This window comes from Scardinius erythrophthalmus, assembly GCF_964197995.2.
Source record: "Scardinius erythrophthalmus genome assembly, chromosome: 4".
NCBI lineage: Eukaryota > Metazoa > Chordata > Actinopteri > Cypriniformes > Leuciscidae > Scardinius > Scardinius erythrophthalmus.
The window spans coordinates 21035585-21323942 of record NC_138224.1 but is presented as its reverse complement, the minus strand read 5'-3'; the positions used below and the strand labels follow the sequence as shown (position 1 = coordinate 21323942).

The 288358-nt window shown below is 37.0% G+C and overlaps 3 protein-coding genes across 5 annotated transcripts; 1 reads left to right on the top strand and 2 right to left on the bottom strand.

Moving 5' to 3' along the window:
* Positions 1-73910: 73910 nt before the first annotated feature.
* Positions 73911-244582, bottom strand: tbc1d22a (TBC1 domain family, member 22a). 3 transcript variants are annotated; one of them, XM_081363944.1, is made up of 14 exons: positions 244363-244582; positions 243341-243397; positions 238413-238843; positions 233196-233375; positions 205799-205869; positions 198562-198690; positions 193781-193843; positions 193427-193492; positions 186535-186649; positions 166907-167013; positions 145952-146027; positions 123505-123632; positions 95386-95481; positions 73912-75447 (listed from the first exon to the last, which is right to left on the bottom strand). In XM_081363944.1, exons 1-14 carry the CDS (start codon positions 244422-244424, stop codon positions 75319-75321), a joined length of 1710 nt encoding a protein of 569 aa, XP_081220070.1. In that variant the 5' UTR covers positions 244425-244582; the 3' UTR covers positions 73912-75318. The 3 variants fall into 3 exon arrangements, with proteins under 3 accessions (XP_081220071.1, XP_081220070.1, XP_081220072.1); XM_081363945.1 differs by lacking the exon at positions 193781-193843 and having other exon boundaries at positions 73911-75447; XM_081363946.1 differs by lacking the exon at positions 193427-193492.
* LOC308689871 (uncharacterized protein) lies at positions 113722-116285 on the bottom strand. The gene is made up of 7 exons (XM_081363949.1): positions 116165-116285; positions 115977-116018; positions 115399-115512; positions 115148-115300; positions 114948-115050; positions 114037-114539; positions 113722-113887 (listed from the first exon to the last, which is right to left on the bottom strand). The coding sequence occupies exons 1-6, from the start codon at positions 116186-116188 to the stop codon at positions 114532-114534; spliced, it is 444 nt and encodes a 147-aa protein (XP_081220075.1). The 5' UTR covers positions 116189-116285; the 3' UTR covers positions 113722-113887; positions 114037-114531.
* A 535-nt stretch (positions 244583-245117) lies between the features above and the next one.
* Positions 245118-282474, top strand: cerk (ceramide kinase). The gene is made up of 13 exons (XM_081364159.1): positions 245118-245483; positions 257819-257947; positions 258090-258212; positions 259530-259655; positions 260393-260459; positions 262906-263051; positions 266230-266304; positions 268089-268241; positions 268330-268435; positions 269208-269278; positions 270904-271109; positions 272151-272377; positions 280450-282474. The coding sequence occupies exons 1-13, from the start codon at positions 245333-245335 to the stop codon at positions 280535-280537; spliced, it is 1668 nt and encodes a 555-aa protein (XP_081220285.1). The 5' UTR covers positions 245118-245332; the 3' UTR covers positions 280538-282474.
* The last annotated feature ends 5884 nt before the right edge of the window (positions 282475-288358 follow it).

Sequence of the window (288358 nt, the reverse complement as noted above, 5' to 3'; positions counted from 1 at the left end):
CCTGCAAAATGGACTACTACATATTTGTCAAAGCTGAGTTGTGACCAAAATCACTGGCCGGTTGCCCAACTGCTTAGACAGCTTAGACTAGTCTTAAAAAATTAGTCATCTTCAGTTACATAAAAAGTTAGACTGATCTAATTTAAATCTGAAAAATGTGACTGGTTACCTCTTGTCTAACTGCTTGCTGGTCAAACGAGTTCTTAAGACATTGAGGTTAAGTTTATGAAACCGGCTATCTCTCAGATTCAGAGAAAATAGTATGAAAACTGATATCCCATAATTCAAAATTAAAAATAAATAAATAAATAAAGTAATTCTTCAACCAGATGGAACTGGATAATATTCTGTTTGTTCCAAACCAATCTGACTTCTGAACTATAATGCTGCCTGAATCATAATCATACACTGTTCGTTCATTGGCCAGAGGTGAACTGGTCCCGACTGAGCCTGGGTCCTACCAAGTTTTTTTTTTTTTTTTTTTTTTTTTATATACATACTGTATATATTAACTATTAGGCACGTTGATTTTCTGACCATATTTTTTTTCCAGGCACATTTTGCCAATTCCAAACCATATTAATCTTAATAACTACTATTAATTTTGTATTTAATCATTTATAACTGATATATAATTGTTCATGAAGGCTGGAAATGAAAAAAAGCCTTATATTCAGGTGTGCAGAATTATTAGGCATGTTTTCTTTTACAGATAAAATAAGCCAAAAAGAGATTTAACTAAGACTAAAAAGTAAAAAAAAAAAAAAAAAATGAAATACCCATGAGAAGAATGCAATGCTAATGCAATATTAGAGATTGCAGTTAAGGCATGACCATTGGAAAGTGAAATGCTCATTGGGTCAGCAGGGTCAGACAAAAACAGGTGAAGAAGAAAAGACACACGTTAACTGCAAAAAAATGAAGAATTAAGGTGAAGAATTAAGTGTGAAACCATCAGGAACCCTTAAGTCTCCAGCGCCACCATTTTCCAGAACTCCAACCTACCTGGAGTCTCCAGAACAGCAAGATATCAGGATCTCAGAGACTTGGGTTAGGCAAAGAATCCTAAAAAAATACTCCCACTTAATAAGAATTACAAGCTGAAGTGTTGTGAAATACATGAAGATTGTTTTTTTTATAGGCTTTATAGACAGACAGATTGAGAGTGACTCTTGAAGGACCAGCAACACATCCTCTTCTACCACTGTTTGAAGAATTCATCTTCCAGAGTACATTTTAATAAGTTTTGGGAGTTTATTTTTAGTCCATCTCCTACCCTGAAGTCCGTTTTGCAGAGATGGACTAAAAATTAACTCACAAAACTTACTGTCAGATTCTGGAAGATGAATTCTTCAAACAGTGGTAGAAGAGGATGTGGTGCTGGTCCTTCAAGAGTAGTTCTGGAAAATGGTGGCGCTGGAGACTAAAGGGTTCCTGATGGTTTCACACTTAATTCTTCACCTTAATTCTTCATTCTTTTGCAGTTAACATGTGTCTTTTCTTCTCCACCTGTTTTTGTCTGACCCTGCTGACCCAATGAGCATTTCACTGTCCAATGGTCATGCCTTAACTGCAATTTCTAGTATTGCATTAGTACTGCATTCTTCTCATGGGGATTTCATAATTGTTTTACTTTTAAGTCTTAGTTAAATCTCTTTTTGGCTTATTTTATCTGTAAAAGAAAACATGCCTAATAATTCTGCACACCTGAATATAAGGCTTTTTTCATTTCCAGCCTTCATGAACAATTATATATCACTTATAAATGATTAAATACAAAAATAGTAGTTAATGGTAGTTATTAAGATTAATATGGTTCGGAATTGGCAAAATGTTCTGTACATTTTGCCAATTGTACAAAATTGGCACTATATATATATATATATATATATATATATATATATATATATATATATATATATATATATATATATACAGTGCATGCAGAATTATTAGGCACGTTGATTTTCTGATCATATTTTATTCCCAGGAACATTTTGCCAATTCCAAACCATATTAATCTTAATAACTACTATTATGGACTAGTTTAATCACTTAACTAACTTAATAACTTTTTTTTAAACAAAAATGAAACATCACTGAACTTACTTAACCTGACTTGACTTGACTAATTATTCTCAGTTTGTTGGTGTAGTCCACAGAAACTTACTTTAAGGACATTTCCTTCAAACCTAAAACACAACACAATGAAACACAAACAGTAATGTTAAAATACCTGTGAAAAATCAATAAAGAAAGTTTATTCATGTTAGCACAGTATATTGCGCCTTATTTTATTCATAAAATGCAGGGTACTATTGTTAATCTATAGGCTGATCAGTGATCTGGGGGTTTGATCTCTGTATATTTTTAGTATCTCTCTTCTTTTGAGAGACAGTACAGTTACCTGCTCTTTTCATCATGTTTTGTATCTCTGTACCTCCCTTTCTTTCTCTCCTGTGGTGCTGCTCTCCCAAAGTCATCCTAATTAGTGTTTAATGCAGGACTCCCGTCGGCAAGGTCACCAGTGCCTCTGTGGCGCACTGTTGTCAGGACGGTGCTAGAAATAATGAAAGGGCCTATCTGCTCCCATCAGCAGAGAGAGAATCACACCATAGAGCCGCCACACCAACACCCTCAACCATTATTAGTCATCTGCATTCAATTACATTTACTGACAATTCAGTCATAATAGAACTTTTCAAGGATTGTTTTTATATTCTTTTTTCTTTTGGATGCTGAAATACTAAATACTACCCCCAGGGAACCAAATATACTGTAAGTAGTGTGCCATTTCTTGTATGCAAACACTAAATCTATCTATCTATCTATCTATCTATCTATCTATCTATCTATCTATCTATCTATCTATCTATCTATCTATCTATCTATCTATCTATCTATCTATCTATCTATCTATCTATCTATCTAACATTTTATTTGAACAATGACACACTTTTCTTAATACGTTGGTAGTTTTTCAGTTTTATTTAAGTCAAGATGAGTTTGCAACTCATTTTACTTTCATAATGTCTTTCTGAACGATACAGGGGAAAAAGATAGCCTTGATTTTATTGATCGGGAATCGATTGGAAAACAGAGTGTTCTGTACCAGAATGGAGCCGGACCAGAATGTGAGTTTGCAGTGGATTGAAGATTATACTTCTCTTCTAGACTATTTAATCAAAACCCTATAACACATTTTATTTATTTTGTATTATTTTTTAATTCTTTCATATTATGTTGTTACTGCCGTGACTTTTATTATCAGTAATCAGTATTAAATTACTGCGTTAAATATTGTGAAGGATTTAGAAACGCTTACAAAAGTAGCCTATAACAATAATTAAATAGCTTTATAAGGTCCACTTTTACACTGTTAACTGAATTATTGTGAAGGATATAGAAAAGCATAAATTAGCCTATAAAAAGAATTAAATATCTTTATAAGTTCCAATTTGACACCGTTAACTTTAAATATGAAATATGTGATGAAAAGTAGTCCATTTAACATATTCTTCAAACCATCTCAGTAATCATTACTCTTCCGTCTTCACTTCATTTCTGTCTTCACTTAATCACCCAGAAGGCTTTTGTTTATCGACACTTGCCATATGGGAGGCTGTCAAAGGAAAAGACAAAAAAGGCAAACCACGAGGGACGAAAAAAATGAATCAATATTTTGTGACCGGGGGAATCTGAATGCCAGCCCTGAGCAAACGTCCTGTGTTCACTGTGTCTTATTCGGAGGACTGGATGCGCTGGTCTGTAGATCTGTAGATCAATAGTTAACTATGGCATGCACATGGTGGACTTGCTTTATACAAACCCTCTTCACAGTGACCACCTCAGGCTCCCCTGAGAGGAGGGAACAACAGCAGAAATAAGTGGGTGGATGTGGGGTTGAGGATGAGAATGAATAGGTGGAGGTCTTGACAATGCTATAAAAGAGATAAATAGGAAAAGAGACCCCAGACATTTGATATCTAATGCTCAAATTTGCTGTAAACTCAGTGCTGACCTGCAAAAAGTCACCAAATGATTGTTCCCACAGGAAAATGTTGTTGCTTATTCACAACTCAGGAGTTCCCATTTGTTTTAAATAGATATCTGCGTTGTCTCTGCAAAATAATTTAATAATAAATGCTATTTATTTGAATCTCTGTGACCATTCAGAGGATACAAGACACCATATACTGTAGATGGAACTTTTTTCCCCCAAATGTACTACATTTCCATAGCAAATTATATTATCAACTAAGCAAATTAAGGGGAGCAATTTAAATACAGCTGCTGGGACTGTCAGGAAATATATATATATAATATTAGTTATATCGGACCATATAAACCTTTTTTTATCATATATATATATATATATATATATATATATATGATAAAAAAAGGTTTATATGGTCCGTTCTCTGAGGAACTTCTTGTTGAAGTGTAGATTTATTTTGCTACTTAACATACTATTGCTTGAGGAAAGATAATATTTCCAATAACTCATTTTTATTATTAACATTCCCATAAGGCTTGAAATAGATTTGCCCTTCACCTCATTACATTACAGTTTGATAATATTCATGCTGCTTCTTTAATTGCCAGTTTATTAAATAGTTCCAATTGTATGGTTAGATTACATTTTCAAAGAGATTTTATGACGAGAGATACACACTGTTTTACAATTTGTACAGATTTATTGTTTAATTTAGCAACATTCAGATTTTTTAATCACATTTGGTAAGACTTAATCTTACAATAAAATATAAAAGATACACCTATACATATACAAAATGTGTACAAAATGACATAGATAAAATGCAGTTTTATATTACAATGATCTAAGTCAAACTAAGAGCTGTATTCGCCCAACAACAGACTTTCTCCTTGCAATAAACTTGCATTTTTCATTTCACATTATATATTAATGTATAATGCATAATGATGAATGATAAATGTTTACGACTGAGATGATTAATTATAAATCATCAGGTTTTGCTTGATTATTCATATTCATTTTTAATCAAAACAATGGTACAAAAAATGTCACATGCTGAGTCCAATTTCATAGTATGCACATACTGTGATATAATCCTTGTTTTGGCAAGAGGTGCTCCTTTGGTCTTTGTGAGATTGTTTCTTCTTTTTTTTTATGTTTGGTTGCCATTTATCCTCAGTTGCAAGATTTACATTTTGGTTAGAGGCATAGAATCATTAACGCTCTTTTCCATGAGCTATATTTTTTCATTAGGATTCTGTTTTTGTATTCATACTTCTGTATGTTTTAAAGGGGAGTTTTCTATTCTTCTCTTTGCACTACTAATGTCCTAAGATGCTATAAGACCACCACTTTGCCTGCTCCATTACAAATACAATGCACAAACCTGGCGCAACTGGTGATTAAATTTGCCCCAGACTTCTACCTTTCTACTCATTTTACACTAGTCAAGTCAAGTCACCTTCATTTATGCTGCATCTCATCAATGCTGCAGCTCGTCTTGTCTTCAACGGGCCAAAAATGGCCCACGTCACTCCTCTGTTCATCTCTCTGCATTGGCTACCACTCGCTGCTCGCATCAAGTTCAAGGCATTGACGCTTGCTTACAGATCTATCACAGGGTCAGCTCCCTCCTACTTTCACTCACTCCTACGAGTCTACATCCCTATCAGAAGCCTACGATCAGTCAACGAGCGACGGCTCGTGGTTCCATCACAGAGAGCCACAAAATTTCCAGAACATTCTCATTCACGGTTCCATGCTGGTGGAATGCTCTCCCCACTCTCATCCAGAATGCAGAATCCCTGACAACATTCAAAAGACAGCTGAAAACCCATCTCTTCCGTGAGCACTTAACCTCATAAAAAATATATATATATTTTTTTCCCTTTTTCTTTAAAGGACAAGTTCGGTATTTTACACTTAAAGTCGTGTTTTTTTCAGATCGTTTCTGATGAAATAGAATGGTAAAGATTAAAATGTGGACACATGCTGCTGTCCCGAGAATTTTAGGTTTCTTACGCTTTCCCCCCACCTCCAGAGTGGCTGCATATGTGCACTTGAACAATCCTTCCTAAAACGCATTTTAGGAAGCGAAAGCGAAAGAAACCTAAAATTCTCGGGACAGCAGCATGTGTCCAAATTTTAATCTTAACCGTTCTATTTAATCAAAAACGATCTGTAAACAGGGCTTTAACTGTAAAATACCGAACTTGTCCTTTAATCCTCCCTTATCGGGCTTATGCTACTCTGACCAATGCCTGAACTTCGTATTTTGAGCACTTCTTGCATTGTTTTTGCCACTTCATGATGACTCGCTTAATTTTAATCCTAAATTGTAAGTTGCTTTGGACAAAAGCGTCTGCTAACTGACTAAATGTAAATGTAAATGTAAAAATGTATATAGCGCTTTTAACAATATGAATTGTTTCAAAGCAGCTTTACAGTGATAATAGGAAATTACTGTAACAGATTGTGTAGGCTTTACAACAGCTCTAGGATGAAGTTATTGTCCATCTAAAGTTAGTTTTGATTGATTGATTCTTTGCGAAGATCATGGAGAGATCTTTGCGAAGATCATGGATCTTGCATGATCATGGATCATGCAAGATCAGGCCGCTAACACAACACCGTTCTAACAGGAAAACCCTTAACGTGCTCCAGCCTCCCATCCGCACAAAACAGGGCCTGGTGTCTCGAGAACGCACTCCCTGAAATAGGTTCAAAGGTGCAAACGATTATCAGTTATCTCTTTGCAAACCTCAAAAACGCAAACCCGCGAAATGCAGACGTTGCACACATGCGCATTACATGGTCAGTTCAAAGGTATGCGTGTTTGAATATATATGTGCACAAGTGTGTGTCCTTCTTTACAAATCAACCCTCAATAAACTACTTGTCTGGCCTTAAACATTTTATAATACAGAAATAATTAATTATAATAATACGGTGTTTATGTAATAAACACTACATTGTTGTGTTTATTACATAATAATTACATTGTAAATTTTTGCACACTGTTAAAAATGTTCGTAATTTTAACAGTAAAAAACTGTAAAAAAGCAACGGAAAAAAAATGTTAATTCCTTAACGGCATGTACCCTTACTATATACAGTGAAAAACTGTAATAGCTCTCACAGGACATTTCATGTAATTTTACATTAATATACTGTTAAATGTACGGATTTTGGAAGTACACTGTAAAAAAAAAACTTACCGTTGCATTTACCGTACCTTACCGTAAAAAATACGGTAGCAAATGTTTACTAATTTTACAAAGTTTTACATCATCGAACTAAAAATTACGGTGAAAAACTGCCAGCTGGTTGCCAGTACTTTACCGTAAAAAATACGGTATAAATATTTATGTTTTACGGCATTGAACTAAAGTTTACGGTAAAAAACTGGCAGCTGGTTGAAAGCGATTTACCGTAAAAAATACGGTAGTAATATTTTAGGTTTTACGGCAGTGATCTAAATATTACGGAAAAAAACTGGCAGCTGTGGTTGCCAGTACTTTACCGTAAAAAATACGGTAGAATTGTTTTTGCTTTTACGGCACTGAACTAAAGTTTATACGGTAAAATACGGTAGTAATATTTTAGGTTTTATGGCATTGAACATTGAACTGAACTTTTATATAAAAAATTAAAAATAAAAACCTGCCAGCTGTGGTTTCCTGTAATCTAATTATTTAGAATTACCAGAGGTTTAGACGTTGATGTTTTATTGAAAATGATAAAGTTTGAAGTTACCATTATGGAGTTGAGTGTTTGCTTTAGTTGGGCTCTCTGACTTTTTAACTTTAGATTTACTCTGACTGCCTTTAACTGTGTGGTTATATAACACAAATGTTATGGCATGAAAATCAGAGAAAAAATGTGACCAGGTGATGATGGCAGGTTAATGATGAGAAAATCGTCATATTGTGGCCTGATTAACTGACCTCATAAAGAGTCTTATCTCTCTCTTTGGACGAAGTGATAATATTGATTATAATATTACAAATAAATATTTCATATTATTGAGTATAATATTTCTGTAAATAAGCCACAGATAATCTGAAGACCTTTAAAAATACATGGTGTAGAAAAAAGGATTTAAACTACTGCTTGATTTAAACCAACACAGACATCAAGATTCAGCGTATGAATCTCAACAACGGTGACAATCAACACAATAATCAGATAAAACTCTCAACATTACAAAACAAGCTACTAAAAAGCTGCAACAAAAACAACATCAAAAATAAAAGCAGATATAATAATAAAAGAAAATACTAAGGCAATTCAGCATAATGTATTCCTGCTGCAATGCATGCTGGGAGATACTGATGAGTTTTGATTGGAGGCTCAATTAGGGCTGGGCGATTTGAATCGCGATATGGTTATACGCATCTCGTCAGTAAAGCCGGTTCCTTGATTAGTAGTAAATCGCCATCACCTGCTTTCAGATGAAGCAGCATTTAGGGCTGAGGAGATAATTAAGTGATTAATTTAGTGATGATTGAGCATTATTGAAGACACCTGATGTTAACAAGCAGAATCACTGAAGAAGAAAATCACAAATTGTAAGTTACCATTAAGGTGATGGGTGTTTGCTTTAGTTGGGCTCTAGACCATTATATGTTTACTTTAATATTTACTGTTGTTTGTTTGCTGTTATTAATTTATAACAGTTAAATGAACAAAGTAAAATATTATCTTATAGTGGTGGTTATGTTTTGACATAATCATGCTGTGATCTGAAAAAGGAAACTTTCTGAGATAGTTTGGTTTAACTTGTTAGCAGCAGTTTACTGATTCTTCAGTCTATGATTATCAGTACCTTACTTATAATTCAAAATATTTAATTAACATTGTTTTGATCAAAAGACTTTCAGATAAATTCATTTAAAACACAGACATCAATAATCAGCCTGTGAATCTCAACAATGGTGACAATAATAAAGCATGTTGCAGTGGCTGCCACCAATCACAACTCATTAATGGCTCCCATCATGCATTGCGGTATGAATAAATTATGATCTGAATTGTCTATGTAATTTACTTTTCCTAATTGAATATTCTGCTCCTCACCATTGTTGAGATGCATAGACTGAATCTTGACATCTGTGTGTGCCTAAAAGAATGTTTTTTTTTTTTTTTTTTTAAAACAACTTTTAAGAAATCCTTTATATTATATCAAAACGTCTGGGCATTTATGCAGATTCACTAACCAACAACATAAACCGAAGTTAGAAAGAAGGATTTTAATGAGTTCAGTGACATCTGTGTGTGCCATCATTGATTCACAACTGCCATCACACAATTCACTTTCTCTCTGATTTCTTAGCCATAATCAACATGTCTTATAAACACAGCGTTACAGCAGGCAGAGAAAAACTAAAGTTAGAAAGTCAAGGGTCAAAACCCCAACTAAAGCAGTCACTGATCTCCATCATGGTGACTTCAAATGAAACAATAAATCATCAACATCTAAACCTCTGTTAATTCTCAAACAGAACTGTAGACGTCTGTCAGAAATAAAGTCAGTCTGGTTAGTAATAAGTGAAGCTGGTAATGCTGTTTGTGGAGTTTAATCCTCCTCTGTTGAGATCTTCACAGATTTAATGTTTTTTATCTTCAGTTGATTTCATCTAAGGCCGTGGCTGAAGTCAGTTGTAGTTCTTGTGTTTCTGCTCGTCTCTTTTTTCTGTTCCTGTTGTTTCTCTAAATGGACATTCCCAGAATTCCCTGTGTGACACTTCACATTTGATGCTATTTCATTTAAATAATTATGTTTCTTCTTGGTTTTTGTTATCAGTTTATAATATATTTTTTTGGTTTATATTACATCATATATTGTTTAATGAATGTTTATGGCATTATTTGGAGTCACGTGTGTATGTCACCATGATGGTGTTTTGTGTTTGTGTGTATGAGACTGTGCACCTTCTCAATATTACCATGTAACTCAGTTTGTGAAAAACTAATGGTATACTTAAATCATCGTGGGTTTTTTTTTTCTTTTTTGCCATTCGTGTTATTATGATGGTTTTCAGTATATTGCAAAGATATAAAGTAGCCTTTAATACTTCAGTGAAATTTAATGATAACATTTATCGGTTTATGCAATATAACGGTTGTCCCGTGAAAACGAAAAGGTTCCTACTGTATTTTTTATGGTAAAGTACTGGGAACCACAGCTGATGTTTTTTTACCACACATTTAAATCCTGCTGAAGGTTTTTTTTTTTTTTTTTTTCAAAGTAAGGTTGCTACCATATTTTTTACGGTAAAATACTGGCAACCAAGCTAACGTTTTTTACCGTAAATTTCACAGGGTTTTTTTTACATTGTGTTTTTTTGCCCGTAAATTTAAATCCCGTAAAACATAAAAGGTTGCTACCTTATTTTTTACGGTAAAATACTGGCAACCACAGCTGCCGTTTTTTTACCGTAAATTTCACGGGTTTTTTTTAACAGTGCATATTGCATAATTGCATATTACCTTGTAGTGTTTATTAGTACACTGTAGTACATTTTGCATACGGTGTATAGGGAAGGGTGCACATTGTGACAACTCTGGAATAAAAGCAGCAGAACACATCTAATGTAGTATGAAAATGAAGATAAAACCCTAAGGTGGGTTTTGAGAGAACTAGACCTCCCACAACATCACTTTCTCTACCCATTACTGGCATTTGCTTAAGGTTCATTCCTATTCAAGTAGTAATTGCACTGTGTCACTTTACAGGGCAACTGCAGGTGCAAGGGCTTGATAATGAAGCACTCTGCAGTGTGGGTGGCAGCTGTGCTTGACTCCAGAGATGAGAGAGCCATATCCCCTAAACACACATACTTCCAATTGACTCAGCACTTTGAGAGACCTGTGTGTTGAGACTTTAGTGACTTCCCCAGCTGGCTACTTGCTTTTCTCCCCAGCTCTCCTTACACACATATATTACAGGTGCACTCTCCTTTCAATTAGACTCTCTCCCCTCATTAATAAGAGTGAATGACCTGCACTCCCTCTGGTTCTGTGTGGACCCGGCTGCAAGGGCCAGGTGCTCATCCAACCGTACAGAGAAAACAGGTTACTGCCTCCCAGTGGCCTCTGTAAACGGACGAAAGACGACGTGAGACGGTCTAAATATAACCAAAATCCTTTCTGAATTACAAAAACTTTAATATATGCATGTATTTTGATATTTGATTAAAACAACAAAACAACTGTGAACATGCTGATATCAGGAGCAACTAGGGCTGCATGATTTGGTGAGGGTGGGCCTAATCTTTTTCTGGTTAAAATTGTGACTTCAAATAAGGGGTTAGGATTAGTAAAATATGTTGACATACTTGCAAAGTTACTTATAGCAAAGTCCCTTTAAGACGAGTTATTTCACTTGGCGGCCATCTTTGAAAGGCCTCTCGGGCAAGCAAGTGCAGCTCCTATCTCTTTGAATGGGGAAACATCAAATTCTCCAAAACTGTTTGCCAAGCTTAGCATTAAATTTCATATTTGAAATCACAACTGTCTCATAAATGTTGTTACTAAACGCTCGAATCATGACAGAAAACGACATTTTTCAGCTGGATCAAGCTAATGCCAAACCAATCTCATGGCAATTCGTACGTATTTCACGAGGTGGCTAATTCGTACGAATTCATACGACCTCACTCGTACGAATTTGAAAGATTTTTGCTAAATTGTACATATTTTACGAGTTGCCCAATTCGTATGAATTCGTATGAATGACCTACCCCTGACCCCGCCGCTAAACCTACCCATCACTGGCGTTTAGACAAATTGTACAAATTCGTAAGAATTAGCCACATCGTACTCACTGACTGTTTCTATAGGAGCTTCTAACTGCAGTTGCAGCTGCAGTGACGTGATGACTTTACTAATCAGTGATTGGCTCTTATTTAAAAGGTGGGACTTTTTCTGCCATATTGAGCGTTGCACTTTATTTCCCCATTCAAAACAATACGAGTGACGCGTCTTGTGTTATTCTATAGTCTTTGCTTATAGTCAGTAGAATGTCTGTTGGGGGACCATCATTTGTCAGGTGGCATCTGTTACTAGTTTCCCCTATGTTAGTTCCTGTGTGAGTTTGGTTGCCTTGTGTGTGCTCATTAGTTTTCATAACAATCCATTGTGTTCACCTGTGTAGCGGTATCACTTTCAAAAACTTCAACTATGAATCCCCTTTTCAAACCAAAGTTTGCGTTTTCAGGCCCCCAAAATGCTGTTGTCGTGTAAATGAACGGCTAAAACACATGAAAAGTTTTCCATTTTTAGTTGAAAACTTGTGTAAACAGCCTACGAGAGTCAGTGTGAAAAGGTCTTCGAAGAGCGAATTTTCTATAATTTTCAAAACATATTTATTTATGGAACTTTTCGGTTTAAGAGTCTTGCAGCCACAACAGTCAATTTAGAAACCATCCGAATCTTCTTCTGACCAAACCCGATAGCTGAGGCCTGTTATCTCTGGACAAATCTGAGCACATGTGCATTGTGGAATTGGCAGCTTGTACTCTGTAATTGTCCATGATGGCTGCTGCTCTAGCTCAAGGCTTGCTGGGGGCCTGGAACAAAGGCAGCTTACATGCATTAAGCTTCCGTATTATATGCCAAGTTGATCTTCTCAGGCCACGTCAGAGAACATGTGCGCTCTAATTAGACCTCTCATCAGCACCTTCATTGTGTCCTATAACCACTTTTCTCTGTTCTATCACCTCCCGAAGGGTGTGCTGCAGTAATTGCCTTTTAGGGGTTAGAAATACGCCGTATCTGCCTTGACAATCACTGTACCATAGAGTCCCTGTGACAGGATGGGTTGCTGCAAATTACATGCTGCTATTGCTGTTACCTGGGACACATCTACTCCCCCAAAAGCCTGGATAGATCAGCAGACGAATCTATGTGCTAAATTAACAATGTGCTCCATTAAGAGCAGAGGTAATTAAAATGAAAATAAAGCAAGTGTTCCCTGCAAAATTAATCCAAAGAGCTTAAAGGAATAGCACGCCAAAAAGTATTTACTCATCTTTGTATTCCAAAAACCGTATGAAGTTATTTTTTTATGTGCATCACAAAAGGGGGATTTGGATGCCACGCATAAATTATATTTCAGAAGATAGTTGATACTTGTATTGGAGCCTATGTGGTGTTTTTGTCCTTTTTGGAGCTTGATTGATGTTGTCCACATGATCTGTTGTAGTATGGAAAAGAGCTGTGTAAATAATTTTTAGAAATGTGTGCATCTACCTACAATTTTGGTAAACGTGCCTCTTCCTGCAATTTCTGAAATGGCCAACAATTTTTGGTAACACTTTATTTTACAATGTCCTTGTTACATATGTTACATGTACTATAGTAACAACAGTAAATTATGCATAATTACATGCAATTAACCCTCAACCAAATCCTAATCCTAACCTAACCCTACATGTAAGCAAGTACATGTAGTTAATTATTATTACTCTGTACTTAAATATATAATTACACAGTAACAATGACACCTTAAAATAAAATGTAACCCAATTTTTATTCCTTTCCACAAAAATTATGATTACAGGGGCAGATTATCGATTAATAAAGACTTATTTTCACATGATTCCTTGCATAATACTATGTGATGGAAATCAGAATATTTTGACCAAAGTGCCCCAGACAGCAACATAGTGTCCACGTGTACCAGATGTGGGTCGGATCTGGGCCGACACTATGTTGCTGTCTGAGGCATGATTTGTTAACTTGTACGTTTTCACATTTGCATCAAAGAACCATATGCTTTTTCTAAGTAAGCTAAAATGGCATGGATGCTTCAGCAAATACATTTCCAATAATAAAAAAAAGTTATATGTGAATGGTCAAGTCAAGTCACCTTTATTTATAAAGCGCTTTTTACAATAAGCATTATATTTCAAAGCAGCTTTACAGAGATAACAGGAAAATAATACAACAAAGATTGTTTCTAGAAGAAAATAGCATCATAGTCCAGCTTAAGTAAGTTCAGTGATGGTTCATTTCTGTTGTAAAAAAGTTATTAATTTAGTTAATTTATATATACAGCCGCTCTGGAGAAAACCGTGATGTCAGCATCTAGCTCAGTTCAGTTCTCATATAATGGTGTCAATGCAGACAGATCAATAATATTGTTGAATATTAAATGGCCCCCAATAAAAAATTTTTAGCAGATTTCTTTCACATCAAACTACAATAAAAATTCACTTCAGCAGACTTGGGATGCATTATAGAGTTATTAAATTATTAAATGGTTATTTTATAGTAGGTTTCCCCCATTTTGAGCTTGACAGTAAGAATCACCATCCAATATGCATCTAGTGACTTTAACCATGTTCTTTTGTATTCCACAGAAGACAGTCAGGTTAAGGACGTCACAAGGATAAGTAAATAATGAAAAAAGTTGTGAACACATTTGTATTTCTAACATTACAGTGTAAGCTCACTTTCTCTGTTACATTGTTTGTCCACCATTCCTTTCCTGGATGCACCTCCTCCTAATTCTCTATGGATCCATTACATTACCCCTGTTCCTGTCACTGCACCAGCTCCTTAAACACTGTCCAACAATAAATAAACAGGATGGCTAAGAGCGTTTCTGTCATATTCCCAGTGCTTAGATAAGTCACTATGAACAACATGTGTGGGGGGTGAGCTGTTGCCAGATCCTCTCTACAGGCATGTGACCCCCCAATCAGCTGGCCAGATGCGGAGGGAGGGTTTTGGAAGCAGTGCTGCTGTCAATCACAAGGCTCTTCTGGGATTGAACCTGTCAGCAGCCTCTACCCTTCCTCCTGCTATCTCTCAGATGACTGGCTAACTGCTTTGACCCATATCTGTCTCGCCTGGACATGGCCCAACATTGTTCCAATCGCTCTAATTATGCCCATGAATTACAGTTGTCTGTTGCAAAGGGGTCGTTCTGCGTCTCTGGGCAAAGAGTGTGTTGGCAGTGCATCACTGATGAAAAGAGTGTCTGAATTTGCACACTGTAGAAATACAGAGATCAACAACAGCTGGTTTTCTTAAAATACTTTCCTACTGTTCTGAAAATTTCAACAATATGTATGCTGAACATAGTGTTTCCCACAATAGTCTACTTCACAAAGCAAAGCACTCAACTTTATCTTTCCATCATCCAATTCTTTAAACATTTCCATCTGATGAATAATCCGTAATTATGCTGTGAAATCTACCTAGAGTCAAGACATTTTGGTTTAAAAAATACTGAATAACTTATTTCTTACATAATAACTGGATCCCATTAAATGTCTAGGCAATGCGGACCTGACATAATAAGGTTTTAGACTTAGACATAAATTAATATTTAATGTTGCATGTTGCAATGCATGTTGTTTACAATTAAATGAAAATGCATTATAGTTTATATTTTAAATGTAATATAATAACACTTATCCAAATTTTACATGTGCTTTTATATGTTGGTCAACACATCAAAATAAGTGTATTCTAGCATGACAAAAGATTATTAAAACATAATGATTTATAGGTAAAAACTTTCCCAAAAATTATTACAAAGTGCACTTTTTAAAAGTGCATTTACATGTTTAGAAACATGAAATTGCACTCTCCTTAAGTACACTTAAGTTGCCTTTTATTTTGCAAATATTATATTATCAGTATGATATTATACAGTTTTTATATATATAAAAAATACTTTTAGGGCCCTATCTTGCACCCAGCGCAATTGACTTTGTACACCGACGCATGTATCATTCCTACATTGCACCCACGCACAGCGGACTTTTCCCTCCACAGACACACGTCGGTAAATTAGGAAATTAACTTGCGCTCCCGGAGGAGGTTCAGCACAAAGAGGAGGCGTGTTCCGGCGCAAACGTTCCCTGGTGCTATTTTGCAGGTTTAGAAAACAATTCCGCCACTGACCAGGAAAAACCTAGTCAGTGGCACGTTGCGCATGTTATTCATATGCTATTTTAAGGGCGCATGCTTGGCCATAATCAATGTAGCGTGTGCACAACGCGCATACACTTTACTTATCTCATCTACACAGACGCAGCCGTTCTCATTTTTAGAAAACCATACATTAAAAATATTAACACACGTGGGAAATCATTGTTGTGTCCATGAAGATGTAAAAAAATAGGCATAAATCTAGCTTACACATTTACCTAAATTATTATACGCCTGTTTAACCGAAGCTAATTTGGGTGGGTTTCTCCCATCCCCAATGTAACTTCTCTGTCTTTTACCGCCCTGACGAGAACGTCGGTCTCATCGCTGTGATAGCAATCCGCCATGGAACAAGCGCGCCTGCTCTTAAAGGGAATGTGAGATGTCGCTCTGATTGGTTTATTTCACGTTACGCCCAAACCACACCTATGAGTAATGAAGCTACTTCAGACCAACCCATTTTAGATTTGCATCGGGCGAAAGAGGCATTTATCCCGCCGGTATAATAGCAACAGTGCCCCAGACCCGCCTACAAAGTTACTTGCGTTTGGTGCTTGATACTTGCGTTTCAGATCGTTAAAATAGGGCCCTTAAGATCTAAAGTACACTGCAAGTTCACATTCAATAAGATACTATTGCATTCCAAGCACAGTATTGGCTTTTCTGCAACCCCTCGTTTAATCAAGAATAGCTGAACCTTGCATAAATCATTTGAACCCCATGTCGCCCCCCGTACATTAATGAGATAATAATCTTTTAAACAATTAACTACCTCTGTGGGCGGACACCATGATTCCATCTCCTCCTGCCAGCACTCCTTGTTATTTTAAGGTTTGAATGGGGAATGATTGAGGGGTCAATCAGTAGATGGGATTTATGATGTGGGAGGTAGGAGGGTGGAGCTGTTGGCAGGAGAAGGAGTGAAGGGAGAAACCGGAGATTGGGTCACATGGCACCATTCATGCATGGGCCTCCCTGGAGCGCAATCAATCCCTTTTTATATTCTCTGGATTTGTTATCTCACCATTTTTGCTTTAGTAATAACCTTATGTCACCTCCAATGTAATGATGAATAGAGGAAAAATGGGGGAACACACTTTTTCATGGCAACCTTTATATAATATCTTTAAAAAATACCAATTTTTTTCTCCAAGTTTTCACCTGTGTAAAGAGTAGTAGATGGGAAAAGATGCTTTGTGCTAATAAAAGTGGACCAAAGCAATATCTGTGTAAAGGGTTTTGACTAGTTATGAGGAAATGCCTTTCTCAACAATGTAAAGCTGCTTGCTTTTAAACAATCTAGATATAAATAAATGTGATGACGTTCTGGAGTGCCGAATTGCAGAGCTTGTGCAAAAATCCACATTGCTATGATCAGATCCCAAACAGCAATATAGTGTCGGCCCAGATCCAGGCCACACCTGGTACATGTGGATTCAGCGCGTACCAGATGTGGGCCGGATCTGGGCTGATGCTATGTTGCTCTTTCTTAACTACTGTTTTCTCACCGCTGTAATATTTTGTGTGTATATTTTGTTATTGAGATGAAGCACCCAGCACCCCCCCTTGAGCATTGATCTGGTTTCACACATTCTATTGAAACCCTGTGCATTTGCATTCATCATTACAAACATGCATGATAGAAAACAGAACTCAGGTCAATATATTGTGTGTACTCATTTGGTGCTTTATACGCAGCAGAATGAACGACGCTTGCATCTACTGTATGTGCGTCGCATGAAGGCCTTCTGCTCCTTACAAATGGACTCTTTGAAAAAAAAAAAAGCTGATTGTGAGCCATTCATTTTCTGCTCTCTGCAAGCTTAAGTTGTGTTTAAGGTCATTTTTTTATGCCCTTCCCTCACTAACTTCCCTCAGTCTCATTCACTCAGATGTACGTAATTGCTTACGTTGCCCATTACTGGCGGAACCCTTGCAATGTGTTTAAAAGGAACACCCTAAGCCCTTGATCACTATGGCTGCAATGGAGCTGATTTATTATTTAATTTTTTTTTCCCTTTAGGCCTATGTATTCTTGGGCTGTTTGAGAAAATATAAAAAATATAAAATAACCACACAATAAACTATAACAGTGTAAAAAATACAGTCAACTTAAGGTATCTACAAGTATAAATGTCAAAATAACTCCCATATCATACGCTAGAGTTGTGTGGGGCGGGGGTAAATTAAGCGTGATCTGCTGAGACGTCACAATGCAACACGCATTGTGGTCTATGAATCTGCCTGAAGTGTACATACTGAGTAGACTCGCTCCCTCGGTCAAAATCGAGGGGTTGAGGGTCTGTCCAAATAAACGTCACTTGTCCACTTGACGAAGTTGTATGCTCTTCAAAATGGCGGCGAGGATTCCCCCGAGGGTAAGTGCTTAGGGAAGTTCACGAGTGTATGTCTAAAAGTGGAGTTTAACAATTGTGATGTCACAGCATGCCGTGCTAAATTTACCCCTTCCCCACACAACTTTAGTGTATGATGTTGGAGTCATTTTGACATTTAACCGCATAATACTTGTAGCTACCTTAAGTCACACCTCTTTTTATCCTCCCGGATCTCCTTCCGTCAAGTCAAGTCAAGTCATCTTCATTTATATAGCGCTTTTAACAATGTAGATTGTTTCAAAGCAGCTTTACAGAGATAAACGTATAATTTAAGGTAACAGAGATTGTTTTGGCTTTATAGCGGTTCTTTAATAAAGTTATATTCCAGCTAAACTTAGTTTTGATTGATTCGCTTCCGTCGCAACGATCATTTGTTATTAAATTAAGGGCCGCTAAGACGACACCATTCTCTCTACACAGACTTTAAACGCGAACCTGTGAGAAATGCTGATGGCGTTCACATGCGCATTAAGAATTGGTTCTATAGTTAAGTGCATTTGAATATATGTGCGCAGGTTTGGAATTCCCTACCAACCAAGCCTAAACAAAGTACTGGTGTTTCCTTATAATTTTTGATACAGAATTTTATTTTATCAATTCGGGGTAAGTACGGGAATTGAGTTTCCCGACAACGCTTTATCTGTAGAGTGGTAAAGATTTCCATGAGACTTGAGACTCATTAGCAATCGTGACTCCAGCCTCGCTCTGTTCCCAAGGCTCTCAGCCCTGCCCTGCATGCCACAACATGAATATATTAATATTTAATATTTGTTTATATTACATTTTTCATCAGCCCAATCATACATACAGGCCTATAGAATGGTGCGTAAACAAATTTATAAGGAAAAAAAAACCCTACATAACAAATCAGCTCCATATCACATTGCAAGGGTTCCGCCAGTAGTGGCCACTAGTGCAACGTAAGCAATGACGTACATCTGAGTGAATAAAGTTAGCGAAGGAAGGGCAAAAAAAAAATTGACTTAAACACAGCTCGAGTAGCTTTCACATTCACGAGAATTGCGGCACAAGTAGTCTTGAGTTTAATGCTCTCGGTTCCGCATGACAGCTTTCACATTACCTGAAAGCTGATTAACTTTTCATGAAAACCGTACTCTATTTCTAACTAAACTGCAGTGTGAAAGCCACTTTAATATAAAGTGGGACCATCACCCCTAGTGCTGCTGTGCACACAGGTGAATAAGCAGCAGAAACACTTTGGGGCTTGGGTTCCATTACATATTTGGATGTAAATCTAATTCTTCATGTGTATTACATTTCATGAAGTTCAAGTCTGTACTAGTCCTCCAACCAGTGATCAGCTTATGATAACCATTTTAAAATGTATAGCCATTTAATAATAAAAAAAAAATAACTTAATAAAACTCTATAACATAGCAGTGCAACCAGCTGGTGCGTACAATTTTGCTTTGCATACATTGTAAACTCTGATGAGTGAAGCATGCATAGTTGCACCCCATAAATATTAAGGCTTAACATAATACCATTTCACTTATTACAAGTATGCTTGAGAATGAAAATATCAAATCATTTTCTTCCTTAGGGATCACATCAAAGTGAATTAAATTACAAACTTTGCAAACTCGGTCAGCACATTACATTATTCTGTGTGCATGATTGAATTAAAGCTCTGAATGTGCTAGGAGTTCCGCCTTCAAGCAGCGCTTCACGGATGACGGTCCTCAACAATAGTGTGCGATGTCAGCTCTCTGTCGCCTGTCATATTTGTCAAAGAGGATTCTTTCTGTGGCCCAACACTGCTGTCTCTGTGATCCCTGTGACTTTGTGCTTTAGGGACTCTTGGAGAAATATCTTACATCAAATAAACAGCAGAGCAACAGGTCACCAGTTTCAAACTCTGTTTTTTAATTACAAATGATGTTCTGTCATGGGAAATCTTTTCTACATACAGTCTGCAGGCCAGTGTTTTAACATTCTACTGTAAATGATTATGGGTCAGTGGACGAAATAAATTTTTTGTTTGGTATATGTGACTTATATTACCCTTAAAGGAATAAAATTAAAAAGTTCTGTCATTATTAATTGACCCTGATGGCATAAACCCACTAAACTTAGTAAAATTTTACTTTTGTTGTTGTTGCTCTATTCTCTGCACTTTGACTGTCATTTTGACTGTCAGGTAGAAGTCTGCTGATTACCTTGCTTCAGTGTTGGCTTGGTAAATCGTGGGAGCATCGAGGGTGCATATCGGCCACAAAAGGGGGCACCTGCAAGCCCCCTTTCTGAAACCTCAAACGACAAATGGGACACCCTACGCTCTTGTCGACTTAACGGATGTGCACGCGGTGGCCACACAGACTGCAACATAGTGTGCCAGAGATCCCAGATCCCAGACATGGATTCCACACGGCCCAGATGTGGGCCGGATATGGGCAGACACTATATTTCTGTCTGTGCATTGGTCCACAAGGCCGGAATTGCACATGGAGCGTGCCATTTGGAACAGGGCCAAAGCCCTGTTACTTTGCAAAAGTGCAAACTCGTAGGAAGCCCAAGAGTGTTTAGGGTGCCTTTGACTATATTCACTATATTCACTATATTTCACTATATTTGGGCCATTGTTTCTCACATAAAGCCACCGCATGACTTGAAAAATAGTGGAAAAAGTTTAGTAATTTTGGTTTCACTATATTTTGACGGTTCCTTTAACACATTCTGTTGACTATAAGTAGTGTTGCATCTACATGCCTACTAACTCTCATTAGAGTGTTAGTAGAGCATTAGTAGACCGGTATGCATTTGGGTTAGAATAAGTTGACATGTAGTTGCAAAGTTACTAATAGTCAGTAGATTTGTCTGTTAGAGGACCATCACAGATATTTAGCAGATATTAAGAAGACGGTCTACTAATATTCTAATGAGAGTTAGTTGACATGTAGTTGCAAAGTTACTTACAGTCAACAGAATGTTTAAAAGGGACCATCAAAATAAAGTGTTACCGTATTTTTTTTCAGCTGGCCAGACATGTTTTTTATGAACTGTTCTTGAATGTTAAAGAAGTGTGTGAAGATTTATATGCACATAATGACAGAATTTTCATTTCTGAGTGAACTATTGATTTAATACGCCCTTCTAGGTGATGCTATTCCTCATTTCCAGCAGTGCTCTTTTTCTCTGCACTTTCTTGCACCGAGAGTTTGAAATTCTGTTGAGGAAATCAATTTGTGTAATGCTCAAAGTGAGGATTTCGTTGTGTTGTCACTCCAGCCTTTGTGTTTGGTTTCCGCAGATGTGTTCCAGAGCTCTCCGGGCATCAATAGACACAAACAGATTATATACAGTAAATGTCTCTCTCTGGGTTATAAGTGTCTCTCTTCATTGGCCTCAATGTATTGTGGAACAGCTGCTCTCCATACAGAGACACATTGACTCATCTGTTTTCCCTTTTGCTGTCAGGAAGTGACACAGCAAATGCTGGTCATGCATGGTTTGAAGTATGATTATAATATTATCATGGTTACCAAGAATAGTTACTAAAAAAAAATGCCTGCAGTTTTTATTGAATGTCAGATGTTTTGACCTACATAAGTTATTAAACTATGCAACTTTAGCAGAAAGATGGGCATTTCTGATCTTAGTGGAAGGTACTTGAAGTCGGGCTATTTAGAAATGTTCAAAATGTTGACCAACAATAGATGTCGTGGTAATAGAGCTATATGACACAGTACCTTTAATAAAGTTTTGTTCTATTGTATTTCTCATGAACACTGACATCATAACTGTGGTAGAACAATAGAGCAGAGATATAAATAAAGTAATAAAGATGTGGTACTGTAATTGTAATAGACCTGGGACAATAGTTATAGTGGTATAGTTAATAGCTTTAAAGGAGCTATGACTACAATGGTCTATTTCAATGGTTTTATTGTCAGTGGTAATTTATTCATAGGCTTTTAAGCTTTTAAAGAGAGTAAAATAATGGCAGAGACAGCAGGGAATAGCATATCCGCTACCTCTGCACCATTTTTTATTTTTTTTCACTGACATTCCTAACCTTTTTTTTATATATATATATAAAACAAGCATAGCGTCAGTTCTGGCAGGTCACGTTAGTCATGCTCGCATCAGCTGATTTTCAGCTAAACCACATCTGCCTACAGGAATACAACGCCTATCACTGTATACATAATATATAAGCTCCTTCAGTATTATCAGCAGCTATTGCATTTCTCAGGAGCTAATTACCCTCCTCCATCCCCAGCTCCTCCTCTCGTCAATCAGGATTTGGCATTCTGATTCCCCTTGAATCAGAATAATTCTCAAATTATGTTGTACTTTAAAATCTTGAATTAATGATATCTGCAATACATTCATGTTGGTTCTATTCCGTTTACCCTAAGGGGGGTTATTGCTGCTCTCCCCCATGCTAGGCTGCATGGATGCGCTGGGAGTTCTTGCCCAGAACAGAACCATACCAAAGAGTATAGAAGTAACAAGAGGCGAAACTCCGTTGCAGTTTTGACAACAGCCACTAGGTGGCGATTCGGTAGCGCGGCCGCCATTTTGGACTGAACCAACGGCTTTACTGGTAGCACAAGTTTTAACATTATGTCTGGAAATAATTGGAAACAAAGAAAACAGTGTTCTGCCATCAACTGCAACAACTACCAGTGTACAACCAATCAACTAGCATTTCATAGATTCCCCAAAGATCCAGAGAGGTAAAGTAGAAAAGGTTTTATTAACTTTAAAGTGAGCTAACTTCAACGATAACAGGTGCTGTAACGTTAATGTAAGCTATCCCATAACCGCAGTAACAGTTTGCTATATTGGTCGAAATTGTCAAGACTCGAAATGGGCTTTTTAAATCGCATACTCTCAGAGATATATGAACACCTAACCTGGCAAATGACCGCTTTATTAGCCTAATTCATTGTTATCACTAAATTAACCCTTTAACTGTCACCTTTTTTTCGCATAAACACGAAAATCACTATCCAAACTTGGTTGTAACGTTAAGGTTGTAACGTTAATACTATGGTTGGTCTTGTTTTAATTTGTCAGATTATTGTTGAAGTGAAATAAATTATGAAAGTGAAACAGAAAAAAGTTATATAAGTTTGAGTTTATTAAAATGTACAAATTTTAAAATATAATTATTTATATTTTATATAAAATATATATATTAAAAAATATAGCCTATTTTACTCTAGAACTGCAAGAAAATGAAAGCAAAAAATCTGAACAAGTTGTGTTCCATATTTTAGGTTGATATGTTGTTATCTCGCTCCCTCACCCTTTCTGCCGTGTGCTCTAACGTTACACGGTTTGGAGCTGCGCGCTCTTGCTTGTTTGCTCGCTCTAGATTCCGGGTGATTTTAGCTAATTTGCGGGCATCAGGGAGCCGCTATCAATATGCGGGAGACTCCCTGATCTTCCGGGAGACATGGGATGTCTGCTCTAGAGATATTAAAAACTAGAAACTACTTTTTAGTTAATTTAACCGCTTTTGAATTTGAACCGGTGTCGTTCAATCCTATGACAGCTGTGTTGCGTTCAGTCCAAGATGGCGGAGCTGCAGCTCTGCGCATGGGTGAGTTTGTTGCAATGGAACGTTCTATTGAGTTTCGCCTCTTGTTACTTCTATACTCTTTGACCATACCGCCAATCCAAACTGTATGCTAACTGTCAATCGTATTTGACGATAGTGGTCCTGACAGAACTGATATTTAGTCGTAAATAAACATACCTTATTCGGTTTTTATGTAATGAAAACAAAACTAAAGTAAATCATTGTTAACTAAAACAAACCATTTTGTTCATTTAAAAAAAAAAAAAAAAAAAAAATGATTTCTAATATCTGTAAGGGATTTCTGAGTTTGTGTTTGCTTTTATCATGTGTATCTTGCCTGTTTTCGTTTTGTATTGGTTTTGCATGTGTTCTAATTCTGTTTCCATTTGTTAAATGGATCTAGCAGCAGTTTGAATCATCTTCCTCTCCCAGAGGGAAAGCTCCCTTGAGAGACACACGCAGGATTTCCTGGACTTATACCATCTGGTCCACTATGTCGACGAAAGCCTGTGTGTGTTTTACAGTCCTCTAGGACTTCCACTTCCAGGAGTAAGTGGAATGGGTCTTATATCACTGCAGATCCCCCTTTACCATCGACGAGATGGAAGAGGATCAACATGCCACAGTCCACGCCGTACACTTTGTGACACCCGCCATCCCTCCGGATTTGCCTTGGTCAGTCTGACCACTCTGACCACAATTATATATATATACTAGAAAGTCCTGCAGGGAAGATGAACACAGGGGTGTTCACCAGAACATCCAAACGTGTAAAACACAAAGAGAAGGGAATAAATACAAGGTAATAATAAGTTAAATAAGACACAGGTAATGAATTAATGAGTAACTATGGAGACAAATATAAACATGGGAAACATTCCCAGGTAGGAAGGCATCAATGCACTTCCGAATCCAATGTCTCCCAGATACCTTCAGCTAATCGATTTTTAAAGTCTGCATAAATGTATCCTTATTCCTATGATATCCCACAATCCTATAAATAAAAATGGCATCTGAAAGTTGCAGTTGGTGGTCAGTTTGTGTGTAAATGTCCATTTTTGACCAACTTTTTCCACTTTTTATATTATTTCTAGCTAGAAATTACTATCATAGTAATTAAATAAAAAATCTGCAGTCGCGAGTCTTTCATGCAGAGAACTCTCCTTATTTTAATGCATAATGATGCATTTAAAAGTTAATGGCCAAATGGAACTTTATAAAAGTCCACATTGTTATTGCAGATAAAACATAACACAGATAACGTTAAATAAATATTTTTGCATCAGGTTAAACTTTGATTAGTCACTCAAACCTTTATCTAAACCTCTTACCGTCGGTTGCGCATATCCGCCATGTTTTGTAGTTTTTTAACACTTTTTACTCGTGTTTGTAGTTCCTCCTCCAAAGCGCAATGGGTTGTGGGCAATATTAGCCTTTATAGTGTGCACGGATCCACATTTTAAAAATCAACCGGAAATAGTAGACCATCCGGGGACTTCTGGCATATTCTTTTCAACATACTATGCTTTGGGACACACTTATTTTAATCCCACATCCTGTTTAGGATGGATAGTATGGACATAGGGAGCCTAAGTCCCTCCCCTTCCGGTCGACCACCATGGGACCTTATTTCGGAAAAATATTGTATGGTAGTCAATGGCGAGAGACAACAAATATTTTGATCTCGTTTGAATTGTGCCCTGATTTACACATATGATGTTTGTCAATTTAAAAGATACATTTTAAAGTCAAGAAAGTCGCAGCTTGATGTAAAACTGCTGAGGTATAAGACTGTGAAAATACGTAATTACAAAGACTACAAACCCAGAAGGCGCACATGCGACGTCATACCTTTTCTCTCAATGAATGAAGCTAACTTTACTGAAGCTAACGTCTGTCATTTTATTCTATAGTTTTACATTATAATCGTAACGTTACGCCGTCATGCCTGAGTGTTTTGAGCCAGAATACACACATACGAGCAACGGATCTTGTGACGTACATAGTGCGAGACGAGAGATGTAGTTCATTGAGCGATTTTCACATAAAACTAAACGTTACTCTTCTGTTTTATGACAAACTGCGACTTTCTTGACTTTCATAATTACCTTTTAAATTGACAAACATCATATGTGTAGTTCAGGGCACAGTTCAGACGGAATAAAAAGATAAGTTATCTCTCGCCATTGACTTCCATACACAAGGCCGGACTTACCATTGGGCTTGACTGGGCTCAAGCCCATGGGCCCCGCCCAATAGGGGGCCCCGCCCGTTTACGTTTGATTTTTTCAATAATATGTCAGTTATTTAATTTTTCATTTAAAGTTTGTTGATTGGTCTAGCATTGTTACCTGGCCCTGCCCTGCAATGAAAAATATAATTTAGGTTTGCTGATTGCGATGGTTATTGGCAGTTACGTAGGCTAGTGCCTCGTTTACTGCCGAACCGTTGAAAAAAACCTGTCTGCATTAGACAGTAGCCGCGTTTCCATTACCCTTCAAATTGCGCAAATTGAAATTGAAATTGAAAATAAACACAATGGAAACAAGTCAATTTCGCAAAAACTCCCGTTTATCTAAAAAAAAAATGTTTACGCTCGCATGAGGTGGTTTTTCAGGCAATTCGATAAAGGAATATTTCGCAAAACTGCAATGGAAACAGTTTTTGCGCATTTACAGTCACCTGACTTAGAAGACGCAGTGTGTTCGAGGTCCATGTATAGCTACGCAAATAATAATAATTTTATATTATTTAATTATAACATTTAATAGGCTATATTTAGAAGACGCTTTTATGCAAAAAAGGAACAAAGCTGAGTGTGGAGCGCGCACTGCATGGCACTGCATGGGCGCGAACACTTGCATTTTCCTATCAACAGTGGAAACAACTTAAAATACTCTATCATTTCTGGTCATACAGAAAATAATAATACATTATTCCCAACTACTTTTATTTGTGTAAACTCACAATAACAAGAAACGTTGTGCTTTTGTAAAATAAAAGAAAACAATCAGACGCACTTTCATGATCTCCGTAAACTGGAGCTCGAGAACTGAAACAAAATATAGCCTGTGTAGGCTAAAGCTTGAAATGTCCACTTTAAAATGAACAAATTCGAATCGAAAGCTAATACCTTCTGATTAATCTGTATGAAATGTGCATTTCTCTCTAAAAGCGCATCTGCTTAACAGCGAAGATGGAGATGTGATTTTAGCCAAAGCAATAGTTTATTAATAATATTAATGGCTCTTCTCATTCAGCACTGCGGGAAAAACATCAATTTCAGGTTCTAATTTGGCCTTTGAAACCAGTAAAATCGACATGTTTTCCATATTAATTTGTGAATATTTTAAATGTTTAATAAAGGGGCAAAAAGTCATAAACAAAAATCTGAAAATTCGTCGATATTTACTTTTTTTGCGCAGCAGCTGGTGTAGCCAGTTCAAATTAAAATGTTGGTGTTCAACTTTGCGCTTTAAAAAGACAACAACCGTTCATTTTTCGTTTTTCAAATACGGGTTAAAAAAGGAAAAACGAATGGACACAAAATAGCCTACATGGATCGTTTGGACAGAATACGAGACAGAGTTCTTCATTAAATTCATAAAAGAAACAATAATTAGCCTATAGGAATACTGGATTCTAAATCTCAAAGAAATGCCACAATCAAAACACATGTTTTCCAGGTAAATAAGTGTTTTATCCTCATTCTGACCAAGACATTTGTGCATTGCAATAAACTTATGATTACTTTGAACTTTTTTAATCATTATTTATTTATTGGAAAAAACTTTTTCAAGCTTCAATCAGTGGTCATATAAATAAATTATTACGTTTTTTAACATGTAACACTGTCTATCTATGGTACCAGTCACCTTTTGAAAGTAGCTTAGCACTTCAAATAACGATTGGATCGATTATATTGTTACGCCACCAGATGGCGACAAATGAGTTTTAAAAAACATTTGTCATTGAATCGTTCATTCAGGAGATTCGTTCAAAAATGCTGATTCATCTATGAAACAAGTGCATTTGATTGAGGAATTGAATCATTCATTCAAACCCAAGTTTTTTTTTATTTTTATTTTTTTTATAATTCAGATTAATTAAACATTTTTAACAGACTTCAGCAATTAACATAAATTGTGTTATTTTGTTTAGTTGTTTGTTCAGAATCGTGATCTGTATTTTTATACTCAGTTTATCCAGAATTGTGTAGCTCTAATACATAGCTTGTGTATGTATCATTTTGTTCTATTTAAAGTAATGTACAGTATAGAAGGTAGGACCCGAAAGTGACTCAAGCCCAGGGGCCCCCACCACCCTAAGTCCTGCCCTGTCCATACATATTTTTTCCGAAGTAAGGTCCCATGAGCCGGAAGCGGAGGGGCGGGACTTAGGCTCTCTATTGAGGCGCAGGGTAAGCTTTCGGGTGAGGCCCAGGGATGAAGAAGCAAACAAAGAGTAGAGCAAAACCATGTCAAAATAAGAGTCTTTGGCTGGATACTAGGGTGACCACCCGTCCCGCGTAGCGCGTGCGCGCACAGCGTTTGAAGCCCAATTCACGCGTCACGCAAATTGAGACCGTGTCACGCATAATCTATGCTTGCTCAAAAAAAAGTTGGTCGCTCTATATACTCGAGCCCCAAGCAGACAAACGAACATTACTTGACATTTCAGCACGCTATTGTTGTCACACAAACCCCTCAGTTGAACTGCTGACTAGGTTGTTGTCAACTTTTTCGTTGTTGTCATGACAGCGCACGCACGCGCATACCAGACACACTTGGAAGGAAGGAACTTTTAGATGCACGCTTTCCAATTCGAAAAATTCGAGAAAGAGACTGTCTGAGAGGCAACGGCATCATCAATTAAAAAGAGAAGGTGTGAGTACAAGAAACAAGAATGGGGAAATGAATATTTGTGGCTGAAAGGTGTTGAGGGGGATACCGAGAGGGCTTTTTGTGACCTTTGCAAAACGTCCTTCTCAATCGGACATGGAGGGAGGGGAATACGAGGTGAATCGTTCAATTTTTTTTAAATACTTTTTTTTTTAACTGTTCCTGTGGTGTTGAGCAACTACAATTCCTGTTAATCCTATAAATTTATATTATAATTTATTAATTTATTTAAAGTAAATAAATGGTAATGAAAAATAAATCAAATTAAATAGTAAATCTTAAGTGGAAGTACATCTGTCAATTCATTGATATTATGAGTCTTTATTTAGAAAAAAATACACATTGGTTGGCTTATTCATGAGCATACATCAAAAATTACACGTTTAGGAGAATAGGGCATTATTAATACTATGCAAGGTGGTATGTGCTTGAAATTTGTTAACCACTATCAGTGAGTCTGCCAGTGGGGCACTGCCGCGCCAGCAGTGTCCCACATTGTCCCTCAGAAACATACCCCTTGTCCCCCCTTGGGCTTATTAGCAGGTGGTCACCCTACTGGATACATTAACACAAACTGTGACAACTATCTACAAAACTCTTTTTTTGTTGCTTTTTAGATTTTATTATGGTGTAAATTAAAAATAATAATACTTTACAGTGTTACTGTGCTTGCAAGACTGCTGAGAACATCCCACAGTAAAGTAAACTCAAGTAAAACAACCATCTGGCTTTATACTTCATGTATCAAAATATTAGCAATCCTCTTGGACATTTGTTATACTAGATGTTCCAACACACTCTCTGTTGCACAGTAACCCCCTCCTCCAGGGCCGAGCATCTGTGCCCTTTCCTCTACAGTACGTCCGCCTCCGCATGAATAATGAACGAGATCACCAATTAAACATTGAAATGAAATCAGAGGAATGAGATGAATTTAAAAAGAGTAGGGGCATGTCAAACAACTGCTCCGTATTTGCCTTTTCAGGATGAAAACCTCTCTCTACATTTGATATTTTGCTTCCAAATAGTTGCGTGGGAATGGAAGAAGTTTTGTCTCATCAGAGTATAAGCAAGTGTTAGCTAGTATCCATCCTAGGGTGCCTACACACTAGAGTTTATCTGTAAATCCATTTATTTTTAAAGGGGTGGTGAATGGCATATTAGTTCCACATAAACATTAACAAAAAAAAAATATATATAAATTTTTCTGAGGTTGTCATATTATGAGAATTAGCTATTGTGAATAATCTTGTAATATGAATTTTATGAGTTTCAGATAGAAAATTCAGTCAAAATTAAGAGATTATAGAAGTAAGAGATTAAATTGCATTATAAGACAAAAGTTGTAATATGAAAGTTGCATCCAAGTGAAGTGGAATCAAACCCTTGCCATTTGCACAGATTGCACAAAGGTGGCAATTTCGTGATTGTCTGCCATGGTTATTTATCTTTAATAAATTTCCTAATTTCCTATAACTTCAGTTATGTGGAAAAAGACCAAGGGTTTCTTTTTTTACCCTATGGTGAATACTAGTGTATGAGTATTTCATACAAATTAAACATATTATTAAAAACTATACTGAAATTCTTTCTATTTTAAATCTTTAAGTCTGCATTCTGTTTGTCAAATACAGTAAGTGAACAGGATATTAAGAGTCATTCTTAGTTAAATTCTGAATGAACTGAAAAACCTTGCTTACCACACCAGATCTTACGCATTTCTATCCATCAGTTGCTCCAACACTGCACACACCTTTCAACTGAGACATGTGGTGGAATGCTAATATAAAGAAAAGTGTTATTGCTAATGCTAATAGAACACAAAGTGGTTTTGATATCTTCAGCTCATAGAAAGCAATAATTTGCCACAAATATCCTCTTTACTGTGATCTTCTTAGTGGTGATTGTCACTGTGAGCTCTGGTTTCACCGGCATTCTCGATCCTCTTCATATCCCATGGGAAATATGCACAGGTCAGTTCCGCAAGAAAGGGTTTAGCCTACACACACAAGATTTTCTCATATTGGTAAGCGTCGCACACAGGATACATTCAGATGTCTGCAACAAATAACTAGTATGCTGTTTCCACACAGTGGTCATGCATTTTTTTTTAATTTTGAATGACTTTCCCAACTCCAGTGAAACACCTTAAGATACAGTATATTGTGTTGGCAAAATTCGAAAGTAGCATCATTTATATATTGTTCTTGTCTTTCGCAATGAGTTCATTGCAAAAGATGGTTGTAAATATAATTACAAATGTAATACACATAAACTAATGTAATAAACTAACTTAAATCTAATTTTAGAAAAATGTGGGTGCATTCTTTGTGATTTTCTGTATTGCATTTCAAGTAGCTTAGCAACATACAAACATCAGCCTCAGCCTCATCAGTTGCGAGTAGGGTCTCTATAGAGCATTTCGTTTGACTGTCTATAGGGTGTTCTAAAATGGTCACTTATGATGTTCCGTGATGGTTTGAATGCTGCCTTAACAAGGCTAGCAGCTCTCTAAGTTTTTGAACAGAGGATTTGTTTGAAACTGGCCACAAGAATGTAAAGAAAAAAAATGGAAGAACTATGAATGTACAATTTATGTAAAAAGTGCTTTTCGATCTCCAGGGTAAAAAGAAGCTCAAGCCACGGTGAACATAAAAGCAGGCTTTGTTCTTAAAATCATGCCTCATTTTAATGTTTCAAAAGAAGACATGCAAATACACAGCTTCAACATGCCATGTACTAATAGTAAATTTCCATTTTTAGTTCAAATACAGGTACAGCCTATATGCTATATATTGCATGGTAGTGCATGTTTCATTTTAATAATTCATATAGTACAGAATAACCCAATAACTGAAATTAATGCTAATACAGTTATTATTAATACATGAAACATATAAATAAATTATACCATTTGTCATGGCATTTACTGTAAAGTGGCCCCAAAGTATTTGGACACACTTAAAATGGTATGAATGTCACTGTAACAAAATATCAAACCTAGTGATGTTTGAAACAAAAACGAAACAATAAACAATCAGATTGTCCAATATTACTTGGAAATGTTTCCTTGTTAATGTGGAGTGCACTTGAGCTCTGCTAGGACACATGTAAACTTGGGGGAAACAGACTTCACCTTGACACAAGTTTGTTCAGAGAAAAGCTCTAGCATCATTTGTTCACAGATGGCACTATGGTATTTTATCTAATGCAATAACATTCAGACATTTTTAAACATAGCTTAGAACCTTAAAGGACATGGTGATGGGGGGGGGGGTATGGAATGAGAGGAAAAGCCATATTTTATAGCTTTTACGTTCTCTCGCAGTTGTTTCGTGTTCTTTGATATACTTCCTGTTAATACAACAATGAGCAAATCATTTGTTACAGTATTTATTCATCTTCGTTAATGATAGTTAATAAAAATTTATTAATTCATGTTTGTGCATGATTATTCACAGTGCATGAACTAATGTTAACAAATACAACTTGATTTTAATAATGTATGTTGAAATTAACTTTAACTAAGATAAATAAATATTGTAGAAGTATTGCTCATTCTGGATTCATATTAACTAGAGTAGGTAACTAATGTTAATTAATGAAATCTTACTGTAAAGTGTTACCTCATATTTTTTTCCATCACCATCTCCTTTTAGGGGCTCCATAGTTTCAATATCCTGGTGAGTGGTGGGAATTTCTGAGAAAAATATTGAAAAGAGATTTCCTAGAAATAGTTAAATCAAGTGATTTTGGTTTAAAAACTCTGGCTTCACATGACTAGCTTTATCTAAAATCAACATGTAACCTTTCACTTTCAACAGTGGACGAGATATTCTTCAAAAAATAACCTTTTGTGTTCCAAAGAAAAAAATATGAATGGATTTTAGAACAATATGAGGATTAATACATAATGACGGAATTGTAATGTGATTTTTTTTAACTTATTGTCTTTTTTTATTTTCATACAGAGCTTGTAAGTCAGTCACTCCTTCACATTCACAAATCATCTTCATAAGGCTTGTTATTATTCAAGGTTGTGTATGAAGTGCATCAGCGAAGTGAAGAGGTTTTCAGCATAGTGTGTGACATTGCTGGACCCTCAATCTATGACAGACTGACAAAGCCCAATATCTAAAAATGAAAGCTGAGCTGTTTGTGACAACTCACCGAATGAGCATGGGCAAACTTATCAATTTTATGACAGCTCTAAATCAGGTTGTTACAGAGAAATTTATCGTCCCATTCTTGCGCTGCTCAAAAGCGTTACAGGGGTTAGACAAAAGCGTGGCGAAATAATCATCTCAATAAGCCATGGAACATGACCTGTAAAATGATTAGGAAGGGAATGACAGAAATATTCCAAGAGCCGCCGGAGCGTCGTGAATTTACAGCTTTATTAGATTGTCTGTCTGGCCATCTCTACAGGCGCTTACTGATGATTTGAGGTGAACGGAGGGTAATGGGAAAACTTCAAATCTATTGGTCATATTTACTAAGGCTTCCAAAAGAGCAGAAAATAGTACAAGTGGTGTGTGTCCTTTAAATGAGTTTGGATTAATTCAACCATCTTGACATGATCACAGAAAAGAACAATTTCAGAAGAGGCGAGAGGGAGTATAAAGGCAATGATTGAAATGTACGAAGAAATTTGTGGGATCTTTTCTGGAGAAGAAATGCTGTCTCTATAGACAAGCGAGGTTTAGCTTCCAACTACGGATGATTTCATCCGCGTTTATGACCAAATAGGTCATCAAACAGAGGCTTTTTGCTTTTATTTTTTATAAAACAGAACATTTACATGAAAGACTGTGCTTGGTCGAGACAGACAGCGTTGACGGGACAGATAGTTATTTTGGTAACACAAGGGTCCTGCCTGAGGAGAAATGATTCACATGGTGATTCAAGAGTCTGATCAGGGACATGCATGCAACTTTAACCTTTTTCCTTCTCTACCGCAGATAACCCACAAAGGCTGAACATTTGCACGACAGAACAATCACGCAACAACTAAACAAGATAAGCAAAATAAATTATTAATAAGCAGCAATCAAGCATTTTAGGATAACTTGAGATACTTATGACCATGGCTAATGAACTCAAACCAGCTCTACAAAGGACGATGACAAACCGGCGAAAGCCAACTGATTACAGACGACGTCTCGCTGCTGCTATTTGGTACACTTGGAATCCACACGTACCAGACGTGGGCCGAATCTGGGCCGGCACTATGTTGCTGTCATGGTACTTAAGAGAAATTGCATAAACATTAACACTGTGTCAGATGTAGTGCTTGCATGCCACCGTGAGCAATACCTGGACAACTGGGACTGTCCCCAAGACTGTTAAAGGCCTGTATATATATATATAAAACATTACAGACAACTACAATATAACATAAGTCTAAACAATTGAACAAATAAGGTCTTAGTCACAGAACAATATAATGTATAAATACACTACAAATAAATAAATAATTAAAATTTTCTTCCAAATATTAATTTGTTGATGAACAGTACTATTCTTTTTTTCATGTTTTAACACTTCAGGCTTCAGAAATAAAAGTTATACTGGATTAAAAGATTGAAATGCCAATGTGCTTAAATCAAGTCAAATGCATTACAATCATCTGACATGATTTACTCATCCTCATTTTGTTTCAAACTCTGTATCCAAAGTCATGCAGCTTTTGTACTACATTCATGAGGGTGAGTAAATGATGACAGAATTTTCAGTTTTGGGTGACTTATCCAATAAAACCATCAAGGTTTTGTAAGTAGGTCATCACCCTTTCATAAAGATTCTCATCACTATAACTGCTCATCCTGTTGCATTGCCCACATCTCCCTGGTAATTTCCAATACTGTTTCTCTTTTGCTGAAGTTCTGCCTCCTTCTCCCACTCCCTGCATTTGCAGCATTTGCTCCTCTCTGGCGAATAACTTTTCCTCTGACTCATTGAGGTGATTTAGAAATGCAGCACTCATTGCCTGAACATGGTCTGCCTTCAACATTTTTCTTTTTTTTTTTCGCAGGGGGATCCCAGGCAGCAACCTGGTGTTGGCCCAGATCCGGCCCACATCTGGTACGTGTGGATTCCAAACCACACCAATTGGAGCCGAATGGTGGAGGGCCCGACAGCAGCGGACGCCCCGTAAGTGCATGGCGATGTCAGTCTGGCGGAGCTGAAAGCCAGATGAAAGGAGCGAAGGCAGAGCCAAGGGATCCCCATGCCCAGGAGAAGCTGGTTCACAGCGGGCCCAAGGTGTAGCCGTGCCACTAAGAGGAGGCTGAGGGGGAAGCGAGGGGCTGATGGGAAACAGCAAAGACTGGGTAGCAGGCATGGCTGAGGGCTGGAGAAGAGACTGGGGAAAAACAAAGGGACTGGCAAAAAACAACAAATCCTGGGCAGATGTATGGAGAGGAGATGGGAGAGGGAGGCTGGTCCTGTCTGCTCAAAATAGAGCAGACAGGATCGGGTGGGATTAAAGGGGGTAGGGAATCTTCCTCTCCAAAATCAAAATAATAGTTCATTGTATTTTCCAGAAACTCACTCTCAGTGGCAGGATTGTAGTTTGGGGCTCCATTCTGCAACTCTTTTTGGACTCCCACGGCGACGAATGTTGCAGCCAGCTCACACACCAGCTCGACACGTGAGGCCCGGGCTCCGGGGCGATGTCTTGGTCAGTTTTTCTTATAGTCGCTGCATCCTACATTGCAGTAGAGGCGGGCTCTCTGTCTGTGGAGGGATCATGCTGTCGCATGATCCTCGCCGTCTGATGATTTCTGGCTGGGCGCTGGATTGGGAGCGGGGTTGGGGGTCGTCCTCGTCAAGTTTGATACCAATTGATACCACTCCACAAATGTGACGAAGCTCCCTCCCTGGACATCTGAGCCTTTTTCTTGGTATTGAGTCCCACCAAGAAGAACAAACAAAGGCAGTTGTCCGGGAAGTTTGAAAAATGGGCAAGATTGAGGAATTCTTCCACATTGGCTTCAAGGGAGCGATTTCCTTGCTCAAAGCACAATAAATAAAATGAGGGAGAGCCCATTGTGATGGGGAAAAAAACATTCACAAAAAGAAGCAAAAGCACTTTTGGGGATCGGACTTCTGTCACAGTCGGTTGCATACAAACGCACAAAGATGAAGACGAAGGGTTTACACAGTCTTTAATTATATCCACAGAGTAATTCCAAATGAAGACAGGCAGGCAAACACACCCACACATAGTATAGACTGGACAATTGACCCTTCGCAGGGAGTTTGATTGACAGGCGATCTGACCAATCATAATCTGCCATCCGCCGAATCAGCCATTTTGTCCTACAAAGCAGTCAAGAGAGTTAGTAGACTAACGTTGGAGGATTTGAACTTGAAAAACGGTGTGTACTGACGTCTTTCCGTGGTTAAAACAACATTCCTTCTTATGTTCAGTTATGTTTATTTGATGCTAGAAATTAACTAGAAGGAAGAGATGATCGGTTCATGAGCAGCTTTAACTGAGGCTCTACAGCGATCTGTCAAACACATTAAAGAGCCACAAAACGGTATTTATTGTTTAAATTTCATTAAAAAATGAAAAAAATTGAAAGTTGAGACTTTGTTTCATTTCAAAAGTAACCTGGTCTGACCTGTCTGTCAGCGCGTTGTCAGTGTCCTCTCTGCTCCACGATGTACTGTATGTTTCACTGCGTGAGAACATGGTGGGGCGTGAGAGCGGCGTGGCTTCTCGGACATAGCAACAGTAACTAAAGGGGGCGGGTCTTTGCGAATGGTCAATTGTGAACTGAAATCACAGGAACTTAAATGCACTGACAAACGAGGTGATTAATGATTACACGTGATGACAATTCAAATCAGTAACCATGACAACAAACTCAACTAAGGGAAATGGTGCAAACAGAAAACATAGTCCAAACAAGGTGAGACTGTGACATTAATGAGCTGATAAAATATTTCAACTCAAATCAATACTTTGTGGCTAATTATTTACTTATGTGGCAAGTAGCCAAGTAATAAGCAGGATAATGTACATCCTGCAGGTTTTTATATCACAAAATCGAGATACCTGGATGAGCGGTTATTTTACAGCATTGCTATTGACAATGATTGTGACTTACCAATCAGAATCAAGCATTTTAGAGATCCATGTAATAAGGGCACTGAGCTCTGGCGTTTATAATCTTGCACCCTTACTTTCTGTTGCGTGTTTGTGCTCCCAAGTGGCCATGAATTGAGACAGCCCCCAAACCTGCTGTGACACACCTAAAGCAGCGTTTTTGTAATACACACAAGTGCAAAAAGGATTTGAGTTTAGGCAGAGGGGACTTCTCCAGCGATTAACAAAAATAACCATAGTATGGCTTCAGAACACTTATTTAGTATATAGAGCCCAGTGGCGATTTCTTTAAGACTGCAAGGGAAGCTCGGCTTCCCCTATGTCAAAAAATGAATGGTCAAATATGTACTATTGTATTAACATTTTATTGACTAAAATGCGTTAGAAAACGTTCATCTCAAAGACGAGTTCGTTCAGAATCAGTTACAGGTCGGCTGACTCGATTTCCTTCTCATACATTCCCGTAGCGTCACAGTGCATTTCCCTGTTGAAGCCCAGCGTCCGTTGACTTCTATGGGGCTGCTTCGAACAGTTTTTTTCAGCGCTTCGAAACTAGACGTTCATTGGATAAATGCTGCGATTATGTCCCGCCCACGGACGCTCAGCGTCTCTGGGAGTGAATGGGGAGTGGGCTGGCCCGGACTCCGGGCTTCCGCGTGATGATTGGAGGGTCTGTCGAAAGGTTGCGTATCCTTTTGATTGACAGCGATTTCATACAATAAAAAGTCGCTGATATTGAAGCTGTTCGAGCTCAGTCCCATCGCGTATTTTTAAAAAGACAAACTGCTGCAACCTATTTCTTGGTATTTGCTTGTCGAAATTGCTAGCCAATTTTTATAATGCATTTCACACAATTATACATTTATACCTTTATTATATTATTACTTATTATATTTTTTATATTATTATTATTAGTAATAATTCAAAAATAATTATTAAAATAATTAAAAATATACATTATTAGTAGCATTATTATTATACTTTATTATATTATTATTTATACCTTTATTATATTATTACATACATTTTTCACAGAGCATTTTCTTGAAAAGGAATGTAGAATTTACGTATAAATAAATGAATTATTTTTATGATGTAGGCCAAAAATGAGCTTCCCCTCTTTGAAAGACCAGCAGCCGCCACTGATAGAGCCATATTATCATATGGACATCATACTTTTATGAGGCTTTTTAAATGTTTTTGAACTTGGCATTATAAATTACCATCTGACGCTTGGAATATTCTGGGTGGGTAATCATGATGGAATTGTAATTTTGGCGAATAAAGGGTAGTGCACTCTAACAGCAATTTGCACAATTAAAGCGCCATTCAATGAGAGTTGACCATTTTAGTGACGAGTGACTGTTGGCAATTCAAAAGAGGTGAGCAGACAAAGTTCAACAGCGAGTACAGAGCTCATATAATCTGCCACTATACAAAACACAATGGACAAGTAGCAACCAACAGCAAATACTGTAGATGTCAATGAGAAAGAGAGGTAAGCTAAATGTTTTTTTGTTTTTTTTTTTAAATTGAGTCAAGTTTTTTTACACAAGACTACAAAGAAGAAAAAGTGATTTTCTTAGTCGTGAGAAAATTAACAGGGATATAATTTCTTCATGCGACGGGTTCAAATCATGTGTTTTGTGTGGCTGTAATTGTCTCGTTCTGACTACAGTAACAACCATATTAAAGGATGTCATGGGCTCAGGGGTGTAAATTTGGCACAAATGCTTTACAGCCCACAAATGAATAATTAAGAAGCAATAAATCAAGACTGGATTGGCATAATGAGCACACAGCTTTGAAAAGGCATGTCATCTGAGTCTCAAACGAAAGAATTCTTACACAGCGGGTTTCAAAAGTGCATTTTAGGATTCAAATATTGTCAGAACAAGTAATTAAAGTTTTTCCAAGTTATGTTTAACCGCAAAAGTTTGAAAATATAGCCCTCTTAGTTATCAAACACCTGCCCAAGAGAGAACAATTTTAAAAGCACATTTCTACTTTATTTTCTCTTTTTTTTTTCATTGAACAACCTGGTGCAATGAAGACTGGAGTAATGGCTTAAAAAAAAAAAAAAAAAAAAAAAATATATATATATATATATATATATATATATATATATATATATATATATATATATATATATATATATATATACTGTATATATATATATATATATATACTGTGTATATATATATATATATATATATATATATATATATATATATATATATATATTCAATTGTAGAAACATTTGACAATATTACTGTTTCTACTGTATTTTTTGATAAAAATCTTGGTTGATTCATTTCATTCAGTCATTTAACTTAAAAAACTGACTCCAAAGGTTATTCAACCCAAATGAATTAAACAAATGCATTCATGAGAGGGTCTAAAGGTGAACCCAATGTAGACTGCAAACCCAAATCTTAATTTTAAAAGATGTATATAAACATATTTCATTTATAAAATGAACTAACTTCAGAACCCGATTTTACGATAATGGCTAACTGTTTCCCCAGATACTTAACAAATGGCATTCTACAGATACAATTACATTTCTCTTATGAGAAAAAAAAAAAACCTGAATGTTGTTAAAAAACAGCCTCAGATGTGTTAGCAAGAACAAGCTCCAAATCTGAGCATGGATGTCCTCCACTCATAGACTTTATTAACCTTTCCATGCGTGTCAGAGTAATATGTGCGGCACGGACGACACGTTGGCATTTGTATTGGCCGTATAGCGATGCCTCCTCTAAATGCCACAGCTAATGAAGCCTCCAACTGATGGCAGTGAGGTTCACAGATAATAACCCACAAGCCCACTGAGGGTAAAAACCTGTGTGTGTGCATTTATATGTGTGTGCGTGCTTGTTCTTGTAGAGGTTACTAGGTTGCACTTCTGTTACAAGATGAATGCTAAGGAGGTAGCCTATTTTTTGCACTTCTTCCTCATACATTTCCTGACCTAATGACAGAGGTCTCACTGAGGGCTTTCCAGGTTCATCTCACAATTTCTGAAGCCTTATATGACCCTGTAAGTCATTACCTACATCTTATCAAAGCAAACACAGGGGAAACTATTTCTTCAGGACGCAGATGTGAGATGATACAACAAAGTAGAGAATATTCAACTACAAAAATGTCCTAAAAATCAAATATTGAAATAGTATGTAGGCTACCGGCTGCAACCCTATCAGAATAAACAGCCCACATTTTAAGAGCCACTATTTCAGAGATCATTTCAATATCAGAGCGTTACTATTTGAAATGCTCAGCATGCACTAGCTTTAGCATGAGAATATTATGGATACAGGCTCTCTTTTGGAAAGGATCGATCAAATTCACACCCCCTACAGTCGTTCAGAGTACCTATCAGACTGTCATTTCATATCTCTATGACATATTGATTGTAGCCAGAAGGAGTGGAGATGTATTTGAAGATGCGATTTAGAATTAAGTGTTAGTTCTTTTGAACTTTTAAGCCCCATGCAAATAAGTGATGAAACATCTGGTTATCTTGACTCACCCTTATATTGTTGTAAACCTTTCATTGATGGAACACAAAAGGAGATGTTTAGCAGAATGTCTAAGCTGCTCTTCTACATTCACAAAGTAATGTGAATGGGGTTGTTGTAGACCAAAAAAAAAAAAGGCATAAAAAGTGGTCCCTTGCTAAAATCTTTTTTTTTTTTTTTTTTTTTTTACAAGGCACAACATTTACATTTAGCATTATTAATCAGCATGTTAGGAGCAAACAATTTTATTATTGTATAATAATCATAATAATATAATACATTATTTGTAGATAGCAAGTAAAGACAACTAAAACTTTGAAATGACTAGTTAACTTTGTTTTCTGCTCATGACGAGGGCTTTTTAGAGACCGGACCTCTTGTAACTTTAATTGAACACCCCTGTTCTAACGACTTATTCAAGATCCACATATTCTTATAACCCAAAACCTAACACCTAACAGCCTACTAATACTCCAATGAGAGTTGTTTGCCATGCACTGTAGTTGCAAAGTTACTTGTAGTTAGCAGAATGAAGTGGACCATCAAAATAAAGTGTATCCAAATCTTCTCTTACATGTCTTAAATCTCACTTGACACAAGTCACACTTAAATTATGATGATGATGTGGACGTTTAAATTCTGTGGAAACAAATTTAATTTAAGAGCTGCAGCATGGAGGGGAAGAATTTCAGTGAATTTATGGTCTGTTTGAGCTATTATTACTATGGTATTTACTGTATATGTGTGACAACATCTCTACGAAAAATTCCTATATCTTCTCTGGCGTTCCACTCCAAAGTCGTTCTCTTTCGTCTCCTTGCTTTTCCCTGTCACTGTGGTTTCCTTCTGGTCATCGACAACTGAGCTGACATCTCATCATCCCTCATCACGCTGTTTCCTCCTGCTATCTACGTATGGTCATTCTCTTACAATTTTAATAAACTGATGTTTACTGTTCTCCCGGTGTGCTCTGAGTCTATATCATTACAATATGGTGTTTTTTTATTTTTTATTTTTTTATAGTTTTTAGAGCTTGACAGCTACTAAGCATGATCTACTTTCTTTGATAAAGAGAAGTTTGAACATTCTACTAAACTTCTGTTTCGCGATCGCAGAAAATTATCAATATCGATTCAGCTGCACGGACACTGTCAGATGAGAACACAAATTGAGCTGAATTGTCCTGGATAAGGACATTAACTTTGTAACATCGACACTTTTATTGAATTGAATTGATTCAACATTGAACTGAATTGAGCTGAATTATTGCCTTCTGTATAAATACTTACAGCTAAATTGAAATAATTTCATAATTGATGAACTTTGCAACACTGACACTGTTATTGAACTGAAGTGAATCAACACTGAACTGACTTGAGGTGAATGATGGCACTATTGTCTTCTGTAGAGCTGCTTTACAGCTGACATTTAATGTTTCACAAGTGATTCATTTAGCAACATTAACACTGTTATTTTCCTGTTTATTACTATGAAGCTGCTTTGATGCAAAAAAAGTGCTATATAAATAAATGCCAGTTTGGAGACTTTTTAATGTTAGTTCAATGCCATTCTCTTCATATTCTCGTAATTAACTAGAACTAAAATTATGCTTTGTGTTTGAAAACTGAAAAAGTAACTGCTAGACTGGTGGATAAAGTTTTGGGTCAGTATTTCAGTGGATCAAACTCTGAGAATGAGCTCAGTTACTGAGTTACGCTAAAAATGTTATGCCCTAGAGCATAGCTGGAGAAACCTTCTAATAGGGCTTTGCCCCTGCAGTAGTAACTTAAAAAAAGTGCCTTGCTAAAAAATAAATAACCAGGGAAAAAAATGCCCTGAATCAACACAGTGTAAGTGCAGCTGAAGTTTGGGCCTATTTTTATAGTCTGTTGTAGATGCTAGGAATTGTTTTTTTAAAAGCATGTTAGCCTCATTCCCTAAAGAAGAAGAATCCGACTTTTTCAACTGCATTTAAAATCTCATATCTTTATAGTCCTACCAGTTTTGTCTCCTCAAATAAGGGCTATATGCGAAGGAGGCCCTGGAACACCCTTTGAATTAATGTTCAGTGAAGGGGAATCATCATTTCATTGTATGGAAAACCGGGAGCAGAAATCAGGCTTTACGGCCCGTTCACACCAAGAACGTCTGCTGTTTTAAATGCTATCCTCAGAACATACAGTAGCACGATTATTAAAATTTTATAGTTATTGTTACAGTTATCGTCCTTGTTGTGAACGGACATTTTAGTGGCTTCCTTTCCAGCAAAGAGCTGTCTGAATGCTGTATCAAAATGGAGCACATGGCCATGTTTTTATTGATTCCACAGGGAAATGACTGTCTCAAATATTTTAATTTATCCTCATCTGTTGTCCCCAATACTTCTAGCGTAGCCAGCCTGTTCACATTCATATCAATGAAATTGCAGGCACTGCAATGTAATGCAGCTTCACAAAGAGACTGTTAAGGATGGAGAAGCATCAGACCAGACATCAAACGTGCAATCTATAATTAAGAAGAAGCATTAGGCTAGATTTACTAACAGCTTGCGCCAGCGCAAACCCTCTTTTGGCGTTAAAAAATTACTTTCAGGACTATTAGCACTGAAAAAGCGTGGACGGTTATTTTTGTGGCTGGCCATGTTGCATATGCATTTGTAGGAGTTTCTCTTTCAGGCGCAAAATTTATGGGAGAAGAGTAATGAAATGAATCACGCAAGGTGATTTACTAAGGTTTGCGCTTGTCAATTTACTGGTGTTTGCGCCATTATTTATTGCTGCAATAAAAATGCAAGTTAAACCAGACGCTAATTCACGCCGCTCTTAGTAGATTTCATTGGTCATTATGGAAATGATCAAGCGGTGTCTGTGTTCTTTAATTTGCGTGTCATCAGTAGATCAAGCAGGGGCGTAGTTTGTGGGGGGGTTGGGGGGGGAGATAACCCCCTCAATATTTAAATCTATGCATTACAACCCCCCCAATATTTATAACACGATCACATGAAAAATATGCAGACCCAAACTTCAACCCCCCCAATGTTCAAACCAAATCTACGCCCTTGAGATCAAGTGCAGAACTTTCCACTCTCATCTTTTTTTGGGAATTGTGCTCTCATGCTAAATTTGCCCTGTCTTGTAAATCTGTCCCATATTGTTTAATCATTAGGGTCAGAAAGAACTTTGACTATTTAACGGCGCAAAACATTTCTTGATTCTTAAAAGTTTAGGTCAGTGAGTTTTTTTATGTTTTTGAAAGAAGTCTTTTATAAAAAAAATAAAAAATACAGTAAAAAACAGTAATATGTCGAAATATTACAGTAATATTCTGATATATTACTACAAAATTTAGTAAATTCTTACTACAAAAACTAAATAAAACATTATTTCCTTTAAAAAAATCTTACTGACCCCAAACTGTTGACAGGTAGTGTACAGTATGTGGCTCAGTGGCGTATTAACAGGATATGTGGAGTGCATCATAACACTATATAAAATGAATTTGGCCATAGAATTTATATAATATCTTGGACCACACATAGAAAAATTAATGTCCTAACTTTCAGTTTAAAGACCCAAACAATTCATCTTTTCTCATTGAAGTAGATAAAAGTTGTATGCTTGAGTTTAGACAATGGCTATGCGCAGCTGGAAGACACACATGCATATACAACATGATTAAATATGTATGCACACATGTAGAAACGTGTGTATATGCACAAAGAGTGCGAAGAAAGCCTAACACACACAGTGTGATGTTACACATCACATACACTCAAACATGATGCAAAGAGAAGGAAACAGCATTCTGCAATTAGACGTGTTCTCACAGTAGAGGGAGAGAGACTGAAAGAGACTGACAGTACGGTGAACGTAGTGCGCTTGACATTTGATTGTGTTTGTGTGTGAAAGAGCTGCAGTCAGAACACGGCGGCAACTCAGAGCAACTGGAGTGTATCGGAGCTCCCACCGGATCCACTGACCAACATGAATGCGCGTGTCTCTGTGTCCTACAAGAAAAACTTTGTGATTCTTACTCTTGTTGAAAGAAGAAAACTTTGTCATTGTGATGTTTCAGCATGAAAAACTTCCACTACCTCTATAGACCTCTATATTTCCACAAATCAGTAAGGAAAATAAGTGCTGACTCTTAGATCGCATGCTATTTGTATGTACTACAAAAAGTATGATCAGTGCATCCTAACTCATACTACAGTAAAGGAGCACTAATGGTTTACTACTTCAGGATCTTCAAAGTATATTCCATGCCAGCTTTTTCTGCTAATTTTAACACAACACCCCTTGCACTGCACAAGAAGATTTGTTTGAGATTAATTTGAAGTTTTAATTTTATGAGACTGTAGTAGGTTAAGCACCGCTGTAGATTCGTTTACTAGTTTACCAGTGCTAATACAAAGCAGGGCTGCACTCTGCTGATTCAATGGCAATATATATGTGCAAACCTAGATTAAAGTACCCCATTATGGTATTAATCATTCCTAATTTTGGTTGGAGGCCCTACAATAGGTTTACATGCATCAAAGGTAAAAAAATAAAAAAAATCTTCTCACAGCATCTGAAATGCTCAATAAAGAATTCAGTCTCTCTAAACCCCTCCTTTCCTCTTCTCTGATTGGTCAGACAACCCAGTCTGTTCCCAGACAGCAAAATGGTGTCTGCCCAGATCCGACCCACATCTGGTAAGTGTGGAATCCATGTGTTACAGATGTGGGCTGGATCTGGGCCGACACTCTGTTGCTGTCTGGGTTGTGATTGGTCTACCGCTTACAGCGTGGGTTGAAAACTAAATGTCCATTTCCATATCTAAATTTCAGCTCTGAAGTCTTCCTTAGCACTGTATAAGACTGTGTATAACAGTCACTGCGGCCGAAATCTAATACTTGCCTACTTACAAGTAAATATAAGTAAGTAAGTAAGTAAGTAAGCTTACTTACTGTGCACAGAATGTGAAAAACTGCCAACAGAGTAGTCAACGCTATCTTACGACCAATTCGTACAAATTCGTATGAGTGAGTAAAAGGTGGCTAATTTGTACGAATCCGTCCGACCTCACTCATATGAATTCGTACGGTTTGTCTAAACCTCAGTGACTGGTAGGTTTAGGGGCGGGGTCAGGGGTAGGTCATTCGAACAAATTGATACGAATTGGGCAACTCGTAAAATATGTACGATTTTGCAAAAATCGTGTGAATTCGTACGAGTGAGGTCGCATGAATTCTTATGAATTAGCCACCTCGTAAAATTCGCACGATTTGGCGTGAGATCGGTTTGGAATAGTATGTCCGAATACATAGGGTGCGTCTCAATCACCTCATGGCAACATGGCAGATGTAGTATGTCTGAATTTTATCCATACTTCCCATTTTCATACTATATAGTTTTTGAATGGTCGTGAAGTAAGTTCAAATTGAAATGTAGTACCTACTCAGACATTATGTGATTTCGGATGCACCAAGTGATACAAACAGTAACAATGGCATCAGTTTTACTAATTCCAGTGTGATTCCTCATCCTTTGGAAGTGCATGCAGAGTGGATTCTCAACGCTGAAAACAGCGCCTGCTTCTCAGCTACAACTACTGTGTTTGAGGGCGGGTCAAAGTTATAAGTAGACATGCAAAGAAGACCATACGATGGAATTATGCAAATGTGTTACATACCTACATAAAAATGTTACACATTAGGAAGTGAGACTGTAAATACTTGTTTCAGCAGTTCAGAATCAATTCTTTTAGGATACAATAACTTAATTTATCATGCATGCACTTTGATTTTTAAAACTTTGTAGACCTTTTTGTCACAAGATGACTTTAATAATATAACAAACACAGGAACAGACTGAAGGTTTAACAGTGCGTGTGTGAAACATGGGGTAAACACACACAACACGCAAGCATCGACCGACAGAAAGAGTGAACAGAGAGGAACTAAATACTGTACATGGTGGCGGCGAACTAAATGATGACCGTGGCGGGAAAATCAAACAAATGAACACATGTGGCAAATTAAAACAAACTGAAAATCAATGAAAATGAAACTAAAGGTGAATGAATCCAGATGACTGTGATACTTTTACAGCTATTTTACACTGCATCAGAGGTAATATTCGAAAAAGCACTTTCAATTCCTGCACCACTTTTCAGCTCTATTCTATTAATATATTCTGCCACAGCATTTTACAAAAATAAATATATAAATTAATTTATTGTTAATATAATTAATATAATATAATTAGTTGTAAAGATATATTAAATATAATACAATTATTTTTTAATTCTGAAAAAAACATTATTTATAACACAATTGGATTCATATTTAAAGGTTTTATAATAGGAAACAGCAAAAAAAATCTAAGTACATAACAGATCTTGAATCATAATTTTGCTCCAAATATCGCACATATGGGTATGAGCAAATCAAAAAAATTCTAAAAGGCATGCACAAACCAAAAAATAAAAATAAACAAACAGATGCACACATATCAAAAGTCAAAAGCATGTCATTGCCACTTACATTGCTACAGTATTTTTGCATATTACATTTAAAATCGAATTTAGCCAGCTTTATGCTTATAAGTACAGTATGTAAAGTCAAGTCAAGTCGTCTATAGTGCCTTAGTGCTTTATTCAATACAGGTTGTTTCAAAGCAGCTTTACAGTGATAAGTATTTTGCAAGTATTAACAAATATTTTAAATTGTAATAATATTCCGCGATATTGACTGTTTTTGCTCTTTTACTTCTTGATCAAATAATATGTAATATTACTGTAATAAGAAAGTGAACCAATATACACGATTTTGACTAACTCAGACTAATTACTTCAGTAATAAATAATTCACTGGTGAGATGTTGAGGTGCTTACCTGCATGGTGCCAATTAGAGGCAACGTTCCTGGTTCACGCTCACCTGTCTTCATTATAGTGTTAGACTATATCGAGATGCCACAGATGTCTCAACAAGGTGTCTCAAAGGTCAACGCTCCATGATCTGCAAGAAACAAACTTTATGTTGCCGTGGCGATGAGAGGTGAGGTGTGTGTGTGTGAGAACAGTAAGTGCTCAGGGAAACCTGGTGGAGTGGCCTGATGCTAGGACCCCATCACCACCTACAACTTTTTAAATCAGCTCTTCTATATTTCACAGCTTCATGCAAGACTGCGTTTAGACAGGATGCTGCTGTCGGCTTTCATGCGTCTTTGTGCACAGTCACTGGAGCTTTTCATGGACGCCTATTCCAGCAGTGAGAGACACCCTATAAAGTGTCATCTGTGGATCTGACAGCTGAACCTGCCATCGTACCCAACCGAATGTCAGCGCAGCACCAAACATCAGTTCAATACAGTATATGCTTCTGTGTTTTGGTGTAGGATCCATATGGCCTCAAACAGATGTTTTCCCTCTGGATACAAAATGTCTATAATGTGTTGAAAAGTTCTTGCGCCGTCAGTTTTAGTTTTTCAAGGACTGTTTCTCAAGGAATACGGGCAAAAATGTGTGCGATCTTCAACTCTTATAAGCAACACATCTGTCGCATCAATTAAAAGACTTCACTTTATATTTATATAAAGAAGAAATTGGAATGTTTAAGGCTCTGGTGGGAATAGAAAGTCTGCCACCTTTTGGTGCATCAGAAAACCCCAGAATCCTTTTATTTAAACATTCAATCTCTATGCAATAAGCATCTTGCTACATAAATAACTTGCCTTATCTTACCATTTCACTCTTTCTACTTCAAAATGTCATGTTTAATTCAATGCTGCATGATGTTTCTTTATAATTATTTGTGAAATTTACTAGCAATTTCAGTGTATAATCAGGGATCCAACAACAATTAAAACAATTAAAATGTAATAAAGTTTAAAGCATTCAAATGGTTCTTTTTTCTAATATATCCATGGCAACTAGGCAGAGTCATCTTCCAACAGCCTGCAGAAATTTCACAAGGAAGCATAAATAAGTTTTCTTAGAATGATACATTACTGTACCATACTGACAAATGATAAAATGATCATGCTAATGCTATAAATGAGTACGCAAGTATGAGTGTTTGGCAAAGCAAAAGTAGGTTATACATCACTGTATTCTAAACTGCTAAGCTGTCTAACCAACCCGATCTCACGGCAATTCGTATGTATTTTACGAGGTGGCTAATTCGTACAAATTCATACAACCTCACTTGTACGATTTTTGCCAAATCGAAAATATTTTACAAGTTGTCCAATTCGTATGAATTCGTACAAGTGACCTACGGCTGACCCCGCCCCTAAACTTACCCATCACTGGGGTAAAGACAAATCGTACGAATTCGTACGAGTTATCCAGCTCGTACTCACTCGTGCAGATTTGTACGAATTGGTCGTGAGATAGCATTGGTCTAACCTGTTTTGCAATAGTGAAAGCTAACTTTTAAGGCAGTACTTTGACCAGCATAGGCTTATTGGAAAAGCATTATTTTACCTTCATTTTCGCAAAGTTCCAAAAACATATGCATACAATCCACAGCAAGTTCCAAGCTGAAATAAACACTAGATGTAGCTAGCAACTTTTATTCCTTTTTTTTTTTTTGCAAGGCCAGATCATCAATTAATAAAGACTTTTTTTTAGCACAGCTACTTATTATGTTTACTATGTTATCACCTGAAAAAATGTTTTACCATAGTGCATCATTTGTAAACTAATGCATTTTCACATTTGCATCACATAAGCAGCTCCATATGAAGCTAAAAGGGCATGATTGTTTCAACCAATGTATTTTTATCTCAAGTTTACTTTTGTCAATGCAATAGAGTAGATTTAGGGTAGGGTTTAGGGTACGTGTACATAACAACGTTATTATTTTTCTGCGTACAGACGACACCATTGTCAAACGATCCCCCCATTCACATGGATTCGTGATTGTGACTAAAACGCAGCATTCTGCTGCTCTTCAGGAGATTAGAGTGCGATGAAACACTATAGACTTAACATGTAATACGATTGTGCATGACGTCATCGTCTCCTCGCATTTTTGTTGTTTACACAGAGACCGTTTTCAAAAACTTGCACTTTGAAACCCGTTTGCATTTTCAGGCACCCAAAAACGCAGTTGTCATGTAAACGAACGGCCAAAGCGCATAAAAAGTTGATAAAAGTGTTGTGTAAACGGTCCCCTAAGACATGAACAGAACAGAAAAAGAGATCAAAACAAACTTAAAACGTGACACTGTAAGGCTTTTAAACTTGTAAAATGTCAGAATATTGTGTTTGTTGTTTGTGTTTTGTATGATATGGTTACAAATTTTATGATGCACCAACTTTGAACTTGAACATGAATTGATTGGCAAAATGAGACGTCTTTAAAGACAGCCTCCCATTTGGAACAGCGTTCACAGCAGGACCACCTGCAATGCTTTAAGATTAAATGTAGACAGCTCACTGAGTTTTATAACCTAACATCTTCTATACATATAGCTATATTTTAAAATTAAGGCCTAATCATCTGTTAAACTCACAAATACAGGTCTCAACCTTTGATGCACCAAGCATGGAGCACATTTTTCACTGAAGACGCACACACAAGTGCAGTCTCTAACACACCTGTGATGCAAGCTCCATTAGTTCCGTTGGTAATGAGCTGGATCAGCGTCCCAGCCCGTCAGGGTTGGTTTGTGATCACAGCCGCTGCAAGCTCTGGCAAAAAACAGTGCTGGAAGTGAGACAGAGAGACCTGTGCTGCTATACTGCTTCAAAGCCCAGGCCTAGAGTCGAGTGAAGTCCCCCGCTGTGCCCGCGCACCAGGGCCACTATTAGCTTTTCAACTCACTGATCCCCCCTCAGCAGCAGGTATTACAGAGCAAATATCATCAGTCCTTCCTCTCAGCAGTGTCTTTCTGTCTATCTCTCATGTTATTTCAGCCGCCGTCTGTTGTTTGGGTTTTGTAGAGAGAAGCATTGTATAATTCCCAACACAGGCTCATTGGAAAAACGTACCTGTGGCAATATTTTTGCAAAACGCTAAATACGTACCAATACGTACATACAGTATCACTGCAGTTTCCAACAGAAATGAACACTAGAGGCAGTAAAACAGCAAGCACTTTTAATCATTTTCACACAAAATTATGATTACCCAGACAGCAACATTGTGTCGGCCCAGATTCGGGCAACATCTGGTACATACCAGATGTGGGCCGGATCTGGGCCGACACTATGTTGCTGTCTGGGTACAGGGGCAGATTATAGGTTAATAAAGACTTGTTTTCACCATTGTGCATGATTTGTAAACGAACATATATTGGAGATCACTCAACCAGCTCTATATGTTCGGTTTTAATGATGTACTGTACTAAGCTGGTTCGGTAGCTCAGCTGGTACAGAAACAACCTGATCTCACGGGAAAACATACAAATTCTACGAGGTGGCTAATTCGTACGAATTCATACGACCTCACTCGTACGAATTAGTAAGATTTTTGCAAAATCGTACATATTTTACGAATTGCCCAATTCGTATGAATTCATACGAATGACCTACTCCTGACCCCGCCCCTAAACCTACCAATCACGTGGGTTTAGACAAATCGTACAAATACGTACAAGTGAGGTCGTACGAATTCGTACGAATTAGCCAACTTTTTATCATTCGTACGAATTCGTACGAATTGGTCGTGAGATAGTGTTGTACAGAATTATACTTGTGATGTGGAGAGCTCGAATACGAATCCTATTAAAGACGAGTCACGATACGAGAGCTCAAAAACAAGAGTTCAAAAATAAGCTAAAATGCCATGGTTACGATTCCTTTTTTATGTCACTTTTGCTCTTGTTAACACTATTGAGTAGGTTTAGGGATCAGTGTAGGTGTACGTCATTTTAAATGGAGCATTAAGCTTTTAGCTCATTGGACATTTCAATTCAGAACTGCGGTGATACGTACAAACACCAATGTAATAAAACATTGCCATATTCACGTTCATCTATTCCGGAAAAAACTAAACACGCTATTAGCGCCACTCACTGGACATTTAACCTTGAAACTGTAACAAAACGTGCATGACGCAACGCATATAGGGGAGAGCGGGGGACACAACCTAACGCGGGGCTAGTTGTAACACCCTTGTTTTACAGTTTTTCGCAGTTGTTTACACACAAATACTGGTACTTGAGACACAATGACCACAACATGCAACTCATTCACCAACCCCCTGAGCCAATTCTGCTAAACTACAAGCACAATTCCTGCTTTAGACTCAAATTGCAGTTCTAAAACACACTTTTTTCAAAACACTACACACAATTCTCTGCTTTTGGCACAATTTTCATGCAGAAAATCTCTTGTTTTCACAAGGAACACACTGCCATTCAAATATGCACACTGACTCATCACATGGGCAAACACCCGTCACACAGTTTTACAGTTAGCAATCAGAGCTTTAGCATAAAAGGGCAACAGGGCAGCTCTTCAATGGAGCAATGGATGCCAACATTGGATTTTTTTTTTTTTTTTTTTACTGTAACTGTATACAGTAAATTCTTCTGTTGTTTTGTATGTAGACCACTGTATGTACAACTTTGTGTTGGTTGGGGTGTACACTGTGTACAATGTTTTTGTGGGAAAAATTAAATATATTTGTTACCGTGTATTTGTGTATTCTGAGTATAAAAACAATATTCTCAAATATTTTACAACACACTCATGTATGTACTGTCTGTAGTAAGTGTAACACTGAACAAAAAAAAGGCCTAAGTCATTATGATGAATGGAGAAGAAGTGTTTTCCACTCATCATAGTGTTTTACATTGAGCACATCAGTGTTCAACTGGTTCTTATAAATGTCTATTCATGTGATGGTTTGTGTGTGTCATTTGAAAACAAAATACCATTTTGAGAAGAAATAACATTGTTTTGAATGTAAAGTTTCATTTTGCAGGAGAATTGAGGGGTTTTGCCCATTGTGTGTGTGTTTTTTGATTTGTGTGTAGAGTTCTGAGAATATGAGGCATGCTTTCAGAAAATGTGTGTAAACAATCGGGAAAAACTGTAAACACTTCCACACATGCTAGCATGACGAAACTTAGTGTATCTACTAGTTACCATATCAACACTATATATAGAAAAAAATGCACCAAAATTCAGAAATATTTGGTAGATATCACAGAAAATGTATTTAACCATAGCAAAAGTAAATTTCTTCCTTATGTTAATTTTTCATCTCTATTTTTGGTGTTTATTTTAAATGAGACAAATCTGATATTATGTTAATCTCCAGTATGTTATTTAACAGTTGATATGGTTCTTTAATGCTTCGCTAACTAGCAGAAGACACAGGTAGGGCTTGTTGTAACACTGCGTTACAATGTGCCCCTATTAGAACTATGCTATTCTCTTCTATACTTACTATATATATGAATGGTGTATTGAAAGTATTTGTAATGGTGTAATGAAAGTATTTCTATAAAGGGGTATACCAGACTTTCAGAAATATGCTCTGGATAGACATGTATGGTAGAAGAAATGAAGAAATACATAAATAACAAGGAAAAATAATCTTATTGAATACAGAGGTGGTTGAAAGTGAAAATAGCCATACATATAATATTGTGAACATTTAAGACAGCAAATGTAAATTCAAATATGCGGCAAAGCTCAATGTTTGATATATCAATGATTTCAAGTGCTCTTTAATTAAATTCATCCTTGTTTCAAGTATAGATGGATGGACGGATGAGTTTTGTTTGGTTATATGGATGGATGGATGGATGGATGGATGGATGGATGGATTTTGTTTGGTTATAAGAATGGATGGATGGATGGATGGATGGATGGATGGATAGATGGATGGATGGATGGATGGATGGATGGATGGATGATGGGTGGGTGGATGGATAGATGGATGGTTTTGTTTGGTTATATGGATGGATGGACGGACGGACGGACGGATGGATGGATGGATGGATTTTGTTTGGTTATAAGAATGGATGGGTGGATGGATGGATGACTGACTGCCTGGGGTAGCGGTTTGTGGGTGGACAGATAAATGAAATCTGTCTGGATCAAAGCTGTCTACATAGATGTGCACAGTTCTGGTAGAATCTTATGGGATTGAAGTGTCCTCATCTATATCAAACCCTCACCCATCCAGCTGAATTCTGCACTAGTCCGTCCAGCTCTCAGCTGTTTCCTTGGTGAGAGACTTTGAAGTTACGAGGCACTAATTTGTTTTGCCCTGAGATCAGCCAGACTGAGCTTTCTTTAGGTGCCTGCTAGAGCTTTCAGAGGGAGAAGTCAATTCACCAAAGATGTGTTTTACCAAGACAAGGACACGCACAAAGTCGTGCTTTTGTCTCTGCGAGAAGCACATCCAGACGTGTGCACTGTCATACAATCACATGTGAAGCCATTTACTCAAGGTGGGCATGTCTGAAACAAGGAGAGAGGCATTACGAGGTTGTTTTGAACAGACTGTGATCATGGCAGGATAAATGAATGATGTTCAATGTCATTGGTTCTTGATTGGCTACATGCATTGAGGCTGCACATCTGTATGTGTTCACATGTAGGAGAAGATAAAAAAAAAAAAACCTCTTCAGAAACTTGAAATATAATGCACATATCGCATGGCAGGGGTGTCCAGTCCTGTTCCTGGAGGGTAACTAGGCCTGTCCCAATACCCCGACAACAAAAAAAGTAAATACGCAAGACTTCATGTTCAGCAACTCGTGTTTCCCAAAATTGCAAGATTTCGAGGAAAACGCTTAAGTGCAACTTAAATTAATTAGATATTACATATAATTTGGTAGGAAAACGTAAAGTGTTGCACTTATCTTCATATTTTGACCATTTAATTTAGCTCTTAGGGTCATTAAAAAACAAATATCCCCTCTGGTCGTCACTTTTGGTCACTATAGTTGCAAAGTTACTTAGTTACTAGAGCGTCTAAAGTGGATTATCGAAATATAATGTCCAATTAAAAAATTGTGTTACCTGTTACAAAGGAATTATTTGGATGAAGATGGACATAAAAGTCATGTCCAAACCAAAATAAAATTGCATTTCTTCTGTCTTTTAAGGTCTATTTTGTCAGTAAATTGTGAACAACACATATGCAGGCTAGTAGATTTTAGTAAACAAAAACAAAAAAAATAAATAAAGAAGAAGAGATTAGATGTTCCCTGAGAAACTTTGCGTTCACTCCCAAAACATCTTTGATGGAAATAACAACTATTTTTCCTCCCATCTCATATTTTTTCAATCACTAGGGGCTCCATAAAAAAGCAACCAAAAAGTGTCAATAAAGTTGTGTTAAAACTTATCCTCCAGTTCTAATTAAACACACCTAAACCATGTAATCAAAGTCTTCAGAAGTTTATTATAAAAGGTTTGTATAAAAGGCTGGATACATTCTCCGGCCATAACATGACTCCTTGCCACATAACTTAATAATAATAAGACACAAAATATTGAGTTGAGTTGAAATATTTTAGCTCATTAAACCCAAAGCTTCCGTGAAGAAAAACATTTCTTAGCAAGCAGTTTGAGCCTAGACTAACAAACAAGTTTAAACAAGATGGACATTTAAAGGATAATATACAGTTATATCACTTATTACACAGCTTTTTACCACACAAATAATGGCGGGGGCATGAAATATTGATTTGAGAATATTGATATTGTTTAAATACCTCCTCATTATATTATAATCCATTACAGTGTACTTAACCAATCGTCCTAGCAACAAGATGAACACTTCAGCAATATTACTGTATAAAAGCCTACCATTGATACTGATGTTTCTTTTTATAGTAAATACAACTGAGGCGCAAGATGGCATCAGGTATGTTTAAAGGAAACGAGAGAAATCAAATGTCTCTCGTATCCCACCGTCCGCGATTCAACACCAGTACGCACTGTAAAAAATCAAATGATCAACAAGTTATGACAACATATATTTGTACATTGCTTTTAACTCATCAAAATAAGTTAATTTTCAACTTTTTTTTTAAGTCAGTTTAATGTATTTTAATTTGAGGTGACTTAAACATCTAAGTTGGTTGTACTTAAAAATTTAAGGCAGCAACTTTTTTTTTTTACAGTGCATTCTGACATTTAAAGGGATAGTTCACCCAAAAATGAAAATTCTGTCATCATATACTCACCCTCAAGTTGTTTCAAACCTGTATGAATTTCTTTTTTCTGCTGAACACAAAAGAAGATATTTTGAAAAATGTCTGTAACCAAACAGTTGATGTGTCCATTTACTTCCATAGTAGGAAAAAAAAATACTATGGAAGTAAATGGACACATCAACTGTTTGGTTACAGACATTTTTCAAAATATCTTCTTTTGTGTTCAGCAGAAAAAAGAAATTCATACAGGTTTGAAACAACTTGAGGGTGAGTATATGATGACAGAATTTTCATTTTTGGGTGAACTATCCCTTTAATGTCACAAGAACTTTGTACTTAACAAAGTTGTTTCCACATTGTCAAAGGCACACGTACAGTGTATAGACGTGTTATCAGCTTGGATTAGTGGGAGGAAAGCTGATATGCTCATGTGGTTTCACATCCGCAATGCAGCCGAGGTGACAATTGTATGCAGTGCCTAGGTGTGTAAAGACATGCACACTTTCACAGTTGCGAACGTTGCGTTTCTTCTGCAATGTATGAATCCATATGGGATTTGAATGACTAGCTAATGCCAACTCCTAATATGTTGGAATTAATATGGAATTGTAACAATTTACCAATAAATAAATAAATAAATTATATATATATATATATATATATATATATATATATATAGCCACGTTTCATTTATTTAACAAGCAAACATGTCCAATAATGTGACTAGTATATGTGTTGTCATGTGATCTCATGCAAAAACGTTTTTTAGGCTACCTATATGAAAGGAGTGTACATCATTTTAAATATTTTACACAAGTACATTCACAATTTTTAATAAGGGAAAAACTACCTTTAAAAATCACCTTTTCATAATGTAAAAGGCATCTTTTTCATTGAATGACCCATCTGCGCTGACAGCACTGTTAGCAAATTCATGTTGGAAAAAAAAACTTTTCTACAGAAATGAACTTTCATGAAAGACATTGCTGTTCTTTTGTAACTAATAACTGTTTTAATCCACTTCTAAAAGTGGGTGAGTTGGTGTCGAGCAGTATTTTGTTGTGTCTGACACTGCTCTCTGGGAACAATTAGTTGGTTTCTGAAAGCCCAGTTAATTAAGTCTGTTAGTGGGCAGAATGTTGTAGAACTGTGAGAGATTTCAGGTTCAATGAGGACTCACAGCTTCATCAGGCACACCACCTTTGACCTCCTGCAGTCAAGTGCACTTGTTTGTTCCAGAGTTTTGACTCCAACTGTAGTTTGGCTTGCATCAGAAATTAAAATGAGGCTTTAAACCATATCCAGACAGACCCTGTTCCTAAAATAGCTCCCATCTCTCTCTCAATAAACAACACCTCCCTCCCCTAAATCTCACTGGTTATTAATGTGTTTCAGGGACATGTCTGAACCAAAATAAAATTGCATCTCTTCAGTCTTGTACGGTCTATTTTGTCAGTAAATTGTGAACAACACATATGCAGGCTAGTAGACTTCACATTAGAGTCAGCATCTGTTGCCATGGCGATTACATTGCATAGCTGTAATGCCCTGCATGAGTTATACAGCAAATACATAGGCACCCCAAGAGCATTTCTATGTAATATATGATGTTATGAACATCATGTGCTCCATTGTACCTTCGAGGGAGAATCTCATGAAACCTGTCAAGAAATATTATATTTCACCTCAATATCAGAGAAATGAGAAACTATATTGTAATTGCTTAAAGAAAATAAAGTTTATTTTTAGAACTGTAGGATTTCCATTACTATGACTTGAAAAAATAAATAAATAGAGCAGCAGCTACAACAATAATAGTAGCTATAAGAAAATGAAATCTTGTACACCTTATCATAAAACTCAACCTATAATTATTTATATACTCTTAATACATTGTATAAATGCACCTAATATGAAGATGATCTGATTCTCATTACTATATTCTAGTAATGTAATGTAACATATAGTATATACAGTACAGTGGTGTTCTGAAATGAGGAGGCAAAGTCCTCGCAGTTTTTTATGCTGGTTTTATTAACAAATCAAATGTAAATTAATGTTCCAGTTACACTTAATGTTGTCAAATTCCCATGGTTAAATAAACAGTTCTTTATTATTTCATTACATTACATAAAAAACAAAGAAAAACAAAAAACAAATACCAACTATAAATCTCATCAAGAAATTGTTTTAAGTATTTCACATTTATTCCAAAATAATAACTACAGGCAGTATCAATTTAAGCTGATTGCTTATTAAACCCCCTCACATCCCCACAGTCATCATGTTTTCAGGCCATTTCAAGTTAGATTTTGATGTGAAATAAAGCGGTGATATCTAAGTGACTGAGCTGTTTACTTACTTTTTAATTAGTCTTCCCATTAACGTCATCATTGTCTTCATTCAGACTGATGCACAAAAAAAGAGGCGGGATTTATCATGTGAACCAATCATCACATAGCCAATCACAACCAATCATATCCAATCATAGCACGATGAAGGCATTGTGACTTTCTCACATGACTTTCACCCATTCATTCTCAATTAATGTTTGTTCGTGTTAGTTCACAGTGCTTATTTGAACTATTTATTAAAAAATACCATTTTTGATTTTAATGTATTAGTTAATGCTGAAATTAACATTAACAAAGATTAATGCATGCTGTAGAGGTGCAGTTCATTATTAGTTCATGTTAACTTATGTAGTTAACTAATGTTGACTATGGAAGCTTGTTTCTAACAAAGAATTAAACATTTTAAAAGATAATTGCAAATTTTTATCTCAGAATTTCGAGATATTTAGTCACAATTGCATGATATAAAGTCGCAATTGCTTGTTATAAAGTCAGAATTGCGAGATAAAAAAAAACGCACAATTGCGAGATATAAACGCACAATTGCAAGAAATAAACTCGCAATTCAGACTTTTTTTCTCGTAATTGAGACTTTTTTTCTCTCAATCGCGAGTATATATCTCGCAATTCTGACTTTTTAACACGCAATTGTAAGTTTATATCTTGCAATTCTGACATCTTTTCTTACAATTGTGAGATATAAACTCGCATTTGTGTGAAAAAAGTTCCGAATTGTGAGATAAAAAGTCGCAATTACCTTTTTTACTTTTTATTCTGTGGCGGAAACAAGCTTTCAAAGTTAACTAATGAAACCTTATTGTAATGTGTTACTCAATACATGGTATATAGGACACAAATATATGTGAGAACAATGACTGATAATTTGATGGGAAAATGTACTTTGTGTGTTATAATGCAACAATATTAATACCAGCCATGTTTATGTGAAATTCACCCCTCAGAAAAGCAGAAATGAACAATCCGGTTCTTTCAGAACTGCTTAGTTATGTATCTGGAGCAGAGACTGTTTGCTATGGGGGCTTGTAATCGGGTAAGCACAAGAAAGCAAACAATTCATCTCTCATCTCTAATGACAGAGCTCTCTCAGAAACCATCAGCCGTGTCTGGGAAGTCTCTGGATAGCAATGCATCCTCTTGGATTAGAACGCTGACTGATTTAGCCCTGAGCGTCAAACAGGCAGAAGGACAAGATCGTGTCGTAGTGCATGTCACCCAGAGGTGTTTGGAGCGCCTGATATGTCTCTAATGATGCTGTCAGACATAGCATGGGCTGCACTTGTTATGTCATATATTAAACCCTAGCGTGAGACCTTCAACTGTTCCATTTTGTGACTCAAAAGCAATATTGACTCATTTCAATGATTTTGGAGGTCACTTATAGGGTCGATGTTTGCTGACTTCTTGTAACATATCAAGATTTCCATATACTGCCGCCCACTTTGACGTTCGGGGAGATGGTTTCTAAATAGCACACGGGGAATGAAGCACAGTAGCGGTTGGAGTGGCTACTGTCTCTCCACATTCAGCAGATGGTTAGATCCACTTCTGTCAGATTTGGATGAGGGACCGCAGGACTGGTACTGCCCTGGGACTGATCCATAAATACGAGCGTTTGGCTCTGTTGGCTGGGACATCTATAGCTGTCGTCACGCACAGACACACACGGTCGACACATATTGCCAGCCGTCTGCTTACAGTAGCAATGAGCGTGTGCCACCTACAGAAACGCTCATCAAGCCCGTTTATTTTTCCTTTGTAAATATATTTTCATGATAATTAAGCAAATTTACCTGTCAAATTATCTTTTAAGAACTACATTTGGCAAGATGTTTTTATTAGTTCATTTATTTGGTTAGTTAGTTATTTTCCATAAAATGGATAGTTCCTGTCCTGTCATCTGATTGATCAATCCAATGTTTCAACCATGTTAAAATTCATGAATGGTAGATTGACATTTTTTGTTTCATATCAATATTCTGCTACATCATTGATTAAGTCAAGTCAAGTCAAGTCAAGTCAAGTCATCTTCATTTATATAGTGCTTTTAACAATGTAGATTGTTTCAAAGCAGCTTTACAGAGATAAACGTATAATTTAAGGTAACAGAGATTGTTTTGGCTTTATAGCGGTTCTTTAATAAAGTTATTTTCCAGCTAAAGTTAGTTTTGATTGATTCGCTTCCGTCGCAACGATCATTTGTTATTAAATATGGGGCCGCTAAGACGACACCATTCTCTCTACACAGACTTTAAACGCGAACCTGTGAGAAACGCTGATGGCGTTAACATGCACATTAAGAATTGGTTCTATAGTTATGTGCGTTTGAATATATGTACGCAGGTTTGGAATTCCCTACAAACCAAGCCTAAACAAAGTACTGGTGTTTCCTTATAATTTTTGATACAGAATTTTCATTTATTTTATCAATTCGGGGCAGGTACGCGAATTGAGTTTCCCGACAACGCTTTATCTGTAGAGTGGTAAAGGGATCCTCCATAGGGAGAGACTAGTTGGCACTTCAGCACTGCGTTGGATCGGGTTCAGGCGAAGGTCCTTCATCAGATCTGGATCCGGCAGGCTGCGGGAAAACCTCGGGATAAACAAAGACACTAAAATTAGCGTAGATGCCATTCTTCTTATGATGTAACGAGTACATCAGGATTTATGGGAAGTGTTCCCGGTTCCATCTGACCTAATCTATGCAGCCTAACATTGAATTATAGAAGTCTATAATGTATTATGTGAACGCTAGGTCAAAGAGATGTGTCTTTAATCTAGCTTTGAACTGACAGAGTGTGTCTGCTTCCCGGACAATGGTAGGAAGACTGTTCCAAAGTTTTGGTGCTAAATAGGAGAAGGATCTACCGCCAGCAGTCGACTTTGATAACTTAACTTCTAATAGATGTTCTTTTGTGAAATATGACCTGTTTTTGTGAGATTCACTCATTTCAATTTGAATATATTAAAGCTAAAAAACATCCTGCTATGCTACACCAGTTAAAGTCAAGTCAATTCACTTTCATTTATATAGCGCTTTTAACAATATAGATTGTTTCAAAGCAGCTTTACAGTGATAATAGGAAATTAAAGTAACAGAGATTGTTTAGGCTTTGTAACAGCACTAGAAAGTTATTGTCCAGCTAAAGTTAGTTTTTGATTGATTCATTTCCGTTGCAAAGATCATTAGTAATTAACTTAGGGGTCGCTAACACGACACCGTTTTAACTGGTAACAGAAAACTTTCAATGTGTTCTGGCTGTTAATTTGTACGACAACAGTGTTTGGTTAAACAGAAAGAGCATACCATTAGTTATGAAATAGCTAGGAGGTTGAAGGTTGACCCCAAAAATTAAGATTATGTCATCATTTATTATTACTAAAGTAACTATGTTACATACCGGACAAGCCCCCAATCTCATGTTACGCCCCATCTAGGGGAAAGGGTGCTACATGAAAGATTCAGAAAAATGCAGTAAATTTGAACAATGATACATTTATTGACTTAATTTGGGACTTTTGACTCAGAAGCTGACTGGGCTAAAATAACAAACAAACCTTATTTTTAAACCTCTTTTTCTAAACCCTAACTCAAAAAGAAAAGGAAAGGAAAGGAAAGGAAAGGAAAGGAAAGGAAAGGAAAGGAAAGGAAAGGAAAGGAAAGGAAAGGAAAGGAAAGGAAAGGAAAGGAAAGGAAAGGAAAGGAAAGGAAAGGAAAGGAAAGGAAAGGAAAGGAAAGGAAAGGAAAGGAAAGGAAAGGAAAGGAAAATATACAAACCTAACTCTCTATCCAAAAAAAGACAGATAAAAACAGTTTACAATAAACAGAAATGGAGTCAGACTCCCTACTTTCCCAAATACTTAGTATTTTTCAATATACAGTAGCCAACATTTGAAGTGGATCAAAACCTTTCATCAAAGTTGAATTTTGAACAATATGTATGTACAACCAAGCAAACAAACGGAAAAGGGCAGTCCAAATCAAATATACCAATAAAGTTCTTCAGGTACAAACAATGTTTAATTTCAAACAAACAAGCAATACTCACAATATCCGATATTCTTAACACAGTCAAACTCTCCAAACACATACACACTGCACTATACAATCACAAACTCTCTCTGCTCAAAACACAAGATCTCTCTCTCTTTAGAGGAAGTGATGACGTGCCTTTTAAAGTATTTTGCACCAATCAGGACATAGCATCAATCAGCCTGCTGGAACCAATCAGATGACGTTCCTAGACGGACACACACAGACACTCACAAAACAACAGAGATATAACAAAACACAAACCATACTCTTTCAATTTTGAAAGAGTTTGAATATAAGGAAGCATTCATAATGATTTTGTTAATCATTGTACAGCTTCAAAGAAGGTGGAAATATAGCAAATGAGTCATGCTTTAATGTTCTTTTTGCTTTATAGCCTCCTTAACCATTCAATGTTATTGTATGGAAAAGAATATTGAGAAGAAAGCGAATCTTTAGACATGTCTGTTCTGACTGACAATCAGTATACCATTCTTTATTGCTAAAGTGATGGGTGTATAGAAGGCACGAATCGTTCTAAAAAAGTAGCACTTTAGAGAATTCTGCCAAATTAGCATGAAAAGTGCAGCACAACACAATTCAAAGAAATGACTCAGCAAGGTCGAGTTAGAGCGGTGTTTCCACAAAGATCACAGCTGAATCTGTGGGGTATAACAAGGCCCCATTGGTTTAGTATGTCTTTTTCAGGCAGGTGGGGAGGGTTAAAGAGTTCAAACATATTTTAGCAAAATCAATCAAGTTAGTTGGAGTTGGAGACCCATACTTTACTTAACATGCATAGAATGAATAACCGTCTTACATAAATCTCACTAAAAGGGTCTTACATTATCTATAAGTACATTAACTCTGGTTCCATCCATTGTCCATTAGTGCTGCTGGGTCACGCATCGTCATATCATGAAGACGGCATTTCACGCAGACCGCCGAGAAATGCAAATCTGCTATCTAACAAGCTCTATTAATATTCGTGGCCTGTAGAGGCGACTCAATCTAAAGCTCAAACATAAGGGATCATATTAAACAGATGAGATTTTTGAAATGAAACCATGTGAGATGATATTCACTTTCCCTTCATAATTGGCATTATTGAATCATAATGAACATCTTGTCGCATTGAAAGGCAAATGCATAACAAGATTTAGACCGAAGCGAAGAAAAACGTTGCATTTATTCAGACCTTCGCAACAACACATGAACATGTCCGTTCGGCACAGGACAAAGTAAGGGCAAATGTAATTCTATAGCCTTGACACACGTCCCGTTTTAAGTGGCGTCTCGGAGGGGCATTCATTACCCAGAAAATCTGTCCCAGCTGCTTAACTGGCTATTTGCGCTACAACAATTTTCTGCCGTTTCCTGTAAAGGTCACAAACAACATCTGCCACAGAAAACAATGTCCGTCTAGACTGAAATGCCACCGGAAACTTAGAAAAGAATTAAATCGCTGTGATTAACTCTGGGTGAGTTTTAGTGCTTAGTGAATAAAGTCAACATAAACTTCAGCTTTGAAGTAAATAATATGTAACAGTATGGGAGAGCACAGTAAGTGTCAATGGGTAAGCTGTGTCACCTCACACACCCTGATTTTGCAGAGTTAGACTTATTCCTGTGCAAACATATTTTGTTGATCCTGTAACAACATTACTGTCCGAAAAAGATAATAATCTTAACCATATCCGTACCCCTACCATCAACACCTAATCCATAAGTTATCCCTAAAAATGATAGGTGAATAACACTGATGTACTGTAGAAGAACTTGGTTGTAAGCCTAAACTTGCCATAAACTGTAAACTTGTCCCTCAAATCTGATTGGTTGATTGGAATGTTGTTCCAGGATTCCAGGTTCACCTCAATGGCTGAACTTACCCCACTTTCCCCCAACATATAATCCGCCACCAGCCGCATAATTGCACTATTGTTTGACATATTTATTGGTAAATATCTTCTTTTTTGTCTTTATGTTCTTTTCTGGTTCTTTTGTGGTGGCATAACAAAAGACTTGACCAAAAAATGACGCACCTCTTGATGGAAATAAGTGTTTATTATAAGAGGTGCATCAATTTTTGGTCAAGATCTTGTATTGATAATGCAAGACTCCAGCACTCTGTAAAGTCTCCTCCAGCACATCCCAAAGACTTTCAATAAATTTAAGGTCTGGACTCAGAGGAGCCGATTCATGTGTGAAAATGATTCTTCATGCAATTCTCCCAACCATTATTTCACAATTTGAGCCTGATGAATCTTGACATTGTCATCCTGGAATATGGCATGAGTGTCTTCCTATATGGTTGTTTAAGAAATGAAAAGCTACACACTCCATTATTTAGGTTAGATACCTGTTTTCAAACATATAACATGCTAGAAACATAATAAATACTGCAATAGTGACCAAATCATAGACTCTTCTACAGCTTTTATGGTTATACTTTAGTTTTAGGTGTTGTTACAAAGTAATTACACAAATAAGCACTGAGTAATATTAATAACCAACATGTACTTACTATAGGCTTAAGGTTAGGGGGTTACACTTTATTTTAAGGGGTGTCATTGTTACAGTGTAATTATAAGTACTGAGTAATATTAAGTAACTACATATACAGTACTCACTATAGGATTATGATTAGGGGTTGGTTTGGTTTAGGGTTAGTTGCATGCAATTATGCATAATTTATAGTTATATGTAACAATGACACTAAAATAAAGTGTTACCACAGTTAGTTACTTGTAAGCACAAGTAACGTGTAACTACGTCACCAAGAATGATAAAAGTGTTACCACATTTATTAATTTAGCTAATGTTAATCTCAATTTTATACATGCATATTTTTAATTAACACTAACAAAGGTTATTAAATGTTGTAAAACTGTACTGGTCATTGTTAGTTAATGTTAGGTAATCCATTAAAAGTTAACACCTTTTCATGTTTAAAGTTAGGTTTAAGTTCTTTTGCGTGAGAGCAGAAGAAGGTCCTGGAAGATTCTGTTTCATTTCTGCTCAGGATGTCTGGGTCACACATCATCAACGTCAGCGTCTGCTCTGTGTCCATTAATCACTGCAGTCTGACTTGTGTGAGTGCTGTTAGCTTAGCCAAATTAAACACAGAGATTAAAAAAAAATGTCCCTTGGGACGACTTAAACGAAAACCTGCTGACAAAAGGACATTTTTACAAGGTAACTAAATGATTCTAAAAATCCATACTTCGTGACCCCTGATCTTATCAATACATTCTGACATTTATCACAGGCGGGACCAAGTGGCGCTTTTGTAGATGAGAACATCCATATTCATTTTCATTTATATATCGACAGCCAGCAATGACGTCATGTTTTGACGTAACAAGATTTGATTCTTCCAAATTCACGTAAAGTTACAGGCAATAGAGTAACCTTTCCACTTGTTGAATTACACTGAAAAAGTCCTCTTACTAACAGTGTTGGGTGTCTAGGCCGTGATCTTGCCAAATGGGACATGTCCCTGGATCAGCCACTTGGTTGGTTCAATAAACAACCTTTCAATTAAAAAAATAAATAAAGCCCTAATAATTAACTGCCATTTAAATAGAATAGAAATGTGAATAGAAAAATGTGCAACTACATTGTCTAATTTACAACTTAGATTTTAAGTATCCTTGGTTCTGGTCTAGGTATTTAAGGGAAAGTGGCAAAACAGTCATTGGGATTCTGTAAACAGAAAACCTTTAAATTGGTCATTTCTGAATTGGCTTCTTATTGTTTTGTTATTGTTGGGGGGGTGGGGGTGCACATATTAATACATTTACATTTATTCATTTAGCAGATGAAAACATTTAGATATGCACAATAAAGAATACTGCTTTTATGTGGCTTGATGACAACCTTTTATGATTTTCAATATTGACCTATGGCAACTAAATCATCATCAGCTAAACTCATCTCAGTATATTACAGAAAGCTATAAATGATCATCAATTTGGTCAATCAAACTGAAAAATATTCAAACTAAGCACTTGATTCAGGTCACCAGTTAACAACCTTCAATTTTAGAGACATTTCTTGAATAGCTGTTAAGCCATGTGCTTGAAAGGTGTATTAACATCGGGACATTAACCTTCTGAACTGTTGCCCTTTTACTGGAATAGCTGCCAACTTCTGCAGTTCCACCAGATCTACAGCATCGAGTGCAACTCTGTTAATGATGCAGTTCATAATCCGAAGCATAATCCCTCAGGTGGCCATCATGGAAAATGCATAGATCCATCACCGGGCAGGCGCAGAACCAGCTGCACATCTTGACGTGTGGGCGATGGATTATTTGTGCGTTACGTCTTTGGGTACTCCCTAGACGCCTATCCTCAACCCACATCCTTTCCGTTTTAAATCCAGCAATGCTTCTCACTAAAACAGGATTAATATTAATCATTTCTGCTAACGAGGCAGGCCGAATAATGAAGGCCAAAAGGCAAGGTTTTTTGCGAGCACTATCCAGCTCAGCCTGGTGACGAAAGGGAAGCTACAGCAGTGTCACACAGATGTCATGGTGGGCAAAACAGGGCAATCTGATGAAACTTGGAGGAAACAGCCAGGCAGAGCTAACAGGCCTAACCAAATGTTTTCAGGCGAACAACAAATAGCAGATGCAGGGAGGCTTTGATAGGTATTGCACCATGGAAGCAGGAGGCTGGAGAGGAATGCACTGCCTGAGCAAAAATATACCGAACTACATTTTCTTTCTGTGAAAGAGTGAGTGGTGTTTCCCAGTAGCATTTGCTACACGTGTGATGTACTCTCCAGAGAGCACTGCTACTGTATGTGGTTGCTCAGGTTTTTTTAATGACCCATTGCCATGCAATTGTTATAATGTTGCTAGGGAGTTGCTAGAGTGTTTGGAGCGGTTTTTAGTCTTGCAGTCAATGGTGCAATGTAGAGTTGTAATTTTTTTTTTTTTTTAATGTGACGCTTTGAGCGCTGTTGAGCGGAATCGTAAACACCTCTGATTGGCCATTGTACTCACGCGCTCATCAGATATGCAAACCCGGCATTTCACGGCAATTTGTACGTATTTTACAAGGTGGCTAATTCGTAAGATTTTTGCTAAATCGTACATATTTTACGAGTTGCCCAATTTGTATGAATTTGTACTAATGACCTACCCCTGACCCCGCCCCTAAACCTACCCATCACTGGGGTTTAGACAGATCGTATGAATTCGTACGATTGAGGTCATACGAATTCGTACGAATTAGCCACCTCGTAGTCACTCGTACAAATTCATACGAATTGGTCGTGGGATAGCGTTGGATATTTCTGTGATTGGCAACGCTTTTTTAAAACACTTTCAAACACTTCTGTGTGCTCTCAAATGCTTCCACGCGTTGATCATTGTAGCCAATCACAGACCTATCCGATGAGCGTGTGAACATAATGGCCAATCAGAGGTGTATTCCGCTCATCAGCGCTCAAAGCATCACAATTTGGTACCGAAATCGATACTTTTTGACAACTCTAGTGCAATGGTAAATAGTCAATGTTTCTTAAACTCCCGGGCAGTCCACACTAACAACTTTGGTTGTAACTAAAGGCTGGATCATACAGAAGACGTTTTGCTGTTAAAAAAACGCAAGACGCAGGTCAGTGTAATGAAAAAAAGAGAAAGGTCTAGAGACTTTTTTTTTTAAAGTTGGGATTTTAGAATGCCTTATAATGCGCCTTTACATGTGGAAGGCCCCTAACTCTGTGCATAATTTGGTTGCACCATTTGATTTTATTGCAGAACTTAGCTAGCATGTTGTAATCAGCTCTCTGTAAGTTAATGCGTAGTGACATAATAATCTAATATAAATAGCAGTATGTTGACAAGCCGTGCTTTTCACTTCATATTAAAGGGATAGTTCACTTTGAAATTAAATTTTGGTATGTTTTAGCTTACCTCAAGGGCATCCAAGATGTAGGCGTCTTTGTTTCCGCAGTAGTTTCAATTTTGACATTTTTAGGTCAAACCGTTGTTGTCTGTCAGTCATATAATGCAGGTCTATGGTCACTCTCTCAAAGAGCATGCACAGTGAAATCCAAATTAAACAATTCCCTATCGTAAGTACACATTGATGGCCTAAGACACGAAACGAGCGGTTTGTGTGAGAAAACGAACAGTATTTATATCGTTTTTACCTCTACACAACCACGTCCAAGTGATCTGAGGGCGCGCGCGCTTCCTGGTGTGTGACGCGTGTGCGCGTTCTGGCTTAGTCTGTGCAAGCACCGGAAAGCGCCGGACGTGATCTCGGATGTGTACAAGAGGTAAAAACGATATAAATACTGTTCGTTTTCTCACACAAACCGCTCGTTTCGTGTCTTAGGCCATCAATGTGTACTTACGATGGGGAATTGTTTAATTTGGACTTCTCTGTGCATGGTCTTTGAGATAGTGACCATAGATTTATACGAGCATAGCATTATACGACTGACAGACAAGAACGGTTTGACCTAAAAATATCAAAATTGAAACTACTGCGGAAACAAAGACACCTACATCTTGGATGCCCTTGAGGTAAGCTAAAACATACCAAAATTTAATTTCAAAGTGAACTATCCCTTTAAGGTTGATGTTCCTACTGTAACTTCATGTGCATTTCAATAGTAAAATTTCAGTAATTTCCATAAAAATACATGAATAATCATGAAATACCATTAATTGGTATTGTTAATGCAAATAATATCCAAGGATCGGAAATTAATAAGGAGCAATACATATAAGCTCATACAATAAACTAAGTAATGCCAAAAATGTGCAAATAAAACAACTAGGGCTCATTGTAAACATGTGCCTGTGGCAACATTTTTGCAAAATGATATCACACTGCTTCTTGCACGTTTCATGACACTTTCAAAATGAGAAGTTTAGTGAGTGGCGAAAAAAGTAGAAACAGATGAACTTGGCAACGTTTTATCGTTGTTGTACATTGCGGCCGTTCAGAAATTAAATGTCTAGTGAGTGGCGCTAAAAGTTTAATGCTCCAAAAGTAATTGTATTCATTTATTATTTTTGTAATCAACATCATATATGTCCATAAGCATGGAATCTGTTAAGTGAAACATGAACTTGTAGATATAAAAAAAAATTGTGCTGGGCAATGATTAATCGCATTCAAAATAAACGTTTTTTTTTTTTACATAATATATGTGTGTGTACTGTAGATGATTATTAATTTGTGATTATTATTATATATAATATAAATTATGTATACATATATATAAAAAGATACATATACAGTATATACGTCTGAACGTGCAAATATTTCTTGAATATATACATGCAAGTGTGTGTGTATTTATATATACAAAATACTTATACACAGTACACACACATATATTATGTAAACACAAACTTTTATATTGGATGTGATTAATCGTTATCCAGCACTACAAAAAATTGTAAGATCAAAGTCATGTTATTATCCAAGTATGAAGCACAAGTGATGCGGGACGAGTTACCGCATCGAATTTAAATAGTGTTAGGAGTTTTACAACTCTCTAACCCTAACCATGAGTAATAATAATAGTCATACTATTATTAGGACTGTACATTCTCTTCAGGCCGTAATGGTGCACATATACAAAAGGCAATTACGTCCTGACGTGAACAGCACTTATGTTTCAATCGCAGAACACGTCAGCGCTCAGATGATTCTGCCGCAGTCTGCTGAGTAACAGATATATGACCAGAGCTGAGAGAGGACATATAGTCCAAGGACAGATGAGCAAGGGCCTGTTGAAATTGATTCAGAGCTGGAATGTCAGCATTTGTCTCTGCGAGTCTGTCCTGCTCAATCATTTCTGTGAAAACAACCTTCAGAGGCTATATATGTATTTGTTCTCGCAGACCCAAGAGCAACGGCCGTTAGAAACTGTAATCTGATGCTCTTTGTCTGGGAATGATGGAAGGTCAGAATCGAAAGCTAAGTGAGTTTATGCTACTGAACTAAGAACTCATAATTCAGATGCAGTCAAACTCACATAGGCTTTATTTTCTCAACTGAGAAAATGACAGTTCTTTTATGTAGTACTCACTCTCGTGTAATTCTAAACCTATACTTCTGTAAAAATTGTAGAAGGTTGAAGTTCCTTTTTTTCATACAGTGAAATGAATGGGGAAAGATCTTGACGAGTTTAAAACATGTCAGGAAAAGGTATTTTAAAAGTGGACTTGTGCTATATTCCATTTTAAAATGGACCCAGATTTAAGTAGTCATTTACTTCTAATTTTCCCATCTGGCAGAGCTCACAAAAAAATAAAATACATGCTTGTGGTCAAGCAAATGCCATCTTTAGAGACTTTGATGTCATACCAAATGCCTTTAGTTTATGTTGACTTGACCAGTGATGGTGTTTCAAAATCTGCAAATGAGAACTATGGATTCAGTAGACCTGGATTATAGCATGCGACTTAACTAGTTTTATAGAGATACATTTTTGGTTAATTGAGCCTCTTTGTTTTTTTGTTTGTTATTCATTCATTTATTTATGTTAATTTTGCTTTATAAAGACTAGCCTATAGGTTAGTAGACCAAGATTTATTTTAAATCATGAAAAAGCATGAAATGACAAACCTAAGATATGAACAGCTAACCCGTTCTCACGGCAATTCATACGTATTTTACGAGGTGGCTAATTCATACGACCTCACTCGTACGAATTTGTACGATTTTTGCTAAATCGTACATATTTTAAGAGTTTCCCAATCCGTATGAATGACCTACCCCTGACCCCGCCCCTAAACCTACCGTCACTGGGGTTTAGACAAATCGTACAAATTAGCCACTTTATACTCACTCGTACGAATTGGTCATGAGATAGCGTTGGAATAGCCTACTTTAGAAATACGACTTTTTGAGCGAAATTTTGTGGGCAAAATTTTTCTTTGTCTATTATCAATAGTGTAACGATGTCAGTTTTTTTTTTCAAAATGTCTGTTTGTAATGTCATAATGGCTTTTGAATTCTGGGTAATTCTTTATCATCCTTTTCATTACTGGAGCTGTAATGCAGTATTATAGATGGCTTTTACATGGCTGTCACATGGGTGGTAAGAAATCATCAGTAATCACATTAGCTGATGAATTTTTGTGTTTTACCCTGGGCATTCTTGCTCAATAGCTTTTAGAAACCAGCTAGTATATGAGAAAAATGTTGAACAGCATAATAACCTTAACCAGTATATCAGTACTAAAAGGGAACAGAAGCTAAACAGTGTCAAAATCATAGTCAATTATATCTCTGCACTTATTGAATAAGTAAAACACTGAAACGGTAAAACTATTACTGAGTAAAATAGGAGTTTTAGCTTATATAGTTCTTTCAGGAATTTAGGAATTTAATGCTGACATGACTACTTTTTAAATTTACATTTTAAATGTGCACCGCTGCTGTTCTTTGAGGTCAGATGGAAATCAGATATTGAAAGTAAATAAAAAAAGAAGTGTATTAAAACACTGACATTTTGAAATTTGTTGGAATTTCAAATATTTAGTCACTTATGGAACATGGAACAGATATAATGAATATAAAGTAAAATAAAGATATAATCCTTTAACATTGTCTAAAACATACATACTGTTATTCACATAAATTATATATTTAAGCCTTTAATTTTGTAGTATTTGATCGTTACAGTAATTTTGTGTTCATTGCAGACAAATTATTAGTTCCTAAATATTTTTTGCTTGATTTGCAATGTTTGTTTTTCTGTAGATAGCAGCAATCTTCCACTAATCAACTAATCTATATTTTTCATGTTATCACCATGAATGAAACTAAGAAATGTAGATCTTCTTATACGCGAATTTTACTTAAAATAACATCTAAATAAAGTCTAAATAAAGACCGATAACATCTAAATTTTTCAATTAGTCTGACGTATTATTTCTCATTGAGCCAATGTTAACAGACTATTGCAACAAGAATTTCACCTGGGCCAATTTAAAAATTTAGATGTTATCGGTCACTTGAAATTTTTGATTTGGGAGGGTTAGAATTTTTTTACAGTGAACTGGGGTTAACTCTAGCTAGCTATTTCAAATTAGCGAAAGTTAATTTGCTAATTTATTTAGAATCATCTAGCTACTATTATATTAAATAAACTGTTCATTCATTACATCACATTACCTTTGTCTTTATCCCTTTTTCTTCCACTTCTCCTCTTCTTTTTCTTTGCTGGTTACCAGGAGGCTTCAGTCGTTTTGACATTGTATGCTATCTGGCTATAATGCTAATTTAAAGTCTGTGAGTGCGGCTGGGTGGGGAAAGATTGATGCGTCAGATGCGTAATTCAGGTGACTAAGCGCTGTAGTTCTGTTTTTGTGTTTCCTTTTTTTGGTAATATCTAGAATTAATAGTATCTGATAGCACACGTACATCACAGAGATGTCTACTTGATGTGCTTGTTTACATCTGGAAGACGTTTTTTTTTTTTTTTTTTTTTTACGTTTGCTCATCTGCAATACGTCTATAAGACATTTCCTGTCAGATGTCAAATAGACGTTTAGAAAAGGTCTTTAAGATGTTTACGATTTAGAATGTAAAACTGACATCTTAAAGACGTCTATCAGATGTTAGTAAACAGGAGATGCTTTCCAGATGAAGTGATCTTTAACAGACATCTTGCAGACGTACGTGTGCTATCTGTTTAATATTAAAATAGTATTAGCAAAAAACAAAAAACAAACAAAAAAAAACACGTCACTCTTTCAGCTCAGTATTCATTCTGTGTTGATAAACTCCATATCCCATCACTTTTCCAGGTTCTCATTTTATGGCACATCACAGATGCAGGCACCATGGTGATTTGAATGTGTTTTTAATTCATGTGAATGGCCTGGCAGAGCTGCTGCGGGCCGTTAATTACCTGCCACTGTGAACATCAGTCAGTCTAATGAGAGGAACTCCCGCCCTGCATGCAGAACGCATATTAAGACTCTAATCAGCAAACCTGCAGCACGCGACCACAGGGACCTGACTGCTTCCTACCCCATATAAAAACAGTCAAAATGATTGCGATTTTGAAAACATGGCTTTGAAATGGCTTTAATGAGGGTACAGCATCTGAGATCTGAGAATTTTAAGGGTGATACAAGACAAGAAAAGTCTGATCAAACTGTCTGATTAAAGTTCATTTTGTGAAACTGGCTTTAATCTCTTCTCACATAAACAAAAACATATTGATAATACATGTGTTTGAATTTAATTTTTTTATTTAAACCTTCACATCAAGGTCCTGATCACCCCATCTATTATTGTCCTTTCAACTAAAAGTGTCAAAAATGGCAACATAATTTAAACAAAAGCGCTTAAACACTCATTGAATTTAACTTCAAGAATTTTTTTTTGCTTTTGAAAAAGAAATGTCATCATTATTCCAATTTACATTATTAGTCACACTGTAAATGATTTCTGTTGTTTTCACAGTAATATTACTGTATTCTCAACAATTGCTACTGTAGATTTTTTAATTTTCAAAGCATTATTACTGTACTCAACAATTTGCTACTGTATAAGCTGTTTACAGTATGTTACTGTAGATTTTTTTTCATTTTCACAGCATTATTATTGTATTCTTAACAGTTTCCTACTGTATAAGCTGTTTACAGTATGTTACTGTACATTTTTTCATTTTCACAGCATTATTACTGTATTCTTAACAGTTTCCTACTGTATAAGCTGTTTACAGTATGTTAGTGTAGATTTTTTTCATTTTCACAGCATTATTACAAGTTTCCTACTGTATAAGCTGCTTACAGTATGTTACTGAAGATTTTCAATGCATTCTGGGAAAATATTAGCCTACTGTAAATCTAAAAACAGTACTAAATGACCGCGAAAAAAAACCACACAACAATGTTAAACAAACCAAAAATAAATAAAAAACGCAACAAATGATAATCATATATATTTATATATATAGTTTTTATTTACACATTTTTTTTTCTATTTACATATCTTTGAAAAACATGATAATTCTGTACAAAGCTATTTAATTCAAGATCATTTCATTCACACCTCTCTTAAAATCCATTGACATTTCTGTAGGTTCAAGAAGTCAAGAAGCTTGGTATCCAGAAAATCTCCCAGCAACCACACGTAGTTTGAACTCCATGTTGTCCAGGCACTGAATGTCAGTTACAGTAAACTCTTTCAATTCTATGGCCCATCAAACATCCAAAAGATACCAAGTAGAGCTGCTGATTCACTGTTTATGGAGAAGTGAATGTTGTAAAGGCAAATATTCTGCTTTGCCACATCCTAAATGATCATGAATGTAAAATAAATATCTGTGATGTCGTCAATCTCTAGAGTTAGGCACAACTTAACAGGCTCATGTAAACAGTATATAAAAAAAGAAGAAATAATTAAAAAAAGCTGATTTATAGAATATATCTTGTACAAAAAGAATGAAAATATACTTATCAAGTGCAGTTTCACTTCTATTTAGTTGTAAGAACTGGCACACAAATTTAAAAGCCTGATGACATGATTGAAGCAGCGCACTGTTCAAATACTGACAAAATGTCAAAGAGTCAGAAGCTGATATCCCCAAACACATCTATTAATGACAGCCTTGTACAGTCAGTACAGATTATTATATCTATGTCAAAATGGGATGTGAAAATGACAGTGCCATGAGCAACAGAAATTGAATCAGTACTTCAGTTTTCGTCTCCAGCTGCCCTTGTTGACTGAACCTGTGCCTTGCAAAACTCAATCAGCCAAAATAAGGCAAATTTCATTGACTCCATTCCAATGCCTCATGGGCACTGTTCTAACATAAAGACAAAATGATCACCCTACATATTCTTGCCACTTCCTGAGGTAGACCATGGTTAAAATAAGAGTTTGTAGGCGCTGTTTAAACCAAACGATCTTACTGCGAATGTTTATAAACCATGTTTTCTCAGTGTCTGATTATTGCCATGGATCAATTGGGCCAGCATCCGTCCTACTGTTCCATTCTAGTATTGCGGAATCATGCCGTCTAAATGAACTTTTCTGCAGATTCAGTGTGTGAAAAAAACTAAATCTTGGAATTGGTTGTGATTAAATTCAAGAAGAAAAAAATTAAGAAACAAAGATTAAATTAGTGTATTTGAAGATCGCATGATTTTGACATCCGGTTGACTCATGGCATTCGGAGTGCTTATATTAGTAGAAGTGTGGAAAAATTCCAGGAACAGTTGAAGTCCACTGTACACATTCCCACCCCCATAAAAAAATTCACCGTTTCACTTCAGTATCATCACACAGACAGTGGCGCCTCCGAGGTCAGTAGGGGTCGTCATATTCAGTGACTGTGCTGGGCGAAGCCTCATCTTTTGTAATGGTTAGGGGCGTCGGCAAAGGCAAACTTCAGTCGGTAAGCTTCAGCTAGGAGAACGCTAACTTCCTCATTTCCCCAGTGCATCGTAGGTAGATTCTGGAGCAGAATCATTAGACCCTGTGGAGGATAAAGAGATTTTGTTTAAGATGATTGCATGCACATACACAGCAGCCATATACACTTTCATATCAACCAGGGGATGGGTAGTCTGAACAACTAAACAAATTTTTGGTGTTAAGGAAGACTTAATACTAGGCTCAGTCACAACCACTGAGCCGGTATATTTCTTAGTCATATATGGACACTTTGCGGTCATATACACCAATCATACATGTTTCTTCATTATATTTGGACACATTCAAATCATGCCCACCCTTCAGACATGTTTCTTGGTAATATAAGTATGCTTTACAACATGTGTGGGACACTTTATCCCTTGAGGTCCACTGTCCTACAAAATTTAGCTCCAACCCTGATTAAATTCAGCATAATCAGCTAACCAAGGTCTCGAGGATTGCTAGAAAATTACACTACAGGTGTGATTGATTAGGGCTGGAGCTAAACTCTGCAGGACAGTGGGCCTACAGGGCCAGAGTTGCCCACCCCTACTTTAGAATCCTTTTTATCAGCTTTTCTCAGCAATATATGAGCGTTTAAGGTCACATAAAGCATTTAAACACATTTCTTAAGGACTTATGTGAAATGTAATTGTGCCAAAAAAGAAGCAAAATATTTCTCTATGCAAATTAGCAGCTATGTGATGTGGTGACAATGAACCAGTACAGCAACTTGCCAATGCCCAGTGATAAATTTGCTTACAACAATCGGCTAGTCGGATGCCGGAAGACATTTGAGCATCCAAATGCACATACATCCCGTGAGGAAGTGTTACATTGGCAAACCACTTCTTAACTTTGCTGGAAGGAGTTTTCCTTAGCGTTTAGCAGACAAGGGCAGGCATTGCAGCACAGAGTTGTTTATATATTTTTCTTCAGCGGGGTCAAGCCATGCTATCACAAAGCACCACTGTACTTCTTTAAATTATTATAACTTTCAATCACAGATTCTTTGGCTGCTCAATCTTAAGTGTAGGGTGAAGAGACCGAGCTGCCAGTCAAGCTGTGTGTTTCTCTTCTCGCTCGGTGCGGTCAGGACCTTTCCAGTGGAAGCCCATTTCTCTTAGGTATAGAAGGCCAAGTCTAATTCACTCAAGGCGGCGTCAGGCAGCTCCAGCAGGCCTCAGAGTCAATGACTGCATTACAGCGGCTTAGAGCCTCAATCTCCCAGCCTAATTCACCTATCCTGCTGGCCCTGATGAAGGAGAATGAGAACGCTTAATACTCCATCACAGAGGGGTATAAGGGGGATGGATGGAGGTGAGTAGTAGAAGAGAAGGATGCAGGGAAAAAAGCAATAATGTATCTTGTAATAACGGGAATGTCAAAGTGCCTCAGACATTTGCCAGTTAATAAACCAAAAACTCATTTGATTATTCATTCAAGAACTACCGAGAATCTCAACTAAATGTACTTAAATCCACCATTCTCTCCAATTTTGGGATGAGTGTAAAGAAAGCAAATGGAGTGTTTACTGCACATAAGAGCTGCAGACTGATCTGATCAGACACAACGGTTCCAAGAATTCAAAGCGTAACACTTTAAGGCTCAAATACATCTGTGAAAAAGCTTGAGTGTGTCAAGACTAATTCGTTTGGCTACACTAGCTTGATTTCCCAAGTCATTGCATACCGTAACATGACAGAACGCAAGTTGTAAGCCAATGCAAATGAGTGTCGCATTCTCAGTGTTGTCGCATGGGGCATTAGGTGAGAAATTAAACTAAACAGTCTTCTTTGGTTCTGTCTTGAGCATAGACAATTAGACTAAGATTAAAAAGGCAGAGTAATACAAATATTGTTTGTATTACAAAAGTGTTCATTAGGCTTCCATTCATCCCTTGTATGTATGATTCAAAGACTATGTAAGTAAAGATTTACGTGGAATTCCCTTTTCAATTTCACAGGCCCTTGATTGGGACATTTTATTAAATGTTGCGAGTTGAGGAACAACACCAAAAGACAAAAGAGAAAATATTTTTTATGATATTTTTATGGTATAAAGTAGATGCTTGATGCTCTGATGCTTTAGTATTCAATATGAGTATTAAAACCGTTGTGAGTATAGGTACCAACACATTATTTATGGTATTAGCCGATACTTGCATTTTTGGAACTGTTCTATTTGTGCAATAACAGTTCTACAAAGGCAATATTTATTTTTATTTTTTTTGGTATCTGATTATTTTAACAAGTACCTGAGCACAGTATGATTAAATACTGATACCGATATCAATAATTATACCCGTCAACTATATTTAAAATGAAATCATCCATGTAATAGTCAAATCAGGTTCTAATCAACATAGTCATCTCAGTCTGATGTTTTCTCTCAACAAATAACTATATTAGGATAGTAATTGCCTAGTAATGAGCCAAGTCACATAATTGGAAATAAATTAGTGATATAAAGGATCCACATAGGCAACCACCATGATTGATTGGGCACTGTTCATTTCCACTGCATTTAGGGACTTCCTCTCTGGAGTATGTATACTAATTGCATACTATAAGAAGCATGGGATATTGTAAGTGCATTTCCAGTCCCTTAAACTTTAATTCTTTTTGGTATTATCCTAATTCTAGAGTTTATGTACAGATCAGAAGGAAGAACTAAATCAATTATGATTATCACATTACTTTTCATAATTAATTGAACATTAACATGTTTAACTGACATTCTGAGGATTGTTATCTCAAGGTAAGAAGTTATGATGTGCCAAAAATGTGATTCCAAAAGTAATGCTACAGGGAATGACTGATAGCCCAGTAATGTTCTCCACACGCAAGAAAGTAATTAAATCAACTGAAAAGATTTGGAGTTGAACAGTCTGAACATTTCCTTACACAAACCTCCACAATGCAGTATATATTGCACTCCAACAGGTAAAGGCAAATTAAATCTTTTGTTAAATGTCAACAGACCCTTCATAGGCAAGGATTTGTCTCCAATCATTTTTGTGAAGTAGGCTACCCATGTTCTCCTTGAATTCAAGTAGACTGTTTATTGAAGAAGAGTGAGAGTATGTAAAACTTTGAGGGTGAATAATATCCCTGAAGATCATTATAAGATTGTGTAGGTGTTTTAAAGAGTAAGCTATCCTTTCCACAACTGTTGAGTATCTGAACACTTAAGCAAATGTATTTTTGAGAAACAGACCTGTCTTCAGATGTCATCTGAAGATTGAAAAAAGAAATATATATACCGTGCATACCTCACTAAATCACTGATGTGTGTGCAAAACAGTTGTCAACTATACTTAAAACAAAACCATCTGTGCGAAAGCCAAATCTCCTAATCAACAGCCTAGTTTTCGACAAATAACTAGATTAGGACACTAATTACTTGTAATGAGCCAAGCCGAATAATTGGATATAAATGAAGTATCTAATGATCTACACATCCAGCTAAGATAACTGATGCAAGACTGATAATTTCTGTTGCATTTAGGGACTTTTTCTCTGGAGCATGTAGAAAGATGGCAAACTATTAGTTATAGGACATAGTAACAACGTTGCCAATGGCCATTATTACATTCAATATGAAATGACATTCACAGCCCTTTTTTTCCCCGATGTTGTAATACATTTCCGAATGCAACACGGCATACAAGTTAAAATACTAAATGTAGGGATGCACAATATACTGACAATCATACATGACCAATAAATAGATTTTTTTAAGGCATGGTGTTGGTCTGAAAGAAAGAAAGAAAGAAAGAAAGAAAGAAAGAAAGAAAGAAAGAAAGAAAGAAAGAAAGAAAGAAAGAAAGAAAGAAAGAAAGAAAGAATAGCAGCTGAAAATATATCCAAATTATTGCAGAACCCAACATTATTTCTATTTGGCTTGCACATTGTTAGTACAAATAAAATAGCATGTTTACTGAGAGCCTGCCAAATTTGATAACTAGTGAGTTACCATTTCTGTGGAATGATGAATCATGCATAAGACCAGATTTTGGAATTCATATTGACTTTAAGAGAAGTTTTACCTGCAGATGTTTTTAGATGTGTTAAAGGTGTTCATAAAATCTATACTGTCAAAATGGTTGCCACATACATTAAGAAATCTGGCATGGTGCTGTCACATGGCAAAACTATCCGCATAGCATTTTGAGAATCCCCTAAAATGGAAAATAATATTTATTTAGAAATAAACTGACGGTTAGTTAGTTAGACATGCAGCAGATTCAGCCTCATCTAAAGGGACATATATTGCATTTCCAATAGGAACAGTCCCTCTGGAGTACCCTGGGGTTAAAGTGCCTTGCTCCGGGGCTCAGCGATAATGGCAGATCCCAGTAATTCTCCAGGTTCCATTACTAGCCAAGATCTTCCAATGCAAAACTAATGCCAACACCGCCTATGACACCATTACCAAGTTGTATAATATGCATATATTACATTGCAGTTTGACAGCAATAAACTGGAACAGACTTTAATCAAGTCACACTGTGGAACTGGACATCAATAATAAATACAGTACAACACCAAAAGCGACAAACTTATGGTGTACAGTGATGCTAGTTTCAAAGGTTGGCCTAATTACGCACAAAACATGGCTAAAAGCCCAGTTAAATTGGCTGAAAAACAAAAAAACGCAAGTTAAGAAAGATAATGGCTTTGACTTAGAAGGATAGTTCACCCAAAACTGAAAATTAGCCCATGATTTACTCACCCTCAAGTCATCCTAGGTGTATATGACATTCTTCTTTCAGACAAATACAATCGGAGTTATATTAAAAAATGCGCTGCCTCTTCCAAGCTTTATAAATGGTGGTAGTGGGGTGGGCAAATGAACATACGGATTCCACTTAAGTCTAAGTGCAACTTATGCTAGTGATGCGACATACTACGCTATGCCACAAGTTGCGTAAGTTGCGCTTTAGGCGTAAGTAGACTGCGTATGGCCGTTTGGCTGGAAGCTGGAATTTTACTTTGTAACGTGTTAAATATGAATATTTTTCTTATACAAGCGCATCACTTCACTTCAGAAGGCCTTTATTAACCACCCGGAGCCATGTGAAGCACTTTTATCATGGATAGATGCACTTTTATGATGGATTGATGCACTTCTATGGATTTCAAAATAGAAACAGCCATTCACTGCCATTATAAAGCTTGGAAGAGCCAGGACATGTTTTAATATAACTCAGATTGTATTCGTCTGAAAGAAGAATGTCATATACAGCTAGGATAACGTGAGGGTGAGTAAATCATGGGCTAATTTACATTTTTGGGAGAACTATCCCTTTAAAGGATGATTTTCATCAAAAGCAGCATTTATCTTAAAGGGGTCATATAATGGTACATGCACTTTTACAAGTTGATTGTACTGAAATGTGTGTTGGCAGTGCCTGTACACAACCATCATAAAATGATAAAAATTGACCCTCTCTGAAATCAAGCAGTTCGATTTTGTGACGTCACAAAATCGACGCCCCTCCCACGATTGTGATTGACAACAGCATTTCAACACAGACCCGCCCTCGCTCGTGAGCGAGCTGTCTGTCATCATAGTGCATTGATATGCTGGAGAAGAATATGGCATCTAAGCGATTGTGGTGTTCTGTTCTTGGGTGTAATAAGGAACACAGCAGTCATTTTGATGTTTTGATGGATGTAGCGTCTGGACCAATCGGACACACACAATTCATTTATTTGATGAATAATCCAGCAAACTCACTGTGAAACTTTCACCAAAACTTAACATCCCAAATGATGCTAACACACTGGCAGGATGGTGTCTTGTTACAGGAAACACAGGGGGGTTTACGACCAAAAGGTATGTGGCTGCATGTGTAAGAGAGAGACAATGGGGGGACAGAAACAATCTTCCATGCAAACTTCGCTGCATTAATCAGAAACTAACTGATCTAGAAATGAACGTGGATCCCAGAAACTGTGTGAATGATTGTGATGTTTTGTGTCCTATTATGTATACACCATAGTATGTATTTTATTATACAACATTGTAACTTTACCTGTATCATGGCTCCTATCAAATTAATCCTCATTTGATAACTCACGCTTTGATGTACATCACCTTCTCTTAGAATGCAGTGTGGATTTGTTATATCTAGCTGAGTATTAATGAACAGAAAAAGAGGGCTTGAGACAGCGTTGTAAATCTTTCCCACAAAGGAAACTCCTGCCAGAAATTCCCTGTTTCTGATTGGTTCAAGGCGTGCCTTTTGGTTAAGCTTTAAAAGGCCCTTCCGTTAGCCCTGCCTCTCTCTCTCTCAGCGCTTCTCAGCCAACAACAACGCAGTTTCTGCTGTTACTGGGAAAGGGGGGGAATTTATGTTTGTTTAGTGTTAGTTATGTTTGTGATTTAGTTAATAAAATTTGTGCACGATTATGAATTTGGTTTCTGATCCTCTGTTTGCATACAAAGTCCCTTTTACGATTTTGATCTTGCTACATGCTAATTGCTGTACATAAGGAATAATTATTTTTCAGCGACCATGAACAATACATTTTCCTTAGAATAAATGAATAATCAAAGAGTTCTTTGGAACTGATTAATTGATTGTAATATTAATTTGGCTTACCTCAAAGTTAATCTGATTAACTGACCCAAATATTAATAATTAATCATAATTGGTAATTATGGATTATTATTAATATTTCCCCTTAGAGCTAATGTCCTTACATGGAATATTCCCAAAGCATTGACGCGGGGATTCCCTCACGGGGATTCCCCACAATCAACTTCCATGCTTTCATGTTTGCAAATCATTTCACACCAGACAGCTTTACAAACGAGGGTCAGTAAAGCTGGTTTTGCTAAGAAGCTGTTCCTGAAAAAAGGATTGGTACCAACTATTCGTGTTCCTGCTGCACCTCCAGAAGAACTGAAGTGAGTGTAACGTTTTATTAACCTTTATATTAATCTTTATATTAATCTTTGCAAATCGCTTGCTGCTCGCTTCACGATGAATACGGCTGTTTACACTCAGGTACATTACAGCATGTTTTCTATGTAAGACGTTCTCAATATAATTCATAATCCCACGTTATAATGAACGACGCGTTATGGTTATTGTGTTACTGTGTTAAAAACGGTGTCCGCACAGAACAGAGGGGCGGGGTGAGCAAAGCTCATTATCATTTAAAGACACATGCACTCAAATGGCGTGCTGAAAACAGAGCTGTTTTTGACCAGGTAAAATTAGTGTTTTCTTACAATACTAATGAGAATTTTTAATTAAAGTATATTACAAACTTGTAATTTATACCCTAAAGAATCATATTAGCTTGTACAAAAATGGCATTATATGACCCCTTTAACGCTATCCGATTGACACAATCCGATTTTGATTGTTCTATTCTCTTGTGTCTTATCTTCGGTGGTGATTGTTCTTTAACCTAACAGCATTCAAGCCAAACAGATAATCATAGGCAGAGCTGCGATTGCGTAAGTTTTGATGTAGACATTTGGACAGATGAACCAGCGTCATGACGACACCTCGCTAATGACTGCTGTTTGCAAACATCTTTAGCACAGCAGAGACTGATTACTATATTCACAATGCTGGTGAAGGAATGTTTGCCACCAAGGATTACGTTGAACGGAGACTTCTAGCCCCTCATCTTCTTGCTGAGCCCTCGTGAATTTGTAAGAATCGATCAGGGGCTCAAGAACAGCGTCGCAGTCACTCTATCAAATGGCAAAGTCGCAGCTCTGCAGATCTTGAGCGTTTGATCCCTGTGTTTTAAACACTCGTGAGACTAACCGGTAGAGAGGTGGTGATTGATTGTGAGGAACTTTATAAACAGCTTTGTTTATCAAGGCTTCTGCTAGACGGAGAAGCGATAGGTTGAGTCTCGGCATTCGGGTGCGCGGGGAAGTAGCAGAGCTGTAATTACTTCCAGGATATTAAGTCCTTCATGCTTTTCCATGTCTCTTTTCGGATAAATTGTCCCTGCCTCTCGCTGAGCGAGCTTCCTGCAACAACAGTGACACTCTATCATTAAACTGTATTAAAGCACATTTACAGGCAGGAGGGTTGCTCTTGATTCGGGACCTGCACGTATGACGATTAATCATTACCGGCGGGTCTCCTCCAGAAGCTCTAGTGTGGACAAAATTACTAGTTCTCTGATGAATGTGCTAGGTTTTCGATTAATCATGAAGAGTTCATTTCACCTAATCCTTCAATGCAACCGTCCTAATAGAGTCAACACTATAACTCAGTAACAAGATAGCAAGGAAAATATCTGCACTACTATAAATCTCTAGAGATGCTTTTTTTTTTAATTGCTTGCAAATTCACCTCTGACTAACTGTAATCTTACACTCTACAACACAAAAAACTAATAATAAACTTGCAGATGCCCCCAAGAGGAAACAAAATATGACTGTCACTTTGAATTCATTTCAAGTCAAACCAGGCAAACAAAATTAAACTTTCGATCCGCAAACAATTAGATAGTGATTCGCACTCAATTACAGCTTGCTGTGAACGGTTTATATATCCGATATGCATGTAAAATTGGAAGTTAATTGAAAATGTGCTTGACATTTGCACAGCCGAGAAAAAGCAGCAGACGGACAATGTGGAAAGTAGGATTTTTCTTGCTCTTTAAAACTGAGCTGCAAAAACCCAGAACTGCCTTCGATTGACATCACAGCCATTTGATAATTGACATACGACCGCCCACATTTCTGTACAAGCACATAGTCTGTATTCAGAAACAGGCCCATTATCCAGAGAGATAACAAGGAGGAAGTTTGTCAATATTCAAACTTGCATTAAGATGAGTTACGTCAGGTATGAAGTCACTAATAGCAAATTACATTAGTTCTTGAGTCACGTAACTTTCAGTGGCCATCTATTTCTAAAGAATTTTCATGGGATTTACATCTTTCCCAAAGCAAATTTGATCTTGAATTCTTGGTAAGATTTTTTGGTAACACTTTACAATAAGGTTCATTCGTTAACATTAGTTAATGTATTAACTAAAATGATCTAACAATAAGAAATATATTTGTTATTGTATTTATTATTCTTTGCTAATGTTAGTTAATAAAAATACAGCTGTTCATTGTTTGTTCATGTAAATTCACCGTGCATTAAATAATGTTAGCTAATACAATCTTTGATTTAATAACGTATTAGTAAATGTTGTAATTAATATTAAGCTGAAGAAGTATTGTTCATTCTCAGTTCATGTTAACTAAGGTAGTTCATACATATTGAAACTAAAAAGCCTATTGTTGCCACAAATTTGTTTTCTGATAATGCACGCTCTGCCTGAAATATCATTGGTTTTTGTTATTGAAATGTTATCATGCTGTTGAAGTTATATGTAAAATTATGCTTTCCAAGTATTTATCTGATATACAGAATATAATCAGTTTAGTGTATGCAAACACCCACCCTCAATCAACTGTTTTGGTGTCCATGCAACTCGCATCCTGCTTGTAATATAACACTTTATTATGCACATGCACAATTTGAGAGGTAAGTCAATCATAAGAAGATATATTTATTTATATTTATTAAGTCAGTATTCTTTTCTACCCTAAATTGTTGACAGATAAATTATTTCTAAGATGGTTTTCTCAAGAGGTGTAAACACTGTGGGAAAACTGTTTGAACAGTCATTGTTTTTGCAATTCAGTTTGCCAGATATTTCACCCTTAAAGGTACAGTCCCAAAAACATCCTCTAATAACATACAAAAACTTATGTAACTGGTATTTGGCTTGCATTGCACTAACACAATCATATAGTAGTTTACTACAACTAACTTGGCACAGTGGGCAAACATATTTAGTGTTCTGTCAGCACTTGATGGAATGAAGAATCTCAGTGATTCACACACTTGAGAACATGAGTTTAAAAGCTGTATTAGCTCAGAGGTTCGAGCGGTAAGCCAATCAGCCACACGCCCCTAAGAGCCTGCAAAACAAATTAAGAGTTTGTCTGCTCACAGTTATTCACACAGACAGCGAATCCATTTAGTTTCGGCTGTTTGAACCACCTGAGGTGGAACGAGACAAAACATTAGGAGCTGATAGTTGCTGCTTTTTAATTTAGCAGCATAATGAACGTAACAGGCGTGAACCACCCAGCTTCCCCTCTTGAGTTCTTTGCCATTTCGTTTACTTTTATTAATTCAGTAATTTTCGAAAGGCAAGAGGGAGGCAAGGATGAAATATTCTTTGCATTTGTTACATTCGTAGATGAGTTACATTTCCAAATGAAAGTATAAGAAATGTTTCATGCAGGACTAGATATGGTGCTTGTCTATGCCAAACTCATATGCAATATATTAGGGTGTTTTGGATTGTTGCCAGGGTGTTGTGATGTAGTTGTTAAGGCATTCTTTTAAATGTGTTGCTATGTGGTTACAAGTTGTTCTGGGTGGTTGCCAGGGCAATGTGTCAGTTATTTTATTCCATACAAGTATTACACAGTTTCAACACTAAGATATAAGAACAAATCCATATACAATTATGTTTAAAAAGGACAATATTTTTTTTATGAAACATTTATACATTCATTTTGAGGGGACAGTTCACCCAAAACTAAAAATTTCTGTCATCATTTACTCACTCGTGTTGTTCCAAACAGCATTTCTTCAGTGGAACATAAAAGAAGATATTTTGAGATGTCTCAGTGGAAGTTAATGGCAAATTAAAATTAAAGGGTAAATTAAAAAAAATTAAAATTAGGGGGTGAATTATCCATTTAACAATGAGTAAAAGCATGTTGTCAACTTGCTCCAAATAATATTTTAATCACCTCTTTTGGATTTAGTAGAATGTTGGTAAAACTTTATGTTAGTCCACGATAGTCCACTTTAGACATTCTACTATCTATAAGTAACTTTGCAACTACATGTTAACTAACTGTCAATAGAGTATTAGTAGACTGGATGCTTAATATATAATTACACTTTATTTTGATGGTCCACCAAAAGATATTCTACTGACTATAAGTAACTTGGCAACAACAAGTCAACTTATTCTACTAACCCGAACCCTAACACCTAACCAAAAACAGTCTACTGACAGTCTACTACAGTCTACTAATACTCTAATGAGAGTTAGTTGACATGTAGTTGCAAAGTAACTTATAGTTAGTAGACTGCCTAAAGTGGACTATCAAAATAAAGTGGAACCGAATGTAAAAAAAAGAAAAGAAAAAAAGAGCCAATTATTTAATTTAAATGGAAACAACATGTTGTCTTAATAGTATAATGCTAGATATTTTTTTTCAACACAGCAGATTGGTCTTTACAAATTAAGAAGAGAGGTTCCTCACAAGGGCTTCATCATATTGGGTGTCTGTGGCATTCAAAAAGTTTGAATCCCCATTGAATCCCACAGCAAGCACAAAGAGCTTGTTCCAATTTTTTAATTAGGTTTGAATAAAGCACAGAAATAACCAGATATTGTCAATGTTCATGTCCAGCTAGTGCAAATCAAAAGCTATTAATAAGCACAACTAATGAAGCTAGTATGAAGGTGTTCATCATATAGAGGGGAATAATCTTATTTCATGGACAGCGTAATATATAGACCTCTTTTTAATTAAGCCTCACATTTGCGTATGGTGGACATAATAATTGCACATAACTCCATGTTTTCCGCTTCATGTGCTGTAGAGATAGCAGCGGTCTGCCCTGGGGTCTAGCACTAAGGCTTCGGCGGATACTTGTGCAGTCAACACTCTTCCAAAGATAGCTGGCATGCGCACACACATATTAAAATGCTGCTTTGTGATTCAACTAGCTCCCTTTCTGCCGTAAACTCCATTTAAATCAACCCATTAAAACTCCAAAGTGGAAGATTGATTTCTCCGATTCCTCCCTCCATCCACGCATAAACACGTTATCAGAGCTCACACTCGACTGCGTCTCAGCGGTTAGAGAGAACTCTTTGAACTGCCATGTTAAAGTTTTGAATTGCCATGTTTGACGAGCAAGTGAGACTGTGAAACTCAATAGCGATAGAGTGAACTCATGTGATGTGTGTGTTTATTTCGAGTTGACTGCAGTGAAGGTTATGACTGTCTATGTCCTGAAAACAGGAAGCATGAGTGAAACAGAGGTTAGGATAACTGATTTGGACAAAAAGTCCAGCTCCCACTGGAAGAAGAGCCAAGCTCTGTTCCAAAACCTTGTGAGCAGCCTAACTAATAGGTAGTAACTAACAGCTAACTAAGGCAATCCCAGAATGCTTTGCAGCAAGCAAAGTGAGAAAAAGAGAAAAAATCCACTGCCCCATATAGCCTCACTTTTGCTTTGATTTACAATTGATTTCAATAGAGTTTGATCAATTAATTCCAACCCAGACACAAACACGTTGGAAAATAGTCATAGGCCCTTCTGTTTTTTTTTATTCACATTACTTTATGATCTAATTAAACTTTAATAATCAAAACGGATCAATTGTACTCCACTAATTGAGATGACTGGGGAAAAAGTGTCCCTATCAACATGAATTCACCCAATATACTTTCAGACATTCTGTGTTTGTTTGAATTTTTATAGATTCTGTTTTAATGATTTAATATAAATGTATGATCAAAAACAGTGGTAATCAAATGAATGCATAAATCAGCTTAATTAATCTTTTAAAACACAATCAAATGAAAATCAAATAATTCCTTTCATTTTTGGCAAAGCACAGCACTACAGAGGTAGGCTTAAAAAAAGTTGTAATAAACTTATTATTACTTTGTACACTATACTATAGAAAGGCAATATATTTATTGTCATAATATTTTGGTGGGTTGTAGTGAAAACCTTTGAGTTTCTGTGCAGTTATGACAATAGTTTTTATCAGTTGAAATGGTGACCATTTCTAGAGATGAAGTTAATGTAGAGCATCCTCATATAGTGTTGTTGTGGTTTAATATTCACAGACACTAGTCTGTATCTAGCGATTTACTAGTCTATACTTGTCTATACACTATTGATTTGACAGCCCTACTTTTGATTTATCCATTCAAAATTTTGCAAAATTTTGCCTTGACATTCCACTTATACAGTCAATTCTATTTTTAAGACCGGATTCCGCGATTCCATTCCGTTCTGTTATAATAAATGCTCTTGCATTCTGAAATGAGGTATCTTAGGGTAGAGTGAAATTTATGCTTTTAGAACATGTTTTGAGGAAAACAATGATTTCTGTGATATGGCCACTGTCCTTTGACACAGGGAGTGCGGAAATTGTTATCTATGAATAAAAATAAATAACTAAAAAAAACATATATTTTGGTATTCTCGTAGGCATTTGAGACAACGGGGCTCCAAAAAGCGAAACAAAATCCCATCGATAAAGAGTAAATTGGTAATCACAGACAAAAGAGGGAAGAGGTTCTCGGGCCGTTAGCTGCACCAAAGGCTTTCTCATTACATGATAAACAAACCCCTAATGAGAGCTCATTTGCTGCATATTGCCCTTACTAAATGGCATCAGGGGTTGACATTTGGCTGTCTGTAACCTGCCGTGCCACTCCGCAGGGAAGACGCATGCAGCTCATAGCCAAAGTTCAACTGTACATGGCCTTGCCCTCTCTTTTTTATTCAGATCTATACTAGCATCACTGTGAATTTCAGTAAAAAAAACATCATTAGTATCAGCAGTAAAATGGAGTGAATAAGAGCAGCTTAGAGCACAGATAGTGGCATCCATTATGTCTCCACGCTCACTTATCCAAGCATTAGAGCTTCTCATCTAAACACACTAGCATCCAATTTATTTGCTCTCATTATTTATTTTTTGCCTTCAAAAAGAATCATCTGCTTGAGAGCGGTCTAAACTGGAGCTCTTGAAGAGATGCAGTACACATTGATACTTATGGAGGACTCAATAAACTACTGAGTACAAACCAAAGGGTGACGGTTTGGCTAGTTAGACCTTTGGCTAGAGTGGTCCTTTCTCCATACTACGCATTTGGATGAAATTCATTTTGTTACAGCAACATTTTTTTTTTTGTATTAACTAGATGTTTTACCAATGGCCAATTTATTGGATGGCTTGGTGTAAAATGGTCTTGTACAGTATATTTGACGCTCACAGTTCCGTTGTCAGATGCTCAATTATTGTCAGCACGTCATTTTCTTGTGGCTCAAAAAATGATGAGTCACATGACATTTACAGCTTAGGTGACTGACTTGAACATGCATACCCTTCAACATTTCTCACATTATCACAGTTTATTCGTAATAGTTTAGAAAATGGTAATACAATATGACAAGAACTCAGAGTTACCAAATCAGTTGACATTTCACTGGTTTTGGCAATCTTTCTGTTAGACTGTCTCACAAATGAATAAGGTTGAATAGCTGTCAGCTACCAATTACCAAGCACTGCTTAATTTTGTTCAGTCTGTGGTGTAAAAAGGTCGCATTAGCAATTAGAGAAAAAAAAAACACTTAAGACTTAACACTTAGAGACTTAGCACATTGTTAGGTCAAAGTGTCGGAAATTTTGGTCCTAAATTTTTACACATTTTACTGGTAGTCCACTGTATAAAGAATTTTTGGATATAATATGTCACAGTATACTTTATTTTGCTATCCTCACTTACATAAATTAACTTTAGTATCCTGCACCCACTAGTAAAAACATATAAAAACTTATATCTGGTGTCTGAATAATTTTTGGTTTTACTGTATCTAGTCAAAACCTGTACCATTTCTCAATAAGAACGGTTCCTGCTTCTCAACACCTAGAGGTGAGACAACAATATATAATTACGTACATTATGAGGAGTGCAGGAAGGTTAAAAGCAGGTCAGATTGGTTCATACAGCAGGTTTTCATGAGGTCGCTGTGGTATAGTCCTTTTAACCTTTTTTCTGTCCCAGTAAAGATTTTCCCCCTGCTTCAATACTCATTAATTGCCCTCCTGCCAAGAATAGAAGCCATTACGAACGCCTAGAAATACCAGGGGGTCAGACAAAAGTCACAGTGAAACAAGACACACCTACTCTTCTGACACGTTGATAAACCTGCAAGAGAATCTACATTATTTATACTGTTATGTCACATTCTGCTCATCATTTACTCACCCTCATCTCTTTTCAAACTTGTATGACTGACTGACTGACTTCTGTGGAGTACTTAAGAAGAATATTCAGACTTTTCCACTCCATACAATGAAAGTGAGCAAATAAATGACCTGATCTTCATTGTGTTTGAGTTCATCACCTGCCAAGATGCATCAGTGTTTGGTTTTGAGACATGTGCGAACCAATGAAGTTTGATATAATTGCCATTTAACCTGATGCAAAGTGCCTTGATATTTGACTGTATGCAAGTGCAACTAAAAAGTTCAATTAAGCAAAGTGAAAGATTTTTTTATTTTGTCATTAAGTTCGAAGGATTTCATATGGACTAATATTTATGACGTGTTACATTTTTTAAAGCCTCGGAAGACTATGAATCACAGTAAACATCTCCTTTTGTGTTCCATACAAGAAAGTAAGTCACATTTTTTTGGGGTGAACAATTCCTTTCAATAAGCATTATTTAACGACAGCAACAATTTATTTTGGATTGTGCTTAATTAAGGATTTATACAATTCCTGATTTCCTCATTTTCAAGAGCCATTAACTGTTACGCTCATTAAGAAAGCTTCATTAGAAACCAACCCTCAATCTCTCTTGAAATTCATTCCCTAGTCTTGCTCTCTGCAAGATATACTTGAAAAAAATCACAAAAAAATTCCCGCCCAGCAATCCATCTCTCTGCAATTAGCATTCTCCTCAAGAACTGCATGTGTACAGCTTCTGAGAAAATATGGGTCTTTAAGTATTTCTTGGAGGCCGGTCCTAATGGGAATAAATTCCAAAATAAAAATGCCTTTTTTTTATGTTTAGAAAGATACGATATGATACGAAGGGGTAAATTGAGTGAGAGAAAGACAGAGCAGAAGCCAGAGGCCATATTTAAGATGAATACTGCACACTCATGCAATCTACTGCTATGAAAGACCTGCATCCCAAAAGACAAGTCTAATTTTCACAGTTTGATATGCTGGGATAGAATTATAACTCAATCTTGTCTGAATGGAGACTTATTTAATTCTTTACATAAGGTCTTTCCTTCAATCTAAATCTCTCCCGATGAATCTTCAATTATCAAACTTAACCTTACTGTGGAAGTGCACTCAACGAGTCTTCAAAAACTATTGTCTCGATTCTATGACAATGGGTTATGTATATGAATCTTTATTTAATGTGTGTTTAAGGTATTTTTTATGTTAACTGGTACTATTCACATGTTTCTCAGCATTACATAAGACTGCATTCATTAATTGCAGAAAAGGCAACCCCAGAGTGCACAGCAACAACAGGTAAACTGTATAAACTGTGTTTAAGAGGATATTCGGCAGGGCGGCCATTTTTACATAATTCTGCGTGTATAATTCCTTTAAGTCGTCTTGTGCTTAAATGGTTTAAAACCACTTGAATGTTAAAATTGGAAAGACTTAAAACTGTGCAAATGATAAACTTTTGTGACAAAGCAACACTGTTCTGATTGGACCAGTGATACTTTTATCACGTTCGGTTCCGGGACAATCCATCTTGTCGAGCCCTGAACAACCTCAATGAAAAAAGACACTCAAGATGAAAAGTTGAGAGATTTGCTGATTATAAACACAAACTATTTTACCCAGGATTTTTTTTGTGTGTGCATTTTGTGATCAAATTGAAAGAACTAGAAAGTTGAGTGTTATCCATCCATCCATCCATCCATCCATCCGTCCATCCATCCATCTACAGTACAGGTCAAAAGTTTGGAAACATTACGTTTTTTTATATTTTTGAAAGAAGTCTCTAATGCTTATCAAGGCTGCGTTTATTTATTTTATTACAAAAAACAGTAATATTGTGAAATATTATTACAACTTAAAATAAGTTTTCTATTTGAATATACTTTAAAAAATAATTTATTCCTGTGATGCAAAGCTGAATTTTCAGCATCATTACTCCAGTCTTCAGTGTCACATGTGACATCCAGTCTATCACATGATCCATTAGAAATCATTCTAATATTCTGATTTATTATGAGTGTTGGAAACAGTTCTGCTGCCTAATATATTTGATGTATAAAAGGTTAATTAAAAAGAACTGCATTTATTAAAAAAAATATATATACATTTTCTAATAATATAAATCTTCTTTACTATCACTTTTTATCAATTTAACACATCCTTGCTGAATAAAAGTATTGATTTATTTCAAAAAAATAAAATAAAAAATAAATAAATACTGACCCCAAATTACTGACCAGTAGTGTATAATGTTGTTACAAAAGATTTCTATTTAAAAAAAAAAAAATACTTTTTTTTTTTTTTTTTTTTTAGTATCCTAAAAAAGTATCACAGGTTATGAAAAAAATATTAAGCAGCAGAACTGTTTCCAACTTTGATAATGAATCATCATATTAGAATGATTTCTAAAGGATCATGTGATAGACTGGAGTAATGATCCTGAAAATTCAGCTTTGCATCACAGAAATAAATGATAATTTAAAGTATAATACATTGAAAACCATACCATACACCAATATATCACAATATTACTTTTTTTTTCTGTATTTTTGATCAAATAAATGCAGGCTTGATGAGCAGAAAAAACTTCTTTCAAAAACATTAAAAATGGTAATGTTTCCAAACTTTTGACCTCTATCTATCTATCTATCTATCTATCTATCTATCTATCTATCTATCTATCTATCTATCTATCTATCTATCTATCTATCTATCTATCTATCTATCTATCTATCTATCTATCTATCTATCTATCTATCTATCTATCTATCTATCTATCAATCTATCTATCTATCCCATTTATCCATCCATCCATCCATCCATCCATCCATCCATCCATCCATCCATCCATCCATCCCTAATTTAATAACAAATGAGTGTTGCGACGGAAGCGAATCAATTTAAACTAACTTAAGCTGGAAAATAACTTTCTTAAAGAACCGCTATAAAGCCAAAACAATCTCTGTTACCTTAAATTATACGTTTATCTCTGTAAAGCTGCTTTGAAACAATCTACATTGATAAAAGCGCTATATAAATGAAGATGACTTGACTTGACTTGTTTGTCTAGGGCAACTTGACCAGAGCTGACTGCAGTAAAGGAGGTGAAACCACAGGTTAGGGCGCACCAAAGTCAACTTCTTTGCCACAGATCTCCCATAACACCACTATACCTCTAACTGGTCCATGGCATGGCAGTCTTGTGGGGCACGATAGGCTATCGCATCAACGGTCATGTGTGTGAAAACAAAACAGCAAAAAAGGGAACGGAATATACAGTGAAACAAAAGGATAAGGAGACAGAATATGAGAAATAATCTCTCTGCTGACACATGGCAAAGGCGGGTGAAGACTGAGGCCCGGGGCTGTTGTCTGAATGCCAAACAGCAGCCGTGTGCTGCAGAGCTGGTGCAGGGGATAATTCGGAATCACTGAGCACTGTAAACACAATAAATCAACCGCCCCACAACACACTGCTGATACACACCACTGACTCGCTGCATATTCAACAACACACACACACACACACACACACACACACACACACACACACACACTGAGCAGTCTATTCACTCCACAGAGATGCAAGTCTAAAGCGAAGGCAAAGATTTAGAAAGAAAAAAGTAGTTTTTGGATTTCTGGATTGAGAATGCTGAAATTTTTTATTTTTGTGACATGATGCAATTCTGATTGAAATAGAATATTTGAAAAGTAGGACGAGGCTTGATTATTAGGAAATTGATAAGGAACTGATTAGTTGGCAGAAGTGGGTGTTCCATCGCTGAATGAAAGTTTGCAGTGTGTTAAGTTTATAAATCAACCAGTTCATAAATAAAATACATTTTTAATATTTACTGGTAGCTAATGATTCAATCATAGTGATTTTTTTTTTTTATTCTCCCTTTGTAATCCACAGGAAAAAAAAACATCAATTATCATGTATGTTTGTAGTAAATGCTGATAGAATTGTGGATGAGTTGTACAGTAACATCAGCTAGAAAAAAAAAAGTTTCTTTCAGAAATAGTTATTACATGTTTAAATCATTTTTATTACAAAGACATTTTTTATTATTTGTTATGATATTCCCAGTAAAAAAATAAATAAAACAAATGTATTAATAAAGAAAATTTAATGTTGACAAATAAACTGTGATACGTATATTCAACCTTACTCGGATACATAGAGTACACACGTAAAGCAATACACACATGTGTGTATATATATATATATATATGTGTTAGTGTGTGTGTGTGTGTGTGTGTGTACTGTATATATACATATACATATATACACACACATACATATACAGGTGAAACTCGAAAAATTTGAATATCGTGCAAAAGTACTCTACTTTACCTATAAGCATACAGTAATACTCATGTAAGCTGCTGTTTACATCGTTGTGAATAATGTAAACTATTATCGCACACACACAAATATATACATATTATATTACAAATATAACATGAACATCTTGATTTTCTGTAAAGCTGCTTTGAAACAATGTGTATTGTGCAAAGTGCTATACTAAAAAAAAAAAAAAAGTCAAGTCATTGGAGCTGTGATGGTTGATTGATTGACAGGATGGGGTGAAAAAAAGAGAAAATAATTCAGTACCAGAAGTGGGAGTTCGGATTATATAAACAAACTCACATTGTACTTCTGGTGACACATCTGCCCTCTTCCAAGCCTCCATGCCTAAACCCTTTACCTCTCAATCGCATTGTACGGCGTAAGTGAGTGTGCGAGGGGACGAGAAATAGAAGAGTCTCAAAGGGACGCTACAATGTCACCTTACAGCAGCTGCTGTTGTCATCACACTAATGCAGGCGCACTGACCCCTCGACCCTGCCAGTTAATGAGGGAGGAGGGGGCTCAAGCAAGGACACAGAAACCACACGAAAACTCCCTTACCTGGAAATCTTTTTCTTCTAGTATCTCTTTCCTCCATCGCACCAGGAAGGCAGCACACACGTACAAATGGAAATGAGAGAATCCTTCAGGCTCCGCCTGCGAACACAAAGATGAAAGTGTCATCAATTGTCACAACTGAAGGGGTCCTATCGATTTGCATTCTGACATTTTCATTATGACAATTATATTTCATTATCACAATTATAAACTCATTAAAATATGACCACAGTTTAACAGAGCTTGGTTCAGTAAAAAAAAAAAAAAAAAGTACATTGCTATTAACAGTGCACTAAATAAATTAATGTTACCAATAATATAACCCAAACTGGGGTTCACCCTGTAAACAACTGTGAATAAATGAGTTAATTTGGTAACTTTCGGTGATATTTGGTGTTAAACGATGTTATTTTAGCATAATTGTGATAATATTATAGTTATTAACATTTTAAAGTCTTTCCCATTTTTATATTTTCAATTTCAATTTTAAATTGAAGTATTAATGTTTTTTTATGTCTATAGAGCTTTTATTAATTTTTATGCATTTAATTTTCATTTATTTTAGCACATTGTTAAATCAGTGAAAAATAAGAAATGAAACTAGATTATTTATTTATTTTTTTCAATTAAAAGAAATATATATATTTAATGGTTTTAGTTTCAGTTTCAGTTAGCTATACTAAACCTGGTTAAAAATAATAAAATGTTTGATTAATTTCCTTCCATTCCACTGTGGTCCATTAAGCATCAAGAACACTCCCTATGATAAGTCCCCAAACAAACGCACCTGATCATGGTTATAGGAACTCAAAAAGAAGACTAAGCAATGATTGGCTCATTGATAGCAATTAAATGGCTAGTTGATACTGAAAAAATAAAATAAAAATAGTTTTGCACATCTCTAATAATGATGAACATAGAAAGAAGCCAGAGTTTATGACAATTTTCATTATTAAGAGTTCGAGAAAAAATCCTCGATTTAGTTTGACCTTTTATTTTACTCACCAATTATTTAATACTCTCATTTAGGTTTCTTGACACATTTCCTGGCGGTGCAGAAGAAAAAAAAACACACACACACAAAAAAAAAACAATGAAATTAAAGGGCAGGCTGAAACAAGATGAGCCTTTATGTAAAGGCCTAGTGGGAATAATAATAGTAACCCTTTTAACAAGAACTTGTGTCTGCTGAATGGGACAAGGACTGGTGTGCGTTATCCTCCTCAAACACCTTGTACTGTGATAACCTTGTTGAACCAATCTATTCTTCATCTGAATATGAACATACCGTCATAGAAAAGAGCTGTAGTCAAAGCAGGAGCGCGTGACAGCAAGTCATCTGTCAACACTTGAAAGCGAAATTGATGCAAAAATCACAACCAATCAGAACATGTGACGTTGAAACATGATATTGGACAAATGGGTGGGTCAGTATGGTGCCACATAAACTAAAACCAAGAAACAGTATCTCAAAAGAAAATTGAGTTGTTGTGCTTTCCCCCAATATCATTTGTTTGCTTTATCACATCGTAACTACACTGTAAAATTGTTGTAAAAATGCTACTGTAAAACCTGCTCAATGGTTAACAGTAACTTTCCTTATTATATCTGGTAATAAAAACAAATAATAAACAAAAACAAAAAAACTATAGGCCTAATCTACCAGAGCATTTCATAAATTGTTACATTTTTTTCAGTTTTTGGAAGTCATCTTATAATTTACAGTAGAAAGACAATGAATTGACTTGTTAAATGAATCCTTATTGCATTGTTTTAGTGTCTTGTGTGTTACAATGATGCCATTATGTATTTGTATTACAGAGCAGCTTTATTATATCAGTAATTACCTCAGCTTGTGGTAAAGCTGCTTGTGATGAGCTTTGATTCTCCATGTGACTTTCTCTTCATCCTTTTTCAGTATACTAACATTATATAGTATAGCACATAGTACGTTAGTGTATCACAGTTATATATATATTAAATTTAGGGCACAAACTACTCGTCATCACATTTCAGATGTCCCCACCTCTAAATAAGAAAACAAACTGTTGTTGGTTTCTTGACATATCAGTCAGACAGCATCTTCCTCTACATGGATGCTTTCTTGCCGTTAGCCAAAAGTCTGGCTACGTGAGATGCCACCTGAGGAGCCCACGTGGCGTAACCGCTCCAGCTGGAGGTGCAACGAGCTCCGCGTGCAGAGGAAGGGAAGATTATCTGCAATGCCAGACACGGACGGAGGGTCCTAATGAAAATCAATGGACGCGTTTCTTCCAGCAATAAACAGGAAGGACAGGTCTCCCCTTCAAGGGTAAGCGCGGACAATGGAAATCTTCCCAACTGTACCGCGTGTTAGAGCACCACACACAAAACAGCGCAGTATACGCCAACGGTGGCAGGAAGTGGTTTCGAGACGGCGCTCGTTACATCCAGTCCAATTACCCCGCAGTCATTCTCAGTCACCTCCTCGTCAAAGTGACCACACAAGCGTGAAATGCACTTAATTAGACACTCAATAGACAAGGCCGAGCTGCAAGGGCATCTGCATATGTTCAGCTGTGCGGGAATGAACTTCCATCTCTATAATGCAGAGCTCTGGCTTTCTTGCACGTATTTATAATGCTGTTGATGACATGCACCGCTAATTTGATTTTGTTAAAAGACTTAATCCCTGGGAACAGTTGCTTAAATAAATAAAGAGACATAGGTGAATTACTGTTAAGACGCCATTTTACATTTTCTGATTTCCTTTGGACATAGTTCTCTCGAAAAGTTTAATTCTGTCATTGTTTACGAATCCTCATATCACTTTCCTACAGTTGTTCAAAACCTAATGACTTAAATTTTTTCGTGGATCATAACATTGATGTTTAGCAGAATGTCTTATAATTTTTAATTAAATAATTTGCGCGTTCACATATTCAAACTTCCTGGATTGCATTCAGTAACGAAACATGAGAACTAATACCGTTTTGTGTCACTGGGTCAAATCTAGAGCTGCGTCTTGAGAAGCCAACTTGAGTGCATTTTGTTGCAGTGGCAATGGAAAGGAAGATTATCAGCAAATACTGTGATCAATTTTGCTTTGCTACTCACAGAAAAGGCCATTTTGTAGCATTTTTGCAGCTTGACAGTTGCAAAGAAGTAGCTTGGATATATTCCACCTTTGTGTTCCACTGAGGAATATATGTGGGCCTGGATCACGTTTTTCTCCAGAACGGCTAGATAATTAAATTAACTAAATTAATTATTTTTTTACAACAAAAATGAACCATAACTGAACTCACTTAAGCTGGACTATGACGCTATTTTCTTTTAGAAACAAATGTTGCATTATTTTCCTGTTATCTCTGTAAAGCTGCTTTGAAACAATCTGTATTGTAAAAAGCGATATATAAATAAAGATGACTTGGAATAAAATGACGGTGAATGTGATGACAAGATATTAATGGGTGAACTACTTCTCAACGAAGGTACTACTTATGTCCAAATGTAATCATTGTCTTGTAAAGAAAAGCTGCTATAAGTTCTGAGAAGGCGTATGTATTTTTAGTGTGTTTTTTAAAGCCTGTGGTCTAGTTTAATGAGGGAGTGAAGGCTGGGTTCACCTTTTGATGGGCTGTAGTTTCTCTTCATTGATCATTTTAATTATTTTGTCTGTCTCTCCCCCGGGGGGGCGAACGGTTGATGATGGGTCTTAATTAATGGAGGCAGTGGGGGAATAGACACAGTGGTCCATTTTGGAACGTTGTGACGCAAGACCTGGTGACACACTTCAGGTGGGATAAGTTTAAAACCAGGACAAACTCCACACACATAGTCCACATTTGAGTACCAACATGCAAGGATACAGTGGAGAAATTAAAATAAAATAACGCACATATCAAATAAACTACATATAATGCAGTGTTAATGGTGCTTGCCTGTGCAAAAGTGGAGCGACTGTTTGAACTAAGCACACACCACTAGTGTTATCAAATAATTGCTTTGTAGTGGCTAGTAACTTTGCCTTTTGACGAAAATATCCTTTAAATTTATTCAATAATTCATCATGTCATATTCTCAGTCATTTGACAATCTGGCAATACTTGTTATTAGTCAATTCTACTCTGAGTAAAATCCAGTTTTAGTTACTTAATGGAAGCAACATTAGTTGACGAGAAAGTACAAAGTTAAATGCAAATATTTCATATATTAAAAATGTATAAACATTTCACAAAAGAGAAAATTGTCCTTGTGAAAACTTCTGAAATAAAATATTTCATTATACACACCTGTCAATATTGTGAATTCTTATTGTTTTAGTTATTTGTTGTCCATGTTGTGTGCATATTAACAATACATGTATATACATAAAACATACATGCATATACATAATTTTATATGAATTTTAACTTGGTGCATGTTCATTTATGCATTTACATCTGTTCATATCTTACTGTTTTTAACATTGTTAATAATAATAACAGTTGCTTTAACAGTAAATCAGCATATTAGATTGATTTATTTCTGAAGGATCATGTGAAACTGAAGACCGTAATTACTGTATTTCCGACCCAAAACATTTTAATGCTATTCCAAAAGGTTCAAACATTCACTGATGCTCCAAAAGGAAACATGCTGGGGGTGTAAACTTTTTCAATTTGAAGTTCAAGGTAAATTGTAATTCATTTGTAAAAATACAATAATTAAACAAAATAAGAATAATTTACCAATTGTTTACCAAACAATCCTCATCCTGTTCAAAAGTTTTTTGCAGATTTTGCAGATTCTGCAAGATGTATGTAAACTTTTAACCACGACTGTATTTGTTAACCATTTTCAGCAGTAATTAAATTAATGAGTTGGATAGCTACCAGGCCACTGTTCTGAGTGTGCTAGGGTGTTCTGGGTGACCACCCTCAAGATTTTATGGTACCTAGATATGGTTTGAGTCTCTCCGTTTTCTAGAACGAAAACCTCTTATTAACAAGTTCCATGATTTGAGGCATCACTAATGTCTGTAGCACACGCGGGATGAGCAGTGGTGGACAGTAACGAAGTACAAGTAATTCGTTACCGTACTTAAGTAACTTTTTAGCGTATCTGTACTTTACTTGAGTATCATTGTTTTGTGAGACTTTATACTTTGACTCAACTACATTTCGAAGTGGAAAACCTTACTTTTTACTCCACTACTTTCCTAAAACTTGTCGTTTCTTTTTACGTTCCTTTCCACAACATACATGCGTAACCAGTGACAGGTCAAAATAAGTACACGTGCTCCGCAAGTGTACCAATCAGAACACGTCGTGTTTCGCGCAGTTTGGGCGCTGCTGCTGACTGCGCCTGCGCGCTTTAATGTCTATGGCTGCTGCCTGCCTGCTTCTTTTCGCTGTCACGTTTAGCCAACGCAATAATGGAAGAAGCGCCAGACATTGAAATTGAGCACCCATGGCCATATTTAAGCGAATTTTTTGAAGTAGTGGAAAGGAAGAACGAGTCGTTCATTTTTAAGTGCCTTCTCTGTCTGCCTCAGAAGCATACGATTTCTTCTTTCAAGAATTCGCCATCCAATCTAAAGAAACACATCGAGGTAAGTAATTTTCAGTTTGACTGTGAAATTAATTAAAGGCTAATATACCTGTCGTTTTACCCAAACTGGATATAATACGCTCATACGTTGTGTTAATAATAAACGTGGACATCAGTTCCATTGTGCAAGGTTAAGGTAGGAAACTGCAGACCTTTAGCAAAGCTCATTAACACCAACACTGCAAAAAATGCTTTTCTTACTTAGTATTTTTGTCTTGATTCCAGTCCAAATCAGTCCAAATCTCTAAAAATTCTTAAATAAAGATTCATTTACTAAAGTAGTAAAAGGATATAAGATATTATGTCTTGTTTTTTGGGGAAATAAATCAAAATTAAGTGAGTTGTTGCTTAAAAAAAGCAAAATTATCTGCCAATGGGGTAAGAAAAATTATCTTGTTTCTGTTTGAATTAAGGTTATTTTTCTTAGTGGATGCTTCTTGATTTAATAATTTGTAGAGATTTGGACTGGAATCAAGACAAAAATACTAAGTAAGAAAAGCATTTTTTGCAGTGAAGGCACTTGGCTAGAAATAGCCTAACATTACCACCTAAAAATGCCATTTACTTGTCAAGCTCGTTCATAGAATGTGTAGTGTGTCTAAAGAAATTCAATGTAAAATGATGAAAATGCATTTAGGCCGATGCATTTTTCTGACATTTAGGCTTCTATTTGACTAGGTTTACATGCAAGGTATGATTGATTGGTAGCTACTTGAACAGTAGCCTGCCACTGATGTACTGTAGGCTAGCTAGTTACTCAGCCTTCTCGGCAGCCTACTTTGTACATGCAAAAAAACATGAAATGTGCACTTCATTTATGAAATTGAGATATATTGCTGTGAAGATATTATGTTCATGATGTGTTTTCCCCCCTTTCTTTCCAGAGAAAGCATTCAAGTCACTTGGAAAGATACAATGCCCTGACAGCCCCTCGAAAAAGAAAAGCTGAAAACCCAGTTCCCTCCACTTCCAGACAACTGAAATTAGGAGAAACAAAAATTGTGAATCAAACAAAGGTAGACAACGTAGTCATAAATTTTGTAATTCAGAGTCTTCAACCATTTAGTGTGCTAGAACAGCCTGCGTTTAATGCTTTAGTGCAAGAGCTACAGCCTAATTCACGTGTGATGTCCAGAACTACATTGCGCCGGAAAGTAGAAGAGGGTGCCCAAGAAATGAAGAGAAATATTAAACAAGCAATGTCCTCCATTGAATTCATTGCCACAACAACTGACTGTTGGAGTGCAAGAAGGAGAGGATTTCTCGGGGTCACTGCCCACTGGGTGGATCCAGATTCATTGAAGAGGTGCTCTGTGGCACTTGCTTGCCGGCGGATTAAAGGGCCACACACTTTTGATGTGTTAGGCAGTGCATTGAATGACATCCATTGCGAATTTGGCATAGAGAAAAAAATAGTTAGAACCACCACAGACAATGGGTCCAATTTCATAAAGGCATTTAGAGAATATGGAGAACAACAACAAGATGAGAACAATAACTGTGCCTCCAGTGTGACTGAAGAGGATGCTTGCAGTGATGATGATGAACAGGAAGAGGAAGGTGTTGATGTTGACTTCATTGAGGTAACACCGATCTTAATGGAAGATGATGGCTTACAATTTCAGCTTCCAAAGCATCATCGCTGTGCATGTCATCTATTAAACCTTGTTGCCACAGTTGATGCAGCCAAGGCCAATTCCAATGACTCCTATAAAAGACTGTCACGATCAGCTTTTGCGAAATGCAGTGGCTTATGGAACAAGACATCTCGATCCTCCACTGCTTCAGATATCATAGAGGAAACGTGCAAAATACAACTGATCCGGCCAAATGACACACGATGGAACTCATTATTTCTCTCTGTTGAAAGAATCGTGAGAATAATCAAAGATGAAGGAGAAGGGGCCCTGAGAACTGTATGCACTGCACTGAAGTTGCCAATGTAAGTGTAACTTTTTTTAAATATACCTTTCATTCCAATATGTAATTTTGGAAAATATTGCTTAACTATTCAGTTGCTTTAAGTAAGGGGAAATTATAGGACAATTATAGTCCGAGCAGCGTCACCATTCAACACACACACACACACACACACACACACACACACACACACACACACACACACACACACACACAAAATCACTCACTCACTCACTCACTCACTCTCTCACAGACAGACACACAAACACACACTCTCTCACAGACAGACACACACACACAATCATTTACTCTCTCACAGACAGACACACAATCACTCACTCTGTCACAGACAGACAGACAGACAGACACAGACACACAATCACTCACTCTGTCACAGACAGACAGACAGACAGACAGACAGACAGACACACACACACACACACACACACACACACACACACACACACACACACACACACACACACACACACACACACACACACACACACACACACACACACACACACACACACACACACACACACACACACACACACACACACACACACACACACACACACACACACACACACACACACACACACACACACACACACACACGACTTAAGTGTTCTTTATGTTTGTTAGGTTGAGTTCAGTTGAAATTTCCTTTCTGGAGGAATTTGCCAGAACCATGGGTCCTCTCGCCAAAGCCCTCAACATCCTTCAAGATGAGACGGATGTTCAGATGGGATGGCTTCTGCCAACTCTGACGCTCCTCATCAATAAGCTTGAACGAATCCACATAAATTCCAGGTGAAGATTCTTTCCCCTCATGTTATTAAGGTGTATTCCTTATCATACACAATTCAACTCCCTTAAAACTTCATATAGCATACGTGTAGGAAGTTAATGTGTGCCATTAGTAAAATTATTTATAAAAAGAGGCCTTTATGAACACATTGACCAAGAACACAATAGATGTAAGACCGTCAAATCATATTTCACAATTAAGTATTGGGATGCTTGTTGTTATTGTCATTGTCTCAGTATAAATGCACGCTGTAAATGTTGTGATATTGTACTGTATCAGTTTCTCTCCCCCACCTCTAATTCCAGGTACTGCAAACCTTTGGTGGATGCAGTCCTAGAGGGACTACAAAAGCGCTTTAAAGACATGATGGCAGAACCAGAGTTTATTGCTGCTGCCATCCTGCTCCCAAAATTTAAAACAGCGTGGACATCTGATGAGAACCTATTAAACCTAGGTATGTATCTATGTATGTACATATGTTTGTGGCATTTTTATTTCAGATGTCATGCGCTTAGTTCACAAAACAAAAGTAAACAAAAAAACTAAACAAGCACATTTATATAAGTTTATTTACTTAAAAGGGTGGGGGGTGGGGGGTTGTGACCTGGATTCATATATATGCCTAAAAGGCAAGTTTGATGTAGATGGACCCCATAGCCTTATTGTTCAAGGTACTACATGCTGTTCATGTTGTTCAGGAAAAAGAACAAGGAAATTTGACACAACCTAGACTGAGTTGTGGCCAGGGAGTAAAGCTGATCTAATGGGGCATAGAAACTGATCTTTGCCCTCATATGTCAGCTTTAGCTGCCTATCCATAACTGTGCATGTTGCTCCAAATTAGTTCATTCTTTTTCCTCTGTACTGTACACTGGAATTTCCCTATCATTTATATAACATGATTTCTGGCATCTGTCCCAATATATGTTGTATATTAGGACTTGCCTACATCAAGGACCATCTGGAGGAAGAACGTTCACATCAGTCACCAGCCAATGGATCGAGTGCTTCAGATGACGATGACTTCTTTTCAAGCATGAAGACAACTCATGGGCAGGAAAGTGTTAAACAGCTAGAAGGGTACCTTGCCTCTAAAGTAGACAACAAAGAGATACTGCAATCTTATCCTGCGGTTTGCAAATTGTCTCTTAAAATCAACACTGCCTTACCAGCTTCTGCTGCATGCGAACGTCTCTTTAGCACTGCTGGACTGATTTTCAGCCCAAGAAGGGCAAGATTGGATGCCAGAAATTTTGAAAATCAGCTCCTTCTCAAACTAAACAAAAAATATTTTAGCTTTAGGTAGGTCATACAGTTAACAGTGCTATTTCTGTTATTCTTCTGTTATAGCACATCACTACTAGTTAGTAGTTCTACATTCTACGTACTTCAGGGTAATCTGGTGGTGTGTTAGTTTCTGTTTTTGTGTGATTTATGCAAACACTAACATTTGTTTATAGAGTGGACATACAGCTGTGTTGTAAGGAGTCATGTTTAGTAAATTGGAAAAAAGACATCCTTTGTAAACCTTTGTAAACTTGAGTAAATCCGTTTTTGCAAGTTATTGCACAACTCGGCTGTGATGTAGTAAAGGAGCAATGTGCCATGTGATAAAGGAATAAGATTTCTACATTACTTCAAACAATAAATTGTTAAAGAAATACGTGTCTAATGTGGTTTCCCCCCACCCTATTTATTCCTAATCATGTGGTTTCCATTTAGTAGGATGTGCTTATGATAATTTCAAAAGATATCAGTACCAGATATCACAAATAGAAAACATTGTATTTTCAGAGTGGTGTTAGTGGGCTTTTTTTTTTTTTTTTTTTTACATTGTATGACTTGATTGAGTGTATAAAGGACATGACAAGACATTGGAACTACATTAAACCAAATTACTTTTACTTTTGATACTTAAGTACATTTGAAGTCAAGTACTTTTATACTTTTACTCAAGTCGACGTTTAAAGGGAGCACTTCCACTTTTACTGGAGTAATATTTTACACTAGGTATCTCAACTTTTACTCAAGTACATAGTCTGTGTACTTCGTCCATCACTGGGGATGAGTTGTTAGTGTTCGTTCAAATCCTTAGCAGGCACCGTTAATTACATTACGGGGGCAAATCTTTCTAAACCTCTCTTGACAAGTCTACTCACAACGGTATTCGTTCAAAGCAGAACCTCGAAATGTCTTGACGGATTTTCATGTAAATACAAGTGTAAGCTTACAGCCATAATTCAAAATCGGCTGAGACACAGATCTGAGGTACACGTCATAACATACAGCAAATGCAGCAGTCAGAGCGCTTTGGCAGTAGTTTGATGCCACTCATTGGAGATCATTGGTTAGCAAAAAGCCTGCAGTCAGTTTTTACTTCCATCCTCAAGATCTTTAGAGAGTCAGTTATTTACCATTCTAATATTAAAGGCGCTCCTAACACGAACGCAGCCTTGATTTACCAACAAGTCTGTTGAGATTGAGTAGATCTGACATCGAACAGTTCACAACTTTCATATTTACCCATCTTTCGGCCTCAAGCAAGAAAAGAGAGAGAGCGCACAGACGAAATGGAGTGGGTCGCTCTGAGTTATGTTCAGGGTGATGATTGCCTATTGGTGTAACCTACCGGCCTTAATCAGAGCAGCAGGGAAGATGACCGTCTGAGGGTATCAAGCTGTGACACGCTCTCTGCTACTGTGCTTTATTACTTTATTAAACCTCTCTCTACCTGGGAGATGTGAGACTCCTGCTGTCAGTGGGGGGAAAAAAAATATCGCCCACTGTCTGGGAGCATGTATGTGTGCAGTCAAATGTCAAAGGGAGACCTCTATAATTTGGGAGGACGTGTATATCTTTCAGTGAAACATCAAATAGCAACAAACATGACACTTGTGACAAGTCATGACCCGGTGTTTATCTAAGAGTGGACGTTTAAACCCCGGGACACACCAAACCGACGCCAAAGAACTAGTGCTGATGAAAGCCGACTGTGTTGTTGCCTGGCGTCGCCTGCTTTGGGGGAAAAAACGGCACTTGAACACACCGAGAAAACTACAGCCGACTACAGCTAGAATGTGCATTCTGTGCCTGCGTGTAAATGAGACAACTGTCTATTTCTGCAGATATATTCATCTATATTCGTCATTCAAAAATGGAAACTGACGCTGCAGGCTGCAGATACACAAACCATAAACAAAGCAGTGCGTGCTTACCGTTTTGAATATCAATCCTGCTAAACAGTTTCTTTATTCCACTCCACTCACGAGTGGAAGATGGAATAAAGAAAATGACGTAACATTAGAACTGCTTTCTGTCTGTACCGTTTTGACTTCTTTGCTCGCTGTTTTGCTATTATTCTCATGCACTGACTCATTCACTAAGCTGAACAGCCAATCAGAGTTCTCTCTCTCGCCGACGGCCCGACGCCGATTCAACATGTTGAATTGGCCAGAAAAAAGCCGTTGAGGACCAATTTCAGCCGACGGTGCGGAACACACTGAGAAAACTTAGTCGGCCGACGCACAAAAACTGCCCGACGGCCGGCCGTCCGCTTGGTGTGTCCCGGGCTTAAGAATGGATGAGTGAAATATTTCAGACAGCAACTGCAGTGTATGTGATGGAGGAAAAGGTTGCAAAACTGTAAAAAGGAATGTATAAATGCCCACGTCTTCGCCAGTGTTATGTCAGGTTCAAGCCCCTGTCAAAATATTACCACAGTTGGACACCTTGGGGTAGCTGTTTATGTTGTGTTATCCTGTTGTAGTTGATCATGTAAATACAGCCGTTATTAATGTACAATAATATTTTTTTACATACACATTAAAACGTTTGGGGTCAATAAGATTTTTTTGTTTAAGCTGCATAACGGTAATTTTATTCAGGGTGCATTGATCAAAAATGGCAATAAAGACTCAACGTTTATAATGTTACAAAAGATTTCTATTTCAAACAATGATTGTTGTTTTGAACTTTCTATTCATTAAAGAATCTGGAAAAAATATCACCCGAGTGTGAATCCCCCCCCTCATCCCCATATTTTATAAGCATAAATACAAAAATCTTACTGACCCCAAACATTTGAACGGTAGGGTATGTTGATAGAATATTGCAATGAACATAACATAGCACTGTTATGCATTCTTCAAAGGGTAATTATATAACACTTAAAAAAAATACTGTATGTATACACAACTCAATATAAGACTGATCTCCAATCAAGTTTGATCTCCAATATCTGTCTACTTGCAACAGGCCAATGCAGTTCTGAGCTTTTCATCAACCAAAATTGTCCTCTCTTTTTCAGTCTTTTTCAGTTCGCTTTCAGTTACACAGAGTTTTGGCCTTTGCTGTCGGGTGAACTTATACACAGTCCACGAGGACCCAAAAAGTTGGAACTATTTTTAACTTGACTTTTGACAACAAAAATGCGAAACCTAAGATGACAGGGCTTTCCATAGCCGGGAAGAGAGGACAATGTACTTTGAATTACAGAGAGGGCGTGAGAAAGTAAGAGTGAACCCAGACAAAGAACTTTATCTGACCATAGGTTTTATACTTTTTCATGCAACTCATTCCCATGGGAACTGAGACTTTCAAACTTCAAAAAGGGAGCCAAAGCAACGTAAAAGTATTATTAAAAAGTCATACGATTAAATCTTCTGAAACCATAAGATGTGTGAGGAATAGAAATTTAAGATGCTATTTAGTCTAACCTTCCCCTTCAGTCAGCTGTTAACTGCAGCGAACGGACTGAGTCAGTGGAATGAACTCGACAACCTAATAAGTTTGACTCAAGATCAAGTCATTCAGTCAATTGTTCAGTCCAACTGGATCTGACTCCAAATAATGATTTGTTTGAGAATCACAGATCTCTACTTCTTGCATGGAAGACAGTTATGATGTCAAGGTTTTTAATGGATAATAACTTAAGGGCTATTCCACCCAAAAAATGAAATTCTCTTATTATTTACTCTCTCATGCAGACCTCGACCTTCTTTCTTCAGATGAACTCAAATGAAGATTTTTTTAAAGAAATAGTCAATCTCTGAGTCCATGTAACGCAAGTGTACAAAAGAAAAAGAACAAATGGTAAAACTATTTAAAGTTCTCCTTTTTGGTTCCAACTTCTAAATTAATTATGTAAATTATGACCCTTTTTTTTTTTTTTTTTGAGAAATAATCCTAAAGGAATAAGGAATATAGGAATAGAAATTTCTCTGAAATCAATGTTTTGTCTGAGAGCCACTAAGTCCCGTTCGATTATAGAGTGAATTTGTCCACAGCCGTTCACTGAAGTCAGCTCCAGCTCAAGACGGGTGCAGCAGAGTTGACTTTTGCTAACACTTTTATCGTAAATGATTGAGTGCAGGCACCCAGTGAGCTGTTGCTCTATAAGTGATTGAGCAGGAACTATGAAGGAGCTAGCAGTGGAGATGAAGTGTTGAAATATTGATGTTCAAGGGGCTGTGCCAGTGACCTGGACCTTGCCTTCTGGGTACTGCCTTTTCTGTGTCAGAAAACATAGGGCAATCATTAGGGGAACCCCACGGGACAGGTAAAGGGATTCAGGTCGCAGGTTCAAATCCCTGATGGGAAGATTCTGTCCAATGTGCCTTACGGTGAGGTTTTAGATCAGAATTCGACACAGATGAGGAAAAAGAAGAATGGAACTACAGCTTGGTGCACAGATGTATTCAATACACACATGCAAGGCAAGACCTATGAACAGCATGGGAAAGGAAAGGAAAGGAAAGGAAAGGAAAGGAAAGGAAAGGAAAGGAAAGGAAAGGAAAGGAAAGGAAAGGAAAGGAAAGGAAAGGAAAGGAAAGGAAAGGAAAGGAAAGGAAAGGAAAGGAAAGGAAAGGAAAGTGCTTGCTGGAAGTGAATTCTAGATATGGGAAGATTTCATTGGTATTCAAGCCTTTAGGAATATGCAGAAGAGCGTAGTTGGAATTGGCTAAAGCTAGTGTTTCTTTCCTTTGGGAGATACTGCAGATGAGCCTGTCCTAGCAGAAGCAATCTTTTAGCTCATTACGGAGGCAAAAGGCTTGAGCTGGGGGAGTTTTGTTAAACTGTACAGGGCTAACAAGCACCAGTGAACAGCAGGAACGCAGCAACCATTGCGCGTGTTTGAGCTGAATCTGCTAATTCGCGGCACGCCAACAAACCGTTTTGAAGTCCCCCTGGCTCTATAGCAGAGAGAAGTTTGCCAGACCGCCAGTCTCTCGGATCAATCACCAATCAGGGGGAGCCAGGGACACCGTGCTCTTTAGCACAGATGCTATCACGCTTCACACTTAGCCGCACATGATAACTCTAAGCTTTTTTTTCAAACAGCCCTCTCACAGAAATGTATTTGCTGGGGCTTGAACAGAACTGAGAATGTAGACCAAGAAGATGAATCCCAGAGAAAAATCTCAGAGCTCCCCCTAAAGGAAGACCACGTAACAGGTTATGAGATGTTTGTCGGCGATATCAAATGCTCATCCTGGGGGGCGTCTCGCGAAAGTCGGCGCCCAGATGTGTGACGTGCAGTTAGTGGTGTGAGCACACAACATTAAAAGAGACTCCTTGCTTGCCTTGGGCTTCTAATAATTCCCCCCCGCTGAGAAACCCAACAAACGCATCAGAGTACTGAGTATGCGAGGTGGATGTACAGAAGAGAGCATAAGACCTTGCTGCGGGCAATGTAGACAGATGCTCACATATTTATTCTTTAGTCCACTGACTCCTATTGACTGTAATGGGTCGCGAAACATCCCTGTTCACTTTCAGCTGTGCACGATAACTCAATAATTGAAGGCCACGCTATTGATTCATTTGGAGGGAAGGAAACTACAAAACCACCTGCTGGGTAACAAGCTGCATCATGACAGGGCAAGGTTTCAAACATTAAATCAGCACATATACATTCTGTTAGAAGTGTAGGGTTGCCTTAGGATTCACTCAGGGGAGTTTAACAAGAAACTGAACACTCATAGTGGTATATGTTAGTGTTATGAACATGTTTAGAGCCACGCGAAGGAACAACATATCGAAGACAAAGGTAATTGTAGCAAGGTTGTCAAGGAGCATAATTGCTTTCGTAAGCCTCTGCTATTCACGTACACGCATATACGGCAGATGGCTGTGATACACATTCAGCGTGTCAAAGGGCCACAGAGGGACTATTACTGTTTTCAGGTTCAAGTAGACTAAGACATACTGAAAGTGTAATTGGACTGAGGGGAGGACACCTCAGGCACTGCGCACAATACTGCCATTGCAAATAATACATCTCTGCTTCAGTGATGAGACAGTCTCAGCACATTAGTAAAACTGCTTTCGTTTGATATTTTTTGCCAAGTCTACAGAGACTTGGTGTCTCAAAACCTGATAAGACAACAACAATAACAAAACAAACAAACAAAAAATAATAGTACACAAATTATATTTACAATTATGTTTATTTATTTGGTAGATTCAAATTATTATATTATATTATAAAAACTTTTCCTTAAGCTCTGTCTGGCATCTTGGACGAACAATTCTCAACTGAACCTGAAACAGCTCATTCTGGGATTGCTCTATCTATAAAAGGTTTAATGTAATGTTCCCTAGAATTTGAGAGAATGCATATTCATTCCCAAATGTGCTGTCTAATGAGACAGGAAACTAGGTTTTGAGGTATAGCCAGGGACATCTCATAAAATGTGAAGTCTGGCAAGAAACCAGAAGCCTTTCTTAGACTTTATGCAAAGATAAGTGCTCTAAATTAGTTAAATTAAAGGTGCTGTAAGCAATTTTGTTATGCATGCATACATTTACCCCTACAACCTGACAGATATCACTAAAATAGGTGCCCTGAGAAATCACACCTGTCTCTGTGACAGCCCTAGGCTCTGTAAACAGCAGGAAGAGTCAGAGGAGCAGCATACACTTCTTTTTTTTTTCTTCTTTTTTTTGTGTGTGTGTGTGTGTGTGTGTGTGTGTGTGTGTGTGACTGTGAATCACGCTGTGCATTATGAAAAAGCCTTAAAGTTGTTCATTAAATATTCAAAGGAAACTTTTGGGAAACATACCATAAACATAACTGAGAAACAGTGAGATTTGTGGTGTACACTCTCTTATTTACAACTTTAAAAAAATAATTTTTACAAATATTATTGGAGTATGTTTACAAGAAAATACTATTTCTGTCTTTCTACTTCAAAAATTGTTGAAGTCAATGTGTTACTTGCAGTCTCATTGCAATTATTTGTGAAATTTACTTGCCATTTTTGAGTGACAATCTTTCCTAGATTTGTTTTTCAAGCAAATACTACATACCCCACCCAATACAACACACTCAAAAGGTTTAAAAAGTGCCACCAAGATTGAAATAAATATCCAGAGCATTATCCAAAGTGTTTCATATATAGGCTATGTACGTAGCCTATGTATGTAACACTTTAGATAATGCTCTGGATTGTTGATTCAATCTTGGTGGCACTTTATAAATCTTTTGAGTTTAGACTGTGTTTAGACAGTTTAGACTCCTCAATTAGAGGAGTCCAGTTTAGACTCCTCTATTAGAACATAATTATTTTGTAACGGAATGAAAATCACACAGAAACTAGGCAGTTGCAGAGACCATGAGCTTTAAATGCACTGTTCACTGCACTACATATGATTTTTGTTTACTGTGTAGAGGGTTTCTTGAGGAGTTGTGAAAAAAAATAAAATAAAACATGCTCTGAAGAACATGAGTCAGCGTGTAAAGCAGAAGTGATGACAACAAGCAGCACAGATCAAGAAAAACTCACAATGCACTGTGAATGGCACAGAAACCATCTCCCTGAGAGATACAAGGGAAGGTACTCTTTCTGTTTTCAAAAGCCCATGAAATATTCATCATTCAGACTTGGCTAATTCGGGCCATCAAGATCTTTAAGGTGAGTTAGTATGACACAGATTGTCAGAGTCGGCGAGCGAGGGGGAGAGAGAGAGAGAGTGCGAGCAGTCATTTTCAGACTATTTGGTTATGCATTAAAAATGCATGGGATGAATTACATTCTATTCCTGGCCTCTGTTGAGGAATTCACACTAGGGTCCAAAATCGAGCACTTGGCAAAACAGAGAATAAGAATAACTTTAAATTTCCAATCTCTGAAACTTCACTTGAGCAGAAAAGAGCAGTAAAGTGTTCAATAAAATATGATTGTACTGAATATTTAAAACGAAGTATGAAGAAAGTGTATCAGTTACACTGCTTTAGGATTTTTGGACATTACTTCAAAAAGGTAATATTGCACCATTAAAGCAGCATCAAAAGGAATCACAAAGTATATATATGTTTCATTCATGAAATATGAGAAGAAAGAATTTGAGTTAATTGTGAACTGGAGAGGAACTATACATTGCTTTGTTCATGTATAATGCAACAATTTACCTCAGAATGGTTTTACAAACCACTTAAACTCTGAAATTAGTTCTGCATGTTTTAATGAACATTTTCCCCATTTTCCATTTCTCAGGAGTCATGCCCATTGGATGATGCCAAACAACTGGTAATGAGATCATTCAAGATCATGTCCGATAACAGATAAATGACCAATATTGATATTCTACACTCAAAAAAATGACTCATTGGACAAACTCAATTTAATTGATGGCAGGATTTCCATCCAATAAATATGTGTAGCCCCAACTTATAAAAAACTAATTCATGCAATGAAATGTAATTAAGTTGGTCCAACTCAATTTTGACTAACTTAAATGAGTTGGTCCAACTCAATTATGAGCAACTTAAATGAGTTGGTCCAACTCAATTTTGACTAACTTAAATGAGTTGGTCCAACTCAATTATGAGCAACTTAAATGAGTTGGTCCAACTCAATTTTGACCAACTTAAATGAGTTGGTCCAACTCAATTTTGATCAAATAATTTATATGAAATGGATACATTTAAAAATAAGTTTTATGCTTCCTAAACTTAAATTAGAACATTTAATTAAAAAAAACAATTAGGAAATCCTTATTTTGTACCCCATAGAGACAAGAGACAAATCTTGATCGAGATGTTTTTATTTAAAACTCAATAGTGCAATAGTTATTTAATGTGAAAAGTACTTAGAAAAATGCATTTTAAAGCCTTTTTCCAAACATGTACAAATGTCTTTGTTCTTACTGAACACAAAGGAAGATATGTTAAAGAATATGGGAAACTGAACAGTTCTGGGCCACCATTGACTTCCATAGTAGGAAGAAAAAATAACAACTATGAAAGTCAATGGTGGCCCAGAACTGTTAAGTTTCCCATATTCCTTAACAAATCTTCCTTTGTGTTCAACAGAACAAATACATTTATACAGGTTTGGAACAACCCCGGGATCAGTAAATGATGACAGAATTTTCATTTTTGGGTGAACTATCCCTAAAGACAAGAACGACAGAAATACACACAAAAAGTGTGTAAGAAAAAGCATGTAAGAGTGTTAAAAAATAATAATAATGTGTGGTGTGTGTGCGTGCATAAGTATGTTAATGACTCAATATACAACAATGTATTCTCAAATAATTCTCATTGTGTTCTCAAAAAAAGTGCACATCTCATGCAAACAGCTTGATTTTAAATTGCTGGATTTTTGCATTCAGCCTATGTCCATCCAAGTTCATTAGGATTTTCTGGATAAACTTGAAGGTGTACTTGAGGTTGTCAGGAAAATTAAGATCAAGAGCATAAATGAGACCGAACAGCATGATGAATGCCAGGATCACGCAGTCTAGGTCCCTCAAAACCTTAATGCCCTCGATCACAACTCCTATGTCTGCTGTACAATCTCCTCTTTGGATTTTGTAAATCCCCATTTTCTGCATCCTCAGTGGCCTGGACAAAACACAAAACACTTTGGTTAAGCCCAGGTGAATTTGACCCTTTATATTTTAAAAGTAATCAGCAAATTGCATTGCTACTTTTCACTTTTACTATTACATTGTTGGCTGCCATTTATTTCCATTTTATGGACATAGACATACACATCTGAAAACTTCTACAAATTCTATTGTGTTCAGATGAACAATGAAAGGCATACACAAAGTTATTACCCCTGCAAAATTATTACTATTAAAAATATTATTTTATTAAAATGAATAAAACAAAATGATTATTCCACTAATACATATTTTATTGTGAAATTAAAATGAAAATTGAGCATTTAATAATAATCAATCATATATTCTTTTAAAACATAAAAGTACTAACAGAATTGTTGTTATATTCATAATAATCACTTACCACATACTCCTTGAAGAAAGAGATCTTGGATACTTGGATCTTCAGTCAAGTAGATCATCAGGCCTTTCAGGGTGCACTCTCTCCTGATGTTTATGTTGTCACACTACAGCAGGGGGAAAATCAAGACTGAAATTAGCCAAATGCAGAAAGCTGTACAATAACTAGACAAAACAGAAGACATTGCATGCATTTATACTAACAGAGTCTCTGATCGCCAGGGCGTTTTTGATCTTTTGCCCCTTAACTCCTCCTTTGCTCTTGAAGATCTGCATCAGTTTATCTGAAAAGTGGTTCAGCTGTAGGAACATTGATTGCAGTGGCTTCGTAGTGATCTGCATGAACTCTGCGTTCACCTTCAAAATGGAAAAAAACAACAACAAAAAACAATTTCTTACTACGAAAAGAACCTAATAACGACTAAAATAAAACACTACATAACATGTTTACTTACTTCACTCTGCTGAAAGAGAGCTGGCCATTGATTCTTGAACACCTCTATCATGGGCATTGGCTGACGACAATGGGTTTGAAGTCTATTATGGAATGTGGATTGTGTTTCCGGTATCTGTGGGTGTTAAATGTACTGTAAATATTACTTTCAAATGCACATCCTACAAACATACACTGAACTGTTTCATTATGCCTGAGATGTCCATTTATGTGTTGAAAATAATCTTTCTGTTGCTAGCTCCTTGCATGAACACACATGATACTGGAATGTTGTTAATTCTTCTGGCTTTGGAGTTTCCTGTTTAGCATGTATTTTGTATGATTAAGAAGCTTACTCCATGTACTAAACGTGCATGGGCAATCTGTGTATGGACATGGATAGCGAAAACTGCCCCTAAAGCACACGTGAGTCTGCCTAAAATGCTGCAGAAACAAATACCTGCTAGCTAGTTTCGATGGACACATTCTTTGCACTAAAAAAGAAACAATCCTAAAAAGAAGAATAAAAAAGTATTATAAGATACCATATTTAACAAATGACACAAGCAGCCTAAATCAGAATATTTGAATATGACTTACTATAAATAGGAGGTTGCTGTTCACCTGGTCATGTTCATAAAACTGTGAAAGAGAAGATGTTGATTAGGAGTGGGAACCAGTATTCACATGAAAATATGCTTTTTGTTTACATGGTTCTGTTTTACCCAACTCGTTCACTTAAAGGATTAGTTCACCTCAAAATGAAAATTTCCTGATAATTTACTCACCCCAATGCCATCCAAGATGTTCATGTCTTTCTTTCTTCAGTGGAAAAGAAATTAAGTTTTTTGAGGAAAACATTTCAGGATATTTCTCCACACAATGGACTTCAACGGTAACCAAATAGTTGAAGTCCAAATCAATGCAATTTCTAAGGGCTCTGAAGTGCTTCAAAGGGCTCTGCATGATCCCAGCTGAGGAATAGGGTCTTATCTAGCGAAACAATCAGTCGTTCGTTTTCTAAAAAAAAAAAAAAATCATGAAATGTTTTCCACAAAAAAATTAATTTCTTTTCCACTGAAAAAAGAAAGACATGAACATCTTGGATGACATTAGGGTGAGTAAATTATCAGGAAATTTTCATTTTGAGGTGAACTAATCCCTTAATATTACAATTCTCTCAAGTAATTAAATTGATTTTAAAATAATTTTAAATGTTTACTTGGTACAATTGTCTATATCGTCTACAATTGTCAAAAACAGACGACTATCGTCCATTCTGTCACATTTTTCAGGTGTTCTGGTGTAACTTAGGCTAACCCGTCTGTCACTTGCTCTGATTTACCTTGGGCAGCTCAGCTACGATGTTGTAAATAGGTAGTTTACATGATCAAAGTAATCTTAATATTGAGATATAAGTTCTACCTTATGTACGTTACCTCTAGTTTTAATTATTCAAACAGGTCTTTGAACAAAAAAGGCCTGTCGTGTATTTTTTCCCCCACAGCGCTTAATGTCATATGGTGATTGTGAAACACGGAACACCTCACTTCATGATTTTATGGTGAAATGTCTTATTTTTCATGTTAGGCAGGTCAAATTTGATCAAGAAAAACGCAATGTGGCCAATTCAGCGTGAGTGAGTGACGCAGCTAAAAATAGACTCGGCGCCGAAACAATCGCGGCGATCGCAAGCCTCCAATTCATTTTATGACGGATATATCAATCCAGCTAGCAAGCCAATAAGTTAAGAACCAATTTTGCACAGTTACAGTCAAATTCGGGATCGTTAGACTGGTCTAACACAGAATTTAAACGTTGCGTGAGTAAGTTAAGCTATCGAAGGGACACTTAAAACAATTCACCTTGCATAACTTTCACTGCTGTTGCATATTTCACTCAAAATCATGATATAAGTTACACACCCTCTTACAGTGAGGTAAATTCTTTATTACAAATACTCAAACAAGATAATACTTACTTACCAATAACGAATACGACGTTGCAGTCCTTGCAGCGGCAGACGATAAAATGGCGGCCACACCCTCTGAGCATCTTCTCTGAGCTTGTCTTGCACATGCGCAAATGACGCTCTCCGAAGCCAAATTAATTTGAGTTAACCAAATTAAATGAAATCTCATAGATGACACTATTTATACATTTTACGTTAGACTTATTAAATATATATACGTATTATTCCTAATCAGATATATTTAAATAAAGTGAACACAATTTAAGTGTGTCATACCTAAGAAGGCCTTGAATCATTTTTTTGAGTGTACTTTGTCTAAATAAATAGAAAATAATTTAAGCAATACAACAATGTACAGCATCAAAAGTGTATTTTCCTTTTGAGATATTGTGCATTTCTATTGTTTGCATTTCTTCAGGAAATTAGCCTACCAATGACTTATATACAGTGGCCAATAAACTTGTATATGAGAGTACTTTTATTTAAACTACAGATATAACCTTTAAAAATTTTTACTTCGAGAAGAACTTTTCAACAAGCTCAGTAAAAGTTTCCATGAGTATGTTCCGTCTGAAGTAAATTCACTGAGCACAACAAGACTTTCCTGAAGTCCTCAATCCACGGCCCTCTCTGAGTTCAAAGACGACTGAGCTGGGTTCACTTCTCTCCGAGCGAGCACTTTCAAGCAAGCTCACGGCCCTGACAGCACGGCTTTCATAGCTTCTGGCCAAACATGAGTGAAATGGCCCAGTGATTTGATGGAAGCATGAGAAAGGATTTTGGCCGAGGTAACAGTAGGCTACGACGCCATGACCACAATATCACTATGAGGTCAATGCACACAAGTTTACGCATTGGAAATGTCACATCTTGAAGTCTTCAGAAGGGCACACATCACCTTTCATTTCAAAGACAGATTCACTTGGTTCACTTCTCTTTGAATAACACTGATCGACCTGCTCAGTTTGAATATATACAGAGGAAAGTCACCCAAAGGTTTTAAGAGCTGTAAAACTTTTGCATCAACTGCCAACGCTTCCGAAAGAGGAGGTTTGAATAAATCAAAACTTGCCCCGGCAGTCAGTTCTCTCTCTTGCTTTTGCCTACTCATGCTGCCCTGTTACACCGACACAGTTCCAAAGCCAAATCTTGCACCATGCATTTCCACCAAAGTAAAAACTGGCTCTGGCCCTAAAACAAGTTGGTCACAAACTAGGAACCATTGTCACCAGTGGCTCAGAAGCAGGATAGTGTCATGAATTTAAAAATGACAAAATTCAAATCAGCAGCTCAAATCGCCACAGAAACCACTAAAAAAAAACGAACATTATAGTTCACAAAGATTCAATTCAAGAGGGTGTTGCACATTCAGTAGATGGATGCCATATCTGATGTTTGACATGCTGCACAGCAACTGACAATTTTTATTTCTCCCTTTCTGTCTGAAATAAAATGATTTTAATTTTAAATGTAAATTGATTGCTGACAATCATATAGTGTTTTTAATCCTACTAATTAGTAGTAGTAATTTGCCATTCTTAAAAAAAAAAAAATAATTCCCCTGCGTGTTTCAATTTGCGAACTAGAGATTTTTTATTTTATATTTTGTTAATGCTACATTTAACCTACTAATTGAAAATCATTAAAAAATTATACTAAAAACAATTGTTTAAAAATAATCATTAAGATTTAAACACTCAATTGTATGCAAGGTGTAAGGAAACCATTATTATTATTATTTTTTTTTAAGTTATTAATTTTCACTTGTTTACGGCACATAACATCTTAAAAAATGGTATGAATGTTTTCTAAATAACATTTGAATCATAAGTGGCACATTTGTTTTCAGCTATACTGAATAATTGTTTTATCCAAAAAGACATGAACTACAATGTAAATACATTTACTGAATAAATCCCTCAAAAAAAAAAAAAAAAAAAAAAAAAAACTCATGTGACTCAACAGAAGATGTGATTGGATTACTGGACTAACCAGTGGACCAATTTCATTGCAGAGCATCTGAAATGTTGATTTGGTCATTCTGAAATTGCTGAAACAATGTCTATCTAAATGATTGGGTACAATTACTCTGAGGTGCAAGTAATTTATGACATATGATAAAAGAGCAACAGCGGATTGCAACAACTTTCATTTTGATTCCAGATATTTTGTGCCAATTCTCCAGGAATTGATAACATTGCTCTCTTGAAGACTTGAGATGAAAACAGTGCTTTATTTGCTAATGTTTTATGCAATATTCCAATTCTGTGCACAAGTTAAATTCGCAAATTCGGATGGAAACATAACTTCTGACTACTTCAATTATTTGAGAGATACATTACTATAAGCCTATATTCCTAAAATTCTGAGTAATAGTCATAAACAAAGACAGTGATGTATGTTTATTTGTAGGCATGTTACGTAGTAACTCAGATACATTGTTCGGCTCTCACGTCAGTGGAAAACTGGTGCGAAAACAATGAGTAAAAATGGGTTGCTGCTGCAAATCCTGCCGCAGTTATCTCCTCTTGCCCTTGCTTTCAATGTTTTCTCAGCTAGCAAAATCAATATCGGAAAGCAACTCAGAGAGCCTGTAATCATAACCTGACCAAAACTGAGACCTTCACCAAAGAAAATAAGCCATCAATGGAAGTTAAACTTCCTTAAAAAACAACATTTGAATGTACTGTATTTGCTCTGCAACCAACCAGCCTTCTCTTTATTGGAATAAACGATCAATAGTGCATGTTAAGCAATATCCTAGTCTTATTGACTTGTGACTGGCCTAACAAGAGATTGTTTTTGTGGCGCCCTCCGCGCTAACGTACACATCAATGACGAGGCTGGTGTTGTCGGAGAGAATCCAGTGACACGTCCCCAGTGAGTAACAGCTAGGCAAACAAACCATGTGAACTGTCTACTGGAAAGGGTTACAATCGGTGTAAAATCCAAATCAGTCAAGTAGAATAAAGGGACAGTTAGCCATTGAAAGCATTTCCTCTGTGCTGTAGAAATGGAAGGAAACTGACATTTAAGGCAGTAGCCATCTGTTGTTAAAAGGAAGCATAGTGCATGCAACTAAGAGACAAAGAAATACTTATAATGGCACAAAATGACCATGAAAGTAATTCGAAAATCTTTCAAAGAAAGAATTAAGCATAATTTTCCAACTATTTTGAGGTGAGTGCACGGAAGCGCCAGGGCCGTTGCATTCACTCGGAAATGGCAGCTCTGTTATACAGCGAACAGCGTGAAAGTGTTGGGTTAGATGTCAGTAACACCTCTGAAGTTTCTGGCTTTTCTTCTTTCATACTCTGGGTCTTTTCATGGCTTTGTGCTAAAAAATCTAGCCATCTACACCTAGGGAAACCTAAATGTTAAGCAACTGCCTTTAGAAATGTCAGCTTATATATAAAAGCAGATACATTTCCACAGTGTTTTTCAGAATTGACATATAATAAGGTGGATGTATTAAAATTAAACACCCGTCAAAGATTTTCTTTGTGTCTTAAAGAGTTCCTTTGCATCTTATATAAGACTGAATAGATTTTCTGTGTTTCTTCTGAAATTATTATAAAAATGCTTGTTTTCAGAAACAAAAACTTGGAGTACCTATATATATATAGGTATCAATCGCTTTGCGTGAAGAACAGTTTTTACATTTTAAACAGTTTTTTTGATTTGTTCAATGAATCAGTTCGATACATTTCACTAAAACCGACATCTGTATTATTAGTTTATTAAATATCTCTTTATTATTGATTTTTTTGTTGTTGTTATTATCGACTTATTTAAATACCATTGCTATAATTTTAGCAGTGGTCTTTAAATAGTGTGCAGAGCTTCAGAAAAGTTGATTCTTTAAATACATCCTCTTTATAGGACCGTCACAACAGCGACAAACCATCCTCTCATTGCCAACATCTATGGAATTTCTGTTTCTGCCTCAGAGTAGAAGATAAAAACAGTAATTATAAGAACGTTTAAAATTAAAACTGTGATGAAGTAGCAATTCCGAGATTCTAGATAGTCAAAAAAAAAAAAAGCATGCGTGTGTTTACATGCACACTCTTAACCCGATTGTGCTCAAGTCGACAATGTCAATGCGGTCATGTAACCCGTTTTCCTTCATTAGTGTAAGGCCATAAACGGCTTAAGCATAAACCGGTCAACACAGCTAGAGTTTTGCCCCTTATCCCGATTTCACCCGGCATGTTAACCTGCGTTAAGTCGGCTCATTGAAGCGATCATGTGTGATATGTGACGGGAAAGCAGATTTAGACAGAGTGAGCATTTCACGGTAAGGGAGGAGGAAATATATCACAAATTGCGACTCTTTCTCGACCAAAGAAATGATAAAAATGTGTTCTCATCATGTGCAGCAGACGTAGAAGTGGTTCAGTCAAAATGCTGCATCTGTAACTGCATGAGAGGAAAATATATGAGACTGTAAGTTTCCCGCTGACATGTTGGAACGCTCTTCGGTTTCTAATGCTTTTTTTGAACATCTCAACCGACACAGCAAATTGAATACTCGGAATCAGATACACTCATGATTACATTTTGATGCCACTACCAGGGAATAGGTTTTACCTGATTTATGAATAAAGTCTTGTAAACGCTGTTTACCAAGTTGTTTGTTTGCATGTAAACCGGGACAACCGGTTATTCCGATAAGCTGATTTTTGGGAGTTATTAGTGTATTGGTGTGCATGTTATACTCAAAATCTTTTATTTAATTTTTTTATAAATCACAAAAAAAAAAAAAATAGAACGGTAACACTTAATTTTACAGTGTCCTTGTTACATGTTACATGTACTTACCATAGTAATAACAGTAAATTATGCATTATGTAGATAAACAAATGGATTTATTTAAGAAAAATGTGTTATTTATACATAACATATTTATATATAATATAAATTATATATAAATATATATACAGCATATACATGCAAATATTTCTTAAATATATACATGCATGTGTGTGTGTATATACAAAATAATTATACATGGTACACATTAGGGCTGGGTAAAAAATATCGATTTCTCGATTTTAATCGATTCTCATTTTTATGAAACGATATCGACTCTTAACTAGGCCTATTATTGTAAACTATGGGAGTCAGTTGTAGCCTATAGGCTTCATTAGCCTACTATAATATTGAAGGTAAAAATGAACTGATTTGTATACAAACACTTAAAATACACTTATTTATTTTTATAATAATAAAGTTATATGAAATTATATAAAAATTTAAATGGTGGCTGTCATAAAAAACTTTCCAGATTTATTCAAACATGCATTAAATATTGAAGAACATTAAAACTGATAATGAATATGTAATATGGTGCATATATTTAACAAAATGCTCCGGTTATACTAACGGTTTATGGTCACTGGATATGTTTTTTCTGAGGTAAATGTGACATTACATGTCATTGTTTACTAACGTCTTTCCACGGTTGAAACACTGATTGAGCGATTCCATGTGACATGATACGGACTTCGATAAGTTGTACTCTATCTTTTAACACACTTTCAGATGCTCATTCATGTTTATTTCGCGCTGTAACTGGTATTATTAAGGCGGAAGAGAAGATCATGTGCGCTCCGCACTGCTGCTTCTCTCAAGCTGAGCTGCGCCAGAGCGATCTCACGCCACAGCACCAAAACGGTAATTATGTTTTTGAATTTCGTAAGAAAATGGACATAATTTGAAATCTGAGACTTTGTTTCATATCAATAATAAAAAAGCACAAATTATTGTGATGACTAATCGATTCTTGGGATTTAAGAGATTTGTTTTCCTTGAGAAAATTTGCAATGTTTTGTACCTGATATCAAAAATAATCAATATTGAATCGAATCGAATCATAATCGAAATCGAATCGAATTGCAAGCTTGTGAATCGAAATCGAATCGAATTGTGAAATTTGTGTCAATACCCAGCCCTAGTACACATACATATTATGTAAACACAAACTTTTATTTTGGATGTGATTAATAGTTGCACAGCCCTATTTGTTTTAACTAACCATAAAGGTGAACAGGGGCAAAGGGTGAGTAAATTATAACCATTTTCAGTTTAAAAACACTAGCATAGCTTTTATATGTAATTGATCGCACCAAGACTGTTAAGGGTCTCTTTTACCTGATAAGTGTCCCACAGGCGAATGGTGCAGCGTAGAGGAAGTTCTCTCATAAGCAAGTTGTTCATCCAACGGAAAGCAAACTGCAAATACTCCACCTCATACTGCTGCATGTGGCGATGTACCATCTCTGTTCAGAAAAAAAACAAAAAAAAAAACATCACAATAAATCACCACCCTGTCGTCAATCAACCTATTCATCTATCGCAAACAATTAAAGCATCATTAGAATCTCTTCAGTAAAATTGAGACCAAACAATAAATGACAGGCGCTCGGCGGACACAACACAACAATAACACTTATTCTCCTCGCCGCTTTTCTCGCTCACAGACAGCAGACACAGTTCATGGATGACAGCCTGCCGGGCGTAAGACATAACACCCTAATAAAGCCGTAAAGAATTTCTCCGTCCATGCCATCATGTGCTCGACGCTGTCATGTAAGCATGAGGTAATTACTCAGCTGTCAACCCAATGTCTGAGCGCGTTATGTTAGAGAAGAAACGGCAGCTTTATTTATGGGTGTCTCTTTAATCAACAGGGACTCGTCTACTGATGGGTAGAGTGTGTAACATGCATGACTGCGTGAAATATAGGCATCTTCATTCGCCTCCTGATAAAGATGGCAATCTTTGGCCATCACATGTATGATAGGATACGGTTGAGGGTTGTGGGTGATATACCGAATATTCACAATATATAATTATATATAATCAGGGGCCAAGCTCTGAAGGTGCGTACGCATCTATTATAATCGTTCCTATTCTTCTTCTTCTTATTCTGTTTTGGGAGTCTATGGCAGCCCATAGAAACGCTTGCGGGGAAGTTCTGAAATTTGGCACACAGTTAGAGGACAGTCTGAACTGTCACCATAGCAAATTTGGAGTCTCTAAGGCAGCGGTTTTCAAACCCTGGGTCGCAAATCCTTTGTTTTCTTTATTTTACAAAAGCACAATGTTTTGTTTTATTTGCGAGTGTACACAAATAAAAGTAAACACTTAGCAGTTTCAAATCATGTCCTGTATGAACAAAATGACGGAGTGTGTTTACGCGGAGTGTGTTCATGCGCACACACGACACATTCCATGCAGCATTGCAATCTTGACATCGCAGCCTGTTCGTTATCAAAATAAAATAGCCAACCTAACATAAATATTTAACTTCTCTGTTTAAATAGTCAGTCGTACAATTCGTAGCCTAGCATTCAGCGTTTCCAAGCACATTTTTTCGCATTATTTTTTCAGTCGATATTGGAACGTGAGTGAATTAATGTACAAAGCCTGTAATAAATAATAGTTTAGCATCCAAATCATCGCGAATATGGAAACACTTTGATTAGAATGAGAGAGTTACGTGAGCCCAGCGCCAGTTACTTTCAGTTTCGCTTTAAATTATTTCGTTTTGGCTTGTTTTATTTTTTCATTCTTGTTCTGTTCTGAATACCATTAAATATACTTGACTTGTTTGCATGAATAATGTGCGGACAAATTCAATGAAGTGCCCGCCAAAATAAACATGAGGCTATATTTCTGCAATGCTTTTGAGTGTTCTGACCAAACTTGGTGTGAGTCATGACAATCATGACCTGAGGTTACTTGCACAGTTTTGGAATAACTTCTGAACGGTTTGGCCAAAAATCCCAAAACTTGTCTCTTTAGATTTGGTACAGTATGCCAAGTCGAACGATACCCAATTTTCATAACAGCGCCACCTATTGGTCAAAAGTGATAGACCATTAAAGCATATTACTAATGACTGTATTTGATTTTTCAGGCATTTTGCCTAAAATAATCTTAATATGCTTTAAATTGCTCGTTGGAGTTGGTCTGATGCTTCCAGCCATGATGGCCTGATTTGTCGTGCCTTCTTTGTGCTTGGACCCTTAATTGCTGCTTGCAGCTATATTTATATAATATAACAGTATAATAAAATAGTCTTCAGTGTCACACAGTCCTTTAGAAATCATTCTAATGTGCTGATTTGCTGCTCAAGAAACAATTATTTTTAATGTTGAAAACAGTTGTGCTGCTTTATATGGTTTGTGGAACATGGGCTACTTTTTTTTTTTTTAAGGAATCTTTGATTAATAGAACGTTCTTCTTCAATAAAGTCTCCTATTATAATGGCAGATGAGGCTGGAGAACACCTGACAAGAGATCAGAGACCATTCCTCCATACAGAATCTCTCCAGATCCTTCAAATTCACAAGTCCATGTTTGGTTTTTATCTGTTGTTATTTGATAGAATCCATGATGCCATGTCTCTGAACAAGATGTCCAGGACCTCGAGCAAAAAAAAAAATAAATAAAATAAAAATAAAAAAATAAAAAAATAAAAGTAAAATAATAGGTGCACAACATTAAAGATACAGCAATATATTTAACTCTAGGCACGGATACTTTTTTTTTTTTTTTTATCCCTGTGTGCACCAAACCCAGCTTTTGGGTTTGCTGACAAAAGTTCTTCTTTTTTTAGATTCATCTGACCATAGAACTCAGTCCCGTTTGAAGTCCCAGTAGTGTCTGGCACTGAAAAAGCAGATGACTTTTCCTGAATACTTCCCTCACGATGTACTGTTTGACATTTTTAGAGGCTTTCAGACCCATTTCTGCAATCCTTCAGTTGTGATCCTTGGAGAGTCTTTGGTTACTCAAACTATCCTCCTCACAGTGCATTAAGACAATATAGACACTCGTCCTCTTCCAGGCAGATTTGTAACATACAGTGGTGTGAAAAAGTGTTTGCCCCCTTCCTGATTTCTTATTTTTCTGCATGTTTGTCACGCTTAAATGTTTCAGATCATCAAACAAGTTTACATATTGGTCAAAGATAACACAAGTAAACACAAAATGCAGTTTTTAAATGAAGGTTGTTATTATTAAGGGATAACAAAATCCAAACCTACATGGCCCTGTGTGAAAAAGTGTTTGCCCCCTAAACCTTATAACTGGTTGGGCCACCCTTAGCAGCAACAACTGCAATCAAGCATTTGCGATAACTTGCAATGAGTCTTTTACAGTGCTGTGGAGGAATTTTGGCCCACTCATCTCTGCAGAATTGTTGTAATTCAGCCACATTGGAGGGTTTTCAAGCATGAACTGCCTTTTTAAGGTCATGCCACAGCATCTCAATCGGATTCAGGTAAGGACTTTGACTAGGCCACTCCAAAGTCTTCATTTTGTTTTTCTTCAGCCATTCAGAGGTGGACTTGCCGGTGTGTTTTGGATCATTGTCCTGCTGCAGAACCCAAGTTCGCTTCAGCTTGAGGTCACAAACATTCACAAGGGCATTCTCCTTTGGGATTTTTTTGGTAGACAGCAGAATTCATGGTTCCATTTATCACAGCAAGTTTTCCAGGTCCTGAAGCAGCAAAACAGCCCCAGACCATCACACTACCACCACCATATTTTACTGTTGCTATGATGTTCTTTTTCTGAAATGCGGTGTTACTTTTATGCCAGATGTAATGGGACACACACCTTCAAAAAAGTTCAACTTTTATCTCGTCAGTCCACAGAACCTTTTCCCAAAAGTCTTGGGGATCATCAAGATGTTTTCTGGCAAAAATGAGACGAGCCTTTATGTTCTTTTTGCTTAGCAGTGGTTTTCGTCTTGGAACTCTGCCATGCAGGCCATTTTTGCCCAGTCTCTTTCTTATGGTGGAGTCATGAACACTGACCTTAACTGAGGCAAGTGAGGCCTGGAGTTCTTTGGATGTTGTTCTGAGGTCTTTTGTGACCTCTTGGATAATTCGCCGCTGCACTCTCGGGTAATTTTGGTCGACCGGCCACTCCTGGGAAGGTTCACTACTGTTCCATGTTTTCACCATTTGTGGATAATGGCTCTCACTGTGGTTCACTGGAGTCCCAAAGCTTTAGAAATGGCTTTATAACCTTTTCCAGACTGATAGATCTCAATTACTTTCTTTCTCATTTGTTCCTGAATTTCTTTGGATCTCAGCATGATGTCTAGCTTTTGAAGATCTTTTGGTCTACTTCACTTTGTCAGGCAGGTCCTATTTAAGTGATTTCTTGATTGAGAACAGGTGTGGCAGTAATCAGGCCTGGGTGTGGCTAGAGAAATTGAGCTCAGGTGTGATAAACCACAGTTAAGTTATGTTTTCACAGGTGGGGCAAAAACTTTTTCACACAGGGCCATGTAGGTTTGGATTTTGTTTTCCCTTAATAATAACAACCTTCATTTAAAAACTGCATTTTGTGTTTACTTGTGTTATCTTTGACTAATATTTAAACTTGTTTGATGATCTGAAACATTTAAGTGTGACAAACATGCAAAAAATAAGAAATCAGGAAGGGGGCAAACACTTTTTCACACCACTGTATTTAGTTTATTGGAACTTCTTAATTATTGGTGGAACAATGAAATTTCCAATGCTTTAGCTATTTTCTAACAGCCACTTTCAATATTTTGCTGCACTACAGTATATTCTTTTGTTTTAACAATTGTGATGGATGATTAAAGGAATTTGGCCTTTGTTTTACCTCATATTTTCTGTGAAACAGGAAGTCATGGCTGGAACATTTCATGTTCCTAGTCAGCCTAGAGTGCTATTTATGGGATTATACCTCAGAAATATTTTACTCACAAGAACTGTATTTTACGTCTTGTAATAAACATTTAAATATTGAGGCAACTATGGATGTTTGCTTAAAATGATGGTTCCTCTGGGTTCGTCTGGATTCGTATGACATTTGTATTTACTCTACAAATATCATACGAATGTCATACAGAGAATGTCATCATAAGGACAATATACAACCCCATCTCCAGAAATGTTGGAACATTTTATAAAATGCAATAAAATCAAGAATCTGTGATGTTAATTCTCTTTAACCTCCATTTAACTGACAAAAGTACAAAGAAAATATGTTCAATGTTAAAGTTAATTTTGATTCCTTATGCAATGTCATCTGAAGTCTCGAAGGTCTTGCCCTACAAAAATGGAGATTTCTCTGGATTCCCTCAATCTTTTCACAATATTATATATGGTAGTTGGAGAAAGACCTAAATACTTTTCAATCTTGCGTTGAGAAATGTGATTTTTGAATTGTTTGACAATTCTCTCATGAAATTTGGCACAAACTAGTGAGTCATTGCTCATCTTTTCTTGCAAAGACTGAGATGCTCCTTTTCAGACTCAATCATGAAAACCTCACATATTGCCAATTGGCCTGCTAATTGTGGACTGTTTCAACACAGTTTAAGTTGGATATTCTGTATTCTTTTCATTCTTATTTCGCATCTGACCCAACTTTTTTGGATTATGCTGCAGCCATCAAAATTAAAATGAATTTCGCAAGCGAAAACATTGGACATTAAATGAGAGAATTAACAAATCACAGATTCTTGATTTTATCTCTCTTGATTTTTTTTTAAATGACCCGACTTTTCTGGAATTTTGGTTTTAAATACTATATCAAGCCATGGTTGCAAGCATACCCACCCATGCCGAAGATCAGCTTCTGTCAAACCTCACACTTGCCTTGACAGTGTCATTCTCACATCCAACCCTCCTGAATAAACAACTTACACTCATTAACACTGAATACATCTCACTGCTTAGAAACGGAAGGGATAGACTGACAAAACAAACACACCAATTTTGCTTATTAGAACTGCAAATCAAAATCCTCATATTTTTATCCTAATTAAAGGGTGAGCAACAGATAAATATGTCCAAGAAGAAGAAAACAAAAAACAAAACTTCTAGTTTAACATCATATTCCAAGTGTTTATGTATTCATGGTCATAATAATGCTTTTAAAAACATCTTCATTTATCGTTTTGACAGTGAATCTAAAAATAGAAGTAATGATCTGTAAAAGGGTTTGTCGAATGAACAAACAAATTAATAGTTTGAATTAATAATAGTAGAATTAATAGCTATTAATCACAATTAATCACAATTAATCTTCATAGGGACACCCCCCTCCCCCTCCAAAGGCAAGGGGACAATCACACACACACACAAATTAATAATAATAAAAACAGCTCTATGCCAATAACCATAAATTGAAAATATTCACATGAGAACCCCAATAAAAACTTCCAGGTATAACTTTGGGGAAAATATAGTTTCAGGTAGTCTAAAAAAATCAAATATCAAATAAAAATATCTCAGAATATACCTTGCAGCTTTATTAGCAGAATAAGGATTTTCTGCAAGCAGAATGCATTTGCTTGCATGCTCTTTCCACCTTCAATGCAGCAAAACACATGCAGGTTCTGAGGAGGATGGGGAACGGAGGTGAGAGTTCACAGAAAGACAAGTGAGCTGTTTGCCACGATTCTGCTGAGCAATGAACTTCTGCTCGACTTCTGCCCCCGCCCATCTATCCCATAATTACATCTGCACTGACCCTCTGTCTCGCCCTCACTGAATTTGTAGCCAAAACCTGCTCAGACACCAAGAGAAAGAGTAGGTCTACAGCGCCCACCTTCAGGGGCGAGCAGCTGTATCTGTACATGAGCCACACAGACGGAACCAGGGATGTTATTGTTAACTAAAACAAAAATTAAAACTAAAACCATTAAAGGGATAGTTCACTAATAAAAGAACCATGATTTACTCACCCTCGAGTCATCCTAGGTGTATATGACATTCTTCTTTCAGACGAATACAATCGGAGTTATATAAAAAAAATGTCCTGGCTCTTCCAAGATTTATAATGGGAGTGAATGGGTATATTTTTTGGAAGTCCTTCAAAGCGCATCTATTCATCATAAAAGGTTTAACTAAAACTAAAATTAAAACGAAAACTTATTACTTGAAACAAATTTTAGTAGGCCTGGGAAGCCATTCCAAATTTTAATCTAATTATTAATTACATGATGTGCCGAATAATTAAACATCAAATTTGGCTGAGAAATTACCCACAAAAGATAACATAAAATGCATTAAACATGCACTTTAAAACTACAAAGGCCATGATTTTTTTTTAATTTTTTATTTTTTAGAAACTGCATTTGAATTTGTATTTAGATATATTTACAGGCCATTTATTGCAGCTCAGATGTGGCATGCAATAAAAACCCAAAATAAAGCACAAAACAAAAGTTTTCACCCGTCTGGCTCTTAATGCATCGTCTTTTCTTCTGGTGCATCAGTGAATGTTTTAACCTTTTTTTAATAGTTGTGTTTGAGTCCCTCAATTGTCCTCAGTGTGAAAAGACTGATCTTAAAATCATACAGTAACTGCTGGAAAGGGTTCAAATATGCAAACAATGCTGGAAAACTGAAGAATTTTGTATGATCTGTCTTATTTTGTTAAAATTATTCACATTCTCACAGATTCTGCAAGCGGGTATATATATATATATATATGTGACCCGTGCTGGCAAAATGAGTCGCAATGAGCACATTTTCAAAAAAGCATTAGTTATTATTATTTTTTTTTTAAAACATTCAAAATGATGTATGATTTCATTGAATTAGGACAAAATAATGACTGAACTACATCTGTTTGAAGTTGATCGTCAGCAAAGTCAATTGAGAAAAAAAAAAAAATCCAAAACAAAATCACCAACTTTGGTAATAACACCAAATTTGGCACACACCAAGTCAAAACCAAATATCTATATGAAAAATATATATTCAACTATTTTTTCCATGATAAGATAATTGTTATACACATCAAATACACATCAGATGTTTTTCCCCAACAGTTAACCAACCGTTCAACTTGAGACATATCAGATAATGTTTACATGTTTACGTATGTGTGATATACTATGGGTGCAATCGAATCGGCTTGAGCCACATAATCAGAGGAAACAAGATTTTTGTTTCTGGCCTTTACGGTTCAAAAGTTCTTAGCATAAACATGAGGAGAAGGAGAAGGAGAAGGAGAAGGAGAAGGAGAAGGAGAAGGAGAAGGAGAAGGAGAAGGAGAAGGAGAAGGAGAAGGAGAAGGAGAAGGAGAAGGAGAAGGAGAAGGAGAAGGAGAAGGAGAAGGAGAAGGCCAACGATTTCAATAGGTGCCTCCGCACCTTCGGTGCTTGGCCCCTAATTAATAAATCTATAATAGTATATCAATGATACCATTGGTCATGGTATCAAATAACACCTGGTCATGTACAGTATATTTAGATTATATAACACTCACTATATAATTTTATAATTAATTATATAATTAAAAGTAAACAAAGAAAGTTAATCAGAACTGGACCATCATGTAGGTGAGTAAATGATGACAGAATTAGATTTATTTTATTTTTTACGCCAACTACCCCTTAACTTTGGACCAGGCCACCTTTTCACGCATTAATGGTTCCGTTCTCTGAATATGTATGCGTGTATGGATTATTTATTCACTGTTTCACAGATCTGGAGATGTGACAGTTGACAGTAGCCATTGTCATTGCCCTGTCAAGATTGTACAGATGACATTTATCATCATGGCAGAAAACTACTTCCTGTGCTTGTTCATAAGGTGGAAGTGAAGGGAAGTGAAGTGAAGGGAAGTGAAGTGAAGTGAAGTGAAGGGAAGTGAAGGGAAGGCCAAGTATGGTAACCGATACTCGGAATTTGTCCTCTGCATTTAACACATCCAAGTTAGTGCACACACATTAGGCGCAGTGAGTAGCGAACACACACACACTGCAAGCCAGTGGACACACACACCCAGAGCATTGGGCAGCCATTCACTGTGGAGCCGAACCCGCAATCTTGTGGTTAAAAGTCTAACCATTAGGCCACAACTGCCCACAACAGTCCAATAATCCACATTACGAATCCAAATCACATCCACATCCTCAGTCAAAGAGGTGATTCATGCAAAGTAAATGGAAAACAGGCAGGTATAATGCACACATTTATCAGGGCCCAAGGCAGCACAAAACAGCCACAAAAAGCTGTTTTTCCCCTTTCTTTCTTTCCTTTTTTTTTCTCTCACAGCTGATGGTGGCTCAAATGATTTTTTCCCCTACCCAGATCCAGTTTTCGGATAACAGTGTGATCAGCAGAAATCAAGGTCTATATGACATTTTCAATTCTGTTCTGGGCAACTTATATGTGAAAACAAGTTGGATATGCATTTCATTTTTCTGCAACGTGACATAAAAGTTAACTGTGGTATTGGAATTCACGCAATCGTTGTGTCAATCTAACTCAATATTTGCCTTAACTGCACTGCTGACCCATGATATACATCACATAAAAATGGGGCCTGACCTCAATAATATATGAATCACCTTATATAAATATTTAATTTATAATACATATCACATAATTTAATCATGTAGCAAATTATAATAATCTAAATGTAACATCTGCATTTAATATTAATATATTAATTTATAAAATTAATAAATTAAACTAACACATTTAATAATTTTCTATTTAATTTCTTCATAATTAATTGACATGCAATTTGATGCTAACCTTGACGGCAGCTTTATTAGTATTGCCTTGATTTTTTTTTTTATTGCGTTTTTAAAATGGACATGCTGGACCATATTTGAAAGTTATGAGAGCAAAAAAAAAAAAAAAAAAAAATCTCAGCAAAAAAAAAAAAAAAAAACTTAATTGGGCAATTTGAGTTACAGTTCGGCACAAGATACTTTCATGTTCAGCAGTGGAAGAGAATGTGCATGAAAAAAGCTGCCAAGAGAAATCAAAAGGGATAGGTCCACCAAAAATGAAAACTGTGTTATTATCTCTCACCTTCACATGCTTCAAAACCTGTATGACTTGCTTTCTTCTGTGGAACATAAAAGCAGATATTTTGAGAAATGTGTCAGTGTTGCCTGGTCCATATAATGGAAGTCAATGGTCACCAAAATGGTTTGATTCTTTAAAAATGTGTTCTGTTATATTCCACAGAAGAAATAAATTCATACAGGTGTAAGCCTAACTCAATCGGCCCAATGGAGGCATCCGGTCAGCGGTTGAAGGTTTCTGCGTGTTACTGCCTTTCCTCTACCCACCCTCCTTTGTGTGCAATTTATCTCTAAACTCTTAAAAACCTTATTACCTTTTGTTTGACTTCTTTGGGAATGAGACCTTTGTACCAGTTGCACTGAGACATTTTAAATGATACCAAACATGTCTAATACTGTATGCTAATTATTCACATTAGACCATATAGATTCTTGGGTGAATTTTGGTGATCTCAGCATGAGGGAGAAGGGATGGGGGAAGAGGGAAATAAATGTAGATAAGGAAAATTCTGAGGTGAGACTTGTGTCTCGATAGTGCACAAGAGTGAGTTCAAATGTTAATTTCCTTTGTTCTCTCAGAGAGTTGCCCTCTCTTCCAGTTTTTCCAGCCTTACACAGGCTTAGAACAACATGGTGAATCAATAAATGATGAAAGAATTTTCATTTTTGGGTGAACTATCCCTTTAAGAAATCCAAACGAGGAAATGACAACAAAAGGAAATTTTATGTCCAAAGCTACATTTGCAAGAAAAAAAAAAAAAAAAAAAACTCATCATTTTCTAAGAAGTCTCTGTACGGCTTCACCTGAAATTTTAATGTCTGCTTTATAACCTTATATGATTTGTGTGGAAAAAAGCCCACATTGTGTCCTAATTTACATAAATAAATTCACCTTGAGCAATTTGCATGCTGATGAACCTCAATGTATTCATACAAAACAGACGAGATAAGAGGAAACACTGTTCACGTTCTGGGGCGCTTCTGACGAACAGAATTGTTTTACCGTTAAACAACTCTTATGGGCTATGGTCTAATATGCCTGCTAATTACTACAAGCCCTCGAAACGAAGTGAAAGCGTACGGTGACAATAGTGTGTTTGGTTTCCTAATGAGAGTGGAGTGTGAACGAGACATGAAGCGAGCGAGAGCGAGAGAGAGAGAGAGAGAGAGAGAGAGAGAGAGAGAGAGAGAGCGAGAGAGAGAGAGAGAGAGAGAGAGAGAGAGAGAGAGAGAGGGGGGGGGGAAAGGAGAATTCTTGCACATTCAACAGTTTTAGATAAAAAATAAATATTCACGAAAAATTACCATCTAATTCACATATATAAATTATGCATCATATTAACACGCCAAACATGATGCAATTCAAACTACGCACTGGGTATCTTCTGCTCATCAAGACTGCATTTATGTGATCGAAAAACAGTAAAAACAGTAATATTGTGAAACATTATTGCAATTTAAAATAACTGTTTCCTATTATATTCTTATTCTATTATATCTATTTTAAAATTCTATTTATTCTTTTGTGTCACATGACCCTTCATAAATCATTCTAATATGCTGATTTGGGGCTTAAGCAGTGTTTACCATCCAATGTTGCCTTGGCTTTTGGCTTGCTTAGTTGCGGACATTTAATATTCAACAATATTATTGATCTGCCTTACTTAGGGTGGACGATGATGCAATTTTCTTCTAGAAACAAACTTTGTTGTATTATTTTCATGTTATCACTGTGAAGCTGCTTTCATACAATCTGTATTGTAAAAAGCGCTATATAAATAAAGGTGCCTTGACTTCTGATGTTCCGGAACAACGGAATGGGACGGATCCGGTAAGTTAGTGAGGTTGGGAAAAGTAACTGAAAGCGCAATCTCAGGCGGGTTTCACTCCTATTATTTTTGATGCACATTTTGAAAAAAATGTAAAAAACAAAAACAAAAAAAAATTTGGATGGAAACGGCTGACATGCGAAATAAACTCTCAAAATGCTCTAGAATATCTAGAGTAAGTGTGCATTAAGGTGATGGAAACAGTTTATTTGCATACTGATGACGTGTTGTGACCATTTGTGCATGTAAAACACGTGGCACATGGCATTATGCATTAGGCCCAACAGGTCTGACCTTGACACACAATTCTTCCTACATAGCATTGACATTCATATAGAATTCGATGCAGGTAGGCTATCAACGGCATATTGAACATAGCAGTTGTTTAAGCCCACATATGAGATATTTCATAAATTCCTCTGCGTCTCCTCGCAGATTTAATAAAACGATGTCCAACAACACAAATAACTCTCTCCCAAGCAACGGGCTCCATCACAACAAGAGGTTCCCTTAAGATATAGAGTGGAGCAGGTATGACGCCACTTTGCAGGCCAACCGGCAGTTAGCATCACACTGGTTCCCTCGAGAAAAACATAATAAGATTTTCCCATAGGCTTTTGGATTACTGCTAAAAACAAGCTCTTTGATCAACAAAAGTTCATGATATTTACACTTTTTGTCCATCAAGATAAATATCACAGATAAATGCAGTCGCCAGAAGTGAAAAGCCAAAGGTACACGAATTCAACGTCACTATCCCTAAGCTTCCGACAACTCTTTCAGTTTTTATCTAAAAACATGGAACCGGAAGAGCTAAAATGCTAACCCGCTTCCGCGTTTTGGCCAACAAAGTGATGTCATACCTCCACCACTCTAAAATGCACATAAGGTGTTGGATGGAAATGCACAATGATTCAAGAACATACAAAATGCAAAACATCTAAATTGAAAATTTATGCCGAAAATCAGAATAGACTTTAGCAAAAACAATATGCGACAAAACCTGTGTTTTCATCCCTTCTGTTCAAAAGAACAAAATCATCCCTTCCTGGGAAATTCTATAATACAATAATATTAATAAGATATTAACAGACAAAGCATGGTAAATAAAAACATGTCTAATTTCTGGGATTGACAGCACAGAAGCGTACATCCATCATTATGAATTTGCGGTGCAGATCTAAGATTTCAAAAGTGTCAAAAAGGTGACTTCCAAGTTATGAATGAATTATTCAGTCACATACTTTCTAAATCCCTAGATCTAGATCGAGTCGGATCACTGTGGTCAAAAACAATCAAACCTATCATAACATAATGGGAAAAACATGTGCAAGTAAACGTCCTCAAAGAGTAATGGAGATATACATCTTTGCTCTTCTCTTTTCATGTACTCTCTTTGTCTTCTCCATATAAGGCAACGTCCTGCCTATTCTCTGTCTTCATCTATCTAGCAGTCTGATCGTGTATTAAATTTCTATTGTGAGCATATTCTTATTTCCAAGCCAGTTTAGACATTGAAAAATGGAAGTGCTGCAACAGAACAATGAAACATTCAGCTGATCGGGATGTTGGGCATGGTCATTGATCACAGAACTCATGCTTGCACATCGGAATAAAGCCCACAATGAAACTTATTCTGCCAAGATACCATCTGATTGTCAAGTCATCTTTATTTATATAGCGCTTGTATAGCACTTCAAAGCAGTTTCATATTAATAAACAAGGTCTTCATCTTCATCAAACATGAGACAAATTCAAATTCTGCTGTAAAACAGCATCTGAGGCAAGTTCAGGGTTGATTCAGTTCGGGTCAATAGTTTTGTAAAGTAAATCAATTATGAAATGAGTTAAATTCATTTATAAGCTGCTCTACAGAAGACAACCGTACACTTGGAGTCAGTTCAATGTTGATTCACTTCAGTTCAATAAGAGTCAATGTTGCAAAATCTATCAATTACGAAACAAAGTTGATTCAGCAATAAATTCCTGTACTGTACTGTATAAAGACTATCCTGTAAAGCAGTGACTCTCAATCTTTTTTATGGGCCAGCACCCCCCTATCCCTTATCTAGGTACCTTTCTGTAGTATATCCGGTCTAATTGTTTTCTCTAAATATTGGTGTTGGGTATTATTCTGTGTTTATTAAAATTAGGCCTACTATTATATTTACACCATTCAAATGGTAGGGGTCAGTAAAATTCTTGGCGATCTTGAGTTTTCTTTAAAATTCTATCTGACATACCCTGTTGCCCCAAAGCTTAACCCCTTGCTCATCACCCCCAATTTTGGCAAGTGCTGCATACATGACATACCCAAAATAAAAAGGTTGCTGCTCATAAGTCATTCTGAATATACACATAACACACATATATTTAGAAAGCCAACCCTTGAGAGTTTATAGTTCAAGACTCAAAATTAACCAGACTGTTATTAATATTGAGATATATAAGCTCAAACATAAAAACAAAAGCAACAAATATTAAGATTATATTTATTAAATGTATAAAAATATTATTTGAATTTAGGATAGCAACTTATAACCACAACTAAAGTGTAGCCACAACTGTGGTCATGCTTCATTTCAAATCTGAGTATGTTATCTCTAAAATTATGCATTTTATGAAGCCTATTGTGAGACCATGTCAGGGGAGGATTTCAGAGAATTTTTTTTAGAAGGCTACAAGTTTCTCATCAAATAGTTTATTGCCCTCTAAACGCCAATTTACAGTCTCTGACTCATGTCTGGCAGGAGAACGGACCCATTAGTGTTCTTTTCATTTAAATCGACCAAACTCACACCTTTGCCGGCATGAAACTTTATCTTCATTATTCTTTTATCCTTATTCTTTTGTTTGAATTCAGCCATTACAGCCTTTCTTCTGGCATAATGCTTGGCCATCGATAGCTATGTAAATCGTGAATACATGATTAATCCTTAAGTCTTGTTTAGAAAACAAACAATACAAAACAATTATTGGAATTTTTAAATGCGAATTACTTTTAGTTATTATTATTATTTTTAGAGACTTGTTACAAAATCCTGTTTAGGATATATCCAAAGTGGATTTTTTTACAGTTCGTTCTTACTTTCTTGAAACTCTTCAAAAAAAGCTTTTTTTTTTCTACTACTGTGATTTTATCATTACATTTCACTGTAAACCCTAACACTCAAAATAATTAATTGGTTTGAGTAGGACACACTTAAATTAAACGAATTAGTTCAGTCAAATTAACTTTTATGAGTATTTAGCACTTTCTTTATCTTTCAAGTTCACATAACTGATATATTTTAAGTAAACTGAACTGTTTCATTGTTTTGAGTTTTATGAAATTATTTATTTTAATTTAGACAAACTTAAGTTTAAAGGGGGGGTGAATTACTGTTTCATGCATACTGAGTTTTTTACACTGTTAAAGAGTTGGATTCCCATGCTAAACATGGTCAAAGTTTCAAAAGTTAAGTTGTACGTTTGAAGGAGTATTTTTGTTCCAAAAATTGTCCTTCCGGTTTGTCACAAGTTTCGGAAAGTTTTTTTCGAGTATGGGTATGTCTGACGTAAGAGAGGGCGGAATTTCCTTATATGGGTCCTAAGGGCACTTCTCCGGTAAGATCGAGGGCGCGCGCGCACTCGTAAAACAGAGCAAGAGAGTGAAAGCAGTTCGCCATCAAAGCGCCCTGCCCGGCTTTTGGGAAGTCAGTGTCACCAAAGAAGTGTGTTTTTAGTTGCCAGGGCAAGACAACCCTGCACAGATTCCCAAAGAACCCGGCGTTAAGGCACCCGTGGATGGAGTTTGTTTTCCTGAGCATAAACGGAGTTGTTGTTCCCTGCATTTCGACGATGATTGTTTTATAAACAAAGCCCAGATCGATGGATTTGCAGATCGTCTAATGCTTAAGGATCGAGCAGTCACAATGATAAAGGTTCGCGGTCGTTGGAACCGGACGGTGAGTAAAACTGTTGAACAAATGTCTCTGTGTGTTGTTAGCTATCGGCGCGTTAGCACAGCTTTAGCTTCGCCCACACGGCCCGCCCCCAGCCGCTCGTTTTTTTCCGGAAAGACTCGGTACAGCCAATCTTTCAATTAAAAATATAATAAAACAAAAGACTTTTTGGAGATATAAAAGATGCAATATTACTCTATAGGTACTCAAGATTAACAGGAGATTGAGTGAAAATGAGCATTTCACCCCCCCTTTAACTGAAATGGCTGGGATGTTTTTTTTTTTGTGTGTAAGATTAATGTTAAGTGTGAGATTTAGTAGTGATTAATGTTTTGTTATGCTAATTTAGAAGAATTTCTGTTAATGTTGGCTTTAGGATAGTTACCATCATGGTGACAAGTGGTGCATGCAGCTTGATTTGAGAGCAAATAATCCCTTTATATTGTTGCACTCATACAGCAAGTGCTTCTGTATAACATACTATTGCTAATATGTTAGCAAATTAGTATGTTAGCAGATTAGCTTTTTAAAGCTAACTAAATTTATACTAATAAAAGTGTTCACATTTGAGATTACATGAAAGTTTTAAGTTAATTGTATGAATTAATGTATTCATACATTTTAACTGTTCTTAACTTGAAATGTTTAAGTACAAAATAAAAATCTGCTAGTTCTGCTTACTTAATTGATTGCCTTAAATGTTTTGAGTTCTGCCAACTTATTCGGGTTTACAGTGTACTTCATAGATTTAAGTTATATTAACTGAATGGAATTAGTACTATTAACTTTATTTACCCAAGTTATCTTAACAATAAGTTATTGAGTTACTTGGACACAAATCAAATATTTTTTTATGCTTAAATTGTTTGAATTAATAAACTTAAATGATTTAAGGCAATCGGTTTCCTCAAACGGTTTGAGTTAAACTAACTCATCAGGTTTTACAGTGTTTGGATGGATGTTTTTAATTGGCTTTCAGTGAAAAATAATCATAATTATCCCCAAGTTTTAGAATATATCCCATTTTTGAAGAATATGTTGAATCCCCAGTTTAGTGCTGTCCTGATTTATTTCATAATCTGACCCCCCACCCCACCACCCCCCACCCCACTTTCAATTCTTTTACTTCGACGAAAGGTTGGATTTTAGCAAATTCTTTGAATGAAAGATCAAAAGGATAAACAATGCAGATTTCTTTTTAAAGCCATCTTTGATCATATTTACCAGGGTGGCCAATAATTCTAACCACAAATGTATATAAGGTGTCAAAATAATAATGAATAATCCATTTCTAACAAACCCCTAGGCATTTCTTGGGAATCATTATGATGGTAAGAGCAGTGAGTTAAAGTTTAATAAAAGGTGTTTCACTACAGCATGTAATCATGAGAACAGGAAGTGGAAATGGACATATCTTGAAGGTAGTTATGGTGTTCTATAAAATCCTATAAAAAGCGCCTGCGGCTCTTTTGAAAAGCAGGCAGATAATTAAAGCATAGGATCGCTCTACGGTGAGGAAATTGGCAGGCCGCTTAGGGCCTGGTGGAGACGGAAATGTAAAAGAAATCAATGTAGCTTGATCTGCTTGATCTGTCACAATGACTTCACAGAACCAGACACTTTATTTTCTGACTCAGAGCAAGAGACAGAGAACCAAGTTCGAAATGCAGCGAGAAATAAAGCGGTCTTCATTGTAAAATTCAACATTGCACTACAGGCAAAGGCTTGACAAAAATTAACCATGACAAAATGCATGGGGTTACGCATGAAAGTACATCTGCATGCACGTCACACAGCCAAAGGACACAAAAAGACCTCACACACACACACATACACACACACACACACACACACACACAGACATACTGGTGTTATAATGTCAGGTTTTCAGTCTGTAAAGTTGTTCTCAGTGGAAAGGAATGGCTTCTTTGCTCTTTAGCTTACCTGACAGCACGGCACAGTGCAAAGCCCACGAGTGAAATTTCTATGACAATAAAAACGAAGGTCTTTCTATAGCGCTGACATTTAAAATTATATACGTGCACATACCAGTATCATTAGCCACTATGTGCTATTTCAGTCAAACTCTACAGCACTTTCACAAAGTACCTTTATTTTCTCAAGCCTTACTCCATAAGTAATGCTAATTCATGAAATGTTATAATAGCATAAACAATGATGCTGGAAAGTCATTCAGTTGTGATTTATTGCTGTTTTGCAAAGTCAAGCATAGTCAGGCAGTCAATATGCGTATACAAACACCATTTAACTTATTGTGCACTGTTTGTATGTTGGAAAATATACCTCAAATTAGGTGGTTTATTGAAGGGAGGACTATCAAACCTATTTTTGCCTGGTAGATAAAAACCACCACAAAAACAACAAAACAAACTTAAATTTAAGGATAGACCAGAACCATATTTAGTGGCCAGAAATGCATAGACTTGAGCCACTTTTGACTTGAGCCAGTAAGTAACAACCAATATTTAGTGGCCAGAAATTCATTGACTTAAGCCAGTTAGTAACAACAACCAAGAAATGAACTGGAAACCACCCACAACAAGCAGGGACTGTGGCAGTCAGATTTGTACGAACAATTACCAGAAACTTACTGGTGCCCTAACTTTACTCATATTAAAAAAATATAAGAAAAAAGGCATTGTTCATAATGCCATGCTCATGCTTTTAATTTAGTCCAGTTTTTTTTATTTGTTTGCATAATTTGCAAGAGCTCAATTACCAAAAAATAATTAGTTGCAGTCCTAATTAACAGCACATATCACCAAACAGAATGTACAAACAAGTGGGACAGATTTACAATGAGCTCACACCGCACACTTCACATCAAACTATGTTCATGCCATCTGGCTGCCCTCTCTATTCAGCTTTACAAGCAACCTGTCACAGGTACAATCTCTATGTAACAATAACAATTAATAATAATTAGTACACAGACACACACACACACACACACACACACACACACACACACACGCGCACGCACACACACTTTCCCATTTTACTAAACTGTTTTTTGTTTGTTTTTTAAATAAAAGAATAATGGAATATCGTAAGACTGTACATAAACAACATGACATGCTCACCAAGTTGAGTCAAAAACTGCTCATAGGGGGCGCTACAGCTGAAAAACCCTGCTCAAATTGCTTTGCAACCGATTGATCAAACAAGTTGAATTTAAATATGGGTCTTCTTTGGTGCAAGCCAGGGGCGAAGTGAATATCAAGCAACTCAGAATGGACCAAATAAACTTTATTTTTATCTGAAAGTACTATTCAGTTAGAGGAGTTGCAAGACTTTCTGATGCATTTCAGAACTCTAAACCGGTAAATGATGCAATTCTTCCTCTTTCCCTCTGCACATTCATTACTGACATTATTCCCGCCAGTGTCTCTCAAAGGCATAACAAAAAAGCAGGTGTTTTGTAGGCGTGACCTCAGCACCTGAGCAGTGCATCTGTATCCGAACATCTGGGTGTGCACGAACACAAGCGAGAAGGGACGGACAGCTCACAGCTGCGAGGTCAGAAGACCTTCGGCCTCTCTCGTTGATGTTACGGGACGGCTTCCTGTGGGGAACGCCTGTCATGTCGGTGGGCCGCTGTGGGCCCTGACAAACATGCCCTAGCTCTACCCTGACTGAGCGGAGCCATATGGCGACGGAGGCAGAATGAACACGTCCCATGAACAAAGGTGTCGGAGCATCATGCGTCAGCAGCGCCACGTATACCCTGATCACTTCACTGCAGGTCTGGGCCCAGACCTTCCCAGCAGCCGCATGTTTTAAACCCCCAGCCTCATTAGTGCTGGAAGAGGTAACCTCTGTTCGGGACAGGAGAGTGACCAAGCATGCTACGTGCCTTAGCGTAGCGGCGAAGAAAAGAGTGCAAAAAGGGTTCGCCTGATTGATTTACATCCTCAACTTTATTACAGGGGAGAATACGATGTAAAACACCACGACAGTGCCAGATCTAAGAGCAGCCTGATTAAGGTCGACATGTGCCGTCCTTACAAGGGGGAAATTTGGAAATAATGCGACAGTAATCCAGGCAGCCTGATGAAGATGAGCATGGCAGAAACCCAACTCTCTGGCGACCAGCAATTACACCCTCCCTTCTCAAACACGTCTTTTATATATGGAAACGGCAACCCAAACTGAGTGAGGGCTGTTCAGAGGACAAGATAAAGGGATGCTGGTAAGAGAGAGCCGTCGTACATTAAAAAATGCAAGGATATGCGCACTTTGACCTTGCTGTATTAACTTCCAACTGAAATTCTGAGACCTTGTTGTTTTTCATTAGGAAAAAGACATAACAAAACTTTCCCCTCAGCTGGCCGCAGAGTATCCCCCTTTGGAAAGCAGAGAGAAACCAATAGCTTTTCTGTTGCGACCCTATTTTCTTGGCATGTTGTCCCTGTTGGCCCAGATGGCAAGAATTAAAACATACTATTGCTATTTGCGTCTTGTCCTACCGAGTCGAACCCAATGATTTATGCTGTGAACACAGCACGCTGACCCATAGGACTAAATCAAGAGAAGTGATTATCTGATGTGGACAAGAAATCCCCACCCAATTGACTCGATCAAATTAGGTTTGATCAGACTAGATTAACTAAAATGAAGGAGTAATGGGAAATGTGAAAGAGGTGTTTGGCATCTAAACTTCACTCACAAAAAGCACATTTCTGTTTGAGCAGCTGTTTGGGCAAGAGACAAAAACTTATATTGATATTTAGACCAACAGCATGCTTGGAAGTGTGATATTGCTTTTATCCAACAGTTGAATGAACCAGAACTCAAAATTCTGTAGAATTTTAGAAAATACTGCCAGTTATATTAAAACATTTTGCCAATTAAACCAATGTTTAAAACGAAGCCAAAGCATCAACCATTGCGCATCGCACACTGCGTCCTAACCAGTCGTGACGCCATGACACACACGATCATTTCTATGTTAATCCAAGGTTCTGTCCAAACCATCTGTGACTGTTATATGATACAAGTGATAGGGGATTCTATTTTTGGAATGGTTTCTATTTCTACAACATTATGGATGACAGTTCAGGCACCGACTGTGTTTTGTATACTATTAAAAATGGTTTAATTTGAGTATGTGTAAAGCAACAATGGATCATTTAACTCAGATCTTGAAAATAACAAAAGAAACATGAACGTTCAGACTGTGAACTCACTTATGTAAACAAACGAGTGTATTCCAAGACAAAGATTTAATGGGATGGATTGTGATTAATTTTGTTGTGTCTAGTGTGGACAGACAAATTGCTTATTGCTGAATTCTAATTGCATCATAACTGGTTAGGACACGGTGTGACGGTCCTTTTCCAAATCAATACATTGGCGAATAACCAACACAATCTCATAGAAATTTGTAAGTATTTTACATTTTGGCAAATTAGTGCAATTTGTCCAGTCTCATTTGTACATTTTCGTACGATCTGCTCAGTGACAGTTCTGTTTAGGGCTGGACCATCCTGATTACTTTTTCTAAAAGAAAAACGTTTGTTTTTGTATGATTTACATTTTTACGAATTCATATGAATGAGTTATATACCTAGAAATTTGTTGGAAATAATTTTTTTTTTCTATTATTAATGGGGCAGATCATTCTACAATTGTGGTATCCCAATGATGATGTTTATACTTTTGAGTATATAATGTTAAATAACACACTGTGTTATTAACATATTATTAAATTGTGTTATATTATATACCTAGTGTATATGCACTAAATGGTAGGCCATACACTGCCCTCACAAAAAATAGTCACAGAGGACTCAGGTCCATCAGGATCACTAACGGCATCCTTCAGAATTACTCACAAAGCAGAAGTTATTGTTTAGCTAAAAAAAAAAAAAAAAAAGGCTGCCGTCATATGCATGAATCCCAAATATCAATTGTTCCCTTTCATTGGTTTCTTTCCAAGGCACTTCCAAACCCCATTTAAATGTCTAATAGAAGACATTATCTGTAATCAAGAGTGGCTAAACACAATACATGTGACAGGCGAAAAGCTCTGGAGCCTGACAATGTGAAGGTTACTCAAGAACAAGCCAGAGTACAAACACTTCAACTGATATTGCTCAATCACCAGGCTCATTAAACCATGTTAATGTGCTTGTCTCGATGAAATACATCACATTTCCTGATTCAAAACTGCTAGACTGATGAAAACTAGAGAACATCCTAGTTTTGGCAGGTGGTATACTTTGTTTTTCAGAAGATACAAAACATCTGCCTAAAGGTAGTTGTCCACGGGTTTGGAAAAAGGATCATTTCTTTAGTAGAAAAGCAAAAATGTAATCTGCTACTTATTTCACTCTGATGGGTTTCATAAATAACAGAATAATCAAAGACAAGAAAAGACAAGAAAGCTTTTGTTACAGCAAAAGTATAGAATTGAGCAGGCAATCAAAACAAAAGTGGAAGAAAGAACAAGCAATTCTATATAAAGCCTACAAACTGATGAGAGTGAAACACAAAGTCTCTCTCTCTATTTCCCACATAGACACAAAGTGAGTGTGGTGAATACATCAACAATATGCTCTGACTGCAGTCTTTCTCTCAGAAATTAAAGCAATCATTGGGTCTAATGCAGGCTGAGGAGATAGAGGCCTTGTGAGGGAGGAGAGGAGAGGGCTTCCTGTCTCCGAGAAATGGGCATTGAATTCTGATTACGGCCACCTAATAGAAAGTAATGAGAGAGGCTTATGCTCCAATGCCTTTTGCTTTCCTGGCCAGAGTAGCGAGCGTTCTCTACTAAAGGCCAAAGCACTGGTGCACTGATTGGGGCTGACACTGCAGCTGGGGGGGAGAGAATGAGAGAGAGAGAGAGAGAGAGAGAGAGCGAGAGAGGGAGAGAGAGAGAGAGCGAGGGAGAGAGAGAGAGAGAGAGAGAGAGAGAGAGAGAGAGAGGGGGGGGGGGGCAGAAAAAAGGAAAATATATAGAGGGTACGCACCATCAATCCGGCTGACCAGCTCCTCCAGTGCCTTCACTTTCCTCTGAATACCAGGCTGAGCGAAGGTGTAGTTGTCCTGGAGGGAAAAGAGTAATATAAGAAATGTAAAACTCTACACATATTTGCTCAATTAAATATATGTAAATAAATGTAAACACAAACATGTGTGTGTGTGTGTTGGTGGGGGGGGTCCTAAATGACTTTGCGTTTACAACACAGTTAAATCGAGTCTGATTTTGTGACGAAACTTGTTTTGCATGTTCAAGTTTTACTTAATTCCATTTTTACTGGTTACAACAGTACAAAAAAGTTATAACAATGTTAATTTGTTAGGAGTTCCTTATGATAATGTTACAAGTATTATAACAGTCACAAGTTAGACAGTATGCCAACACTACTTAAGTTTACACAGATGCCATAAACTTGAAATGAATAACACCAACGTAAAATAAAACTCACAATAATTAACTGTTCAAGTCTAACACACTGGCATAAAATAATTCAAGTAACACTGGTGTAAACTAATAATGAATAACATTGTCGTAAACACGTTACAAATAACACTATCACTTATTAGATGTTTATGATGGTATATTCTTGATAGGCGACAGTACTTTTTGCTGTACTGGGAAATATATAATTTCTAGAGGTTCTAGATTCAACATGCACAATATTTCTTCTGTAAAAAATAGTTGGTAAACGTAATAGTTACATAATACATTGAAACTGGCTAGAGGGGGACGAGTAAACAAAGTAGAGATGCGAACACAATGACACAATGGATACAGCACACACCGCAAACACCCCATACATATGCACATGTATGCACAAATGCATGCACCACTGCCCATCCACACTGAGAAGGAAACTGTGTGCTGGCATAGCTCAACTGCGTGCTGGGAATAGTGATCCCTATAATTAAGTGATAATATTCATCAAGGTCCTGTGGACCACAGTGCAGCTTAATTACCACATTCATTTCAGCCTACGTTAAAAGACCCTTCTTGACCAGACAGCTACTTAAGAGACCCCCACCCACCTCTATCTCTCCCCAAGCCTCAGTGGGATTCCCTTTGCGCTCCCACTGGAGGAAACCTAGACTAGCTATACTGCTCATAGAAATTGAGCACAAGTTCAGCTGTCAAAAGCCAGCGTTAAACAAGCTGTAGGTTAGGGATGATAAATTGGGTGGTTAGCTATGCAGAGATTGTCAGCCATGGATATAATCAACAGAAGTTGCAGAGCCATCATTCAAACCAATAAAACTGCTGATGTGAAGGAAGTATGCGTACAAGGAAAATAACAGACTGTGGATGTATGCATTGTATGTGAGAGGGATAGTCAACCGTAAACGGGTCCAAAGATACCTGCTGTGAAAACTCCCCCGTTAACCAAACTGTGTGAGGAAAAGATGTAGCATACGAGAGAGCAAGTTAATAACTTGGAAGGTCATATAAATGTGTGTGTAGGACAGAGAACAGCAAAAAAAAGAAAAAGGAAAAAACAACAGGTTTTAGGATAGTCTTGCACTTTTGCTTTCAACCTTCACTGACTACATTTTTTATCTATCTTACTCATTTACTGGAGTGCATGGAAAGACAGAAGCTGCTCCTAATTTTTAGATGAAGTTTAACATCAAAATCACTGCCATGATGACCATGAGAATGTATAACTTCATTGGAAAAATGGAGAGATGACAAGTTTCAGTGACAATAAAGGTTGACACCTTATCAAGCGGTCCGAGACTCCGAGTTATATCATACTTAATAGGGACACCCTCATACAAACTTTTGAAACTTACAAGTACATTTAGCGGCAAAGAAGATTTGTAATTGTATAGAATCTACATTCAAATGGTGGCTACCCTTTTCATTTGCAATAATTTGCACTTATATCAGTATTATCTGGCTTTTTACTCCAGTCAACTTTCATTGGATCAACCTCAAGTGGCTCTTTTGAGGGATCCAAAATTTGGCAAGAGGTAATGACTGTAGGGGAGTTAATTATACACTTTGGACAATCACCTAATTGCTTGCCAAATAGCATTGTCCCTTGGGCCTTGGCAACCCCAACAAGTGCAAATACCCAGGACTGAACAAAGAGAAGGATTTTCGTAATCAGTCTTCAACTTGCAAAGGTGGACAGACAGATATTCTGCACTATGCGAGTAGGTCTATGGCTCCATCTTTGATGAGACTTCAGAGAGTCAGGATACTTTAATGTAGCCTGGGAGCAGCTGAGGCGGCAAACACCCGCGAGGGGAGAGAAGTCATTAACCGATAAACAATTTCAGCTGTCCTTCAGGCTCAGATGTGCAGCCTCTGCGCTCCAGAGGTGCCTTAGATGAATACATGAATAGCTGGATCCCGACCATTAAAAAAGCCACCTCCTCTTTGCAGTGACCTCGAAACAGGACTTTAAAGGGGCAACACAATGAGGCGGCACTGAAACAGATGGGGCGTCGGCGGCCGAGTCCGTGCTTAGCCTACTTTCACAGGTCTACACCTAATCTTCAGCTGGAGCACTGACCCTGGAGGATGCTTGTGGCTCAGTGAACATTAACGCTCCATGCCGGGCTAATCTATCTCTGCAGGAGTCCCTGAGAGTTAGGGCAAACCAGCCCTGTTGTGGGGGAATGAGTGGGAATCATGTTTCGAGCTACAGTCACAATCAGGCCAGATCTAAGAACAAGGGCATCTCGTGGGCAAAGTCTTGCCTCCAACTCTTGCATACCTACCAAGTGCTAAGTGTATGTTAACAGTCAAAATTGACTCAGTAACAACACTCATTTGGGATACAAACACGTGACTATCAGTTTAATGTTGTTTCTACACTATTTTAAAACCACATAAACTGATGACAATGCTGTGCCCAAAATACATTTTTCTGGAAGGTTTAGCAAGTGAAAGAAAATATATGTAACACTTAACAGGAAGTATCATGCTATGTCATGTCACAAATACAACAGGTAGTTTAAACTGTAGCTGAAAAGTGAACTTTGTAGTTTCATGACATTTGTGAGGAGTCACCAGACAATATGCTCTTAATGGCTTTCTTTGTGGAACTTGAGGACTTTATGTTATCATTTGATTCTAAACTTCCACAGTCTCTGTCTGTTTATTGTTGGTTATTGTTTATGCTTCAAATACGATTTTGGTGCTTGCAGAGCTCCCCTGCATGACACTGCAGAAATAAAAAAAAGTAAAAAAAAGTAACGGGGCTCATGGATATGACTCCTTCCTTGTTTATGCTAACAAGGCAAAACTGACTCCAGCAACACTCCAATGGGATATAGAGCGAAAAGAGATCACCAGTTTAATTTAGTTGTTTTTCTGTTGCTTTAACTCTGTGAGATTGCCCTGGAGACAACATCTGATAAGAAACCCATTGGATGGCAGGAACTAAACAAGTTAAATGCCTCTTTCTCTTGCTCCTTGTATGTCATGTTCTGGAGACACATGGATGCAATGCAATTAACTCTGAGGCAGGAAGAGTGGGTCAGTCTTAAGCATGCATTAAGTCTCCCCAGAGACCTCTGTAATTATGTCTGCATTATTAAAGCACCCATGCCTTAATGAAGTGCAGGTGCTCTTACACACTGAACCATGGGAGCTGTAAATAATCCAGTATCCATAGTAATATCATTAACCAGCTCTGAACCAAGTTTAGAGGATCCTGAAATCTTGAAAAGAACAACTAGGAAGGGTTTGACTTGGACCACTATAACATGCTATGACAGAAATTTTATACTGTCCTAACTATATATCACTCACCTTCAGTGGATTACTAATCTCCCTTTGGCACTTGCTACAAAGGGACTGATTTGTCCGCTGGGTGAAAAAGAATAAAGCCACAGACTGAACAAAAAAGGTGATCTGAAATCAAAAGAAAAAGGTGGTGACTTTTTTGTAAATAAGTGAATAACTGTAAATCTGAAGAGATGAAGGCCAGTCCTTTGATAAGAAGTGTTGAAAAGATCCGCTTGATGCAAACAGCAGGCCTGCTGAAAGGATTTGGAGCTGTGATGATGACCCATGATAACCCGAGCACATAATAAGACCTCAGCTTTGTGTTATTCATGGAGAGGAGAGGGCTTTTACACTCTCTCTGTGGCTGCTGGTGCCTTTCCATTAGTCTAAGCAGCCCTCTTTTCCTCTCTGAATCGCTCCTGCTTTTCCAGGCAAAGCTGGATCAGAAATAACCCAGCAATGCAGAGTATGAACATCCAGGATCATGAGCTTATCTTCTGAAGCTTTCCTTGTCTGCATTCAATGCTTCCCTGGTTCACTCTTTTAAATAAACTATACTCTTCTTTTCTATGTCAGTCACAGAGTCTTAGAAGAAGAGATCACTGAAAAATGAAAATTCTGCAATTGTTTTTTTTTCCACCCTTGTGTTCCCCCCTTCCCCTGTGGAGTACAAAAGGGCAATCTGAAGACTTTTCACTACAGAATTCAAGCTCCAAAATGGATAAAAATGACACCATGTAAGTATAATATATGTTCCATGTGCTATATTCAAAGTATTCTGAAGAAATACAATTACTTACAGATTTCAAAACACATTCTTGATTAAACAAATTTGACTTGGTGCCAATATTCTGTTGCAAGACAAGCAAGAACTAATGGCATTTTTGCATTAATGATGTCAAACCTGATGCATTGCATCAAGGCACTTAGCTTTGATCTGAAAAGGGAATGCAGATAAGATTTAAGAGCTTTGATAAAGGGAATATCAGTATGTTTCTCACACTGAGTTATGGCACGGAATCAGACAACGTGAGATCGTAAGCCATATAGACTACTTCTATGGTCCTTTTTGGAGCCTGACAACTGTGTCCACTATGGAAAAGAGCTGAGAAAAGAAAATGGGGTTGGAACGATGTGAAGATGAATGATTGGCAGAATCATCATGTTTTGTTTCTTAACGTCTGTTGTCTCTCTCCAGTGAATTCCATGGCATAGCCTTTACATTATCTTGATAGACACAAAGATACACTTGAGAATGTATTCGCACAATGCACATCATATTCATGTTATTGTGGCCAGGGGCTGATGGATTTGCCTTTTAAAGATATGGTTCATGAGTTTAGTGCATTCACATGTGCATGCTTAGAGGAGAGTTAATGAGGGAGGTTATGTGGCAGGCATAATATGAGCGACAGGCTGCACTATCAGACATCTGACTGTGGGGCTCAGTGAGGTGAGACGGAGGCATACGGCTGTCAGTAAAAGAGGGACAGGAGAGAGTGGCAGCCAAGCAGAAAACTCAAGCTTTTCCAGCTGCCACTTCCTCAAGAGTGGCTGATTGAATATAATTGGCATGGGGGCAGGAGAATAACTCAGCCTTCTAAAAACAAAAGAGCGGCCCCTGCTGCAACCCTCGCAAAAAACACTGATACACACGTGGAATAAAATAATGCTTCTGTTGAACACATTATCCTACATGTGCTGAAACAAAATTTTAAACAATAGCCCCCTCTTGGTTAAACAACAGTTCAGAATATAGCCTGACTGTGCATAGAGTCATGCTGGCCCAGGGGGAAACAAGTAAAATTACACGCTGACCCAGTACTTTGTTCTTCACAAAGAGAGAAAAGGAGTGTGAAAAATTAAAATAAAAAACAGATTGAGGGACAAGTCTGAGTGTCTAAAGAGTGCTCTTGAGATGGTGTTGGTAGCTGTCTGGCTGATATGTTGTAGCTTCGCTGGTCTCAGCATGCAAGAGTGAAGGACATCTCAAACCCTTTGCTCTGAGAGGCGCCCAGCTGATAAGGATGAAAGAGAGCCGCTTCATCTGTATTCTCTCTCAACCCATTGGGTCCTCCAGAAAATTCACACTTACAAAAAAATAAAACCTAGGACGCATTTCCGGCAAGAGGTCTGACATGCAGTGTAGACTCTTCAAAGATCATGTGTTGAAGGCTAGAACTTGATTTGGCATACACATCATAGATAAAGAATTAATCAATGCTAAATGTGTAAAAGATGGAAGTAAAGGCTGGCAGGCAACTGTCTGAGCATGTGTCAATGCAATCTGCAGAGCCGCAATTCCAGTCAATAAACTGTTCCAATGAAGCAGAGGAGCAATTGGCCAAATCAAATTGTTAAGGCCTCAGGCCCCATTTACTTTTTTTGCCACCATTGAATGCAAATATTTATCTGATTATCACAAAATAACAAGCTCCACAGGCAATTAATTTGTCCTGGCTGTTTAACCACATTCGAGGGTGGGGGGATAACAGACGAGAGAGATAATAAAATGGACATATTACCTACAGGCCTGATTTCTGGTAAATACAACCGGGACTGTTTACCTCCAGTCTCTGTGGCTTATGTGAAACATTGAATGCCATTGATTTTAATACAACAAGGGGTCTCCTAATCACGGGAACTGAGACAAAATATAACAACATTTGCTTCTCTTTAGTAAATGAATGATTAACAAGTCCCTTTCTCCCTTTAACCAATTTCACACATTCCATTTCTGCATTTGACACCAACCCCCAAGAGCTACAATGTGCAAAATGGTTGCAAATGGTTCCCTTCCTTTTTCTTTTAAGTTGGCATACAGAGAGAAAAAAGGGAGGTAGAGAAAGGGGGGGAAGCCAGAGAGGGAAAAATAGGCTAAATAAGCAAGAGGTTCATTAATATCACTGAAGGTGCATTTTACTGACAAAGGGTCTCGTGAGGCACCTATTTATTTAGGAAATTAATAAAAGCGAGCATTTGCCCCAGTGCAAATGCCACTTTCTGTCCACAGCAGCAGTTCTGAGCAAGCCCCATTCCCCTACCGCTGTTCCTCTGACCTTGGTTCTAATTGCACGGAAGATCCCCAGGAGAACGTGTTTCCCCCTAATGGTTTATAAACAATTTTAAAGGGGCTCCACTTCTCTACAACCTTAATTAGTTTATGGTCCTCTGGCTCACACCCCTAAACCCCCTCCTATCCCGCTGCTGACAGAGGAACCAGTAGGGGGTCTAATAGTGGTGTATTAACCTTACCGAGCGGGACAATTTACGGGCTACTGCACTTGTTTAACTTCTCCCCGGTAAAGTACACATAATAAAGTGAACGATACAGTTATAAACTAGCCAAAAAAACATGTATCTCAAGGGGCAGACAATTTACAATGTCATGTACACAGTAATATAACATTTACTGAATATTGTAACATCAAAAAAATGACTTTTAAAAACTGTATAACATTATAGAGTTATAAAATCCTCAATATTGATCAGATGATGATGATCATTGTGTTTTCTATGATATAAATATTCTGGTGAAAAATGCGTTTATGTCAGGAGAACAAATGCAAACTTTGACTAACTGTAGGACTAACTTAGGAGATAAAGCAGCACATAACTCAATCATGGAAGCTATGATAAATACGTAATGCCAAGTAAGTAATCATGTTGATTAGAACTTATCCACATTGAAAAATATGCGCCCTAAGCTAAGCTATCTTTAAGATGTGATTATCTTTATTGAATAATTTGGCCAAGGGAATCCACGTAAGAGGATTGTGACAAAAGGTTGGTGGCAGATGCTTCCAGATGTCTCAAACGGTTTAAGAAGTGTGAAATGTTTGCAGGGAGGAGACAAAGAAACGTGAATAGAGCACTTTGCAGCATCTCATACATTTAACCACTTGGCTACACCAACTGATGTACATGCTAACATTTCTGAAGTTCTCCAATTAAAACAATTTCTGTAGTTCCTCAAGTCAGCATGTGAGACAGCATTAGACTGCTTTATATACACGAGTCAAACAATAATCTGGATTTAACATATGGCTGATACGAGGCAGTTCAGATATGATCTGATGCTTTAGTCTTATGAGTATGATTTTTATATGTGCGAGCAGTAGTACTAAAAAAAAAAAAAAAACCTAGAAGCAGCTGGAAGCCCGAACAGTGTGGTGCAAGAAGCGCTGATCAGAGAAAAAAAAAAAAAAAACGGAAGGGTAAAGTCAAGCAAGGCATCGGCAGCAGCAACTGTGAAACGGATCACAGCAGAGCTGTTCACATGAGCTCAATAATCTGCCTCCATCACACTCTCAAGCCTGTATATATAAACGCACATGTCTGCCACTCTCAAGTTTTTTCCGTCACCTCTTATCTGGCTTATGCCTCTTATTTGGCTTATCTCCATCATGCATTAGCTTTTCCAGAAAGGAAAACAAATTCTTACATATTCTTGTCACTTACCTCCACTTTCACTGCACATTAAAGGTATTTATTTGGTATATATTATATTGTATATTCTATAAAACCTTTAATGTCTGATGTTAACTGTAAGTAGTTACTTTGGGCTTGGTATAGTGTATTAAGCAATAAGCCATGACAGGAAAAGATCTGTGACCGGACTTCAAATTAATTCTATATTAATGTGCCAAGATACTACGAACTAGTTATGCTACAGAAGTTCTAGTCTGTTAACTTGGTTTACAAGCAACAAAGTGCTGATATTTTGCATTCCTCAGCTTGCCTGTGTTTGCTACATATAATTCCATAGTTCACAGTATCAAAGAGTTTTTTCAAACTAGAATGATTTTCTTTCTTTTGTGGAACACAAAACAAGGTATTTTGGATAAAGGTTCAACTGTTTGTTCAAAATATCAAAACCATACTGGTCCCCATTGACTTTAATTGCATGGACAAAACAGGGATTTTCATGTTCCACGGAAGAAAGTAAATTTTAAAAGTCTGGAGTGACTAAAATGTCATTTAGTACATTTAGGTGCGTAGGAATAATTCATGCTACAGCATATTTTTGGGCAGTCAAGCAACATTCTTAGATTCTTTGTACATAATTCACAATTAAATATAGCTGGGTTTCTATTACCCGTCAAATTGCGCAAATTGAAATTGCGAATTGAAAAACTCCAATATATTGCAAAAAAGTGTTTACGCTCCCATGAGGTGGTTTTTCAGGCCATTCAAAAAAAGAATATTTTGCAAAACTGCAATGGAATTATTATTATTTTTTTTGGATTTACAGGTCACCTGGCGTACGTAAAAGTCAATCAATCTTTAAAGGTGGCGCGGTATGTTTGGACAGAAAACGTGACTTTACTCATCTTTTAAAAACAAATTACGTGAATACTGTATTCTAAACAACAAAGAAATGCCACAATTTATCAAGACCTTGAAGGAGGGAGAAACACCTAGAAACACCTCTTACAGGGCTGCTCCCAAGGATAAGGGCTTTCCTTGCAATTAATGCTTGGATAACACGCCTACATCTCCTTCGATTAAAAATAATGGCTAGTGCGGTGGCTGCGATATACATAAACCTACCAACATCTGTCGCCATGATTTTTGGAATGACTTTATTGTGCAAAAAAAAACAGTTTTAGTCGCATAACATTGGTTAATGGAAACACCGTCATTTCAAATAGTTTTTTATCGACATTTTGAAAATATCGCAAAAGTTTTACGCAAATCTGTAATGGAAACCAGGCTATTTTTTTTGTTTTGTTTAAAGAAATTAATACTTTAATTCAGGCAAGGATGCTTCAAACTGATCAAAAGTAAAAGCAAATCCATTGTTACAAATAAAGCATCTATTTCAAATAATTGCTGGCATTTAAAAAAAAAAAAAAAAAAAAAAAAGTTTCATGAGAACCAAACTATCACACAAAAAGTGTTTTAGGCAGGTTGTGCAACACTGAAGACAGGAATAATGGCTGGTGTGAATTCAGCTTTGCCATCACATGAATAAATAACAATTTAAAATATATTAAACTAGAAAACAGTTATTTAAAATAGTGATAATATTTCACAATATTATGTTTTTTTTTTTTTTTTTTTGATAAAATAAATGCAGCTTTTGTGAGCACGAGAAACTTCTTTCAAAACATTACAGACCCTAAACATTTCAATGTCAGTGTATGTTAAAAATGTATTACACTTGCCATTGTACTGTTTTCTGAATATCGGCATGGCTGTGATTTGGTCATAGATACAAGGCCAAAGATCTCACAAGCACATATCATATGGGTTACTGTACAACTTCTAGAGTCGGCTTAAAGGGATACTTCACCTCTGGGAAGATGAATGTGCATTTAAAATAGGTCATTTAAGTAGAAGAAATGTGGAGAAATTTTTGAATTTGGAGCTTTCTAGACTGAGAAAAGCCAGAAAATGTATTTTTGGCTTATGTGGATGAAAGACAACAACTCCCAGAATGCACTTGCTTCGCTGCCTTAGGAGGCCACGCCTACCGGTTAGAGAGCACAGTTGAAAACAACAAGGCTAGCCTAAGTAAGTGATGAGTTTGCCAGGGATTTAGAGACCCAAAATGTCCGGGATTCGGCTTTTGCGTTCTACAGTCGCCATTCATCATGTTTACTGTGGCGAGCAGGACGAGGCTGACGGCCGCGGGAGAACGGCGCGAGGCCGGTGGCGTCATTACTGAGACGCGCCGGGTCTCGCATCTCTCACGGAGGAGCGGAAATTTTCTTAGCAAGGGTAAAGCGCACCTCAACCGATCACTTGTTTAGCGTTCATGTAAACACTACAGTCAGATTCACTGATCGGAATTAATTCAGTTAGATTGAAACGAGAGGTGTGCATGTAAACAATGAATGGCGACCGCAGAACGCAAAAGCCGAATCCCGGACATTTTTAACAGTCTCGCCCGCCGGACAAGTCCGGGAAAAGGAAGATGGTAACCCCTACTTACACAGCTTTCTCCTATTATTCAGCTTTCTCCACAGAACAAGAGCATGCTAGCTTAGCTTCTAAAGAAAGACGGCTGATACTGTGTACATTCTGTGAGTGAGATCCCACCCTCTATGGGCGGGTTGTAAACATGCGGAACAACGCCATCTACTGGCTGTAGTCTTTAGCCTCTGGACAGAAAATCCTCCGATGACGCAAAATGACGATTTTTGCGTCATCGGAGGATTTTTTCCAGACAAAAAAATACATAAATCTTTCCTCTCAGGGGGATATGAGGGGGGAAAGCATGGTAATTCGAAAATACTACAGGTTTTCTACTAATACAAAGCTTAATGCTAAATCCTGAAGTAACCCTTTAAATACTGGTTTACTAATATCTGTTTAACCTCTACAAATAAAACTATGGAAAAGTGGTAGTTTTGTGTCACATATACATAGTGTATAAATTATGCCTATAATCACAGACACAGATCAAGCAATCTGTCCAACACTTTGTAGTCTGACATATGGTCGCCAGTGTCAAAGCACGGACGTTGTGCCAGTATGTGTCAGCAGAGAAATATGGCCAACCTGTGCAAGAACCTCTATGTTCAAGTGAGCATCTGGTCACAGTAAACTGATCTTAGATTTGAGTTGCTGTACAAGAAAGCATATGAGGAACATGAGTGAGCGGTCACCGCTTCTTATAACAGCTGTCTCTCTGCCAGTGTTTTCCCTTGAGTCCTGCTGTCATCTGTCACACACTGGCTTTAAAGCTGAAGTGTGTCATTTCTGCACCACTAGTGTCACCAAACGGAACTGCTAAAATAAAGATTGCTTTCAAATAGGTCTCTTGAATACTCCTCATCTGTCATTGGTCAGGCAAACAGAAAGTCACCGTCCCAAACTCACACCATTGACTGAGTGTCCAAATTCATATGAATTTCATTCCTCCATTGAAGAAAAAAAAAACAAAAACATATTGAATAATGTAGTGTTTGCTTGCTTCTTTCATAAGTTCATAAATCGCAAAACTTTGAAAAAGTAGCATTCAATAGTTTTCCCAGTGGGATTTAAATAAATAAACTTCTCAGAACAGACAGCCTAACTGGGTTTATCTCTTACATTTCATTGGCGTAATGGTTTCCAAAACATCACTTCGCCCAAAGCTCCACAGTCAGAAGGTCATGTGTCGACTATTAACCTCTACAAAACACATTCAACACCACAGCGTTCACCGTGAGAGAAGAGTAAATTACGTTCTTGTTGACAGGAAGTCTCAGATCCACTCTATCTCCGACAAGCCTTGTCTCCTTCCCTACACCATGACTGACTGGAGTCCAAAGGTCTCCTCCTTCAGTTACTGCTCAATGTGTGTGTTTACATATCAGCTGTCCTCCTAAATGTCCAACACTAGGTGACGGTGTGTATTATGGTCTGCTGTAGCCTTGAGATGCAGTCTGTTCTACCTCATCTTACCACTGTTAAGGTTATGATTCCAACTTGTCATCCATCATCTTTTCACTATCTCCAACATTTGCACGTGATTGTCGCATTTCACCCGCTAGTGCAGGGGTTTCCAATGGACCACTGTGCAGCAAAGTTTAGCTCCCAACCCCAATTAAAGATACCTGAACCGGCTAATCAAGGTCTTACTAGGCATTCTAGAAACTTCCAGGCAGGTGTGTTGAGGCAAGCGGGAGCTAAACTCTACAGGACAGTGGCTCTACAGGACCGAGTTTGGACACCCCTGCCCTAGTGTCATTCATTTAGCCTTGTTAGCCTCTGCTTATTCACTATGGCAAAATGAATGAATAATGAACGTATAAATATCTCATACCTGTGAGGGGTGGGGGAAACAATTTATTCACATATGAATCGTGATTCTATCTTCCGTCAATTCGAAACGATTCACAATCGATTCAAATATCGATTTTCGAAACGTTTAATAATGTGATGTCGTTTCAAAGGTGGTGACAGTGCAGCACCCACCACACAGTTTAGAGAGTGCACAGGCTTGCATTGGAGGAAGCTTCATTCATAATGCTTATACTTGACAACAGCGGTTCATATCAATATCTTAACAAATAGAAAATAGCCTTAAATAATGTTTAGTCGAGCACATGTTAAGCTTTTCTTGCGATCTTTCCGTGTACAGGCTACTTTAGTTTTTACATATAAGAAGCATGTTCAACGTGGACGCGCAAGCGGTTTTCTGTGGTAACGAACAAATACCCACCTATAAAAGAGAATGAACATATCCTATATCTGAGGCTAAAGTAATAAATATTGAGAATGCAATGGCCTGTATTATATATCTCTAACCCCAAACGATCGGACACTGGTCAAGGCTGCGTTTCCCCAAAGCAATGTAAGCTTAAATTGATCCACCGATTACCACCAATAAATTTAGGTTTACAACGCAAACGCAAACCAGATCCAGATGAAAGTCACTTCCTTTCATAGATATGTCTGTCGACTTGATTCACTCATTTTAATGATGCAAAAGCTCACGCCATGAGAGGCAGAAATGAACACTAAGGGCTAGATTAAATTAACGCAGTTATGAGGTGTGTATAATTTAAACTAAATAACTCCCGCTCGATTGGGACTAGCAGTAGCTGCTGTTCATTTCTCTGCTATTCGATTCTTGATTTTGAATCTATGCATATATCGAATTAAGAATCGATTTCGAATCAAATCGCAGCATTCCAAAAGATTCCCACCCCTAATATCTGCAAACCCCGGACTGGCGAAAAAGGTGACGGGGGCTGAAACTGGTTGTGAGGAAGCAGGGAGAGATCATAGAAAATAATGCTAACATTTTTGTTTGAACGTTTCTGTATTGAAAAATAAAGTGGTAACCCCGGTTTCTCCTTCACACAAAGCAGTGCTGCTCTTACAAACACAACACATATTAAACATTAGATGGAGATTGGACGAAGAGAAAATGTCATCAAAACTTTCCTTAAGGCAGTCAGCACATTCATATAACAAACTCATTAAAAACTTGGGGTCCGATTTAAACTGGTAACGCAGGCAAAATTGACAACATGTTTTGTGACTGTTTTTGATCACATAATTTTCCTGACCGCTGCTACTAACAACTGTTTTTGAATTAGTGTCTCAAATTTAAGCAAAGGCATTTAAATGCTGTGGTTTGCATGTGGATGAGAGCATTGTTTCGAAAAGAAATGCAGGCTGTGGTGGTCCTTCAGGATGACCGTGTTGATTTGCAATCCGAGACGAATAGACACAAACTCCCGCAGTCCTGAGGCAGAAGCTGCTTTGTGGTGTCCTGGCCTGAGGGTTGGACATCACAGATAATGGCTTCTGCAGTGAGCTGCCTGCTTTAACACCCATTTCTCATTTCCCCTCTTCAGGGCTGAGAATACAGATGGATTTGCTTCTAATGGATCCACACGTGTACACACAGCAACCAGCTCAGCTAGCAAGGGACAAACAACACAGTCATTTTTCCAGGGGCTTAAGGTCTTCCTATTAATAAGTCATAACCCTTCAAGCAAGCATTTAGTTTGACTTTAAAGAGAACAGACTGCAGAGGAGGACAACCACTGGCTCATAGCTGCATGATCACATAAAACTAGGGCTGTGCAATTAATTGAATTTCGATTTCAATTTCGATTTCGGCTCCCAACAATCACCAAAATAGTACAATCGAGTAAAAACGATTATTTTGCCATGCTCTGTTTTGCAAGAACACTCTTATTTTGTCGTGTTCTGAATGACGCGCACATAAACTCCATAAACTCTCTCAGCTCGAATGTTGACTGATAAGACTTAAAAAGAAGCGAAAATGATCAACTTTAGTTACGATGCTGGCCCGATTGTGCAAGTGACAATTAGGTCATATCCCGACTCCTAATCGCAAGAGTGTAGTTTCAACGCTTGCCTTGTCCAACCCATTTTGAGAGACAGAGAGAGAAGACGCAGTACCGCTGAACACTCATGCGATTTGTGAAATTGCGCCTTGGAGAAAGTTTTAAACTGATTGATTTGATTTTATAATCTGTGTGGGTTAATTTAGGCTACACATACAATCTACTTGCTAAAGTGAATCAATGTTTGCGGGGGAATTTCCTGCATTATAAGTGGGAATTATTAAAGTACTTATTGAAGTATTATCTGTTATATTATTTATTTTATTTTAGTTTTTGTTCAAAAAGTACAATATGTTCAAATTTAGATTTTTTAAGAATTGTTGAAAGGTGTTTTTTTAATAAATGCAACACGTTCCCAAAGTCATCTGAAATAATCATGTTACACAAGCGTGGTTTCAATACTGACCAAAATAATCGTGAATATGATTTTTTTCCATAATCGAGCAGCCCTACATAAAACCATTCCAAATATCCAACTTTAACTTAAATCTACGTTTGAATATGAACTCTGGTGCTTTCTGCTAAACAAACAGCCTTGATTTCATTATCCTGTCCATGACTCATTATTTTAAATGAATGTTCCGGATTCAATGCAAGTAAAAAAAAAAAAAAACATGTTTACACACTTATAATAATCTATGGTGACACAGCCACAAAACTAAAAATAATAAAACACTATCCCCTGGTTTCACAGGCAAGGCTTAAGACTAAGATGCATGTTTGAGCGGTCTTAACTTAAAACAACTTGCACTGATATCTCGAAATAAGTAGTGCCATTGTTTTGTCTCAAGATGCACACCAGTAATGTTTTTTTCTTCTTTTTTTTTTTTTTTGTGAAACGAGGCCTAAATGTGCAAACAAGATACTAGTACGATACAATCACAGATACTATAAAAATCCCCCGTGGCGAAAATCAATATTTTAATGGTGTTTATATGTCTATGTGGTGTTTTTACAAGACAAACCATATATTTACAATTCAACACCATTACTGAGTATTTTCTCCTTAAAACTGCAGTGAACCAAAGACAAACTTGTAACCAATCAGTTCAACGTGTGATTGTCAACGAGTGGATCTCTGAGCTGGTGTGAGTGAGTGGAGGCGGGGCTAATTTGCATATTCACAACCACGTATACTAAATTAGGAGAGAGTGTAGAGTTATATTCAAGCTGTTTTAAGGCACGAAGAGAAAGATAAAAAAAAAAAAAAAACAACGTTTAAATATGTCATTTTGATGAGTTTTAAGGGATTACATTTTTGACAACAGGGGGACTTTAAAATTGATCAAACTGCAAGGATTATGTCTGTAGAACCAGAACTTTAACCACCAATTCATATAACTTCACAGTTCAAATAAGACAACATTTTGCACAGAGCAATTAATATGAATTATATTTCTATTTTAATATGAATTATATTTCCACACCTGCCCTGTATATGCATTACTGTAAATGCAAATTGTGTGTTTTTACAAACTGAGGAACCATTTTCTGTGGTTATCAGCAGCACAACACAAAAATTGTACATAGAGCTGCATTTAGCTTGAAATATTCTTTTAACGAAGGTTGATGCATAAACAAAACCCTTTTATAGTTACTGCAGAATGTACATCATAAAGCGCAATCTCAAATAATCAAGCAATACAATAGCAATGATATCACTCTCTATTGTCAAACACAGGTGGGAAATACAATACTTGTAATTAACAACTTTTTCTACCCTGCGCCTCAAAATGCAAGTGCTCTCCTGAGACCTGAACACAATTACGCACGGCTGAGACAATAAAATCACGCTAAAACTACACTTCCGAGTTAACAATCACTCTAAAACCCCGACACACGCACGCAGAGAGCAAAGCGCTGCAGACGCTAAAAACCTGAGAGCAAGTGTTCAGAGCTATCAGCAGCGATGGTGTGAAGGTGTAAAGAAAACAAAGGGTGGAGAAAAATCATTAGCACCTAAGAGAATCTGCTTTGTACACACAAATTACCGCAGTAATTAGAGACAAAATACCACAAAAGCTTTGGAGGGCCTGGAGAGCATTTCAATCTAATACCAGTGAGGAGGGTTGATTCGTTGCATACAAATGCTCTTTATGTGTGAAGAGACAATTGTCTAAACCCAGTGTGCGTGAGAGTACATTTCTGTCTGTACTCACTTCAAACACATCGCTGTAATTTGGTGTTTCTTTAACAAGTGCACTTTTGTGTCCCAAGGGTTGAATTTTATGAAAACTAATAGAATTCCATTTTTTTTTTTATATGATCACATTAAGATCTAGTAAGAACATAAATAACAGGGTTTTTTTTTGTGTGTGTGTGCTATTTTCCAAAAATCTCACCTTTAATTTTCAAAATTGAAAAAAATACATGATTTATTATAGGTTTATAACAATGTAATTCTAAAAAAAGAGTGAACTAATCAAAGCATTCCAATATTAATTTAGTGAAAACACTTTGATTACGAGTAAATCCCTATTCGCACTGGATTAGTATTACACCTGGTGACCTCTAGTCATTTGTAATAATTGCGAAGGTTGTCTGTGATCTTAAGGCGAGACACGGCAGGCAAAAACATTGTTTTTTTTTTTACTGGTCAATTTTGAGATTTTTTTTATATTTGTCTTCAATAACATGTCTTCTTTCAGACTGTGGTGAAAATACACATTTAGGTCTTTATTTTACTACACTTTGTCTGTTTGCGTCTGTAGATTTCGCGTAAATTCAACAAAAGTTGGCGTTGTAAATCATCCCGCTGCTCCGCGATCGCTGTCTGCTCTCTGTCATCACAGGCACCGTTAGAAAGCTCTCTCTCCACTGTACAATGCTGTCGGATCCAAATATGGTCATTTCCTTTTATCAGCAACCAATCGCGAAAGTAAAAGGGCTGAAAGCGCAACCTCATTGGCTAATGATAAATCTTTCAAGCCCGTTTTCTCAAAATTACCTTTCTCTCAAACTCCAAGTCCAAAATCTCCACTTCAGAAGCACCTATATACACCACACTTTCCAGTCTTGTACCTAGTTATATTATAAAGACATTTACAGAGAGATTTGTAAATATATTATTCCTAGCCTGATTTATATAACATTTTATTCCAAAAAACATGGCGAAAATCATTTTTTAAGGCTATTGAGAGTATATTCTGATTTACAGGATAACAAAAGTAGATATCCATAAATCCCTCTGTAATTTTTTCCCCATCTAATATGTCAACACAATTTTGAATCTGGCTTTATCCAATACTCAGATTTCGTTTTTTAAAATACATATACAATATAACAATATAACAAATTAGCACATATTTAATTAGATATTGCCTAATTTGCGTATTTAAATATTAAATTACAAAAAAACTTGTAATACATTTTTTTCTCATCTTAATGTAGGTAATCAACTGGGAAAGTTTCATGGTGATATCTGCTAGTTAAAAATTTTACCCTGTTCACCTGTAGTGTCCCGCCTTAATTCCGTGCGAATCGGCCGTGTCTGTAATTTGTAAAGTAAAAATTCCCCCGCAAATGACCTACCATATTTCGCCGAACACCGAGGTCACGTGATAATATTAGTCCCGTGCGAATCGGCATCTCTGTGATTTGGCAGGTCATTTATAATTTTTTCAAGGTTTTGTTTGTTTCCTGTGCGCTTTTTTATCCATCTTTCGCGAAGAATGGAGGCTGTGTTTGGAGTGTTTTGAGTGTTGGGTGCTGGGTCATATCGCTATACACCATACAACTATACAAATTTGCAGAAAGAGAAAGCTGAAAACCATGATTAGATGGAGATGAATGACATGTATAGCAGCATGCGGTAAGGAACATTCTTCTGTTTATGATGTATCATACAGCTAGACCTGTAATAACGACAAGACATTTCCAAGCAATAGCCTATTGACATCATATCTTATATATGTCAGTAAAGTCATAAAGACATAAAGTATATATGTATAGATAAGTCAGTAAATTCAAGTAAAATCACAGGCTTCGTTTATCCCGTGCGAATGCGCCACACGAAATTCAGAGGTGGGTGGGTAATTTCTAAATCACACGAGGTCCCCTGATAATACTAATCCTGTGCGAAAAGGGCTTAAGTTTATAACAGTGTAAATGAAGAGCAAGCCAAGAAAATGACAAATCAAGGTAAATATCAAGTCAAGTCAAGTCATCTTCATTTATATAGCGCTTTTAACAATGTAGATTGTTTCAAAGCAGCTTTACAGAGATAAGCGTATAATTTAAGGTAACAGAGATTGTTTTGGCTTTATAGCGGTTCTTTAATAAAGTTATTTTCCAGCTAAAAACTTGTCACTTGTGACTAGTTTGTGCTCAAAACGTTTAAGACCCCGTTTACACCTGTATTTAGCATTGTCCACTTGTGATCCGATCGACCAAAATGCATTTTAAAGTATTAGTTCCCTTAAAAATGAAAATTTCCTGATAATTTACTCACCCCACGTCATCTAAGATGTTCATGTCTTTCTTTCTTCAGTCGAAAAGAAATTAAGGTTTTTGAGGAAAACATTCCAGGATTTTTCTCCATATAGTGGACTTCTACGGGAACTAAATTGCCGTTTCAATGCAGCTTCAAATGGCTCTACATGATCCCAGCAGAGGAATAAAGGTCTTATCCATCTAAACGATCTGTCATTTTCTAAATAAAATAAACATTTATATACTTTTTAACCACACATGCTCATCTTGCACTAGCTGTGATGCGCCACGCATTACGTAATCACACTGAAAGGTCACAAGTGACGTAGGGGGAAGTACTAACCTAGTGTTTACAAAGCGAACATGCAAAGACTAAGTCAAATGCCATTTACAATTTTTTTTTAAGAAATAAAAGGTAAAACAATGAGGACATGACCTTTCAACATGATTATGTAATGCGTGGTGCATCGCATCTAGTGCAAGGCGAGCATTTGTAGTTAAAAAGTACATAAATGTTTTTTTTTTTTTTTTGAAAATCGATCGTTTCGCTAGATAAGACCCTTATTCCCTGCATTGAAACTGCAATTTGGATCTTTAACCCGTTGGTCCCCATTGAAGTCCACTATAAGGAGAAAAATCCTGGAATGTTTTCCTTAAAAACCTTAATTTCTTTTTGACTGAAGAAATAAAGACATGAACATCTTGGATGACGTGGGGATGAGTAAATTATCAGGAACATTTCCTTTCCACACTCTCCACAACATCGAATCTGGCCCCCTTTAAAAGAAGTTTGGACACCCCTGCCTTATAACTACGCCTACAAATGCAGCTCGCTAGTTTTTGGAACAAAGCAATCAAACTCAAAAAATTTGAATTATGAATAGGTCTTAGCAAAACAAACAAGTTTGAAATTGTATTCCAAATGACATTTTCAAATAACAGTTTGCAAAAACAGAGGAAAAACAACAAAATGATCTTCCTCTCCCGCTGGCTGACACCGTTAGTGGACAAATTAAATTAACCAGTTAAGTGAAAAAAATGTGTTTTAAGTGAGTTTAATTTCTAAGTCCACAAGGCCAAAAGGGTCCATTAGTTGCAGAAACACCCAATTACAGAGTCTTTTATCAACAACGAGAAAAAAAAGTGACAGACCAGGCCGCACGGGAATCTTTCACTGTCTTCCGGGAGAGGACTGTGGAAATATGGCTATGAGGATCGCAACCACCTACCTTCATACCGCAAAGTGAGTCTCTGCTGCGTAAACAACACGGGTGTTTTATGGCCTTAAATCAATTAGAGACGAGGCAGGCAAGACAAAGTGAATGTGGGGCGGGGGGGTCGCTTTGCTTTCCCATGACAATTCGCGCACCGCCAGGCCCTTTGGATAAGGAGGTTACGTCCTGTGGTGCAGAGTGAGAATATTCATCATGGATTTTTATTCCTGGACAGGGCCAAGCGAGGAAAGGCAAGGAGAGGAAAAGGAACGGGGCGCCTACACGCAGGGGAATCTCGTCACGACACATTCGTCTCTCCCTCTCTATCTCTATCTCTATCTCTATCTCTATCTCTATCTCTATCTCTATCTCTATCTCTATCTCTATCTCTCTCTCTCTCTCTCTCTCTCTCTCTCTCTCTCTCTCTCTCTCTCTCTCTCTCTCTCTCTCTCTCTCTCTCTCTCTCTCTCTCTCTCTCTCTCTCTCTCTCTCTCTCTCTCTCTCTCTCTCTCTCTCTCTCTCTCTCTCTCTCTCTCTCTCTCTCTCTCTCTCTCTCTCTCTCTCTCTCTCTCTCTCTCTCTCTCTCTCTCTCTCTCTCTCTCTCTCTCTCTCTCTCTCTCTCTCTCTCTCTCTCTCTCTCTCTCTCTCTCTCTCTCACACACACACACACACACACACACACACACACACACAGAGTGAATGTATCGGGCCCGACCGCTGGCAGATAGGGAATCAATTTACCTGAATCCCGTCCAGGAGCTTGCTCATGCACCAGAAGCTGTCAGCCTCGATGTTCCGCAACACCTCTTCCTGTAAGCTGGAAACATTGAAATTTTCCACCTCTTCCTCTGCAAAGAGCCAAAAGACAAAAGAAAATAAGAAAGATACAGAGACAAAGAAAGAGTAGAGAAAGATTAACCCTCACTACGGAAATCTTCAAATGTGAGATACAGTAGAATTGGAGGGCATATATACGGAAAGCATTTTTCTCTATTAAAACAGCTTAACACACAAATGCACAGCAGTTGTAACAGAAATGTCCAGAACATTGCCAATTTTTTGGACCATTGCAAAGTGTATTTACACTGATGGGCGGTGATTCGCATTGCCAAACATTTAAAGTGATCAGCATCAGATGCAGAAATAAACAGCAAAGTGTCCTAGAAAAGCCTTAATCTGCAAAGACCATTTTTTTTAAGGATGCTACACAAGACCATGTGCTGGATATATGCAATTTAAGCATTTTGTTGCACATATTTTAGAATAAATCTAGTAAAAAGTAATTAAAAGACGAAATAAATTATTAATCAATCAATCCCGCACAACAAATCTACACAGATTTAAATAATAAAATGGCACAAACAAATCATAAAAGAGGAGAGGTTTGTATACAAGAGTGTATTCTTGCTCATGTGGACTTGACGTTTTTGAATAGGTCACAGATGTTTTTGGACCTCATTTTACAAGCCTCTTGTCCTAATTGTGTCATTACTTTCAAATACAATAGTATGTAAGAACAAATACAAACAAATCATTTGCATAGATATGTTTAATATGTTATAATAATAATTTAAAATAAGTTGTGTGTGCCCATTTCTCTCTCTCTCTCTCTCTCTCTCTCTCTCTTTTTCTGACACACACACACACACACACACTTTTTCCATTTTCATTTAAAGTTTTAATCATTGTTTCTTCTTTTCATGCTTTTTTTTATTAGAAGGAGCCATATACACTAGACAAGCTCTTACTCAATTTTATTTCCGTGTTTTTTTTTATTTTTATTATTATTATTTATTTAGTACTTCAAGTTAAATAAAGATATTTTATTTTATTTTATTACAAGTAACTTTTTGATTTCAGTTTTAGTAAGTGACAATAGCACTGGCACATTTAAAAGAAAGAAAACTCCCATTTAAATTTGACATCCCAAGCCTTGCATGTTTCCACATTTTAATATGGCATTATGATAAAGCAAATAGTGAACAGGTTAATCATTTCCCATACCAAACACACAAATGAGTTTCTTCACTAAACGTCAAAATCATTTTCCCGGGGCAAAAGCCACTATAACTATAGGTTTATTTAGTAACCACTGCGAATGAGTCAAACCGCGGCTCTGACAGGCAAGTCACAGGTTGAGCAGAGGAAGGATATCATAGAACTACACACACACACACACACACACACACACACACACAAGTGCTGCTCTGTCTCCTTGGCAACATGAGTCTAACCTTAAAGAGTACGGCGAGCTCTGGCTGACAGGACCAGTGGGGCTGCTGGGAATATTCGCAGCGCTGCAGTTTAGCAAACGGCCGTCCAGTTTCCAGGCCGCCCACTGCATTAGTACAGTGGAAAATGCCACTGGTCATCTACGCTCATCCTAGACGGAGAGGAAGCCAAGATGGAGTATGACTCCCGAGATATGGCGAGAAAATGTAAGAATCTGTAGAGTTTAGGCCTGAATGACCTCCAAATGGCAGACAAACTCATTGTGCTTTCACATAACGGCCTTCCGCTCAGGAATGAAAGTACTCACGAGGCATCTGAGTGTGTGTGTGGGGCTTTAATAAGGCAGTGTTAATCTCTCTAGTTGTGAGAGTCCCTTAACAGCACTTTCACTCATCACAAAACAAGGACACACAAAGAGGTGCTGATCAGAAGATGAACACATAAAACAAGACAACAGCACCTCCTGTGGGCAACTGGGGAGTTGCAAGTAAATGATGGAATTGCAGTGGCCTCAAAGTCTGAATGTCATTGCAGTAAATTACAATATTAACCCTGTAAAAGCCTAATATTGTAATGTAAAGCCTAATAGCTTGTAATGTAAATCAATGGGATTTTTTATTACACTAGGCCTATAGCAGACTACTTGCATAGAATGCTTATACATATCAGTTCTCACTCTATATCTCCCAATAGTATGTCATAATAAAATTATATTTCATTGATTTAGTTTTATCAAAGCTCTGTAGTTTTTATTTATTCTAAAAAAATATATATATGTATGGATAATAAAGTTACTGGACTTCAGTCCAGTAAATGATCATCCTGAAATATTAATATCAATACAAAAGCAATTATGTTTACTTTATAAAAACTTTATGTATCATTACTTGAAGGGGAACATTTTTTAAATTATACTAAATGCCTTTCTATTTGCTACAAAACAGTATGATCTATTAATCAAAGGACAGAAGACATTTAGTAGATTGATTTAGCTAAATTGTGATCATGTTGATGATTTAGAGGACTTAGAAAATTGCATATCAAATATGACACAGAAGGCTTTATAGTGTTATAAAATAATAAATGTTAAAGCTGCTGCAGTCCATTTTTTTGTGTTCAAAATTTACTCTTTTTTCGGGCTGGGCAACGATTAATCGCCATTAATCGCATCCAAAATAAAAGTTTGTGTTTACATAATATATGTGTGTGTACTGTGTATAATTATTATGTATATTATTAACACACACACACATGCATGTACATATTTAAGATTTTTTTTTTTTTTATAAAATATTTATTTTATATATATATATATTTTATATATTTCTTAAATATATGCATGCATATGTGTGTATTTATATATACAAAATAATTATACACGGTACACACACACATACATTATGTCAACAAACTTTTATTTTGGATGCGATTAATCGCGTAGCACAGTACCTGTGTGACTCGTCATAGACAAACAGACAAAAGTAGTTCCGGCTACAATGTTCTTCGGCAAGACTCATGCAGTTCTGCTTTTTAACCATTAGAGCACCAAAAGTTACAGACTGCAGCTTTAAATCAAGTGTTAAGGTCCTTGCACACAGAGGCTGAAATTTTCGTATTTTCACGTTTTTTTTTTTTTTTTTCGTATTCGTCATTCGGTGGCTCTGAATTGTCAAAACACCTCTCAAAATGCTTGTTACAGATGCGAAAAAAGCAGAAAATCGAACCCGATCCGAAATATTTTATGACGGACTAAAGTTTCGGAGGCCGTGTGTGAACGTGATTGACACAACGTGAGGTTCGTATTTATTTCAGACGAGAATTTGAAAAAAAAAAAAAATTAATTAAATAAAAAGGCATTTAAAATAGGTTTTACATAATGAAACAAAAGACACTGTTTAAAATGAGGACATTAGTATCTGGACAATTTTTGTTTGTTATGGACCATGTCCATAATTAATGTGAACAAATACATCTGTTTTATACTCTTGACACCTATGTGAGCTTTAAAAACCATTGCAAAAAATGAGTAAAAATTCAATTTCAATTGAATGCGATGACATTAGATCTAAATACTTTCCTGGAAACATCATCCTTGTGTTCACAATACACAGATTCACACATCTTTTTGGTTCTTATTTATTTTCACGTTTTCCAGAGGTGACTCAATGAAGTATGACACTGTTAAATGAACCGAAAAGCATTGCTGAAGTGAGAATAAGAAGGTTCACACACATACATGTACGCATAAACACAAATTCACAAAAACAGAAGGCGCACGACTCCGTGACCACAGTTCCACCCTGTGAAGTCACCGTCGCACCATCTGTCTGGACGCACTGCGAAGGAAAAGAGCAGATGTCTGTAAAGATACAGACCAGAGTCGACAACGTACCAACTGTACTGCCTTCTGCAAAAAATCATATCCCAAGGGTCTTTGCTGACATATTGCCACTTTACGAGTTACACAAACCAGTTAAAGTGCTGCAATGATCGGTTGATAAACGTAGTTATCATAATTCATACATTTAACGCTTAGGAAACATGTCTTGTTATTATCATGAAAACAGCCGTGCTGCTTAATGGTATTTTGTGGAAATCAAGATACTTTTTTTTTTTCAGAATTCTTTGACGAAATTGTTTGAAATACATTTGTTTTTGTAATTATTTAAAGGTCTTTTCAATTGCATTGCTAAATTAAAGCATTCATTTCTATTAAAAGCTTACTGACCTCAAACTTTTCTAAAAAAAAGTTTTCTAAACGGTTAAATGACGTATGAGTATTGATTGATAACTTTTGGGTAAAGTTAATGGACCGCTGAGCACTATGAAGCGGTGGATTTACAATCTCCTCTTATATTATATAATCAATAGGTAATAATTTTTTTTTTTTTTTTCAGTGCATTTATTCAGGTTATGTCTTTAATGATTTATTAATTTCACAGGTCTGAACAATGTCAAGACTGCAGTAGACTTTACTCTGAATATGTTCTACACAATAAAATGAGGAACTTAGTAATTTGTAATTATTTGACTAATTATTATTATAATGACAAAATCATTTACACTTTACATTTTGTAGTGATGTTTCTATTTTATCTTGATCTTGTTTTTTTTTTTTTTTTTACTCAAACTAGCAGCATTAAAGGAATAGTTCACTTCAAAATGAAAATTCAGTCATCATTTACTCACCCTCAAGTTGTTTCAAACCTGTATGGATTTCTTTATTCTGCTGAACACAACAGAAGATATTTTTAAGAATGTCGGTTACCAGAGAGTTAATGAGCCCCATTGACTTCCATAGAAAAAATAAATAAATACTATTAAAAGTCAAAGGGGCTCATCAACTGTTTGGTTACCGACATTCTTCAAAATATCATCTTTTGTGTTCAGCAGAATATAGAAATACATACAGGTTTGAAACAACTTGAGGCTGAGAAAATGATTACAGGATTTTCATTTTGAAGTGAACTAAATATGTAAAGACCAACTCTGCCCATGGTCATGAAGGCCAGTACCGCTCCGCATGTCCACTAAAACATCTCCATGTTTTGTTACAGTTGGTTGAGGCCTGTGTTTCAGTGAGGTTCTGACCAAATTCAGCCTTGAAGGGGAAAAAATACTGCATATGCTTTTTTATAAAAAGCCGCTTTTTCCACCGTCAGCCTAGTTCTAAGAACGATAAGGAACGGTTCCAGTTTTATTTCCACTTGAGCTTTGTTCGGCACGGCATGAATACAAACTGTTCTCGGCCCAGAATTCTCAGCACAGTTAGTGATTGTTTAATGATTGTGGTTTTAAGAGATATTCGTCTCCTTGAGTTAGAGATGAATTTCTAGGTTTTTAATGATGGTATAAAGCAGTGATTTTCTATTCCCATTGCTATGGTATATTAACACTGGGATTTGTGCTGTTTAGATGAGGTTCAGACAAAGTTTAGACAAAGTCCTCTGGAAGTAAGTTCAGACACAGTCTGAGCATTGAAACAAACGTAACTAAGATAATTCAATAAACCCTGCTAATTCCCGCCATCACTGCTTTCTGCTCTTTCAGGCTTAATATAAGACTAAGTTAATACAGTTTTGTTTACCATACAAATACAGATGGAGACTCGAGAACATTTTTGACATATAGCCTAACAAAAGAAACTGACTGTGCCTTCTGTTATAAAATAGCTTTTTTTTGCCGTGAATTCCAATAAATTAACCCAAAATGATGGCAAACATGTTGAAAATTAGCCGATAGACTGTTCATTCATTAAGTGATAAGCTGTTTCATCACAAAAGCAGTTTATTCAGGGTACTGAAGCGGCATCTAGTCTCCTCGCCAGTGTACTTGCGTTACACTTTTCTTATTTTTTTCTTCTTCTTTTTCTTTTTTATCTTGGAGGTGCACCTTAAAGGGGCTGCTTATAGTAAGCCTGAAAACCTTGATTGGCTGTTAAGGTGTGTTTAACTAGAGCTGTATCTTAAGTCGACTGGAAGGTGGAACTCCAGCAGATTTGACAAGATTGTACTATTGACTGAAATTAGAGATATTTTTGAAGACAAATTGAACCACTCTTAAAGTCTAAGTGAAGTGGCTGGATGAGTGCAATGTTTATATGTGTTAATGAGTTTATGATTGAAACTTGAATTAAGAGAGGGATCTATTGAGAATCTGGTCTACTTTAAAATAAATAAATAAACAAGGAGCAACATTAACATTCTGTTTTCATCAAAGCCCTGCAAAGCCCAACCTGACAGCTTGTGACAGTCACAAGGCGCGTTTCCATTACAGATTTGCGCAAAACTTAGGCGATTTTTCTAATTATCGATAAAAAACTATGACAGCGTTTCCATTAACCGATGTTATGCGACTAAAACATCATTTTTTTTCTCTCTCGCGATAAGTCATTCCAAAAATCATGACAATGGACGTTGGTAGTTTTATATATATCACAGCCACGTACCGCACTAGACATTATTATTATTAATGGAAGGAAACGTAGGTGTGTTAGCCAAGCATTAATGGCAAGGAAAGGCCCTTATACTGTGAGCGGCACATATGAAGTGTTTCTGGGTTTTTCTCACTCATTTCTGCTCCGAGGTCTTGATTGTGGCATTTCTTTGAGGTTTAGAATCCAGTATTTCTGTCATTCTTTTGTCTTTTATGAATTTAATAAAGAACTCTGTCTAGTATTCTGTCCAAACACACCGCACCTTCTAAGTCAGGTGACTGTAAATGCGCAAAAACTGTTTCCATCGCAGTTTTGCGAAATATTCCTTTTTCGAATTGCCTGAAAAACCACCTCATGCGAACGTAAAAACTTTTTGCGATAAATGGGAGTTTTTGCGAAATTGATGTGTTTCCATTGGGCGCATTTTCAATTCGCAATTTCAATTTGCGCAATTTGAAGGGTAATGGAAACGAGACTACAGTTGTATACAAAAATAAGAAATAAAATAATTAATTCATACATGATCTTTATACAGATTATCACTTTCTATAAATTTTCTGAAGAGCTTGAAACAGCGCTGTTTCCTTCTGTGCGTGTCAGAGTCAGAGAGCTCATTCGCTCTAGAGCTGTCAATCATATTATGTGATCATAACGCCTGCCATTCTGAATGACAATATTGTCTTCATTTCCTCGTTCTGAGTTGCGCACGGTTCCACACACAAACAACTGAGAGAAACGTTTCTACGGATAAAACATAAAGCCAAATAAATTTATGATTAACATATGACGTGTTTTTCAAATGGTTTGGGGTATTTTAAATCTAACAATAAAGAATGATAAATGCTTACATGTGAAATGCTAAGCAAGTGTAGCGTTCAGTTTATTATAAAACGCCACAAATAATGTATGCAGGCCCATTATTTAATCAAAATCCACTTTAGATCACAGTTGGAAGTTATTACACACATTCCATGATGATTAAATAATGGGCCTGCATACATTATTTGTGGCGTTTTATAATTTGTAGTACCAAACTGTGTAGTACCAAACTTTATTTATCTTAATTTACTGTTGTATGTTGTGCAGCGGACGATGTTAAAGTCAAATGGGGAAAAAACGAGATACGTACATGAGAAAAAATGTATTCTCAGTCAGCGCCACCTATCGTGCAGGAGTGAATTAGCTGAAGGCAGTCAATCGTTTCACATTCAGCGTGGAAGCTCTTATAAAAATAAATATAATCTCCTTTAATTTGAAAAAGATGACCAGATGGCAATTGCCCATACACTGTGCTGGTACATGCTTGGAGCAATAGCGTGAATTAAATATGTCTATAAAAACCTAAAAACACTTGCTCAACTCTGGATATGAACTGTGAATTTTGTTAAATTCATTGTGTCGTTACGTGCAGAAACTGCTCATTCCACACGTTGTTACATGACATATTTTCCATACATGTTGGTCGCCAAACTCCAGCTTCGACCACATTTGTGCAGTAAGGCAAAGAACCATTTTGTGTTAATAAACTGAAGTTCAGAAGTTAATAAAAGTGTCTGAAACATTTGAATTTTGAATCTCATGCATAATACAGAGCAATGATTGGACGCAAAGAGTTCCTTTTCATGAGTAATGTGAAAAACGCTTCGAAACTAATGACATAGTTGGCTTATTTGCCTCACATTTTGTGGTGTTGATTCAACTTTGCTTTTCAAACCAGAAGAACAAAAAGGCTCAGAAAAAAATGTAAATAAAAAAATCACGCAAAAATAGCCAGTTTAACATAATGAGTGCTATCACTGTTTTCAACAATGTGCAACCAGAATATACGTGTAAACATAAAAAAAAATGTTTTAGTGTGTTATGATCCTTTAAATAAGAAATACGACCCCTGGTTTTCATTGTGCACACAGGTCTCTCTACTGGATCAACTTCCCCAACAACCAATGGATAACCTGATGATATGGTTAATGAGTACTTGGTATTAACGATGCATACCGACTGAAAAACTGAAAATTGATTATACAGTTTCTGAATTTGTAAGTGCTGAGGATATAGTTTAAGGGATATGATGAGGGAATGTACACAAATCCATGAATACATGAATTGGACAAAAACCTTTGAGTAACAGTTCATTCCTTCAGCATGATCCTTTCAGTAAACACAAATATAAATAGAGACAGAACTGTCAAAGTGAGGTAACCATAAAGAGGCTGTAAGCACAATAAATCCCTTCAACTAGAGCCAGGCTCTTTGGCCTCTGCTATCAGTTCCTGTTGGCCTGCATCTTCTTTCTGCATACAGGGGCGAAGGGTAGATTCCCCTTGGCATGCTGAAGCATCCAACTGCAAGGAGCTGGAATCATTACTGACGTCTGACTACACATCCCTGTAGCGCCATATGCCCTCTTTTTGCAGGCTAACGTATACGGTCAACATCAGGTTAAAGGACGCGGTAAGCTTTCACCAGCCTTTTAAACCATCACCCAAGACAGCCCTGAGGAGCTTTCTGGAGGATTATGCAATTTGACCCCCTAAGATGTCCTTAAGATTTTAACCCGGTACCACCCACTATTGCCCCCTGTGTTGGTTAATGAGTATCGAACAGAATTCACAGACGTGTAATTGAAGGCAAGGTTAATTAACATGGAACTCAACTCGGCAAACATGCCATTTCAACACGGTAAAATAACGATCGTTGGGTTGGTAATTACTGAAGTTGAGCGGAAAGATGAGGTGTAGATCCATATGTGATTTATGGAGATCATCATCAAGTTGTAATGAAGAAAAAGTCAATGTAAGGAAGGAACAATTTGAGAACAGATGAACGAGTTTCACTGGAAGTTCCAAGAGGAAGTTTTGAGGAGGGGCCCAAACTAACTCATTTCATGTTCCACAAACACCAAAACAGCCTTTTTTGAGGGGCAAATACCCCCTCTGGGACTTAATTAGGTAAGTATTTTCTGTTGTTGTTTTGCTTTTTAAAAAGGGTTCAGTCAAAGAAATAAACTCACAGAGATACCAGATTTTGGTAACTGACAATCTGAAGACAATGTGCTTGCCTGAATGCTAGGGTGTTGTGGGTGGTTGACTGGGCTTTCCTAATTGATTGCAAAGATATTTCAGGTGGTTTCTTAATGACAATGTCAAAAAAGTCCAATGCTGTGTTCGAAATCGCCCCCTATAACCTCTTTCACTATTCCCTACATTACTCCACTAATAAAGTCCACTTGAAGGAGTGAATGAAAACGAGTGAGTGAATTCAGACACTGCGTGCGCCGGAAGGGCTGCCGCTTCTGCTTGTTTGTGCTTGCCGTTTAATAATAATCATTTGAAACTCTGCCGTCAACATGTATAAACCTTAATTAATCAATTTAATAATCAATTTAAAAGGAACTTGTTTAAAAGTAACAATTTAACTTGTATGATAATATGCTGGACCAGCACGGTTTGGAAAATGGATGGATAATTGATCTCCTGGCAAAACACGTGAATTCATTCAGCGTGCGACTCACAGTGCATTATGGGTATTCTCAAGTCGTTGAGCGTACATCGGTCATACACTCGTTATTGCAGTGCATTATGGGATTGAATGAGTGCACTCAATGTCCACAACGGTTTTAGACACCACTACAAATGGCTGTCCCCTCAAATAGTGCCCTATTTAAGGGTATAGGGAGCGATTTTGGACACAGCCCAAGTCTTTATCAAATTCTCTGGTCTCTAGATATGACTAAAGTGCCTCAATGGAATTATAAATGTGGTTTTCGGCAGTTATTATAGGCCAGGCGAAAATCGGTCAATCGATTCTGGAAAATGGTGAGGGACAACGATGAGGGATTTTTCTTTTCAGACTAGAACTCTTGTGAAGAAAAGAAAAGGAGAATATTATTTAACTCAGAATGTATTATACACTACTGTACAAAACTTTAGGGGCCAGCCTATTAAAATTAGGCTGCGGAAAATTCAGGAATAAATGACATTAAAACATTATATAGAAACAGCTGTATTACTATTTCAAATTGTTACTATTTATTCAGTATTTTGAACAAATATATCCAGCCTTAAGTGAACAGTAGAGCAAGTAAAGACAAAATGCCATGGAGAGTTGCTTTCTCTCAGCGAATATGCAGAAAAATTCAAATTTGTGTAAAAGAAAAGCAAATAAAAATGTAACGAAGACAAATCAAAGTGTCTTCATCTGCAACTATACTCATAGGAAGGTTATGGCTCTTGTGTGGGTTTTGGCCCATGGATCCACTTAAGACTACATAAAAAATTCTGCAAAACTGCAGTAGTTTTTTGGGCCTCAAAACTGCTCACCAGTGGCATAAATGGCTCCCTGGACATGTAACCATAGCAATTGTTGCGACTTTCAGAAATGTTACGATGTTTTTATTGCTGCTCTGTGTGCAAGAGTGGGAGTGCGTTATGCAGAACGGCTGGAGTCCAATAAACCTCAATGCTTGAAATATTTTGATTTGAGTGTGTGGAGACTTGGGTAAAAATACAGGATAAACACCACAACTCATTCGCTGCCTCTACAACCTTAGAATGCAAGAGCAGCAGTAAAAGAGTTGAGCTTCCCTGAGTGTGATATATTATGCAAGATTAGCCCATTAAAGAATTAATTTGCCTTTATTAGAAGCAAAAGGGGAATCATTACATGTACTGTAATCGGAAACTCATGAGCCATTAAAAGCATGGCCAGACAATAAAACTGTACTTGTAAATTGACACCAAAAATAAATAAATTGATAATTCCGAAACATTTTTCACGGGTGACCAAGTGACATTTCCATAGAATACTCAAAGAAATTATTTTGTTAATTGTTATAAACTACACCAAGTCAAGCATGACACGCTTCACAGATGTAAATGAACAAAAAAGTGATTTCTCAGAGCTAGGATCTGCGCAGAAATTCAATTTATAGCTTTTTATAGCCAAGTAATTAAACTAGATCCAAAAATATTCAATAACCGTGATTAGTCAGAGAAAACGAATGACTTTATGACAGGGCAATTTTTCCTGATCATTCTTGGCATTTTACTCTCAGAGATGAAAAAAAAAATGAATATGCAGCTCAAAAAGCTAGACATAGCTCAGCTTATGGAAGAAGACAAATTGGAAGCTTATGGAGAATGAATCGTTTCAAAGTTAATGTTATGTTATCTGTTAACGTTATTTGTTAATTATGTAATGATGTAATTACATTATCTATTTCTGTTAGATTATGTAATCCTAGTTATTTGTTGATGAGTTATTGCTATGTTATAACTTACCACTATGCTAATTAACAGTGTTATGTTACATTACATTGTTATTTGTTAATGTTATATTATATGTTATTTTGTTATTCCTTAACATTATGCCATTTGGTAACATTATGTTTTTCCACAGCATAACATTATCTGTTAATGTTGCATTGTGTTATTAATTAATGTTACACTGCTGGTTAATTTTTGATTATTTGTTACAGCTATTTTATTTGTTAATGTTATTTTATCCTGTTAATGTCACATTGAACATAATGTGACAAAAATGCTGTTATATTATTTGTAACGGTTACATTTTCCATTAAGGTTACATTATGTTATCCCTTAATATTATGCAATTTGGCTATACAGTCAAACCAAAAAACTGTGAAATAGTGGACTACCAGTAAAGATTTATAACAATTTGGGACCAAAATTTATTCAGACACTTTGACCTGACCAAGTTTTGCTAAAGTGTGTTTTCTTCAATTGCTAATGCAACATTTTTACACCACAGACTGAACAAAATTAAGCATTTCTTGGTAATTGGTTGACCTAAATTGGTATTATCTTATCAGCCCAATTAATTTGTGAAATAGCCAAACAGAAAGATGGCCAAAACCAGTGAAATATCAACTGATTTGATAACTCTGAGTTCTAGTCATATTTAATTATCATTTTCTAAACTATAGCCTAGCGAATAAACTGTGATAATGTGAGAAATTTTGAAGGTGTCTGAATACATTTTGGTTTGATGGTATACCATTTAAGTTAGTACTTTTAATGTTACCTACATTAATGTTAGGTTTTTAACATTGTACAATTTATTAATGTTATATGACATTATTTGATAACACTGTTGCATTGCTCTATAGCAAATTAGTGTGCTTTAAAAGCAAAACTGTCAAAACCTGAAGGTCAAACTTAAATGGAAAGTTGTGCATTATTTAACAAAATCAAACTGCTGGTATCTTTTAACCTAGCAACAGGGCTAGGGCAAGTCTCAGAGGGAACTCCACCAAGAGGAAAATAGGAAAAAATACCTGCCACTAGACATCTCAGGCATCCCAAGGCAGTCACTTAACAACTCGTTAGAGCAAATGAGGAAAGTTAATCAGACCTGCATTAAAATCAGCACTGGGCTGAGTTCTTCAAAGCGAGAAATCCGAACAAACCGATCCTCATTAGGGCCTCGATTGTGGGTCACACACCACTAACTGTTCAATTCAACCATGGAGGCCTGTGGCACTTAGTCAATGAACAACCCACAAAGGCCTTCCAGAAGATGGACTGAAAGCAGGAGTCAGCGGTTGCAAGGTTAGGGAACTTAATGCACATGACGTTAAAGACATAGGCTATTTGGAATCTTTCTGAACCATGGTGCCTCCAGGATGGGTACATGCTGGACATCCACCGGGAACACTCAAGCTGAAGGAATTTTATCCTCTACAGAGAGCAAAATGGAGTTGTGAAGGAAATCGGCTAGCATGTATCTTCTTTGATTGACTAACTCCTCATGCTAACCAGCCAAACATATAAAACAATAGTGCAGTTTAAAGACCACACTAAATTCTGGAGTTTTGAAGGAACCCTCAAAAGCTTATCAAAAGTTTACATGATGCAAGAGTCCTAAGGTTGCAAGGTCACTCCATCTTCGCGCAATGAAGAATGTTTTCCAGCACAAAGTAAAACTCAACAGAAATAGATGGTGTCCATCTTCAACCACCATCTCAAATCTTTGATCTCCACTATTCAGATCACCAAGATAACTCTTTATTCCTTCAACCAGCACTGATGGTGTTGACCTCAGTAATAGTTCACCTAACTCAGTCGATCTTTAACAGTTGTGCCACTGATCCACATCAGCCCTCCAGAACATTACTCTTGGGGAATCTATACATGAAGACGATGTAAATTATCTTCCTTCTGAATCAATAGTGTACCACGCTACTCCAAATACTATTTCATCACACACTCATTCCTTTTAATTATAAAACTTTATAGTCGCCTAATGGGAAAACAGCTCCGGTCCGGGAAAAAAACCTGGAAAGAACAGAGGAGCTGAAGAACAAAACCTTCCGAGACAAAGTGGCTGCCTGATTAGATGGAGACTTCCATGAAGAACGGCACTGTAGATTAAAAATATCGATAGAATAGACATATGTAGCTTAACGAGCTATGCAAATGAAGCCAAATGATTAAAAGAGTAATGAATGGGGATATTGAAAGGGTCTGGTGGTTCTGAAACTTTTATTCACACAGAGAACTATAAGCCAAGGCAAATGAAGATGACTTTAACTAAAAATGTCTGATGTATATTGCAGAGAGAAAATGGCTCCAATCAGATTTCTACATAACTTCCACAAGTCAAAAGTGCTTTCAACAGATGTGTTTAATCAGTCCACCAGGAAACCAAGTCATGTTTCTACATTAGCTTGTGCAATTAGTGCTTCTGATGAAAAACTATTTTCACTTAAACAGACAAAATTGTATGCTCCTGTCTTCTGTGGTATGTAAAACAGCTTGCAGACAGCCTTTGATGCAGTCTATTATTGCAGGTATCATAGATTTAAAGGAATAGACTAGTTCACCCAAAAATGAAAATGTGTCAATTTACTCTTGTTATTGCAAATCCATAGGAGTTACTTTCTTATGCGCCACCCACTAGAGGTTTGCCGATATATAATTTTTACTGATTTATCAGCACCGATAGTAGCTTTGTGGAACAATCTGTTATTGGTAACAGTGAAATAAAAACAGTCACAGGCTTCGCATGGAGTTTGTAGTGACATGCTTTGTACATTAAGAAGTGGATTTAAAATGCACAGAGAATAGTATGTATATGATTCAATAACATGGCAATTTAAGACAATTCATTTGCTCAACCATTGCTACTTTGGAGAACTGCATGCTTGCAGACAAGGTTAGAAGATAACATTAGCTGTTTGAATCCTTATAACAGTTACAATATGTTGGTTAAGAATGGAAACTTGCCTTTCATCTTAATTCGTAATTTTGAATAAAAAATACATCACTTAGGCCGTGTGTCCACCAAAGCGCTTTTAGCCAGCTGAAAGCGCTAGGCGCTCTGCTGAAAACGCCTAGCTGTGGGCGCTTGAGAGCGTTTTGGCAGTGCAGCATTTTTTTCAGTTGAGACACTTTGCTTGTTACAATACGGAATATCCGCGAAAGTCTTACTAGTATCTCATGTCACACATATTTTGTTTCTGTGTTGATTCTATATTAAAATGTCAATACAATGTAACATATTTTCTCTGGCTCTTGTTTTTAATGATTTTGTTCCATTATTATGCTTGTTGTTGTCATCTGTTGACGTTGTACAAGCAGAATGGTTGGTCGGTGTGGTATTAGTCCCGCCCCTCCTCCACTGTGATTGGACGGTTGGGTAAAAAGTGACAATGATGAGCGCTGCGTTTTACCCAAAGTTGAACATTCTTCAACTCTCGACGACCTGTAAAAAACACAGAGCGCTCAGAGCTTCAGCGAAAAAAAAAAACGCTCAGCGCCTCGTTACACTAATAGCGTTTTAAAAATGTGGCGCTCCCATTAAAAACAATTGAAAAAATACGCCAGCCGCGTGAAAATAATGCTTTGGCGGACACGAGGCCTTATGCTTTGTGCTGATCCAGTATGATTTCATGTTCAGGGAGGGCATCCCTAGGTTTTTGCTTTTGAACATCTAAACGTTTGCTTCATAAGACAAAACATGCACAAACTGCATACATGTGTAAAACCTGCACAGGAATAATCCATTTATAATTTTTTGTTTCCCTGTTTTTCCAAAAAACAACAACTTTGATGCGCAAACTTTTATGCGCAAAAGAAACATAAGAGCAAAGTGCAATGTTTAAATCTAAAACATGACTGACTTTTTATTGACTTTAAATGGGTAATATATTGGTTAAGGCCATATTTTTCCATTTTAGTTACCGGTATTGGCAAAATCCTCTCTCCCACCTACTGGGTATTAACTTGTTATGCACAGGAGAGAAATTATGTCTGACCCGATTTTACTGTTTCAAAAATAGCCTTATTTATCAGGTTTTTCTTCAACAAAAGTCATTGGAACACTCAGAAAATGATCATCAAACTACATGCACTTATTTTGCTGATACTTTTAGGTACCATTGCACTGAATTCACCCATCCGAGTATTCAAAAATTATTTATTTCAATGAATTAATTTTTTTTTATTATTATACAATTTTGATAATTCCTAAAGATACAACCATCACTAAACACCATATTAAAACAAAACGTTTTCCTGTAGGCCAGTCGGGCTTTTCCTGTCCAAGCTGCCATTTTTTAGCCAGAAGAATCATGAATGTGGGCCAGTCTTGCTGCCGATTGCTCTGTAAAACTACTCAAGCAATCAAAAACTGCAACAATGTTCAGGTGCCCTCTTTCCTGTGCAATAGTTTGACTACCGCAAGAAGGGTTCCCTGCAGCCTTGCTACTAGAACAAATCAATAGGATTGAATTTAACTTCAGTTTGTTTTTTCTTCCATTAGACCTTGACCTTCTCAGTCCGAAAACTCACAGAGCAGATTAGAAATTTCATTTGTTGTAGGCAAATTGTATTCAAATGTATTTTGAAGGCTCTTGGAACAAGGGCAGAAAATCCCCAATGAAGATTTTCCCTGTCTCCTCTAGCCTTTATTTACAGGCGTAATGAAAATGATTGTTTAATAATGAAATGCCCTAACAGCAAGGTACACACAGCCAAAGCACTAACTGGCCCCTAATTTAGCCCTGTCATCATACATTTTTTAAAGCAGGAATCAAGAACAATCTGTGGCTTGAAGTAAATAACACAATTCTGCTAAAAGGAATTTGTGGGCGTATTTCATTCTGCACTGACTAAATAGGGGCTTATGCTCTGATCCAGAGTATTTCAGACGAGCCGCGTTGGGGAGCAACTAATTAAAAGTAGCTGTAAACTTTATAGTTCATTGAATAATGAAAATTCTTAACCTCACCATTATGTAATTTCAAATCTGTAAGACTTGTTCTACTTTAGAAAACAAATTTTGAAGGTGGTCATTCTTTCCCATGCAATAACTTACAAGGTTCATATACACAACAGTACCATTTAGGCCGTGTGTCCACCAAATACATATGTGTTTTTTCACGTGCCTTGCGTATTTTTTCAATTGTTTTCAATGGGAGTGCCGCGTTTTTAAAATGCCATAAGCGAAACGAGACTTTTTTTTTTCACGCTGAAGCGCTGAGTGCTCGCCGTTTTATACAGGTCGCCGAGAGTTGAAGAATGTAAAACACAGCACTCATCACTGTCACGTTTTACCCAACCATCCAATCACAGTGGAGGAGAGGCGGGACTAATAGCACACACCGACCAACTGCCACATTCTGCTTGTACAACGGCAACAGATGACAACAACAAGCATAATAACGAAACAAAATAATTTAAAACAAGAGCCAGAGAAAATGCGTTACATTGTATCGACATTTTAACATAGAATCAACACAGAAACAAAATCTGTGTGAAATGAGATACTAGTAACACTTTCGCAGATATTCCGTATCATAGCAAGCAAAGCGTCTCAACTGGAAAAAAAAAAAAGAAGAAGAGCTAGGGCGATGTCAAGCTTCTCAGTGGATAACCAATTTAATTCTGGTCTGTTTCTCACAAAGCTATTGTACGACTCAGAAGACATGGAATGTAGTCCACAAGTCATGGACCATTTTTATGATTTTCTGAACCTTGAAAGCTTCAGTCCCGGTTCATTGTAACTGCATGGGATTCAAACATTCAAAATGTCTCCTTGTGTTTCACAGTAGAATGAACGTCAAAGGTGTGGACTCTCATTACTCACATGAGGGTGAGTAAATGATGGCAGAATTTCAATTTTTCAACGAACTATTCATCCATAGTTCATCCTGAGACTGAATGAAGTTAAGCAACTTTAAAACTGTATACCCAAGCTAATCACAATTTAAAGTAGCTTCCTAAACACTGTAGACAAGTAAGGATTCCTTGGTGTGCGCCGTTACACGTACATTGATGGATATGGGTGTCTCATCAGAGTGAAGCCGTGATGTTTTGCTACTGCTTGCCCTCAACAGTCAGCACTTGGCCCACATAGCACACTTTGAATGAGTATCTGTCACACATGGCACCATGCCTTATTGCGCCGGGTGGAGTTGAGGGAAATAAATTGCTGAGAAATTTGGTCCAGGTACATTTTCCTGCAAACTTTCCTCCACACACAGTGAAGAGAGAGAGAGTTGTCCCAAACATCTTTATCCTGGGAGAACAAGGGCCTTCTTCAGGCATTGTCGTTGTCTTCTGACAAGTATACAAACACAGAGGCATACAAAACAAATAAAGTATGCCTTTCAGAGAAAGAGCAATTAAGAATCTCATTTTACCATGTGAACAGCAGAAACTCTGCTGGGAGAAAGAAAACCAATAAGGAAATAACAAATGGTGCATTAAAACCAAGCAACATCGCTGCGGGACTTCTGACGACAAGATGTTGTGCACCATTCAAGGCCTAGGCCCAAAACAAACTTGTGTTGCTCCAAACCCATAAGACGTTTTTCTTCAAAACAAAAATGAAGATGTTTTAAATGGAAACCTGAGGGATTTCCCTCCACTGAAAGTAAAAAAAAAATGTTTATTAAGAAATTGTCAAAGTATTCCATATGAATCCAAGTCTTGTGAAGAGACACGATCTCTTTATATGATCAACAACAGATTTAATTTGGGCTTTTATTCACATATAAACATTGATCAACACACATATATAGAGCACATCAAATATCTTCAACAGAAGCTCAAATATGCATGCTTGACTAATCATAAAGCAATTTTTCTCTTCAGAGGACTTGGATTAAACCGTTCTATTCAAATGGATTACTTTTACGATGTCTTTTTTGACTTTTAATGCGTGATCATTTTGGTTGCATGGACTTTCAAATATATCAGGTTTTATTAAAAAATAAAGAAAGAAGAATGACAGTCTTATGATTTTGGAATGATGCGATGTTGTGTTTATGATGACTGATTTTGCGAACCAACCCTTTAATTCTAAACCTTCATATCACACAAATAACTGCATTAATAAAAACATCAGAACGCAATTCATGAAGGGGTGTTCACACTGACAGTGATTTGCTGTGACAAAGCGACCAGAAGTCATTCGTATTCAAGGGAGTCAGTGATTTGCTGCGACATGGGCAACTCTGACTGTTGGCAACAAAGTTGAGCAGAAATGTGTGCAAATGAGCAGTGATGCGGTGTAACCTTTCTCTTTCAGCAAATGCAAAGCATTTGTGTACTTGTGTAGAGTATGTCTTTGGCCTGAAGACCAAATTGGATGGAACTTGGGGGATTTGATTCCCCGAAGATCAGACAAGTTCAAATGACCCAAGAAAAATTTATCCTCATAGATGCCAACAACAACAGAGCCTGGGGAAAAGCCCCTTATCCTCCATCCGTTGAGTGCATCAATTGAGCTGAGCCTTGCTCATTGCGTGGTTCAGGATGTTACTGTCCCATAAGTCCATTGGAAGGGTCCCTCTGGGCCCTTCAGAATCATTAGTCTGGACAGCCCGTTTAGTCTACTAGAAATCATACGCTCAAAGGTGTAAAGGTCAAGAAATAGAAAGACATTGGGAACAACCACAAAGATTTAACCTGACAAACTCAAGATCCTTGGAAGAGCTTAAACGGTCAGGTTATGACAAATATTGAAAAATATGATCGAGAAATGACATTAAAATTCATGCCACTGGGCATAACTCAGTTGGTATAACACCAACGCTGGCTAAACACCAAAAGCGACGAACAGAAAAACTTGTGAGTTTACACAGCTGTGCTGTTTTAGGAGTCTGCAAGAGCCTTATACATAATTATGAGACTTCATATGCATATATCATATTGCAAAAGAGTTATTGACTTACCAATATACTCGAAAACATAAACAACAAAGAAGGGTGTGACAAGGTCATTGATGCCCTGAACATAACCACTTGCTGGATGTCGTATCGCCCAGATGAACAAAATTCGCTCAAAGATCTAGAAAAAAAAGGTGCAAAACAGAAGATATCAGGATATATGCTCAACATTTATATGCAAGTAGCAATTACACTGAATCATGCAATACAACATGAAAACTGTTAGTAGCAGAATCTGAACGTACAAGGTCACTCAAACGGTTTTAATTAGAGACACAGTGGGATCAGCCACCCCCAGCTAGCAATCAATTAAGAAAATCAATTAAGCCTTCTGAGCTTTTTAATCATTAACATCACAACATTCAATAGCGTAGACAGCAAGGTGAGAAATTACAATTAGCTGTGTGCATATGTATTATTAGATGGCGCCCTCTCTTTATATAAGGCCTAGGGATAGACTTTAGCCCAAAGTATACTTCAGTTTTGATGCAAATGAAATGCTAATTCTGTTTTTTAAGAGGAAACAAGAATAAGGCGTTTATAATTTCCTTATAGCTGTATTTGCAAACGGCAAAACTCAAAACTCTAGATGATACCAGAGTTGTGACACTGGAAAGGGCACCTTGATGTGAAAGTGAAACGATGGAATCGGGCAAAGTTTGTTGGGAATGGCAATGGGTTTTGTGAGGGCGGTGCTTGTTTCATGTATCTCGTATCACACTGCAGATGCTCTCTCTCTTTATTAACCCCCTGGATTGATGGATGAAAGCGCTTTTTTGGAGCTTTGACTTCCATTATAAAGCTTGGAAGAGCCAGGATATATTTTACTATAACTCCGATTGTGTTTGGTTGAAAGAATAAAGTCATATGCACCTAGTATGGCTTGAGTGGGAGTAAATTATGGTATACTTTTTGGGTGAACTAACCCTTTAATAGTAGATATACGATAATATCGTTGAAGTGTTTGTCTTGTTGGTATAGAACAATTGTTTTGTACACTCTAATGGATTATAAGATCATAAATGGGTAAGAAAACTTTAAAATCAATATTTCATGTCCCCCTCATTATTTTTTTTGGTGAAAAAGCTGTGTAACAACTGCTTTGACTGTACATTATCCCTAAATGTTTGTGTTGTTTGGACAAGATCTAGGTTCAAAGCAAAACTCAAAACGGCATATATTTTATATATATATATATATATATATATATATATATATATATATATATATATATATATATATATATATATATATATTGCTAGGAACTGTTTTTGTTAGTGAAAGCCTTGTTTTCAATGAGCTAATAAAATATTTCAATATTTTGTGCCTAATTATTTACTTATGTTGCAATAGCAGTGTAATAAGTGGGATAATGCATTCCCAGCTGGTTAACGCAATATAACTGATCACCCTCTCTGGGTTTATTTTTGCGATAACAACCAGTGGATGTACAGTTGTGGTCAGAATGAATGGCATCCCTGGTAAATATGATGGCTGTAAAAAATAAATCTGCATTGGTTATCCTTTTGATCTTTCATTCAAAAAATTTGCAAAAATCTAACCTTTCATTGAAGTAAACAAGTAATAAAAACTCAGTGAGTGTTTTAGCGCAATTTTCTCACGTCATGGGATCACAACACTAAGAGATAGTAAATCTTTTCCTGGATTTTTTTTGTGCGTTCCCGAGATTAGACCTTCCTTAACATAATGCCGAAAACCCGAAGTCTCTAGGTGGTCTGGTTGAGGAGTAGATAGAAGTGCAAGATTGGTGCGCACAGACAGAACAGAAATCATGAGTTAACAATCACATTTTTGTCCGGTGGAAAATTGCGCTAAAAAATTGAAAGTGGGGGAGAGGGGTGGGTTTCCTCCAAAACACGTTGGCCACAATTATTGGCACCCTTTTATTAAATACTTTTTGCAACCTCCTTTTTCCAAGATAACAGCTCTGAGTCTTCTCCTATAATACCTGATGAGTTTGGAGAACACCTGACAAGAGATCAGAGACCATTCCTTCATACAGAATCTCTCCAGATCCTTCAGATTCCCAGATCCATGTTGGTGGTGTTGGTTGCTTCTCTTCAGTTCAGTCAACTCATCAGGTCAGGGAACTGGGACGGTCATGGCAGAAGCTTCATTTTGTGCTCTGTAACACTTTTTTGTGTTGATTTTGATATTTGTTTTGGATCGTTGTCCTAATGGAAGATCCAACAACGGCCCATTATAAGATTTCTAGCAGAAGCCGTCAGGTTTTGATTTTTTATCCTCCCGTGCATTAAGACAATATAGACACACGTCCTCTTCCTGGTAGATTCGTAACAGCTTTAGTTGATTGGAACTTCTTAATTATTGCCCTGATGGTCAAAATGGGGATTTTCAATTATTTAGCTATTTTCTTACAGCCACTTTCTATTTTGTGATGCTCAACAATTTAGCCTTTGTGTTTCCTCACATTTAAACTCCTGTGAAACAAGAAGTCATAGCTAGACAATTTCACGTTCCTAGTCACCCTGGTGTGCTTAAAAAAAGGTAAATATTAATGGGAATATACTTCAGAGATATTTTACTCATAAAAAAAATTCTAGGGGTGCCAATAATTGTGGCCAACGTGTTTTGGAAAAAAACATTTATTTCATAATGTGATTTCCTTCCCACATTCAATTCTTTTACTTATTATTTATTTTTTACAGCCATTTTTGATCATATTTACCAGGGGTGCCATTAATTCTGACCACAAAAAAACAAACAAAAAATGTTCAATATTTAACAAAAACATGTGAAAATTGTCCTTGCTGTTTTGAAAGCCTGAGCTCCAAAAAATCAACATAATAATGTGCACCACTGTCATACAATATTCACTGTTGTACATGAGTTTGTGTTTTAGTGTTTTAAGGAAAGAGAGCATTCATAACTTACACACACTAGCACATAACTTTTTCTTAGATTTTTCTTCAAAAAACATTAAGCAATGTTAATGTATGTCAGTGTTATTTTTGTATTGTCATTTTCGTCAACGGTTTCAGTTTAATGTTTTATTTTAATCATGAAAAATACATTGTTACTTTTTTATCAGTAATTTGAGTTAAAAATTTGATTCAAGAGCAATTCCGACTTGGTAAAAGCATGTTCATTCTTTAAATACATTTATGTAGCCTTGTCTGAGTTTTGAGTAACTTCAGCTCTTTAACTCCAGATATTGTTTTTAAGTTGATCTTTTTGACAGTAAAAAAAAAAAAAAAAAAAAACTTTTTGTGGGACTTTTTTGTGTTCCTTTCTTTGAAGGCAATACCTTAATTCAAAGTGATGGTGACAGTTGTTTGTGTGTTTTCGCCTCACCTTGCTGACAGCACAATGGAAAGCAGCAAGAAGTTTGACTTAAATCAAGAGGGAAAATGGAAGACTTTCTCTTTCTCTTCTCTCTGACGCATGCAACTGACATCTCCCGCGCTCCTTTCAGGATGTAATGTATCTGTCATCCCCAAATAAACTCATCTCTCACGTTGAGCCCTAAACAATAAATGTGTACACGGCAGCTCGCGTTCATTTTTCCCCCGATTGTGTCGATCAAATGGTGCGGCTTTCTCATCTGCGTTCTTTTCTATGATCAAAGCTCCATTTATCAAAGACTTTAGACTGATAATGTGAGTTTCTCCACACAGCTGACATCTCCTGCCTCTTTTCTCTCTCGAACCCTCCCACCCAGTCTCTTCTCCTCGAGGTAGTCAAGGCAAGATCTCCTACAGAAGCCCATTACATAGTGGAAATTAGACACTAAATCGGGCAGCAGAAATCAATGGGCGAGCTGGAGTGCACTGAAGCACCCGAAGCGAAAATATTATCCATTTATTTGGTTAGGAGACATCCACAGTGAAGATCGCCATACTCCAAACACTGCTTGTTTTTGATTCTCCTTTTAAATGCGAAATTATTTTTTAAAAGGCAGCAGTGGGAAATGGAGGAGGATTCTTGCTCAAGGCCACGATGCATCGACAGACCTGTGTTTGCGATGGAAATTCATGAGCCCATCACACTAAATTGAACATGTTGAATGTGAAATTGAAAGGCCGTGTTGGGGGTAGTTAATGGGTACCTCTCGCCAAAATTGAACCTAGGCTCTTTTTGTTAATCTACCCGAGTCAAACTTTCATGTAAAAGCATAATTATAATAGAAACGCCACTTTTAAGATTTCGTTTTAGGTCAAAATGCCTTTTGAATGGGAGTGCATGGGGCAATTCTATGATAGCATCAAAATCGCTATTTTTAAAACACTAAGAAGGCTCGACACAACATAAAACTGTGCTCTAAGTATCACCAGGGGTTCTACACATGAACTTGAGCATTGACTACATTGTTTGTCTACACAAAGTTTACTAAAAAGAAAGGTTTTGTACGGTGGCTGGAATGTTGTCAGCCAAAAGTAGTCGACCTCCGAATGCAACGTAACACGAGGAGAGTAAAGATGGAAAGCTCCTAAAGCTTGTTTCCATATAAATTCATGGATCATTTTTTATCTAAGTTTTTCATTGAAATTACAAGTTCATGACATTTCCTCATATGGAGTCTGTCCATTACTTTGCATTCAGATTAGTGTTTTCTTGATATTTTAATATATTTGAAGAATAATTCACATGTCTGATTTGACGTGTGCTAAAATGAAGATAAAAAATTAGGCAAATAAATCAGATAAACATTAGGGCAAAAAAAGTCAAATGTATGTGCATTCAAATTAATCATGTGTATTATGCATTATATTTGAATACATGTATTTATATTTTGTTATTTTAGTTTTTATTTTAGTTACAAGGTTTCATTAGTTAACATTAGTTAACAACTTTAATTAAAGTTAGTGAACAATACTTCCACAGCATTTATTAATATTAATTTCAAAATTTGCTAATACATTATTAAAATCAAAAGTTGTATTTGTTAACATTAGTTAATGCAGTTAACTAACATGAACAACTGTATTTGTATTAACTACCATTAACAAATATTAATAAATAAGTATGTTGTTCACTGTTAACAAATGTTAACAAATTAGACCTTATTGTAAAGTGTTACCCATTAAAGTTAAAACTATTCTGAATTAGCTTTTATTTGTAAATTTTAATTACCATGTTAATTTTAGTATATTTTTAGTAATTTAATTATGTGCTTTTTTTTTTTTTTTTTTTTTTTTAATATTTAGGTATTTAAGTTATTTTCATTTCAGTTTTAGTTTTTATTTATACCCAGTTATGGCTTCAACTTTAAGATTATTGCCAAGGCAACAAATGTCCATCTATTTATACCACCATATTTATATTTTATACTTTCAGCTTTATTTCAATTAACATAAATGTTTTTAATAGCTTTAACGATAATAACCCTGGGTGAGACCTATTGTATTTAAACATTTTGTATATTCAAAATCTGACAAAATTATCAGGTTCAGATTTGTATCTAGCTTGCCTCCTAATCTAGTTGTCAAACAAATGTGACATTTCATATTACGAATATTGTTGGCTCTTTGACGAATTGCTTTCTTCCTCTATTGTAAGATCATGGATGGGCAACTTCGGCACCTGTCCTGCATAGTTTAGCTCAAACCCTGATAAAACTCACGTGCTTGTAGCTTTCTAGTAATCCTGAAGAGCTTGATTAGATGGCTCAGGTGTGTTTAATGAGGGTTGGAGCAAAACTCTGAGCAGAGTTGCCCATACCTGGTTTAGATAAAACTAAATCTGTACATCTGCATCTGTAAATGTAAAGGTTCTTCTCAGTTAAAGCAAAGCAGCTCAGGGTTTGGAACAGAACATGCTGTCCATTTTGACTGCACAGTACATTTGGGGATAGCGGTGTGTTTGAGGGCATAAAGAAAAGGTGTTCGCTAATAGAAATTTGTTAGTGCATGCATCATTACAAGACTTTTTCTGGCATGCTATCATGTGACACAAATACAGAGCATTTCAAAGCCAACATGCAACCAACGCAACGGCAACCTGCTCCTGCTTAATGTGATCGAACTTAGTTCAAAGGATTAGTTCTCAAATTAAAATGATTCGCTCATCTCAAGTCATTTCAAACCTGTATGAGCAATATTCTCCCAAGGAATAGAGAAAGAAATGTTTTTTTTTTTAATATTGTACTGTTTGCTCTTGCTTACACAATTATAATGAATCGGGACAAAATTTTTCAAAGCTTTAAAATGTATTCAAAAGCATCATAAGTGTTACAAAGGACTTGTGTACAACATTATTATACCTATGTTTTCTGAAGGAACAGACTGGAAATTAAGCCCTTATATTTTATACTATATTTTAATGACAATTAAGCACTTTCCAGAAAACCAAATCTTCTCAATTATGATTCTCATTATGTAAGGATTTTTTGTAATTAAAATTAACATAAATTTAAAACAAACACTAAAAGTTTTAACTCTAAAATTAAAATATGGTATAATACTTATAATAAAACGGGTGTTTTTTGTATGCATTATTGTGAGACTTTTACCCTTTCTGTACGTAAGATACATTTTTAAATAATACTAAATCATTTTTTCCCCTAAACTTGTGTATATGTGCTTAAGACTACCAGTAAATACTACTTAGTCTGTTCTCCAACTGTCCGACACACATCAATGATAGGTATAGATCACTTCTATGTCACTTGTATGGTTCAGCTGCATCCTTTTTGAAACCTGAAAGCTTTATTTCCCAATCATTCTAAATCTACACAGTCTTTAGATTTCTCCTCTTGTGTTTCATGGAAGAAATAAACTCATATGGTTTGTAATGAGATAAGGGTGACGGAATGCTCAAGGTGGATAGTAGTTTTAAGATGCTCTTTGTGTCTGGGTGTGAGTTTGTGAGGATGAACGAGTCAAGCTGAGTAAAACGGGTGGTGCAAACTTCTCACCTCTTGCACAGAAGCTTGTTGAAAGAGAGGTATAAGAGGATTAGTTCTCGGTATGTCAATGTGAATCTGCAGGGAAGAGACACAAAAAAAAAGAGGAGCACAAGCAGGTTAGGACAGAACGGCAGCGAGAAAGCTCGAAGAGAAACGGGGTCTGCCCGTTTGAGGCTGCACCTCAGAAGAAACTCACTGAATTGTGCATTCTACTTCCTGTGCACCTTAACGCAAGATTTCCAACCCCAAAAAATTTGAGATCGAGACCAGACAGACAGTTTGACAGACAGACAGATGGATGATGATTGAGTGACGTGCTTTTGGGTGGACAGAAGCATGTGGCGTGACCATCAGTCCTCTTACCTCGGTCACCTTGGGCTGTAGAACTAAACTTTCCGGACTCATTCGGGGAATATCTATGTGAATCTGATGGTTCAGAAAACACACACACATACACATATATATATATATATAAACAAAATGTCGATGTCAAGAACATGAGAGTTATGGAACTGAGAGATGACAAACACACAAATACACAAGTATGATCATTATTAGGGATGCACGATATATCGGCCACCATATCGGTATCGGCCGATGTTCATTTTACTGTAATCGTTATCGGCCTGATAAGAAAATTTGGCCGATATATTAAAGGGGGGGTGAAATGCTCATTTTCACTCAATCTCCTGTTAATCTTGAGTACCTATATAGTATTGCATCCTTCATATTTCCAAAAAGTCTTTAGTTTTATTATATTTATAAAAGAAAGATAGGCATGTACCGAGTCTTTCCGGAAAAAAACGAGCGGCTGAAGGCGGGCCGTGTGGGCGGAGCTAAAGCTGTGCTAACGCGCCGAGCTAACAACAAACAGAGACATTTGTTCAACAGTTTTACTCACCGTCCGGTTCCGACCACGACCGCGAACCTTTATCATTGTGACTGCTCGATCCTTAAGCATTAGACGATCTGCAAATCCGTCGATCTGGGCTTTGTTTATAAAACAATCATCGTCAAAATGCAGGGAACAAACAGTCTTGCACAACCTCCGTTGATGCTCTGGAAAAACAAACTCCATCCACTGGTCCCTTCACCCACTGGTCCCGGGGTTCTTTAGGAATCTGTGCAGGGTTGTCTTGCCCTGGCAATCAAAAACCCACTTCTTTGGTGACACTGACTTCCCTAAAGCCGAGCATAGCGCTTTGATGGGCGTACTGCTTTCGCTCTCTTCTCTCTCTGGTCTACGGTTGCGCGCGCGCGCCCGCATACTTCCGGAGAAGTGCCCTTAGGACCCGTATAAGGAAATTCCGCTACATCTGACGTCACACATGCCCATACTCGAAAAAAAACTTTCCGAAACTTGTGACAAACCGGAAGGAGCATTTTTGGAACAGAAATACTCCTTCAAACATACAATTTAATTTTTGAAACTTTGTCCATGTTTAGCATGGGAATCCAACTCTTTAACAGTGTAAAAAAACTCAGTATGCATGAAATAGCATTTCACCCCCCCTTTAAAGCCGATCAATAATGGATTATTTCCTTCAGCTGAGACTCTTCCGATGTGCACTGTTCGCCATGATGGTTTTGAATTTGCAGAAATATGATTGGAATCACTTCATAAAATGGAAAATGCAACATGCGCAGCGCAAAATCTGTCAAATAGGCTACATAAAATTATAATGAGAACATTATAATTGTGTGCTTGGGACGTGGCTTTTAATGGTGAGACTTTTGTTTTTGTAATCAGCCTCTCGAAATTATTTAGATTTAGCTTTATCGGCCAAAATATCGGTCATCGGCTTTCAAATATAAAGAAATATCGATTATCGGCCAAAATTTTCATATCGGTGCATCCCTAAACATTATGATGGTTGCATTAGATGTTTTTTTGTATGATATTTTCATGATAATTAAGCGCTTTGCAACCCAATTCTACTCAATGGTAATTCTATGAAAAATCAAGTCATATGAATGAGGGCATAAGTCTGGATTTTTCTTTTTTTTTTTTTTATCTGCATAAATTAAAGGCAGTACAAATACTAAAATGATGCATTTAAAATATGAGATACCTTTTTTTAAACATTATTTTGCATCATTGTTGTGAGCATTTATTATTGTACTAATGCCACAATAATATCTTAATATCCAATCTTTATTTTCCATTTTATTTATGTAAAATATCCACAAATTAAATATTTTTATTAACATAATTTCCCTGACTTGGGGATAAGTGCTGTCATGAAAAAATGTCACAATGGCAAAAAAAAAAAAAAAAAAAAAAAAAGGTAAAATGACGGTAAAAGGCAACTAAATATATCTTACTTATTTATAATTTTAAAGTGAAATACAACAAATGATCTTAACAGGCCGGTGAGAATCACCCAGATATAGCTTTCGAGAGGAGAAACAAACGTGTGAATCTCACATTGTCAGTGATCACTAGACGGCAGTCTTAAATCAGGTAGACATTTATCAGATCAGAGTGACAGCAACAGTTTGATCTTCACATCCTCCTGCCAATTCACTGGAGCTTTAAACATTCCTTGTCATCTTTTCCTCTTCAGCATCTAAATAATCAAACACTATCTGCTGGTGGCATTTCTAAACACTCTGAGCTTCTAACATAACAGTGTTTCTGGCAAAGCTAACAAACTGCTGCTGCCAAGACCTCGACAGTAGGTAAAACGCAACCAAAAACCCCTGACTATATCACATTAAACCCCTGGCAAAACTGAACTGCAGGCTTTGAACTTAAAAAATTATTCTATTTATAGCAGAATTAGCACTGGCCGTGCAGAGCTGTACAGGAAATTAAAAGGAAAACACAGGAAGTTCGGAATAATCTCCAGAGTCTTTGATTCAGCTAATTATTGCCATCATCCTGTATAAAGTTCAGTTAGCAGCATTCTCTAGATATAGGAGGCCTTTTCCACAAATAAGGTACAAAATGGGAACACTGGGTCTCATTCACTAATATTTGCGTGGATTATTTCGTATTTGTACGCAGGGGAGAACTTCTCCAGAAAAATCTCCCCTAATTCACAACACGTGCGTAGCCACATGAATTTGTTCTTAATCTCGTTGTATTGTTAGTGAATTTGGAGTATTGTAAATGAGTGGCCGTTTCCAAACCATCTCTATATAAAGGCTTTCTGCACAACCTTTGCAGAATAAGTAACGCGTATTTACAAATAAGTAATGTAAGTACACAAGTAATGTAAGTACACAAGTTTTTGGTGAGTCATGATTTGCTCGTATGCAGATTTCACGCACAAATTTGTGTGTATGCAGGCTTAGTGAATGAGTCCCATTATTTTTACAAAAAAGAAAATGGTCAGTGAAAAGACTACTAGATGTATCAGCATTATCATTTTATAAATAACAATTCTATAAATATACATTTTAGATTTCAACCATGTTACCAATACAGTTTGTATGAAACCTATTTTCTTATATATTATATATCTTATACATATTCCTATATATACACACAGTCATGTGAAAAAGAAAGGACACCCTATTGAATTATGTGGTTTTATGAATCAGGACATAACAAATCATCTGGTCCTTGGCTGGTCTTAAAATTAGATAAATGCAACCTCACATGAACAAAAACACATGACATATTACATCATATCATTATTTATTTAACAAAAACTAGGCCAAAATGGAAAAGCCATGGGTGACAAACTAAGTACATCCTTTCTGCTTCCATGGGAATTAATAGGGTAAGTAGCAGTCAGGCGCTGCTAATCAAATGTCTTTGATTAATTTATCATCAGCATGTGTGACTAACTCTATAAAAGCAGAAGTTTTGGCAGTTTGCTGGTCTGGAGCATTCAGGTGTGTGTTAACACAATGCCAAGGAGGAAAGAGATCAGCAATGATCTTAGAGAAGCAACTGTTCCTGCTATCAGTCTGGGAAGGGTTATATGGCCATTTCCAAACAATTTGAAGTCCATTATTCTACATTAAGGAAGATTATTCACAAGTGGAAAACATTTAAGACAGTCGCCAATGGACCCAGGAGTGGACGTCCCAGGTATAGCGGAGGATTTTTTACTTCCGGGTGGATCACCTATACTATTGGTCCTCCTAATTGTCAATCATTCTGGTGAAGGTGAATCAATCAAACTTTTCAAAAAGTGGAGAGGGCGGGTCTTATCTAAAATTCGGAAAGATCCTCCACTATACCTTTAACATGTTAAATGTTCAAGTTTGTGACAGTACAATTAGAAAAAGACGGAACAAGTATGGCATGTTTGGAAGGGTTGCCAGGAGAAAGCTTCTTCTCTTTACCCCTGGTGGAGGGGTGATCATTTGTGGCTTGTTTTGCAGTCACAGGACCTGGGCACCTCGCAGTCATTTAGTTGACCATGAACTCCTCTGTATACCAAAGTATTATAGAGTCATGTGAGGCCATCTGACCGAAAGCTAAAGCTTAGGTCATGAAACTGGACAATGATTTCAAGAAGCACAGCAGAAAATCTACAACAGAATGGCTGAAAAAGAAAAGAATCAAGGTGTTGCAATGGCCCAGTCAAAGTCCAGACCTCAACCCAACTGAAATGTTGCAGCGGGACCTAAAGAGAGCTGTGCATAAACAGATGCCCAAAAACCTCAATGAACTGAAGCAACATTGTAAAGAGACTGATACTGTCATATAGAAAACGTTACCTTCAACATATTGCTGCTAAAAGTGGCTCTACAAGCAATTGAATCATAGTATGTACTTAGCTTGTCACGCATGGCTTTTCCATTTTGGCTTTATTCATGGAGTAATATGTCATGTGTTATTGTTCATCTGAGGTTGCATTTACCTAATTTGCAGACCTGCTAACGACCAGATGATTTTTATTATGTTCTGTTACTTACAGCAAAACCATAAAATTCTAAAGGGAGTCCTTTCTTTTTCACTTCAATGGGATGATACACATTTACTGTTTAAGACCAGTTTTTTTTTAAGTTAATTTTATGTTAGAATCTAACATATATCATAGTTTAGACAACAAATATACAAACATTTTGACTCTAATGCATATAAAATAAATCATAAATCACAAATCTGTGTCCCATCTAGAATAAAATAAGTCATAAAACACAAATCTGTGTCCCATCTAGAATTAAATATAGTCAGTTACCTGTCTGTATGTGTCCTGATGGTGTTCGTCGTTGCGGGAGTCATAGTACTGCTCGATAAAGCCGAAGTATTCTTGCCGTTTCCTCTGCAACGTGCTTTCCCTCCGCTCTGCATTGGCAGGCAGGTACCCCTGTAAATACAAAAACTAACATTTACAGCGGCCCAGACGAGATACCTCGAAATCAATCTGATATAGATCTGCGTTCGCCAACAAAACGTTTGTTTGCTTGCACTAGCACAATAGCTGCTAATTTAAAATCAAAACTCAGAAAAGTTAAGGTTTCCAATAGTTTGGAGCCACTAAGTTGATATCAGTCACATTTAAAGTTACATTTCCTCTTATTACTGCCATAGCAAGAGAATGAGAACACAGCAGATGTTCAGGCCCAGAAAAGAAAGTCTCTTGATAAAGTAATTGATTGCACAAAAATCTACAAGCACAGAAATCCATTTATCACACAAGACGCTCCCCCATGTGGCTATTTTTTACTTCCACTCTCAGTCGAGTTCTGTGACAAGATGTATGTGTGCCAAGCAGCGCTCTTCTCTACGCTCCATTAGCATATGTATATGTAATTAAGTCTAACACATGAACATAAGTAATAAGTAACGTTCACATTATTAACAGAAAACCATAGAGTTAAAAAGGGTAGTTCTTAAACTTGATGGGGTACATGGGAGTGTTTCTTTATCTTATGGGCACGTTTGACCCTATGGACTTGTATAATCACGAGAGACATAACAAGGAAAATTCTAATATTTTCCAAATTCTAACCCAACAAAATGTTATTTCCACCATATCTCAAGTTCCAAAAAATGTTTTTGTCAAGATTTGTCAAGAATCCAATGTCAAGATTTTAAGAGGATTTTTTTTTTCCTGGTATTGTTACACTTAACAGCAGATCAAATCCTTGTTCACTATTGGCCAAACAACATTTAACTCAAATGTTTACTTAATCTTTAATATTTGGCCACGTCTATATGTTAGAAATGTAACAGTAACTGTCATTTCTTAAGAATATGTGGACACTGGACATGTAAACTCAGAGCTTTTGGTTTAGACTTATTTTGAAAACGCAATAAACAGTTTGCATATTTAGAAACATATTTATGTATTCTCTTGTGTTGGCGAAGGTTTATAAATGATTTACCTTACACATCTGATGAAATGGCGGACATTGCATACCCAGATAAACGTTATAAGCAATCCAAACCCAGAGATGGAGTTTGAGTAAATAACAGTTTGTGTGGAGCAGCATTTACTGTGAACGAAGCAGCTCTGAGACGCATGTAAACCTATACGCATGTAAAATAATTAAAGCGCATATATTATATATATATAACCCACAGGGCATGGTTATATTTACTTAATTGAATCGCAACCTTTGTGAATTAATAATAGCACTCTGCTATGGTATGAAAACGGTCTAATAATGCGGTTCATGGATTCTCGTCCTTGGAATGCGCCACTTCTGGTATTTCGCCAGTTACTCGACACGGGTAAATTGCAATCGAGGATTTGTTTTTAATTGAGTACTCGACAGCCCTAGTTCTATTTACATACAATTAAATAATATCACACTTTTTACATGATTTCACAAAACTAACAAAAAAATTACTGGAAATTACAGGAAATTGTCAAGTTACATGTGCCTTGAATATTCTTTATTTTCTACACACATCTTATGTTTCATATTTAATTTTAGGCAAGACAAAATTTGTCAGACACTGATTACTGGACAATAACTTTTAAAATATTTACTTGAGAGGTCACACGGCATGAGATGAAAATAAATGTTAAATAACCTAATGACGTCCCCTTACTGTCTAATAATAATGGACACACATACTGTCAAGATCATTAGAATCTGTGTGTCTTGTTTTGCACACTGAAAATAAATACAAATATGTTGAGCGATGTGTTTAGTCTTAAAATTTCACAATACTGGGTCAGGTTGAGTCGCAAGGTCTTATTTACACTGTCTGGATTCCGGCATCGATGCAATGCCTCTTCAGACCAACAGAAGTGCCAACTTCCAGAAGTAAAGTATTTAAGTAAAGGTTCCTAATTTTGTTTTGGATGTTTTCTACAATCGGTTTACATGCACCTAAGGTAAAAACACTTTAATTCTCTCTTAATAAACATTGCACATCACTTAATTACCCAAAAACTCTGAAAACGTTTTGTTCAAAGATTAAGTCTCTCTAAATCCATACTTTCTGAAAGCTCCTGCTCTGCTCTGATTGGTCAGATGGACCAGTCTGTTGTGATTGGTCTAAAGCTTAAAGCAGGCGTCAGAAACAAATCTTCCACTACCATATATGAATTTCAGCTCTTCCTCAGCACTTGACACACAATGATACGAACAGTAGCGATGTCGTCGGTTTTTCCGAATAAATTCCAGAGCGAGTCCTCATCCTTTTGAAATGAAAATAGAATCTTCGACACATCACGTCAACCAAACTCTTCCAGGCCTCAGCTACAACTACAGTGTTTGAGGCGGATCAAAGTAGACGTTGTTCGCAGGCAGCCAATGAAAACCATGATCCAAATTTGTTACATAGGTATTTACCAGAAAGTGAGACTGGAATTGCTGACGACTCGTTTCAGCAGTTCAGAATCGATTCTCTATTAGCAGACAATAACTTTATTTGTCGTGCGCTTTGATTTTTATAACATTGCAGACCTATTACATTCAGACAGCTCTTTTACACACTGCATGAAAGAGTTTATCTACAAAAAGAACTGTTTTGTTTATCTACAAAAAGAACACCCACAAAAGACGACAACACTGATCTAGCACTCGTGTATTAACACCGCATGAGGTGAAATGAACATGAAATGAAGTTGTTGTTCTCATTTTGTTGCCAGAGAAAGAGAAAGAGAGAGAGAGAGAGAGAGAGAGAACATGGCATTGTTCACAGCAGGTGCAGAGGTCCAGGAACAACAGGCCCGTAATAAATGTTTCCCAGCAGCTGGGTTTGGATGAACACATGCGTAAGGTCTGTGTCCAGGCACTGGCTCTGCATCAACCCGCTCCCACCTGCTCACGACGGGACACCATTACTCAAACACCTCGTATTAGTGCGGCTGAAACCACCATTTAATCATCTGCACAGCTTTATCCTTTTATTTATTAAAGCCCACCGTGTGCTATTTCACTGAGTGTGGGTGGGTAAGAAAAAGATGGGTCTTCCACCTCCAAAAAATAGTTACCACAGAATATGAGACACTGAGGTAAGGGTTTTTTTTTTTTTTGTTATAATCGCACACCTACGAAATGTTACTTAAGAACACTCATAACTGCACTTCTAAACTAGTACAAACCAGTACTTTTCAGCAGTTATTGCTGTCATGCCGACAAATAAACAAGGCAGCATGGGGATTGTGGGTAAAATTTCAACTCATCTGAGCAAAACAGCAGCTCTTTTTGTCTTGTCGACAGTGCCATTACCTCAGATAATGAAACCCTCTGTTACAAGGCAAACATTTCTATAGTGTTTGCATCAAGTCGAAAGATAAGACAGATGTAACCATAAACTGTATAAGAATAAATAAAAAGATTTACAGCATGTCTATGCTTCCTTCCACTGTAGAAAACCGAAGCCAAAACATCCCATTAATGGTCGTTGCCGATTACATCGTTACGTCACTTAATCGCGAGCATGTTACCCCCCGATTTTATAGCATTAAATAAGTAACTGATAACAAAATTTATTGGAAAAATTTACGCTTGAACATATATCTGATAAGATAAGAACTACCTAAAATGACAGAAACAATCTTTGGAAAATTATTATTTGAAGTCTAATTGGATTTTTTAGTTTGGCTCACGTCCCATTCTATTATATGGAGAGGTTGGAGGTTATTAGGTGTACTGCAGCCAGCCACAAGGGGGCGATCAAAATGCTTTAGCTTCACTTTCAGGACTTGTGCGGCACCCTTGACATTCTCTTCAACAGTCTGGGTAGTTTGAAGGGTCTTAATCTTGGTGGCAGTGAGGAAGATTTTAAGTGATTGGTAGGCAATAGCTAAGAGGTTGCTAAGCAATAGAGAGCCTAAGTCCCGCCCCTCCGCTTCCGGCTCATGGGACCTTACTTCGGAAAAAATGTGTATGGAAGTCAATGGCGAGATATAACTTATCTTTTTATTCTGTCTGAACTGTGCCCTGAACGACACATATGATGTTTGTCAATTTAAAAGGTAATTATGAAAGTCAAGAAAGTCGCAGTTTGTCAAAAAACAGAAGAGTAACGTTTAGTTTTATGTGAAAATCGCTCAATGAACTACATCTCTCATCTCGCACTATGTACGTCACAAGATCCGTTGCTCGTATGTGTGTATTCTGGCTCAAAACACTCAGGCATGACGGCGTAATGTTACGATTATAAGGTAAGTCTATAGAAAAAATGACAGACGTTAGCTTCAGTAAAGTTTGCTTCATTCATTGAGAGAAAAGGTATGACGTCGCATGTGCGCCTTCTGGGTTTGTAGTCTTTCTAATTACGTATTTTCACAGTCTTATACCTCAGCAGTTTTACATCAAGCTGCGACTTTCTTGACTTTAAAATGTATCTTTTAAATTGACAAACATCATATGTGTAAATCAGGGCACAATTCAAACGAGATCAAAATATTTGTTGTCTCTCGCCATTGACTACCATACAATTTTTTCCGAAATAAGGTCCCATGGTGGTCGACCGGAAGGGGAGGGACTTAGGCTCTCTATTGCTAGAATTCTCTAGGTGGTTGCTAGTGTGGTGTAAGGTGGTTGTTAGGTTATTGCTAGGGTGTTGCTTGATGTTGTTGCCAGGTGACTGTTGAAGTGTTCCAGGTGGTTGCTAGAGTGATGTTATGAGGTTGCCAGGTGACTGTCAGGGTGTTATAAATGGCTGCGAGAGTGATGTTCAGTGGTTTCTAGGCAGTTGCTAGGTAATTTCTAGGGTTCTGGTGTGATGTAAGGTGGTTGCTAGGTTATTGCTAGGGTGCTGCCAGGTGATTGTTGAGGTGTTCCAGGTGGTTGTTGAAGAGGTTACTAGGTGACTGTTAGGGTATTATAAGTGGTTTACTACAGTGATGCTAAGTGGTTTCTAGGCATTTGCTACAGCATTTCAAGGTGGTTGCTAGGGTGCTGCTTACTGGCCAAAGACAATATAACCCAACTCAAGTCTCCATGACATTTTGGTCTCTGCATAACAAACAGAAATAATACTGGATGTGTTATTCTGCAAAAAGTAATACCTGTACAAAATGTAATCCTGTGTACAAGCAATAATGATTATTGCCTTAGCAAATACCACTAATGAAATATTTGTTGTCTAGGGGCTACCTGACAAAAGAGAAATGATTTCTTCTTAGGAAAGCGTTGAGCGGAGTTCGGTGGCAGTTTGTGAGACGTCAGCAGGATGCACAGAATTGATCATGCGTTAAAGCGACCATTCAAACAGTGATGCCGCCCTCCGCAGGTCATTACTCTTGTTAAAGGATGCTTTCCAGCTGTTCACGCTCACCCTCCACTCACTCAAACACAAATACACACACACCGATGAACTCATAATGTGCACACCTGTGCAGGAGCTCAATAGCATGGATCGATGAAGTTTGATTGAGTGGGGCTGCAGTCCAGGGTTCAAGTCAAGATGACAGATGAGGTAGCCGTAGGCAAATGAAGGTCACACGGGTAAATTGGATGTTTCTGTGTGTGTGTGTGTGTGTGTGTGACCACACACTAGCCTAGAAGAGGGTCAGAATATCAAATATCCCCCTCCAATCCATCCTGTTTCAGACTGGCACATCATATATCAGTGTGGCAGGAGGGCATACTGCCGCCTGTCTGTGTGTCAAAGGGTAAGACCACACATAACCCCCTCATCACGCCAGTCCTGTCCTGGGGGAAACTTTGCACCAGTTATGTACTTCATATCTTTCATCCATTATAAAAAGTGAAATGTGTATATTTTTATGTCAATCTTAAAATGTTTTCCCCTTTCTTAAAATGTATGCATCCTGTTTGCACTGCTCAGAGTGGGATTCGAATCAATGACGACCGCCATGGGAAGTGGGCGTACTAGCAAGTGTGAGCCTGCCTTCCATGCTGGTTGACACTGGTTGGGCCAGCAGTTCTTACCAGCTGGCCCATCCAAATTCCAATATAACTGGCCCTACTTACACCGCTCCGAGAGAGATCCGAAACAGCATCAACCATCATAAGAGGCAAAGGAGTGGAGTGACATTTATCTACACGACTCTTCCTAGATGCCCATTTGTAGTAAACCATTTGAAGGTCGAATCCTACGTGTGTGACGAGATCTCGCGAGACTAAAATGGGACGAGATTTCTCGTCGAGTGAAAAGTCGATTTCTCCAGCTGGACTACATTCAAAAATATCTTCAGTGTTGTATACAGGACAGATCCAATTGCACCCCGCCCCATTCCCCCTCCTCCTCCTCCTCCTCCTCCTCCCTCTTGAAGTATGTTCAACGAGACCACATGTTTAAAGTGCATTGGTCAAGCATTCACATCTTTATTTGCATACTTGCATTAAGAATGGCTGTAGAATTCAAATCCCTATTAAAGGAAAACAAAAGGAAATACTTATTGTTGTATCATTATTATTATTATTTTTTATTTATAGTAAGTAGAGTAGGGACATGTTCAGTTACCAAGAGAAACACACGGGTACATCTATCAAGGTTAGGTGCAGAAACATATGTTTCTACTTGGTGTTAATTTAATTTTCCATATATATACAGTATATATGAAAACTCCTGTTTGTGGTTACGTAAAGTTAGGAAAGAAAGAGCAGCAGACACTCCAGCTGGCATGAAAAAAAAAAAACCAGCATGATTCATGATATCCCAGCATGTTTTGAGAACTTTCCAAAGAGCTTTATGCGTGATTTAAAAGAAGCAAGTGATTATGTAAGGGATTCAGCTCAGGCGGTCCAAGAGTCGGCCTAACACAAGTAGGTTTTGCTCATTCACAGATTCAGGTTTTGTTCGACCACTGAAACAGTTTATTGCACCATTCGTTTTCAGTCGACTGGACCTCTGAGCTTCCAGGCGGATGTCATCCTAGAAGTCATTTGTAGGAAGCCTAATTACTTATAAATGTGTATTTATGTAGAATGCATTATGTATTCTTTGATTCATCTTGTAATGGATGTGCGCTGCAGTTCTCTAATGAGTTTGACCATTTGATGCAGGACTTCACTGTGCGCTGAGATCGTTCTACTTACTGAGAGGAGCTTCCATGTGATCGGGCGCACCTGCCGCGGAATTCCAGACCAGCTCAACTTCCGAAGCTCATCTGAGGACAGGAAACATTTTTATTAGACAGAAAGTCACTTACTCAGAATAGTACTATGAGTTTATCCCTTGTGAATAGACTGAATTATTAAGCAATACCATCAAAATTCTGCAGGACAAAATGCTGCAGGTTTCCTCAAATAAATGCAGTGATATTTGCGGCCTTTTTGTTTTGTTTTGCTTTGCAGTAAAAACCCACCAACAACCATTATGTATTTTATGTAATTAGTATTAGTTACATGATTTTTTTGGGCATAATTAAATTAATTGCGGTTCTGCAGTTGTTGTTGTTCTTATTTTAAAGTCCCCCTTTAGTCAATCATTTTATCCCTTAAACCTCACCTTTCATCACCAAAATGACATATTTAAAAAAATCTTTCATGTCTTAAAATAGCTTGAATGTCACTCATATACATGGTTCTATGAATATGAAACTGAGACCCGCCTCCACTCACTCACACCAGCTCAGAGATCCACTGGTGGACGATCACACATTAACCTGATTAACCTGACAAGGCAGTTTGTGACGTCAGAAACACCAGCGATTTCAAACCGTGTTTTTGAGACTGTCTTTGGTTCACTGCAGTTTTAAGGAGAAAATACTCAGCAATGGTGTCGACTTATGAATTTGCACACATGTTTGGCTTAAAGCATATTAAAAACACCACATATACATATAAACAACATTAAAAGCTTGATTTTCACCACAGGGGGACTTTAATAATAATAACATGAACCATGAATTGTGCACAATAAAAATAGGGTCAATTTTAATTGCATGTTGACTTCATAAAACACCGGTACATTCCCTACATTCACACAGAGAACCATAAATGTAAAGAACTGTGGGCAATATCTGATGAAAAACACAGCATGGGCTTTGTTCAGAAAGTAATACCACTTACAGTTTACTCCAAAAATAAACACACTCACTATATTAGAGCTGCATGATTTTGGATAAATTGAGAATCATATATATCTATATATCTATATATCTATATATATATATATATATTTTTTTTTTTTTTTTGTGAGTTTCAAATAGAGCAGACAACTAAACAAAATAACTGTAATTTACTAGAGGTTCTTACAAAATGTTAATTGCAGTCTACATTTGATCTACAGTCTACAGTCTTAAATTCATTTGATTTGACTTTTTATCCCAGTACTAATGTGATAATTTGAATATTTGTAACAGACACAACCATAGCTTCGCAGGGTCAGCAGCAGCACAAACACAGATCTGAATGTACCGCTGTGATTTAGACAAAGGCGAATCATTGTCATTTAAGAATGAGATCGCGTGGATGTTTGAATCGAGATCGCGATCTTTTAACAATTAATCGTGCAGCTCAACACTATATGCAACAATACAGTTTCAAAAACAAGTACACTATATTGTCAAATCGACCTCTCAGCACCTCATGCATAAAACATAAACATAAAAAAATTGCTCTGTAAATTTTGTTAAACCACTATTACATAAATTGTCACACTGAACTGGCAATTTACACAGGAATACTTTTATAAATGACTTTGTCTGAAAGTTGTTCTGCTCATTCTTCTTGAATGAGGCACATGCTTAGTTCAGCGAGTGACGTCCAGTTATTTTGCATTCAATTTTATTTTATACAAATTTCTGATCAAATCCAATTAAAAAAGTTGTTAAAAAATAATGGGTAATTTTTGCAACACAAATAGAAGGATGAATACAGAAAATGTACACTACATACTCTATACATACTAGAAAAAAGTACTATCAAGTTTTTAATTAAAACATCTGTCTCAACATTAAATAGTCTGTCATCAAGGCATCTCTGATAAACTGTTTTCAACATCTAATGATTACAGACGCAATAATCTGACATATTTAATAGTGTGGATAGCCTCCAAAAAAGGATTCAGCCTATAACATTTGAATTCTATGGGTGCACCATGCTTTCAATAAGCACTGCATAAGTGTGGATATGTGAACCCAAGAGTGCTAATGTGAATAAATCTCAGTGAGGCAAATTGGACTTTTAAAATGGACAAAGAGTCCCTGCAGAGCCCTAAAAGAGTGAAAAAGAACTTTAATAGCAAATATTTCTCATTTCGTATTTGTATTGCATATTTCAAGGGTTGATGGCTGTGATCATATTGTTGAACGTGGATTAGTCATTTCTCAGAGCCTTGACAACAGGCTGCAGTGTAATGTGCATGCATTTTATTTGACATCAAAGATAAATCTGAATTTTAAATCAGAGGTTGGTTTAAAAATTGATACAACAGACCAAATGTGCCATGAATACAACAAGAGCCTTCTGGGGGGAGCGTTTTTATATTATTATTAAAAAAAAAAGAAAAGAAAACCCTTTCTGATATCAGAGCTGGATGTTTCTTGTGCAGTTTCTTTGTAAGAGCAAAATAAAGACTGAAGAGTATAAATAATGAATAGTGTTGTTATGACTGCCATGCAAATTTGAGTGACTGTAAAAACAGACGTGATCTAACTATTTACACATAATTCATTATTATTGATGGCAATATTTGAAAATGAAATGTTGAACGAAATATTGACCAAATTATTTTTCTCAACATTTTCTCAATTATTTTTCGCATAACATTCTTTGCAAGACCACTCAGACTTTTTTTTTTTGGTATTTGATCTGCAGATTAATAGAAATCATGATTATGAAATCACAATGTAAATTTTATGGATGGACTGACGTACGAATGGACGTACGGAAATAAATACAGGATGGATGGATGGACGGAACTTCTTTTTTCCATTCACTTTTGCAAAGCAGGAAAAAGATCAGCCTGAACATTCTTCAAAATAAGTCTTACAGGCTTGGAAAAACATGAAGGTGAGCAAATGATGGTTTATGTGTGAATTAACCCTGAAACTGACTTTAGGGGTGTAAGCCTGTCTAAATCGGTCCAGTGGCAGTATCCGATAGAATGGGTGAAGTTCCCTGTGTGTTACTATCTTTCCTTTTACACAACACAACAAGATTAAATGAAATACATTTTCTCATATGTATTACCTCGTTATTTCATCTGACTCTTTAATGGTTTTAATGATATCCGAACATCATTAAATGTGAGCGAATGTTTGATAATTCCTTTTAACTATCCTCCTATTCCTATAACTATATTTTACCCGTTCATATTAGAAAGCTATGTCGCTCTGAGGTCCTCACGCCTTCTGTTTAACACGGATCTCATGATCACAAGCTCGTCAGTTTTGGTCACTAAACAGAGGTAATTGGCTACTGTAACTGAGATGGTCACATACAAGTTACACAATCAAAGATACTTTGGTATAGCCCCCATGGTTTTGCATACACTTGAATTTAAAGTCACGTTCACTTCAGGCAGAGGTATGGCCACTATTACAGATATAAGCTGACCAACATTACTTCTCTTATAATAGCTATGGATTGGCAATGCCGTGGTTTCCCACGTACACTTATCTAAAGTAACATTAAATTAAAACAGAGGTAAGACACACCCAAATTTAGATTGGTCAAGCAGCATTTTTGCTGTCCTAAACGGAAATTCACTTATTGTCTTTGCGAACCAAGTACACTTGAATTAGTACCAAATATTAGTCGTCACTAATCTGACGCAGACTTGCGGTAACATACGAATCCGTTTAATCTACTTGGGATAGTCAGTCAGAATAAAATCAAATGTAACAATTTATTATGTCAGGTAAATGTATCATGCCAATTTCATAATCAGTTCAAAGATAAAAAATAAAGATGCTAACCTGACATTAGAATATACATGATGCGAAGTGTCTTGCTCACACTCCGCATCACGGCCTGATTTGAACTACAAATCGTGCTGAACTCTCTTCAGCATCTCCCTAAATGATAGGAGTAGGATGTCCTGTTACTTTATCCTCTACAGTAAAAGACCTGGGTGTTATATTAGATTGCAACCTGTCTTTTGAAAATCATATTTCATATGTTACAAAAACAGCATTCTTCCACCTTAGAAACATTGCTAAGCTACGTAATATGCTATCTGTTTCTGATGCAGAAAAGTTAGTTCATGCATTCATGACCTCGAGACTAGATTACTGTAATGCTTTATTAGCTGGTTGTCCTGCATCCTCAATAAACAAGCAGTTAGTCCAAAATGCAGCCGCTAGAGTTCTTACTAGATCAAGAAAATATGATCATATAACACATTTTAATATCACTACATTGGTTACCTATAAAGTCCCGTATTAACTACAAGCTATTGCTACTGACTTATAAAGCCCTAAACGGCTTAGCTCCAGTCTATTTAACGGATCTTCTATCGCCCTACAATCCATCGCGCTCTTTAAGATCACTTAATTCGAGGCTTTTGGTCATACCTAGGATATCCAGATCCACCAAAGGAGGGAGAGCATTTTCACATTTAGCTCCAAAACTCTGGAATAGCCTTCCTGATACTGTTCGTTGCTCAGACTCGCTCTCCCAGTTTAAAACTAGATTAAAGACGCATCTCTTCAGCCAGGCATTCATATAATATTTTTAATCTTACAGTTAAATCCGGTCTTTAGTTCATAAACGCCAGAGGAGAACTGGCCCCCGACTGAGCCTGGGTTCCCCAAGGTTTTTTTTTTCTCCATTAGGTCACCTGATGGAGTTTTTCGGTTCCTTGCCACTGTTGCCTTTGGCTTGCTCAGTTGGGGATATTTTGGGGATATTTAATTTAAATTTTATCAATCAATAAATTCCATTAGAAACAAACCTTGTTGTATTATTTTAATTTAATACTGTGAAGCTTCTTTGATACAATCTGTATTGTGAAAAGCGCTATACAAATACACTTGACTTGACTTGACTGACTAAATACTCAGACCAAGGCAGAAACCTCTTTTCAAACGTAAAGATGAGTTCACAATGGGAATTTGCATTAATCACCATCCCAGACTTACTGGGGAAAGAGGTTGATTTACATGGGGACACACACACAGCAGTTAACAAGATATCTCTAAACTCTCCACACCTTATTACCTTTTTGGTTTACTTCTGTGAGACCTTTGTACCAGTCGCACTGAGACATTTCAAATTATACCAGACATGTATACTGTATATGATAATTGTTCATATTAAACCATATAGATTTATGGGTGAATTCAGGTAGGGATGGGTGAAGGGAATGATGTGTACATTGGAAGGTGATCAACTCAAGTGTGATAGTGTCTTGAATGGGGATGGTAACATAGCAATAGAGTTCAAATGTTAATGTCCTTTGTTTTCTCAGAGAGTAGCCCTCTCTTCCAGTTCTTCCAGTTCTTTCAGTTTCTCTTCTCGTTTCTCCAGTCTTACAGGAGTCAGTCATGCAGTAATCCAGGTCATTCCAAAGTCTTTATTAAACTATATATCATTATAAAAGACACCATTTCCAGTCTAACGAATGCATTTGTGCCGGTCTTCACTGTGCTTGTGCAAATACCTGTGAAGCTAACGCGTAAGGACGGAGTTATGAGTGTGTGTTCTCTCCAGGCAGGTATGCTGGTGTTGTATATGAGGATGGTAGGTTGTCCTGACACATTGAAGGCTAGCTTTAATGTGCGTGCTGCTTTACGCGGGAACTTTATCGGGAAAGCGCTCAATTCATTAAACACAGAGCCACTCAAGGGTGTCTCCTCGGCTCGCACCTTTGAACCCTCATTTGTGCTGTCAGCTGCAGAAATTAGTCGATGAATCTTGTGCCCTGGCACTTAATTAAACTATCTGTTATATTTCCTCCACGTGGCATTAATCTCACAACGGGGGGGAGAAGGGAAGGGAGAGGAATTAGACGTTCACTATTTCATCAGCTCATTGTTGCTGTCTTTGTCCCTCTGGAGACAGTGACCTCAAAAGAGGTTGTGATCGTCCGGACAGTTGCTCCTGAAAAGTCGTCTATGGCTGCCAGCTAAATGAGTCTCACGAAACCCGTATAAAATATGCCTGGGCCGTATTTAACCCAAGAATCAAAAGGCAGAAAAAGAAAAAAAAAAAGAAAAAAAAAAAGAGCATGAACAAATCTGTTGCTTAAATAACAAATAATTTGCATTACATTATATTATATTAATTGATATTATACATTACATTATACCATGTTATATTATATTGTTATATTATACATTACATTATATATTATATTACATTATATATCACATTATATAATATTATATAATATTATATTATATTATATTATATTATATTATATTATATTATATTATATTATATTATATTATATTATATTATATTATATTATATTATATTATATATCACATTATATATCACATTATATATCACATTATATTATATTATATTATATTATATTATATTATATTATATTATATTACATTATATATCACATTATATATTATATTATATTATATTATATTATATTATATTATATTATATTATATTATATTATATTATATTATATTATATTATATTATATTATATTATATACAGTGTTCATGTGCCATGGTATCTAAAATTAGCAACAACACCAAAAAATATATATTATTATTATTACTATTATTGTTGCTAATGTCTGAATAGAATAAATGCTTCATAACAGTCACAACATAACACTAAATACAGCGGGGGGAAAAATGTTCTTTTTTTGTGTGAAATATAACCGTGATGTTTTCGTAAGAACTGTATGTAATCCCCATTTTGTATGCAGGTTGTGTGCATCTGTTTGCATTTGCGGACAGTAGTATCCATGCCAAACCACTCGAAGGCAGTCGTTTCATTTTCTTTATTTAATTTGTGAGAGGGTTGTTTTATTTCTGTGCCAATGCTGTTTCCACAACACATCTTTCTTTGTTAACTCTACCAAAAAAAAAAAGCCAAGGAAGCAATAAAGATATATTCTGAAAAAAACTAAATGATTATTTTGAGTCATTCGGATTTCTTGACAGATGGCTTTCCTCTTGTTATTGCAGTTTAAATTTTGCCAACACAACACGCAAAGTTCATATTGTAATCATATTCGACATCAATGAGCTAAACCTCTCCATCTCATACATAATGAGATATTCATACTGAAAATGAGGTGGGTGAGAGCAAATAAACAAGCATATTTCACAAAAAAATAACTGAGCGTTTCAATAGAGTGTCACATCTCATTTTCAAGAATACATGCCATTTCCACAAATCTATTATCTTTTTTAACCCATGGTTGGCAATCCTTCCACAAACAACCCTTACAGAAAAAAATTCAAATAAATAAGTAAAATAAGAGCATAAATAAATACACAAGTCATTAAATAAAAAAAACCTCACCCTCATATGACTTTCATTCATGGAAACCTAAAAGATGTTTGCCTAATACTCAAGCTGCTCTTGTTCGTACAATGAAAGTTAATGCATCATGAAAGTATCATAAAAATAGTCCATATGACTTATGTGTATTTCAAATAATTTCCTTTGACGTTCAACAACTGAAAATAGGATTGGAGCAACATGACTGTGAGCAAAATGATGACAGACTATGTATGAATTCCTTTAAAATGTTCATACTGCAGTCCTCCGGTACGAGTGCATGATTATTACACAACCACAGTCCATTATATGTTCTTTATAAAGAACACTATGTCTCCAGACCACATTATAGATTAGAATGCCTTCCCAAGCCTGTACATCGTGTTGGCTCTGCGCAACAGTCGTAGTGGTCTATTGTGTGCTTCAAACACTGCCGCAGACTGAATCAAACACAAGAACTCTGAATAGACTGGCACAGGAAGAATGTGCTCTATAATCCCTCAAAGAAGCACTACAACTACTAAAAAAGAAAACATATAATGCCACTTCATTCAGGACTTCAATGGTTCATCTGGGAGTTTATTTAAGAGAGAGCAAAGGAAATAGCAATAGAGATAGACAGAGAGAAAAATGAACGACACGCTCCATTCGCCAGGGGACACGAGGGTTCTTAGTCAAACCCACTGGAGTGCTAATCATCAGGAGTGAAAAAGAAACAGAACCCAGTATTCATATTTGGCTATTAGGTTCCCTCAAGACAGTGGCAGTAGAAGAAGCTCCGTGTGTCACAATACAAGCATACAAGATATTTTAATAGCGTCATTCTCATTTATTCACTTGGCAGATACTTTTACCCAAAGCAACTTACATTGCATTCAAATTATTCATTACGGTGAGCAAAACAGGATATATTCAGTTCACTTAGTTACACATATTGCCAAAAGTTTTGGGACGTTTGCTTTACATGCACATAAACTTTAATGACATCCTATTCTTAATCTGTATTGGGTTTAATGTGGAGTTGGCCCACCCTTTGCAGCTATAACAGCTTCCACTCTTCTGGGAAGGCTTTCCACAAGGTTTAGGAGAAGCGCATTTGTGAGGTCAGGCACTGATGTTGGACGAGAAGGACTGGCTCGCTTTCTCCACTCTAATTCATCCCGAAGATGTTCTATCGGGTTGAGGTCAGGACTCTGTGCAAGCCAGTCAAGTTCCTCCACACCAAACTCGCTCATCCATGTCTTTATGGACCTTGCTCTGTGCACTGGTGTGCAGTCATGGAGGATCAGGAAGGGGCCATCCCCAAACTGTTCCCACAAAGTTGGCAGCATGAAATTGTCCAAAATGTCTTGGTATGCTGACACATTAAGAGTTCCTTTCACTGGAACTAAGGGCCCAAGCCCAACCCCTGAAAAACAACCCCACACCATAATCCCCCTCCATCAAACTTTAAACTTGGCAAGTACAGTTCTCCTGGCAACTGCCAAACCCAGACTCGTCCATCGGATTGCCAGACAGAGATGCGTGATTCGTCACCCCAGAGAACATGTCTACACTGTTCTAGAGTCCAGTGGCAACCTATCATGGTACCACGCTTGAATTCACTGAGCTCCTGAGAGCGACCCATTCTTTCACAAATGTTTGTAGAAGCAGTCTGTGTGCCTAGGGGCTTGATTTTATACAACTATAGCCATGGAAGTGATTGGAACACCTGAATTCAATCATTTGGAGGGGTGTCCCAATACTTGGCAATAACGTATGTTGTGGCTACGAAATATGAACAAAGACTATAGAATTACACAAGATGCATCACCTGTATTGTTTTGAATGGGGAAAAGTGCAATGCTCAATATGTGGAATAAGTCCCGCCTTTTAAAAAAAGAGCCAATAGACATGCAGTTCCACTGCACCTGCACATTAGCTTGATCCAGCCTGTAAAATGTCATTTTCTGTCATGATTCGAGAGTAAAAAAAAAAAAAAAAAAAAAATATGAGACAGTTGTTGTCAGATTTCATTGGTGATTTCAAATATGAAATTTAATCGTAAGCTTGGCGTCTTGAAGAATTTGATCTTTACCCATTCAAAAAGATAGGAGCTGCACTTGCATGCTCGAGACGAGAGGCATTTCAAAGATGGCCGCCGAGTGAAATGACTTGTCTTAAAGGGACTTTGATATTAACTCGTTGGAATGCGTTATCACCTAAATCCTGAAAGAATGGTCCTCTCATAAACATGAACTGTCTTTATTCTGAGCTATAAAAGTTTAGTTTGACACTAAAACTTGTAAGGTAGATTGAATGTCAGCGATAAGTCATATAAAGGACACTGCAGCACGTGGCAGAGCCATAAAGTAATGCAGTTCTGGTAAAGAGATACTTCACTGTATTAACGCAGGCTGCTGAGGATGATATGTAGTTCAGGTGTCTGGGGAGAGCGTACAGTAGATTCTTCCTCTGGGGTCTTAGAATAACTGTGCCGTTGTATTTCATTGATTGCATTATGAATTTTCTTTCTCTTTCATATGAATTGCGTCATGAGCCAGGTACAGCCAAAGCCAGGTGACACATTTCTGGACAGAAATAAAGTTTGTAAAAAAGTGCAAACTTTGCCTTCGGAGCAGATTTCAGGCCAGTGCATCCGATTCACAAGTTCAGATATCTCTGAAAGAAATAAAGTTGGGCATAAGATATTCTAACAAAGTGGTTTTCAACCAGTAGAGCCCTAAAAAATAGGCTGCATGGCTGTTCAAATAAAACAATGTTAAACGCAGATCTCAATAATGCAATATAACTAATATGCATTTGTGTTTAATTAAAGGGTTAGTTCACCCAAAAATGAAAATTCTGTCAGTAATTACTCCCCCTCATATTGTTCCAACCCCGTAAGACTTTCGTTCATCTTCGGAACACAAATTAAGATATTTTTGATGAAATCTGAGTGCTGGAACACTTCTCCCTCCTGCAGGCTTATGGACACTATAACTTGCTGGCCCAGAAAATGTATTAAAGACATTGTTAATATATTCCAAGTGACTCCAGTGGCTCAATCTTAAGTTTATAAAGCGACGAGAATACTTTTTGTGCGCAAAAACAAACAAAAATAACGACTTTATTCCACTTTTCCTCTGCCTCGCTGCCTGCTGTGAGTGTGTTTGTTTGATTCGGTGCGATAAGCTCCGTCTTAGCCATATATTTCTTTGTTTTGAACCATCATTTTACTACCATTTCTAGTTGTTTATACTACTACATTTTACCCAACATCTCAGATTAACCTAACATCGCTAGCTTTTGTTATTAGTACTACTAGCACAAAACGCTAGTAATTCGCTAGCCTGTTAACGCGCCACCCGTGCGCTCAGCTATTTTATTTATTTATTTTTCTCTCGCGCGTCCGCGCCTTTGAGTTCATAAAAAGCTCAGGTGAGTAAGAATCACTCAACAAACACGGTGAGTAATGTCTTGTCCTGTTATTGTCACTTGCACTTCATGTCACATGTTTAGTATAGGCTTCTCTGTCGACAATATAGGATTTATATGTGATAAATGTAAGGAGACAGTTAGGTTGACAGAGAAGATTTCAGAATTAGAAACACGCATCCAAACTTTAATTGAGGATAGTAAGAGTGCTAGTGCTTTAGATGTTTTGGATGCGCATAGAATAGTGCACACTTTACATGAGTCGGTTCTGGCTGAAGTAGAGCCTGTGCAGCCGGGCAAATGGGTGACAGTGAGGGATCGCTCTAGTCGCGGATCTAAAAACCACTCTTCCGTTCCGATTACCATAACAAATCGATTTGCCCCGCTCAGTGAAACACCCACTGAGAATGATTGTGCCCTAGTTATTGGCGATTCTATTACACGGAACGTGAAAATAGAGACACCAACCACCATAGTCACATGTTTGCCGGGAGCCAGAGCGCCTGACATCAAAGCAAATTTAAAAGTGCTGGCTAATGCTAATCGTAAATTCTCTAAGATCATTATTCATGTCGGCACTAATGATGTTCGACTCCGCCAGTCGGAGATCACCAAAATTAATATTAAAGAGGTGTGTGAACTTGCAAGTACGATGTCAAGGACTGTAATTTGCTCTGGCCCCCTTCCTGTTCGCAGGAGTGATGAGATAGTTAGTAGATTGTGTTCGCTTAACGGTTGGCTGTCTAAGTGGTGTCCGCTTAATAATATAGAATTCATAGACAATTGGAAAAGTTTTTGGGGCAAACCTGACCTGTTGAAAAGAGATGGTATCCATCCCTCCTGGGATGGTGCTGCTCTTCTCTCTAGTAATATGGCTCATAGTCTTAGAGCTCAAACATGACAATCTGGGGCTCAGGTCAGGAAGCAGACAGACTGGCTTAACCGACTGTCTGCTAGCGGCCTCGCGTCACCAAGGTCAGATAAATCCCATCACATAGAGCCTCTTTCACCTAGCTATCATCATATAGAGACTGTGTCTGTTCCCCGAATTTGGAAATCCAAAAAACGTTTAAACCCAACTAAGGTTAAAAATTTAATTGATGTTCAACAAATAAAAAACAGCTATAATACAGATGAGCAAATGCTAAAGCTTGGGTTGCTGAATATTCGATCGCTTACTTCAAAAGCACTCGTTGTTAACGATATGATTTCAGATAATAACCTAGATGTGCTGTGTTTGACAGAAACCTGGCTAAAACCAAACGATTACATTACTTTAAATGAATCAACCCCGCAAGATTACTGTTATAAACATGAGCCTCGTCTGAAACGCAAAGGGGGTGGTGTTGCTGTAATCTATAGTAATAGTTTCAAAACCACTAAGAAATCAAGTTTTAAATATAATTCTTTTGAAGCATTGGTGCTTAATGTAAAAATATATAGTGTAAACGATAAATCACGTTTGAGATTTGTGCTGGCTACTGTATACAGGCCACCAGGGCACCATACAGACTTTATCAAAGAATTTGCGGACTTTCTATCAGAATTAATATTGACTGCAGATAAAGTACTAATTGTTGGTGATTTTAATATACACATCGATAATGAAAAAGATGCATTGGGATTGGCATTTAAAGACATTGTAAATTCAATTGGAGTTAGACAACACGTGTCAGGACCTACTCATCGTCGTAATCATACTCTAGATCTAATATTATCACGCGGAATAGATGTGGATGCCGTTGAAATTCTGCAGCAGAGCGATGACATCTCAGATCATTATCTAGTCTCGTGTAATTTGCATTTAGCCAAGGCTGCAAAGCCGACTCCGTGTTTCAAATATGTGAGACCTATCACTTCTGCTACTAAAGATTGCTTTATTAATAATCTTCCTAATCAGTTTCATCATCTCAGCATCTCAGATAGCTTAGAAGAACTAGATATTACAACAGAAACGTTTAACTCTCTCTTTTCCAGCACTTTAGACACAGTTGCTCCGTTGCGCTTAAAGAAGATTAAAGAAAATAGTCCAACGCCGTGGTACAACGAGCACACTCGGGCCCTTAAGAGAGCAGCCAGAAAAATGGAGCGCAACTGGAAGAAAACAAAACTAGAGGTATTTCGCATTTCATGGAAAGAGAGCTCAATTACTTACAGAGAGGCTTTAAAAGCTGCTAGATCTGCTTATTTTTCAACCCTATTAGAAGAAAATAAACATAATCCTAGGTATTTATTTGAAACGGTGGCTAAACTAACGAAAAATAAAGCTTCAAGCACCGAAGTTTCCAAGCAACACAGCAGTAATGACTTTATGAACTTCTTCACTTATAAGATTGATAATATCAGGGACAAAATTATAACTATGCAACCGTCTACTACAGTATCGCATCAGGCAGTGCATTGTAGTCTCCCTGAGGAAAAATTTGATTCATTCGTTGCTATAGGAGAGGAAGAATTTACTAAACTCATTAAATCATCTAAATCTACAACATGTATGTTAGACCCTATACCGACTAAGCTACTGAAAGAAATACTTCCAGAGGTCATAGATCCTCTTCTTAATATCATTAATTCGTCTTTGTCTCTAGGATACGTACCAAAAAACTTTAAGCTGGCTTTGATTAAACCGCTTGTTAAAAAAACGCAACTTGATCCTTCAGAATTAGTCAATTACAGGCCGATCTCGAATCTACCTTTTCTGTCAAAGATATTAGAAAAGGCAGTATCCTCACAACTGTGTTCCTTTCTTGAAAGAAATGATATCTGCGAGGATTTCCAGTCCGGATTTAGACCGTACCATAGTACCGAAACAGCTCTCGTTAGAGTCACAAATGATTTGCTCTTATCATCCGATCGTGGTTGTATCTCTCTATTAGTGTTACTCGATCTTAGCGCTGCATTTGACACCATCGACCACAACGTTCTTTTAAATAGATTAGAACATTATGTTGGTATTACAGGAAATGCACTAGCATGGTTTAAATCATACTTATCTGACCGTTATCAGTTTGTAGCAGTAAATGATGAGATGTCTCATCGATCACAGGTTAAGTATGGCGTACCACAAGGCTCAGTATTAGGACCGCTGCTGTTCACTCTGTACATGCTACCATTAGGAGATATCATTAGGAAACATGGAATTAGCTTTCACTGTTATGCTGACGATACTCAGCTCTATATTTCTTCAAAACCTAACGAAACTTATCAATTCACAAAATTAACGGAATGCATAGCGGATATAAAAAATTGGATGACTTGTAATTTCCTACTTCTAAATTCTGAAAAAACAGAGTTTCTAATTATTGGACAAAAAACTTCCTCACGTAATAATCTACAATACTGTCTAACACTTGATGGCTGCTCTGTTAAGTCTTCGTCGTTGGTTAGGAACCTGGGTGTGCTCTTTGATACCAATCTTTCATTTGAAAGTCACGTGTCTAGTATCTGTAAAACTGCATTTTTCCATCTTAAAAATATATCTAAATTACGTCATATGCTCTCATTGACAAATGCGGAACAATTAGTTCATGCGTTCATGACCTCAAGGCTAGATTATTGTAATGCTCTACTGGGTGGTTGCCCTGCACGCTTAATAAACAAACTACAGCTGGTCCAAAACGCAGCAGCTCGAGTTCTTACCAGAACCAGGAAGTATGACCATATTAGCCCAGTTCTGTCAAAACTGCACTGGCTCCCTATTAAACATCGCATAAATTTTAAAATATTGCTGATTACTTACAAAGCACTGAATGGTTTAGCTCCGCAGTACTTGAGCGAGCTCTTAACGCATTATAGTCCGTCACGTCTATTACGATCTCAAAATTCCGGCCAGTTGATTATACCTAGAATATCAAAATCCACTGCTGGCGGTAGATCCTTTTCCTATTTAGCACCAAAACTCTGGAACAGTCTTCCTACCATTGTCCGGGAAGCAGACACACTCTGTCAGTTCAAAGCCAGATTAAAGACACATCTCTTTGACCTAGCTTTCACATAATACATTATAGACTTCTATAATTTAATGTTATGCTGCATAGATTAGGTCAGCCGGAACCGGGAACACTTCCCAAAAATCCTGATGTACTCGTTACATCATGAGAAGAATGGCATCTACGCTAATTTTAGTGTCTGTGTTTATCCCAAGGTTTTTCCTGCAGCCTGCCGGATCCAGGCCGTATCCAGATCTGACGAAGGACCTTCACCTGGACCGATGACAACGCAGTGCTGAAGTGCCAACTAGTCTCTCCCTATCTCCCAGCGTTTCTCACAGGTTCGCGTTTAAAGTCTGTGTAGAGAGAATGGTGTCGTCTTAGCGGCCCCTAATTTAATAACAAATGATCATTGCGACGGAACCAAATCAATTAAAACTAACTTTAGATGGAAATAACTTAACTCTGCTGTAAAGCCGAAACAATCTCTGTTACCTTAAATTATACGCTTATCTCTGTAAAGCTGCTTTGAGACAATCTACATTGTTAAAAGCGCTATATAAATGAAGATGACTGACTTGACTTTTCATTTCCTTCTCTCTGGACCTCGAGTCTTTTCACGTAGTGTTTAAGCGTAGCGCGTCTGTGTTTCACGTCACCACGTAGGCTCACTATTGGGTGACTCTGGTCATGTGTGATGCGTGCTGACGTGAAACACAGAAGCGCTACGCTTAAACACTATGCAAAAAAAACTCGAGGTCCAGAGAGAAGGAAATGAAAAGTGGAATAAAGTCGTTATTTTTGTTTGTTTTTGCGCACAAAAAGTATTCTCGTCGCTTTATAAACTTAAGATTGAGCCACTGGAGTCACTTCGACTATATTAACAATGTCTTTAATACATTTTCTGGGCCAGCAAGTTATAGTGTCCATAAGCCTGCAGGAGAGTGATCCAGCACTCAGATTTCATCAAAAATATCTTAATTTGTGTTCCGAAGATGAACGAAAGTCTTACGGGGTTGGAACAACATGAGGGTGAGTAATTACTGACAGAATTTTCATTTTTGGGTGAACTAACCCTTTAAGATAAAGAAAAAGCTCGAGATTTTTGTCAACTAAATCCTTCAAATAAGCTGTTTAATCAAGAAATCTTTGACTGGAACTCAATATATTTACTACCACCAAAGAAAAAAAGGTCTACACTGTAAAAAAATTATTTGATCAATAATTTATGACAACATATGTTTTAACTCATTAAAATAAGTTAGGAAATTTTCAACCAAGTTGATTAAGGCAGCAACTTTGTTTGTTTTTTTACAGTGTATAGTAAATAACTCCCCAAAAATAAGGGGGACAAACATTTTGGGGAAAACTAAATACAGAAAAAATGCCACGATGGAAAATATGAAAAACCTCTGAGTTTGTACTCATCATTTTAAACTGAATGACCACGAATACTGTGTTTTATGCCAAATGGAGGGGGGGGGGGGAGGGGACTGAGAGAAAATGCCGTTCTTGAAATGAAATATGGGAGACCAAATACTAACTTGAAATGCATTGAGATTAATAAGCAAGTCTCAGAATATACAAACTGGTGCTTCCTTCACTTCTGGGGCTTGGTTTACCACAGTTAATTATGTCTCGAGTGCTGCCTGTTAGGATTTGAGTGCTCACCAAGGTTATCTGAACAACTGTCAGGAGTACTTCATGACTGTAGATCAGATCCAGGTGACCTTGTTCAGCTGCTTTAGACTGCTTAAACAGAGAACATGATGTGAGCAATATCTGTGAGCAATATTCTCGATTTCTCAAAAGTCTCTATGATGAAAAGATACTGCCACGGAGTCATAATTACAAATAAAAAATAAATAAAAAAATGCATGAAAGTGAACACAGGCTGCAAAACGTTGACACTGCAATAAAGCACTAAGAAAATGGTTGCATTTTAGCACTATCCACAAATAGATCATTTCTATACATTAAAATTAAAGTATTGTCCTCCAAGAAAATGTCAATCACCAATCTCAGGAGATAACTAAATAGTATACAGTATGAGCCATTTTAAATTAACTTTATTTTCATTTAATTTGTGATTTGCTTTAATTGGGACCATGCTGGGATGTGCTGAAGGAGACTTTACAGAGTGCTTGACTCTTGCATTGCAAATACAAGATCTTGACACCTTTTGATGGGATAAATGTTGTGATGTTATCAAGTGGTGCATACATTTTGTTTTCCGTGTTTCCAACGCAGGAACTTTCCCCAGGAACTAGGGACTTTGGGGTGGTACTCCATGTTTCCACCGCAAGAACCAGGGTCTTAATGAAGTTCCGGGTAAAAATTTCCCCCTCAGAAAGTCCCTGCTTGCGAGGTAGTACTTTTTCAAAGTTCGGGAACTCCCGGGGGTGGGACTTGGGGCGCTGAACATGCTGATTGGTTGAGTTCATGCCACATTTTGATTAGTTGACTCCATGAAGTTTGAGACACTTATTTCAACCACCATTTTTTTAAATCTGTTGCAGTGCTTGCAGTAAGATTTGTTTGCTATTCTAATCAACACTGGAGTTTAAAAAATACGACTTACGGACCGACGGCGAGGTTCAGGCTTTATTTAGCTTAAATTCAGAGGATGAGGATCTTGCATTGGATTTTTGCATTGTCAGTACAGTTCAGAGGATGAGGATGAAATCCAGCGGGAACTGGAAAGTAGCGCGCAGTCCTACGTCACCGGACTAATTTACCAAATCTTCACGATACTTTAGACCGCAGTGGAAACGCAGACAGCAACAGCTCTGAGGGAAAAAAAGTTCCTGGGACAAATTGTTCCGGGTAATTTTGGGAGCTTTAGTTCCCCCAAAAAGCGTTCCTAAAACTAGGAAGTGTTCCCAAAAATCGTTCCCAGTTCTTGTGAACCCAAAGCCCCTTTGGAAAGGACATTGTACTTTGTAACTTTGCATACCTTTTTAATTCTTAAACAGCAACATTACACAAAGAAAGTTGAAAATGTAAAACAGCATAACAGGACTCCATTAAAACCAAATGAGGATGTGGAAAATAATCAGCGTTGTTAGATTACTTCAGATTCCTGCAGTGATAAAGGTAATTGGCTAAACTATGAATATCTTACCTCATATTGAAAGAAATGAGAAATAGTAACATTAGCCTAGTGCTTAATGCCGTGAAACACAAACAGTGAAACAAATCTGTCAAAACATTGATAACCATTGATTTTTAAGTTCATTCTCAATTAAAGGTTTACTTCAGCATCAGCATTCGTCACAGATGTAGCAGAGTGGTTTAGTCATTTACCAATTCAGAAATCAAATGACTGGACAAATTGGAGGAAAGCAGTATCTACAGATTAATCCCAGAATTTGTGCTGATTATACAATAAAGGGTTAACAAAAATACATCAAACACGAGAGAATAATCAAATGTTAAAATAAAATGTGTCAAAAAAGTGCTAACCTCTTGCAATATAGTCCAATATTCTAAACCCATGTGACTGTGTGAGGAACAGACATCAATTGAAACGCGATGCGGCGAGTTAAAACATTAAGTTTATGCGTTTTGTCAATGTTAAGCTTGATAGAATAGAAAAGCGAGAGGAATTCTACTTCATTACTCTACATAAACCGCTATTCAAATGTACATGCATGTTCTCTCTACTTTTTCATGTTTTTAGATTCATTCACAGCACATGAAATGTCCCCAGGAATGCTTGCAATGGCTCAATGCCAGATTCTTAATATAATATCCTTGAATTCCTTAAAGAATTTATGTGCCACAGATGCCACTAAACTAAGTTAATTTGAATCCGACTGCATTTATAATATTGAGGTTGAGCACCCACAGAAGAACTGGCTGTGTTAAGACCACGAGAGCACCACAGCTCCCCCATCTGAGACACAGAGAGAAAAGGTAGTCAAACGGTAGAGAGAAGGGCTCAATAGAGGTGATGCATCGCCATGGCAACAGTGGACAGCATCAGCAAGTAATTGCTTCCTGTTATTGTAGCTCTCTCTCTCTCTCTCTCTCTCTCTCTCTCTCTCTCTCTCTCTCTCTCTCTCTCTCTCTATCTCTCTCTCTCTCGGAGGTAAGAGCTGACCATCTGATGGCATTCCTCTAAAAAACACATCTGTCAGGTACTCATTAATTTGGAGACAAAGACAGCACCAAACACTTCAGAAACAAGAGCTTGTAAGGGAGGAAAAAAACTACTTATTGCTCATTACTGTGCGTTAGATATGACAAATTAAATGTCTACGTACTGTTCTATCTATTTTCAAAGACGCTTTGGTACAATGCTCCGATACACGACACGTTAAAAGTTTGGACATGTTATACTAAAACGTTTCTTATGATCTTAAAAAAATTGAGGTCTAAAGGCTCACACTTCAATGCTTGACATTTATTTTGTAGACAAAATGAACTGTGCCCCCTTAAGTTTTCTTTTCATAACCTTTACTTACTTTATGTGCGTACTTAAACGTACGTAGCAGAGAGTGAATACAAAGTTGGCTGGAGTCCTATTAAAAGTTGGTCAAAGTTTGTCACACCAGGATTGTTATGTATTTTAAATTACTAATTTCCTCCTCCTCCTAATATAGTTATCTTTATAGTTATCGTTCTTGGTGTGAATGGGCCTTTAGAATTAAACAATTAAATATATTAATTTACTGTGAAAAACAATAAAAGTGTTCACAGAAAACTTTAACTTTGACAAGAATGAATGAATAGACGCATATCGTTGCCACTATACTTTTATTATTATGGCATTACTCCCAGCAGCACCAACTATACTCGAGGCCAGTTTAAATTCGCCAAATGAACGTCCTTGTTGTGCGAACATTTTATCGTCGCCGGCAGGATTCAGTACAAGTGTACAAGTGTGTGTGTGTGTGTGTGTGTGTGTGTGTGTGTGTGTGTGTGTGTGTGTGTGTGTGTGTGTGTGTGTGTGTGTGTGTGTGTGCAAATCAGCTGGAAGAAACGCTGTTGGCAGGACTGACAGATCTGCACATAAATATTCTTCATCAGTTGTTTAGGCTACGAGGAGGGAACCACCAGAACTTCCTGTAAATGTCGTAAGTCCGAACCATACAGAAAATGCTTTCACACTAGAAATCTTTTGAGGTTTTCAAACCAAACCTTTGTTCAGTCTGATCCGGACCGAGACTACCTCTTTTCGTCGGACCAAATTTCATCTGTTTGGTCCGGACCATGGTCCGGGGGAGGTTTCACACCTGTAGTTTTGATTCGGACCAAACTGAAAAGTCCAAAAATCCGGACCAAACAAGGTAGGTGTGAAAGGGCCCTTAATAAAGTAAATATTTGTGGTTTCAGAGCGAAGCGCATCATTTAGACACAAGGGGCCCTATCTTGCACCCAGCGCAATTGACTTTGTACACCGACGCATGTATCATTCCTATTTTGCACCCGCGCAAAGCGCGCTTTTCCCACCACAGAAGCACGTCGCTAAACTAGGGAATGAACTTGCGCTCCCTGGGCGGTTCAGCGCAAAAAAGGAGGCGTGTTTCATGAAACGTTCCTTCATGCTATTTTGCAGGTTTAGAAAACAGTCAGTGGTGCGTTGCGCATGTTATTCATATGCTATTTTAAGGGCGCATGCTTGGCCATAATCAATGTAGCGTGTGCACAACGCGCATACACTTTGATTCTCACATCTACACAGAAGCAGCAGTTTTCATTTTTGCAAATCATACATTATTACGATAGATGGATAGATGGATACCCGCCCACAAAGTTACTTGCGCTTTGACACTTGCGTTTCAGATCGTTAAAATAGGGCCCATGTAGTTCAAGATGCAGTGTTTGTTTGCGCTTATCAGGTTTGGTTGGATTAAAACGAACTCTGGTGTGATTGCTCTATTAGTGTGGCTCATTTGATTAAGTGTGAACGCTGCCATCAGAACACTGGTGCGCACCAAAAACCAAACAAACTGTATTGCATGTGAAAACCAAAACCACAATGTGCCATAGTTCACACTTTCAATTCATTCAGGAGTATGAAAGTTGCTGAATACTGTTGATTTGCAAATGTCATGGTTGATGGTAATGGTATAGCCGAAATAATGACATTTTCGCCGTTTCAATAAACTAAGCCTTTTTTTCTAAAGTTTCACCTAAACCTTATGTTATAATAAGAAATATGTCAACACAGGGGAAAGAAAAGAGGCTCAGTGCTATTTCTCGGGGTCTTTGAGTTATTATGAGTCACTGCCAATAGAGGGCAGTCATCAGTGCTTTGGATGGATGGATGAGAATTCATTATCATGTTGGAGACCCCAGCTTAATTATAGATTTCATTCATATTTCATTCTGCTGCCACATGTCTGACTCATAATTTCAGATGTCTAATAACGGCAACAGCAGCCAAACTGATTCAGGGACACCCTGAGAGCCAGTCAAATGAAACCAGAACTGGCACGCCAACGTCCAGAGGCCTGTCAACATCGACACCGTCCTGACTTCATGGATCTGCAATGCTTAAACCCCAGGGATGAGGCTGAGCGATGATATGAGAAATATGCAAAGACGGTTGAGATTACAAACTGTTAAAGCCCCCCTGTGGTGAAAATCCAGCTTTTAATGTTGTTTATACGTCTATGTGGTGTTTTTAATATGCTTTAAGACAACCCATGTGCAAATTCATAAGTCAACAGTAAGTACTAAGGATTGGAATTGAAAACCGGTTCCACTCGAGAACCGGCTCTAAGTTTTATGAACCATCGATATTGTATGCCCTCAACGTTAACGAGTCCTCTTGTCAAATGCTCCTGCTCCGAGTCCCAGCCATATACAGACCGTGAACTCACAACTGTCCCTTTTTTCCTTTATCGGGCTTGGAAAGGGTTACACCCATTCTCAACGGTAGACCAACAGGCTCAGCCCTGCTTAGCTTCAGTGGGCAACAGGGTGATATGGCTGCTGGCAAATTATTATTATTATTATTTGTAGCGTCTGGACCAATCAGACAAACACAAATTATTCATTTATTTAATGAATAATCCAGCAAACGCATCCTCCCAACCAAGGCCTGTGAAACTTTCCCCAAAAACTAACATCCCAAATGAAGCTAACACACTGGCAGGACGCGGTGTCTTGTTACAGGACATACTGAGACTGATAAGAGTTTTTACGATCCAAAGGAATGTGGCCACATGTGAGAGAGACAATGGGAAGACAGAAACAATCTTTAATACAGACTTTGCTGCATTAATCATAGACTAACTGATCTATAAATGAACATGCATCCCAGAAACTGTGTGAATGATTTACTGTCTTGTGTACTATTATGTATATACTATGGTATGTATTTTATTATACAACCAACAAACGGTCAATGTAACCTCACCTGTATCATGTTTCCTATCTAATTAATCCTCATTTAATGACTCACACTTTGATGTACATCACCTTCTCTTAGAATGCAGTGTGGATTTGTTATATCTATCTGAGCATTAATGAACAGAAAAAAGGTAAGGCAGAAGCTAACCACACTTGATATAGCGTCATAAATCCTCCCCACAGAGGAAAAGCCCGCTCAGAAATGTTTCCTTTCCTATTGGAAGGCCAGGCCTTCAAGGTGTGTCCTTCGTCAAGCTTTAAAAGGCCTCTTCGCTAGCCTCCCGCCCTTTTAGCTTCTTTGCTGCTGGCCTCACTCCTGCCTCTATGTATTAATGCTCATGGGTAGCCTAAATGGGTTCCATTCAGACCTTAATATTAAGTATTTTACTGTTAGCCTATATGTCAACAAGATTCAACAAAACATTTTCACCTGGCAAGACCCAATGTTTAGATCTGTTGTGGTATTTATGCAAATTAGCACATACGTAATTAGATTATGCATCATTTGTCTATGTTAACAAACAATTTCAAAAAACGTTTAATAGATTTTTTGTTTGTCTTGATGTAAGTAATCAACTCAGTAATTTTCATGGTGATATCTAAAGGTTAAAATTTTTACCCTATTCACGCAAGAAAAAGAATGAATAGGCGTATGAATAGGCTATATTTGGGTCTTTTTCGAAACTTTCCCCTAATGGGATTCTTCGGGGCTTTTTTTTTTTTTCTTACTCGGAAATCAGTTGAGTTTGCTTCTGCTGCATTTTGTTCAACCTTTTTTCCTAAAATGACTGGACTAACAGAGCACCTCTAGCAGGGATGGAAATTAGCACCCGCCACCAGCCAAATGCGGGTGATTTTGTGTTGTGTGATTTCGGGTAAACTCGCTTCATCTACCGGCCACCGTGGCGGGTAAATAAAAATAGCATACTGTTTCACACGGACGGTGGACACTTTTAGAGGAGGCACACCTTCAAAAAAAAAAAGTGGCGTTACATCGCAGGCGTTAAGAGGTCTGCAGAGAAAACATCTTTGCATTGACTTAACATTGAAATCACTCGCGCCTGACGCGCTATTCGCATCCGGTGTGAACGCACTATTACGGGAACGCGACGGTGGAGCATTTTTAAGATTTCCACTCTGGAGGGTAATTTCACTTTTTTGCGTTTTTAAGCCCCAAAAACGCCGTCGCCGTCTAAAAGAAAGGCACATCTGATAAAATATTTTTACGTTTTCACCCGCGAGCATTCTCGTGTTCATTGTTGGGACTAAGACCTAAAACTGGAAGCCATAAAAGACCACGAATCATCCAAATGCCACATCCAGGTAAAAAAGAGAAATATAAGAGAGAAAGAGTGTATAAGAGAGAAAGAGAAAATGTCAGTATTCCATTGAGACTTGAGAGATTAAATAAACTGCTTAAGTGTTGTAGATCTTGAAGTATTAATTTTCACATGCAGTTACGCATTGTCGGTTAAAAACAAGAAAGTGGCTGGTAAAAACATTGAGTGGCTGGTAGATTTTGAAATCCACCAGCCACAGTGGCCGGTGGACAAAAAAGTTCATTTCCATCCCTGACCTCTAGTGCTTCAGATATAGGCCTAAGCGCTTCAGATGTAAGTACTTTTCTAAAGAAAGGCACATTTACTACAAAAAAAAAAAATCACGAAACCTCAAATCAGACATTTGGCAATCTTTTTCGGTTGTGCATGATGGAGAGGGGAATCAACTACCTTTTGCCTGCTGCGATAAAAGCCGATAAAAGGTGTTAACATACAACAGACACAAATCTGGAACATCAGGCCTATAATGTGACCAGAACATTATCTAATATATAATTATATATATTAGATAGATAATAATATTACCTAATCGAATAGATTTTATATTTTTGTTTTTGGTTACTGTTAGCCTACTATTGTGAATATTATGCTGTTCGTAATATGGGACCGTTTCGTGTTTTGTGATCACATTTTAAATGTTTAAATGGCCTGTGATATAGTCTATAGTCTAGGTTAGATAAGAATGATCCGTTTTACAAATGTTCCTATGTGTAGGCCATGCCTAAGGCTGTTTTTATGTTACACGATAATTAAGCCTATTGGAATTTGGGCCGATTAATGTTTATCTTTGTTGGCGTTAGTTACTGAGGCCTATTTTATGTTTTGTATGGTTGAACATATGCAGGCTTACCAATAAATATGTTACCAAGTATTGGTAAGGAATTATGTGCGCACGCATTTTTTTTTCCAAGACCTTTCGTGAGATAGAAAGTGAACATCCATCCTGCCTGCCGTCTTGCGGGCATTCGCGCAGGTCTCTACAACAAAGTCCCTTTTACGATCTTGATCTTGTCATATGCTCTAAGGCTACGTTCACACTGCAGGCTGAAACGACCCAATTCCGATTTTTTTGCCCCTATGCGACCTGTATCTGATCTTTTCATGACAGTCTGAACGACACAGATCCGATCTTTTCAAATGCGACCCAGGCCACTTGGGTATGTGGTCCCAAATCCGATACATATCCGATCTTTTGAAATGCGACTTCAGTCTGAACGGCCAGGTCGCATGTATCCGACCCGCACGTCATTGATACGCGAAAAACGTCATAATTCTGCATTGAAGTAGTCGTCGGTTTGAAAACGGACTGCATATTCGTCGAGCTGAGGTAAATCTGCCGAACGGGTCGACCTCGACGAGCCCGTTAATTAAAAAAAAAAAGCCCACGGCCATTATATATACGTTATGTTAACTTATTTGTGCTGAATCTGATATTAGATAGGTCAGCAGCTGCAGTCTGTCTCTTGTGTAACGGTCGCTGCGTGCGCTCGTGTGTGTGCGTGTGTGTGTGTGTGTGTGTGAGTGAGAGAATCACAGTTAGTTAAAGCAGAGACGGGCTCTGGTTAAAGTTTAGCTACTTCCGCAAACAACAAGTGACGTCGTTGACCGTTGAGTACTCTTCTGCGCATGCGGGTCACTTCTGGGTAATTTCACGTTCACACAGGAGATCACAAAAGGTCGCATTTAATTGAAAATGTGAACGGCCTTGCAAAAAAATCGATTTTTTTCAAAAAATCGGAATTGAGCATTAAGCCCTGCAGTGTGAACGTAGCCTAAAGTGCTGTACATGCTAAGAATTTTTTTCGGTGACCATGAAAGATACACTTTTCTTAGAATAAATTAATAATCAAAGAGTTCGTTGGAACTGATTAATTGATTGTAATATTAATTTAGCTTACCTCAAAGTTAATCTAATTAACTGAACCAAATATTAATAATTAATCATAATTGGTAATTATGGATTATTATTAATATTCACCCTTTGAGCTAATATTGTTACATATTATTATTATTACTATTTTCTTTTTTTTTATTATTATTATTATTAGTTGTAGTATTATTATTTCGTAAGAATCGCCGAAAGAATCGGATAGATAAACAGAATCGTTAGTGGCATTGATATTGATAAAATCTTATCAATCCCCATCCCTTGTAATTGCGGAGTATTTTCTCCTTAAAACTGCAGTGAACCAAAGACAGTCTCAAAAATGCGGTTTGAAATCGCTGGTGTTTCTGACGTCACAAACTACCTTGTAACCAATCAGGTTAAAGTGTGATCGTCAATGAGTGGATCTCTGAGCTGGTGTGAGTGAGTGGAGGCGGGGCTAATTTGCATATTCATAGAACCACGTATACTGAATGAGGCAAGGGTTTAGAGTTACATTCAAGCTATTTTAAGGCATGAAGAAATTTGTTTTCAAGGAAAAAACATTTAAATATGTAATTTTGGTGAGTTTGATGAGTTTTAAGGGATAAAAATGATTGACTAGAGGGAGCCATTAAAGTGAAACCAACTACTTCACTATTTACTTCCTTAATGTGTTTCGGAATTATTGTGCACAATTTTTTGATAAATATTTAAACATTTTGTAATAATTTACAGACGCACATGTCATTCCAAGCATGTATGTGGGTTCTGAATAATGTTATTTATAATTTAATACAGTTCACAGCAACCATATCTATCCAGGTCCACAAAGGATAAGGAGAAAAAAAAAAAAGATTAAAGTTGTCTATAAAACTAATGCACTATATTCCAAGAAATATGATGGCTTTGGGTGGCAAACAGTAAAACAAAAACAGTTTAAGGTATATGAGTTTGGAACATTATGAGGGTTAGTAAATAATGATAAAATTTGCATTTGCACCAAAACATAATCCAAGAAAACAAGAATGATTGGCCAACAAATTACATGCATTAGGCTAAAGTGTGTTTTCTTTTTTTTCCCAAATTCTGTTTTCCGTTTTGTTTTTCTGGATTCCAGTTCAATGGTTCAATTAAATTTGAATCAACAAAAAGCATGTCTTGTCTAATCAATTTCATTCATAAAACATTGCAATAAATTATTAAATTGTTAATGTAAACATTGCAATAAATGTCCCGAGAGCCTCTCTTCCGTTCTCTACAAGTGTGCGACACTAGCTAACGTTAGCTTAGAGATCAAATCCACTAACGTCAACAAGCAAACAGCACAAAACAGACTCCAACGCAAACTGAAATAAAAATGGTTTGTTTCACAGTAACATAAATAATGTTAATCTGTAACGATTCAATGACGTCAACTACAAAAACACATGAAATGAATGCTTATACAATGTTCAGGATAATACCGAAAAGCTATTCGATACTGCAATGTGTCAAGCAAATATGGCATTACTAAACTATAGTCTCGCATAGCCAGATTTATATAGTCTATAATTTTAAATATAACTTATAATTAAGCTATCATAAAAGTAAAATTTTAATTATCGCATCTGAGAACATGATGACGGTGAATTGCAGAGCTGATGCAAACATATCCACATCGCTATGATCAGATGTTTCTTTAAATGCTGCTTTCTCACCGCTGGCATTTTTGTTGTGTGCTTATTTTGTTATTAAGAGGAAAGAGCACAGCACATATTTACATATTCATCTAAACGTCATCTAGACTATGTGTCTAAAATGAATCAGACATTTGCCACTCTAAAGTCAATATCAGGAATTTAAATTTGACTAACAGTACAGCCCTTCTTATTTGCCAATTCCATGACATTCTGCGATATACGTTAAATTCCATTTTCGGACTGTATTCCGCTATTCTGTCCACTTTTTCTGCATCACGGAAATCATATGGCCCTATATGTGTGAACACTAACGCTTCCATCTTTGCAAGCACAGTTTCAAATGCTGCATTCAGAAACGTCAGAACACAACTCATGTGTTGCAAAGAGTATATTTTGGACTTTGCTCTGCATACGTTCTTGTGATTCATTCATATACTGGTAGTCAAGCCATAAAGCCATAAAACAGCATCTTACCCAAATCAGTATTAGGGCCGGCCAGAACCTGTCTGAACTTGTCGAGTCTTGACGCCTCTCTCTCGGTCATGGCAGGAGTTCCGGATGTGTTCTGATCCGCCATGCGGGCCACCAGTGGAATCGTGGGCCTGTGCGGGAGTGACTGCTGTCTGTGTAGTGCTGCCTGTTCAACGCCCACTTCTGACCCACAGACAAGAGAAAACACAGCTGGAATGAGAACAAACCACTGCACATGCCTCAGCCCATTAAATGTAATTATGGAGGCAATTCATGACACAGTTTGCCCCGAGTTACCCCAAGATGCTCAGCTAGTGGTAATGAAACTCTTCTCTGTCAAACTAAATCCATTATAGAACTCGGACAGATGAACCTTATATTCGGAGTGCCATCATCATTAGGAGTGGGAATCTTTTAGCATCACACGATTCAATTAATTTACATTAGATTCTATTTTAATTTCAATTTAGGGAGTCGTGACGAGATTGCATACGATTCTCAATGTACATTCTCTTCAGCAACAGCACAGGGACCAATCATTTGTGAGTTAAACTTGGCACATCTCAATTTTTGGAAGCGAGCGCACTTTAATCCTATTAGATGAATTTCAGGGAAGATTGGCTGAGAAGATGCACATGCCAGAGTACTTACTGTAATTAATACTGTATAAATATTAAAAACACAAATTAGATTTTCCTGTCCAACAGTTCGCACACTGATAGCAAGCATTTAAAAAAAATGCACATGCCAGAGTACTTACTGTAATTAATACTGTATAAATATTAAAAACACAAATTAGATTTTCCTGTCCAACAGTTCGCACACTGATAGCAAGCATTTAAAAAAAAAAAAAAAACGATAATCTTGCTTTATTTAATATTGTTTTTCTTAAAGCTAGAACAATGTGTACAATAAAAAGTGTTAAAATTGTTAGGTGGGGTGAACAAACGAAATCGAATTTGACGGAATTGAAACGGTTCATAAGTGTGTGATACAAACGTCAAGACTTTGAAAAAAAGTTTGTTCTCACTTCATAAAAAAAAAAGTTTGATTATTTGTATTTTATTTTATTTAAAACTATTTTTAAAAACTACATTATCTTTTGTTTTCAGTTTTGATTTAATTAATTTTCGTTTAATCATTTTTGTTTTGTGCTTTTGATCTTTCGATTTGTCATACATTTACAAAAACATAGACATAAATACACACATTTATTGATTGATCGAATGATTTATTGATATTTTGCATAATAAAGTTTAGTCCCAGGGACACACAGCCAGTCTATATGTCACTGTTTTTACCTCAGGTAAAATATATATTTAAAAAATATAAAATATAAAAAATCAGAATTGTGTGATACAAAGTTGCAATTGCGAGTTCTAAAGTCAGAATTGTGTGATACAAAGTCACAATTGCGAGTTCTAAAGTCAGAACTGCGTGATATAAAGTCGCAATTGCATGTTATAAAGTCAGAATTGTATGATATAAAGTCGCAATTGCGAGTTCTAAAGTCAGAATTGTGTGATATAAAGTCGCAATTGCGAGTTCTAAAGTCAGAATTGTGTGATATAAAGTCGCAATTGAGAGTGCTAAAGTCAGAATTGTGTGATATAAAGTCGCAATTGCGAGTTCTAAAGTCAGAATTGTGTGATATAAAGTCGCAATTGAGAGTGCTAAAGTCAGAATTGTGTGATATAAAGTCGCAATTGAGAGTGCTAAAGTCAGAATTGTGTGATATAAAGTCGCAATTGCATGTTATAAAGTCAGAATTGTATGATATAAAGTCGCAATTGCGAGTTCTAAAGTCAGAATTGTGTGATATAAAGTCGCAATTGCGAGTTCTAAAGTCAGAATTGTGTGATATAAAGTCGCAATTGAGAGTGCTAAAGTCAGAATTGTGTGATATAAAGTCGCAATTGAGAGTGCTAAAGTCAGAATTGTGTGATATAAAGTCGCAATTGAGAGTTCTAAAGTCAGAATTGCGTGATATAAAGTCACAATTGCGAGTTCTAAAGTCAGAATTGTGTGATATAAAGTCGCAATTGCGAGTTCTAAAGTCAGAATTGTGTGATATAAAGTCGCAATTGAGAGTGCTAAAGTCAGAATTGTGTGATATAAAGTCACAATTGTGAGTTCTAAAGTCAGAATTGTGTGATATAAAGTCACAATTGCGAGTTCTAAAGTCAGAATTGCGTGATATAAAGTCACAATTGCGAGTTCTAAATATATATATATATATATATTACACACACACACACAAACATGCACTTTATTCTATGTCAATTAGTGGGTCAGAATAAGTATGTTTAATGGGTTCACGGGTATATTCTAAGGTATAAGTTGCTATTTTGGCAGTGCTGCATGCATTTGTCAAAGAATCACAATGCATCGGTGAATTGATTTTGTCCTAATGCTTCATAATCATGCTGTCCCAACACTGTAAGGCACTGTAAAATGTGATTGTATGCTTGTTAGAGGCATTAAATGGATGACTTTGAGATATCATTCTTGCATTAAGCATCATAACATCTTCAACATATACAGATGTTCGTGTAATCCCTGCAGAAATTAGACAGTGCGTGACGGCTGCTGACAGTGTCAACACAAGGTACTATTAAAATAGAGGCAGAACACGTCAACGGGAGTCCATTATCACAGTCATCCATCGCCACTCTGGCTGGCTAAACAAAGGACTGGCAGAACTGTCTGACAGTGCAGGTACTGGTGGAAGCACACAGTCCCTGGCTGATATACTCAAATACTCATAGCAAAAAATTGTTTCGTTCTTCACTCAGAGGTTAAGAAATTTTGAAATTCCCTAGGTTGGTGAAATACCTGAGTTAAGGCCGTGACACCCCGACGTAAAAGAACAAGGGGCGAAAATAACTATCTATATTAGCAGGTATCAATAGTCTATATTCCTCATTCAAAAAGGGAAACCAAAACTAGGACTGCAGAGATACAAACCGTAAATAAAGCAGCGCTTGCTTACCATTTAAACATTAATGACGCTGATCACTTTCTTCACTCCAGGCGGTTCATGTTGTTATGAAAATATCCGTGCATTGGAATGTTCAGGTAAGATGATGTAAAATTAGAACAGGCTTCTGTCTGTAACGTCTTGACTTCGTGTTTCCGCCACAGAATGAAAAATAAAAAAGGTATTTGTGACTTTTTATCTCGCAATTCTGAAATAAAGTTGCAATTGCGAGTTCTAAAGTCAGAATTGCGTGATATAGGCTAAAGTCGCAATTGAGAGTTCTAAAGTCAGAATTGCGTGATATAAAGTCGCAATTGCGTGTTATAAAATCAGAATTGTATGATATAAAGTCGCAATTGCGAGTTCTAAAGTCAGAATTGCGTGATACAAAGTCGCAATTGCAAGTTCTAAAGTCAGAATTGTGTGATATAAAGTCGCAATTGAGAGTTCTAAAGTCAGAATTGTGTGATATAAAGTCGCAATTGAGAGTTCTAAAGTCAGAATTGCGTGATATAAAGTCGCAATTGCATGTTATAAAGTCAGAATTGCGTGATAGTCGCAATTGAGAGTTCTAAAATCAGAATTGCGTGATATAGTCGCAATTGAGAGTTCTAAAGTCAGAATTGCGTGATACAAAGTCGCAATTGCGAGTTCTAAAGTCAGAATTGCGTGATATAAAGTCGCAATTGCAGGTTATAAAGTCTGAATTGTGATATATAAATTCGTAATTGCGAGAAATAAACTCGAAATTCTGACTTTTTTTTCCTCGCAATTGCTATTGTATATCACGCAATTCTGACTTTATAACATGCAATTGCGAGAATTCTGACTATTTTTCTCGCAATTGTGACTTTATTTCTCGTAATTCTGACTCTGATGTAAACTCGCAATTGTGAGATAAAAAGTCGCAATTATCCTTTAAAATGTTTTATTCTGTGGTGGAAACAAGCTTACATACTGAACACCCAATCAAAGTTCTCTCAGAGTTGCCGACGGACGCTGATTCAACATGCTTAATTGGCCAAAAAAAAAAAAACGACTAGTCCGACTAGTGCAGATAGTGCGGAACACACCGCAAAACTTCAATGACGAAGGTTGTGTCAGGGCCTTTAAGAAATGAACCTCAAAAAAGCTAAATTCTTGGACGACACCGACCTACTATGTCATTATCATGGACCAATGGCAGTTTAAAAGCGTTTAACAGCCATTGCAAACATTGAATCTTTTAGGCCTTCAGTGTCATGAAGATCTGGGATTCTAATAGTATTAAAATAAAGATGCTTTCACTCAGTTTTCTATGCTTCAGAAGCATCAGAGAGAAAGTGTGAGTGACAGGTCAGTGGGAAAATACATCCTATATTAACATACCAAAGCTCAGTGGCAAACAAAACAATTGATTGACATTTCACTGACTCCAATTTGCCTGTTGCAGACTGTCGGTTAATTACCAGAAGTTAAAATAAAACCGATTTAATGAAGGTCGTGCTAATTAGCTAGGAAGAGGACGAGGAGAAAATGAAATGCTAGAGTTTAGAAATAGGTCACAGGTCTGATCCAAAATCTAAACTTTCATGTAAGTCTTATGAAAATTGGTTGATCTTTTCCATGCAGAAACGTCTTGCGTCTAGATGACAACACAACATTGGAAATAATGATATTTAAGACTAATGTATTCTTTTTTGTTGTTGTTGTTGGTTTGTTTATTTATGCATGTCTCTTTCAATGTAAGTCTTCATGACTAATATCATTTTATCATCTGCCAGGGGAAAATGATAACTCAAATCGTTTAGAAAAGCAACATCTTTTCAACAAGCTTTAAAATGTATGAAATTTAAAAAACACAGAGGTGCACCATAAATCTTATTATATATTATTATTATTATTATTAACATAATCCACTGATATTTTAGTATTATTTATTTACTATTATAATATGTATTCAAATTTTAAATTAGCTTTTAATTCTTTATATTTTCTTTATATTATATTTTCTATTAATTATGTTATTAGTTCTATTTAGCTTTATTTATTTTTTAATTTTCTGTTTTATTTTCCGTTGTAAACTATTTTAGTTTCGAATTTTTATTTAAGTTTAAGTTTTTCATCTAATAAAATCGTATATTTTGCTTTATTAAATTACCAAAAACCACTTTTATTTGTTTTCGGTTACTACAAAAACAATGTTATTAACAAAACAACCAAAGATTAATATCAGAGAGACAGACTGATGGTTGACTGACCTTTAGGCGAGCCGACAGGAGCTTCGCTGTGTGACTTCACCAGTCTGTTGTCACTGAGTGGAAGAGCCTCTGAACCGAAAGACAGATCTGTTGGCGTCTCTGCCCCTTCCTCTCTCTCCTCCTCTTCTTCCGGCTCTTCCTCCTCTTCCTCGTGCGCTTCCTCTCCGTCTTTCCCGTCAGGCTCAGTCATGCTATCCATCTGCTGCTGTCTTCTTTCCTGCAGCTTGCTGTGGTTTTCTATCACCTTATTGGCTGTCTCCATGACGACCTCGATGTTGAGATTTTGGGCTGCCATGGCGAGAAGTTCATCATCATCATCTCCGACATCCCAGGCGTCACTGGTGATGCTCTCGAACTCTTGGAAGGTGGTGGCTTTCTTTGGTTTTCCTGGCGTAGTGGAAGACGGAGGCTTGTTTCCTGCTTTTATCAGACTGCGAAAAATAGACGAGACTTTTGAATCATACTCAATACGCTGGTGTTCCACGTATAACGGTTAATAATATCCCTGCATGTGGGGAAAGACAGCTCATAAAGAACAGGGATATTGTTCTGGTTTCTCTGACTCCCATTGGTAGTTGCTACATCGCTGCTGTTGGTGAATTACTAGCTTATGTTGCCCCAATTTGCCAACTCTCATTAAAATCCGAAGACTTCCATACACTTTGTCACAGCATCTGTCAGAGCAAATTGCTGTCATCATTTACTCACAGTCAAGTTGTTCTAAACCTTGATGAATTTCTGTTAACACTTTAGAATATGTATACAGTAACAAAGCACTAATAAATCATTAGCAAACTATTCATTTTTAGTTAATTAATAGTTTATAAACTGTAGTTAAAGGAGAACTCCGGTCAATTTTAACATTGAGCTCATTTTTTTGTAGGTTTAGTTACCTATGATCACGCGCGTGAACTCGGCAATCGATTACTTTGGACTTCAACCGAAAACAGGATGTAAACACAGGTATTTGCGCTGGCTTAAATAACATCATTTTTATACATATCTTTCACATCTACTGCAGTCAGATTCACTCGTGTTCACTCAGAAGGAATCACTCACATTTTCTGTGCACTTGTAACCGGAGTTCTCCTTTTTTATACATTAATAGACTATCCCCTGTTTTAACAGACACAGCTTAAGGTAGCCAGACTAAAATGCATGTTTGAGCTATTTTAACAGAAAGTAACTTGCACTGATATATACGGTGGGCGAGAGAGCTCAACGCGCTGCAACTGAAGAAAGCACATGCAAATAGAAAAAACACATGCAAATAGAAAGAAAAAAAAACATGCAAATAGAAAAAAACACCCACAAATTAAGAAAACATCTTCATCAGTTTCACAACACACGTGTGCTCCAAATACTCACAACACAACCAAGTACAGAAACGCGCTGCAAATAACACATACCACAACGGAAATGTTTCCAGGGGAACCAAATAAGTGACACACCCGGCTGGGACGTGCTTACAGCTCAAAAGTCTACTTTATTTTATTTTATTTCTTTTCACTTTTTTTGCTTATTGTTGTTGTTGTTGCAAAACATACAGAGATTACATTTTTATGACATACAACTTGTATACAATAAAATGTATTAACAATATGTTCAATATCATCAGAATACAAATGAGAAAAGAACAATGAGCTGAAAACTAAAATAAATAAATAAAAAAAATAGAGAAAAAGAACATGAGGGAAAGATATTAATCTATACATCAATTACATGTGTTATGTTGAAATTTTCATAAAGAAAAGTTTCATAAGTTAGGTAATGTAGGGTCCAAAGTTTTAAAGTTGAGACACTCACACACAGATATATAACACATATTTTAAAAGCTTTTTTGTAAAAAATTATATATTTATTTGCAACCGTTATGTTAACAGCATTATATTTCTGTCGTAAGAACAGCTATTCAGCTGATGGACACCGTGCTTCGTTGTCATGGGAACATCCCAGGTGAAAATAATGAGCAAATTACGTTGTCTTTCGTTGCTCCCTTCATTAAGTGCGTTCCAAACGGCTACATAATGGCATACTAGTGCCCTGCTCACTCCAAAGTCCCACTTCAAGAGCTCTACCGTCTGCGCTTCGAAGGGAGTAGGGCATAGGGATGCTCACGAGCAATAAGCACATCCCAGCCGGGTTTGTCACTTATTTGGTTCCTCTGGAAACATTTCCGTTGTGGTCTGTGCTATTTGCAGCGCGTTTCTGTACTTGGTTGTGTTGTGAACTTTTGCAGCGCGTTTCTGTATTTGGTTGTGTTATCTCGGCCACCGTAGATATATCATAAAATATGTCAGTGCCATTCTTTTGTCTCAAGATGCACATCAGTAATGTTTTTCTAAGGCAGGTTTATAAAAGCTACTTAAATATCCTTAATGAACTAAGGGCTAATCCTGGCTTAATCTAAGCTTTATCTGTGAAAACCAGGCCAATATACAGTGCTATACAATAAACAGCTAGATCTTCATTCACTGTCACTGAAATTAATAAAGTGTTATTGTTTAATTAGCTCATATGTAAAGCTAATGCTTTGTTAAAGGTGCAGTCTGTAAGATTGACTAGTGGTTGAAATAGGTACTGCAGTCCAAATTCAAAATATCGTAGATTGTCTGCTTAATATTTGCTAACACTTTATTGTGCATAGACAAGAGATATTCTACTGACTATAAGTAACATGGAAACTGCAAGTCAACTTATTCTACGGACCCGAACACCTGACCATAGCCTAACAGTCTACTGACAGTCTACTAATACTCTAATGAGAGTTAGTTGACATGTTGTTGCAAAGTTACTTATAGTTAGTAGAAAGTCTAAAATGGACTATCGAAATAAAGTGGAAACAGAAATTCATACAGGTTTGGAATAAATTGAGGGTGAGTAAATGATGACAGAATTTTCATTTGTGTGTGAACTATCACTTTAAGACCAAATAATATGCAGAATCATAAAACTATTAATCACTACTAAAAAGCTAAACTAATAAATAAATTACAAAAGGCACAAAATGAGCTGCTACTCAAAACCAGATTTCCCAAGCAACAAGGACGCATTGTATTGCTAATATTTTAACATACATTAGAGGTTGAGAACAGTTTAAATAAGGAAATGAGATACAATGCTTAATGTGTTCTGTTCAGATTGATGTTGTGTTCTCACTAATAGCTAGATAACCAAAAAATCATATTTCCACTGCCAGTCTGGCTCTGAATCTCATTCTAAAATGCACAAAGGCGGCTGTTTTTGTTCTAGTTTGACGTGGCACATTAATGGGCAGGGTTTGCTGACTCATTGTAGCAACATCTGTGTTTGTGACAAAGATAACAGCAACAAATGTGACCTGACAATGTATGATCACTGCTATTACTATACTATTTAATCATATGCAAAGTCAACAATCAAAATGTACCCTATTCATATCCTTAAATCACGTTTCTGTGATTATTGTGTTAAAGTGACATTACATGGGATCTCTCTCTCTCTCTCTCTCTCTCTCTCTCTCTCTCTCTCTCTCTCTCTCTATATATATATATATATATATATATATAAAAAACTGTCTGTCTGACTGACTGTCTCTCTATCATTTATCTATCAATCCATCCATCCATCCGTCTGTCTGTCTATCTATCATCCATCCACCCATCCATCCGTCTGTCTATCCATCCATCCATCCGTCTGTCTATCCATCCATCCATCCGTCTGTCTATCCATCCATCCATCCATCCATCCATCCATCCATCCATCCATCCATCCATCCATCCATCCACTAGGGGTGGAACGGTACATGTTGAACCGAAACGGTACGGGCGTCATGGTTCAGTGTATGAATTTACACGGAGAATACACGGTATAAAAATAAATAAAACTCACGTGCAAATTAATTAATGTAATGCGGAACTACTGTTAGATATGCGGGTTCTTTAGGGACACCTAATCTGTTGCTTCGCTTTACCTCTGAAGCTCTGTGGCTATAATGAACAGGCTGAGATATCAAGATTGCAATGCTGGAATATGTTGTGTGCGTGTGTGTGCGTGCGTGGTGTGTTTGTGCGTGCGTGCGTGAGAGAGAGGCGCAGGCGTGATCAAACAATGGAAACATAAAAACATACTCCGTCATTTTGTTCATACAGGACATCATTAAAACTGCAAAGTGTTTACTTATATTTGTGTACACTCGCAATAAAACACAACATTGTGCTTAAAGGAGAACTCCGGTCAATTTTAACATTGAGCTCATTTTTTTGTACATTTGGAGTGCTGTCAATACAGAGAACAACGACAAAAATCGGTGTTGCCTACACTCGGTGTTGTTTACATCCTGTTTTCGGTTGAAGTCCAAAGTAGTCGATTGCCGAGTTGACGCGCGTGATCATAGGTAACTAAACCTATGCGCGTGAACTCGGCAATCGACTACTTTGGACTTCAACCAAAAACAGGATGTAAACACAGGTATTTGCGCTGGCTTAAATAACATCATTTTTATACATATCTTTCACATCTACTGCAGTCAGATTCACTCGTGTTCACTCAGAAGGAATCACTCACATTTTCTGTGCACTTGTAATGACACATCAAGGATGTTAAGAGGCTAAAAGCAGGTTTAGTACTTGCCCCATTGAAGTCAACAGGGTGCAAATTTTAAAAATAGAATAACTCGGTGTAGGCAACACCGATTTTTGTCGTTGTTCTCTGTATTGACAGCACTCCAAATGTACAAAAAAATGAGCTCAATGTTAAAATTGACCGGAGTTCTCCTTTAAACTTGAAATATATAGTTGTTGAATTTCACTCTGAAATATGTGAAACTAAGAAAGTAAAATAGGAAGGCGAAAGCAAAACCATGAAAACAATTTAATAAAAAATCCTCTTCTATCTTTAAATATGCCAAATAAATACACAGATTTTCCTTTAAATATAGCTGCACTTACTTGGCATGTAGCAGAGGGTCAAATGGAGGATGTTGGGCTCCATATACATGCTGGATACTGCGAAAAAGGAAAAAAGCGTTACAAAGCATGTTTATAAGAAAAATCTCTCTATTTTTAACTCCCTCCTTTATTTATATGAACTGAAAACTGGTTTGACAAGTCAAGGTTCAAGACGCAATTCTTGATTTAAAAAAAAAAACACAACTAGGCATCATTTAAAAAAGTTATTAGAAACATATTTGTCACATGTATAACTATATATATATATATATATATATATATATATATATATATACAGGGGCGTAATTTGTGGGGGGGTTAGGGGGGAGATAACCCCCCCAATATTTAAATCTATGCATTACAACCCCCTCAATATGTATACCATGATCACATGAAAAAAATGCAGAACCCAAACTTCAACCCCCCCAATGTTCAAACCAAATCTACGCCCTTGTATATATATATATATATATATACACACACACATTTGAGGAAGTTGCTGTCATCACCAACCAAAATGCACCACTGTACCACGTAAATATCATGGTATTTGAATACAGTAATCATCCAGTACCATGGTATATATCAAAATACTACTATTAACGTAGTATTACAATTATTGTACCAATCTGTAAGTTTCAAAAGAGGGGCCCAGCAGCACATAGCTAACAGGCTAATACATGCCTTTATGACCTAAACTAGAGCTTAAATCAGTATTACCACCCATATACACATTAATCAGATGTCAGTGCTAGAAGAATATAATCATGATCAATATAAACTTAATACATTATTCAGATCAATCCAATCATGGATGTGTACAGCTAGCACACATTACCTGAGTTTAAGACAGCCTTTAAAGGGTCAGATTTTGATGACACATGTTATTCTAAATATTTGGAGCTCCTCTGGTGAGATCTAGCGCTGACAGATATTGTTCGATTAGCTGAACCTCTAAATGAACACATAAAAATACACACACATAGCTAACACTGAGACATTAGCATGAACACGTCACTCACTTCCCAGGAACCTTGGCTGTGTTTCTCTTCCAGAACTGTTTTTTGTTGCCGTCAGCTGACATCTTTTGGCTTCAGAGTACTCGCTCATAAATTAATTTAGAGAAAAATGTTGATAAGTTGTGCAAACTGTGCACGAAGAGTTTATTTACACCTCAATTCCTCTTCGGAAACTCAGAGAGCCGCCATGTTGGTACCACCCACTGCACATAAGCGAAGCTGTGATTGGCTAAGGGGTGTCATGAGTGGCTGCTGAACAGCCAATCACAAGTGGAAATGTAGTTCCTCTCAGTTCCTTCACAGGCTTTTTAAAATATTTTCTGTTTAGGGAATTTATGTCTAAACGAATGAAAATGATTTAAAACAAAAACATTAGCCAAAATAAAAAACCTTTGAATGATAAAAAAAGATGAGTATTGAATAACAATTTCATAATTTATTGTTTGGGTCAAACTGAAAGTGTTCTATATATGATGAAAGTGAAAGAGTACTGATGTTGTCAGGGTCTAAAAAAGACAGAAACAAACAAACAAACAAATAAATAAATAAATAAAGTGACATTAAATGTAAGTAGTACAATACATTTAGAACGATTCATCAGAAAAAAATATATATATTAGGCTATTTGTTTCCTTGTTGCTAGTCACGATTTAGAAATGGATGGAAACCACATCATGCCACTACTTTAGAGAAAGGGGAATCAAAACTTTGCTTCTTCATGTCAATGACTTTATAAAAGTATGTCAATCACCCACATCGCCCCTCCTACAATGGAATTATGAGTGACGCATATCTCTAAACTCCTCCCACTTTATCAGGAAAGAGAAAACCGCTATGTAGCCAAACTGCTCAGGAGACAACGAGCACCATTGTAGCATTTTTATAATAATTGAAAGCGTCGGCTCGTATAGTATAAACCCGTTTTGAAGATGAAAGTGAGATAACTAACGTGTTTGTGTTGTTAAGAGCAGAAATGGAGAAGCAGCCGCGTCTGTTGTGTTCTGAGCTTTGTGTTCAACGCAGACCATATGAGGTCACATTAAACTGCGCGATTCTCGCGTGGAAAGACGTACAAATCGGCCCAAAACACACCGGACGTACCATATATGGATCTGTCAAAGCTGGTGAGTTACACATCTAATACAATAATAACACTATAACAGATATCCAATGCGTTTTCGCTGCTTTTGTTTGGTTCTAGTGGCGTGTGTCTCAAAGCAAACAGAGCTGCCTACCTAGTAGACCGCAGTTTAGGGCATCTTATAGGGCAGAGAATCAAAGTACGCAGCGTTTTGGGCCAGCTGACTGTGATGGGGGTGTGGAAAAGTTTAGAGAAAAACGTGTAAGAAATATGAATGGTCAAACACGCTGCAAAGTAGATATTGTTGATTGAGAACTTCTGTATGATGTTGCTGACTCTAACTATGGATGCTGACTGGAAGACGTCTGTGATGCCCAAAAGCACTGCTGACCTGGAACCTAGTTTTGATGACCTACAAACACTACTGACTCAGCATGTGGCTTTAATGCCTAAAACCAGTGTTGAGGAAAGTTACTGTGAAAAGTAATGCATTACAATATTGCATTACTCCCTTAAAAAGTAATTAATTGTGTTACTTAGTTACTTTTTTAGAAAAGTAGTGTTGTGCTACTTTTTTTTTTTTTCACCTGGGCTGGGCTTGTTTTTTATAACAAAAAAAATATATTTTTGGGCAAATGCAAAGACCCTTTCACACCAAAAGTGAAATAATAAGCCTCAGGCTGAAGGAAATGTAAAATCCCGAGTGTACAATAGAGGGTGCAACTCAAGCAAACATTTCAGCTGCTGCTGAAGGCAGGAGAAAAAAAGTTTAACACTTACTTTACCAATAAAAACAAAAAATATATGTTGTAATTTTTGCTTATGGTTTACCTGAATCATCGAAGGTCTGAAGCAAGTGCATTGGTCAATAAAGTGAGATTAAATGCATACAAATTATGTATGTTTTATTAATCATATTTAGTTATTGGAGGTTTGCATAGTATTCTGATTCTGCATTTCACAGATTTTATTCATTTTGAGGAATATTGATATTGAATATCATTTAGTCTAGAACTACAATAACCATCATGTTTACTCACAGCGCCTCTGCACTTCGATTTGTCTCAACATGGGGACAAGAGAGCTGTCAGTCAATAAATGGGAAAACAAAGTAACTTACTTCGATATTTTGTTGTAAATTTTAAAAGCAATGCTTTGCTTTACTTTACTAGTTACTTGAAAAGTAATCTGATTACGTAACAAGTTACTTGACACTGCCTAAAACTGCAGCTGAATTGGGAACACTCCTGTGATGCCCGGAAACATTGTTGATTTGGAGCATATAGCATAACTGCTACTGATTCAATAGACATAAATAATGCCCAAAAATGCTCCGATGTATGATCCATAGAACTGCAGGTCTATTATGCCCAAAACACTACTGACTCAGAAAATGCCAATGACACTCTAGTCTAAACATGCTTCCTAGTAACTTGTCTAGGCCCAAACATGCTGCGTTCTGTGCAAACACATATATGACCTAAATTGCAGCCATTATTTAGCCTCATTAATCAAGATTCTTGAAATAATACATTTTTGAGTCTAGTTTCAGGTCAGTAATAGAAAATCTGTGATGAACATTTAGTATTAGTTAAGGCACCCACACACTTCAAGATAATCAAGCTGATTGTGATAAGATTACCTTATCACACTATTATCGCCATTTCCTTTTGCCCATCGCCCGCCATGTCTTGTTTAATTTAAAGACATGTTTGATCACAAGAGATTTTGTGAGATTTCCAGTGTTCACAGTCGGGACTTTTGTGAATTGAATCTGTTAGTGTGTTTTCTTCTGTTTTGTGCACACTATAGTTGTGATTTTATCATACACATTTTAAAACTAAGATGCACCAAGAGAATAGACAAATAAATGTATTACATGCAATTTGCAAGTTATCACATCATTACCGCATGGCACAAGCTGATAGGCTTCTGCTTATCTTGCAGCCAATGAGATTGTTGCTTGCTCAACATTTAAACAGTCTTGTTCAGTGTTTGCTGTAAGCTAGTCCTGCATCAGTTCCTCTGAACCCCTCCTCCTCCCCCAGCTCCACCTGCCTAGATCTGCTACGGGATTTATGTATGTCTATTTATGCAGCAGCAGCATATCTTATCTTACATGCTCACAATAGAGTGTATGTCTACCTATTAGCAGTAGCAACTCCATACTTGCATCATTTTCTTTACAGAAACATTTGTCCCACTTTATATTAAGTGTATTTAACTCTTACTTGCTTAAAAACAAAAGTTTTGGTAAAATGTCCTTTTTTGTGTTCATGTTGTTAGGGATGCCGATACTGATACTGGCATCGGGGATTGGGCCGATACTGTCCTCATATACTCGTACCATACCTGTCAACACTCCCGTTTTCCCTGGGAGTCTCCCGTATTTCACACCCATCTCCCGCCCCCCTCCCGTTTTGTTATTTCTCTCGTGAAACTGCCGTAATTTGTATGGCCCAAACGTCGTTATGAATAATCAACCCGTTCCAAGGTTGTCCAGTTGCCAGATCTTGTATGAAACCCATCCTATTCGCGCAATCAATACATCATACAAATTTCAACCCATTTGTGAGTGGCAACCCACAACCCAGTTGTGCCGTCGATATTTGCGCAGGTAGTCGACGCAGGAAGTTGCATATGCAGTAAATATTTAACGCGATTAACGCAGCATTCGTTTTTTTCTGTCATCCTTTGGCTGCATGGCGTTACATTATATGATGTGCTTTTATTCTTGCTATGCTTTTAAACCATTCAAGCCATATTACTTATTTTATAAAACTTTAAAAGCGGAAAGCGCATCACTCATTCCTGGGAATACATTTGACATCACAGCCTGACCTTGACGGAAATAAATATCCTACGCCAAAAGTACCAGAGAAAAAGTCTCAGCTGTGCTCAGATCTGTAAACCGTACAGTTGCTTTGGTTTTTCAGTCCGTACCCGTTTCGCCCCGTGGCTCAAAAGGGTCACAACAAAAATAGGGACACACGAGAAAGCCAAAATAGAATGCAAAATTGATTAACAAAATAGAACTATACAGAAAAAAAAACTGAAAAGGTAACAGTGAACAAATTCATAATCCATGCACGCTTTCGCAATCGTTGTTTTGTAAATCGTCCTCTCGCATTAGTTGTTTGTAATATTCAGTTCCTGTGAAAAATTGTGAAATACTGTTCCAATAGGTGAAGTTACACAACAATATGCTGATTGATTACATAATATTTGGGTGTAATATTCAGTTCCAATGAAAATCTGTTCCAGTTAATGGAGTATACACAGGTGATGTGTAATATTCAGTACCAGTAAACTTCACCTGCTGGAACAGTTTCTTACAGTAACTGAACATCACGCAACATCACCTGTTCAGTTTTGCAAACTGTACTCACAGATTTGTGGCCTATACCTTATTTTAGAAATCTGTTTTTCTGTATATTGATTTGTTGTGTATTGTTAAGATGAATACACCTGTCTTAACTGAATTTTTCTATGATTTGGTGATGGGGTGTGTAATGTATAGCCTAGATGACATGAAACCGCATGTGGTTGAACTGAATATTTCACTGGTTTTGACAAACATTTGAATCACTGACCCAATCCTCAGCACTGAGCCATTCAGGAGCTGCTCTAAATATGTGCTGTGCTATTAAATGAAAGATACAATATGATAGAGCAATAGAATGAACAGTGACAGTAACAGAAGCTCATACAATGCATTTTAGCAGGCTTAATTAAGCATGAAAATAACTGAAAGAAATATATATTTGATGAACAAATTAAGCCAACTAATATGATTTATATTCTTTTGGTTTATCTACTAATACATTTAAAAATTACAAATGCAGTGTAGGGATGCGCGGTATACCGGTACTGCAAAAATACCGGTATATATTATATTTCAAACGGTACAATATCATAATTTTGCTCAATTCGGTATTTAATGCGCTGCTGTTTCGAAGTTCACCGCTAGGCGGCAGTGCGCTACCCAAACTGACGCGGGTCACGCACAACCGGCAAACGGTGACAACGGTGGAACACGATGGATCAAACAGATGAAGCTCATTCTACACGCCCGAAATTAATAAATAAAGAGAGCAGTAGGAGTGAAATATAGCATTACTTTGCCTACAAAAGTAATGAGAAAGGTGAAGCAACAGACCTCAATGCACCACTCTACAAACACTGCTTTAAATTTGCGACGGGAGGCAACACACCAAATCTGGCTAACGTTGAGCACTTGTCACTTGATCATCCTGACTTGTTCAAAGAGTTCAGAGATCGACAAGTGAGTCCATCATTCAACTGTTTTAATTTAGACTTTTATTCATAGCGCACATACATAAAAGCTTATCAATTAAATATGACATGGTTAACACGAAAGCTCAAATGTGCTTGCATGACACGCTAGAACCAATGAAGTTTAGGTCTCATAATTTTTGCACTTTCAAACAATCATATATTAATTGAATTTGAATGAATAAAGAGATTAGTGATATTAATTTTAGTATTAGTGATAGTAAAATGAATGGCATATCACTGCTGCTGTGGCGAGTGCGACCCCTAGAGGAATCTAAGGAATCTAGAGTAATAGTAGTAATATGGATATTACTAATATGAATGTTAGAGTAACACTTTACATTTAAGCTACATTTGTCAACATTCATTAGGTAACCTGACCTAACCGTATTATAGCATTTATTAATCTAGATCAATCAGTAATTATTATTTATACTAATACATGTTTAGCATGTTAACATTACTTTATATGCAATGCATTAAACTAATATGAACCCAAACACAAACCAAACAGTAATCAAACCAAGATGAATAAATGCTATAAATGTTGATAATTCTCTGTTAATGCATGACAGCTAAAAATGACTCATTTCATTATTCTATTATTATTCTATATTAATCAATTATTATAGATATTAACCTATTTTAATTGTATCATTTCAGGTTTCTTTCTTTCTTTTTTTTTCAAAATCCAAAATTTAATCTACTGTAAGTTCCCTGGCTGTTTTTTATTTATTTATTTATTAGTTTCAAGCAGTGTTTTTTAATAAAATTGTTTCAATTCACTTAAATTTTGAGGCTGGTTATTTGTCACCTGTGGTATCGATTTAGTATCGATACCGAGGTATTAGGTTCTGGTACCGTACCGAAACCAAAATTATGGTATCGAGCCATCCCTAATGCAGTGAAAATTCAGGGATCGGTTACGGTATCGGTATCGGCGAGTACCAAAAATGAAAGTATCGGTATCGGACTCGTTCTGCAAAAAGTGGTATCGGGACATCCCTACATGTTGTATTACAAAACACTTTTTGCTAATGACAGTTGAAATCAAATGCCTGTATTTTGTAAATATAAGTATAACCTAAAAATGTTTATCAAATGATGAATTTAAATGTTGTTGAATCCTCTTAATATAAAGTGGGTTCAGTTTTTCTTTCCATACACTCAGTGGCTGGTAATAACATCAGATTCAGTTACAGTAAAGCTGTGTATTGAGTTCTCAGACTGTGCTGGAAGGTCAGAGGAGGTCACTGATCTAGAGGAATTGGATTGTGTGTTTTCTCCTGTCTGCTACACACACTCTCTGTGTGGTTATGCCTGGGATTGTTAATGAATCTTTAGATGTCTGTCATGAATTATCATATGTTAACCTCCAGGTTTTTGGTTGTTAATCATTGCTTTCAGAAAATCTCTCTCATTCAACATGAAACAGGTTTTTTCGGGCTACACTGGGAAAATCCTAGACCTTTTCAGAAGAACAACATGGTCAAAAGAGTGACCACAAATAATATGCTTCACAAAAACACAACCTTTCCAGATTACTCTGTAAAATGCCAATCAGTCAAAGTTTAAAACCATTTGATACAAAAAGCAAAGACATGCTGCAGTTCACCTTCTGCTCTTAGAAGGAAAATGAAAGTATAAAATTTTAAGTACAATACATAGCCTAAATGAAACAAATTGCTAATAGTCAGGAGTAAAGCTTACACAATCATAACATAACCTTGCAACTGAAAATAAATTAAAAAAGTTGTGTGGTCCATCCAAACACTGAACCTCATCTCAATGGTGTATTTTCATTTGATTGTGCATTTTCAAATATAATACCTGTTAAATGGCAGATGGACTTGCTGGGTAGTTAATTTGATCAGTGATAATCATAAGGAATCCTGACATACATGGTTGCAGTGAACCGTTGTTATAAAAGAGTCTTATGTTCCCATTCATACAGGTTGTAATAACATTAGTGGTTGATATCTTGCATAAAAATAGGTTGCGTCTTTTGACCTTTGGAACATGTTCAAAAGCGTCCCTGTTAAAGAACCATAAACGCCACATAAAAATGGAGTCCAAACCTAATCCAGTTTTTGAAATGGTTTCACCTAAGCAAGGCCTTGGATACATAACACTGAATGCTGAGAAGTTGAGAACTGGGTGAATTCCAGTTCCAGTACTGAGATACATTACACAAAGCCGGCTTTTATTTAAAGGTCTTGATGGATGTTTTCCTCAGGGCCGTGACACATATGAAATTAAGTTTCCACCCGGTTTAAGGTAGTTCAAGGCACCCGGTCGTAGTTTAATTAAAGGATTTCACATGAACAAAACTATTGCTCATGAGAGGTGAGAGCGATTCCAGTTGCCTAAATTACATTTTTCTCATCAGTGGCCAAATATGGTTTAGTTTTTTTGTTTTGTTTTTATTTTGTTTGCTTTTGGTTTTGTTTTGTTTTGTTTTGTTTTGCTTTTTTTGTTTTTGTTTGATTTGTCTTTGTTTTGTCTTGCTTTTTTGTTGTTATTTTTTGTTTTGTATATTTGTTTTGGGTTTTGCTTTTTTGTTTTGTTTTGTGTTTGTGTGTGTGTGTGTGTGTGTGTGTGTGTGTGTTTTGCTTTTTTGTTGTTTTTTTGTTTTGTTTTGTTTTTTGTTTGTTTTGATTTGTCTCCAAAATGTAGTTTCTGGAGAAAAACATCCAGATCACTTGACTGCAAATAACATTTTTCTAACACTTTGAAATGTTTTATTGCCATGTAGATATGAAGAACATGTTGTTGTTGTTGTTGTTGTTTTTTTTTTTTTTTTTTGTACCATTTTTTACTTCGTTTTCCCTGCGGAGAGCTTCAGGCTGTCAGTGTGACTTGTGTCAGCATCAGCTGTAGTGTGTGATGTATATGTCCATCGGCCATGTAATCTAACCCCTTTCACCATGAGTTTGTTTTCTCAGAATGCACGTAACTGAAGTAGTGGGGACACAAAAGACGTTATTTGTAGAGGGCCCTTTCATACTAAACAAATGTTTGGTTTTGCTGGAAAGGTCACTTTGGATGAATGAATGGTGTGTTATGCTGGTCAAACATTGTGCTTCAGAGGTTTGCAAGAAGGGTATAAATGCTTGGTCCCAAACTTATGGCTCCATGGCAATAGATGCCTGGAAGGATATGAGCCATATTCCGCAACATGATCTGCATTAGGATCCATAAGTAATGCACATGTACTGGGATTGTTATTTCAAATTGCTGCCATAAAATTGAGGTTTCCACTAGCCTAGTTGTATTAAACACGCAGCCCTCAAGACATTCATTTGTGGCTCGCATGATGTCATAATTGTGCAATAATCAACTGTTCTACTGCAATAACCAGAGTTATGTTTTCTTGCGATATTAATAACAAACATGCCTGGGAGGTATAACTGTATATGCCATGCAATTATGGAAATCATTTGAGTTTAGAATTGAATCATGTATACCATGGTTTTAATTATTGGAAAGATTATCTTTCTGTATGAAAATTGTTTATCCCTAAATATATTTTTTTCCCTGTCCCATAAAATCTTAGATGCTGACATGGTATAAAACAACCAAATAAATCTATTTTCTGCATGATTTTAAAAGGTAATATAAAATAGGTAATAATATGTCAACAGAATTACTAGAAACTTAGCAGAAATGCATTGAAGTTGTGCATTAGCCACAAAGAATAGTGCTGCGTAATTTTGCTCCCTATTTGTTTGGAAGAGCCTATGATGCCTATAAATACAGTCTAGGTAAAAAGATCACTAGGTTTTGGAATGGAACGATGCCGTTTGATTGAGGGCAGCAAACTAAACCTTTTACTAAACTCGGTTTGTGTAATCCTATAGTTTTACATGCCTGTGATGTTAGTCTGTCTGCCAAATACATTATGAGAGAGCTGTGATATAATGATCAAGGAACCCTGGAATGTCAACTATTGTTCAGTGGTATTTCCTCTATCCCCTCCAAGTTTACTGCCTCTTTTTAACACAATTCACTAGTTAACGTGGAAATGAGAACAAAAAGAGTGTCTGCTTGGTTTTTGATATAGTAAACACAGGGTGTTTTTGGGAGAGTTGTAATGGAAATGAATGAAATGAGCTGAATACATATTTTAAATGATTAGATCAAGACAATATAAGTTGTTTTTGTTACAAAATGACACATTTTATATATTCCATTTTCTCAATATTTAACCAAATGATGCGGTTGACTACCCTGGAAATCCGGAGTTCTCGCAAGAGCACAAGTTGAATTTGCTCAGCGAGTTACTCTGGTGTCGAGTAATGATGCTCATTAAATATCCCCTTGTATCCGAGCTGCACCAATCACATCGGGTTATCTGATATAGGCGGGCCAGAGGCGAGCTAAACAGATGACAACAGTGATGTGACGTCAAAGTCATTAGTAAACATTGCAAGATGGCTATGTTAATGGCTTTGGCCGCTACAATGAACGAGTTAGACTTGGCTTTTTATCTAAAAGAGGAACAGAAGACGCCGCTCGAATCCCTTCTTTGCAAGAAGGAAGTTTTTGCTGTTTTGCCAACCGGATACGGCAAGAGTCTAATGCCTCGTTTCCACTGAGCAGTACGGTACGGGACAGTACGGTACGGTTCGGGTCTGTTAACCATGATCTGGCTAGCGTTTCCACTGCCAACAGTACCCTTACTTGATAGGCGTGGTGTTTCGATCGACGTCATTTTCGCGCGAAGAAGAACATAGTAAACTACAATGGATGACATGCAGCAGATCTTGTTCTTGCTCCTCGACATGTTTGTCACAAGAAGACAAGCGCCGACATTAGGCTTTTCTCAATATCAAGTACGCAAAGTTTGTACTTGCCATGTGCGACTCCTACATGCAAATGGTACAGCGCGTTCTTAAAAGCGTCGCTGATACACCGGTTATCTCGGTTACTCTGTCTGTACATTTTAAGCAACAATAAAACGAAATATGTTATAAAACACCACTCTGCCTCTTTTCGTTTTCATTTAAATAAATTAAACATTATAGGGACACAAATGTGGTTCATGCGCAACGCATATTGATTATTCACTGCACGTTATACGTTATAACGAAACGAAATATAAACACAACCCTAACGTTACCTCTTTTCGTTTAAAAAAATAAATAAAATAAACATATTCCAGGCAATATATGCATTTGTACAAATGTTGCAATAAACATCAGTGATAATCTTGTAATAAAAAATGACAAGAAACCATATTTCTTTTTGTAAAATTTCAGTTTTATCAATAATAGCCTATATAAAAGTTTAAGTAAAGTACAAGAAGCTATACAATAAGAAATAAAGCAAACAATTCAGTCAAATATCCAAATGCAGCGCTCTAACATTACAAGTAGTTAAACACAAATAACATTAATATAAAACTAAACTTAGCCCTCAGCCAAAACGATTGACAGGGAACTCATTATATACTCACGAGACCAAAGATCGCCCGTTAGGTCTACACAAAACGAATTATATCTTATGTTTAACCACTACCGTCGGAGTCTGCGACGAACGCCGAGGCAAGGCTCATCCAGCCGGGAAACATGAGCGCCGAGCGCCCGCTGAACGCATGGATCTCACAACCGGGGAAAAAAAAATCATCTTTATAAATAAACCACAGATTTGAGCTTTAAACAACTACATTCTCGCCTGAAAAACTCTTAAAATTACATTTCGTGATACAGTAACAGTAGTATTATATTAAACTGTATATTAAAAAATGGCGCTTCTTATGTTGTCATTCCTCTTGTAGCACGCGCAAGTGACGATTCTCTGTCAACCAATCAACGTCCTGCAGTGAGTCTAGCTCCACCTTTTAGTACCGTTCCACTGTGCTAGGTACCCCAATGGAAGGGTACCTAAAAAGTGGTACGGTACGGTTCGGCATTTTGGTACCATTCACAACTTTTGATAGTGGAAACGCAAATAAACGCGTACCGTTCCGTACCGTACCGTACCGTACCGCACCGCTCAGTGGAAACGAGGCATAATCTACCAGTTAGCTCCGCTGGTAGCTAAGCGTAGCTTATGGGGCTTGTTGTGATTGGTTGAAGTGTTATCCAATTGCGTGCTGTGAGATTTTCAAATGCATGCTTGGTGCCACCCCTCGAGCTGGGGTGCGTTTCCCGAAAGCATCGTTGGCCAACTATGGTTGCAAGTTCCGTCGTTACCAATAGAGTTCAATGGACATTGCGATGAACTTGCGACCATAGTTGGCCAACGATGCTTTCGGGAAACGCACCCCTGGCCGATTTTCATTAGTCGATGCCAGGCCATTAATCTTTCAGATTTAGGTTTGGATTTCAAGGGTAGCGGTTGACTGCTTTCATCAAGCATTCAGTACTGTAATTGAACCCTGCAAACAAAGTTACCATAAAGAGTGTGTATATATATATATATATATATATATATGTATATATGTATAAGATTCAGCTAATGTGACCAGACATTTATCTTGAAGAATTTCAAACCATCTGTGCCTTTTTTTTTTTTTTAGATATTTAGTCAGTGGATGCTAAAACATGGGCAGAAAGCCAAGAATGCATGCAACAAGCATCTAGTGTCCCTTATGAACTCTATAACTCTATTGCAGTACCTTACATTTCAGCTTTTTTTTCCTCATGAAGTATTCATGCATTATACAATAACCCCCTAATGCAAATGTCATGAATCTTTTATCAGGTTGTTGTATCCGTGTTATGATGCTAAGTTTATGGCTACATCTGGGCGTATGAATGGTTTCATTAGGCTGTATAAAAATCAAATTCACTTGTTATGTCTCGTGTAAATGTGCCATGAAGTTTTAATGAAGATAAATCATTACCCTAGCTTTATCTGGGTATTAAGTAAAGTTTCTGAAGCAACACTTTATTCTAATCCACATAACTCTCTGATCTTTTGAATAAGGTCAGACCTCATTAACTTCCTCTCTTAAGGGTTTTCTGGAGCGCCTGCGTTATGTAACAACACGAGATTGACTCATTTGGGCACAATCCGTCAGAATGCAAAAACTGTTTAGAGATATTTTCCATAGCACAGAGATGATGGAAACTGACATTTGCATAGTGTTTTAGTGCAAAGCAAACTACATGAGGCAGTCGACTTCACCAAGAAATCTCAAAACTCGCAGTTTGCAAACTGAAGTCTCTAAAGCATTTTCTGTAATCATATACAAATTCAGGCATTTTTAAAAATATATATTTCAATTCAAACACAGTAGATGATTTGAGAGAAATTAGCTTATAATAATTTGGCATCAAAAAGGCATCATAAACGGTTAAAAGGCGTGTACAAATTCATGTTTTCATATTTTGAAATATGACTTTTCAGTTGTAAATTGCTTATGTTGGATAATAATCTATCTCAAATTCTAAAACAAATCAAATGACAGTTTGTAGTCACCAATTTGTTTTTAAAAACCCAGCCTCATTTTCATTGCCAAAAGTTAAATATGCTTGTATTGTAAGAAGCTGTATTGTAAACTTTTACTCTGACTAATATCCATTGATAGATGCAAAGTCAACAATAACTGCTAAATGTACAGTCTGATATACAATCTGTTCAATGTTTGTTGACTCGATAATTTAAATTCCATTTGAAATAATTTAAATGTCAAAGCAATGCTTCATGAATCCAATCAATTCACTGTCAGTTCAAATATTCACATATCGGATACTGAATTAAAATGGGCTGTCACCCAATATTTGTTAGTGTTGTTTTTTTTTTCTATTAAATATTCTTGTCTTTAGCTTAGCAGCATGTTAATGTTGGAATCAAACTTAACTAAAATTAAAACTAAAATAATTAAGTTGAAGTACTAAATTACTAAAACTAAAAAACATTTAATCTAAAAAAAAAACTAGTAAAAAATAAAAGCACACGACAAAGTTAATAAAACTTAAACTAAAATTAAAATAATGACTGAAAATATAAAAATAAAAGCTACTTGACGCTGTCACTTATGAGGTTCCATTTTTTAGGTTTTGTGGCAGGTTTTGTTATGTGTGATTGTCTTTCATGTTATGTGAATGTGACCCAATGATCTTCTATTCACAGGTAGTCACTGTGTTCCCGTGTGTGAGATTATAGCGGTTCAGGAAAAGGAAGATGACTCTCCCTGTAAAGACACTGGGAAATGGCAGAAGGTTCCTCAGAGCCCAGTGGACTGCCAGCACGCTTTCACAGGTACACCAGCCTAATCAGACTGTCATCTGGTCCATGATAACAGGGGAATACATAGATTAAGTTTGATCTACTATGCTGTGAGTGTATTATCAGAACAAGTTTGACCATACAGGTCACCTTTTACCTTTGTGTTTCTCTGCAGTGTTCTACATAGAGAGGACGAGGCAGCACTGCTGGCGGTGCAGCAATGTGACTTTCCATTGCTCTGATCAATCCCTGTGTCTGCTCTGGGTCCAAACTATTAGGGAGCAGCTTGGATTGTTGAGTGCGTCCTTACTACTAATTTTTGGGTCATTTTCTATTACAGAAAATAAACTATAGCAAACAAAATAAGTTATTGTTATAGGTTGGTGATTTTCACGCCACTGTACTCTGGTGCTCTTCACATGTCGGTCAAAAATGACCTATTTTTATTTTTTTTTTTTGTCAATTAAATGAATGTACTATATTTTAGTTTCATAATGTTTTTTTATTATAGTGTATTTTTAGGTGATTTTTGTATACTAAATTATTTTTATGCTGTATTTCTAATCCATTTATTCACTTTTTGATCATAGGCCTGAAAATGTAATAACTCGTAAATCTTGAATGCTTTAGAGCGCAGACTTAAGTTTGATCTCTTTTCAAAGACGACACTTGGCAGATTGTTGCTGAAGTGAAAAAAAGTTTAAAAAGTAAACTTAAATAAAGTTACAGAATTGTACGTGTATTGTTTTGAAAAATGCACAAAAATCTGCAAGAAAATATAAACAAGTTGTGTTCCAAATTTGAGCATGATATCTAAAGAAAATTAGCTTTCAGTAAGATTTTGTTTGGCTGCAGTACCAAAAATCTCCTGTTCATTTCCAATGCGGTCATTTTTGACCACGAAGAGCACAAGTGTGACTGTTTTTTACAGGACCATTAAACCTTTTCGAATCATGTTCATTAATTTTTTGCTTTTTGTTTTTTGTTCATATAGCAAGTGCCAAAACTTTTACCAAGTTTTGTACCATTCCAAAAAAAAAAAAAAAGTAACATTTTTCGGTCTCGCACTAGAGGGTTAAGTGTTCATTGCTTAGTGTCCATTATGTGTAAATTTACCATAAATACTTTTTTTTTTTTGCATTATTGCCACACATCTGGTACTGTACATAATTAGTATTATATATTATGGACACTAATTGCTTGTTGACATAACACGATGATAACTCTCTTCCTTTCAAGATGGCATTTTTGCCATTTTTGTTAGTTGATCTGTTTCTATTGAAGCTGTTCTGTGCAGTGCACTGTTGCTCCGTCCAAAAATCGTGAATTGCTTTTAGTGTAGTTTAATTTGCATTGAGTTGTGCCTAAATCCTAGACTGGGATAATAATTGTACATTTTAAATAACCCAGAATATTTATTTCCAAAATAAAACCTAAGTAACATTTAGAAGTGTTTTGAACGTACTACTATGTACAAGTGCAGTTTTGGTCTTTTCTGTATTGTCGAGTCAGATGAAGTTTGTCAAAAGCAACTTAATGAAGTAGTTTTGCCAACCTAGAAAGACTGTTGTCAAACAACTCACTTTTAATGCTCTGCCCGCCTCTAATTCCACAGCCAATCGACCAAAGAGGTTGCTGGTGTACATCAACCCCTACGGAGGAAAACAACGCGGGAAGCAGATTTACGACCACAAAGTGGCCCCCATCTTTTCCCGGGCTACCATTTCCACCGACGTGATTGGTGAGTGCCTGTCAGCTGCCTGCATTAACATTTAAATAAAAAATGAGCTTTTATGCTTCGCAATAGATCTCCGTTGGCAAATGGCCCTACCTGCCAACCCCTCCCAGGAATATGATTTTATTTACAGCGCCATCTATCACCCGAGCTGGGCATAATGCAAACTGTGATAGTCGATAAACATAGGAAGACATCCATTATTTATTAAGTTTGAAAGAGAGGAAGACCCTGGGTTGGTGTGAATATTGGCTGTTAGAGCTGAGGCTTACAGGCTTACTCAGCAGTTGCTTGAGGGTCTTTCTTTTTACGGCCATGAGAACATTTCGTAAATGGTAAAGTACATGTCTGGCTGGACAAATACCATTCAAACCAAATCATTAGAGGAGCCAAACAAGATGTTCTGCCGACGGTTTAATAAGCTCCATACATCACCTTTGGTATATATCATCAACGTGATCCACAGGGCTCTGTCCTAGGCCCCATTCATTTTCAACACATCCCTCCGAGTTACGGTTTTACATCAGTGCTGATGGTAAAGAACCGGTAATGAAATGTACCAGGGATTGTTTTTCACCATGACTTCAGCTTTATCATTTGATGCAGCTGATTGATGGTCTCCATCAAGCCAGCAGAAAAATGCAATTTAACTGCCAGATGAACATAATGATGCGATCCCCCCCCTTGCTCAGCCTCGCTGTCATCGCCCTGTTAACAATTGCTTTTCCCTTTCGTTTCTATAGTTACAGAGCGTGCAAATCATGCCAGGGACCACTTGAAGACAGAGGCTGATCTGAAGAAGTATGATGGGTGAGTGGGCATCCTGCTGGGAGATCGTGGTCGGTGTGCGGCGACTCTTAATTTGCCCAGCGAGGAAAGCGTCCTCTGCAGCAAAGCTCAGATTAACATTTGCACATCAATGCACATCGGTCTGGCACTGCGGCAGATGACGGCTGGCAGCTTGGGAAATGACAATTTAAAGTAAAGTGGCTTTTGGTGATGACAACATGGATGCTGCTTCAAACCTGGGCCAGACGCTAGATTCAGAAAACAACTGTTGCCTCTGGATCTTTCCTGTACGTTTTAGCAGTGCTGTCAAAAGTACCGACTTCGGTACCAAGTCGGTACTGAAATTTAAAAAATGTGATGCTTTGAGCGCTGTTGAGCGGAATCATAAACACCTCTGATTGGCCATTGTGTTCACGCGCTCATCAAATATGTCTGTGATTGGCTACAATGATCAGCGCTTCAAAAACTTGTAAATATATATCAGTGACGCTCTTTACCGAGCGCTTACATACAGTATACAGATGGGAGAGTTTGAAAGCAGGCGTCTATTGGCGGACCGGTCCTCTGATAGACGCCTGCTTGTGCTTTCAAAAGCTCCCGTTTTTAAAAAAAACTTTCAAACTTACGTGTGCTCTCAAACGCTCCCATGCGTTGATCATGGTAGCTAATCACAGACATATTTGATCAGCACGTGAGCACAATGGCCAATCAGAGGCGTTTACGATTCCGCTCAACAGCACTAAAAGAGTAAAAAATAATAATTTTAGTACCGACTTGGTACCAAAGTAGGTACTTTTGACAACACTACTTTTTAGCATGCATTTATGTGAACAACAGTTTAGTGACAATCCACCTTCAAACAGAAAAGCTGTTAAAATGCTGTAAAATCATAAAATACACTTTCTCAAGCAACAAGAATTCTGTCTTACTACTATTTCTACTGCTTAAGGCCGTGACACACAAAGCTGACGATCGGTCAAAGCCAGGCCATTGTTGTGCGTTTGTCAGCCCAGTTTTTGCGATGTTGGCACTAGTCGGACTCCATTGGCTGCTTTTTGGCCGATAGAGCATGTTGAACTCTTACCTGAGCAATATTTTCATTACAACATGGCCGTATGGAATGAAGAGTTCTAGTTTCAGTTTACCTTTTTTAATGACAAATATAGACTACTGACACCTACTGGTGTATAGTTATAGTATGGCAAATGGTTATTTCCTCTCACGCAGGTGTGCTAGTGCTAGTTAGAACATGCTAGTTGGACGTTGGCTGTAGTCTTTGTGGTTAAAGCACAAATTTGGGAACCAGATGCAGGTGACGCGAGGTGGCAACACATTCTGCTTTCGTTGCCGACTTTCATTGCTAGTTTTTTGGTGATGCACTTCCTTTGGAATGCTGTTAAAATTTTCTCAAGTGTTTCCTTAAGCTAACTTGCTTTGGTTAGTTGTTTAACATCTGTGCATCCTTACCTTGTACACACTTAAATCTTTGAATTGTGATGTCACATAAGGCTACAAATAGAGGGGCTAGACTACCTACATCAGTGCTTTGTTGGTACTTTTGTTGGTAATCTGATCAAGCCAACACTCCTTCTTTGACTCAACTTTTAGTCACACAAATGAAAGTTATTACCTTTTGTTTTTGCAGAGCATTTCCCAATTTTTGTAATATGGCCAGATTTAATTAATTTGCCAACAGGAGGGGCTTTCGCACCGGAGGAACCTTTTCATAGTTCCTGGAAGTACCCAGATTTTGGCATGTTCGCACTGCAGGAACTAGGAACGATTTTAGTTCTAGGAACACCTTTTGGAGGAACTAATTTAGCTCCTACTTCAGAATAGGGTCTAAACCAGCACTATAGGAACTACCAGTGACGTTAGTGTACGCTGATTGGCCGAACGCACGTGAAACACTGGCACCTGCCAATTTTAAAAAGCCGTGTAAACACACAGATTATAGCCTATATTTTTACTCCATAAACTAACTCTACGAACATGGAAAACAGTGATAGATGAACCTCTTAACCTCAACGCTGAGGAGAAAATCCAATGCAACGTTGAGGGGACCAAGAGAAAAATTATGTATTTCTGCTCAGCTAGCAACACTGGATATGAACCACACGGCATACGCTAATACCTTTTCATATACTGTCTATTTTCTGTGTATAACAGTTCTATCTAATAACGTATTTGAAAGGACTGTTAGACAGATCGAAAACTAATGAACACTGAGAATGCGTTCTTAGCGCTGTAAAAATAAAGGTCACAACAACAAGCGCGGCTCACGTCACTTCAGAGTTCCTACTGGCGGGGCGATTGCAACCAGAAAATGTTCCTAAGGGAACCATTAGTTCTCGGGGAACCATCCTGGTGGCTAGTTCCTAGAACTACCCGGTGCGAAAGCCCCTATGCACCCTATCTTTCAATACAGATACTGTTGTTTTAAACAAATCAGTGTTTTTCTCTGCAGTGTGGTGTGTGTAGGAGGAGATGGCATGTTCAGCGAAATTATGCATGGCCTCGTCTCCCGTATGCAGCGAGATGCGGGTGTAGACGAGAACTCCATGGAGGAGACCCTTGTTCCATGTGGACTTCGCATCGGCATCATTCCTTCAGGTTAGTCTACAGCAGAGTTTCACAATCCTGGTACTGGAGCACGTACCCAACACATGCCCGTCAAGTCATCTTCATTTATATAGCGCTTTTAACAATGTAGATTGTTTCAAAGCAGCTTTACAGAGATAAGCGTATAATTTAAGGTAACAGAGATTGTTTTGGCTTTATAGCGGTTCTTTAATAAAGTTATTTTCCAGCTAAAGTTAGTTTTGATTGATTTGCTTCCGTCGCAACGATCAGCTTGTGCCTGTGGCCTGTGCCTGTCCCTTATTCGACACCCAATTCAGTTCATGAGCACTCTTTTAACAAGCTGATGGGTTTAATCTGGTGCGCTATATTAAAGAGGCATCCAAAATGTGCACTGTTGGTAATGCTCCAGGACTGGGAATCACCTGTCTACAATCACAAATCTCAGAGTCTGTGTGCAGCCAGGACAGTTTTTCAGCATGAATTTCATTGCTTTTTCATGCACATCACTTTTTTGGCAGTGTTCCTGGAAATATCTGTTGCTCACGGTTCCATTACATTTTGTTTTGAGATATTTCCAAGTCATTGTAAGTTTTACACCTGCTCATGGGCACAGCTGCATACTGGAGGAGAACGGCGGGAGATTATAGCTCTCTTTCAAAACCTAGTGAGCCTAGAGAGCATGTTTCCACGCCATAAGGTGCACTCCTGGTACAAAGGCATTTTTAGATAAATTCTAGTGAGCCATTCACACAAAACATGTCGTTGCATTCTGTGTGCACTTTTTTTTTTTTTTTTACGCGTGGGACCATATCCATATATCGGCCATCATATCGGTATCGGCCGATTTATGTTAAATTTTATTGCGATCGTTATCGGCCTGCAAAGAAAATTTGGCCAATATATTAAAGCCGATAAATAATGGATTATTTCCTTCAGCTGAGACTCTTCAGATGCGTACTGTTTGCCATGATGGTTTTGAATTGCTTGAAATATGATTGGAATCACTTCAAAAAGGAAAATAGTTACTGTAAGTGCAACGTGCAGCGCAAGTCTGTCATATAATCTACATAAAATTATAATGAGAACATCGTTATAATTGTGTGACTGGGACATGATGAATATTTTGTTTTTGTAATCAGGCTCACAAAAATTATCTAAAAATTTGGATTTAGATTTATCGGCTTTCAAATAAAAATAATTATCGGTTATCGGTATCGGCTAAAATTTTCAAATCATGTATCCCAAGTTTTAATGCATCCTGATTGACACCCTAAGGACCTTTTTACACAGTTTTCGCGTCGGCTTGCTGAAGAGATGCTCAGGACACACTCTCAGACCCTAATGTTTTTACCATTTTGGAAGGAGGAAACTTTACATATGTGGCTTCAATAACCAGATGCATTTAAACTTGACCAGTTTCGCCTGGAATGCGTCTCAAACCTACTCCTGAAGTGGTTTGAGCGATCAGATTTAAATCCCTCTCGAATGCGTTTCAGAGGGCATTTACACCTGGTCTTTTCAAGATCAGCTATGACCAGAAGTAAACAGGCCCTAAGACAGCACTTCATGTATCCTATGTGGATCAGAAATGTTGACTATATACACACTTTCCCCAAAAAAATCTCACTGACCCCAGACATTATTAATAAATGAGCAGCCTCAACAAGCACAAGAAGAATAAGTAAACGCCTTTACAAAAGCTCTGACAGCAATTGATATCTTAATGACTGTGGCCTATCGAATCGTGTTTTCTGATATTACTGTTTGCCATATAAACCTGACAATGTCGAACCCTTAAGAGTCCATGTTGTTATCAGTCACGTTATCAGCGTGTGTAATTCTGTCTATTTATGGCCTTATCTCACGTTGTCCAGACACGCAAGGACAAGTGACAGTTTCCAAGAACATCTCCTGGTCCTTTATCTTGCACTGGTGACAACTGATCTGAACAACAGGGGAATTTGAGACACACCTTTGACTTCAATGTCTAGATGAAAGCATCATCATTTATCATGTTAATAATGTTTTTTGGCCATCTAGCATGGAAATACCCTGTTTCTTTTTTATGTGTACCATGATTTTACCATGTACCAAGTTGTTACTATGGGATTTTTAGTTTTTTACATTTACAAATGCCGTTTTTGACATGTTGAGTTTATATATATATATATATATATATATATATATATATATATATATATATATATATATATACCAAGTTTTTATAATGTTTAATATAATTGAATACATATAATTCCATGATACATTTTCCATGTGACATTTTCTTGATTTGACTCTTTAAATAATTTAGTATCTTTTTAAAATTTTAATTAAATGATTACATTGATCATTTGTTTATTTTAATTATTTAATTCCAATTACATGAGCATTTAATATTAATATATTTTTGAGTATGTAACATTATAATACCAAGGTTTTACCGTGTTTTTATAACACTTAATACATATAATACCATGGACTTTTTCTTGATTTAATTGTAATAAAATTATGAATTAAAAATCAACTGTTTAATTTAAATTCTACAATTTACTTTATTTTGTTTATTTTTTGGTAGTACAACAATATTCTTTAAAGTACAATAGAAATAGAATGGTATATGAATATGGCAATTGTTCAGTACCATGTTATATATCAGAGTACCATGGTATCTAATACTATCACTGTGTAATGGTACCGCCACAGTATGGTTTTATCATGATATTGATCCAAAAACAGTGTTTATTTTATTTTTGTCCCCTTCGTGAAAACAACAGTGGAAATGTGAATTAATTAGTCCGGCACATTTGCAGTCGGAGTGTTTTTAAACCTTCAGCCTCATGCTTATATATAAGCAATTTGAGGAAGAAGAATTAGATTAACAGACCGGCATATAAGAGATAGAAAGAGGGCTGAACTCATCTGAAATCTCATCTCTCTATATAACAGTGCCCTGCAATGCTTCAGCTACAATCATTTCAAGATCGCAAAACTTTATTCTCACAAGGGGTGAATGGAGCAAAACCTCCATTGGCTTGTGATGTTTGGTTAGCGTTCACAATTGAAGGTTAGATTGCGGCTGCCCCCGTATGCCTCTGAAATTGAAAAAGAAAGTGTGATTTTCATACGTTAACCTTCAGAGTGAATTATGAGAGGATAGATTTAGGCCATTTCTGAACCCCTGACCCATGAAATGTGTTTTTTGAAACAGGTTCGACTGACTGTGTATGCTACGCCACAGCTGGCTCAAATGACCCTGTCACATCAGCACTTCACATTGTTGTAGGTAAGTGGGCAACTCTATATCTGCCTATGATACATATATAGTACGTATATTTATGTGAATTTCTCTATAGCATTTGACAGTTAGGGCTGAGCAGAATGACAGTGTATATATATTATGCAAGGGTAGAAATGTGTCAACTAGTAGAGATTCTGCTATTATGTTTTTAACTCAAGTGAGCAACTTGTCAATCATTTGTAAAGATTTTTTTTTCCGGTTCGTGTCCAAGTTCCAAATGAAAAGAGATGATAATATTTTCATTAAGTCATTGATTTAAGGCTTTTTTTAAGGCTTTTTTTTTTAAGAGCATATCTTCCCTTGGCTTGTGACTTCAAACTGATTTCAAGCACTGATTCAGTGATTTTTTTTTTTATTTTTTTATTTTTTTTATAGCAAATATTATAATAATATAAATACTTTGCAATAATAATGTCCTTTGTTATCATTATTTGTGGGAAATGGATCCGTAAGATTTGTAATGTTTTTAAAAGAAGTCTCTTCTGCTCACCAAGGCTGCATTTACATGATTAAAAAAAATTTCAGAATAATGCCAGTGGTTCCTTAACCTGTAACCAAGAACACTAACACACACACCGACACACAGCTTTTCCAAGGTTGGATTTGGCCAGGCTCTAACTATAAACAGGAGAGTCCTCTCAAAACATCAAGATAATGCGTTCTTTCTCTCAAGGAGAGCTACACTTTAGTCTAACTGGAAAGTAATGCTTTAACAAAGAAATGATCCCTTGAACTATTAGCTTCAATGACCCCTATTCTCTAACACAAAACAAGTCCCTATTTCATTTCTGGAAACCGGGCTAAGTGAGCAAGCACTGTTACTGCATTCAGATATCAAATACAGACATTAAAGAATACATAAAAAGAACATTTCAGTAATCACACTGGTAACTTCTATAACAAAGTAAAATCTCCAGAGAAGTTATTCAACCCATGTGAAATTTAGAAGGAAAAATATTGATTAATACCTTGATTATAATCACTCATTACATATACATTGAAGCAGGAGTGGATTCCAATCCACCCCCTTCATGATCTTTCAGAAATCATTCTAATATGCAGATTTGATGCTAAAAAAAAACCATTCATTATTATTATGTTGAAAACAGTAAAAAAAAAAAAAAAATCTGGATTCTTTGAATAGAAAGTTCAAAAGAACAGCATTTATTTGAAATTTAATCTTTTGTAACATTATACATTTCTTTATTGTAACTTTTGATCAATTTAATTCATCCTTGATTCATAAAAGTATTGATTTCTTTTCATTTTTCCCCCAAAAATAAAATTATTCCCACTGACCCCAAACTTTTGAACTGTAGTGTTTAATTTTACAAAAGGTTTCTGTTTCAGATCAATGCTGTTCTTTTGAACTTTCTATTCTTCAAAGAATCCTGAAATAAAAACGTAAATACTGTTTTCAACATTGATAATAATGAGAAATGTTCAAAGCATCAAATCATCATATTAGAATGATTTCTGAAGGATCATGTGACACTAAAGACTGGAGTAATGATGCTGAAAATTCAGCTTTGATCACACGAATAAATTACACTTTACTATATATGAAAATATAAAACAGCTGTTTTAAATTGTAATCATATTTCACAATATTACGTTGTTGTTTTTTTAATCAAATAAATGTAGCCTTTATTGAGCATAAGAGACTTCTTACAGAGACAGACAGAGACAGAGATCTAATTTTACAGTAATATGCACTATTCTCAGATGTGACATATGACGTCATCAGTTTGTGTTGACTTTTACCACAGGTGATTCTCAGCCAATGGACATCTGCTCAGTGCACAATGAAGACAGCTTCCTGCGTTACTCTGTGTCACTGTTGGGTTACGGGTTCTACGGAGACGTGCTGACAGACAGCGAGAGGAAGCGCTGGATGGGCCCGGCCCGTTACGATATCTCAGGTACGCAGGAAAATCTCTCAGGACTGAAATAGGCATTTCTTGTCTGTCTGCAATTTGCAATGGAATTTTTTATTATTTTCTCCCACAGGTGTTAAAACGTTTCTGTCACATCGCTACTATGAGGGAACCGTGTCCTTCTTACCCGCTGAAGGAAGCTTGGGAACTCCGAGAGACAAAATGCAGTGTCTGTCTGGGTAAATTATGTACTGTGTCTTTTGCTTAGTCATAATACGATCCCATTAATATGAATCAGGGAGCAAACATGAACACAACATGACAGAACATGTAAAGTTAACCAACTAAGGCTGATCATCTGATGTTATTGTAAACTACAGTTTGGAGACAGTACATTTTTTAAATGTTTTTTAAGAACTCTCTTGTGCTGATTAACTTACTCCAATCTTCAGTGTCACATGATCCTTCAGAAATCAATCTAATATGCTGATTAGATGCTCAAGAAACATGTATTGTTGGAAACCGAGATACATTTTATTTTGTATCTTATTCATAATGTCTAACAACAATCTAACTACATCACAATGTCTATACTGTCATTTTTTTATCAATATGAGTCTTTGCTGAATAAAAGTATAAAAAAAAATGGCTGATCCCTAAATACAGTCTAAATATTTTAATATAACGACTAAATATCATTGTTCCTACTTGTATTTTTAAACCATGACTTGATTAGTTTAAAATAGAAAAGTACTTAATGTTAAACATTTTGTATATAATTGGCTATAATTGATGTTTGGTTAAATTGATTGTTCCTTCGATATGTATGTGTATACAAACGCACTACAAAAATGGTTTTATATATATATATATATATATATATATATATATATATATATATATATATATATATATATATATATATATATATATATAACCATTTATGAAGTGCGTTTGTGGCTATATTTTGTTCTTCTCTGTTGGCAACACTTCTTTCTGTTTGACTTGCAGGTGTAGTATCTGTCGGCAAACCTCGTCTGACAGACTGGTCAGCAAAGATGAAGACAGTGTTTCTGATGCTGGTGAGCAGCGTTTGGGAATACTCTCTATGCCAATGTTTAACTGAGCTCGGGCATTGACAGGAAGTCTCATATCTGCTCTGTGGTAAATGCGCCCACCCACAGTACAGGCCAACAAAGTGCATTTTCAGCCGTGATTTGTAATGCCCCCATCTGTCGGCTCGACTGGCACGCTGTTTGTGAACATTAGGCCAAATGGTTCAAGCTGCCGCCCGGCTGATCATTTAGAGAGTGCACACGTACACACACAGCATATTATCTCTGCCTCACAGCAGCCTCCGAACAACTGGCACCTCCTTTACCCAGCATTCTGTGTGTTTACCCTGAGCACTGATAAGTGCTGTTTACAGAGACACACTCACTGCCCTCACAGTCCCAAATTGGCATTTGTGCGTGATGATTTCCTGAATGCTTTTAGACCGCGTGGCATAAATAGATTCTTGTGGGACGAATGATGTAAACAGGACAAAGAGAGTCAAGGAGTCAAGGGCCCTTCATCAGTGAGCCAGTGTCACAGCTATACATACATAGGAAAAATGAAAAAGTAAGTAAGGTGATTGTAAATCTCTATTTAAAATATGAGTGATTTGCCTGTGGAAAACTATCACTAGTGTGTTCTGAGATTTCAGGGTGTTCTGGGTTGTTGCTTAGGCATTCATAGCCATCCACAGTCTTGGAAAAGCTGAAAATATTGGGGGATTTTATTTAGTTTGTTTTTTTAATCCAAATAATTGAAATTCATTCATTATACATATGGTCAGAGAATACACTTACTATCAATGTTGGGGAAAGTTACTTTTAAAGGCAATCTGTTACAATATTGCCATACTCCCTTAAAGTAAACTTTTTTATGTAATGTCATGTGTTATGTTACTTTGCATTACTTTTTCTCACCTGGGCTGGGCTTCCTTGTTTGTTTTTTAATAACAAATATGTTTTTGCCAAATGTTAAGGCCCTTTAACCTCAAAAGTGAATTAGATAAGCAAATTTACTCCTGTACAGTAGAGGGCGTTTCTCAAATAAACCTTTCAGCTGTGCAGACACGAGAAGAAAGTTCAACACTCTTACTTCAGCAATAAAAACAAACAAATTAAACACACTTGTGATCTTTATCTAAAGTCATTTGTGGTTAAATTGGATAATTGAAGGTCAGCAGCAAAGTCATTGGTTAAAAAAGTGAGATTAAATACATAGTGTATTTGTATTATTTGACATATTTAATTATTGCAGCAGGTTTGCGTAATATTCTACGTTTGCATTTCACTGATTCTTCCCCATATTGAAGAATACTGAATCTGTTTTTGTGCAAGTGCGATGAGTAAATTCATGCTCACATTTAGTCTAGAACTACAAAAACCATCATGTTCACACACACACAGCGCCTCTGCCCTTACTCATGATTCCTCTCAACATGGAGACTGGAGAGTGCCAGTCAATAAATGGGAAAACCTGCATTACTCATTTGAAAAAGCAACTTGGATATGTTGTTGTAAATTTAAAAGTAATGTTACTTTACTAGTTACTTGAAAAAAGTAATCTGATTACTTAACTTGCATTACTTGTAATGCGTTACCCCCAAAAACTGCTTACTATACTAGAAGTCTCACATGATGTTGTTGTATTTCAGAGTGTCGGGACACGTGGACGGTCATCAGGGGAAAGTTCTTGGCCATCAATGCCGCCAGCATGAGTTGTGCGTGTCCTCGCAGTCCTAAAGGTCTGTCGCCGTCAGCACACCTTGCAGATGGTACTACTGACCTCATCCTCGTCAGGAAGTGCTCCCGAATCGACTTCCTGCGCCACCTGCTGCGGCACACCAATAAGGATGACCAGGTACCTGCTTTATCTACAACAGAAAAAAATCAGTAGAATTATGGTTTTAATGAAAGAGAAGCAAATCCATTCCTTTTTAATCAAAGTCTGGGAAAAAAACGGCACTCTTTAACCAACACACTTCAAAAAAGTATCCCCGCTGTCCACCAAATGCTTACTATACATGTTGTATTAATATAGATTCATATGTATTTAATTAAGAGCAGGGAATCTTGTTCTTTGAAGTACGTTATCACAGCAGGGTTCCCATGGTCATGGAGAACCTTGAAAATCATGGCAATTTGTCTAGTCTTTTTCCATTTATGCTTAACTACTAAAATATTAAAATGTCTAGAAATTACTCTTTTGTGAGTACAATGTCTATCAAAACTATCTTTACCCAGTAATTACAAATATTTGGAAAAGTCATAGAAATTCATTAGCATCGGAACATTGTAACAGTCCACATTTCAAATGCCCCTAGTAATTTATTTATTTAAAAACCAGTAGGATTTATATTTAGGATAGAACTAACCTAAATCAGTGCACTGATGTTACAGACCTTAAATATTGATTACATTGATTGTAAGAATACACAATATATTAGTTTATTTCTCATCAAAGAAATAATTCTTGACATTTTTATTTGTAAATAAATATACAGTATACAGATCCCAAATTTCCTTTGAAAATATACCAGATTTCATGTTCAGTCACAGTTGTTAAATGAATCCTTGTCAGAACAAACACTTAAACTATCTTTCAGAAGTTTGGGGCCAGTAAAGTCTTTTTTTGCTCACCAAGGATGCATTTGTTTGATTAAAAATACAGTTAAAACAGTAAATACTTGATATTTTTCAAGATTCTTTGATGAATAGAAAGTTCAAAAGACCAGCATGTATTTGAAATATAACTATTTTTTAACATTAGAAATTGCCCCTATTTGTCGATTTCATCTGTCTTTGCTCAATGACAGTATTATTCTCTCCCTCTCTTAAAAAACCCTTTGAACGGTAGTGTTTAGTTGATATTTGACTTGTTCTTCTCTTTTTCTTTGAACAGTTTGATCACTCTTTTGTGGAAGTGTACCGGGTCAAGCAGTTCCGATTCACCCCCAGACATCAGGAGTGTGATTCCGAAGTGGACCTGAGAGAGAGAGAGAGCGGAGCGGGAGGCAAGCGATTCCTCAGTCAGATCTGCAGAGAGCACAGAGCATGTGGCTGTATGCCTTCCCAGAGCAACTGGAACTGTGATGGAGAGATCCTTCCATACACTGCAATTCAAGTCCGGTAGGACACACCCCTGTCCAGATACACCAATTCTTACATCTACATTTAGGCAGATACTTTTATCCAAAGGGCCTTGCATTGCATTCAGAGTATACCTGCTTATGAATTCATGCATTTGTGAATTGAACCCGTGATCTTGCGTAGCCATCGCTATGCTCTACTGTTTGAACTGCAGACACTTCCCTTGAGTGATCACATGCCTATTCTACCAAGACACACCCCTTGAACTCCCCTCCCCTTAAGTTTAAATACGACAACTGGGTCACGTGACACTTTTAGTACCTTGCATTAAGGACACATAATATACTTTAATGCGCATATACACTAATCCAGATACATTTGGAAACGCAACTTTTTCTGTACATTTTGCCACACTGAGGCAGCATTTTTTTTGAAGTCGATAAATTAAGTGGATAAATTAATTTTAAAAAATTACAATTTTGCGTTGTAGTGCATTTAGGTATTTTAAAACGATAAATCTTGTTTTGTCATCTGACGCATATTGTAACGATAGATATCTATGTTTATACCAAGCAGCAACCTTCCAGTATCTCTCTTGAATCTAACATGGAAGTGACTTAATCTGCAATTCATCGACTGGCCGTTAGAGACAGGCTGCAAAAGAGAGTCAATCCCATAGACCCCGCATGTTAAAATGCCCAACTTTACAGCAGAAAAAATAATGTGTTTACAGCCTGATAAAAAAAAAAAAAAAAAAAACGGTTTTGGTCTATACAGCTAATTTTGCCCTTCTTGACAACTGTGAGGGGGTAAATATTTTTATAACTCATCCGTTTAAATTATATTAAGCCTTAAAGTTCTGCATAATTAAGGGCGTGGCCACTTGAGTGACAGGTGTATTGTCTCTGCTGTCACTACTAGCTTGTCTGCTGTCTGTTAGCCGTCACCTCAGCTAATCCCGCCTCTTTGCCCATTTTCGTTTTTCCGGGAGAGACGCACTACCAAGATGGCTACGGCCAGCTCCGCCCACTAAGGGCTTCAAAAATGCTCTTCAGAAACGCACAGGTGACGTCACGGACACTACGTCCATTGTTTTATACAGTCTATGGTGACACCGCTATGTGCCTGTTATGTGCTATTCACTTTCACAGTGTTGCTAAAGATAAATGTTACGTCTAGTCTTCATATTAACGATTAATCAACGAGCAATTAATTGTAGATGATGATAATTTATTCAATAAAACGTATCGATGCTCAATTAAGCAAGGTCATCATTATAGTTTTGAGGTGTGTGCGGCTCATGCTCAAAACACGTGCAGCAGACACATAAGGAATTAAAGCTGCAAGCAGCGATGAAAGGGCCCTCGCACCCATGCCATCAACACTCGGTGGCTTTAGAAAGACAGAGCATGGTTGGGAAATGTACATTTAAGGAGGTATGTATAGTAAGAGTATGTCAAAGTCAGTTACAAAATGTTTTGTATAATGGTGATAATAGCATGCTTCATGACTCAGCTAAGTGTTGCTAGCATGTTTAGTCTGTTCCTAGCATGCTTAGTACACAATAATTATGTGGTTAGTACTGCATTACTGTGTTAACCATGTCAGTTTCTGTTGCCAGTAGTGGACTATAACTGAATACGAGCATGGATGTGTGTTCAGGACAGAACTCTTATCAAAAGTGTGAAGTTTGGTGCAAATTGGACATTGCCTTCTTGAGTAACAACAAAGTCATGTTTCATTGAATTAGCATTCTTTAGCACTTAGCTAAGCATTGTTAGCATGTTTTAACATGTTTCTAGCATGTTTAGAACTCAATGGCATTTTTAACATGTTGCTAGAACGGCATCAACGTGTTAAACATGTCACTTCCTGTTGCCAGTAGGTGGCGCTATTACTATAACTGAACATTCTCATGTAGATGTGTTCAGGCCATGACTCTTATCAAAAGTGTGAAGTTTGGGGCAGATTGGACATTCCATGCCTGAGTTACAGCAAATTCCTATTTAATTGCAATAATAGCATGCTTTAGCACTTAGCTAAGAGTTTGCTAGCATGTTTTAGCATGTTTCTAGTATGTTGTTAGCATGTTTAACACTTGCTGGTACTTTTTTATATGTTATTAGGAGTCCATAACAGTGTTAAACATGTCACTTCCTGTTGCCAGCAGGTGGCGCTATGACTGTAACTGAATATAAGCATGGTCATGTGTTCAGGACAGAACGCTTATCAAAAGTGTGAAGTTTGGGGCAGATTGGACATTCCATGCCTGAGTTACAGCAAATTCATATTTAATTGCAGTAATATCATTCTTTAGCACTTAGCTAAGTGTATGCTAGTATGTTTTAGCATGTCTCTAGTATGTTGGTAGGATGTTTAGCACCTACTGGCATTTTTTTATATGTTATTAGGAGTCAAGAACAGTGTTAAACGTCACTTCCTGTTGCCAGCAGGTGGCGCTATGACTATAACTAAATATGAGCATGGGCATGTGTTCAAGAGATAACTCTTATCAAACGTGTGAAGATTGGGGTAGATTGTACATTGCCTTCTTGAGCAACAACAAAGTCCTGTTTCATTGAATTAGCATGCTTTAGCACTTAGCTAAGTATTGCTAGCATGTTTTAATATGTTTCTAGCATGTTTAGAACTCAATGGCATTTTTAACATGTTGCTAGAACGGCATCAACGTGTTAAACATGTCACTTCCTGTTGCCAGTAGGTGGCGCTATTACTATAACTGAATTTGAGCATAGACATGTGTTCAGGCCATGATTCTTATCAAACGTGTGAAGTTTGGGGCAGATTGGACATTCCATGCCTGAGTTACAGCAAATTCCTATTTAATTGCAGTAATAGCATGCTTTAGCACTTAGCTAAGTGTTTGCTAGCATGTTTCTAGTATGTTGCTAACCTGTTTAGCACTTGCTGGCTCTTTTTTATATGTTATTAGGACACCACAACAGTGTTAAACATGTCACTTCCTGTTGACAGCAGGTGGCGCTATTACTATAACTGAATATTCTCATGTAGATGTGTTCAGGCCATGACTCTTATCAAACGTGTGAAGTTTGGGGCAGATTGGACATTCCATGCCTGTGTTACAGCAAATTCCTATTTAATTGCAGCAATAGCATGCTTTAGCACTTAGCTAAGTGTTTGCTAGCATGTTTTAGCATGTTTCTAGTATGTTGTTAGCATGTTTAGCACTTGCTGGCACTTTTTTATATGTTTTTATATGTCCACAACAGTGTTTAACATGTCACTTCCTGTTGCCAGCAGGTGGCACTATGACTGTAACTGAATATGAGCATGGTCATGTGTTCAGGACAGAACGTTTATTAAAAGTGTGAAGTTTGGCGCAGATTGGACATTGCCTTCTTGAGTAACAACAACATCCTGTTTCATTGAATTAGCATGCTTTAGCACTTAGCTAAGTATTGCTAGCATGTTTTAACATGTTTCTAGCATGTTTAGAAGTCAATGGCATTTTTAACATGTTGCTAGAATGGCATCAACGTGTTAAACATGACACTTCCTGTTACCAGTAGGTGGCGCTATTACTATAACTGAATATTCTCATGTAGATATGTTCAGGACAGAACGCTTATCAAAAGTGTGAAGTTTGGGGCAGATTGGACATTCCATGCCTGAGTTACAGCAAATTCCTATTTAATTGCAATAATAGCATGCTTTAGCACTTAGCTAAGAGTTTGCTAGCATGTTTTAGCATGCTTCTAGTATGTTGTTAGCATGTTTAGCACTTGCTGGCACTTTTTTATATGTTATTAGGAGTCCATAACAGTGTTAAACATGTCACTTCCTGTTGCCAGCAGGTGGCGCTATGACTATAACTGAATATGAGCATGGTCATGTGTTCAGGACAGAACTCTTATCAAACGTATGAAGTTTGGGGCAGATTGGACATTCCATGCCTGAGTTACAGCAACTTCCTGTTTCATGGCGAAACATCAAAATTTGTCAGGCCGCCGAGGACCCGCCCTTCGACGAAAACTCAAGATCTTCGCAATTTAACGTCGCAAAGGCCTTAAGATTACACTCACCAAATTTGAAGATGATCAGATTAAAACTGTAGGAGGAGTTTGTTAAAGTATGAGGCCTGAAAATGTCAAAAACTGCACAAAAATCTGGGAGGAAGTTCAAAATGGCTGACTTCCTGTTGGGTTTAGGGCTATGCTCCAAGAGACTTTTTTGTAGGTATTAGGTCATTACATGTATGTACCGAATTTCGTGCACGTACGTGGAACGTTGCGGGAGGCGCACTCCGTTGAACTTTTATAGGTGGCGCTATCGAGCCGTTTTGCCCTGTCCAATTCTGAAACCTATATCAGATGTAAATTTTCGCCAGTTCTGACGCGTGTGCAAAGTTTCGTGAGTTTTCGCGCATGTTTAGGCCCTCAAAAATGCAATTCAATGCGGAGAAGAATAATAATAATAATAATAATAATAATAAACAGAGCAATTCCAAGAGGGTCCTCACACCATCGGTGCTCGGGCCCTAATAATGAAGCGAGCACGGCGTAGTTACGTATTCTAAATGTATTAATATCTCCCAGCCATTCAATGGATTAGGTAGGCTAGCCATTTATTTCGAAATATAATTAACCAAGGGTCCAAAAAAACGTCCAAACAAATGATTTAACTGAACATAAGAACTACTTGTGTAAAAGACACAATAAAAGGACATAGAATAAACAACAATTAATAAGAGCCTGGTTGATGAGTGATGATTTTTTTTATTTTGACGGCGCTGAGAACGCCAGCCATAGCCTGAGCACATTATTATTGATCGCCTTCTCTGTGTTTATTCGTTTACAATATATCTAACAATCCTGTCTAATACGTTATTAGATAGAACTGTTATACATTGAAAGTAGACAGTATATGAAAAGGTATTAGCGTATGCCGGGTGGTTAATGTCCAGTGTTGCTAGCTGAGCAGAAATACATAATCATGTTTGGCTTGGTCCCCTCAAAGTCGCGTTGGATTTTCTCCTCATCCTAAAGGTTAAGAGGCTCATCAATGTTTTACATGTTCATAGAGTTAGTTTGTGGTGTAAATAAATAGACTATAATCTGTGTGTTCAGCTTTAAAAAAAATAATAATTTAAATGGCGGGTGCTGGTGTTTCACGTGCGTTCGGCCAATCAGCGAACACTAACGTCACTGGTAGTTCCGGTAGTGCTGGTTTAGACCCTATTCTGAAGTAGGAGCTAAATTAGTTCCTCCAAAAGGTGTTCCTAGAACTAAAATCGTTCCTAGATCCTGCGGTGCGAACACGCCAAAATCCGGGTACTTCCGCCAATAGTTCCAGGAACTATGAAAAGGTTCCTCTGGTGCGAAAGCCCCTTAAGTTACAAAGTTGTCTCTTTAAAGGGACTGCCCAAGTGACAAGCTGCTGTACCCCTAAAAGTACACATTTTTCTGACAGCGTAATGACCAAAAATTAAAATGTGCATGCGGTGAAAATGAGAACTCTTTCACTGTGCCATGTTTCAAAAAGGAAAGAGTGTGCTATTATATTTTTAATGCACTAATTACTTCAAGCAAGTTCTAATTGTCATTGTAATGAAGGGGTGCGGACGTCCATGCCACTCACACTGAGACTTCCCCGTAAATCTAAGAGATGTCACCATGTATGAACAGTTTTCAGAAAATGTTCCTCCAACTCAAAATGAACATGCTTCACTGAAGTGACAGTCGATTAGTGAAAGCTTTAGTTTAAACGTTGAGGTCTCATGAGCACCAGATTGTCTCAGCACTAGCATGCTAAACAGGGTAAATAAATGGACTTTTGTGTTCTGAGCCTGTGCAAAAGATGCTATTAAAATTAAAAAACTCCCTCCATTGTGCCTGCTGAGGAGGAGTTCTCCTCCTCGATACAGCATGACAGCTCGCCCGAACGCATCATTTCCTTCACGCCCCATTGTTCTGTGTCAACAATGCGTAGCAATGAAATGCTCCTAATTTAATGGCCCTCTCACTGTTAAAGGCTCTCCTCCTTTAATTAAAATAGAAGTCCATTCATTTATTCCATTTTCAGCTTCAGTAATTGTTTCTCGAATGAGTAAGCAAATAACCTGTTGAGATAATTGATGATGATACCACGGCCGAAAGAGGCAATCGCCTGGCACTGAACTCACCTCCTGAGTATTGAGTGGAATTAGAGGAAATTAAAGAGCCCCAGAACCTCCTAATAGCACATGCATTAAACTGCAAAACTTTTTACTCAACACGACAACGCATTTATTGCTTACCAGCACTTGCTCGCACTTCTTTTTACTCCAGGACACAACGTATTAGTGGTGTTTGCTAAAGCAAGCATCAATTTTGCTATTGCAAATAGTTTGGGATTTGAACCAACCATTATACTTCAGGGTTTCTGCGAGTCTTAAAGTCTTATTTGCCCTTACACCCATTAAGGCCTTAAAGTCCGCGTGAACCGGAAGTTGCAAAGGACTTTTCTCCAGTGTTGTGACGTATTTCCCAGTGAAACGGAATATTGAACAGAGGGCAGGGTTTTACTCTAGCGCTCCTCCTCTCCATCTCTCGCTCATAACAGACTAACGGTTTGAGGGGAGTGGTTAAGCGTTTCCCAACCCAAGCCGTCAAACCTACATCATCAGAGAAGGAACGCCATTCCAGACCGGAAGTAACTTTTCAGACTTTGATTAAAGATTACGACGGCAAACCATTTTTTTCTGTGTATTAACTTGCACGGATTAATTTTTCACCACAAGACTAGTAATATGCGCTAACAAAGTAAATGGGGCCAATTTTGATTTCAGTTGGACTTTAAAATGGTGTTAAATCAGAGCAGAAAGTCTTAAATTCATAAAGTCATGGCATTAAATGTTGCATGCATTGCAAAACATAAATATCTTCCTCAGTATTTTTGTAAATTTTTCCAATACAAATATCTAAATGTTTAAATCAAGATAAATTTACTTTAAATGTAAAATGAAGTCTTGAAAAATGTAATAAAATGTAAGTCAGTTTATGCTTAAAACAAGAACAAATATCAAATTAAGCAAATTTTTCTGAGCCCATTTGCGGATATTTGTTATTGTTTTAGTCATAAACTTCATTTTGATCAATTTCACAGAAAACAAGACTTCATATTTTGTCATTTTTACTGCTGAAGTTTTAGGAATCTTTAGATATTTATACTGGAAAAAATGGAGAAATTCTGAGGAAACATCACTTTTTTGCTGTTTGTTCAGAAGGTACTGGAAAAATTATTTCCATATTGTATTGTTTTAAGCAAAACGATTCAAACTTTTTTATATATATATATAAATTAATTAAAAAGTAACATCTGTTGGAAGATGCATTTTCAAATTCTAAAGTGTTTCTTCTTAAAAATTATTTTTTTTTAATTCCTAATAATCCCTTCAATTTATTTCTTACATTTTCTTAATTTTTTATTTATTTTTTACCTTAATATCTGTAGAAACCCTGTACTTAAATGTTTTGTAAAATAGTTTTTAGGTACCTAGACTCGTTGGAAAAACCTATTCTCACAAAACGTGCCTATACACACAATTCACTGCATTTTCCAGTTGAAATGAACACTAGTGGCCTTTTCACACAAATTAATCATTTTACCATAGGGAATGATTTATGAACAAATGCATTTTCACATTTGTACCAAATAACCAGCTCCAAATGAATGCTCTTGCGATGTGCAGCGCTCGGTACGAGTCCAATGAAACACAATCTCAAAACTCAAAGACTTGTCAAAGCAAGCTTAATGCCCTGGTTGCTTCAGCAAATGTGTTTTTATTTCAAGTTTGCTTTAGTGTAGGTGGGATGGTTAGCATTAACCTTTTAGCGCCACAGACCAATTCTTTCACAAACTGCCTCAATATGTACAAACAACCAACATAATAAAAGATTGCCAGATTCACGTTCAAACATATCCGGCTCTTAGCACCACTCACTTTTAATGTGTCACAAAGTGTGTAAACGTAATAACATTTAGCTGAAATGCCGCCTCAGGGACACATTTCCAATATGCCTGGGCTGCTTTTTATCGTGTTGTTTTTTTCCAGTGAATTGACTTTTTCTTTCTTTCTTTCTCTATCTCAGGGTCCACTGCCAGTTGATCACGCTGTTCGCGAGAGGAATCGAAGAGCAGCCGGTGTTTGAGGACCCGTACACTCACTGTGCAATATAGATCTCCATAAATTCACTTAAGAAACCTCAAGCTGGAACATGAAGGATTGAGATTCTTTGAATGGGAGAGTCACCTTCGGCTCAGTACAATGTCATGCTGTTATATCTAGATAATCCTCGTGAATATGCTTTGGAAACAGAGCTGGAGTCAACAGCATCTTCATAGCATCTTTATACAGGCTGTATTTGATTTGTTTCGGATAGGATTAGCTGTTTCAGCTAGGCATTGTTATTGCTTTTTTTTTTTTTCAGCCCTTGAAGTCCTTGAAGTTGCTGGTGATATCTCTTGTTATGTGAGACAGCTTCCAATTGTCGTCGTTTGTCTTCCACCGCGATCAAGCTGGTCTTGAGAGTAGCGTTAATTGAATTCCAAAGTTAAATTCTTGGAACTGTGAACTGTTTTGGTTATGAAAACATTCCTCTTGGTAGCACCTTTGCTGTTTTTTCTAGATATAAAGCACGCGAGGTGGTCAGCCGATAAAGATAATGGTATACCAAAAAAAGGTTGTGGTTTGTGTTCATAAAATAAATAAAAATCAAAATTCTGACATTTAACTAAAGAAGTTCCAAACAAATTTTGTTGTTTTTGGCAATGTTGTTATTGTTAACTAAAAAAGAATCAAAAATGTTTTTGGCATTTAAAACAAATCTGAAATAAAAATAAATATTAGATGAAAAACTAAGTTTTGAGTTATGATAAGTACTAAAACTAAGACTGAAATAAAAATAAATTCAAGCTACATAGAAATCTTTTAAAAATATATACTAATAAAAATGACAAAAACAGAAACTGCGTTTTGGCCGTTCATTTACACAAAATGCCTGAAAATGCAAACTTTTGAAAATGGATTTCAAAGTGCAAGTTTTTGAAAACGATACTTTTATCATCTGTGTAAACTACGAAAACGTGAATTTGCGAAAGCGGTGACGTCACACGCATTACGTGTTCAGTCCGTAGGAGTATAGAGTTTATTTACAAAGTGACATCGCCAACTACTGGCCTGGCATCAATAATACATCGTTTTTTGTCGTTTTCGCGGATCCGTGTGAACTTGTAAACGTTCCCTTCGGTATATACAAACTTGTCATGTTCTATTTGGTTACGATTATTATTTTGGAAAAAAGTAGCTACGACATTGTTAAATCTCTCTTTTTTTGTGTGTTTTACCAAACGTCATACAGGTTTGGAACAACATGGGGGGTGAATGAATGGCAGAATTTTCTGTTTTTGATGAACCGTTCCTTTAAAAAGATAGCATGAAGTAACATCTATCATGTAAATAGTGTAGCCTACATCAAATCAAATCTACACAATTAGTAACATCCTGTTATTTATTTAAAGGCAACATTTACTGTTATTATTCACGTGGAACATCCAATCAGTATGAATCCGCTTCTCATCTCTTAGATGTTTGACCGACTCTAATTCTAATTTTTCCACTCTTACTACGGTCTGTTTTGTTTTCTGGACATTTCATGCATGGAAATGTAGCATTATGGAGCAGGACTACAAGAGTAACACTGCAGGGTCAGTGTACATACAGTGTTCATCAGACAGAATGTAAATGAAAATACGGTAGCGCTCTTCTGTGCTCTGGTTGCGTCCCACCCCCCGAGAATGTTTCCTCTTTATAATGAATTCTATGTTTGTTTCCTCTGCCGAGGTCTTATTTCTTCTGAAATATCTTATTGTTCTTGCAGTATCAAAGGATGAAGGAGTTTATGACAGACAGAGAAATTGCTTTTCGCCGTAGTGCATGTCAGCTGCTTTAATATGCATTTTTTTTAAGTTGTTCCTTGAGGTATGCTAGTGATCGAGTGTTAGTTTCCCATGATGCATCTGTAGAGGATACACATGTTCTGTAGCAATTACAAACAAAATGTGCATGTCCTTCATAGACTGGAAGATTGTATAGAAGCTTCTTTCCACCACATTAGAAAAAAAAAATCATGCTTTGGCAAATTATAATTATTAATTGTAATTATTACAATTATTCATTTTGATTTTATCTCATTATTATGACTAAGTATATAATAATTTTGGATTTTATTCCATAATTAGGATTCACCCAACTTTTTGTTCTTAAAAAAAAAACTTTAATTCATTGTATTATTTCTCTTAATTTTTCTTGTCGTATTTATGACCTATTGCTAGTTTTAGTCATAATAATGAGATAGTCAAAATGATGACAAAAAATTGGCAATAGGTCATAATTATGACAAGAAAAATTAAGAGAAATAATACAAAAAAATTTAAGATTTGTTAAAGAACAAAAAGCTTAGGTGAATCCTTAATTATGGAATAAAATACAAAATTAGTAGATACTTTGTCATAATTTTGACTATCTCATTATTATGACTGTCTAATAATTTTGTATTTTATGCCATAATTAGGATTTACCAAAGCTTTTTGTTCTTAAAAAAGTGTTTTTTTTTTCTCTCTCTAATTTATTATAAAGAAATATGACCCAGACATTTCTTGATGGTTTTGATGATATCCACCCATATGTACTAAAGTAAGACCATGGAAAGGATATCTGTGTACGCAATTCAAGAGCTTCCAAGAGCCTCTGCTGTTATGAATTATGAACTGTGGCTTGGTATTCTTGTGTGTGAACAGTATTTGTGTCGTGTGTAGTATTAGCCTCATGTCAAAGCTTGTGTATTTGACACCACCTCCTGTTTGACAGCCCACTTCAGCCCTAATCAAACCCATACTGTGCCACCAACTTGCCCTACTGATCCAAAGATATCAATCACAACCCATTTTAATCACTTGAATGTGGCTACGTTTTTGATTTGCATCGCCCTGGTGGCTGCTGGTCGTTGATGGCTCGTGACAGATGACTGTATAATGTGCTGCGATGGTTGTCCAGACTGTGTGTGTGTTTCCAGCAGAAAGCACTTGTCAAGCCTCAGTGACGACTGAGAGTGAAGTCATCTTGCAGGACTCGAGATGACATGTAAGAACTGACGTTTAATTTGATTTGTTGAATGAAAACAAAGACAATCCGCTAATAAAGTTGATCAAACAACCTTTAGTGTCCTGAGTGGTCCATTTTGATCAGATTCATTTTGGTGTGAATGAGGATGAAACTTTCACGAACATGGCCAGAATCATATATAATTGCAATAAAATGGAATTAAAAAAAAAGCCTATATGGGGACTATTTTCATGATGATTCAGTGCATATTCCGTTCTCATTACTACAATGCAGAACTAATATTTCAATTGTAGATTTAAGTACAATATTAGAAAATTGTAGAAAATTTGATTGGTGCTGGATCATTTCTTGGTGAGATTGCCATGAGAATCTGGAAAATGAATGGAAGAAAATGTTCATGCCTAGAAGATTGAAATTTGATTGTTTAATAATTTGTAGTACAAAACATATTTTAGATAGCACAAACTATGTTTATCCTTGGGTTTCAAAGATGAGGTCATGTCATGCAACCTGTCCATGTCTACATCCACCTGATTTGACTAACTTTTAACAAGTGACACATGAATTTGTGTCAAAACACCATAGATTACCATAAAATGCCATATTATTTGCATCAAGTATTGTTTTTTTCTTGCTGTGCACATCTCTGTCAGAACACACCTGTGCCCTAATTTCTGGGTCACGAGCCAAAAGATCTCCCCTTGTCTTCAAACTCACGCCATTGTTTCATTTCAACAAAAATAGCTATTACTTCTGCCATATTTTCTTACAGACATGCCCCCAACTTGGAAACTCAAGGCTCAAAGGAAATCTGGGTTCATAACTCAGACATACACTTACACTATAGTTCCAAAAGTTTTGGGACGTCTGCATTTACATGCACATGAACTTTAATGACATCCCATTCTTAATCCATAGGGTTATGGAGTTGGCCCACCCTTTGCAGCTATAACAGCTTGAACTCTTCTGGGAAGGCTTTCCACAAGGTTTAGGAGTGTTTATGGGAATTTTTTACCCTTCTAGAAGAGCATTTGTGAGGTCAGGCACTGATGTTGGACGAGAAGGCCTGGCTCGCTTTCTCCACTCTAATTCATCCCGAAGATGTTCTATCGGGTTGAGGTCGGGACTCTGTGCAGGCCAATCAAGTTCCTCCACACCAAACTCGCTCATCCATGTCTTTATGGACCTTGCTTTGTGCATTGGTGTGCAGTCATGGAGGATCAGGAAGGGGTCATCCCCAAACTGTTCCCATAAAGTTGGCAGCATGAAATTGTCCAAAAAGTCTTGGAATGCTGAAGCATTAAGAGTTCATTTCACTGGAACTAAGGGGCCAATCCCAATCCCTGAAAAACAACCCCTCACCATGATCCCCCTCCACCAAACTTTACACTGGGCACAATTCAAGTACCAGGCAAGTACCGTTCTCCTGGCCCAGACTCGTTCATCAGATTGCCAGTCAGAGAAGTGTGATTGGTCACTCCAAGAGAACACGTCTCCACTGCTTTACACCACTGCATCCGATGCTTTGCATTGCACTTGGTGATGTAGGGCTTGGATGAAGCTGCTCGGCCATGGAAACCCATCCCATGAAGCTTTCTACGCACTGTTCTTGAGCTAATCTGAAGGCCACACGAAGTTTGGAGGTCTGTAGCCATTGACTACAGAAAGTTGCCGATTTCTGTTCTTCCCAATTGCTTCCACTTTGTTGTAATACCACTAACAGTTGACCGTGGAATATTTCGTTTTCACGACTGGACTTATTGCACAGGTGGCAACCTATCACGGTACCACGCTTGAATTCACTGAGCTCCTGAGGCTACGTTTACACGTAGGTGCCTATTTTCATAAACGGACATTTCACCCCTCTTCGTTTTCAAAAATAACATCGTGCACACAAACCTGTGTATATGCTGTCAAGAGCATGCCAAACCTGTAGTGGCAGTGTAACGAGAAGCTCAAGCCCACCTTAGCCAATCAGAATCCCGAAAATAGTCACATTCTGTGACGTCGCTACCTAAAACTCCGGTTTTCTCTGTTTACATGCAAACGTGCAAACGAAGATTTTCAAAATCTCCACTCTGGCCGGAGTTTTTAGAAAGAATCGGTTTCATTGGCGAATCCTCCGTTTGCGTGTAAACGAAGGGCGCAAACGAAGGGAAATGTCTCCGTTTTTCAAAATAACCATGTACGTGTAAACCAGGCTTGTGCAAAATTCAGAATTTCAGAATTGGCCTCCATTCAATTCATGAATTAGAATTTGAATTGAATTTACTCCGCCCCACAGAACATTGAATTGAATTTGAATTGGAATGACAGGAAGTGGAATTAACTTAAAATATGTATATGAATTTCTTTGAATTTTTATTGAATTGCAATTCTGCTTCCTTTAATTCAAATTCGAATTGTAATTGTAGATCCTGTTTTTGACATCAATTCAAATTCAATTCAAATTCAAGAATTGAATTGGAATTAAGGAGTCATCCTCATTTCACAAATGTTTGCAGAAGCAGTCTGTGTGCCTAGGGGCTTGAATTTATATAACTGTGGCCATGGAAGTGATTGGAACACCTGAATTCAATGATTTGGAGGGGTGTCCCAATAATTTTGGCAATATAGTGTTTTTTGTAGGCTATCCCAGAAGTTAGCATCACCCTGGTTCCCTTGACAAAAACCCAGTAGAATTTTTCCATTGGCTTTTGGATAATTCCAGTTCATCATGATAATTTTCAAAAATGAACAGAACTTTTAACATTTTTGAAGTCTAAATACAATCGCCAGAAATAATGAGGCTGTTCCACTTTTGGCTTTTAACGCCTTGTACCTTTTTTTTGTCGGTTTTCAAAAACATTTTTGCTTCAAATACATTTTTGTCATGTTATGATTCACCTCGTAGCTGGTTGGCTTGGATCATGCTTTATACTAAGACTTTTTAAAAATCCCTATGGGTAAAATTAATGAAAAACATTCTTAAGAAACCGACAACATTGTGGAGACGTTCATGTGCATTAATTTGGATATGAGAAAGTATTACACACTTCACCTCTACACAACACCATCCTACATTTGTAAAAGTACAAAACACATCTGATCTCCCAGCTCTAGGGAAGGCAGTACCTGTCAAGAGCTGTTATTATGAATCCACTACATGAAATCTACTCATCTTTCAGTGCTATTCTTAAGAGCCTTTAATAATACAGAGCCTGTGCTCCTGACAAATGTCATTGGCTGGAAAAAAAAGACGAATGGCACCTCCATGTTTAACAGGCTTATTGCATAAAAATGACTGCGGGTGAGAAATAATTCGTTCCCTCCAGTGAGATGGAGGGATATTTAGTTCTTCGTTTTGCTCACAGTTTCGATATGGTCCATAGATTATGCTGCTATCTGGACCGGCATGGCAATGAAGCCGGGTAATTTTCTCATCTCTCGTCCACAAAGTAAATTCCATTTCCTTTTCCTCCTCTCTGTAGCTTCTCCGCGTCTTGATTGATTTATTCTGCGGGGTTGCACCCCGTCGAGACCGGGAGACATTACACTCCGGGAGACATGCGCTCCCTGGAGACATTACAATAGACAAACAAACAGCTGTCTTCAGGCTCTTGAACCACTGTTTGGAGACAGCTCATCGTGAGGGTGATAACATCTGCGGCTTGACGCGCGTTTAAAAGGCTCCTCCTTTAAATAACTCAGCTGAGATTGGATGGACTCTTTGTCTGCAGAAATCGCACCTGAGCCCCAGACACCAACTTGTCTGTTTTCAACCTCGCGATTGAGTTTAAGGCTGCGTCCCCGAAGGCTTTGCACACATAGGCTGCTATGCACTGAAAGTATGTACTTCAATGCTGATGGGAAAGTGGCCTACCTGTTGTATGTCGTAAGACACTACACTAGTCATGGGACATGTCATAATGTTGGGCCATGAAACATTCCAGATTCAGAACATTTAAGCTCTATCTACAGCATTTGTTGCATAACACAACAACAAAAATGCAGGGAATTTACAATGGAAGTAAATATGCCATTACATAATGCCAATTTTCAGAGCATTTAAAATTTAGAAATGTAACTATTTATTGTATATTATATTTCATTGCATTACATTAATTGCTACATAAAATAACTTACATTAATTGTTCTGTTAAAACTATTAGGGGTGTAACAATACATCATGTCACAATACATTGCAATACAAAAATGCAACAATGTATCGTGGATAGTAACAATATGTATTGTGTATAGTTCATCCAAAATAAAAATTACTGGGTGAGAAAAAATTCAAGTTTTCATTGTTTTAGTGTCAGTACTACATTAAACTACTATATATAATGTTGAACAAAATGTATAATAATGCAATAGGGGAATATCTGTGGGTCCTGATAATGCCAAATGTCTTATGTTACCAGTAAAAAGTGGCCTACATTATTTTGAATATATCTAGTCAGTGACAGAGAGCAAGCATATTCATCTAAAATCATTCTGTATTTTCAGCTTCAGAATCATGAATATTTTTATTCTGGTGTCTCTATTGTCCTGTGCATTGGGTTACCAGCACAAGTCAAAGCCAATTCATTTACACGCACAAATATAATATCTAATTTAGCATTTAAATCAACAGTATCGCGATAATATTGTATCGTGAGTTCACTATCGTGATATGTTTGGAATGGTGAAATGAGGGTATCGTTACACCCCTAAAAATAACTTTGTTATTTGAGCTGTAAAAGCAGTTTAAATAATTTTTTAGGGTTTTAGCCATTACATTACATTGTCATGGCAATTATGTTGTAAAATTAGATAAAAGTAAAAATGCGTATTGTTTGTGTCGTGTGGATATAATATTGAAACAGGTATTTTAGCTTTTATAAATTGTCCCCATT

Bases quoted from the DNA above. Each gene is read 5' to 3' on its own strand.
- tbc1d22a (XM_081363944.1), bottom strand. From the start codon at position 244,424: ATGTCAGCTGACGGCAACAAAAAACAGTTCTGGAAGAGAAACACAGCC. The intron at 243,398-244,362 runs GTGAGTGACGTG...CCTTTTTCGCAG, and splicing joins ACAGCCAAGGTTCCTGGGAA to TATCCAGCATGTATATGGAG. The intron at 146,028-166,906 runs GTAAATTGATTC...TTTTCCCTCCAG, and splicing joins AGCTCCTGGACGGGATTCAG to GACAACTACACCTTCGCTCA.
- cerk (XM_081364159.1), top strand. From the start codon at position 245,333: ATGGAGAAGCAGCCGCGTCTGTTGTGTTCTGAGCTTTGTGTTCAACGC. The intron at 268,436-269,207 runs GTAAATTATGTA...TTTGACTTGCAG, and splicing joins AAAATGCAGTGTCTGTCTGG to GTGTAGTATCTGTCGGCAAA. The intron at 272,378-280,449 runs GTAGGACACACC...TCTCTATCTCAG, and splicing joins TACACTGCAATTCAAGTCCG to GGTCCACTGCCAGTTGATCA.
- LOC308689871 (XM_081363949.1), bottom strand. From the start codon at position 116,188: ATGAACATCTTGGATGGCATTGGG. The intron at 115,513-115,976 runs GTAAGTCATATT...TAACACCCACAG, and splicing joins ACAGCAACCTCCTATTTATA to ATACCGGAAACACAATCCAC. The intron at 115,051-115,147 runs GTTAGTATAAAT...CCCCTGCTGTAG, and splicing joins CCCTGGCGATCAGAGACTCT to TGTGACAACATAAACATCAG.